The following is a 288,358-nucleotide window of genomic DNA, read 5'->3' on the forward strand; positions in this document are numbered from 1 at the left end:
AAATATGTATCATTACAAAACATTACAATATCCACATTCCAAATATTTAACATTATTTTTGAAATGCATAATTCCTAGGTAAAAGAACAACTCATGAGGCCAGGTAATGGTATTTTCAGTTTTACTTCTTTTAAAACCTCTAAAAAATAATTACTATGTAAGATGCAAATGCAACCCAATTACTTACTTTCAGAGCCAATAACTGACCTTTTGCTCACCTATAATGTGTCTTTCAACAAAACGCCGTATTCAAAACCAGACTTAATAAATACTCAAACAAAATAGCTTGTGCTTCGCTGGCAGAATCTTCCAGAGTCACAAAAAGAACCTTTAAGTCTGCCCACTAACTCAACATGACAAACATGTTTCATGATGTAATATATCCCATTTAACACACCCAAAAGACCGTGTTTTTTTCCAGGTGGAATATTGTGGAATATCTGAAGAACTACATTGAAAGACTATTTCTCTATACATTTAGGAGGTGGGAAGAAGGTGGAAGCAACAACAAGAGGAGTGCTGAATCTTTATGACTGTTGTGTCTTCAAATCCAGTAAAATCCAGCTCATCAGGAAGCTGCAACTTTTCCTCTTTTCCAAGATCAGTTCAATTCACTCCACTTTGGAGTGACAACATGTGGATGCCCAGAAGTTCTGGGGTTTGCTGATACTAAAACAAACAAAAAAAGGACTGCTGTAACACATAGATCTAATAATCCCTTATTTATGGCTCTTCTCATTTTAGAGAATCTTAGTTCTGCTAGGTGAGGACCTATCCTGCTATCTTTTGTACACCTGGAGGGCTGTACTCAGCAGGTAGAGTGTTGCCAGATTTAGACTGTCAGGCATGGTGGAGAGAACATTCTTCATGGAAGAATTCAAGCTGTGCTCCAGAGCAAAACGTCAAGCAACAACAATAAGTAAATCTAAGTTCAGCACCCTTTTTCTTTCTTTTTGCTAAAGCTGCCTTATAAGGAACAATTGTTTCTCCTGTCCTGCATCCAATGGAGATGGAAGAAGACTGGCAAGAGACGGGACAACAAGGTGGATAAAGAACACTGTTAACTGCAAGTCTGAGAACAAAGCAGCAATACCACAAGTTCTGGCTCAGCTTGAATAACTTCCTACCACTTTATATCTAGGATACTTAGCTGATTTCTCCTAAATTAATTTCCTTTTGCTTTTAAAAATGTAGAGAAGATACTCTGTTTTTCCTAAGTAGCACCTAAGCTGTGAAAGGCATGAACATCCATGGAAGTTTCAGTGTCCTGGAAGCCCACTGGGTAATCACTTAAGTGCTTAAGGAGCACTTGCCAGAACAACACATGTGATTTGAAGATGCACAAACCCAGCTTTGTTCCAAGCTTTTAGTAAACTAGAATAGCGAGCCCCTGTAGTTCCTCTCCCTACCAGTGCCAGAGAACTGCTGTAAATTTTAACATGGGGCATGGGTAGAAAGAACATCGTCAAACAGGGAATTAGTATCTGTTCTCCCTCCAGTTGCAACAGACACAACTTTAAGTTTGTTTGTTGCTCATTTCAGATTGAGTTTTCTTACTAGAAGGACATGGAAAATAATCTACCTCTTTCGAATACCAGAATATGGTTTATCCATAAAACATACAAGAATACACTAGGCATCCAAGCAGAGTCTGTGATTAATCCAAAATACATTGTGTGTGCATGTTAGAAGACAGGACAGAATTCCTCACATGCCTCAGAAATAGAGCAGATTAGTCAGTACATAATTCATAAAGACTTTTCCTGCAAAGCAGAGTCAGGGAAAATCTCACCAAAATTAATGGTCCCCAAGAATTTTCAGTATTTCAGTCTCCTTTGTCTCCCATAACAGATTGGTGGAAAACATTCACATAATGCATAAGAAAGTGAAACTTCAGCAACAAAACCAACACTTCTAATGTTATTCCATGACCTGACTGATAGAGGAATGAAAATGCAGGAGTTGCTTTGAGTACGATGGAATTCATGTATAACTTTTGAATTTCAGCTCTACATTAAGAATGGGGTTTGTGTATATAACGTCTTCAAACTAACTTAATCTCATGCAGTACTTGTTTCCTTCCTCTCTTCTCTACCTGCAAGGTAAGGACCCAGTAAACAAAACAGCAATTTGGAGCCTGATCTAGGCTGGCTCAGACTTTGGATCAGATGACCCCCCGAAGTACCTTCAAATCTGAATTATTCTTTCATTCTGATTTTACGATGCTATATCAATCAGAAATTTCAAAAGATAATCGCACAGGATCCATAATAGACAGTTGTTAACAATTAATGAGTCCCTATTCACAGAAAACCTAGCATGCCTAAATAGCAAGAAGAACCAGTTTGCCCAACAGGCTAGTATCAAAACAAAGAAATGCCTAATATGGACTTTAATCATCAGATGAGACTGATCACCAGAGGAGAGCAGAATTCATAAGAGAGGATTTTTTTTATGATTTATTTTGGGAGCCTTCCACAGCTTATCTTTGGAGAGCAGGAGAAAAAACAGAAACAGAAATGACTGCTGCAGCAATAAGAAATGCCAAATTTTGAGGAATTTATATGAAGGGAAAGGAAAGAGAAACGAGCCTGGATTCCCTCAGAGTCTTGGTCTGGGCCCAAAAAAATGCTACAGAGCAGTAAGCACACCAAAAGCATGGGAGTACATACAGAGTTCTACTGTTCTGCATTTATCTCTCAGTACCTGGGGAGCAACTGTAGTAGAAATCTATACAAAATGTGTGCTGGTACAAGGTATGATTTACTAAAGACTTCAGTTTTTCTGTTGCAAGGGCAGTTTCTCCATTCTATGCTTTTCCGTCAGCAAATTAAAAACTCCATTGTGATCATTTTGGCCTAGATCTTTAGAAAGGGACCAGTGGTAGTTATTTCAGGTACTTTCATGATTTTCTTTCATCTATTCCTGACTGCTTAAAAAGAGAAGACTGTCATACAAAATGTGCATGGTAGAAGTCTGTAAGAGGGCTTCCAAGTGTTTTTTAATTTTGCAGCAGCTGTTGAAGTGGGCACGTCCGACTTTTTATTCTGAGCATGCTGAAAATTAGATATTTTATAATCTTGCCAGAAACTCAGACTTTATCGAGGGGATCAAGGGGAAAAACTTCTGTTCTGCTGACAAACTCACAGCAGATTTCCACATAGCTTCACAAAAAAAGTGGATAAACAGGAGAACAGTAATGAGTTCCTAAAAGGCCGCCAAAAGGAACAAGTGACTACAACAGTCATAATATATGATAATTTGAGTATAACCTAACAAAACAAACATAAATGGAAGGACACATCAAGTAGAGCGGTTTCCAGTCTCAATTTGTACTTGAATTGGATTCCCACAGCTTCAAAACTATCTCCAGGATACCTTAAATAGAACAGAAATAGCTCCAAGGCAAAGTTGGCTTTAAGACATTCTTCAGAGGTCATTCCCATAATGTCAAAAAAAAAAAAAAGTCAGGTACACTGCCAAGAAATAATGGCCTTTAGAAGCACAGCATTATATCTACCTTTCAGTAGGGATACCCCTTCTGCAACGTGAAGATACTTCTTGGAAATAATGAAGAGAGACTAAACATCTCCACAAAGCAATATTAGGGAAACATTTCTCCTTGAAGAAAAACAAATTATGTAAGTATTTTAAAGATGACATTTTTGTTTCAGGATTCTTCTCTTTAGAATACATACCCCCCACCAAGGGCCACGATATTTTTTATCTGAGAATTGGCTATTTCTATAATATTCAAAAAAAAGATTATCATTTAAGTCAGTCTTTACTAAAATAGTCACAGACATCCAAGTTTTGTTACTGGGTTCAGATGTTATTAACTGAATGAAAACATACTCTGTTTGCCACTGTGCTGAAAGTAGATTCCTTTTGTTATCAATCCACATGGGAGTTTAGAACCAAACCGTGGTCTCACTGAAGTTAATGGCAAAACTCCCACTGACTTCAATTAGAACAGAATTTGGTTCACGGTCTCATTACTGAGCATAACAATTAAAAGAAGCTTTTACAAGCTGTATTGCTGTGTAAAAGGGCATGTACCATGCAGCAGATTTCATTGAACCCACAGCCAACAGTCATTGCTATAGCAACTGAGGTTCTAACAAAGGTAGTCACTGTCTCTGCAATCATCAGGTGTCTCTATAGCAACTAGTTTCCAGAGAACAGGAGAAAAATATTTGAAAACTGTCAGTTGGAAGAAAAGAGGTCTGTGAATAAGAAGGTTGGAACCAAAAGCAACAGAAGGGTAAAACATGGCTCGGAGTGAAGAGAAATGATTGTCCAGATCCTACACAGACAATGGCAAAGGAAGAGACAGCACAGGCCACAGGCTAGACAAGACAAAAGAGGGAGCAGTTCAGGCTTTCCCTTGGGTAAGGGAAGCAATACAGCCCTCCAGACAGATACTCCCAGATTAGTTATGTTTTAGAAATAATTCTCAAAGAAAAACTGGTTACTACAGGAGAGAAGCAGGGCTAAACCTTGTCTGCAATAGGAATTTAAGTCCACTGGGATTTTCAAAAGCACCTGCCAGCAATTCTTGTGCCTACATTTCTTTACAAACATAGCCCTATTTCTCTTCAGTATGGAAGAATGCAACTTGTGTTCTTGAAATGCTACCACCGGTAGCACGGTGCAATTATGTAGAAATGACAGTTCTTCATATTTCTTATAAATAAGTTTTTAAACAGTGTTCAAGTGAAAAAAGGAACAGCTGCTGTTTGGATACTGATAGAGATGAAAACAACATTGCTCATCATAGCATGTTTTTAGGCTCTCAGGTAGGAAGACAGCAGCATTATATTCACATAAGAAAGGCTAGCATATGTAAACATAAACCCTGCCAAAAAATACTTTAATGATACTTGCAGAACCTATAAAATAACAATTTTGGCCTAATCTAATTCCTACTGACCTCAGGGAGATATGAATTTGGGTGAAATGTTTAATTTAATTAGAAGTTATCCAAAATGTTCAGGTTCACAGATTAACAATAATTCATTTGGACCAGCGTGCTTCCTCTGAAAATGAAGTCACAAAACTAATTATAGATTCCAAAAGGGGCCGTACCGAGTGTACTGATGCACGTTTCTTACATAAACCAAAAGCCCTGTCTTTAACCTGAAGAATTGAGAGAAGATCCAGTACTGCTAAAAGTCAGATTTTCATTTCATGTGTGAAGACAGCCCTCTAGTGGAATATACTTTCAGGTTCGACTCATGAGAAAGAACAGCCCTTGTCATATAACAGTCAGTTAAATTAGTACTACACAGTGCAATGTAATATAACTTATATCTGAAACAGAAGTCACCAAGTGACATAGATTTGAACAATCTACCCGAGAAGAATAAAAAGCACCATACAAATATACTTTGTCAGGTAGCTTTTTTTTTTTTTTTTTTTTTTTTTTTTTTTTTTTAAAGATTTGTGTCAACCACAGTCAGGATGTTTGCTGTTGCACGACAGTCTGTAGTTGCCATATACCCAACACAATTGAATCAGCGATGCGATATCTCTCTTCATATGGAAGGGCAGGGTATTATTAATGTCAACAACCCAGGAGAGCTGCTTGATCTTCAAAAATAACTTCCTCAAAGCACAAGAACCTCCCAGCATGCAGGAAGGCAAGCACGCAGTATGGATGAAGAAGGAATCCTAGAATGGTTTAGGTTGGAAAGGACCTTAAAGATCATCAAGTTCCAACCCCCCTGCCATAGGCAGGGACACCTCCCACTAGACCAGGTTGCCCAAGGCCACGTCCAGCCTGGCCTTGAACACCTCCAGGGATGGGGCCTCAACAACCTCTCTGGGCAACCTGGTCCAGTACCTTACCATCCTCACAGTGAAAAACTTCTTCCTAATGTTCAGTCTGAACCTGCCCTCTTCCAGTTTAAAGCCATTCCCCCTCGTCCTATCGCTACAAGTAAAAAGTCCTTCCCCAGCTCTCCTGTAGGCCCCCTGTAGGTACCGGAAGGCCGCAATAAGATCTCCCCAGAGCCTTCTCTTCTCCAGGCTGAACAGCCCCAAGTCTTTCAGCCTCTCCTCACAGGAGAGGTGCTCTAGCCCTCGGATCATCCTCATGGCTCTCCTATGGAGACGCTCCAGCAGGTCCATGTCCTTCTTATGTTTGGGGACTCCAGAGCTGGATGCAGTACTCCAGGTGGGGTCTCACAAGAGTGGAGTAGAGGGGGAAGCAGGAACAGGCAATGGAGGAGGAATATAGGGACATTGCCTGAGCATACAGAAAAATGCTTAAGCAGTTGGAGTTGAAACTTCCTAGGGATACAAGGAAAAGGGCTTACGTGAGTACATTGGCGGCAAAAATCGCTATTGAAAATATAGACCCATGGCTCAGTGGAGCAGAAACTAGTGACAATGGACACTGAAGAGACAAAGGTATTCAATGACCTTTTTGCCTCGGTTTTTACTAGTAAGGTTTGCCTTCACACCCCCCAGCCTTCATCAGGGCCTGTGGGACTGATGCATTACATGCAGTATAGGAAACTAAACTTAAGCCAGTGGATATGCACAAGTCCATGGTTCCCCAAGTTGAACATGAATCAGTGTGCTACAATCCTTCCAAAAGTGGACTGCCAGAGATAAGCAAATCAACCTTTGCGTGCGCTGAGATTTCAGTGGATGAACATTACATTTCACAGTGAACTTGTCTCCCCTTTTTAGCTCCCCATAGTAGTCTTCCAACAGGAAACTACAATTTAAAAGTTACCTTTACTATTGGCATCTTTAAGTTAAATCTCACTATCTAGACTATTTTTCAGTTTCTTAAAGTATAAAAAAAAATACCACAGGGCAGCAGTTCAAGCTGAAAATGAACATTAAACCCACAGAAGTAAAATTGGAAATACCTCCTTCATGATCCTGACATTTAACAATGTGGATTGATTTAAACCATATAAATAGGTAATATCAGTTTCTCAGAATTTCATAAGAATTCATCTTAGTTCTCAAACTATTGGCTAAAACTGTCTAACACAGAGCAGATCAACTGTACTTCAATAACTTACAGAAGCAAATTGTTCTGTCTTTCAGAATTTTAATTTCTCCAGGAGTGCTAGCATTTCTGTCTTCTCAGAGAGAAAAATGCACATGAGCATTTCAGCTCTCTAAGTGAAATTGATCAGTAAATGTTGGTTCCAGCATGATGATTACAGTGTGTTGAGCTGGTTGTTACATCACAGGGTGCATCGAATTCATTGGTGATCAAAAGGGAGAAAAGATTTTCCTGTGTTGATACAATGCCTGAAGATGGTGACATATGAGCAGAAATATCACAGCTCTCTTGGGAGATTAAAAGTCCAGTTCCACTCAACTCAATGTATATTTATCATTATTAGTATTGTATTTTGATTAGGCAGTAAAACAGGCTCCGAAGCAAGGAGTTTAAAAAAAAAAAAAACACAAACAAACAAACAAAAAAAAACCACACAAGACTTTTCTTTCTGGATAGAAATGTGTATTCCGGTAAGCAGAAATTATTTTTAAAGCTATTTTTTGGCTAAGAGTAATAGCTGTAACATACTAGATCCATAGATTATATGGACTGTTATTTCTGTTACAAGAGACTCTGTTACTTATGTAGATAGAATACCAGCAATGCCAAATAAGCAATAGTAAAACCAGAGTCTGACCTCAGAAAAAAAGAGAAGACAGGGTCAATAGCAACCAGTAAATAAACTGTTTCCATAAGAAGGCTCTTCTAAGCAGTAGAAGAACAGATTTCAAAATATATTGAGGCCTGGCAGTTATAAACTGACACTTAGCCCACCACCGTGGGCTTAATGGCCTAAGTGGCCTTAGGCCACAGTATTTCACAGGCAGTTGTGTATTAGAACAGGAGCTAGCAAGACAGATCTTCCTGGCTGGAATGGATTAGAGAAGGATAACCAGTTGTGATCCCACTAATCCTGTTCCAGTCTGTCTGGGGATTTTAGGCAAGCAAGCTGTGATGGAACATTTGTTATCCATGCACTGGCAATGTGGTTGATTTCTCAGTTTCAGAGTTGGTTTTTTATTTACGTATATAGATGCAATTGTTTTCAATGCTTGCTTTTTACTTTTGGCTGTACTTTTCCTATGCTTGTATAATTGCCAGTGGTGCTAAAGCATTGTCTCTTTGCTTGGAATTCCCACTAACTATGATTATATAATTAATTACTATATAATTAATTACAATTTTTAAATTGTGCTCCTTTTCTGACTTTATATTTTCCAAGATGAGAATCTTTCTACTCATTTACAGGACTCCTCTTGCTTTCTATTCAATCTTGATAGTTTCTGTAAGAGCAGAATTCTACACGTGCCAAGCTAAGGGAGGAAAGATTATTGTTCTGTGAAATTCATAAGGTTGATAAGGTAAACACAGAATATAAGTAAGGCTATTACCTCTTGATTTGTAAAAATTACATGCCAAGGGTGAGGAAACAAATACTATTTGTATTAAGAGCACGGTAGTATGAGAATTACTTGATCTTCCAGCAGAAACTGTAACTTATTTCAGCTCATTCTTTGGCCTGTTAAGTAATATTCAAAATATCTTCCCTGTGAAAACTTTCATCATTCACCTGGTAGTCAGTTCTGAAAACCAAAATGTAACTTTTTATTTCATTCAGGTACCTTCCTTCTTGATTTATGATCTGTTATCCGTATCACAAATACAATGCAGCTGCTGCAAAATGTTGTTCTAACTGACCTGCAAACCAACCAAAACTTGGAGAGAAGTCATTCCAGTTATGAGGGGAACATGATAAGGAGGGTGGATACCACTGAAAATGTGGTTACATGTAAAAACATGGAAAGATCTCAGCACAGAAAGAATCAAACAGATTGTCTGGTCACATTCCCAACAATTTTTCAAATGAGACCTTACTGCAAACACTGTTAAGTTTTTTCTGAGGCCATACTGCATTTCTGTGTATTTTTCACAGAAAGCTCTACTTCTTTCAGTAGAGCTGCTTCCCATCTACCCAGATTAATCCTTTTTTCCAGAACTGAACTTAGCAAAACATTCCTGAGAGGTGATTTGGTTTAATTTAGCTCAAGAGGTATCTTGTTCTGTGTAACTTTATTTCTAATACAATAATATGGCATACAGAGAACTATAATATAGTTACACCATTCATCACGAAATATATCAAAATTAATTGGATTTAAACTTTTAATACAGGCTTTTTTATTACTTACAGGGTTCATATTAGGTACTCTCAGTGTACAACCCCAAGTATTTGGGGCATCATTCTGAGTAGCCTATATATGCCAAAATGTCATCAGATTATTAAAGGCAAAAAGCATTCTTAAGGTCCTGTACCAGTTAGTTCAAATGTATTTCCCCAGTAATGTATGTATAAAATACCCACTTGCAAACATGTTGCATCAGATAGTTAGCCTGCCTTAATCATCAGATCTTCATTTTTTTTTTTTTTTTTTTTTTTTTTTTTTTTTTTTTTTTACATATTTCAGATAATGTATAGCAATACTCTTATGTGGATTGCTGCAGCTGAAGATCTGGCCTATTTAGAATATAGTAGTATTTTTTTGTAGCACTTCTTCATAGTGAATGAATGGTGACATTAAATTAGAAAGACTATAAAGAAAAATGGTCACTTTTGGCAAATGTGTTGTCAAATAGAAAACAACCAGTTATGAGACGTGACATTTTTCAGTTGTATACACAGAGATATTTTTCTCTGTATTTAAAAAAAAAAATAAAGAAAAGCATTTTCTTTGACCCCAGGCCCTTAGCACAGATCACCTATGAAAAGTATTTTCCTGTTTCACTCTGTATTAATCAGTCATTACAAAACTCGGCAACATCAGCTTTCTATTCACTAGCACTGCATGAGAATTTCTTCCAAGACCTACCTGTGGATAAGCTTATACTGCTTCAACATGGCCATTTTAAATACCTGATTCTTTAGTAGCTTCATGAATTTTAGTAGTGGCAATAACTTAACTTATGACCCTATTTTATCTCCTTCCCTAAAAATGTAAGATTAACTCAGTACGTGAAAAAGACATCAACTGATGCAAACCTGCATTAATTTCTTTACAAGTACATACTAAGAATGCTAAACTGCTATGGTTGGAGGGGAACAGAATTTTGTTAAAAATGTTAGGACAAAGTCCCTGAAAAATAAATATCTATGATAAACCTTCCACCAAGATAGAAAAAATCCACAGGAATTGCTGACATCACTCCGATCTTCAAAAAAGGCAAAAAGGAGGACCCAGGGAACTACAGACCAGTTAGTCTCACCTCTGTCCCTGGGAAGGTAATGGAGCAACTCATTCTGGATGTCATCTCCAAACACGTTGAGGAACAGGAAGTTATTGGAAGTGGTCAACACGGATTTACCAAGGGTAAATAATGCTTGACCAATCTGATAGCTTTCTATGATGTTATAACTGGTTGGCTGGATGAGGGGAGAGTCGTGGATGTCATCTACCTTGACTTCAGCAAGGCTTTTGCCACTGTCTCCCATGACATCCTCATTAGGAAGCTGAGGAAGTATGGGCTAGATGAGGTGACAGTGAGGTGGACTGAGAGTTGGCTGTGGGACAGAACTCAGAGAGTTGTGATCAGCGGCACAGAGTCTAGTTGGAGGCCTGTAACCAGTGGTGTCCCCCAGGGGCCAATACTCGGTCCAATTTTGTTTAATATATTCATTAATGACCTGGATGAGGGGACAGAGTGTATCCTCAGCAAGTTTGCTGATGATACCAAACTGGGTGGGGTGGCTAACACCCCAGAGGGCTGTGCTGCCATCCAGCGTGACCCGGACAGGCTGGAGAGTTGGGCAGAGAAGAACCTAATGAGGTTCAACAAAAGCAAGTGCAAGGTCCTGCACCTGGGGAGGAAGAATACTAGGCACCAGTATAGGTTAGGGGCAGACCTGCTGGGAAGTAGCTCAGAGGAGAAGGATCTGGGGGTCGTGGTAGACAGTAAATTATCCATGGCCCAGCAATGTGTCCTTGTTGCCAAAAAGGCCAATGGAATCCTGGGCTGCATAGGGAAGAGTGTGGCCAGTAGGTCGAGGGAGGTCATTCTCCCCCTCCACTCTGCACTGGTGAGGCCACAACTGGAATACTGTGTCCAGTTTTGGGCTCCCCAGTTCAAGAGGGACAGGGAATTGCTGGAGCGAGTCCAGCAAAGGGCAACTAAGATGATTAAGGGCTTGGAGCATCTGCCTTATGAGGAAAGGCTGAGAGAGCTGGGACTCTTTAGCCTGGAGAAGAGAAGGCTGAGGGGAGACCTTATTATGGTGCACAAGTATCTAAAGGGTGGGTTGAAGGAGGATGGAGCCAGGCTCTTTTCAATGGTTCCCAGTGACAGGACGAGGGGCAATGGGCACAAGTTAGAACACAGGAAGTTCCGTTCAAATACACGGAAAAACTTCTTTACGGTGAGGGTGACAGAGCACTGGCACAGGCTGCCCAGGGAGGTTGTGGAGTCCCCTTCTCTGGAGATTTTCAAGACCCGCCTGGATGCAGTCCTGAGGGATGTGCTCCGGGCAATCCTGCTTTAGCAGGGGAGTTGGACTAGATGATCTCTAGAGGTCCCTTCCAACTCTGAAAATTCTGTGATTCTGTGATTATGAATTTAATTTAGAAAGAAAAAAACTTAATACATAATTTGGAGAAATACCTTTGCCCAGGAATCAGAAATCTTATGTGTTGGTTGGAATTCACAGAGAATGTTCTACGCACCAAAGGAAATAGAAGATGAAAAACATTGACAGAGAGAGCCATTTGAGGAATGTAAATAGGAAAAAAAAAAAACCAACACATGGAGTTAAAAAAAAAAAGTAGATTTTACCTTTTTTTTCTTTGGGGAAGATAAATGCTTAGTTTCAAATAATCAAAAAGAAAATAAAATGATTGATTGGCACAATGGACATGCAAGCTAAAAAGTCTATTAGTGCCAGTTACAGACAAGGACACAATTATAGGGTTAGTCAGATATTCATGGCTCTGTGAAGTATTAATAAAACATTTGGGAATACAAAGAAAAACAAACTATTTTGGATGTCATTTCTGGACTCCTGAAAAGCAGCAGCTATGATGGTTGGCCATGTCTGGAAATCTGATTTAAAATTGTCCTGCATCTCTGAGAGGAAAGCAATACCTAAAACCCCAATCCTGCACCACGATGAATGCTATTTAGAACCAGATCTCCCCCAAATTATATAAGGAGCTGTTCTGAGTCTCTGGCAGAATTTAAGCCCCAAGTCCAACACCTGCAAGCCTAAAACTTCTATTCAACTAATAGAAAACTCCGATCACAATGTTTCCCTGGTGTCTAGTGTTGTGCTTATGTGCATGAAGGAAAACATTCAAAAATCACTTGCCAAACCCCGAGTGTAGGTAGCAACAGAACTGTTTAGTCTGGTGTTTAAAGCTATTATCTGCAAAAGGTAAAGACCTAATAATTTCTCCCAACCTTTTTGTGCTTATCTCAGGTATTCCAATAGCTTAAAGAAAAGAGAGGCTTGGTCTCAGTATCCAACTGTGGTTATGTATCCTCAAAGGTTGCCTTGAATATTTAGCTATTTGCTGTAGAGGTGTGATTTTTTCCTACTAAAATAATTCCCTTCTACGTAACCCAGAATGTAGAAGCAATTAAAGCGATAAAATACATAATTTATCCCTCATCCATTACAGCAATAAGCTGTTGAAGTACAAGCATCTTTTTATTATGCCAACTTTAAGGAAACATACCCCTTTAACTATTAGTAAAGAGAAAGTTTGGTATGCGACTAGATTAATTTGTTAAATCTAAAACCTGTTCAGTTAAGTGAGGCTTAAATCAATGACTTAACTGGGAGTGTTCCCCTTCAAAAAGTTAAGCACATACACAAAAGTTTGTAGTGCCGAGACACTTGGTCTTACTTTTCAGATACTGTCTATTTTGAAGCCCTTATGTTGTTAAGATTCAAACTTCAGAAACTTATAACCTACCAAAAAAGCCTTGGAACAAGCCTGTGATTTTTAGTTCAGTAGAAACAAAAGAACAAATAAAACCAGTTAAACAAACAGACAAACATAAAACCCCCAACAAGGGCAAGTCTTTGTGGTGTCTGAAGCAAGGTTACCAGTGTCTAAATTCTCATTCCTAAGGCCAGTGTTTTTTCAGTAAATTTTTTCCTGACACAAATGTCTTTTCTTACATAAAAACTATGACAATGCCTTCAGTGCTTTTCTGAAAAAAAAAAAAAAACAAAACAACCCTGCTCTCCAATGACCTTACAGTTCTTTCTAAAACGGTTTCACACACAGAAACACGACTGATCAACTACTACACGATGTAATTACTTTCACAGTGTGTCCATTTTGTAGAAAATTCTTCCTGAACAAAGTCCAATCTCTGGTTATCTAATGACCATGTAAAGTTACATTTTCATTTTCCCCCCCCTTGAATTATATATATATAAACAAGCGCATTAAAAAAAACAACCAAACAACCAACCACACACACCGCACTTAAATGCTCTATGTCAAATTCTTTACTGAGGAATCAAAGCCCGGTAAACTGTACTACTTTTCACCCACTAATATATTGCCTAGTAATTTGTACTATATATGTGATAGCGTATTCTTAATAGTTTTCTAAGAACGTTCAATACACTTTAAAATATTTCATATTAAAAGAGAGCGTGCAAAAGACTGGGAAATAAAGAATTCAAGTTGTTTATGCAATCTAAGTTCTTTCCCCTTTGCTCCTAAGAAATATACATTTTATTCATATGATTATGTACTTTTTTTAGTATAACTGATGTGGCCAGTATGTAAATGGATAGGACAGAGAGAACAAAACTCCGAAATTTCCATCATTTCCACCTTCTGTTATGGGTCAATGAGTTAAGATATGTTTATCATCCAAGTCTGATACTAGATCTAAAATTATTTGTTTCCATTTAAGCTCTGGCATGGTGCAAATTGCTATAGCATGTGATTGTTTCACAAACAGACATCACCTTATCTTGTGAGGCAGGGCAGAATTATAAACCTGTTTTGAAAAGCGAAAATGCAGCTTTGGGGAATTAACACTTAGGTTTTTCAAATACTTCATACCGCAACTGCTCTAGCAGTAAGACTGAGGAACTCATTATTGCCTGGTGAGAAATACAGGTACCAGTAAATTCAAATAGAAAAGGGAATTGAACCCAGTCTCCCAAACCCGAGGTGAATAGTGACTGAGATTCTTAGTATAAAATTATGTCCTTTCACTGTTTTGTGCTTCTTTTCCATTGATTTTATTATAAGGGCCTGCAATTTACCTATTTGACAAGGGTAGCAAAGAACTCTGTTTTTCATAATGGATAAATCTTTGGTTTTCATTATGATAGATGAATGTGGTTATTTTCAAATTAATTTTGTTTTGCTTTTGATACTTCCACATTGGAGACGGATGATCAGTCTCACAACGCTAAGATCACTGCCATTTCTAACTGTGAATATGATATCCAAATCAAGTCTTCATTTTTATTTTTCTCCTTTATAATAGTTATAAACCTTGGCTACGTGACTAACATTTTAAAGAGAGTTGCATCAGTTGTGTAATAAAATTGCTACACCTAATTCCTTTATACATTATTTTGTCATTCAAAATACAGTAGTAAATAATTCTCAACAAATAAAGGGTAACATCAAGGTTTTATCCTCACTTGAAATTGAGTTGCGTGGTTCATTAATTTGGGAAGTATCAGCCGGTTTTTGCTAACTTTTCATCTCACAGAGACTGCATTGATAATTGGTTCAGAAATACAGTTTTGACTTAAATAATCATGAGTATGTTTGCAAATTATCAGGTAAAATTACAAAAAGGAAGAGAAAACGAGGGAGAGACAAAGGAGAGAAGACAATGAAACAGTGGAGAAGACAAAGTAAAACCAGTGACAAAGACTGAATAAAATAACTGGTAAGCAAAGAAAAAACACTAATTAAGACAAGTACTAGAAGGAAATTGCATTTCCTACAAAGTGAAAAAAAAAATTAAAACCTGTAAAATACAATGAAATTGGTTTACACAGAGGACACAACTGATTGTTTGCTAAGCAAAAATTAATTTAAAACATTGTAGATTAAAGCAACAGTGCCTCCTTAGAAATACTCATACTATTATGAGCTACAGCCCTGAAATTACTGAGAGTATGGATATCTAAGTATTTATTTCTGGTTTATTCACCTTTGAAAAATACCTGACTTGGAATGGATTCTGTACAGATTAGTTTGGCCCAAAATGCTTTTAAAAAATAAGTTTTATGAGATTGTAACAAAAAATGAGAATATTGCCCATTTTTAATAAGAAGCAGAATCTTTTTTTTTTTTTTTTCTGATGAAGATGAGTGTTTATTTGGAATTCTCCAGTATAACACATGTATTGTGGACTTGGGCTTGGACAGGAAAGCTTACATGAGTATTAGCTAAAAGTAGTAAGACAATTTCTACTGTTATAGTGGCTTAATTGGGTCATGTAAATTAAAACATGCAAACAGCAGAAATAAAGGAAAGTAAATTCCACTGCATTTTATTCAGTTTGATGGGGGTTTTAAAATGCTTTTAATTCTAGGTAATTGGACCCTTGCTTTTACAGGATCTTTCAGTCTTTCTGCAGGATTAATACAGGTTCAAGGTTTAAATCTTGAAATCCTTATTCATCGTTTTGTTTTCTTCTTCTGTCTTTGCACCATAGTAAAGTGCCACCTTTATTCTAAGTCACATTTAAAAGTGGGAAAGAGGCAAGATTGTTGAACTTCCAAAATGTAGTGAAGGTTACTCTGCCATTTTTTTAACATAATTTTTTGCATCTTAAACTATCAAATCAAAACATGATTTTTAGTATTCAGATTATGCTGTAAACTACAGGAACAAATATTATGAACACAGACTAAGTTTTACAACAAAATTTTAGAAACTGACAGAGCCTGAGCCTTAGAGGCGATTTGTGCATCTACAGATGGAGCAAGCGCAGTCCAGCGATGACACTGTAACATTAAAAATGAGACAGGGCGGCTTTAAGAGAGAAACAGGAAGCTGTAACTAGAACCCAGCTGAATTCTGAGCTGGGGCACTTTACCCTGAGGCTGCAAATGAAACAGATGTGCTTGCTGTGAATTTCTGTAGTATCTGGACTTTTATTGTACCAGAGGTGATAACACCTTCCTTCCTGTAATTTTTTTTTTTTTTAGTTTTATTTTGCACATATTTTCCATAAAGGGAATGAAATGGAGAAGTTGGAGAAATATGTATCAGTGAAAGATGAAGATCAGTTTTATCATCAGGGAGCTGTGGAGTTGCTAGTCTTTAACTTTCTGCTCATTCTTACAATATTAACAATCTGGTTGTTTAAAAACCATCGATTCCGATTTCTGCATGAAACTGGAGGAGCTATGCTTTACGGTGAGTATAAATTCAAGTGCCAGCTTAACATGGGGCTAGTTACATATTTATGATCAGGTACTTGATCTCAAGTGCTGACAAAGCTCAGAAAATGTGACAAATGAAATGTCATCAGCCCCATAACTGTACAGTAAAATAATAACGTAACAGCATCTCATGAAGTAGCTAGAGGCTGACTTGTTAAGGGAGCGACTATCATGAGCTGGTTATCCTCACAATGTGCATGTTATGTTCCTCTATGGGCAGACAGCCACTGCATGACACTTTGGGAGTTAGAGAGTTTACTGTTTTCAAAGAAGGAAATGCCCACAGTGAAAGAGATTATTTAATTTACTTATTTTACATGCTTGTTTTGTATAACATTCAAAGGTGTTAGACTAAGGACACTTGTGAATTCAGCCATGTTGTCTAATAAAGTTTAAATGATCTTGAGATTTTTATTTTGGTTTTTCTCTGTGCCTTTGAAAAACAGACTGCAAAAAAAGCCTCTCAGGTCTTCTCTGAATGCTGTCATTGTACTGTAATTTCAGTTTGCCTGTCTAGTTCTAATCTTCTATGCAGTTTTGCAATATTGTGTATCACTTTCACGTAGAACTTTCTTCATTGTCTACTGATAAGAAGCACTCACTAGTTTAATGGCATTCATTTACATGTATAATGATTTCTCTTGTCACTCTCTCTTACTGTTGTTTCACTTTGTGAAAAGCATGTGACTGGTAACAGAAATGTTACCATAAAACACATATAGGAGGGTAACACTGTCGAAGTGGAAAATATAAACCAACAGCTCAGTCATTAAGTGTGTAAATGCCAAGCTTTTTTGACTCAGACTTACTCTATGCACATCACATTCTAGCACTGTAATACCCAAAATTGATTTTGTTAAGATTGCATATTCTGAAGAATATTTGCTTATCATGGCACACTGTGTGCAAAAAAACTCTATGGAAGTTCAACTGCCAGCCTGCAACAGAAAAGGCATCTGACCCCTACATTGTGAGATAGAAGCTTCCTTTGCTCTTTCTATATTAAGCATTTTAAGATTATCTCAGTTCCACAGGAGGACTGCAGCTGAAGTCTCCTCCTTGTACCCCTTTCAAAATATTTCATTAGATAAATTAACTGTATGAAATTTCAAGAATGCAGGCTATTTCATCTTCTTGGCTCACTTAATATCTTCACAAATGACTTGATACTTTGAAGAAAAGCAAGTAAAGAAGAAACTCTTGTATTAAGCCAGTCACAGAGCCCCTAACACCTGGGTGAGGAAGTCTGTGGAATCTCCTAATTCTCATCTGCCTTACATTTATTTTAAAGTAATGAAAACATATTTGATAATATTCCCTGTTTCTAATCTTGAAGTCTGTTGCATGTAGAAAACACACTTCAACAGAACCAGTTGACACAGAAATACACATCACACGATACTTAGTTAAATGCAATGGTTTCCATTGTCAGACATCACCTAGATTGTTGTTTAACAGTTTTACAGGGTACAAGCTTCATAGCATCACTGAGAATACATTTGCTTGTTCATTTCTATTAACATTTCTCAAATGGAAAACCACAAAATGCTGTGCAATATATTCATTATGATCAACTTGTACATTACAACAATGTTTTTCTAATTACATGGGTGACTCTTCTATAGTAGCGTCCTTTACACTATTGGGCTGTTTCCCCATGTGCAGCTGACAACATTTGTTGAAGATTTAGACAAAGCCTATCGACATTGAACTAAAATATGGCGACTACAACATTACACAAATAAATCAGTATTTTATTAGTTTTATCTACCTTTTGGTTCTATTTTTCTGCCTGCCCAGAACATAATCTGCACATCATGAGGATAACCAGCTCGTTATATTCTTTCGATCAGTTAAGAGATTAGTGCTCCAGCAGGAGAGAGCTTTTGAATTATTAAAACATTCATGAACAAAGGAAACATTCCTCATGATTGTAAATAAACTATCTATTTAGTCTTGCATTATTTATGGCAACCTTCAAACATGGGAAAAAAAGCTTGTTCACAGGATCTAGAAAGCTGATGATGTCCTTTTTATCCTTAGAAATTTTGGATATGGGTTTAGGTATCTTTAGTATTGTGGAATAGCAATAATGAAAAGAAAGTGGAATTTCAGAAGTCATGATAGAGGTGTCAGATCAACAGGCAGCAACTTTGGGAGAAAATCTTCATGGCATCAAGCACTGACAGTGAGCTGAATCCTGCCCTCTATTTTTTGCCTTCTTTATCAGAACAATTCTCGTTTACACCTGCTTTGTACAAACCAAAAGTCCCTGCCCTACAGTTTTCATTGAGCTATTTGCTGGATACATGAATAGCAGCACAGGAAACCAATAATTTTACTTCAAGCAATAGAAGAATATGGCCACTTATTTGCAGACTGTGTCCCACAGTGTGATAGATGGGTCTGTAGTCCCTATCAAGACAGTGTGCCATTAGGGGTATAGCAGTGGGAAAGATAAAGAAAGTGAAATATGAGGAAGGCCGAGGGAGGGGGAGAAAACACCACAGAAATACAAAACCAGGAAGAAGTTCTACAGTTCCTGTGAAGTGCTGAACAGTCACAAGTTGAACACTAGGAACAGCCTGATAGAATGTTCTGTTTAAAATACAGAACAAGTTAAAGGGTTGGTTTGGAAGGTTTTTTTACATAAGCTTTGTAGGAAAATGCAGTTTTAGGCTTACTAGTTCCAGCTAAAGAAAAGCCCATACTGGAAAACTATCCATTTAGAAAAACTTTAAAAACTGAGATATAAATTTTTTTTTTATCAAAGCAATAGTTCAACACTTAATATAGCTATACTTAAATTAAAAAGCTTTCTGCAGTTGCAAACAAAAAATCCAAAGCATTTAGCATAACCCAGAATTAATTCACAAGAATTAGTTCAACAGGAATTCAATATTATTTCACAAAAAAAAATGTGTACGTATATATACATTTCAAGGCATTTAGCTTGAAAGTACTTAAACACTCGAAGTGTTTTGTTTGTTTTGACACCAAACTGAAAAATCACTCACAAACAATGAGGAAGAATACAGACTTACCTATTTATTCATTCATTCCTTTGTTTTCCAGTGTCTCAGAGAACAAGCTTCTCTGCACACTGTAGCTTGGTTTGACAAACAGATCCCAAATAGTAAACTCAACTTACTTCATGATTTCTGTATATCAAGGAGGCAGGTGAGTATGAAAGACTAACTTTATGCCACCCAGAAAGGGAAGAGCATCCTTTATATACATTATCAGCACAATTTTCTATACAACAGCATAACCAGAATGTGCGGTAGATTACCCACACAAGCAGTAACAAAAACTGAATACCACTTCTCTCCAATAAGAGTAGGTGGCCTCTCTCTTAAATACTAGACCCAATAAAAGACTTTACTGCCTATTAGCCAGCTCCTACAGTGCCCGATCTCATTAGAGACCTCAGTCATAAAATGTTAGGTGCCAAATTCCCCACAGAACATGTAAGTCATGGCCCTCCACGTTAGTGGGGGAAAAGCCCAGAGCTAGCACAATGAAAAGCTGAGTGTAAATATCCAAATTTCTTATCCTCCCCAGAATTCAGGTGGTAGGGCTACATACAGGTGCCACCAGTTACTTCTGATTAAGAGGCCAAAGCACTCCTGCAGGTGGGCAGCCAGAATTTAACAAAAACACCGGACAAATAAACAAAAAAAAAAACAACCCACCCCAACTCACCAATACAATCTGTGCCTTTTATCTGCTAGGTTAATTAGCAACTTGAATTTGTTGAAATTGAAATTGTTCTCAGCTTGAATTGTTGTCACTCCTAGGGAATGTGTGATGCCCATTAGGGTGGAGGTGAGGCTGAAGATGTACCTGCCTTCAAAGTTGTGTTCTGTGAGACTAGTTGATCACACTGGAAGGAAAACATAAAAAAGATGAGTGACAGAACACAGTCATTGTAGCACTCATGAGAAATGGCTTCATGTTGCAGGGGTTAGAGATGCTTCCTGAACTTTTGAGGGGATTGGAAGGCTACCACTCTTTTTTTTTTTTTTCCCTCCAGTTGTTCAGCTCTTGGCAGGTGTGCAGTGGGAAAGCTGACTCACAGTAGCCCTTCCTCAGCCTCTTCTGAGGATCCTATGCAGCACATTTGGAAGTGAGGCACACATCAGGGTTCTTCATTCAACTTTGGTGGAGGTGTCTAATGATTAGGCATTATGATGACTTGTGATGTCAGGTAATGGATGCAGCATCATTCCTGACTCATCTTCAGGGAGTTTTAACTGCCAAATTCCTAAACTTACGTGGTAAAGCTAGGTTTTCTGTGCGTGCCTTTATGAAATCAGAACTATTTGTACAGAAGGTATGTTTTTACATACCAAAGTCCATAGAACTTTGTGAGAAAATGTTCATGTTTAATTATTCTGCCAAAAAACACTGATTACAAGGAAATTAGAAATTATTAGTCTTTTTTCATAGTAGATACATGCAAATGTTTGTTTGTTCGTTTTTCTTTAAATGAACTATAAGGAATGTTTCAGAACATACATGACAAAAGCATTATTTCAATTTGGAGGGGGGAGTAGTAGAAATGAGAGTGCATTATACACCAACTTAAAAATTAATTATTTCTATTAGAATATAATCTGGCTCCTGAATTCTATCATGAAAGAAATGTTATATAATGATTTAAAGCAGAAAGTGCATTCCATAAATGATACACCTACTAAAATATTAAATACACTCTTACTAGATTTTTAATTCACTGGGGGGTTTATATAGGGTCTCTAGCACATTTATTATTACTGAAGGAAAAATACAACTCCATATTGCCTCTTGTAATATAGTGTAGCAATAGCAATTGTCTTTGTTGGAGAATATTTTGAATCAACCCATCATTATGGATCCTGTCCGCATTTTGTTCAAATTTAATCCATTATAGAATTTCCTTGAGAGCTACAAGGACCTCAAAGCACCATTGATGGCCTGGGAATATTGATTGTTAGAAACTTCTCTAATGTAATTTCTCCCATATGTGTATGCTGTTGGATATTCTCACAATTTCCTCGTTCTTTCATTATCACTTCGTTATGGTGTGGCTCTATATGTTACCCGGAGCTGGACTCCATCAGAGGATAAGATCTAAAGCTGGTAGAAGAAAACCCAAAACGCAAACTTGAGTTCCAGTTGTAAATCTCAGTCAGTGTTGTTATTTCTCTACAGTTACTGTAATCATATTTTTAAATATTCCTTTTCTGCAAATGGATTTATTTATACTCAAGAGCTGTCTTGCAGGACTATATTGCATTTGTTTCCATTCCAGAAAATTCCCACAGAGGTAATTTGAGACTACAGCTGAAGATAACATATCTTCTCAGAATACAGAATAAGAACAGTCCTCTACTCCTAGTATAAACTTGACACTACAGGTTGAAATAATTTGCCCTTGAACAATTCAATGCAATTGCATTACTATAATTGAGAACATTTGTTTTCATTTTTAAAACTAACAGAATGTGGTTCAAAGTGTATGCTATATTAGCCAATACAACACACATACTGGGAATCTCAAAATGTTGTAGGACACACTAGTCCACCTGGCCGTACAATAAATAGAGATGGTAAAGGCAATGTCAGCTGGTCTCTGCTCATCTTGCTTGAGATGTTCGTGTCTCCCTTCAGAGGTTCATGTTGCCATTCTGAAAGTTATTATATGTACAAGTCATGTAAACAGTTAAACTTCAAAGGCTAAAAAATAAATCAGAAGAACTCTGAATAATAGGATTAAAACTCTTAGTTTTAAAATCACTTTCATGTTTTTAGCTCTTCGTTCATGACTTTTGAGCTCTCAGTTAAAAGTAGCGCTATTTCCTTAAAGTCTTGTCTTCTGTATATAGCAAGATGACTTGTACCAATAAGCACGATGCTCATCGTTGCCAGTATAGCAGAAGCAAGGCTACTAGAAAAAAATATTACTAACCTACATAATTTTGGAAGACTAGTGTAAGGGTCTAGGTAAAACTATCCAGAAAAAGGCAGGTTAATATGACAGATGCTGTAAATGAACAGGTAAATGTTAGAGACCAGTAGATGCAGCAAGATGGGCAAGCACAGAGGAATCGTGTAGGAAAGATAATGAGGGACATATAGGGAAATTTGTAAGCAGACAGAGAGAATGCAGAAGGAAAGAAATGGGAAATGAAAGAGGAGTCAATAGGATGGGCGAACAGGTTGTAACAGCACATTTGTCTAACCAAACACTTCTTTCTCCTGATTATTCAAAACATATCCCATCTTGTGACCTGACACTGATTCTGGCAAAGTGTGTTGCCAAATATTCCTGTTCTTGAGTAGTTCTTTTCTGCCAGTGTCCTTGCACAGGCATTGGTGGTCTGCAAAATATTTCTGTTACCTGAGCTGATTAAGTCTATGTAATACCCAATAACAGAAGTGTAACAGAGGCTATAGTTTAAAACATTGAGTGATACGAACAAAAATGGTAAAGGAAAAACTAAAAGTTTTCTATTCCAGAGAATGAGAAGAAAACATAAAGTCTTGTCCAAGCATCAAATAAAGTTGAGTTTTTAATGTACTTGAAATTTAACTTGAAAATGAAATATGTAGTCCTTCTAGAGGAAATCTTATAAAAATAAGATGAAAACCCTGGCTGTTTTAACTAATTAATAGTTTCCTGGGTTCTGACTCATGATTTTGGACATCTGGGGCTGACTGCTGTAGAAGTCATATTTCATAGTAGCATGTGCAGTGCTTGCTTCCCTTTTCCCATATGTGCTTTCCCTTAAAATGTTGAGGAATTCTGTCTTTTACTACAGATAGATTTATTATCTGATTTATTTTACAAATGGTGTATGATTTAAGAAAGTGGCCTTGGGATTTTCTGCTGCCTGTCTAAATCCTCTACCATTTAAAGAAACCAACCATACTAAACAATAGATACAAAACAAGCATAAATGCATATGCACCCTAAACGAGCTGTACAGCTGTTACTCTGTAGTAGCATCAGTCCAGGAAGCTACAAACTTGCATTTTACGTATGGTAGAAATCTGCAGTTCAGAGAGTCTGCGTTACAGGAAAATGTGTCAATAACAAAGACATCCTATTTATGTCTCTAGGCATAGATGATCACTTTTATCATCGTGGCATCTGATTACTGGATAAAACTTACACTTTAACATCATATTTTTCAGATGCTTATCCGCTATTTCCTGTACTTTAATTTCTTTCTCATCTTTCATTAGAGTAAGTATAACTGTATAGATATTTAGATGTCTTCCATCAATATTTAATCTGAGTATTCTTAGCATTTTATGAATGTGTTCATAATAAGTAACTATAAAGCTGTTCATCATATACATAGGACTTAAAGCACACAGGACATTAAAAAAGCATGGAAATTAAATTTGAAGCCAAATACAAGTCTCTGAGGGTGGAAATAATCTCAGTAATGTTATCTAGCTAAATATTAGTCACCTGTCCTGAAGTAATCATGCAAGCTCCCACTAGAGCCAACAGAAAGAAGCATACCTTCCAGAGGACAACTGCAGAAGTACATTTTCCTCTCTGTTATCTGTAAAGGGAGACAAAATGTCTGTCTTGGATGAGAGTCCTAAATTGTAGATAATCAAATCAAATCAGTTAATCCCAGTCTTAATCTTCCTGTCCTTATTCCTGCTTTTATTTTCCCATGTTTATACAGTCTCAAAAATACAGTCTTCTACAGAAAGGAGAATGTGCCTAAGGATACTGTGTCAGAATTTTTCCCCCCATGAATGAAGTTTATAAAATCACCAAAAGCACAGCTGATTTTTGTATGATCAGGACAGCACATTAGTTATGCAGGAATCCCTCTTCTCTACATATCTATTGAAAACACGGTAGTTGATAACTATAACAGTTAATAACTATCGGAATGATTCCAGCAACTGGATCACAAAAACAGGAGTACAGCAGAGCATATGTCAAACCAATATCTGTTCTAATGAAATGACCATTTTGGAAGAGTATTTTATGGTCATCCACGAAGTGTTGAGTGGGTTGTACCTCTGTGAAGGTGGAAACACCAAGAAAGTGGCGTCCTTGCTTTAAGAGAGTTCATTTTTGTCCAAACCACTAATTGTGTGTCATACTTAAAAGTAACTGAATCTCTTGGTTTTTGTTTTGTTTTGTTTTTTTCACTCTCCAGGTCTTGTAATGGGATTAATTATACGATATGCAGCAAAAGCATCAGATGTTGAAAGTGGAACTGTTTATGAATGTGAAAAGCTGAAATCTGGGCCATCCACTCTACTTATTAATATAACTAATCAGGTCTATGAATATCAATACAAAAGAGAGATCAGCCACAGCAATGTCAATGGTCACCAGGGCAATGCAATGCTTCAAAAGGTAAAACCTATCTTTTTTTGTTCTAAACTGTGTAAGATATTTCTTTTATTTACATCCTTAAGAGAAGAAAACAAGTTTCAAGCTAAAATGTGACACAGAAAGAGGGAGGCTATTCTGAATTTAGGGTGAGAAGGGTAAGTGAGGAAGAAGAACAGGAACAGAAATCAAGTGCGGTAGAAACCCAACCATCATTTAGCACACAACTGGCTGTATGCTTACAGAATAGTTGCCTGAACTCTTGTAGAGGACAGTCTCACCTCCTGCAGACACTGAGTTCACTTGCAGGCAAAGCTGTTACCATGGATTCATGGCCACTAAAACTTTATAAACCCCACTGATATCTTTATTTGCCTTCTGTCTTAAAAGTGACTTGCTCTGGCAGCTTAATGCAAGGGAGGTTTACGTCCTGTATACAGCAGAGATAACTACAAACTCTAAACATTTTATAAAATATATACTTGTGAATAGGTAAACTTCCATAGATCAGTGGGGGTTTTTGTAATGCTTAAATGCATTACAATGTTCTCATGCATTCATTTACTATTGCAGTGGTCCTCAGCGGGGATTTCACTGGCTGTCCCCAAGCTTGGGAGACAGAATTGTGGCAATTCTGGCTGGATGCAAAAAGGGAAGTGTGGGAGGAAGTTTACAGTCTTTTACAATGTCATGGCCTTTTGTGTTTGCCAGTATATAACAATTAAAATATTTTACTTCGTCATTATATTCTTCCCCCCATTACAATATTTACTCCCTGTAATGTTCACTTTCTTAAAAAATGACAGCAATTTAAAGAACTCAGGAGTGCAGAGGCACTTCTTAAAACCTGGATTTTATGCTCAAAGACATCACAAATTCACATGGAGCTTCTAAGCCCTTACCAGCATTTTTTTACAATATTGCAATATATTATTTTGCTTTTTTCCAGTTATTATTGCTTGTCTAGCACAGTAATACATGTTCCTGTGTATTACAGTTGCTATCATTGTAAAATTTTTAAGTTTATACTTAGAATGTACACTGGAGAACTCAGCAGAATTAGGATTTAGCCACCTGCTCAAATTCTTTGCTGATGCAGCACCATTGTGTGCCTGTCTGTCGTTACTGCCAGCCTCTTGCTATTCTCAGAAAGAACTAGACTGTCAAGGACTATTAGAGCTGTGGTGGGTGGAGACAGGAAAATACTGTGGCAGTCAGACTAGTCAGATTTTGCTGAATCTTCATCCTTTTTCCTGCTTGTTGGTTGTAAGAGGTTTGTCTTAGTCAAAGCGTGTGTTTAGTTTCCAAGGAGTATGTGCTAATCCATTACATTTGAAAATCTTCATCAAACCTGGTATACTGAAGCCAACATGTGTTATGAGAAATGAGGAGCACTAACTAATGTGCAGAGAAGTTTCTCTTGCCTTTACAGGGATTGCTCAATGTTCTTTCCGTGGTCTCCCTTTGCTAGAGGATTTTTAAAAGTCTCAACTATGAATTATGGGTTTCTCCATATTACTGGACAGGACTCGGCCCACCTGAATTTTCACTCCCTTTTCCTTTAAAATTATCTGGCAAATGCCCTCTTAAAAAGAAAATAAATGAAAAAGGAAAGAGGGAGGAATTCAACAGTGTTTAGGAGAGAGTAACAATGCCTGGCAGCCTTCCTCACTGGCAAAAGCATGAACATAGAAAACAGAAAAAATGATAACACCATGCTCTGTTTTTTGTACAACTGTAATTCCCTTGTGACCTCAGTATAAGAGTTTACCAAGTGCATTTATCAGAAAGAATAGACGGCCCCATGACTTACAAATGTGTTTCCTTTAGAACATGGTTATTGAATAATAAAACATGCAGTCAGGATTTCTGATGCCTATGAAAAAACTATTTTAACATATTTGATGAATTAATTCCAAAAATAACATTTGAGTGTGTTAGTTCATAAGTGAAGAAAATCCTTTTTCTATCATATTTTCAATGAAGTTACCATCACAGCTAAAGTTACTGGCACGTTATTTGCCAGCTAGTTTTTTTTTAACTTTATAATTCAAAGTAGGCAGAATGGAAAAAAAGGCTGAGCTCTCATTTCCTGTTTATCAAATCAAGCTGTCTGTTAGTAGGAAGGCAGAAGTAATTTTGTAGGCAGGTTTTACTCTTTTGAAGCTAAATAATTCATCTAGATTAATCTAGATTCATCTAGATTCATCTGTAGCCTTAAAATACCACTTTATCTGAACAAAGGAGCTGCAAGCCATTGTGTTAATTACATCCTGTTCTTTTAGAAGTATTGGTATAATATAGCCTGCTGATAGAACAGTAAACAGTACGCAAGCTTATTAAAATACTTTTTTCTCAAGCAATGCTGTGGTTTTAAACAGGATTCTGTTTTATCGAAAGCTACTTGCCATGAAGTGCAGTGACTGAATGTTGTTGTTGGTCTCTCTCTGTGCAAATATGAACAGAGTACCGGCAACAGCTGGAATATGAACTTTTTGCCTTGGCTAACATCATCCTCATTCTAGCATTACTTTAAAAATTTAAAAATTTTAACAGGTATTATATAAAGTGTTTCTGGCTGTTGTAGAAACAAAAATGAATGCTTCACATGAATGGGGCTGTCATTTGAGTGTAACAAAATGTAACAGAGGACGAAGTGGTGTCTGCTGCTGTGCCAGCCAGTGGCTTGGAACAGGAACCATGAAGAGTACCCCAGTAGCATATCTTCAGTTCTGAAAGCACCTTAGTTATGTCTGCAGAAAATCCAGTTAGTCTGGTGAATGGCTGAATCTAGTCCTTAGCTTATTGAGGATGTAAGGAAACCCCTTTGCCTATAAAACAGATGCAAGATATGTAGGCAATAGGACAGCATTAGTGCCTCTCAGATTTGTGATACGTTGCACACGGTGATATGTTGCATCTTCAGTAACACAGCTACAGACGACTGTTGCCAGAAGCAAATTACAGTTTCATTGCCATGACAATATGACTTAGAATGTCAGCACATATAGAAATAGAAAAAACAGCAAGGAACTGAGGATGTTACTGGTAAATTAGTTGAGCTGCTAATAATTAAGGCCATCACAAATCCCTCAAACTGACATCTGGAAGAAAAGCCTTTATGCCATTTGTGAATTTCATGTCTATGTAGACCTTTTACCAAAAAGGATAATTTGTGCTTTGCTACACTTAGATTTTGTTAGGAAGTAGAAATAACTAGTTACTGTGGAGAGTCTAGAGCTTGTTTTGTTGCATTCAGGCCCAAACTGATTGACTGGATTGGACTGACTGTATTTTATGAGATGTGTTACAATGGAAATGACACTAGAGAAGCATTCTGCAGATTTATTGAGAAACTTCAGGACAACAGAAACCTGTGCTGGCAGGTTAGCAGAACTGATTATACAGCTATAGTTGAATGAATTATGTTGCATCTGAACTACATTACTTAGCCACATGAATGTTCCTTGCCTGGTAAAAACATAATATTTTTGATCACTTTAAGGCTAACTCAAGTGAAGTAATGAAGGTGGTCAAAGCTCGCGCAGTTTTCATGTGCAGTAGTTCAAGAAAGCACATATTAGCTAACAGCCAGGAGTTCATTAAGCAACAGTAGCAAGCTCTGTTTGTGCCTAAATAGATACGCTTCAAAGAAAATGTTACATTGGTTTTGGTAGCATAGGCCTTTTCTTTTATCACTACTCTGTGCATGAGGAATTGAGGCACAAGGCTGATGATGTGTCTTTCCTGAAATGGAACAGGAAGCCCATGTCTGAACCGGGAATTAAGCCATGGGACTCTCAAGTTGGATGTCTGGTAGTGCAGATACTATCACAGGCAACACTGCTTGTACGTGTTCCCTGTAATATAGTGCATGACTGATTTCCTTCTTTAAGGAATACTATTCAAGTTGTATTCTACATATATAAGCAGTAAGGAACTACACATTAATACTTGTAAGAAAACAACTCAGAATAACATTCTGGCCTTAGACATTCAAGCTGATCCTGAGATTAATCCTGATAAGAAGTTACAAATAAAACCTCTCCTATCAAATTAAATGCTACTTTATTTGTCCTTACCCTCTCTTTTGTCCTTTCTGGCAGATGACATTTGATCCTTCTATCTTCTTCAATATTTTGCTGCCACCGATTATATTTCATGCTGGATATAGTTTAAAGAAGGTATGTATCTCTTTCTAATATTACAAAAGTGACTGAATGTGACTGCTACTTTGTAGATCCAATAGGCCAGTGACAGAGAAAAGAGTCAGTCAACGATTGTATTGCATGGGAGGAACTTGACAGGAGTAGAAGCAAATGAAATTCATGAACTTCATTTTGCTCCCTTTCTGTGTCTGTGCAAATATTTGACTGTGTGGTTTATAACACTTGGGCATTCCTGGTTTCAAAAGAGACCACTTTGAATATGGTCATACTGCATGTAGGCAGCAGCCTGTCTGTGTTTTATATACTGTGTGATCAGGACTTTGTTCAAGGGATGGGGTTATGGTATTGTTTGCATCAGATACTTTCAATGTGAACTTCTGTTATGACCCTGAGGTGTCTGGCTGGATAGATAAAAGAGGGAATTTCGATGGCATTTCATCTTTAACTGTATTTTCTAAAGTAACTGATGTAGCTTATATTGTTTGATCTTGTACTTGAGATATGGGTTGTAACAAATGGCACTTCTAGATGCAGTGTTTCAGCTTGGTCTGAATGTTCATTTATTGACTGTATTACAAAGGACTTTTTTTCAAACTTTCCTCCCCAGAGACATTTTTTTCGTAACTTAGGATCAATTTTAACCTTCGCATTTTTGGGAACTGCCATCTCCTGCATTATCATAGGGTAAGTGAATGTCTTCTGCTATTATTGCTGAAGTCATTATGAGCGCTTGGTATTTTTTTCAATTAAAAACTAAACTGTAAAAAGAATTGTGGACCCTGCACGGTCAATATACTTTACAATTTGTGTAACAGATAAAGTAATTACTTATGAGGGAATGCTGAGATAGAAAAGGCAAAACTCTTGCAAAGTAAGAAATAAGGCATTTAGAAAATTGTGTCATTAATTTCTGGTCTGTGACTGATGTAAGCACGAACTGATTTCTACACCCCTGTAGCTTTAACCATCTGTCCTGAGAAATAGAACCATTCTCTTGATTGAAATTCCATGCTTCTAACGAGAATTCCTTCTAGAGGAGAGCAGATCTCTTAACAGAGAAGGAAAGACTTTAAAGCTCAAAAGAGGGAGGAACAGATACCTGGTGGCGTGTATGAAAAATAACTGGAATAATTTAAAAGGCTAAGTGAAACTTTTTAGTTGAAGATCATATGAAAAGCCTCAGTCTGGAACTACGCGTGACTTTAGCCTGGATATGACTAAATGGCTTCTGCAGAAAAAGCAGAAAGGAAAAAAGCAGAGTGGCAAAAAATACTCTTTTATTTCCTTATCTCCTTAATGAAAAGTTTCTAATTTTGTTTCAACATTTACCTAATTAAAGAAAAGATTTGCTAGTCAGAAATGGATTATATAGTTCCAGGCTGGCATGATGTAAAACTTTTGTTTGTCTGTTTGGTTAGCTCAATCAAAATTAAACAAACCATTTAAAAATCCTTTTGGATCTTAGAAGTGCACGTGATTCACAATATTTATGAATACCACACAGACCCTTCGCCTCTCACGTTCTGGGAAAATTCCTGATGCAGGTGAAAAGGAATGACCAGAGTTGGATTCTGAAGTGAGTGGGTATCTGTGCCTGCCCAAAGCCTTACTGAGAAAAGCAATGCACTGTTCACAGTTTAACGTTAGCATCATTAGGCATCCCATGGCATTTCTGTGCTATGGAGCTGTGCAGAGACAGCTGAGTCCGTGTGGTCTGTGGAGGTGATGGAGCAGTGCTGCATGTAAGTCCTTGCTGAGAGGCCTTGGTCTTGCTGGGATTGTGCAGAGTCAAAATGGGAAAAACCACAGAACTTTCTGGCATTCAGGTTTTAGACTCGGAAGCACATTGCATCTTGTAGGATTTACTTGAAGTCCTGGGCTGTAGAACTATGAAATGTACCATTTAAATCTCTGCAATGACGCGGAAAGATTTATGGAAACACTTCAGGTTTTGTGAGGGTGCTTGACTTTAAAACTGCTCAAAATTCTGTACCTATGAACAACACTTTCAAATTATAGAAGCAATTAATCTTTTATTTCTGTCTTTTCCCTTTCTTTATAATGGACCTTTAAGTAAAGATATATGTGCTGCATCAAGGTATAAGCTCCTTACTGGCATTATTATGAGATGGAACTTTCTCCTTTAATGGCATTTTGATAACAGTAAAACACACGAATGACCTATAAGTTTGAGTTCTGTGATTTTAAAACTGTTCTTTTATGGGGGTGTCATCATATCTATCTTGATATCCTAGATTCCTAATAATCAAGTACCTCAGTAAGGATAATGTACCTGAGGCACGGTGGCTATTAAATATTCTGCAAGCTATAGTCACTCCAAATTTCAGGAAATTTTAGACTCCACAATGAAAAACAACATTCAAATTATGATCACCTTCTGTGCTGAAATACAAAGGAATGTAAGCTCTGCCTGTGGCTGTTTCCCTTTTATGTGAGAAAAACTGCCGAACATCTATGGGGTAAGGAGAAAGGATACTTTTGATTTCAGACACAAATCTGTAACTCCAGGAGACAGTGTGACGTGTCTCACTTATTGAAGAGGAAAAGCTTACTCCTGCTTTTCTTTCTGAAATTTTGCTTTCCTTGAGAAATGACACCTCATTCTCTCACCTCTCCCATTGCTTCTTTTCCTCTGGAGAAGGATGTGAGGCAGAAAGCTCTGGATCTTAGGGATCCTTCTTTTCTAATGGGAACAAGCATGGTGCTTTAGACAGAGAATATACAGGATTCCACAAAATGACATAATTAAACAATCAGAACGATTTCCTGCCTGGTTGCTTGATGTCCCTACGTTTAAACCACTCTATTCATTTCTTTATGAGGCTCTACAGCTTGTGATAGAGCCCCAAAAGCACTTATCCATATGAAAAAGAAACATCAGTATCACAGCATTGTCACTTGAGGGTTGAATGCATACCCAGAGATCCATGAAGATCACAGCTTGGACAGCTACACCACTCATATTTTTCCTGTCTTTATTTACAGTATTACTCCATATGACCCTAGCTCTTGGAGTTGCTTCTTTTCATACCCCTTTATATGGCTAATTGCACCCCTGAGGTTGCAATTATAAGCTCAGTAAAAAATCTATATCCTGATAACAGTTTGAGCTGAATGCTATCACATTACTGAGGTAACAGTAGTTCTGGATCTCATTAGGACTCTTCCTGTGCTTCCTCTCACTTTTCTTAGCCATTGAACATTTCTCTCCTGTAAACCAATTGCTGATAGCTCTGTGAGGCTGCAGAAAAGCAGTAGGGCTGTCCAGCCCAGTGATGCTCTTAAACATACATTTGGTTTATGAGCTCTGACATGTGTCATTGCCATTTGTAAATGGAAAATGCCAGAGCAGCTTTGATAAGCTTATTAAAAGAAACATACTATATAGAGTTTAGCCTAAATTCCAAATACTGTCATTCCTGCCTCCATGTTATTTTATCTAAAACAGAATAAATGCAGATGTAATCCACTGCAGAAAGTTCCTACTAGGAACAATTCCTACTAGCAGTTCAAAGTTCAAGCCCATAGTCAGGGATAAAGATCTAAAGGAAACCCTAAGGTAAAGGAGTAAGCACTGAGCAGCACTGAGCCTTGTACTGTTCCACACAAACGCACAACCCCCACAGAAATCATTGCAGAGAATGCAGTAATATATTCAGAATGTGGCTTACGTGAATGGGAAGCATGTTTGCATAAAGTACACGTCAGGATAAGAATGAGATAATGAGTGCATGAAGAAGAAAGATGATATAACAACTTTACTGAAGGGAACTAAAAATAGGTTCTAAAAGAAAAACATATCCTAAGAGAGAAGGGATGAATTGCTATAGTTGCTGGTACAAAAGAAAGGACAGAACCTTGAGGTACTTCCAGATTGCATTGCTGTACACAAATATTTTGTGCATAGGTATGATTAAACATGTACTTACCTTTTATGCCCAACACATATACGTGTACAGTACATCAATATACCTAGGCTTAGATTCTGCATATTTGCAGTCTGTCTTTGGGTCCGTGCTCTTCCTGCCTGAGTTCACAAAGTACCCCATTGGGAACAACTCCTCTGGGGCTTGCTGTAGTGACAGGGTGCAGCCTGTAACAAAGAAGGACCAGACCTCTCTTTGTAAACCAGAAACAGCTGGGAAATATCATTAATAAAGAACAGGAACATCATTTGCATTGTACAAACTCTTAGAGTGCTAAAAAGTTGCCGTGGAACAGACTGATACAATGGTGCCTGTCCCTTTGTAAATCTTTGCTTTTGTATGAAAGGCTGTCTTCTGGCATCAAGAAAGAGGAACTTGAGCGAAGTGGAATGTGAGCGAAAAGGCTATAATCAGATATTCCCACTGAGGGCAGAGGAAAGAGGGGTAAGAGGGATTGCTTTTTTTTTTTAGTGAAGGAAGTGCTGAAATGTAATTGCTTTCAACTAAATCCTGCCCTAAGGAGTGCCTAACATGTTAGTTGTAATACTGTTCTCAGCCACTTAACACACATGCAAGTTATAGTAATTCCCAAGCTCTTCCAGCTGGGCCGCATTATGCCCTTTGCAGCAAGTCTGATTAGCAAGGATCCATTCAGAGAGATCCCATGAGGGAAAGGAGAGATTGCCCCACTCCAGGTATACTGACTTTGCAGAATTGCTGAAGTTGTCCCCTTTATGATGAAGAGCCTGCTGACTCTGGGTCTGCATGATATAAAATCATACAAGATCCAGTCTCTCAACAGATCTTTTCTCTGCCAGTGGTTCCCTCTTCCCGTCTCCTGAAGAATAGTGTGGGATGATCAACGAGACAGCTCCTTACTCCTAAGAAAAATCATACATGTTAAGTTTCTCTGAGGCCTTCTCTGATACAGGGTGGGCAGTCTCGTGCTGTAGCAGATTACTTAAGTTTCACAGACTCAGAAAATAATTTAGGTTAGAAGCAACGTCTGGATGTCTGCAGTCCAACCTCCTAATAAATGCATGACTGGCTTCAAATTTAAATCCAGTTCCTCAGGACCCTGTCCAACTCAGTTTTGAATACCTCCAAGGATGTGAATTCCACTGGGAGTCTGGGAAACCTGTTCCAGTCTTAACTACCCTCACTACAAAGATTGTTTTTCTGTATATCCAGTTGGATTTTTCCTTGCTTCACCTTGTAACCATTGCCTTCCATCCTTTCACTATGCACCCCTCAGAAGGTGGCTTCTTCTTCTCTACAATCACCTCTTAGTTGAAGACAGCAGTTAGCTCCCCTCCTAGTTACAAGAGAAAGCTAAGCTGCTTTTCTCCAGACTGAAATAACTCAGCCCTTTGTCTCTTCTCATGCATCATGCCTATCAGCCCCCTAACTTAGTTCTCTGATGGATGGTTTCCTATGAGTCTTTTTTGTATTGGGGGTCCAAAACTGGACGCATTATTCCAGATGCCATCTCACAAGTGCCAAGAAGAGACTAATCACTTCTCTTGACTTGCTCACTACACTTCCATGAATGCCACCTGGTTTGCAGTTAGCCTTCACAGCTGCAATTAGGAAACTGCTTCCACATAGCTGCTTCCACTTCTAACTCATGCTCAAGTTGATATACTTTTCTGCACATAGTTATCTAGCCAGTTTTCTGCACATAGTTATCTAGCCAGTTGTGCTCCTGTGTGACTGTTGCATGGGGTTATTCTATTTTTGCAATATGTATCTGGATATTAGCTGTATATTGATGACCGACTGTAAATGGAAGCAGCACTGATCTGACACTGCTCAGTGAGCCCATGAAAACTGGGCTGCTGAAAAATTAAATTAACATCCGTCCTCGCTGACTTGTGGGTTGTTTTTTGTTGTTGTTGTTGTTTTTTAACCTTTTAGGAAGAAGCAGGGAGAAGGGCCCCATTATCTATTTTGATAATGGAAGAGTGCTCACGTATTTGGAAAAATCTCGACACTATGGTAACAACCTCTCAGAGCAACATATGAGATGCTGAGTGGCAGGGGAAGTGGAAAAATTTGCATTTTTTTTTCCCCTCTTGAAATCATCTTGACTTCTTAGATCAGCATTCCGAATGCCAGCCAGAGCCAAGATGCCTGTGCACAGGAGCACTGACTTCATGAAGTCAGCCTTATCTGTGATTTTTTGATTCAGTTTCACTTGGGTTCTCTCGAATTACAATGCCAAAACTACATTTTAGATATTCAGAATGCAGCATGTTTGCAGTCACTTACTCATATTTTTCCAGCCTGCCTAGTATGTTTGGCAAGGCCTGATTTTTCTGGAATTTAAAGCTCTCCGAGTGTGCAAGTCAAATAGCAAATGTATTTGCAGACAACTTAGGCCAAGTTTGATCTGTCTTTGCGGCTGCAGTGAGAATTTTGCTTGAATAAAGCTGAGATAGAAAATAGTGTTTGTATCAGAAAAAAATAGAGTAATTGTAGTTTCAAGATGGTGAAGTTATGAAATACAAACAGCTGATAATACTGGTGTTAGGAAGAGTCATTCCAAGCTCATCACAGTTTTAAGGGGAAGGATGTAGGCGTTTATATTAGCTACTCAGTTTGCATAGGCTTTTCTGGCTAGAGAGGCAGGACTTCTCCATATTCCAACTAGAGCTGAAGTTGGTTATTTTGGCCCAATTAATTCCAGGACAAGTCTGTGAGCACATAGACACTTGCTTTAGAATAAGCATATTGAATTGTTTCATGGTAATCAGTGCCTAAAAGCGAACTTCTAATTAAAAAAAAACACATAGAAAAGTAAAATATTTCTTCTGTGCATCTGCATTTAACTGCAGTGACTAACATTTTGGACAAAGAAATCTCTTCTGACATTTAAATAAAAGTGTAAGGAACAAGTCATCACACTTGTTTCTTACAGGCAATCAAGAATCCTTTCCCTTGCCATTCCTCACCATTCTACAAATGAATATTCAAATGCTTGTTGCATATGATCACTAAACACTCATAATATAATATAATAAAAAATATAATATATTTTTCTAAAGTCTTTGTTCTAAAAAGTGAATCTGAAATGGCTTTGTTTCAAAACCAGAACAATTTTTCGTTTCTATACACACACATATATAAATATGAATTTATAAGAGACAAGGAAAGAAATATCAAGAAATATCAAATATCACTCCAGATTATTTTTGAGAAAAAACGGTCATGAGATTGGGTTTTCCATCATAATCTTTCCATGAAATTAGACATTTTCCATTCAAATGTCTGTGATATCAAGATTCCATCATTATGTAAAAATGTTTTTTCTTCACTCTTAACTGCGCACTTTTAACAGCCTCTCTTTCTGCCTCCTAAAGGAAGAAGGGCTGGGCTGAATGAACAGCAGTGTTGCTGAAAAACAGTAGTAGCAAGCAATGTTCAACTTTTCTTTATGCAATTTACATGGGTATGATGCATCCTGACGTAACTATAAAAAGATTTGGTTCTCTCATCCATATACCTATCCGATCGCACTTCTACAGATTGGGAGACAAATTCCTTCCACTGGCATACCTTTTTAACATGCTATTTACAATTAACCGTTTTTCATAGAAAAGTAGTCTTTCCTCCTGAAAACTTAGCTTATTTTACAACCTTCTTCTCAACAAGTAGCTTGCTCTGGCCTCGTAGTAACATGAGACAGGAGTATTGATATACTGATATATTGACATATTTGCAATAGACACTAGTTCCGTCTCACATTAAACATTTGGCAGCGCACACGTGAGAGGTTCAGCATACAATAGTTATGTTTACTGAGCACTGCATGACTCTGGGGATTTCTTTTTATTTTTTTTTTTCCCATTTTCATAGATATTTCAGTAGTTTGGCAAATGCTAGTTGGAAGTTTAGTTAGGTTATGGGTGTGTTCTATATTACTTTCTGCCTGAAGCTTAACAGAATATACAAATAGGGTCTGCTGTTGTGAAACAGTATTGAGTTTATAATCTGACTATTCTTTCTCATCTGAGGGCTATGGATAGACCTTACAACTTGGAAACTAAACACTTGCAGTTAAGTGCTTCAGCAGAGCAAAACCAAATGTTATTTGGCTTGAATCTACTGTACAGTGCTATGGGATTCTTCTGGATTTTGGAAACTGTGTCTGCAATGAAAAGTGGGGCCAAGTTAAGGGTAACAAAAAAAAATATCTCTGTTTCAGAGCTCTCCATAAACTATCCAAATATCTTTACAAGGATTATCTGCTGCTACACCACCTAAGCTTTTGCCTTCCTGGATGGTCATTTTTGTATTAACTCAGACTTAGTTCATTTACAATGAAAGCAGTATTTTTTTTCTAAGAAAATGTTCCCACGAAATGATGCAAAAATCCCAGGGTCTTTCCTTCTCATGCCACCTGTAAACAGCAAATGCTTAACCTCCCCACAGGCAAGAATAAAAGCTTTATTTTTGGTACAAACAGAAACTGATGACAGGGATTTTTAAAGTCTCTTGGTGCTGTAGAGATTAACTGAGGGAGAAAGAGGGAAAAATTATACCTAGATCATTTGCCTTTCCCAGTGATAAAATCCTCTGAACTTCAGATGCCTGGCTTTAATAATTTCTATTAATCTTTTGAAGTCAGATATTCAGCCTATGACTGGAAATAAAGACAAAACTAGTAAGCAGACATCCTTTTGAATGTATAATTTTTGTAAGAGTATAGTACCTACGTTGGTACCATTTTGGGGGTTTTTTGGCTACTTTCATGTCCCATCTAAGAATGAATGCAGGCATTTTCTTTCAGTCATCAAGCAGTATTGCACTATTTTTGTATTTACTTGAAAGAAGTGAACAGGCACAATTTAGCTGAAAAATCAAGCTAAGTCTCTCCAGAGTTCTCCAAAGAAGGCAACCTAATACTGAGCCCTGGCAGGAAAAGAATTGGTGTCTTTAGTTGTTAATGTGCAGCTCAGTGCCCTGGTACAGTATCTTTGATTCTTTGGTCAGTCCAAATCTAAAATAATTCTGTTGCAGTCTGTGGAGTTGCAAACTGCAACTCCCAGCTGCAGTTGTAAGGGGTAGTTACTGCTTATCTCTTTTGTTTAAAGGTGTTTAAAGAGAAGCTTGAAAATACACACCCGCTGCAATATCTGCGTGTAGGAATTTTGTGAAGGGAGTAAAAAAGGGAAGAGGCTTTCTCGTAGACATAACTCTCAGATAGTTCTAGCAGTTCTAAGTTAGGAAGTAGTAAAAAAGAGCCTCTAATTTGCATGAATTCTCAACGTACGGATAAGAAGCTGTGTTAAATCAAGACATTGATATAAAATAGTGTTTCCCAGGCCACTAACACCCACACAGAGCTGAAAGTTCTTCCAAGAGTACTTTGATACATTCAAGTATGTGTGTTGCTGCAAGTTCAGTCTGAATTTGTAGCTATTTCGCAATAAGCATCTGACACTGTTTACTGCAGCAGAGTTGATCATGCAAAAAACACAGTTTTTCTTCTCATAAACAGATGTGGTGAACAGCAGGGTGTAATTATTTGCATCTTCCAGAAGAACCCCTCAGCATACTAAGGATATTGAAAGAATTGTATTACAGGGAACACTAAAGGTGTGGGACTGTAGAGACAAACAGAACCTGGAATAGCAGGAGACTCATCTAAAATCAAAAGGATGTTTGACTTGGTATTCGATACCCAGTAGGTTCTCTAGGAACCCAGCAAAAAAATTAAATCACGCATTCTTCTGAAAAATGTGCAAATGGCATTTGTTGCAAAACAGTCGAGTCCAGATATTTTCCAAAAAGAAACCCCACAGTGGAGGGAAGGGTTTGTTTGGGAGATTTTTTTTAAACAAAGTTTTTTCTCAGTTGCCTTATAAGTTGAAGTTTTTTACTGCAGGAATTAATACTTTTGGATAGATCTCCTAAGGTCTTCTTCCCTGATCTTTGTGGATCTTTTAAGAATTGACACTCAATGCGGTCTCCAAAGACTGCCATCCCCTATTTGTCTGGCTATAGACCACTCCTACACCTGTGCAACCCAGCTTCCTTGGTTGCAGCATCATTTAGAAGTCTCAAGTTTGCAAGACTACTCTCACAGACTCTATATCAACTTTCAGGGAAAACATCTTTACAGATCTGGTGAAATGGAAAATATGCATCTCTTCTGACCCCATATCCCAACAGTCCACTGCCATTCTCAGAAGCACCTTCAGCCTCTTTCTTCAAACTGACCAGTTTACTGCTAGAAAGATAAAACGCTGACCAACATTTGGAAGTGTGCAGGCAGTAACTCATTGGTGCACTTGACTTGGAGCACACAGATCTCCTACCTGTTACCTTGAAAATTTCATAATAAGCCAACTCAGAGGATGCTTTGTTCATCCACCCGCCACCATTTTACATATTCCTCTTCTGACCCTATTGATCAAATAGTACACTTGCATCTTACAAAACTTTTATGGAGCACAACTGCTATTAGGCTGAAACGCTTTGTAAACACACCAGTTTTCATGGTGGTTCTGGGATAGATGCTACACCTGTGGAGACAGAAACTACAAAAGCTGGTCTGATCGAGTAGTCACATTCTCCACAGTGACAGATAGATGACATTTAAATAGTATGCAGAGCTTGTCTTCAGCTCCTGTTTGTTTCCGAGTATTAAGATGCAATAAACCATTTAAGGTGTTTCCCTAGTCTTGGCTCTCCTCTTCATACTTTCTGAGAAGAAACTCCATTACATTTGACTCCATATTCCATACATTTGACTATGTTGATAACCTGCAGCAGATCCCATGGATGGCTACCAAGATGGACAAGGGCTGGGACATTTGCCCTATAAGAAGGGCAAAGCTGAAGAATCTGCACTTGTTTAGCCTAGATAAAAGAGGCTTTGAGGGGAGGTTATCAAGAAGACAAAGCTAGGCTCTTCACAGCAGTGCATGGTGAGCAGACAAATTGACAGATATAAACTGTAATTTCGAAAAGGTCTGACTCGATAGAAGCAAAAAACTTGTTCACCGTCAGGACAGTCCAGCATGGGAACAGGTTGACCAGAGATGCTGTGCAGTCTTGATCCTTAGAGGATTTCAAGACCTAAGTAGCTAAAGCCCTGAGCGCTCCGGTTTGATCTCACAGCTGACCCTGCTTTGAGCAGGAATTTGGACTAGAGATGTCCTGTGGTCCCTTCCAACATAAGTTAGTCCACAATTCCATGATGCTACAGCAGGGCATGTTATGCCCCTAGTCCATTTCTTTCAGCCATTTTGTATATTCAACTTTTCTCCCACTTTTTCTTTTGATTCAATTATCTTAGTCCCCATCATCCCATACCCAACAATTACCTTCCCAGGCAGTTTTTCTTTCTCGTCACTTTTTTTTTGAAACATGGAATCTGCAATAAAAAAGTCTTACTGAAGAAAAATGACTAGGATTATTTCCCTTCCTGCTGCAGCAAGGACTTTATGCATGAAGATGGCTCTTAAAATGCTAATTAGCCTCTGCTCATAGCCAGCTCCATACCTTAAAAAGGAAAAATTACTTTCATTTCTGTAATATACTGATTGGGCACTTGCTTGCTCTTTGCACCATCACCTCCCCCCAGCTAACCACCCTCTCTCTGAAGCTTAGCAGCAAACAAAATTAAAATGTTAAAACACCACAATCTCCACTCCTTTTAGACCTCTCCCTTATTAAAAGCATGGGTGCTTTTATCTGTTATGTGGTATTTACATGCACACTGCAAATTTTGAGCAGGATGATATCACCAGTAAAAAATAATCAGTCTGTAAAAAAAACAATGACTAATAGTGAAACTCTGGAACAAGAACATAAGGTCATATATAGACACACTGACTGACCTAGATACTGCACCATCGATGCCTTTTTGTAGCCTGCTTATGTTGTATGAGAGGATTACTATTACTCAGACTGAAAACCAAAACAAAGCATTTTTTTAAATTGTTCACCTTCCTTTCACCCGTCCTTACAATCCACTCAGTGGTGAAAATAAAGAAAGACTCACTTTGCTAAGGAACGGGGATTATTTTCCCGGTTTTGTTTACCTGTTTGATTTAATCCAAGTGAGAATGCACATGGAAACATTAGGTGTATTACCTGAGAATGATTATTTCTTTGATTTCGGGAGGGGAAAAGGTGTGCGTTCATGCAATCTCTATGGAACACAGGTATCAGAAAATGAGCTTAGGAAAGCAGAGGAACCTGCCTGATGTTGTTCACTCCTCTTGCAAATCCTGTCACCTGGTGTACACAGTTGCCCTCCGTTGTTCAAGGATATGGGTACAGCTCACTTCAGTTTCTCTCCCTTCCAGCAAGATTCTGAGTGAGATTGCTTTTCACCACTCTTTAGTCGTAGTCATCACATAATTTAGGGTGGAATTGACCTGATAGAAGCAAGGCTAATTTCAAAAAGTAGGGCAGGTTACTCTGAGCCTCGTCTGGTCACGTTTTGAATGCATCTCAGTATCCATCTCTGAGGAACAGCATTAGTAACCAAGTACCAGCTGGTTTTCAAATCAATGTTTGTTACTTTTCGAGCCCAGCAACAGCGTAGGTTTTCTAGCCACAAGTCCTTCCATAGTGAGTGACTTGATTTCACTAGCTTTCAGTAATCTTCCTGTTAAGGCTATCTTATCAGGCCCATACAAAAATCTACAATTTGTGCTGTAGCACAGCGTTATTACACCTCTAACCTGCCTACTGCGTAGACCGTATCATTCAAAGATGGTAAAATACCTTAAAAGTTCAGCTAGATTTCTAGGAAACAGAATATTACTCTCACTTTAGATGTGGAAAAATGCATTTGCTGACAGATGTGGCTGTTCACAAAATGGCAGCGGCAGAGCTGGGAGAGAGCTCCGAAGCCCCGTGCCCTGCTCTAATCCCTGGGCTGTACAGCTGCAAGTATCTGAAAAGCCCTTTTTAGCCGTCACTGTTCAGGTGGCTCAAAAATTCATGTAGAATGGAAGAGAGGATGGCCAGCATCAAAGAGCACTGCCAGAGCCAGCGGGTTAGGGATGTAGCTGGGTTACTCAGGGCCTGGTTGCCTGTCCAAATCGCAATCCCTTTTTGGCATCTTTCCAAACCAGCCCTCCACTGCGGCCAGAAGGAACGTTTGTGTTTGATACTGAGTCAGACGTTCAGCGCAAAGAGCCTTACTCAGGGTTTTATTAAGACTCTGAACGGTCCCGTTTTGCTGTTGAACTTTGTCGTACATTTAACGTGCAGCACACGCGGTTGTACCGTTTGTCAGCCCTTCTCCCTGCTAAAGACACGGCCACCGGCACTTCTTCCCACACGCCTCAGAGAGGAGGAGAAAAACATCTTAAAGACTTTCAAAATACAAATACACAATGAGAGAAACGGCAAACAGAAGTAGTTAACGACGGCATGCAGTACTGCAGCGAGAGAAAATTAAACTCACGCACACTTCGCCCCCCCGGCAGCGCCCGCCGCAGCCAGCAGGTGGCGCCCGCTCTCCGCCCGCGCCGCGCCGCGCCCGCCCGGGCGGTGCCGCCCCCTGTGCCGCTCCGCCGGGGAGGGCGTCCGTGCAGCGCTGTGGCAGCCGTCCCCCCGCTCCCCCCTTCCCCGCCCCTCTTTGGCGTGTTCGGGGGGCTGCGGCTGAGAAACCTGGTAAGCGCCCCAGCCGGCCGGCCGGCGGCAGAAAAGCGAGGTTTAAGCCAAACTGCAGAGCCTGGGTTTCCTCCGCGCTCCCCTGTGAGCTCATAGAGTCATAGAATTGCTGAGGTCGGAAGGGACCTTTAACATCATCAAGTCCAACCATTAACCTACCCTGACATAAACCACTTCTAAACCATGTCCCTAAGTACCACATCTACCCTTTTTTTAAACACCTCCAGGGATGGTGAATCCACCGCCTCCCTGGGCAGCCTATTCCAATGTTTGATAACCCTTTCAGTGAAAAAGTGTTTCCTAATATTCAATCTAAACCTTGCCTGGCATAACTTAAACCCATTTCCTCTCGTCCCATCACTTGTCACCAGGGAGAAGAGGTCAGCCCCCACCTCTCTACAACCTCCTTTCAGCTAGTTGTAGAGGGTAATAAGGTCTCCCCTCAGCCCCCTCTTCTCCAGGCTAAACAACCCCAGTTCCCTCAGTCGTTCCTCATAAGATTTGTCCTCCAGACCCCTCACCAGCTTTGTAGCCCTTCTCTGGACATGCTCCAACACCTCAATGTCCTTCTTGTAGTGAGGGGCCCAAAACTGAACGCAGTACTCAAGGTGGGGACTCACCAGTGCCGAGTACAGGGGGATGATCATGTACGTGGCTGAGCGGGGAAAGCGGGTAGGAGAGACGTCAAGCTGATCCAAAGGCAGATTTTGTGTTAGTTTTTAGATTGTTAAAGAAAAGTACTAAGGAGGGAAATAAACATTTCATTTATCTCAAGCAAAACTTTTTTTCAGATTTAGAGCTCTTCTCCATGTTAGTGCTGGGGCACCTGTCCATGTGGTGGGCCTAGTTTAGGGGCATCCAAATTCAGGATAACTCGAGTGAGGCAACACTCCAATTCCAAATGGGAAGCGCCAGTGCTAGCTCTCGTGCGACAGGAATAGCTTCCAAAGCCCGCAGGAGCCAGGACACTCACTTCTGTTCTGTCTGATTTTGCATACTGGTTGTAAGGCTACACCATGACTTACCAAAAAAGCAGCATCCTTTACAAGTCACTCTTCAAACACTGATCTACCCAAGGATGCTGAATAACACTGTAAATGAAAAAAATCTGATGAACTCTTATTAGAAAACTAGGGATGTCCTGCATATGAGGGAGTCTTTTAGCTAAAATTGTTGTCCAGTATGCCTAAATGTCAGAACGTTAATAATCAACCTGATTTTCAAATGTTTCCCCATAATTTTCTAAGTATGGGCTTAGTTACTGGAATCGTGACACAATGAATTAAGGACATCACTAACAAAATTACGTTAGTTATGGGAACGCTTGCAGGACTGGAAGTGACTCAGAAGCCTGAACTGGTTGTTACAGTGCCTTTCTAGTAAAAGGAATAGACTGCAAAACCCATTACAGTTGCAACCTCTCACTGGCAAATTGCAACCTCATTAGTAATCTTGGCAAGATGACAGGGGTTTTACATTACTGATCCTCTTGTTAGCCCCTCAAGTGTGTGACTGAAGCACTCTTTCGGGAGCAGTTTGTGGAAGTGAATGTTGTAAATATATTTCCTTTATAGGCAAACAGATGCTCTCTGTCTTTGGGGCTATCAAACTGGCACATTCACGAACACACAACTCACTTAAAAATAAATGGGAAGAGAAGATAGTAGTTAAACCTGCCAAAAATTAAGATCTAATGATAATTGGAAGCACATAAATTTCGTCATATTTTCCCAGTGAGCCAAGACACATAAAGTAACATCTCCCTTTCCCCACAAAACTGTCTCTTCTGTGGTGTGGATGTTCTATACAATTCTTGTATATGACAAGGATGACATACTTTATTTTTCTTTTTAATAAAATAATAGATTAATCTATTAACAACATAGTGACCTGCAATGCATTAACTTTACTACAGGGCAGTATCAGTTGTTATCAGACAGGCAGTAGGTGGTCCTGTTCACGTACTCCACTAATACAAGAAATTTATATAATTAGGAATAGGTCTGCCACAAATGTCCACAATCACTCCCTCATGTGTCCCTCACACCACAATCTGGCTGAAAGCATGTGTGATGCATGTAGTAAAGGAGCATTATTATCTCTCAACTGTGTCTGGGAGCTAGGAGGGAGCAAGACTTTTTCCCTGCTGGTGGAGTGATTGAGTAGGAAAACAGAGTAACAAGAGTAACAAAGCCAGGATAACAAACCAAGGTGTTATTAGAGTAGCAAGGAGAACGTCATCAACTGGTGATCAAAGCTCATTGTGAAGAAAAGGTACCTTTGGGTTCAATGTTTGCCCTGAGAACAAGTGTCTGTTAATAAAATCTGTAGGGATCAAATACATGTCCATGAGCGTTAGGGTCTGGCCAGGAGAAAAGAGCCTAATATGACAGCTTCTGCTATGAAGGAATTATTTATTCAAACTCTGCCTACATATCTCCTTTCAACAATAACTAACCCCATTGTGTTACAAGGACAAAAACCTTTGGTAACAGCCAGGACAGATGGCTGAAGCCCCGCAACACATTTCAGAAGTGTGCCACACCTCTGTGTTATCAAACCTGGTTTTATTGGCAAACCTTATTATCTTTGATATTTTAATTAGTGCCACACTTGAGGATATTCTTTTTGTTCAAAAACCTCATATTCAATTATTTTTTAATATCTCATTATGAAGAAAAGCTGGAATACATGATCCAACTGCAAACTAAAAGCTGAACAATCCAAAGAATACAAACTATGTCATTTAGTAAAAATTTTTTTTGAGGATTTATTATTTATCTTTTTTTTTTAACATGTTGGAGATGGAAACACTGCAGTGTTAGTCAGCCAATATCCCTGCTGGAATGCTCTCTTCTTTCCATAGCGGTACTATATAAGCCCCTATCTCAAGGGAATGTGGAACAGTGCAGCGCCAAGATGCTGTGCTATTTGTGCCTTCATACTTCCTTTTCTGCAGGGCCTTCTGCCTCTTAAAAGATGTCTGAGTTACTTTCCCCTCTTTCTCTCACTTCTTTGATCTGCTTGATCATTATAGTCTAACCTATTCTTAATTTCCTCTTGCTTGCTCATTTTGAAAGCTTCATGTATGATTTCCAGTCGATAAAATTGCCACTGGGATGCCCTTTCTCTTCCTTTAGCATTGATCATCATCACTCACGAATAGATGCTGGGGAGGCAGATGATCTTTCAAAGGTAGCAAGGAAGGCTAGAAGGAGAGTGCCTGGAGGCAGATTCAACCACTTAGAAGCATGTAGTCGCACACCGCACACCGTGGTGTTAGCTTGCTTCGGGAAGGGGGGGTGGGGTGTGTGAGATCTGAACATCAAAGTGCAATGGAAATGTAAAATCCTCAGTGCCATGATTCCTCCTTTCATCTGTGCTTTTTCTCCTCGCAAGGTGTCACAGACAGTTCTGCTTTCTCTGCCACCAAATAGATTCAAGCTTCCGTGAATGTAAATGGAGCTCCTGGGTCTGATTTTTATCCTTTAGAAGTTCTAACACTCACTAAAATTAATTTGAGATTGAAAATATTTTCAATCAGCAAAAGCAGGTACAAACAGTCTTTCTAGGACAAACAAGGCTCAGGCATTCTTCAGGCTCAAGCTGCAACAGGATGGGGAAGAGGAGGAAAATTGGGAACAATCCATCCTGGGGGACTCCTTAGGCCGGGTCAAAGTCATATGCTGCATGGTACCAATAGATTGGCTTGTGGGCCAGCAGCTTTGGTGCAGAATCCTACCTGTCCTTTTGGCGCTGTGTCACATCCCAACTGCAGTCAGCTGAAGTATTTTAGAGATGTGGCAAACAAACTGTACCGAATTTATACTTCAAGCTCCCTTTCTGGGTTTGTTCTGGGAGCTGGGAACACCCCAGGACCAAGCTCACATAACATTTTGTGAAGTAAAAGGCTACTGGAAGATACTGATACCCACTCTTTGAGTTCTGTGCCCCAGAAAACACAATTTGCTTCAAATAAGGTTTTAACTCGGTAAAGTGACTAAGTGCTGCTTGGATGGGATCTGGACAGCAGAGGGTGGCAAAGCGCAGTTCACAAGCGGCCTGGGGATGCTGGTGGGCGCTGGTGATCGCCCCCCTGCAGCCCGGGCTCCGTGCGGCTGAACTGGGATTTAACATTCATTTCCAGTCTTGAGGCTGCCTCATCTATCATGTGAGATCAAGATTTATTCCCCGATCTCTTGTTGCTAGTGCTATTGCTTAACTGAAGACAGCTCTGCTGGGCTCTTCTGTCTCGTCTTTCATATTCTGTTTGGTTTTTACTCTGTGTTCAGTTACTAGAAAAAACATTGTCACCGTTACTTCCTTGTACGGCCCAAACCTCTGTTGATTTCAGTAGGTGTTTGACGAGTGTGAGTAATTCTGTAACGTCTCTAACGCTTTCAGTGCTCCAAAACATAGACCGGTGATTATTGTACAGGAGAAATCACTATAAAAAAAGAAGGCTGCATATGTATAAAAAACTGAAATGTAACATAAAAAGTATAATATATAAGTTAACATAGCAAGAACTCCAAACTGAAAGAAGTAGAGATCTTAAGGTAAATTTTTAAAGTTTTGTCAAGAAATTCCAGAAATACTTACTAACTTAATTATTTGGACGTGTACCAACAGGCAGCCTAAAACAATTAATGTTTACTTCTTTCTGAAGCACTTTTTACTTTTGTAAGTAGTCTCAAAAATTTTTCCTATCTGTGGATAGCCAGATTTAAGAAAGAATTCTCTAATGTGATATGATATGAACGTTATCTCATGGACTGTCGTTCAACCTATGGTACAAACTGCTACTGGCTACAGCTGCTGTATAATAGTAAACCCAAAAGTTACCATAGTTCATAGTAGGCAATGCTCAGTGACGTAATATCAGTTAATTTATATCAGTGTCCTCCCAGGAAGGGAATGTTCTTCAGTCTTGCCCGTTTAGGAATATAATCTTTCTCTGATCTTTGAAGTGATGAAATGAAGGAGTAGATCATGGAGGCACAGAAATTAGAGCAAGAAAAAAGCTATTAGACCATATAGCTCATTATTTGTCCCTAAAAGGCTACTCTGCAGTGCATTCTTGGGTACTTTGTTCAGTATACATAAAAACCTGGGATCATGGAAATAATGAAGGAGCAATTCTAGTGTGCAGAAATGTCAGTCTTTTTCTCTCTGCTTTGATCCAGCTATAGGATGAAGCAAAGCAGTAATTGCTGCCATTATAGAGAACAAATCTATTTGCATTTCTACAGTGCTTCAGCTCTAGCTGTGAATGTCTAATCAGTCCTATTGCTGGAAAAATATTTTCCAGCCTTTTGTCAAATCTATGTCTGATTGCGGTGCATTACTAAATAGCTACTTAACTCCACCCATGTCCTGGCCCACATCAGTAGAGGGCTGTGGTGAGAATATTTGAAGCCAACGCTGGCGTGTATGAAACATAATATAGCAGTGTCAGTGGTTCAGTAAATATTCCTTTCACCTCCAATAGAATACTGCCCCACATAACATGCAGGGGTACCTGTGCTTTTAGAAGAACCATAAAACTCTGAATAATGCATGTATAAAGATCCCACTGCACACTTTTGCAGGAATACTGACATTTATCCCAGTGTCCTCACTACCTTTAGCCATAATAATTACATTGCATTTTTCTCACCCAGACTCCCCCTGCAGTTTTGATTGTAGGCTGTATTTCTCATTCCCTGTTATACATGCTTCATCGGGGTGATAAGCACTATTGAGCGACCGCTATATTCTGATGCAAACATAACCGCATAATGTGACACGTATTTATAAATTCACCCTGAATCTGAGTAAGTTGCACCTGCTTTTCTACCAATCAGTAGTGTTGTTCTGCCTTCACAAACCTGGAAATGTAAGGTCAGTTTAAGCTTAGTATACAGTTCTCGGGTCTGGTATAGCCCTTTTGTTTCCATCACCCAGCACAGAAGTGTTGTAACCTGGCCAGGTTAAAGATCTCTACAGGAAAAGGAGGTGGCTGGAACAGCAGAAAACAGGCAAACAGTCAAACTGCTCATGTGAGCAATGAACGTGCTAGAGGTGAGGACAGATCATTCATTACTCCTAAGCTCCAGCTCTGCTCGCTCTTTGATAGCCCTTGGTTCAGCTGAAGGAGCCCTAATATACCACGTAAAGGGAAAATATCATTCAGTCAGTTGTCCTAGACTTGGTGAAAAAAAAAACAAACAACGAAATGTAACTTGCAATGAAATAATCAGCTTCTTCTTAAAAGGGAAGTTGACTTTGCTTTCCTCCTTTGTATTATCTGTTAATTTATGTTAATAAACACTGTGTCTTGTAAAGCATTGTATCGCATGGATTTGGTTTACTGATAGGCAAATGCTTACATGCTTCATCTGACAGAATTGTTCGTGCCTAGAAAAGAAAAGGGGACTCTTTCTACAAGCTCTTTAAATACTCAAAGATCAATAAAATAGACAAAACATGTTCAGGGCAGTGTCAGGGACTGACAGTCTTGCCCAGTGAATATCAATGTAAATCCAAAGTTATTTGTGCACTTACTCTGTATTTACACCCTATTTACAGGAATCAGTATCTAGGAGCGATGTTCAATCTGAGCAAGTGAAGAAAAGGAGACACAACAGTTTTTAGTGTTATTTTCAGCTAGCCAAATCCCATATACTTCTCTTATTCATGTTTGTATCTAATTTGATTTGTAATTCACATGACTTAGGCAAAAATTATTTGTCCCTCGGTTTGATGGTTTTACATATGCATTTAAGAATTATATCCTCTGTAATCCACTGTCACTATATTAGAGCTGTTCCAAAGTCAAAATCTTTTACACAAATATCTCAATCTTTTATCATCAAAAACATTTATTCTTCATATATTTACAAAGTAAATTTTCCATGTGAAAGCAGCCAATACGTCACAACTGCATTTTCATTTAATCAGTTTAATTATAATTCATTTGCCTCACCCAGGAAACATTTAAGGCAATTTTCCAATTAATCATTTCAACTAAAAGCTACAGTAGTAGCTTTAGGTTTTAAAGATTGTCAAACCTCATCTTGTAGAAAGGGAAATTTTATTTGTTAAACTAGACACACAACGATTATGAACATCCCGTAATGGGAATAGCGTGTCCTGTAAGTGGGCATGTGCAAGCCTTGGAGTTTAGAAAAGTGCCTTCCATGAGATGCATCGAGTCAATCTGTCCTAAAGATGTTACTTCCACAAACTGTTCAGAAATGCTGTGGTAAAACTCTCTTACTTGTGCCTGTGTAAGTCTTCTTAATCAGATCCTAGTGCTAGTAAAATAAAATACAATTCTTTAGAAGGTTGTTCTGCCTGCAGGGGAAAGGAAATGAAAAACTGGAGACAGAGTGAAGTAGATCTTGGCACATCTGTAGACTTATGCTCGAGGTTCAATCATGTATCCTACAGGATCCTATAGGTTTATATCCTACAAACCATAAGGAATAAGCAGTAACTTCCACATACTGCCTTCTACTAACAATAACTAACTGAATTTCCTGGCAATTCCTAAGCTTAAATGGGACCTGTCCTTGGTCGTTGTCAGTGAAGAGCATGAGTATAGGACAGAGACAGAAAAGGTACTGCTGTGTGGTTGGGGTTCGTGCAGCATGAACTCCATTAAAAGAATAAAATAAGAAAATTGTACATAGGGCTTTTTACAGAGTTAAAGCCTGGGAGGCAGAAGTTTATGCATCATTTTCTCATGGTCCAGATCTGACAAAAAGCAGCACGAGCTATGAATCTCTAGTGTATTCTTGATAATGTGGACAGGAAGTTTTCATTTGCATTGTCATTCACCTGTTTCCCACAAGTTAAGTAATGGTGTTCTGAAGCTCGTGTCCTGCTGACTCATTCTGAATCATACCAAGACAAATACTTTCACCCTAAGAAGTTATTTACTGGCCTAGAAGGCTCCTATTTCCAAAAGTTTATCACACCAGTTTTGTGGCACATTAGACCTCTCTGTATTAACCTCTCAGTTAATTTATTTTTTTCCAAGAAAAAAGTTGTGGTTTTCACTTGACCAATGAACATCATTGCACATTAATAATATATCCCTAGAAACAGGATCTAGCCTAGACACAAGAAATCTTGTCATTCTCCTCCATCCTTGTGTGCTGTAACAAGGATGCTGTTTAAAAAATGAAACCAAACTTAAAATGTTTGTTTAAGTTTGGACGGGTTTCTTTTCCCATCGACACACTCACGGAGATTCTGAGACTTTCAGAGGTCTAAATTTTGGATTTCAAATACTAAGGAAGAAAATATGGCACAAGACTGAACCACATCCCAAGAGGTAATCACACCCTAACTTACAAATGTGAAGGTTAGGGTTATGTTCTTAAGTGCCCCTTATTTCTATGGGAGATTGAACCGAGCCCAGGTAGATATCTGAAAGCTCTCAAGCCTTAGCAAGGTCCCCATCTGTCCTAAAAACATTCAACTGTTTGATCAAAAAAATACATTTTGCATTTCAAAACTGCACTATAAATTACATGTCCATCTAGGGTACCTGACAATCTCCATTTACGGCATGGGTATGAATTCCTCTTTCCTTTGTTCTTGAGCACTTGCATCACCATTTGAGCTAATCCAATAAAAATGCTAAAATGGTTTCAAACAAGCTTTTCCATAGTTCATTTCATGCCCTATTTTACAGCAGGTTATTCTCTAATCTAATTTACATTATTCTGAAATCACAAACTGATCATAATTATCTTTTAATGGTAATACAAGCTCATTTAAAGGGGACACCAGGTGAAAACCTACTGTAACAGTTCCTTACAAACATCAGATCATGAGGTTTATGTATTTTGGTAGGAAATACTAAGTGAAAATATTCTTATATTTTATATGTAAAATTGAATATTTACACTTTGTTATTATTATTTTTAAATGTAGGACAAAAATATTGCTGTTTCAGAATCTTTGGAGGTTTTCATTCTGAAATTTAGAGAATAGCTGAATTATTCATGAATTAGTTCAGAGTGAATAATAACCAGAAGCATGAGTCTGTCTTCCACATAGACTGATAGCAGGTTAGTATCTACTGATGTTTCTATACTTGGAGAGGGAGTTCAAAACATTACTGGTTCTCACTTTCTTGACTCAAAATAATTTTCTTCTGAATTTCTGCTGAAGCAGACTTTTTTTTTTTGCTTTTAATCATTCAGGTCCGCAAGGTTTGAAGACTTTCCTTAGACAGGTCTTTTATACTAACATTCTCAACTGTCCTGAAACCTATTTCTTAAAGTAGGATTCTGCTGTTACATGAAGTTCTGAAGAAAACTCATAAGAGTTGTTTTGATAGAGGGAATGTTCTTGAGGTTGAAAAGAAAAGACAAAGTGATCCTCGTATATCTCTCTGTCAATATAATAATGAGGTGATACTCAATGATATTAAAGGCTAGCACATTTGAAGCCGATCAAAGGTGAAGAAAACATACAAACTTTTGTTCTTGGTCCGTAGCTAATCTGTGATACTTAATGCTATCAGACGTTGTTAAAGCCATGGATTTAGCAGTCTTTCATAAAGTCAGTCATTTATATTGATAATGAGATGGGATTAGGGGTCTTCACATTTCAGAATACAAACCACTCAGCTGAGAACTAGAAAGAAACTTCTCTTAAAGAAGACAATTTTATAATTGGCTGCAACAGGTTTTCTTGAACTTAAAAAAACCTGTTGAATGTTTTGACCAGGCTAAATAAAATACTAATATCTTGTAGATAAAGCAAGAACTTTGCATGTTATGATTGCTATAATAATGATAATCTTTGAAATAATTCATTGGTGAACTGAATCAATTGCTGACTGAATGAATTAGCGAATTAATTTGTGAATCTGATTTACCTGACACCCCGAATGACTTGATATTTTAGTTCAGTATGTGACAACAGTTGTGTAATTTGAGAATTTAGAATTATTGACATGTAATTACAATGTTTTTAACTTCTGTAGGTAATACCCTGTCACTATCTTATTTTGAGACTAGCTAGTTTCAGTTCTTTTCATAGGGAAGTCTCTTAGCATCACTAATATTTTTCTTAGAATTCCACCACCCTCGCTACAACAGTAATTTAGGCATTTCTAAAATAATCTACCACTATTGTGATTTTTTTAGATTTTATTTTTACTGTCATGAGGACATCTGTCTCAAAATATGGATGTAAGATTGTCAATTATTCAGTATTTTTTGGAGGTTCTCTCAATTAATAATACTGAGTAAATATTGACATAATGTTTAAATCTTTGTAGTGCAATAAAATATTCACTTGCACTATGACTTAGACACAGTACAGTTGACAGTGTTTCATGGCTCATTTGCCTGAGTAACTATGAGATTTTACTCATCACTCAAAGATCAAGTGCAGCTTCTTTATTGCAAAGAGATTCAGGTTTTTATGTATATGATGCATAATGTCTCTGATTTAAATGGAGCTCAGGAATGCAGGGATCCTAACGCTGTGTTATACTCATTAGAGGAATATTAAAAATATTGTGCAGTTGTGAGCTGTGTTGAATTGGTTTGTATGTCTGATGCAAAATGTTATAAAACTGTAGTACAGTGCAGGCTATTTGAAAGTCAGTCTGAAAAAAAAGTGCTTTTTTTAAACAAAGAAAACACCACCACCCCCAACTCCCCCAAACTGAAATACTGTTTATTGACAGCTTCCGGCTATGTTTGGTGACCTCAACTAACTTTTCAGCTCATGTAGGTCCACAATTTACTCCCTTTTTTTTCACTCCTCACTTACTTTTGCTACATTGTTAGCATTACTTAGCAAAATCTACAATTGCATCCTGAAATTTTGAACCTGTGCAAATTTTTTTTTTCCATTTTAAAGGAAAGCATCTCTATATGTCAATAGATATTTTCCATGGTCAAATGTCCTACAGAAGACTCATGAAAATAAAATTCATACTGATGTATAAGAATTCTTTACTTTCTTAAGCATGACCCCATAGGAGGTTGTTTTTAAGTAAGGAAAGGCTCAAACATTCAGGCTTTCCGACCACTCGTGCATTCTGCATAGTCTTATTCAGCCAGTCCTAAAGCATCAAACACAAATAGGGTTGGTCTTTCCTAAAGTCAAAGGACTCGGCTTACTCAGGCGTGACAGCCTTGCGGTTGGGTAGAGATACAGCAAAGGGTGCAGATACAGCAAACTCAGTAACCTTTGAGCTTGCTTTCTGTGATACAGTGATGACAAACTAGCGCTGACCTCTGCTACTATCTTTCGTACATGCACCTTGCTGAAGCCCACAATTTGATGTCTCACCAGTTTCAGTGCAAGGACAGTCTCTCACTTTGGTCTGGTACCAATAAAGGTGGGTTGTAGAACTGAAGAGAAATATTTTGAAGCATGTTTCGGTACTCTTAACTTTTTCTGTTACCAGTGGCCCCCAAATTGATACAGAAACCTGGGTTGGCTTTTTTTCATCCACATGCAGTATCTGTTTGCTTGATTGTCTAAATAACTCTGAACAGCCACCGCTTTCCCAGAAGTCCAATGCCACGGGAATATCTACAAGCTAAGCTAGCTGTAGTACCATGGTTACTGAAACGCAGCCCTTGTTACTCATACCCACATACATCATATCTCTGAGGTGTAAAGTGTGCTTCTCTCCATTAGGCCTTTCTATCAAAACTTCTGATTTAAGAAGCAAAAAGAAGATAATCTGTGACTAATATAAAAATCTTTGTGGTAGATATTTTCTGTTGCTCATTGGGAAATTCTAAGCAACAGAACTTCGTACATCACCTAATGTCCTGCCAAGAGCACACTTGAACTGTTTGTCAGATCTGTAGATGCTAAAGCTATGCATTATAGTACTAATGCTCAGCTGTTGAACAGTCATTGTGCTCCAGGTAACTCGGTATGCAGTGGATTTGTAAAGACAGTTTCTCTTCCGTTCTTCCAGTTATTTCTATAGCCAAAGGGGTTTTCTTCTTGTGCGATCTATACAGAAGAGCTTAAGGTAAATTTATTATTGGTTTATTGTTACCTGAGACACTTCACTGAGGTTTTCTCTTGCTTTGATTAGTTAGCAAATGATTTATTGAAGAAAAGCCCCTGATAATACCATTTCTAGTGACAAAACTGACTTAAAAGATGACAAAAAGAAGAATATACTAGTACATATAGCACTTTGAAATAATGAATCACTGTAGCCAAAACATTTAATGTCAAGCATTCCACTGTATGGAAAAAGTTATAGGAATATATTTGTATGGCAGAAATAGAAAGATCAGAATAAAGGAATTAATATTTCATTTTCATCTCTACTATTTCTGTTTTTCAGCATACATTTTAAATTCTAACTAGTGACTTTTTATTACTGTTATGATATCGATCTGTCAATGACTATGTTACTTCATACATAAGCAAGACTAAAGTCGTCTACTTTTCCTACTGTTGGCTTATTAATATTGCTATTCCTTGTGAAGAGAAAGAAATGGAACTCAGTTTTTTTCACCTTTTGCTTGCATGATTACAATCTGTAGCTATGTTCAGCTGGCTTCAGGCTACAAGATAATCATGTCTAGATAGAGTAAGATTCTTTAGGGAGATAGAATATGAGATGGAAAATTCTCTGCAGATTAGCAAACATATTTGGCAAGAAAGATTTATATTACAAGTCTCATTCATGCTACATAGCATAACTGCACAAACACTTTAAATCTGGAATTATGCTTTTTAAACCTTTAACATAATAAAGACCATTAGCAGTGAGATTTAGCAGTGATGTTACAATGAATAATAAAACTGAAGAAAATACAACTGCTGATAAAATCATCAGGCAGATGGGGATGTCTGTATTGAGGATATGGTATGTGTATTGTACATTTTCACTTAGCAGTTTCTGTTACATTCTAATTATGTCCCCTGCAGCTTTAAATTAAGAGTAGATTCTTTTAGAACTGAAAGGTTTTTCCATTAGCTTGAATGTGAGGATGCAGTTACTTATCAAAGCAGCAGCATCCTATTAATTAGCCTGCCAATACGTATTTATTGACATAATTTTTTTCAGTTTGCTGTCATGCAGGTGCTGTGATGCCAGTTTATGCAAGCTGAAGATTTGGCCAGGATTGTTTAGGAAGCAAAGCTCAGCACAAGTTTTCTCACCTGACTGCACCATTCAGGCATATTTTTACCATTAGAGATTTGCAGGATTTATTTCAACTTGTATTTGTCTCGCCTCACATGTACCTAAGCTACCTTACTCAAAGGTACCCTGCGTGTCACTGTCATCTTGTCCCCCTTTGTTCGCTGTTCATGCATATATAGCACCTCTCAACGGTTCTTTTGGACACCACGTTGTCTTGTGTTTCCAGAAATGTTGGTAGGTTTTTTTACCAGCTGCATTGAGGTATAGTACAGCCTTTTGTTATATGTTTAGATGTCGGGTATGCTGCTTACTGACGTGTTTCCTATATGGCCTTTCTCATCCACCTATATGGCTATAAACACCTATATGGCTAACTGTTGCCAGGCTTTCATCTTTCATGTCTTGATGACTCCAGTATCTTTTTCCTTCATAGATGTGGTCTGATCCCATTTGTGGCTATTCACAATGCTTCTGTTAAAATCATTCTCCCAGTCCCTTGACAGCTTCTTTCTTTGCATCTTTCCTCCAGCCTTCCCATTCTATTCTGCATCGGCCATACCCTGTTTGGCTCTACTTTAAAATTACAAATTCTCTGTCTTCTACTAGCAGTATGCTGAATAGAAGTTTTACCATGTAGAACTTTCTGACAAGAGGTTCCCCAAAACGCCCAAAGCAATTTCACTATCTCTTTTTAGATCCCTTCTTAAAACCAGCTGTTACTAAAGGAAACTGTTGCAAAAAAATAGGCTTCTGTTGAGCTGCATCTAAATCTCTTCTTGAGCTTTTAGTTTCTTGTGTAGTAATTACTCTGTAAAGACCTTAGGAGAGGGCTCTTTTTTTTCCTCTACATTTAAACAGCAGCTAGTTCAAGAATGTCCCAATCCCAATGTAGCCTTCCTAGAGAGCAGCACTATAAATACATTCACTGGAAACTTCCAGCAGCACCTAGACAGTCTGTGCTTTCCAAACTCCTTTCCTCAACGCATGGCAATAGAAGGTTAGTAGCAGCAGTGCTGTGGTAGTAAAAAACCTGGACCTTCTACATAAGGAGATTCTTCCCCCTTTTTTTCACACAGGCAAGCTTTAATTCAGTCCAGCTTCAAAAATGTAAGGACCCAGTGCTCAGAATCATTAAAGCCATGCAGAATTTTTGTTCTGTTTTTTCAGTGTCTGTTATTTACTTTGCTTTTTTTGTCAGTCTAAAGTTTATTCTGCGTCGTTGTACTGAGATTTTATATGGTCTACTTGCTGATTCATACTGGAAATTATGGTAGTAAAAGTTCAGTTTCCCAGAAGATGACTCTTACATCAGCAAGTCAAATATTTACATCGTATCCCCTCTACTGTGCAATGACAGCATTGTATGTAGCATTTTTTAGAGATGAGGCACTTCGTAAGTGCCAGACTTGCATAATCTGGAAAATTCTGAATTCTCCTGTGTTTCATTACATTACTGTTTTTTTCTTTTCCTGTTGAAGTGGCAAAATACTCGCTCTAGCTTGATGGGCGCCTCCCTATACTTTCAAAAAAATTATGTTTGTGTGTAGAAAACATCAGCTGTCCTGCAGCAAAGCTAATCTGAGTTTTATTCTTCTGTTGTATAACTTTATTAATATTCCAAATAATAGAATCATTTAGGTTGGAAAAGATCCTTAAGATCACTGAGTTCAACCATAAACCTAACACTGCCAAGTCCACCACTAAAGAATGTCCCTAAGGTATGGTGACTCAACCACTTCCCTGGGCAGCCTGTTCCAATACTTGACAACTCTTTCAGTGAAGAATTTTTTCCTACTACCAATCTAAACCTCCCTGATGTAACTTCTGGCCATTTCCTCTTGTCCTATCACTTGTTACTAGCGAGAAGAGGTTGACCCCATGTTGCTACAACCTCCTTCCAGGTAGTTGTAGAGAGTGATAAGGTCTCCCCTCAGCCTCCTTTTATACAGATTAAACACCCCCAGTTCCCTCAGCCACTCCTCATAAGACTTGTGCTCCAGACTCCTCACCAGCTTTTTTACCCTTCTCTGGATTTGCTCCAGCACTTCCATGTCTTTCTTGCAGTGAGGGGCCCAAAACTGAACACAGTACTTGAGGTGTGGCCTCACCAGTGCCGAGTACAAAGGGACGATCACTTCCCTAGCCCACGACCAAATCAGTTATTCACAAATATTATTTGCAGTACCAAACCATCGCTAAGTCCACCTGCAAAGTCTTCAGTGACTGTTTATTATTGATCATTTATTTGCCATTTCTTTCTAAAGTATAAAGTTGCTAAACATCTAGTTTCTAATCATACAAATAAACTGCTGAATTTGCAAATTTATTCTTAACAATAAGTTGATAAGGAGGGAGAGCAACCCCAAATCAACTCCGTGCTTTGTATTGGTTGTATGTAGCTCCTTGACCAGTCATATATTCCTAGATACAAAAAAGAAATGGTTTAAGACACTTTGTCACCTAGCAGAATTCACAGCTTCAAGTTACCTATACAAAGCCAGAGAGACAGAGTGGGGGGGAAAAAACAGAGTTCGAAGTGTAGGCTTAAGCTCAGACATCCATCACCCAGGATGAGGACCCAAATCACCTGATACCACATCATGCTTTCACATTCATGCACTTTCCAGCTGTTCAGTTTAATGAATAATGGCTAATAATAAGCAAGGTGGAGCAGCTTCTAGACACTGGCAGCCTAGAGTCTCTCTTTGGCATGTTCTTAGTATCTAGGATAAATGAATGTGACCAAGGTGAAGCAGGGTTTGAGTCTAAGGCTCACGTATCTCGCTTTATTAGAGTTCAAGGAAAAGGGACTCTGAATTGGAACCACCTCTTTTTCATTCAGCTTTGGGTTTTGTGAGTGCCAGGTCTCAGCATCACTCTAACAGACCTCTCTGGCAAGACAGGTCGTTGACTAGTTTGTGAATCCCAAAGGATCTTTTTACAACCAGTACATGCATTACATAGTGCTGGACAAGCCCCCCAAAAAAGATCTGTTGGGGGTAAAGAGGCTTTACGGATGAAAATTAAGTGTATTAGGGCTCTAAGGCAGCAGCTCTGAGGATTCAGTTTTTCAACATAAGTAGAAGTCTCCTAAGTCCTTTCATAGATCTGTGCCTCGTTTTTGTTCCACAGAATACTACTTGCTACTTTACTTTGAGAAAATAAAAGAACACTATCTCAAGTGGCTAATACAGTATTCTAAATGATCCACACTTCGCAGTATAAATGCAAAATCCAGGCATATACAGAAAATAGCAGTTACTTTATAAAAGTTATTATCAGAGAAGTATCACACAGAACACAGAGATAAAGGTCCCATAGTTTAAAGGGCAACCACTTTCCCAAAGAACTTACAATATAGATTAAAACCAAGATTTTTAAAAGTGTATGAAAGGAAATTACTTTGCAAGTGTATTTTAAGGTTAAGATTTTCAAAGCCATATTGGAAATTAGGGTTACATTGATTTGCAACTCAGCTTCTATTTCCTTTATACAGCCTTGAAGATGTCAGTTCTGACATTCTAAACAAATAAAAAATAAAATTTAGCATTCTAGATTAGTAAAAGTAAAAAGTAAAGTAAAAAAGATGATTTCACAGACAGGAGTCAGAAAGATGGAAGTACCGTCCTACTAAACAGGTTCAGAGCTTAACTTGATTTGTGTCAATAGCCTACTCTGTGTCAAACAATGAGCACTGGGTTGGGAGTGCGTTCTAGTGGGACAGGAACATTCTGGAGGAAATTCAGAGTCACTGACACTGTGACTTATTTACAACTTTTTTCACTGACACTGTGACTTATTTACAACTTTTTAACAGATATTTTAATAATTATTTTTAACATATATATTAAATGGATTGTTGAAGATGAATAAAAATCAGATTTGCTGAAACTTTGTGAGGAACATCAGTGCAGGGTGTTTCCTTGGGATTAGAGTGCTGCTGTCATTGGGGTATGCTTTCCTCACTGGATTTCCGTTAAGAAGAGCTGTGTCGTGTAATACTGGATCATATTTAATATCACTATCATTGTGAGCTCAAGTATCCAGCTGAGATCCAACTTTTCAATGTGTAGTGGAAAAGTCACGCTACATCATCAACTAGTACTCTAAAAAGACTTGTTATTAACATTTCTCATAGGTAAATTGCTTAATTGTTTAAGCTCTCTTCAGTGACGCTCAGCGACAGGACAAGGGGCAAGGGGCACAAACTGGAACACAGGAAATTCCATCTCAACACAAGGAAAAACTTCTTTATTTTGAGGGTGATGGAGCACTGGAACAGGCTGCCCAGAGAGTCTGTGGAGTCTCCTTCTCTGGAGATATTCGAAACCCACCTGGATTCATTCCTGTCCAACCTGCCCTAGGTGAACCTGCTTTGACAGAGGGGTTGGACTAGATGATCAAGGTCTCTTCCAACCCCTACCATTCTGCGACTCAGTGAAATTCCCATTTTTTTAGTGGATGCATTAGTATATCCTGTATTACGATGAATTTATTAAATTATTTTCCTGAGAGCAAACTCTTGGCTAGTATAAAATGCCACAGTCCTGTTAATTTTACAAATATCAGAGAACTTACTCCAGTGCAAAACTGCCCTTTGATTTCTAATTTTCAAAATAGCCTCTAGAAGAACTTTATGTGTAGTTTGGAGAGATGACAAGAAAACAGATTTTGAGATTACTAGAAAATTATAATTGAAAATGAAATAAATTATTTCTGTTTTAAAGTTATTATAAAGTTATTTAAAGTGAAGGAGGGTTTGGATTTTGTATGGTTGTGTCTAGTAAGAAATCACTGATAAATTATTTACTTTATGTATTTATTATTTACTTTAATGTATTACCTTCATTAAAAATATACAGCTTTTAAAAGATAAACCAGTGTGTTTTAGAAGTTAATTTACAATAGTAAGTTATTTCTGTGCATGTTTCCATATGTGTTAGATGGAGAAGGTACAAGTACAGATTCTTGTGGTTTATTTAACCTGGCAGTTTCTCACATAATTCAAATGTATGCCTGCACTTAGTTTGAAAAATTGGACCTTTGCCATTTTGGCATTACCAAAATGTATTAAATAGTTCATGATGTTTTTTTAAAAAAACCCCAAACCCTACATAATATACTGGGTTTGCTGTTCACTTTTCTCTGCTGGATGAGGGTTAACATCTCAGTGATTAAATCAACACCATTGTTTAGTCTGAGCTTCAGTTTACTTCAATTTTCAGTGCAGCCAAGAATTGAATGGTATGCGAACTAAGACCAGGTTCCGTGAGTCTTCTCCTGTACTAAACTTTATGGTGAACTTAGACCTCCTATGTCAATGAAAGACTCCTGAATCCAATTTTGTCCAGTTCATCTGCAACTCTCTACACCCAGTGAGCAGAGTCATACTGAAAATATTTAGTAATGTATAAGAAACAATGCTAAAGACCAGGATGATGTGTATACTGGGTATTTAAAGATTTATCATGACTAAATTTGTCAAATTGTAAAAACTTCATTTTATTTATTATTTTAAAAAATTTTAAACTGAGTCAGAAGAGTATCTCTGGTCAAAACTGCAAGCATGTTTGGGCAATTATTTCTAAAAGGCACACATATGTTCGGTTCCATTACTGTTGACTTTTGACACAATTGCAAATCGGGATAGCAGCACCACAGTCAGTTCTTGAAGAACTCATTCCCTAAAGCAAACATGTTTGTGCTGGGGATAAAAAGACTAACTTCACTGCAGGGTCTTGAATTGTTATTCTTTGGGAATGGAGAGAAAGTGAGCTCATCAATCAAGGAGACCCACAGCTGGATAAACTGTTTTAAAACAATTGGTGGCTGTTTGCTAGGCAGCTTATATAAATACATACACAAATACTTAGGACCAATGAGGAATTCTGTGGTGACCTATTTGCTTCCCTCTTAATGTAATAAGGTTACTATGCTTCAGAAAATCTACAGCTTGGAAAAGTATCTGAAAACAATTTGTAATTAACTCTCAGGCTGATTGTTCAGTCACTCAGATCTTCTGTACTTACGTGACTTCAGAAACAGGAGTACAGCTGAGGGCAAAATGTAGCTAAGTATGTGAATGCATATAGCTCTATTTAAATGGCGTTTTATTAAATATTATTAAAGTCTGTAGTTAGAAGAGCACAGTTGTCAATTTATGCGTTGTGTTTATGGAACAGGTATTGAATGCAAAGGGGTTTTTTAATAACTAGATTGGAAACGTACAAAAATTAAATTACAACACATTATAACCACATGTGCATTCCTTTTTTCAAGATATTTCAAGCTTCTTGTTAAACTACCCATCTCAGATAGCACTGCCTAGTTATATAAACCAACAATAACGTTTTGTGTGAAACTAGTGAGGATTTAGCAGTGCATTTTCAAGTGTGACTTTGTTCCCTCGCTGTCATTGCAAGTTGTTAAATATCTGTCTCGTTTGGAGACCTTATCTGGAACTTTGAATACATCTAACGTTTAAAAGCTGATAAAGTAAAACAATTAATTTAGAAATATTAGAGAAAGCCACAGAGCTGATAGTAGAACTGCCTTTAAATATTCTACAACATTAGACAAATTAGTCTTAATAATGTCTTCTTAAGCTTACATTATCTTTCCTTTTGAAAAACAAACAGGCAGAAGCATTGTCCTCTGCTACCAGCAGATGACAATTATTCAGAAAAGTCTTTGCTTTGGAATTGTCTGTGATGTTTCAATGCAATACTTGAGCAGTTGAATAGGAAACAGAATTTTTATATGATAGCAACTTATGTTCAGTATTCATGGGATACATTTATTTAAAAGAAGCTGAAGACAATAAGAACCTGGTTAATACTATAAATTAAGCATAAGTGTTATACACTCTGTCTGAATGCCTGTCTTATCTTTCCCCTGACAGGCTGATAATGTATGGTTTTGTGAAGGCCATGGTACACACTGGCCAGTTAGAAGAATGGGAATTCCACTTCACTGACTGTTTATTGTTTGGATCGCTGATGTCTGCCACAGATCCAGGTAACCATTTAAAATAAATTACTTTTTCAAAAGTCAGAAGAGGAAATAAGACATAACAACTGCATGTGCCATAGAAACGTCCAAAGTCTCTGTTCTTGATTTTTTATTCCCATAGCTGTTAAATGTCTGATACTCTGATAATCATAAGTCAAATTGGCTCCAGATATCACTTGTGTCTGTTTTAGTAACTGGTTTACCTACGTTTAGCTCACAAACTTTATAAATGAAGTTGCTGGGGAGGTTGGAAAAATGTTGTTCTCCAATCTTCAGGATACCTCTCTATTCACTGCTGATATGAGAACTGCTGTAACACTGGAGCCTCATGGTTAATAGTTTAGACATTGCATTCATGTGTGATCTAACCCAGTTTAAAGATATGGGGAATGGAGCTTTCAGATTTGGCCATATAAATACTGTCTATAAGGTATCAGTTTACAATTTGAATGCAGTGTTTCATGATAAATACAACTCTAAAAAGACAGAAACCAACAGTTTGACTTGAATTTGCAGATGTGAGACTTAAAGCCTAAAGTTACAGTAAATAGCCAAGTCTGGGAAACAGTGAATTTCAGAATCACAGAATTGCAGAATTGTTTACATTCTAAGGGACTTCTGGAAGTCCAGAAGTCCAGCCTCCTCATCCAAACAGGGCTAACCTCAAAGTTTGCCTAGGTTTCATAGATTTGTCCAGATTTTGTTATGTTGAAAATGTCTATGTCAGAGTACTCAGATATTCAAAGGAAAGTATTACTATTTGCATCTGTGAAGCAATAGTGAAGGAGAAGGTGAAAAAAGGATTTTTTGATACGTTACCTACAAAGAGACAAAGTACAAAGTCTACAAGGGTACATTGGATTTTTGCAAAATTTTCAGTTGAGCTGGAAGTGGAACAGAAAACATCTTGTGATGCACATGACATGCTGCATTAGTGTTAACTACCCTTGAGAAGCTTCTCTGAGAAACTTATGAATAAATCTTTCAAATTCTCGGCTATTAAAAGAAATGACAAAAAGCAACATTGTTCTACAAATCTGTTCCATTCTTTAAACGAACCCTCAATATTTAACAAAAGACTTTAAGCTCGTGATTTATCATTCTGATGGCCTAAAAATATGGTGTAAAACAATTTATTTCCCCAAAACCAGTTCTTGCAAGATTGCTATAAAAGCTCCATCAAACTGTTATTCTCAAATTAATCCAAGCATCCAATATGCTGCCACTTATGAAATTGCCCAACTACTTTAATAAGATTCAGCACATGATTGGAACCTATCCTCAGAGCAAGAGAAAAACACAGAAACTGAAAGCACAAAGAAAACCTAGGAAAAGAAATTGCTTATGGAATAAAAGGTTGCTTACAGCTTCCAAGTACATTTCTTGATTGTGCTATAAATAGAGTTTTCAGTTGGCTTAGTTTCTTTACCCATTTTCCAGTCCAATACCATTTAGTTTCACAAATGAACGTGTTGACTTATGAGGAGAAATACATAAGACAAATGCACTCATTTTGATTATAATAGTATTAAATCACCACTGATTAATCTGGAACAATCATGAGAAAAAAAAAAGAGAAGCTCCTCTTGCACTGGCAGAAGTAAGAAGTGACAAGGATTACTTTTCCCAGATTTTAAAATAGGCTTAAAAATCTAACACTGCATTTGAGAAAACTGCTTTTAGTGTGACAAACTATCATGATTAATACTGTTTGTAATTATTTTCTGCTTATATAGAGTGTCTGTGCATGTCCAAGAGGTTTTTTAACCTCTTACTCCCTCTGTTATCTATTCACAATATTCTAAGCTGTTTCATATTTTTACTAATCTTATCCATAAATTTCAGTCCCTCAAAGACGCAGACCATTTTGAATGAAATTTTTGCTTTAATTAACTAACTAATGGTAGACATTGCTGAAAATATTTCATTGTGTTGCCGGATTTGCTCATGAACTATAATCTCAAGCCATAGAAAGAGCTCATTGGAATTTCAAAATCAGTTAAAATATGGTCCCCTGGAGGACTGATACATACTAGGGCATAAAATAATCAGTCTAATGATTTTATATGTGATATCTAGCTTTGAAAAAACAGTCTCTGGTAAAATGTTGTTAGTGTTGCAGAAGTAGGATAGAATAATAAATTACTGTCCAAGGATGAAATAATAAATTCCTGTCAGATCTGCTACCTGATTTTTCATATAATTCTTCACTGTGTAGGATTATAGGCTCATTTCAAAAAGAGATTTGATTTCCCTTGTCTGTGGAAAGCAATTAAGTCTCAAAAGATGTTAAAATGGATCTGTTGACTTGACAGAAGTTGTTCTGATTGAGTTCCTTATTTGTAACAGTAAAGATGACTGGTAGATGTTTACATGTTAAATGAAAAATTTTACTGCCAGGGCAGTAAACACACATATGCCAGCTGAAAGTTGCTAATATTGTTAGGAAGAAGCAAATAATATCATAGCTCTCTGTAGGTTTTAGTTTTGAAGGTTACTTGAAGATTTTTAATATAGAGACTTTTGCATAAAATTAGTTCAGAATAATTGCTTTTATATGCTAGGGGTTCCCTTATATAGAAAACTAGCACTTGAACTAAAATTAAGAAATTAATTTATGACTGGATATACTTGGAACTGTGTTTTGCATTATAGACTGTAATCCCTAAACATGTGTGATATATAGGGATGCCTCAAAAAACTCTAACATCTCTAGAAAGAAACAGTAGAAACTTTAGGGACAAAGCAAGGTTACTTTCAAGTGAGTCATTCATTTTACAGAAAATATCTCCTTCCAATGATTTATCATTTTCAGCAGAAAAGGTTTCTTATTTCAAGACTTCAGGTCAGAGATTTAATTTCTAAGAAATAGAATTTTAAAGTTCTGAAATTCTCCCTTCATTAGTCTTTGATTTAAAATGTCAGACCAGTATTTATATTTTTCTTTATTCTGATCAATAGGTACCATTTATCATGTAGTTGGGGAAATCATCTCTTATTACTTCGTCTGTGTAAATCAGCAGAGATTTCTCTGTTTTGCTGTTGAAAAGGTTTGCCTTGTGTTAGTACTGTGTTTTGATTTCTAATATAACCTGACTCTGGAAGTTTTTTGGTGTGATCCCTTCAGAGGGGATGGAGAAGGTCCTCCCCATGTTCTGGTACACACGTCACTCATCAAGAGCAGCAAAGAGACTGTGGAAAAGCTGCTGGTGTGGGGAGCGGAGCCCCCAGCTCTCGCTCCCTGCGCATCAGAGACCTGCAAAATGCGACTGCCTCACGTCTGAGCACAGATGAGGATATTCTGACAACAGCTGTGCTCTGTGGTTGAAAGGCAGACACAGCAATGAGCCCCAGCAATAGGCTGCTTCAGGGTACAGAACAAAACTGGCACATGAATGAAAAGGTTTGAACTCTGCCTTAGCCACCAAAAAAATAAGTGGAAAGTACAACTTCAGCAGTTTGTCTTAGCTGTTATTAACACATTCTGTGCAATGACCTTCCAATTCAAAGATGTTTCATGTATCTTTAGCACTTTTTTTTTTTTTTTAGCTTTTGACATTTCAAGCATAGAAAACCGTCACAAGGTTTGCTGAAGCACAGCTATTTCTGAGTTATATGAACTCCCTTACCTTTGGTCATATTGATAATCACAAGGCTCTTCTCTATTTGAAGTTACTATGGTTACAGCTGAAGTGAAGATGCGAGTTGCACTGCTGTTGTTATTGATAAAATTGGATATTTATCAGAAACAGCAGTTTCTGGTTTTCATAAAATCAAAGGATTTTGCATTAAAAAGAATAATTTATAAATACAGCAAGGTAATACATTTTATACGCTGGTTATATAAGACTGTTTAGAAATGTGTTTTTAATTAAAATATTTTTATGCTTTCTTATTCACCACTGAACTAATCTGTGACTGGCGTGACCGATTAGTTGGGAAAGGAGACTATAATTAAAACTGGATTTGTTATTTTTAGAGAAAAATGGACAGGAAATATAAGTGAGATTTCTCTCATCTTATTTTCTTCCCATTTGACACTGCTGTCCTAAAATAAATTAGGCCCATGAGCTATGAAAGATACTAATATTTCTAGTCAGAAGACGAAGGTACAATAATACCAGTACTTTATATAATGGTCTCATTTATTTTCTGAGCTTCCTTATTCTTTTTAAACATAACAACTAAGAAGTATAGGATACAGTTAGCTTAGGGATTGTTGTAGTTTGCTGGTATTTCGGTTATACATACTTTTTACAGGAATTAATAAAAAGCCAATTTGTTTCTACATGTGTCAAACCAGCTCCACAGACACTTGTTCTGACTTGGGTACAACCAAAATCATGCTAGGCTTAGCATATAACAGATGCTACCTCGGTCCATGAAGTGAAGGAAGAAGTGAATCAGATTTGCGTTGGCAGAAGTACTGTGAAAATCTTAGATGTTTCACTATTTTCATGTTTCCCGTCACTGAATTTTTCAATGAAGTTCACAATCCTTTCTGAGTCAGGAGCCCTGATACATGTTATTTCAGTTTTCTACTGCCATAAAAGATGTTTGTTTGCTGTCCCCCAATTACCTGTCCTTCTAGCCATCTGGTTCTTTACCTATCCCTATCTCTGTCCTCATATGCTTAGAATGACAAAAGAAATTAAGAGGTGCTGTGTACTTTAATGAAAAGTAGTTTGGTATTTTTATAATACATATTGTATCTGATGAGTTATGCAAGTCTTTGAGTAGTTACCACACAAAAAACAAGCCTTACTTACTGTTCCTCAAAAGTGCCTTCAGAGCTTCAGAGAGGCCATACTTACTGCACTGTAATCTCTATGGTCTTTGCTTAGATATGAAGATTCTCACAGGTCAGATACGTTACTGTGGCACCTGATAGCAAGTACTGAATTTCTAAATTAATTCCCTTGAGTTTTAAAGTCATCCATCAGACAAAACATGATGTGACTACTTTGGACAATGATAACTATTCATAGATTATTAGTATATCCATTGAAGAATTTAAAATAACTTTCTTCAATAGCAGAGTATCATGTAGCTTTTTGATATGCCCATTCTGAACTATATCCATAGATTCTTGTCATTAATGAAGGCACACGTGATCTTGAGGAAATGACTAGACAGTGGTTGGCAAAACAAGGTGAAAATACTTTACAAAACTCCTAAATGGAGTGGATGTGTTAAACATGCAGTTCTCTGTTCTTATGCAGATAATATTTAACCTATTCATTAATGACTTGTCTAATGCAATAGAGGCTGCTTCTTTAAGGTATAATACTATGCTGAGAGGATACTGCAAACACTTTGAAGGACAGGGTTAGAACTTAATATGATTCCTGCAGCAGTTTAAAATCAACAATGATAAATGCTACACTTGGAAATTATCAACTTCATAGATAGAAGATAAGAAATGAGCATTCACTGCTGAAAAGGATTTCAAGTTTACAACCTGAAAATGAGTCATCAGTACCAATACATAGCAAAACAAGTAAAGCAGGATTTATTAACGTGTTCTACAGCATCTTCTCACTCTGTTTCTTGGCAGCAAGTGTCAACTGCAGTATTTGGATGCAATTTTGGGCACTGTATTTCAAGAAAGATATAGACAGATTAGAAGTGGTTAGAGGGCTAGAAAACATTATTGAAAGAAGTGAGGCAGTTTCAGGAGGAGAGATCTGAAATGAGTCTTTGAATAGACAAAATGTTGCTGGAAAGAAAAATGGAATAAACGTGACAACTTATTCATGTCTCATTAGGCTAGGAATGGAAATTACAGAATTGAAGAGCAGGAGGGGAGATTTAGGCTTGACATTCAGGAATCGCTGCATTTATAAATTTTATGAATACTGAAGAGCAGGTTAGTCTGCCTTGGGATCTGTGGAACCAGCATCACCTCAGTTCTTTAAAAACAGATCCAATAAGCATCTGTCAGCAGCGGTATGGCTGAAGCTTGCTGTACCTTGGGCCGGACAAAACCAGGGATGGAGCAGATACCAGAATTCTTCAGTCAAGGACAGGTAGTGCTGTATAGAAGTTCCAATAACCTCCATTGGGAACGGGAGAAACATTTGAAATGGAAGATAATTTCTGAGAACTGGGTGAACTGGGGAGTCTCTCCCAGAGGAGGCAGTTGATGCATTACTGTGTTGTTTGCTTTATTATTTTGCTTTCATTTGAAAAGATTTTAAGTCAGATTTTTGGGGTAGCATTGGGAGAGAAAGCATGAAGAGAAAGCTGTTTTCTTAGGAAGCGAGAGAAAGGAGAGGAATGTGTAGGCATCTGTCTAATTGGCTTGGCTTGCTACACGTACATACCAACAATACATTGGACTGATTACTCTTATTTTCATTCTATCATTATCGCAGGGACTATTAATGTAAGCCCAAACTAATTAGCTAATAAACAAAAGCTGGAAATGGCAAAAAGCTATAGAAAACAAGTCTGTTGTTATGCCAATGACATCAAAGAATGGGAGACTAAATTTAGTCCACATTTAGCACATTAAGGCAGCGTTGCTAATCAAGCAAAAACCCGAATATAGATATTGGTGAACCAAGAAAATATCTTTTGCCAGTAAAAATTCTTCCTACACCATTGAGCTGTTCTGGGGAAAGAACTGTTTTCCTAGTTTAAATTATAACTGCACTAGGAGTAGATGGGTGAGGTTATCAGGATAGTTAAATATAACTAGCTAGTTTAAATATAGCTATATCAGCAAATGTTCAGCTACACACATCTCCTAAATTGTCTTCTGTAGAATAACACTTCAAAAATTCTTCAAAGATAACACATCAACAGAGATCACTTTGACATAAAATCTCACAGGAGAACTGAGAATCTATTTTGGGTTTATAAACTGATTTTTAGATTACACTTTTAAGTGCCATTTAGAAAATCTTATCAGTAATGATTTCAAAGTTCCAAGAAATGTTACTAAGGCAAAGCATAATTACCTGTTCATGTTTTTGTGTGAATTATCAGCAGTCATCTCAATGTAAAAATACATAATTCTCATTTCTGAAATGTCAGATATTAACATAGCATCCCAGAGGCACTCCTAATCTTTGTGATTCCTGGGCCATGAGGACAGAGTCTATTGCACAATTATGTACTAGAATGAGCACCAGTGAAGCAGTGAGTTACGGTGTAATTTTTTGACCATACAAATAATTGGGGGCCTTTACATTAAATTCTATTTGAAAAGAGAAAGCTCTGCTTCGTCCATGAAAAGAGAATAATAATATCAACACAGAACATAGATAGCCTTCTTCATTTGGAGATTATGAAGTGTTAAGTAGATCTTGGGAAGCACTGTGATCCCCTCTTTACAAGTAAGGAAACTGAGGCATACTTTAATATCTATAGGACTTAATTACCTGAATATGAGCAAGTGTCTAAATGCCCCTGAGTACGTGTGTCTACATGATTTGCCCAACTTCAATTCTAATTCCACGAACTCTATTTTTTTCTATTGCGCTAATAAGGTAAAAATCAAATATAGCACATAACTCGGGGAGGAAGGGATTTCAATTAATTATATGCTGAAGGAACCTTAAAATGGGTTACAAGTATCAGATATCCTGATCTGGATGAGAGGGCTTCATGACTACAGATAGGCTACACTTGAGGTGAAAGTGGTTATGCTGCTGGTGGGACAGGGTATAAGGTTGTGCATGTTCCTCAGTAAGCATGCATAACAGATGGATAAGCGTTATAAAATCTTTCTTAAAATAGGTAAACCGCTACTCTTATCACACACAGAGTCCATGACAAGACCTATGTTTTCAGCACACTCATTTCCCCTTGCTCACAAGATCACAGTCCTTTACGCCCAGTAAAATATGCTGTGACATTTTCATTTATGCATGGTTCTCTGTGTGACAGGGAAAGTTTCTTCCTAACTCAGCTGAAGCACTGACTTGTTGGATTTAAGGATCTTAAATGCTTGAGTTGATGCCCTTTAATTTATTCTTACCCACTCAGGTAATAAATAGGACTGGACTTCTCAAAACCTATATTCTAACATTGCTTTATTTCTTGCACTGCCACATGAATATGAAAATAACAAACTCGCTTTGCTTTTTCTCCACACAGTGACAGTCCTTGCTATTTTCCACGAGCTGCATGTGGATACAGATTTGTACACACTCCTGTTCGGAGAGAGTGTCCTAAATGATGCTGTGGCTATTGTGCTGACATAGTAAGTACACCCACCTCCATTCTTTACTTGGTGGTGAGACAATTACAAGCTTTAATTGCTGATATAATTCTCACAGAGCTTGTGCAAGTATAGATATAACATTAGAAGTTTTCATTACAGAGATGTAGTTCTGGAGTGGTTCTTGGTTTGTTAAATACCAGAATTCCAATATTGCTAATGGTAACTATGTATCCAAAATGCAATTTTAGTCCATTTTCTTCAACCTAGAAAGCAGTATATTCTGTGAAATGTCTAAGTTTATTTTTATATGATTTCTTTTCTCATCTAAACAAGATATCTTGAAAAAAATAATGCTGAATGAGCACCTAGAACATAGGGCAACTATCAAATTGGAGACAGCTTCTTTTTATTTTTTGCAATCTATTATTTTCCAAGATTAAAACCACAAAGTGTTACACAGTAGCTCAGTTTATCTGCTTCTGCCTATTGAATCTGACAGAGCTTCAGCTGATAATATTATCTTAAATTTATATATAGCCTTTTTATTCTCAGGAAGCCTCAAACAGATCACAAATGATAGGCCAGAATCACACAAGTATGTGCTGTCCTAAAAACACAGATGCTAAGTACATGATTAACAGAATCTCAAGTTAACTCCACTCTACATGTATTTCATGCTTCCTGTAGCTTTGCTAGAAATACAAATAATCCTCTCAGATAATCTTAAAAGTAACATAACTCTGCAAAACGAAATTCATTTTTGAAGATGCTTCACAGTAAGTCCCAATTCAGTGCCATCTTTCTCCTTAAAATACAGTTCCTTGAACTAGGATTTGTCCTGTCCTAGTTCAAAAAGAACAGACTTTTGTCTTTAGTCTGTCCTAAAAGAACAGACTTTTACAGAGTTTGCAGTCATTAAAAAATTAGTTTTATATTTTGTCTGAAACCCCATGGAGAAATTTATAATAGCTGAATTGTAAAAAAAACCAAATAAAATTGTTTCACAATACAAATAAATAGTATTCCTATTTAATTTCTCATTCTCCAATTATCAGTCTAGTTACATTCACCTACACTAAACTCCTAACATTGTATTTAGAGCAAAAGTAATATTTTCAAATGCTGTCAAGTGTCTGAGCACAGAATTTTATGATTAGATACAGCACGGCTGTCACATTCAGTGACTGTGGTTGGAATGTGTCACTTAGGACAGCATCTAGTACATCAGATAATAAAATGTGCAAAGGGAAAACTAAGCAAAGAATAGGAACCACAGTGGAGAGAACAGATAGAAAAACATTAAAGCAGCTGTTAAAATTGGAAAGAAGCATGTAGGTGACAAACACTCTGAGATTTTTTCTCTCTCACTTGGCTTTGTTTAGTAAAGGCCTGGGTATTTATAGCTCATTTAGACTCTTCATCTGATAATGCAAGGGTCCTATAGACTTGGAATGGTTAGGCTTCAAGCAACTCAAGGAGACCCAGAATATTTTAAGCTTCTGTAGTTTTCAGTTGCTCTGATGTCAGAGCACATGGATCTCTTCAAAGGCACAACTCAACTGTAAAGCAAATCTAGAAAGAAAAGTAATGTCAGATAGTACATGATTCATGAGTTTCTAACCTTTACTCTTCCCAGTACTGAAGTCTACATTATGACCCCCAGCCTGCGCATGGATACAGAAATCTATGGGAAGGATGTCTGATGCAAATGCTGGCTATCTCCTTCTCGTGTTTTCTTTGCTGTAGATGAGGGATTACAACTTTTACTTGTCACTGGAAAACTAGAGTATTTTCTATATATTCCGTGTGACCTATACCTTGATTTTTCTAAGTCATTTGTAGAGACTGAAGAGAATATACGGCATCATCAGTTTCACATTTAATTAATTTCTGGCTTAAATAATCAGCTTCTGCACAAATACAATGTTTCTGGAACCTAACATGATCTTCCTTCCTGTAGCCTTTTAAGTAAAGCTATACTGTTAATAATGTCAGCTTCAGTGCATTAACACCCCACTAAACCAAACCAAGTTTAAATGAAGAATATGATTTTTCTGTCACTACAAAAGAACAGCTAGGATTTTTTCTCTGTAACACATACCACTTTTCAGGATGGTGCAAACACAACACGTTCATCATTACAGTAATAGACTATTTTAAAAGGTGTGAGAATAATGTTTACAAATCCAGAAATAAGTCATTTTGTAATGGTAAACAGAAAACAGAATAAGAGAATACACAGTGTCTTTCATCAGCTAACAGAATAACCAAGTTAATGCCTGCAGGAAAGGGAGGAAAAGAGGGAAGGGCCTTACGGCTGACTGTGGCAATTTGGCAAGGTGAAGGTAGTATGGCTGTCTGCCAACAGGGTTTTATATCGATATCTCTCTTTTCCTTCAGCTTCTCCCTCCAACCTCTATTTTCCCTGTCTTGTTTATCATTTAGTTTAAGAAGGACAGCAGCAGGACCGACTACCCCGACATTTTTCATATGGATTTAATAAGTCACATTAGCTGTGTGTTCCTGCAACAGTGTGTACAGACGCTGTGGCCAATTGCCCTCAGAAAATACTGATCAAGCACACAAGTTCTCCAGGCCAAATTAGCAACTCTCCTATAGGCCATCTTGCCATACCAAACACCTGGCTGTTTGTGATAATTGCAAGATTTCATTTATACTGTGCTATTTTAAGATAATCCATGCAGGAGGGATCACTGTGAATCAAATTGACAGTAGTGGCTGCAAAAAGGCTGACAAGCTGCTGTGCATCTGGAAGAGCTCATCCAGACAAAGGCCTCTATAAGCAAGGGTATTGTAGATGTAACAAGGATTTTCTCCTATATAAGGAACTTGCAGAGTTGCTTACAACTTTTCATTATTAGGGAAAAAGTCTCCTTTTAATAAAAAGTCTGGGAGAATTCTCACAGAAAATAAACATTTTGGAAGAAAACTAAGATTTAAATATTCAAAATGAGTCATTTATGAACCTGTTTTGTATCAAGGTTTCAAGATATTTAAGAAAAATATTAACAGAGCTCTACAAGACAATACTTATTACATGACTAAACACATCTGCTTTTACCCAGAAAAACCTATATGACTAATTATGCCATGAATATTGCCTATGTGCTTTGTTTTCCAGGAAATTGCCTCATTACTGGTGTCCGCTTCCTATGTCTATTTACAGCATAAGCTTTTTCTGTAGAAGTATTTTATATATGCTAACATTAAAACCAACAAAAAAAACGTATGTAGGAAAAATAAGCTATTTAAGCTTCTTCTTCATGTATTTAAATACGCTTATAGTCTTTAGGATTAGAGGTTGTTCCACTATTTGGAATTAATTTTAGACAACAGATTACAGCAATCTTTCACGGCAAGATCTTTCTGATCATATTTTTCTTACAATTTTTAAGAAAGAAATCACTCTCAGTTCTTCAGATATATTGTATTTCATCACCAAGAAGTTGACCTGAGTTTGTTCTGTAGCTTCCAGAATGAAAGAATATCATTTAAGATTATGTTTCTTGTATCACTGTATCATAATATATACTGCATAGAATTATTTCTTTTGCTTCCTTGGGGGTTGGTCTATGATGTAGTATTTTCAGAAAAGATTCCAGATGATAGTTTTTTTACCAATGTTTGTATCCTCTAACTCCTGAGTTTTCAAGTTCTTCAGCTTTTTTTGCAAAAATAACAACAAAATTTAGCTTACAAATGTTCCAGCACACATAAAGTGTTCTCTTAGCTGTAAATTTAAGCTTCTGCCATCCAATTCCCTGAACGCCATAAAGCAGCAGTTTGTTCAGCTTCAGATATGCATAGGCATTCATGCTGTAGGATGCAACATTCAAGGTGATCTATTTCATTCATAGATTTCCAACCCAGGAATGTTTATCATTGCTTAGGTTTGTAGATAGTACTTTACAGACCAAAACAGTGAGCTGTCTGTGTACCCAGGCACTTATTAGCTGTGGGCCACATTCTAAAGATCAAAACTGAGAAACATCCCAGTCACTTCAATTGGAGTTGTGTGCGATGAAGATGGTAGACTCTGGCTAAAAATTTATGATTTATGGATTTTTTTGGCAAATCATAAGGATTAACCTCTTATTTCATTTTGCTTCCTTTTTCATTGTTCTGTCTTCATACTATGTATCACTTATTGAAGAAAAAGTCCACGTGTATTTTGAGTGGATGTGCTGTAGGTTTGGACTTGGGAAAGTTTTTCCACATTTGCAGAGAAATTTGATGAAGAAAGCGTGGAAGAAGTTGCATAAAAAACATTGCATAGCTTGAGACATGACTGAAAAGTAGCTGAACAGGTCCATTAGCATTAAGACAGTTTGTTTAGCAGAGCTATTTAATCTTTCACCTGCTGAGTGCTCAGTGAGTGCAGGATGTGGAAAGCAGTTATGAATACTGATACATGTTCCCTGTTAGCAAATTATCTAAGAGAACATTACACGAGAGATGTTTCCATTGTAGTCAGTGTCAGAAGTGTTTGTATCATCATTATGCGGAAGACATGACTTTGTTTCTCTGCTGGCTCTGTACCACTGCTCAGCGGACCTGGTGAGTTTCATCCCCTTCCTAGAAGGGGTGATAGTATGGAAGTCATAATGGGCAGCAGGGACATCAACATATGGCAGTGTCTTTCACAAGTAATCAAAACAAGTGAGTGACAGCCGGGAGAAACAGGACATGTAACATTGTGACATGTGGCAAGGAATGGATTTACTAGCTCTGTTATGTGCAATCAAGAACAGTTTGGTACGTGAATTAAGTGGAAATCATGGAGATAAAAAGCATGGTTGAGGATCACACAGCAGTGAAGCCAGAGAACAGAGAAACTAGCTGACATATGAAAGAAAGGCCTCCCATCCCATGTCAAAATGCTAATTGCTGTAGAAGGCTTAGAAGTATTGATATTTCTGGGCAGAGAGGAACCATGCTGCAAGAATAGTTTTCTTATGAAGTTGAGCTTGACATTTTTAAGTACCTTAAATGGTAAATAAAGGAAGAGATGATAACGTTGGAGGTTCAGAAGAAGGTAAAGAGGAAAGTAAACAAAAAATACCAGGTGGTTTTGAAATAGATATCCTGCCTCTTCTGTAGAGTATCGTTTATGCCTATTAGCAAAAATCAGGCAATGGATGGCCCAGATTTTGACCCAGTAAGGCTGTAAGGTTCCCTTTGCAAAAGTCTGGGACCAGCACTGAAAGGCTAAATTCTTTGAACTAGGTAAGAACTGGAGGAGTAACAGATGCTGTTATTGTATGACCAGTTGCAATGGAACAGTATTTGTTGGCGAGATGCATATTTGCACTGATGCTCACAGATGCAATATTGTTTCAGGAATTCAGAATTCCTCTATTAGCCCGATAAGATGGTCTGGAATAAATAGGTAACTTTCCCTTTTTTTTTTTTCCTCTTTTTTTGCCCCCCAAAAATCTGTGCTGGTAGAAGGGAACTGCAACCTCCTTCTACATAATAGGTTTGTATGGATAGGTTCAAAGATTTGCCAAGCAGTTTACCATGATGAAGAAAGTTCATTTTCTGAAGTTCTTGGAATATAATTTTTCTCTAACAATAGATATATTTCAAGTCTATTTTTCATGATCTAGCTGCAGCATATGACACCATATTTGTGCTTGATAAATTAACTGTCTATAGAATCCAGACCCCTTTTTAATAGTTTAAAATGCTTGAAATTTATGACAAATGGTTTGGAGATTGCCTGTGTCATCTTGCTTTTGTCTTTCCTTCTTTAGCATAAGCAGAGCTTATCTGCTACATTAGGATAAAGTATAAAGGAGCAACTCTGATTATTCAATGTGTTTGTGATGCCTAGGCATAGTATTGAGGGGAAAAGGGGCAGGGAAAATTGATAAAGGTGATGGTCAGCTTTGTTGTGCCCAGTGAGGAAATCATGTCTCCTTTTAACTATTCCCAGGATGGACATGAACCAACACATGTCATAGCATACCTCTTCTCTGCTCAAAAAATACTTTCGTCCTAGTCTAGTAATACCTTATACAAGTTAATATCATGTTCTAACCATTCTTTCTTGGCAGAAGTTCTCCTGGAAACTTGCATGGGGTGTTCTAAAATACCCGAGACAAATTTATTGAAAAACAGTATCCATTTCCAGGGGAAATAACTCAGAAGCCAGAGTTCAGCTCAGTTTGTGCTGAGCACTCTCTAAGGTTGACATTTCTCAGACAGTGATCCCTCTATTTGCCTTAGGAAGTCAAGAGAATTCCTTCTGTGACACTGGTGATTCTTACTGAAAGGTACAGTCATGATATTACTAATTTTAGTTCAGTTCAAATTTCTTCAATATATAAGAAACTCTTTTGGTCAAATGGATCTCAAACAGAAAATTAATAAGAACCTTTAAACACTTCTGGGTTTAGTTATTTGTATACATGTATTTTTATTACCTCTGTTGAACTTGAATGTAGTTTACACAGAATGTAATCAGAGAATGAAGAAACAGATATTTGACAAACACCAAAGATAGGTACAAATGTTATGTTATGTTCCATTTAACTTGGTCGTTGGCCTGGTGAGGTAACTATCCATTATCTGCAAGTGTTACTTTCCTATTTTTGCAATTTCTAATTGTGATTCCTTGTTTATTATATATTAAAATCCACAGTTCTATAAAGGACGTGAAAAGATACTGTAACTATGTTGCTGAATAATGAAGTTGGGAGCTGGGATTTGCAGAAAATAATATTGGCTTTGAAAGCTATGATGGGTGTCTCCTTGATGCATAATCTCAGTAGACGTGAGACTCCCTTTACAATTATTTTAAGCTTTCTTCTTTTGTCATGGACCATCTCTAATTTGGATCCTTTGCCCTTCCATTTTTGGAGCATTATTCTGTATAGATTTTGCCACACTTTGATCCCTGAACCCATTGAAGAACAAATTTTGCAAAGGAAAGACAGTTGAATGTTCTTATATCATATTTTTTCCCTTAAACTGCATTTATAGTCAGAAAGTGGCCTTTAAAAGTGATATCATGGGCTTCCACATGTACTGTCTCAAAACCTTTTGTATCATGTGTAGTCAATTAGTAAACAAAGACTTTTCTACCAGCCAATACTTTGTCTTTGTTTCAGTTTCCTCCTCATCTCCAGGTAACTGGGAGTTCAGTCAGTTTAAGAACATGGTGAAGTCTGTCAGCTTGTATCTCATACCTCCTGCTGAGATTTATTAGGCACTGTTAGCAAATAGCAAAAAATATGATTACTTCAGTACTGAGTCATCACATACGGAAAATGAATATTTGTTTCTGTGTTGCCCTTATATTTTCAGGCATTTTTTTTTTAACATGCATTCGTGCAATTTCTTAGTGTCTTTTACTATACTATTTTCAGCCACTGGGGTGAAAAAGAAACTCATTTAAGTTCTATTTATTTCCAGCGTGTATCTGAGTGCAGACAAGATGTTATTCACACAGCCTAGGCATGACAGTATGTAGTAAGTCATAGTGTAAAAAAAACCCTTCTATTCATAAGTGGGCCCTTATGCACACACAATTAATAGCTTTAGTCTAGCTACACATAGAACTGTTCAGCCCAGGTATTGCTTTTTCAAAAATGTATAAGCCTTATTCCTTGACAACTATTGTAGAAAGTATGCACAGAGACACGCTTCCAGCCAAGGAAGAAAAGAGGGAAATACAAGCACCTGTGTGCCATCAGGCAGATGACAAAAAGGTATAAAGGATTAACTCATGCAACATTTTCCTACTTAAAGAAAATAGGTGGCATATAGATTTGTAAGGGTGGGAAGAGATGGTGAAATGGGGGTGAAAGAGAAAGTAAGAACTGAACTGATGAAAACAACAAATGGAGATTGTGAGGGCGTGACTAAAAAAAAGCAAGAGTGAGGAAAAAAAAGACATGGTGGGAAACCGAGATATGGCATACTGTGTAAATACAGATCGTGACGCTGATACTTAAACCTGTAGCTAGGACTTTAGAGGAAAGAAAAGCTTGTTTACTCATAGGGATGCAGAGGAAAACACAATTATTTTTCTCTGATGCAATGTTGCAGTTTTATGTTATTTTAGTAGCAATGTCTATTTTTGAAATTCTGAAGTAGTACAGTGAAATGTGCTCCTGAACTGTAAAGAAACTGTGAACAGTAGAGGAATTAGGACATTCAGTTCTAAAGAGTGGTACGCTGCAATCAGGTAATGAATCTGAATTCAGAAAAGGAATGAGATTCTGCGAGAAACAGAGAGTTGTGCCCAGACCTTTTCTTTGTAGTTGTCCTTACGTAAAGTAATTTGGCAGAACTGGAGAGACTGAGGCTTCTATTTGACACTTCTAGTGTGAGCAGCGGCAGGCTTAGCTGGGTGGTTGCCTTTGCAAAACCTGACCTAGAACTCAGACCAAAGTAAGACCAGCAATGGACCACAACAGGCATAGGAAGAGTTGCTCCATGGTACTGACATGCATGACCTTGAATCCTTGACAAAGATTTAGGGATTTCAATGCCTGTTAGCTACAGTCCTGGACAAATGACTAGCTGGATCTCTGGAGTCAGCCTAAACCTCATCCCAGATAAATACTATTTGTGATTTTATTCCCACTAAGATTCCTGAGGAGGGATGACTGTAACACTATGGAGGGGAATAAAATAGAATTACCTGAATACCTGAAAGAAAAAATGCTGGATAGAAGTTCAGCCCCAAAACTTAATTTACTGGCTCCCCATAGACAAGATGAATTTGGCTGCTATTCCCAATATTGTTAGAAAGGCTTATGTACCAAGCAGCCATTCAACCAGCCAGACAGAGCAACTTAAAAATTAATACAGCAAAGAGTCAATTGTGCAACAAGTTAGTGAGTGATTTTAAAAGGCGGATAAGAGATCCTTTTAATTTATTTTTTCTATAATAATGAAATTACAGTTGTCCATCTGCTCTTTTTACCTTTGAGGAAGGGTTTAGTCCCAGCTTATTTTGTTGATGATAATTAGAGTTTCACGTCAGTGACCATCTGGAACAGGAGATGTGAGCACTGGGAAACTAACCAAACTTGCTATTAGCAGGAACTTTAAAAGAGCTTCTTTCCCAGAAGAGAGGAAACCCCACATAAAGTGATGTTGTCCTTGCTTAATAAAACCTCCTTTCTTTTTTCTCCATGATCCTTACTGTACAGAGCCGTGTTGTGCTTAAATCAGCAGGAAAAATGCTATGGAATTTCTGTAATGCTTGTACTAGCTGGAATTTCAGTACGAGAATGGAGACATGGAACAGAATGTTTTCAGGAGGTAATCCTCATCACTATGTTGTTTTCACTTTTTAATATTTCATCTCCCTTTTCCAATATCAGCTCTACATTAAAATTCTACTTAGCTTCTAGTTAATACATACTAAAGGTCTTTCTCGCTGTAAGTTATCTAATTCGCTCTGTTTTGTTTATGCAATTTATTTGAATAGGCAGCCTTCAGTTGCAGTCTGCTAAGCTAGAATAGATTTCAGTGAGTACTTTTATGAAGATTGCCCTCAGGGATGTATGAAAATGTAGCTTAGCTCAAATCAGCTGGGAATGTCTGTACTTGTCATATCCAATCAAATCAGACTAGCTGCAGGTATTTCTGTCCACTTATACACAAACAAACTGATAACATTTAAAAATATGAAATGCAAGCTCAGAATTAAGAACGCTGCTTGCAGTGCTTGCAAATCACATCTAAGAGGCAATTATTTAGCTACATTTTCCATACAAATGACCGAATTGGCATCAAAGCTTCTTCATTTCAAAGATTTCTATTGGGAACTCTTCAGAACTGAAGTACACCCTGGTACGAGTCAGCGTGTTTTTTGAGCTCTTCCAGATGTTTTTTCTTATCCAAATAACCTTTCTCTAGTGAATAAGACAGATTTTCTGAGAGCAAGATAATTACATACAGAGTCTAATTCTACTTACAGAGACAACTCCCTTTTCGTTTAAAATGAACATATTGATACTGTTTCCCTTGAATTGTTCCAAAAGAAAGCTCATTTCTTCCTCTCTGGATGAGATACTGTACATAAGAGTCTCTCTGGTACTTCCAGTAGATCACCATATTTTTCAACTGTTCTTGGCAGGGAAGACAGAAGAGGAGTATGAATCAGAAAGGTGAGGAAGAGCTTGCCGTTTCATTTACTGAGTACCCACCGATACCTATTCATTGTTCAAATCCTTTCCAGAAACACAGTATTGAAGAGTACCACTGTCTCAAAGAGACAGAGTCTTTGTTACAGCAGGAAAAACTCCCATCAAAATTCCTTTATTCTTTGGAGATCAGGTTGTGATTCCATGAAAGAAGAACACGTTCACACTGTGAGAGAATGGACTGCGTATTTCCAGTGGCTACCCAGGAGCACTAGGAAAGACTGAAGTCTCTAGTGATCCCCTTCTTTTTTTTTTTTTCGCTAACAGCAACAACAGGGAAACATTCCCACTGCAAGCCTTGATCTTTTAAGACTCAAATCCTTAAGCTACTGAGTTAGAGTGAACCAACATGAGTCTACCTGAAATTCTTTTGCATGTGTACATATATACTTATATGTGCATAGGGAATCATCCATAAAGCACATCAAAATAATGCAAAGGTTATCAAGTACTCAGAAGTTACATAATGCCCCAAATATATTTTCAGGCCTTACAGAATAGGACTTGAGAGGCATCTTCTGTAAACATTTTAATCAAATGTAATTTTTAGGTTTATTTTTTCGTAGACAGAAACCTCCCTCTCTCCATACCGAAGACATTATTTCAGTGTGCGTGTTTCACGTTTTGGATTAGGAACTTTAATGTTTTCAGAATATACTTTTGTCACTTGAGCAAAGAGAATAATTGATAACAGTAGCATGCAGCTGCCTTCCTTGAGTGCCAGACACAGCAGGGGGAGAGACTGTATACCACTAGCTACTGCATTTCATAGCTACTTAAATGGTGAGACTCAGCAAATTTCTATTCTTAAAATTTATTCCAAACGTTATAGAACTCCACTCTCTGTTTCCACCTTTTTTTTTTTTTTTTTGTCTCAAACTTATTCCTTCTCTCTTCTTTATGTTTCAATAGACAAGGGTCACCATCCTCTATCTCACTCTACCCATTTCCCTGAATTGCATAACCTAGTCTACCTCTTCCACTGCAGTCACCAGCCCTTTTGTCTCCCATCTGAGATGGAAAGAAATTATTCCTAAAGATAAGCTAAGACTGGAAACTCTTAACCCAATCTCCTTCATTCACTAAAGCCAAGAGATGCCCTGTCTTTATTTCTGATACACACACCTCTTTGTTATCCTCCTTATTATGTTGTGACAAATGCAAGAGATAATAAGGACGAGGGAGAGGGATGCTGATGGTCAGTTCTGAAGGCTGGGGAAACAGTAGATGGCAGAGTTCGGGGAGCAGCAATTGCAGGAAAAAATATTTACCTGGCACATGCCTAATACAAATGAGATCTTAGAAGATTTTTAGCTGGTGAAATTTTTCATATTATTCCTGAGATTTGTGAACTAAACATTTCAGAAACCTTAAAAAATTGCTCGATTTTGGCACATTTTTACAAGGGTGAAAGACACATGAGTAACAGATGGGTAATTTCCTCTTTCATCCCTTTAGAAATGACAAGTCTGAATTTCAAAGTGGTACAGTGAGAAAGCTTTGTAATTAGTGGTTGTAAGGTTCCTGTCCAAGAGAAGCACAAATGTATTTTCTCTGTAATGGTTCTGCAAAATGGCTAATTTTTTTTTTTAAAAAAGAAGTCATCTTCACGAAAAGTGCAAATGCAACATGGAAATGTAATCTAAATGGTGTCATTTTGGCAAAGTCGCATACCATGAGAAAACAATGCCCCCCAAAAATTAGGGCATTGCCTGGCATGCTGCAGGTATGAGCTAGAGGGAAAGACAGGAAACACTCAGGGCAGCAGTTGTGTGAGTGGCCCTGAGAGAGAATAGTGTGACAAAGTTTGCTCATTTCTACTGCCTTTAGGGAAATGGGACTTATGAACATCTGCTGTAAAGATCATTGTCTCAAAATAAAAAAATATAGTCTTGTTAACAGTTTCCTCTTAATGTGTTTGGTACTTTGATGTTGCCTAACTAATTGCTAATTATAATGATCTACATATTCTGAGTGTAATACATATATGTGTGTATGTTATTTGGCTTCATAATGTTATTTCAGTACGTTTCTGGGGAGACCTAGTGACATTACAATTTGGATTTTGAAAAGGAAGGTTTACATACAATTAAAACTTTGAACAAAATAGCATCCCAACAATACATTGAATAAACTGATATTCGCAACTTTCCCTTAGTAATTTCTCCATTACAAGGTCTCACAAAAGTGAAATCGCTTTTAAGCATACAGCATTTTCATTTTGTATCCCCATTCATTGCATATTTATACTCACTTAAAAGAAATCAAAAAGTTTTTCCTTTCTATATTGTTCTACTGATCTGTAGCAAGCACAGCCAGAAACGATAGTGAGAGAAATGAGAACAATAGAGTGCCTAGCAGGCTGCTGTTCTCTGCCTGGGAAAGCCAGATGAAAATATTCCTGAAGAAAATATTTCAGTGTTATATTTCATTTAACAGTGTACATCTTCTTTATTACAGTATTTTTATTCCTACAGAGTAATGTTAAAGGTATTTCTAAACCATCGTTTTAGTATGTTCACAGTTTTACATTCTATTTCTAGAGTCAGCAGGACTTAGCCCATAACTGGGAGAGTGGTTTTGTTGCACGTTGTTAGAGTGAGGTGAAAGCAAGGTTTGTGAGGCAAGACTCCTTCGTTCTACTAATTATGAGGGTAATGAAGCTAGCCAGAATTATTTTCTTTTTATTAATAGCTGCGTTTAAGCCTCATGGAACTGCCTGTCTGGGGAAAGTATCTATTTTTAAACTAAGTGGTGGAAATTAGTGCATTATACTAAATGTTTATCTGTAAATCAATGGAGTCTTCACAAATCCAGAAGGAAAAATTGCCTGTTTGGCTGCCTATCATTTCTGTGAGATTTTCCACAGTGCCACAGGTAATAGCAGAAAACCTAATTTTAAACAAAGGGAGAACTTACTTAAGTCTTTTAATCTTACCATTGAGGAATAGTTAATGACCAGCCAACAGATATATGTCCAAAAACCTTACCATATATATTTATGAATAATGCATTCTTATCAAAGCAAGAACTCCCATCCAATATATTTGGTATAAGGTCTCCGATTAAGTGATTTATAGTATCTTTAGGAAACTGTGGGGGTTTTTTAGGATTTTATTATCTAGATTATTTTCAAGATTCCGTTTAGCTTTTAGCTTGTTCTTCAAGAGCGGCATGCGTTTATGTAGCACTGCTTAAAGTTGGCTTATCATTTGAAACTCCTGTAGCAGGGATAGGGAAATAAAGACTGTAACAAGAGTTTTGAGAAAAGATAGAAGTCAGAAATATGGATTGTGTGCTCTAAGCTTTCTCTTCTTGCTATAATCTTTAAGGATAAAAAGAATTTTTACCATTGTGATTGCCTTAGCGTTTGGGACTGAAATTCTAGCCACGTCAACTTGACCACCTAACTGGTGAATCCTCCTCTTTGTTTTATTTTACCATGAGTAAAGTTAAGTAATCCTCCAGAGTAAAAGGTATTTTCAGGTGTCATAATCACCACTGACTTAACACTTGAGCAAAACAATTTCCACAAGGTTCAGCAGCTACGTCCCTGTTGTTCTCAGCAGCCCCAAGCTGCTGAAATGAACCATTGAGGCTGTGGAGAGCCAGCTACAGTTTAGAATGGCTTCAGCCAAAGTAGTCTTTTGCAGCTCCTAGGCAAGGAGAAAAGGTACAAGACGGATTTCAACCCATCTGCCATCCTGCCCAAGCCCCCAACTCTGTCAGACTACACAGTCTGTCTCTAACCACCTCTCATGTTCACGCTTTGGGCAATTGCTTTTCAGTCAGCAATTCCTAGAGACAGAACTCCAAACTCTTTTTTTTCACTTTGAAATAAGTCCAGAGCTGTTCTTCTATCACCTTCTCAGAAAATCTCTCTTTAGTTTTTTCTCTAAAGTGACTTAAATAGACTATACCTTCCCAACACAGTGCATTTTTCCAGCGGATGACTATTTGCATATGTTGGGACTTGTTGAATTACACCTTCTTTTAGAGCACTGCCCAGTAATTTTGTTTTAATGTTCTGTGTCTAACATTAAAGGTAAAGCAGTGATTTTAAAGAGCTTTCAGGCTACAGAGTGATAAGACAACAAGAATAGGTAAGATTGCAATTTTAAAATTTCTACTGTGGCTTGTATTTTTCTTTTTATAAGGTGTAAAAACCAAAATGTTAGCATAGTATCAGAAAAAATGAGGAGAGCTTCAGGCCTGCCTTGCTTCTACAGGAATATTACTGCCATTGTCTATGCAAGGCTGACCAGATTTTCTAGCAAGTGAAGTGCCTTTCCCTAAGGTGAAATTTCATTGTGTTCATTTGCTATATTTGGATCAGGAACAGAGACCTACAATTCAGAATATCCCTAAATCCCCATCCTCGGCTCCAGTATATCAAGAAGACAAAACATGTAACGTTTTTTTTTCTGACATTATTACTGCCGACACTAGAGCATACAATTCACATCTGGATTTATTTTAGACTTTCTCATGATAACAGCTGCATTTCTTGTCTTCACTTGGATACGTTTTTAAAAATGAAAATTGCCATGGCAACAGCTGCAACCATTTATTATAAAGCAATAGAAGTGGAACTAATATTTGTGAGAGAAGCTCTGTTATCAGGATAGTATTTCATTCAGACAATGCCAGAGTCATTTTTCCCTAGCCTTTCAATTTTTTTAAAAGAAAAATATAGAAAATGTTTTCAATAATGAAATATAGGTGGGATTGAACAGCTCAGGAGATTAAAGTGATTTTCTTTAGATTACTGGCTCATCTCAAATCCAGATTAGCAAGAGGCAAAAATTATCATGTTTGGTGGGCACAAGAAAAAAATTGATAGGGGTACTGAGATTTGAAAAAATCTCATTCTCATACTAGCTATGTTCTCTGCTGAAACACAGACAGCAAACTGAGTACATTGGGCGTGTCCTCACTGGGGGATAAAAAGATGTGACCCATCCTTGAAAACTGCAAATGTCTAATGCAAAGGAAAAATTCATAGGCAGTTTGCAATGCTAACACAAAAGAGTACAAAGTGATCTCTCCTTCCCTTAAGATTTTGCTTCGTAGCACTTGCAATGTACTGTGTTACCTGAGATAACATTGTACTATTTTCCCTATTAAAATGTGGTTAAAGAGGGAAGTTCTGCACCAACCTCAAGGTCATGTTGTTCCAAGTCAGGAATGAGATAGGGTCATCCAGTGTATGGTCCAGGTACATTAGGAATCACGTGGCTCATTTTGTTTGCATCTGTTTCCAATATTTCTCAGAGAATTAATTATTTTTTTTTTAAATCTCCACATGAATCTGGGTAGAAGATCGACAAACTGTATGCCAGATGTTGAAAATGTACATGAAATGTAAAGCTATGTTCCTATTTAGACCCCTTCTGACTATGATAAAATGTGTTTTGCAAGCACAGACTGTACAGGGACCACATACCATGTTGTGGATACATACTAAGCATCACGTTTCTTCCTATTTATTACACATTAGAGAGTCTTAGGCAGGAGTGAGGGAGAACACTGAAACAGAAAAAAAAAAACTTTAGATAGACTTTCAGGCTCCTTTCACTCTGATTTTTATGGGGTTTAATGTAGTCTATCTTCATCAGTTGCATTCAGCATCAGGCCCCTCGGTGTACTGCTCTGTTTACAAGTTCCTAAAGATGCTGAAGTTGTATGAAGGGTGACTGGGGGCTCCTTTCTTAATCTCTTACAGAAAACTTTCTGGAAGTGAAAAAGCCCGAGGCTGTTGATAGGCCATAAATTTGGCTCAGCACTTCAGTATTGGCAATAGACTATCCATCTGCTCCAGCGACTACACCTGTATCCTCTAGCAGCAGACTTAGCTCTGTCTGGGATATAATATTTTAAACACAAACAGTAGCTTGCAGATCTCCTAACAGACAAAGAATACCCATACTTCATTGACTACTTACTAAACTCTAGGTTTTTTTCCAAACATAAATTATTATTTAGTCCAGCTTCATTAAATTACTTTGTGTCACGGACAGTTTATTTCAGGGAGGTAACACAGAGGAAAAACAGAATAAAAAAATGAAACTACTGGTATGCCTAAGAAAAATTTACAAAAGCTCGTGGTTCATACGTTATGTTTTTAAGACACTGAGATCTGGTAGAAATCACAAAGATATAGTTTACTATCAGTTTTTCCTGCTCCCTTGCTTAATGCTTTGAGGTTTTTGTAGCATATCACCAGTACCATGCTCCCAATTCTGTCCTTCCTCTTAGGAAGTTCATAGGTAACATCCTCTGTTACACTTAAAATAGGGAGTTACATGGACCAGTTGAGGCTTGGCAGGCAAGTGGTAAGAATGGGATTCTTTCCTGTTTTACTGACAAAGAGGAGAGAAGCAGTGAAAGAACAGGCTATTTGTTTTCCTCAAGATGAGGAGGACTGGGCACTTAGAGCTTCATCATGCTGTCTCTGGGAGTACTGAACTGTCTACAGACAGGTCTGTGAATGTGGGATGCTGTCTGTGAACAGATATCGGACGCACCGCCCTTGAACACATCAGTCTCAGGATCTTCATAAGCAGAGGCCACAGAAAAGAAAAGCTCTTTGAATATTAAATAAGAACCTGCTAGATATGTTCTTTCGTTGATCGGCTAAGCAATCTGATATTGCCCCTCCACCCCTTTGTTCAGATTCATTCGAGGAGATTTCAGAGAAGATTATAATGTACTATAGTACTGTTTAGCCATCTAACTCTCAGGGAGAAGTTGATTTAAACCCCAAAGGAGGGTGGTGGGAGTGGGACTATGCATTTGTGAAGGATAAGGACTAACTATTATTACAAATGGGAGGCTGCTCTTCATCCCTCAGTATTTCACACTGCAGACAGGTGTAGTGAGTTCTGCTACGATGTTATGACGATGAGTCAAACCCTAAATGAAGGGACTACTGTCTGGCATAATGTATACATCACTTTCTGTTATTTCAGTCTTAAGCTTCTCCTGAGCAAAGTCATGGGCTGTACGATTCTAAGTTATGATTCAGTAAAGGTTCAGTGCAAACTGTTTCCACTTAATCTCTCCTAGTTGCCCATAAGGGCAAAGGATTTTTCATGGCTAACGAAGCTCCTTGAAATGTTCCTTAAACTGTTTGGGTCATATTCTACTTTTTTTGTGATATCAGTGCATATTTGGAACAATTGCATTGAATCAGTAGAGTTACTTCAGGTACTCATCGTTGTAATAGTAGTTTGAGGCAGTTTCTCATCTAGAGCGCTCAAGCAGAATGAAAGTAAATCATAGTCATTTGGTGGTAATCTGCTGCAGCGTTCTAACGTGTATCGCTCAGGCGCAGGCTACATCGTTTTATCAACAGGGAGGTAGAATTCAATTGGCATAGATAAATATCATATTTATTTGCAAGAGTGCAGTCACTGTAAAAGATGAGGGTCATCGAAAGGCTTCATTGTCTCATACTGGAGTTCCCAACAATTTTAGTATGAAAGGGGGGCTTTAATTAAGGCCACCCATCCTTCCAGTAATCACCTTCCCTACCTCTTATGGACACATCAGTCAGCATCTTGTTAGTGTGCTCTGATGTTTTATTCTTTCCACTCTGTGTGAGTAGAGTAAATTAAGTCCCATAGTATCACATTTTGCCACTATTGTATAAATAAACCTGAGACGTGGATGGAATTAGGCTTCCAAGAGCACATTAAACTCTTTTCCCTATGCTCATAGAACACTTGAAATTACACATTAATTCAATTTATGTCTTTCAAAACAGATATATCATTTTCACTGAAAATCTTTATTCCAGGGTCTCATCACCCTGGACTAACGATAAGAACCGTCACATAAACAGAAGGTTATGCAAATGTTTCTGATAAATACTTATCAACTCTTCTCTAAGTAATGCTGGAGGCTAGTGGCTCACAGACAAGAAATTGAAGGATAATACAAAGGTGAAGAATGATATAATGGAGAAGAATAATGTAAAGGTGATAGGAGATAAAGATCTAGCTATATATGAAGAAAATATTTGCTACACACTATTTTATTATTAGAGAAATACAAATCATTAGATTATTTCACAAGTTCAGATGGTTGGGTCTAGAAGTGAGAGAGCTGGGAGTAAATGGTAGCTCTCAACTCAGGTATCAGGTGTAGGAAGGTAAAAAGATAGTTCAGGCTCATAGACAAATGTTAGTAATAGTATTAATGCATACGGCACATCTAATTCCCTTAATGACACAATATGTAAATTTTAATTTTAGGTTCTCTCTTTTTTTTTTTTTTAACCATTTTCTTTTTGTTCAGGAAACAGTTTTAGCTGACATGTATCTGGGTATTATTGCACTTCTTGGGTGCCTGAAGATGCCTTCACAAAGTATAAGGTACTACTATTCACTGGACATGCTCTGCCTTTTAATTAGCATGATGCAGCAGGTTCAGTTTAACATATAGGAATTTATTTCTTATTTCCTCCAGATACTGACTGGAGATTTTTTTTCCTCATTCATTGTTTCTTGTTGATTCAGAGAGTTGGTGGTTTGTTACATCACTGCTTTGTGACTTTTACAGTCATGTTTTCTATGCAGCAAAACTGCATATGTTTTACAGTACTGTTCTAATTTATAAGTTCTGTTTTATGTAGGCATAAGTGATTACAGAGACATGCAAGGCAGAGGAGAAATCCAGCTCTTCATATCAATACAATAATAATTTACTTCATATATATGATCCTTAGTGGTTGATTGTTTGTTTCTACTTTATTTGCCCTATATGCATCTGCAGTTGATGAAGCCACCAAGAGGTCCCTAACTGGGAGGACAGACTTCAGGCTGCTCTAGATACACAGGCCATTTCTCTTTATGCAATGTTTGAAAAGAATAGAAATGAACACTGAGTTGGATTACAGTTCTGATATCTAAATGAGAAAGGATCAGAGTTGCAGGCATGGAAATCTGCAAATTACGTGCCTTTTGATATGATCAGCTGATAAGTAAGGACAGTCAGACACTGGTAATAGCATAACACAGAACACAGCACATACTGTCACAGACGACCCACTATGAGCTCTCTGTTTTCTGCTCATGCGCTGCATTCGTCTGTGATATTCTCAAATAGATTTATGAAAATTAGATATTTAGAAGCAATAGCAGTCATTTAAGAATGAAACATTCCTATACCAAGCCTCAGATAAACACTAGCCTATTTTACTATTAAAGCCTTAATTTTCTTTTACAAAGAATTTTAAGTCCAGATTGCTCTTCATCAGGATTTTTTTTCTGTCAAAGATAATAATAGGGCAGTATTTGCCTAGGACAAGGTAATGAAAAGTTAAGATACTTGTACAGATATGTTAGGACAGCACATACCATTTCTCAAATGCAAACGGGTAGAGAAGGTCCACACCAGATCGGATATGACTTTAGCCTTGAAATTGTTCAGCCTGCAGGCCCATTAGGTCATTACTGCTTGTCAAAACTGTCACCTCACATCTCCTTTCTACATGTCTGTAGTGACTACAGGTCTAGTGTGACCTGTAGTGACCAAGTTCTGATCAGGATCAGAGGGAGGGGATGTTCCCAGCACCTCTGTCAGGAGGGGCTTGCAGAGGTTTTTCCTGGGCACTGGGATAGTGGGTTCAGCCCCGTCAAGGTGGATGAGATATCACGTCCTCTTAGGGCAAAGGTGGTGGAATTTTCAGGGCAAGGATGGGATCACCAAGATAAATAGATGGTTTCCAACGCTCCCTAAGGAGGTAGAGCAGGCTTCCTAAGGGTAATGGCTGGGGAGGCTGAGGAGAAGGAGGGAGAATGACAGATTTTCTGCCATCCCTGATGTTTGAGGGTAGATGAGAACTAAGATCTGCATTAAGGGAAGTCCACCTGGAACATCACAAACTACTTATTATTTTCTCTGGCTGTACTGCAAGCTGCTGCCATGTGTCAGCTCAGGTGTGAACGCAGAAGAAAACTGAAGTAGTTACCACTGTAGAAAACATTTATCATTAGCTGCCAAAAATGACTTCTGATGAGCTAAACTCAGCTGATTTCTGACTGCCCCCAGTTAAGGGACAGAGTCACTCAAATTCTGCAGTCGCTTTGTAATACCACTGACAAACTTACTAAGCTATCCAGTTACATCAGGCCTGAGGATGCTTTGTGTCACCTAAAAAGGAGCCTGAATCTATCAGTAGAACTAGCCTAAGATATTTTATGTTAAGTGAAAATCTATCAGAGTGCCAGAATGTATTTTTTTATTTTCATGCAGATGTTGCTTTTCCTCATGAATCAGAAAACTTACATTTTCCATAAAGTCTGTGACAGCTTTACTTTTCCAGCATTGCTAGTGCTTTGACATCGTCCATCAGCTACCCACTTTGGAACTGATAACAAATCTGTTTTGAGAAAGGTTTTCATAAACAGTAAAAGGCATATGTATGACAACAGCAAGCATTAGTTTGGTTTAAAGTAATCAAAATAAAATGTCCTCTGATAGTTCATAAAGTCTGTAAAAATCTACAAAGGAGCAAAAGTCAAGACAGAAAAGAGAGGAAGCGAATATACCATGACACAAAGAAAAAGGAACAGAGTGTAATTTACCCAGCTAGAAGATAGTTTCTAAAATAACTACTAGACCTTTTTTCTAGAATTAAAACTGATAGCACTACTAGCAGTGTGCTGAAACCAGATTGTGAGTGCAATAAAAGCCATGATGTGATGCACTGCCAAAGAGAATAAAGTTTTGGATATCCAGAAAAACGAAGGTTCGAATGCTAATGACTTGAGCAGTAACTCAGCCACCAGGAACCTTTTTTTTTTTTTTGCAGTTCTTATACACATATAAATAGAAAGCTTAATATGTATATTTCCGTGAAATCCATGTTTCTGGAGCCTTAATTCTCTAAACATTTGCAAATATTGTCAGGAATAAATTCCAACAAGACAGATTTCTTTATACAGAAGGATGTAGAGAAGTCATCTATGTTCTTTTCATGCACCTTCTGTGCATTTGTGTTGCTTACTGATCACTGTTTTAAACACATCTGAAAAATACAGTAAGCTTGTTTGTTGTTGGAAATCTCAATCTAGAGGATCTCCATATATTTGCCTCAAGCTACTGTTACAATTGGCTGCTTTTGCTAGTCCTAAAGCCTTCCTGCACTGGTGTGTCTCTTCTTTGCTCTCACTTAATTCTCTGCAAACCTTCTCTACTTCACGTGTGCTTTTGTTGGCTTACCATACTCACATCCCAATCTTATCTCATTGGTTTCCATTTTTATAGTTCATCTACTTACTATTACTATGTGAGGAGCTATTTTATGAGGAAGCCTGGAAGGCTTTACCGACCTAAAACTTGTCAAGAGAAGGTGTAGGTGCCTGGTGCTATGCGTGCACTTTCACATCTAGCTTCTAGCTCAAACACATATATTGTGGGAAAATTACAGTTCTGTCTTTTCAGCTTTCTTCCAACACTTTTAGGAAAACTGTATAGTTAAAAAGTTGTGTGGGAACAGAAATTGTTCAGTTCAATCCACTTCTCTGAAAGCTCCAAGTTTCCTAACAGTACAGTGACCTACCTTTTTCTGTATAAATATAATGTCAGGAAAAAATAACCTTCTTTCCCTCTTGAAAATAACCTTGAACTCTAGAATATTTTTTTTTCCTGGCCCGTTTTATATTTCTTAATTAGCAGCTGATGAAATCACCATGTAGTTCTATAATTATTTATCACCTGAGGGAGATCCCACTTTATACCAATAAAGATACTTTAAGGAATATCTGACTTTCATGTATTTTCAGGTATGATTTTTTTTTTTTAGATTATTCCTGTGCAGTATTATGTGGCAAGTGACAGTGCGGCAAAGAGGAAGGAGGCCACTGGGCAAGAGGAAGCCCTTTGACTTAGCAAGTAAAAAGAAATCTTCCTCTCCAAAGATAATAAGCTGTTTGTTTTCATGTTGGTCAAATAGACAGAAAGAGGAAGAAAGGAATAAAACAGTTTACTGGTTATCTCTAATTATTGATTCCACATCATACAATCGGAAATTTCCTGCCGTTTGCACACATTTTCATTCTGATGCACTCTTCAGCATATTGCCTTTTGCTAAAATTCATCTGATACATGTGTTGCATCACTTTGGCTTATGTCAAAACCAAGGATCTTTGTGCTGTCCCGCTAGTTACAACTGATTAACTTCTCTTTATTTGATGCTGCCACACTAGCCCTAGGCACGTCAGGCCTTGACAGGAACAAAAGGTAGGATACAAGACTTAACCTCACCTACAGTTTTTTTCTCAAATACCTTCCATGACTTACTGAAAAATCTTTGCTCTAATCCTAAATGCTTTCAATTTTTTTACATTGTGCTACATTCACAGGCTGGGAAAACTTACAGGAAGAAAAGTATGTTATGAATAAACGAGATTTTCCTTGAGAATAACTGAAGATGTAAAAAGTAATCAATTAAGATGTAACTGGAAACGTGACTGTACTCTTTCTATTGCAATAGTACTTCTGCTTGTCATGGAGGCCTTTAGTATTATATCCCCATATAAGTCCATATAAAAAAACATTCTTTGTCATGCTGAGCCTCATCCTAAAATGATCTTAACAGACAAAGGGAAGGAAGAAGTGGAACGATCAGCATGGTACAACTAGCACAAACTTTCTTAACTTCTTTAATCTTTCTTTCTGTTTCAAGCAAAACCTACCATTCTAACTTGCGATTTATTGTAAAAATTAATATTGCCTGTATTTTCTTTTTGAAAGCTGTGAAAGCACTTGATCCTGTCCGTTGTTATTTGGTCAAGGAAGCACAGAAGTACTGGAAAGAAAAAGTGATCTGTTGAATAATTTTCTAATATAGAAAGTGTTAGCTAATCCTTATAAGAACAAGCAAGGAAGCTAATTATTATTCTTTACTCCAACCTGAAGGAGAGACATAGGTTACCAGAGATACATATAGATAGACAGTAGGGACTAGGACAGGTGTTTGTGAGATATATGTATCAAGCATTCAGTGAGGACCCAACAAAAATCTTTTATTCCTATCCCTCCATTCCATCTCATTATGGGTGGTAGATAAAGCGTATCTTTGTAATTAGTTCTGTTCATTTATTGGTCTCTGAAAACAGTTTTCTACTGCATTTATTTTCAGGATTTGCTTGATTCACCTCTGATACAAATTTGCAGAAATAAACCCTTTTTTTCCTTATACTAGTTCAACAATGAGAAACTAATCAGTTTCAAATTTAGTATCAAACTCTCACACACTGCTTGGTAATGAACTGCGGTCAACCCGGTTTGTATCGGGCACAGAGAGCAGACACCAGAAAGGGCAAGTCATGCCAGCATGTTTCTTGAATTACTCTCTAAGGAAAAGGAAGAACAGTAGAGGCACTATAAGTTCAATTATGGTTCTCTCCAGTTTTAAACTTTGCAATTTTGTTTTTAGGTCAAATAATTGGCTTGGCAGGAAGTACTGGAATAACAGGATAAAATTCTGTTGTTGAAATACAGCTTATATAGAAAAATTGTCAGGTAAAATAGTATGCATTTTAGACACTTGAAAGGGTTAAAAGTTAGTGTCAAAGAAGAAAGATATTCAGAAAAATAAATAATAGCTCTAGTACAGAATAACACAAAATGAAAAATAGAACTAAATACTCTTTGAGCTGCAGGGAAACCTGAGTTCTGGAAAGATTTACACCAGAAACCAGTTAGCATAATGAGCATATGTTGTGTTATCGTGCTTTTAAAAATTCATGGGGTTTGGGGGGCACATTGAGTAGAAAAATTTACCAGCGAGAAGGATTCATTCCATATTTCTTCCTGAAATAACTACATTAAGAATAGGATGTTTTCTTCTAGTTTTCTCCATACCTGACAGCTGTAGGTAAATTAGAAGGCAAACTGGAACCCTAACTGGTCTTAACGAAGTCATCTTTTCTTGCCTTTAAGGTTAATATACTTAATAAAAAGCCAGTTACATTTGACTTAGCTTACATTTGACTACTAAACTTTCATTCCGTGTTAAGATTTTCTTGTTTTTATTACTGAGCATCCCTTCTGCAGGCAGAGCCCATCAATATATTCCAACAATTTTCCTTGATTTTAGGGTGTAGTCGGGTTGACCTCTGAATTCACCACTCAATGCACTTGCGGCAGCACCGGTGGCACAAAAGATCAATTCCTGATTTATAGTTCACTAAGCAATACAGAACAGCAGCTGCAGTTCTTATTTGGGGCAGATGTCAGAGAACCAAGTGGCTGCTTTGCTGTCAAGACATGCCTAAAATTTTTATATCTAACAGTTCTGGTTACACTACCAAGCAGTTTCAACTTTAAATAACTAACAGAAGCCCTAAGTATACAAAATACACTTAGTAAATTAGACTATAAACATCCAGTATCACAGCTGATAGGATTTCCTTTGAAACAGCTATTCTGTCAGTTTAGAGAATGTATCTATGGCTTACTATAGTTTATTATTTCATATGGGATCTAAACCAAAAATTTTTGAGTAAATCAGAGATGACAAACATTTCAAGAATCGGCTGAAGGCAAGAGAAGCAAAGAATTATAACTGACCTCTGGTCACAGTTGAAAGAGGACTGAAAATTTAGAAAGCAACATGTTGTCGATTAGCATTTCCTCTGGGAGCAATATTTTGTATACTTATATTAATAGCACTTCCCACTACAAATTATCTCACTAGTTATGTGGTAGTGCCAATTAGCATAACCGGAGCTATGAGATTTTGGTGCTTAGTAATTTCTGTTGTAGGGGATAAGTATTCACCACTCATATTTAGTGGTGCCCCACCATATGCCTTTAGAATCCTTGTGCCTTTTTCACAGACTGAAAGCATGAGATCTGTTTTCACATGTCTTTGTGTTATTTGGAGATTCCTAAATGAATGCAACTGTTTAGAAAATCCTCCATACAGAGCTTCATCTCTAAGCCTTATCTCCAGATGGAAGACATCAGACTGCACGGATCATGTTCTTAATAGGCAAGAGTTTAAAATATTCAAAACATTTTAAAAATTCTAAATTTTTAATGCTTAAAATACCAATCATTTTCCAGCAATCCAATCTGCCAAGCTCAGTACATTTTCTTTGACAATGAACATAAAAGACCTACAGAACTGAAAGCAACAGAATCGCAAAGATCTAAAATGTTGCTTAATTAGTGTTTGGGAGGCTTACGGCTATTTTGTATCTGTTAAATTTAATATTTCAACAAGAAAAAAAGGCATACATGCTTGGTGTTACTAGTGTTCTGGGCAGTAAGTGACCAGTGGTAAATAAGAACCCTGAAACTCTCAAAATGCTTTAGTGCACGGCCTTCCCTTTGGAGGCCTCATTTCCCATTCAAAAATACTCTTGATGGCTGTACTCAGGGGTGGGTTACAGGAGATGACCTTTGACAACTGCAGCAGTTTCTTTCTGTAGGACAACATTCATTCTGTCCACAAGGTTTCCGATTGTTGAGCTCTTGATATGCTTTTGGCTCTATTTATGAAGGGTTACACCAAGAAGGGAACTACTAGGTGGTTTATGACAAGATTGCTGCTGCAGATTTGGTACCTCCTGTGATTTGTGTCACCCATTTGAGCCTCAGCCGTAAAGCCGCACTTTTTATCAAGAATATATGTGAATATATAACTGCTCTGAAGACACATGGCCAATAAATAATTCAAAGTTATCTATCTTCCCTGCAGTTTTCTTATACACCTGCCACCTTTTAATGCTTAGTTGGCCTGGAAACAATATTCTTTATGGCACTTCTAGTATAAAAATGTTTACTGACTGGCAGTAGAATATTGATTTCCAGTGTGACACCTTGAAAGTAAACTGCTCCCGCCCCAGTCTCCATCTGCTTTGCTCTCCCACCTGCTATCAGCCCAGAGAAGCCTTGTTTTGCATTTTGAATCCCTAAAAATGTCCATTTTCAATTATTGATTCCAATATCATAACAATGTATTAAATTCGTTACTTGTTTTTCTCTCCCTCTCCCCCATCCCTTTGTTTTCTTTTCAGCTCTATATCCATTTACAGTCCTAAGGAGAATCCTAATGCGTTTGATGCTGCTGCTTTCTTCCAGTCAGTGGGAAATTTCCTAGGGATCTTTGCTGGATCATTTGCCATGGGATCCTCTTATGCTGTTGTCACAGCTTTAATATCCTTTATGGTTTGTTTTCAGAGAGAAAATCTACATATGTTGGAAAAAAATTGTGATATGCGAGACTGACCATCTGTAGTTTAAGCCTGAGCCTTTTCACCCTTGATTCAAGACTTTGCAAACAAACAGTCAAATCATAAATTGACAGGAAATTTCATTTGTCAGAAGCCACAAAAAACTTAATATGCAGATTTCTTTTTAATATTAGGCAAGACTCTGGTCTTCTTTTACTATTTGCAAATAATTACGTTTTTAAGGAAGTGTTTTGAAGTATTTTGAGGTCAAAACATGAATTTATGAACTACAGCAACTTATTTATGAACTACAGACTAGCAGCAATTATACAAAAATATATGGCAAACACTAGACTACAAATCAAGTCAGTCAGTTTACCTAAACTAGAAATAAAAGGCATATCTGTTGCCCTGCGTTTTTTCTTGTCTTTTACAGTTCTTCATGTAAAATACTATTGTAGAAAGAGCAACGATTTTCATCTTTCTTGCATTGATGAAAATGTAAACAAATATCAGTTTGTTTACAAAATTGGACAAAATTACTTTCTTTTCCCTTTTTCTGGGAAAAGAATATCAAATGGAACAAATTAGGCATTAATTCAAAACCCACAAAAGTACTTGAAATAGCTGACTTGTAGAATTCACCTGATTAAAACCTGGGCTGGATTTTCCTCTTTGTTTGAGATAATTTAGAATCTGTGCAGTTTTTCCTGAATTCAACCTGTTTAGATGCGGGGGGGGGGGGGGGGGAGTTTTCTTTCTTTCATCCCGTATCAGGTTAGGGGACAATTTTAGCTTACAAAACAGTTGGGTTTTTACTTTTCCTTAGTAATCTTTTAGCACTTGACAAAATTTACAAAGCTGTGTGAGTTCCCTATGTTGGAGACAGGTCTGTTTTTCCTCCTGTCCTGGAGTGCCTTCTTATCAGCAGAAGCTGCTGGTCTTACAGGTAAGTGCTGCATTTTATTGAATGAAAGCAGTTTGATAATATGCCTCTAGTATGGGAAAATGGCATGTTTGTTTTGGGAATGACATCATGTATAAAGCTTCTAAAAGCCAGTTGCTATATTAGAGATGGTTTCATCTTTAAGAACAAATCTGCAGAGACATAGAATAGTTCTTCCAGACAAAGACTTAGTAGCTCAGCCCAAAGTCCTCAATCTTTCTTCCCTACCTTGCCTACACTGTCCCATCCCCATTAGTCCCACTATTGATCCCACTATTTTCTGCCCAGCTGTAGGACCAAACGTGATGGTAAGTATGAGGAAGCAAATATACAGTGCCATGTATCTGTCAGAGCATGCTCCTCTGCATGCATTGCATGTCCTGGTCCCTCCTGCTTTTTCCCAACTGTCAGTGACTAAACAGAAGACAGGGTCATCCTCAACATTGCCAGTGGGTTGCAGCCACCTCTGGATTTTTAAAATAAGTTTTCATCTTGTTTAGTGTGCCTCCATAAACACCTTTTGCAACAGCAGAAGTACAGTCATGTCCAAGTGACGGGTAGAAAGACGTGATCTGACTGTTTTTTTGTTAAAACTGAGAAAGAAATCATGCAATCACAGCCAATTACATACCACGGGACTGCTTTTTGCAACATAAAGAGTCCACAGCTGTTTAGGCAAAAATTGTAAGTGGATATAGTTTACCTCAACAGCAACCTATTGTACAGTGTGATCGGAAAGAAAGAAGTTTGTAAGACCTCAATCATTTTAATGTTCGTGATGCTGTCACCTCTGAAATCTAGTGCTCTAATTAATGTCAGGGATATTCAGGGGAAGAAAACTGCCTAAGAGAGTGTTAATGCAGCCCATGCTGTTTTGTTTACAAAATTGTTCAAAGCCTTTTGAAGTCAACAGTTGTATTTCTACTGACTTCTATGGAGCCAGCATGTTACTTTTTTAATGGTAGCCACACAATGAAACTATTTCCGAATGAGTGTTAACATATGCATCTTCTGCCATCTTTGCCTTATCAAACATACAAATTTGCACCCTGCTTACTGCCAAAATCTCCAGGCCAATGAATAAAAAGAGGAGCACATGAACTGAACAAAAGGGTGGTATTCCACCACATGGAGAAAATAGGATACCAGCTGGAATAGAAGTCCATTTTGCGACTTATGCTTAACGGCTCTTAAAATTGTGACACGATTACTACATAAAAATGGAGGTAAAGAAGGATGATTGTTAATCACTTGCCTCCTACTGGAAGTAATGATTTCCTAATCCAATGCCTTCCAAAGAAAGACTGTTTTAAAATACATTCCCAGCTGATAACAAGGATGCTATGTTTCAGCAAATGTGCAATCGATAAGTTATACATTATACCCCAAAAGTGGATTTTTAAGGGAAGCACTAATGTCTTTTCAGAGCCTCAGGTGCTGCACCAAAGGTAATTTCCATTTTTGGGACATAGGAATAGACTGTACGTCTGGTAAAAAAATAATTGGCATATGTCTTTTTTGCATACTGCAAATGTGATGACAGACAGCATAGTCTCTCCTGGTAGTCACTCTGAGGAGCATTTCATTTCTCTTTTCTCTTGAAATGTATAAAATATCTGAAATAAAAGACTTAATTATTGAACACCATAGATGGTTTTTACAATAGCCGTGGAAAGGAATTTTAAATGGACAGACGGAGAGTCAGAGAAAGAGAGTAAAGTTTCAGTTAAAGGGAAAAAATAGAAAACTGCTGGGAAATGTAGCTATTTCTTACAAATAAAGGAAATTATATAGGCATATACAAGAGACTTGCTCTGCCGACACACAAAATTCCAAGAAAAACATACCAAGCCCTTTTAGGTCTGTCACCTGCCTTTTTTCATGGGTGTGTTCCAAGTTTCAGGTGGAAATGGTTTAATTTCACTGTTGTGAAGAAGCAAAGCTTAATCTTGAAATTTTATCAGTTGAGTCTTTGTCATTTAGTTTCTGTGAAAGGCTTTTGTCAGAAGCTGTTATGGTGGAGAAAATTCATGGAGCCTTTCTTGTAGCTTCAGAAGTTCAAAGCTGTGTTTTGTAAATGCACTGACTTTATTAATACCGTGCTAATGTTACACTTGAGAGTGGATATTTTCAGTTGTCTGGTTTAACCAGTTTTGGTGTTGCTTTCATCTTCTCTCAATCTCATCTGAAATAGCTCCAATTCCCCTCCTTTCATAATATTTTAAATTTTCAATTCAGCAGGAGAATTACATACAGTAAGGTTAGGTTAAGCTTAACAAAGGTTAAGTAATTTTCAGCTGACTTAGGTTCTGTTGGAGGTATAGATTTCAGAGGTGGCTAAGGAAATCTGTGTAAAATGCAGTTATTGCATGCAGTCTCCCACACAGGTATGTGATGCATAAAGCACCTGTTGCAGAAGGCACGGGGAGCCCAGGGAAAAGCCAGTCATCCTTCAGAACACGCTCAGCTCTTAATTCATACTCTGGCATTTCCAGTCATTTCCAGCTTACTTGCTTTGCCCTTTGTCTTACTTAATGCATACATCATCTGGTTTTACAGTCAAGTGAGTCTATCCTCAAAAGCAATCATTAGAATTAAGAGACCATCATAAACAAGCAATGACTCTGCTGGACCACTTCATTCAATGAGCTGAATTCCTGAAGTCTTTGACTTCAGTAAGCTTGCTTAAAAAATTAATTGATCCACCGTACATTTATGCCTATATTCCTCTTCATTTTTCTTGGATATTGTTTCCTATGTTCATTCCTTCTAAATGAACTTCAAAGGGCTATACATCAGTATTTCCCTATAGCTATTAATTAATGTAACTGCAAAATAATTTTATCCTTATAGTGCTTTCCACACTAGTTCTTTCAATCACTATGAGCCTTTTGATGTCTAATATTGAAGTATGTCATAACTTATAAATAACAGACTATACATTTTTTTGTGTAGGTATAGTAGGTGGTAGAGCTCACTTGTTTAGCTTGCAGATTTTTTAAATAAAATGTGAATGAAGAGTAGTACAGGTCAACACATTATAAAATATTTTATTCCTCTACCTCAAGATATCCCATGATAACACACAATATATGGACTTGACGCTGGTTGAAAAATGGATGTGATCAAACCAGCAAATCAAAATAGAAATCTGGGATGACTACACAATTATTGTTATACTGATAACTGTAAATTATAAATTAATGTTATGGTTATTAATCATAGCACTATCATCAAGCTGTGACATATGCATGATAAATTGATTCTTATACAGTAGAATCTAATTTGTGCGCTTTCCGATTTGCCCCGAAGTATATCATTCCTGACTGCTGAGCAAAGTTATAATAACAGAGTACTATAGTAAGGTCAGTGTTGATATAGTTGCTTTCATTTTCAAACTTCATTTACTAGTAGGCTATGAAACAAATCATAATATAAACAATTTAAATTAAACCCTTGTCAAAATAAATGAGGAATGTAAATCTTGTGTTTATTAATTGCTTGTTCTTTTGCATTATAATTAACAAAATTTGCTCATTTTAACTGATGACTCAGTCATTAGTCTGTGAAAGATTCAATGATGTACATGGGCATTTAAGGTTCACCTCAGTTAGACCCTCTCCATCTACAGATGTTTGAACGAAGTAGATATTCAAATAAAAAGAGATTAATATACCTGCAAAAATGCACTCAAATACATGTATGTAAATTTATTTGTGTTTATGTATTCAATTAATGCATACTTCAAAGTCATATAGAATTTATCAGTGTAAAAGCATCAAAATTACAGCCAACCACCTCTGATTTTACATGCCAAAGATCTGTGCTATGAAGCTAAGAAAGACAATAGATCTTGAGGCAGAAAATGTGGGAGAGGATCATCTTTGTTCCTTTACTGTTTTTCAAAGCCCAGCTCAAAATGATTGTTTTCTGATCATTATAAAGGAAATAGCTTGTGATAATGAATTACTGCTGCTTCCTCACTCTCAGCAATTCTTATCTGAGCATTTTGTGATATGTCTGACCCCTACTTTTTTATTCAGGGGCTCACAGGAGAGCACAGTCTACCTAGTGAGAAAACTTTTACTCCAAAACTAAATAAGCAGCTTATTATGAGTGATGCACCCAGGACAAGTCCAAGGATCTGGTCTCTCACTGGGGCAGTTTTGTGCTACCTTTGTATTTAGGACACAGCAAGAACAAACGTCACCAACTTCCAGTTCCTTTAGTACTGCTGACAAAGTGCATTTATTCTTGTGGCTGTTCACTGTTCCTATCTGTTTGCTGTAATTTGTCTTGGATCCATCATCTACCTCATTGCTTTTTATAAATGTTACAACCAGTTCTTCTTCTTGTATCACTCTCAGAAGGGATCTATCAAAACAGTTCTGAGCACTGTGAGCACAATGCAGGTTGGTACCTGATTGGCTTTAGTTCATTGGGCTGACATGATTCCATAAAAGGAAGTTATTCTGGGCTTTAAATTCTCAACTTTGTGGTTTTCTTTGCTTTATTCATAACTAATGTGCCATGTTGTGTCATACAGAGAAGTAGGTAGACTCCTCCCAGTAACGAGGGAGAAGGGATAGCTTGGCTTCTAGGTCAAAAGGAGATAGACCTCAACTCTCTTAAGTTGTAGTTCTACCACTCCTAGGAGGAAAGGATGAAATTTGGGTCTAATCAGGAAAGCAGGCTCTTCATAGATAGGAAGATGGCATTTGCACTGCTGTACAGAGACAGATGACGACTGGGCAAGTTACCACTAATTACTAACCATTACTTGCCAGTAGGACTTCAGAGATGGCTGTGGATGGTCTATGTGTATTCTAAAATGGGGAATGGCAGGTGGATCCTGTACTTTAGAGGAAGCTCTAAACATACTTTGCTGATGTATAAGCTAAATCCAAAACTCTGTGCAGTTTCGGTTATCCCATTCACTGTTTCAACAGCAACACTTCATCAGACTATGCACACACATTGAGTCAGTGCTTGGGTCTGGCTAACTTAGGTCCTGCTGTAGCTATAGCCTTTTAAGACAGTAAGGGAAGAAGAAAAAGGTGTTTGTTTTGAGAGAAAAGTACATATTCTAGCATGGCATTAGGCTGAGATCAATGACCAGTTGCATAAAATAAGGATAGCGGAGTCTTATTGCTAGTAAATAGGTTCAGGATAAACAGGGTAAGCCCTCTTAGCGTGTCTAGAATAAAACCTGGTGCGTCTCACTGGAGAAGTTCCAGTCTAAATTGAATGCAGCAATTCACTTGGGGTTACAAAAGTGCAATGCTGAAGCTCAGGTCTCGCTTGAAGCAGCCAGGTACAATACCAGTGATCATTCCTCAGATAAGGGCCTAAAAAATTCCCTAAGCTCTGTCTTTCATTGCTTTCTGTCACTTCAACATAAAATCAACCTCAGACAACTCCAGAGATGAAAGCTTCACGAACAAAGCATCAGCTTTGGTTCTTTGGTGCAGGACTGGTGAAAGAAGCCTTGAATCTTTGCTTCAGTGTCAAAAAAATAATTAGTCACACTTCATACCCTCAGTGAAAACAGACTGAATAGGGATATTGTTGCTACTGGTTTTACAGCCTTATTACTGCAACAATTTGATGCAGAAGACAGTGCCTCGTTTCCTGCCGCTCACACATTCAGTCTGCACTGGGATGTGCCCAGTAGGTGCTGTGGAGATATTCTGACACAAATATGACTCCAAAGTAAATGTTATCTGATTTAAATAATTTCTCTATACCCAGTCCTCATTGTTCTCTTTTCCCCACATTTCACTGCCTTTGATGAAAGACCAGTTCCTGTTGCTTGTTGTACTGTGGGATTTGCAGTACATTGTGCATCATTAGAGAGGCATCCCTGAAGCTCTGGAATGCTTCGAGGTTGGCATGAAGACTGGTCAGTTTACCTATAGACCTTTTCAAATGAAGTGATACATTTTATCCACTCCCTTGTTTCCCCAGAAGGTAGAGGTTTGGGTTGGTTGGTTTGTTTGTGGTTTTTTTTCTAAATTATTTTTTTTTTTTACCACTAAAAGTCCTGACAGCTAGAGACATAGTGTCAGTTTTATTGTCTCAGATTAGGAAATTCTGAAGTTTAAATTGTGGCCAGTCACTTCCTGGTTTGCATTAAAAGCACACTGCACATGCTGCCCTTCTCTGGCAAAAAAAAACAGACTTTTTTTCTCTTAACACCAGGTATTGAAAAGCAAGGGTACATTTCCTTTTGCCTATTTGTGAAATGATAAAAAAAAAATACTTGTCTTTCAGTAACAATACAGGAATTATTTTTAGACTAACGCTTATAAATTAATGCTCACACTATCATGTTAATGTTCACACCATCAGCAAAATACTTTTAAAGATATAAGTTACTCCTTTGTTCTATATTAACTTTTGCTATTGCCAGCTTTTGTCCTAGAAACAATTTCAACTACAAGTATTTGGCAAAAATAATATAAGAATAAGTTCTTTAACTGTATAAGCAGCTAACAAGCTATCACTATTTCTCTGTTCTATAAGGAGCAAAAACATCAAATAAAATGGTAGGCTGTTACTTCTAATAAAACGTCTTCAAAGAGGTTGAGCTGCAGCTGAAACTTTACTAGTGACTATCAGCATTTTACTGTGAAGTTTCTCATTTTTTATATTAAGTGAAAACTTTCAGTAACTTTATTTATAGACACAAGCTGCTGTATTGCATTTAACAACTGATCACCCATTTCCACTCAAAACATTCCCCGTTTACTGTAGGTTAGCATTTTGTTCAGCAATTGTAGTATTAAGTATCTCAGTAACTGCTAAATTTGCCAATTAAAAATGAAACAATGTAACGGCACGAAAAAGTGAGCTGAGTCTCTGACACCCCAACACGAAAGCACTGAGCACTAAGGACTGGTAAAAGGACCATCTCACTTTATCTGCATCCCTGCGTCTAATAAATACTTTCTGTTTACAATTCCAGTATTATCACATCTGGTCTTATCTGTTTCTCTGTGCAAGAAAGCCTGCAAAAAACTTAACAACCTAATTTATGTGCCATACACAGTTCATACCATATCTTGCTACCCAGCTAACTTCAAAATCCAGCTTTAATAGCCTTACAAAGAAATCCAGATTGCTTTTTCCTTCTAACTAAGAAATTCTGTTTGCCTCTTTAGGTACTTCTCTTTCCTTTGTAGTTGCATTAACATGTAATTGGTCATTACTCTTAAGTAATCATTTTTATGGAAATGCATTACAAACAATTTTCTCCAAGCCCCTTAATGAAGCATTCATTGCGAGAGGCATGGCTGGTACATATTAAGCCTTCAATTGTAGCAATTCAAATATTCCACTGCTTTCCCCGCTCTTCCCTGGAAACAGGGTGTCTGGTTTCTACACTTGCATAATTGTGTAGTTCAGATCATTTATTCCTATTGTAAAATCAGATTTAGGCCATTTTATTCCTCCCGTCACACTCTCAGTTGTCTCACTATCCATAATTAACAGTTTCTTAGCAGTCAAAAAACATTTTATAATCATAGCTGAATGTAATAGTTAATTTTAAAAATGCAAGATTTGGCATGATGATGATTCATGTAGAAGAAAGTGAATCAGAAACTCTTATCTCTGTTTCTGTTACTGAGCCTGAAGGCAGTGATACTTAGCAACATTACTGATTGGCTTTATTTTTTAACTGGATCCATTATTTGAGGATCCCATTGCATATTATTAACGCCTTAAGATTTTTTAAACTCCCCAGATCAGTGCTGCATGATCAAATACAGTTACTGAGAAAAAAGACTTAGACACATTTAAGAGAACGATTAGACCTCACAAAACCATGAACTTCCTGGACTGTATTTAGGCAGTGACAATCTCATGACTCCCCACATCATTTAAGGCAAAGAAAAGTCTTAGTGTAGTTAGAAAAAAATAAATATCAAAACAGACATAAGTAAATATTATAAAACAAAGACACAGCAGTTAAAGCTCAGTAGAATTTCTCTTGGCTGCAGAGACTGTGTTCTGCAGCAGTAGTACAGGTAGATTTACAATATAGCGAGAACCCAGAAGCAACGAAAATGTCCACAGTGGTTTATAGGGAAGAAAAGATTTGCTTTCTCATTTTCTTTCTGACAGCAGTTATCCCTTGTGCCGAATTCGTCTTAGAATTTTTTACTCCATACTTTATTCTTCCACCAAAGGCATATTAATGCCAGTCCTCAGTTCTTGCCAGAAACAAGAGAGGCTTGCAAGTAAAGAAAGTTGGATTTTGTTGGACAAGATTTTCATGGTTAGCAACCCAAAGAGAGTCAGAAACTTGAGAAAGACATGGTAAGGTAATAATTACTTTAACTGATATGTGGCAATGTGCTGTTCCCACACACACACACACTCCCCCATTGAAATAGTTTCAGCACTGTCTAAATTTTTACTTTTCCATGTTTCCTTATCTATACCAGGCCTTGAGGGGAGGAGGATATTTCACTCTCCTCCAGGGCCCCTCATGCTGCTAAAATTCAGACATTTAGAGGTTTGGATAAACCCATTAAAGAACCTATCGAGACACCAGCACTTTCACCTGACGCTTGTTCAGTACATTACCATGCATTTTTTCCTGTGCCTCTATGAAGCCTGGCCTGCTTCACTTAATCCTTTTGAAGTAGCAGATTGTTTTACGTTGGGTTTGCCGTGCTAAAGCCTGCAGCACGGTGAATTCTGCCCCCTTACTGAGCCTCTTGTTGCTGGCCTTTGTAAATTCAGCAGAGTCACCATCCTGGAGGAGCTGGAGGAAACCTTATCCAATTTCAAGTCCAGGACTGAAGGCACAGACTGGATTATTTTCATAATTCTACTTCATGCTGTTTGCTTCCCATAGAATTGGTTTATATGTTTCGGTTCATGCTAGTTTAACCCAATAAATGCCTAGAAAGCTGCTGCACAACCACATTACAAGGGTGGATATTGCCTAAACCTGGACAGGTATCTTTTGCTTGCTCTGTTGCCTCAATGTGTTTCCTTGGATCCGTCGGTGTTATTTCGGTACACCAGCAGCCTGTGAGCTAAAAATTACCTAACAATTTGCAGAGCGGCCCATGAGGAAGCAGAACTGAGAAGCTAATTAGGGCATGCTGTAGCTCTTAGACAGGAGGCCGGGGGTAGAAGGGCTGAAAGGCACGAGAACCAAAGCACTGTGGGGTGGATGGTGGGAAGCTGCCCGTACGTGAGGCCCGGAGATGAGAGGCACGCAGGGATCACGCTGCAGGCTGGCTTAGTGCAAAACCAGTTGTGGCTCATGTGGTGTGCATCTAGAAACTGAGCAGAACTTGCATGCTCCCCATGCTTCAGGAAACGCGTGTGGAGGTTTTCAGGGGAATGATGATTGGAATGGACATGAACAAGCCCCGAGCTGTTGCGTAAATAATTATCTGGGTAGACATGCCCCAAGTTTAAGGAAAGCACAGTGCTTTCTTCCTCCATAGGCATTTACATACGGTTACTCGTGGACACTTATTTTTGGTTTTCTGTTTTCTCCCTGTGTGGGTTCCTTCTGCCTTATCTGTGTCCAGAGCTGACAGGAAATTGCAGTTAAAGTCTTACCAGCTATTTTAATTAAAATACTGCATTACAGTGACGTTAATCAATGATGCTAGTGAGTTAAGACCAGGGCCAGGGAGAAAGTATTCAAAAATAAGAAATATCACTATAATACAAATTTGTTATAATTATTCCTGACGAGCCTGCTGCCCTGCTCCTCAAGACCTCCCACAGGCTGGGAAGTGTAGCTACTGCCACATGGCTACAGTCCCTGACCTAGTCATTCTCGGCAATGCAGCTTGCACTTGCCAGAGCGTTATTTTTAAGCAACATGGTGTTGTCCACCTTGCACATCGTTCCACATTGCTTATAATAAGGCTAACACAATGAGGCACAGACTGAAATGACTTTCCCCTGTTGCAGTCATTCGGTACCAAGCACACTCAAACCATTTAAATGCAATAAAAATATTTTTTCCTTTCCTATTCAGTCTCTGCCAAAATTTTCAAATGCTCTGAAGTCCTTCATATTACAATTATGTTAGTCTTGCCTAACTGTTAGTCAGATTATGGTCAGATGTTACCAGGTATTAATTCAAACAAGTTTTCTACTGTTTGGGGCCAAATACACAACAGTGGAAATGCTACGAATGCACGATGACTAGGTAGAAGATTCAAGACCTTCACGATGTTTAGCAAAGAAAAAAAATATCTAGTTTGTTTGAAGGATGGTCTTGTAAAATATAGCTTGAAGTTCTTTTGTTACAAAATGCTGTTAACAGTCGAATTTGCTTTTTTATGCAGCCCTTTGACAGACCTAAGTATGAAAATAGAAGCAGCTAACTCTGTTTTTTCTTTGAATTTCAGGTATTGTTGCAGTCCTTTTCTGTGGAGTTACACAGGCCCATTATACCTACAACAACCTGTCGCCAGATTCCCAAATGAGAACTAAACAGGTAGGGCATGGAAATAACTGACTCTGTGTCTTCAACTGGTGTAAGGAATAGACAGAGGTACCGGCATATAGCTGGATGGGATTTCAAGGAAGAGGGTTATGTCTTCATTAGGGGAAAGACTAGAGATTTTGCCAAGAAAACAGTAACAATTCTCTGGATAAGGAAAAAAACAAGACTCTGTTCTTCCCAAGAGACCTGGAAATGTTGGTCAAGGAAATGAAGGGTAAGGAGATAACAGTTTACACTAGCTTCCATACAAAAGTACTACAAAGTTCAGGAAATCAAAGAGCTCTGGTAAATAAGAGAGAAGTGGTCTGAGAGATCAGATCTATGCGGACTTTTGGAAAGGGACTGTATAAACTACAGTCTAGCCACAGACTTGAGCAATGACATCGTTTCATTTCTGCTTCATTAAAAAATCTGACATTATTAAAAAGATAGTAACTTTTTTTCCATTGTGTTGTTTAGAGTTTAGAGCCAAGAGAAATTTGGTCATCTGTTTTTTGTTTGAATAGGTGACTAGTGCAATTGTAATTATTTTTTAAAACTTGAGGCTGTTCTCAGTGCTGGATATATGGCATTGCAATGTTCAAAATACTTTTCAGCACAAGGAGTAATTTTAGACTACCTCGCCACTACCTAGATCCTGTGAGAAGTCATTTAAACGCAGCTTTCTTCCCTTTTAATGTTGACCCCTATGGCACAAGAACCAGGTTGCAGAAAATCTATCTCCTAGAACAAAATGGAAACATATGGTCCGAGACTATAATTTTCATGATGCAATCTGGTACCTTTTTCAGCAGTTCATCTGTTTTAAACATTGGAAATTTTAAATAGAAAATTTCATTGCTTCTTGCACATCTCAATTTAATCACAAATCCAATTTTCTATAAAAAAGTTTGATTGAAAAAATACCAGCCACAGTATCAATTCAATTGTCAGACTTTCTCAGATTTTAAATCACAAAAAAAATTTCTCGTCAGTAATTCCAGGATAAAGTGTTAGCTATTGAACAGGATAAGTCTTCTCAATTGCATTTCTTCATACCAGCAGAGGCTGATGCTTTTGAAAAGTATTCCAGCAGAGGACCTTTCTCTTATAACTGTATCATAAGGGAATAACATTTATATCTACTATAGAATTGTTTCTATTTTGTGGAAATACTGAATTGCATATGCCATTACTACCCTTGCATATAACTGTTACAATTTGAACACAAGGCTTTTCAGGAATTCATCTGCATGATTTAGTGATGCATAGGCTCAGAGAGAGAAAGACAGAAAGGCAGGCAGTGGTATTTTTAATTACATATGAACCTTTTCAGTTACAGAATTAACGAACATTTAGTTTAAATGCATACTGGTTTTGTTCATGTTTACTCTTTTATTGCCTCCCATTCAACAGTGCAAAATAAGATAGTGAAAATAAACTGAATCTACCCTTCAACACACAGAAAAGGGATTATGTGTTTCTCAGTGGAGCTATGAGTTTTAGGCACCCCTTCTACTCTGTTTTTCTCTTCCCCCATAAGCTCTTAATCCTCAGCCTCCCTTACGATATGGTTCAAAAATTGTTGTTAAATTCCTTTGAATTCTTCTAATTTATTTTCTAATCCAAAGATTACCCTTTCATATGCAGCTGTTTCAGTGAGACCTGCACTGCCTCTTTCTTTCTCTCCCCCCAAGAATTCTCTTCAAGCAAATTTACTAAGTCACACACTCGGCATTTTCGTAATCATATATGACTTCAGTGCATTTTAAATGAATATTGTTGCTCAGACAGACCGCTTCACTTCCAATATAAGTCATTTTTATTACTCATTACTGGCCAAAATCAAGGGCTTTTCAGTTCATTTATAGAATTATTCCAAAGCAGTCTCTCTCTTTTGTTACACTATGACAGATCTTTCAATAGGGACTGATGAACTGTAATGCACACTGACAAAACAGTGAGTTAAGGCTGAAACCAAAGTTAACAAAAACCATGGAAATTAGATTTAAAACTGGAAATCAGATTTTGAAATTGTATTAGCTGTTTTTAAACAAATGCTTTTTCTCTACTGCTTTGCTTAATTTTCTTTGCATTTTTTACTGGTTGTTAAAATTTCATAACTTGATGGTAAAATTCAGTATACAATGCTAGAGGTGGTATTTCTGGCCACGATGCTGAGTTCTGCATTTCTCATAATACCTCATCATTTGCGAAAAAAAAAAAAAAAAAAAGACTTAAAAAAAGACTGCTATTGTTTTCTTCAGGTATTGATATAAAATGAAAACTTGTCTACAGTTCTTAAATGAGAATTTAAGAACTTCTATTAAGAATGCCTGTTAAAAGATGCCATGTAATTATTAGTCCCTATATATCCTTTATTGTCCAGTCAATCGCTGTTTAACATTCCATGAAAGAGAAATATTAGATTTCAAGCATCTGAAACTTACAGAATCTGAAAGTATAAAGTAACACAAACCTTGTCACAAACAATGGATTATTTTAACATCATCAAAGTAAGATAACAAAGATTTCGTAAAACTGCAGGCTTTAGAGAGTTTTCATTCAATCGAATTATCCCAATTCTCACTAAGTGTTTATAAACATTCTCTCTGTGTGTTTTTATTGTCTGTTTTCAATATAAATGATGTTTTATGGCACTATTTTTAAATCATCATCATTGACCTGACTACGGTCATAGTGATTTTAAAATTAAAATTGACACTGCCAACCACGGCAACGTTAGGTCAAGCAGAGTGCTCCTGAGTTTCAAACATTTAAAGTTTAATTTTATCGAATATATCTTTAGTGAAGGAGAAGATGAAACTGCTAGGACCTGATCGAAAGCTATTTGATTCTGTGCAGCTTTCAGCTTTCTCTAGAATTATTTACAGCTGCTAGCATAACCTCATGTTATGCTGCAGGCAAACAACAGTTGCTTCTAAAACTGAGGACATCATAGTTCAGATTTTACATTAGGTTCTTCACATGTACAGTTGGGTTGGGTTGAGTTGATTTACCCAGCTACAAGTCAGTGGATGGGCACGGTGTCGCTAGATATAAATTACTTTACAGCAGGCAGACTGTAAATCCCTACAGACCAGCTCTAGAAAGGGATGCATACTGTGTTTTCTATAAGAGAAGACATTCCTCACTATTTTTTTCTCTCTGCCCTCTGCCAGTTCCACTCAAATGCCAAGCTAAGACCAGCACAGTTTCCTAGTGGTGGAGTATTAAGAGAAGCTTCTCACTTTCTCTATCAGCTATAAATGTTATCCATCATACTTATGAGTTATATTTCTTTAACTGCATGGAACAGCCACAACAAAGAAACCAGGGAACAGGGCAACACCTCTCTTTGGTTAAGTGTGCAAGGGTATGGAGAATTCTACTTTCAAGCAAAATACAGCGCCAGCAAGTTATAAATTCTGGAAAGGGAATTCTGAAATGCATCTTCTATGGAAGTAGAGCCAGGGAATTACTAGACGGTGCAGGAAAGCATGTTCAGCCAGCAAGGCGGTATGTCACATGCTGCCCCGCCTGTCTCCATTCATTCGACCACTCTAACCATTGTTTACATAGTCACATTTGAAACAGTTGTGTCTACCAAGTTCCTGAAGGTTGCTTTCTCAAATTAGGTGTAATAGCCTTTCTAACCACATTACTCGTTAAACAGTTACACTTTTTGCTGATCCTGATAGCTAACCCATTGGGGATCGCCCGCCTTATAGACAAAAGCTTCTGATTATTGTTCAGCTGCACTGGGTGTGCAGTATGTACAAGATGCCACATTAAGATTTCAGCAGCCCTTCACCTCCAAGGTTTTACACAAGCTTGAGAACAGGGTAAAAGTAAAATAAGAGAACTCAGTGCTGCATTACTTCTGAGCAATTTTACCAAAGCACGTTGTCTTACTAGGACTGCTTGAGTAAATTAACTTACTGAAGGACTGAAAGTTCAGACTGGTCTTCAGGCTTTACTCACTGATGGACACAGTACTGATTGCTTCAGATTTTAATCTCCACACTATAAAGCATACATGATTAACTCTGATTGTTAAAAGTCATCACTTTGCAGAGGAACAGCTAATATCTCCTGGAAATCCCTTGAAAATACATTAAGTTTTCAAAACTTGCTTAGCTCATTTCTGATATAGCTATACATTTTCCAACAAGGAAAACAGGCTTGGGATCAATCAGCTGATTGCTGGATCATAAATTGAGCTGTAGTCCAAAGACAGTTTGGTGTAAAAGCGTTGTGTTTATAAGCAAGTTAATTTAATGCTAATTAACCATATTAATTGAAACAGGCTGACAAGTCATGAAACAGTTTTTTTAATTCCTCAAAAACTGTAAATCAAATCATTATTGTCTCATGACCCTGATATGTCATCAAATAGCCTCAATATAGACTTTACACTTGATGCTGCTCCATCCATAGTTATAGACTCACTTCTGCAGCAAATGAGAACATAGCAGGAGAGTATAACTTAAAGTATAGCAATGGAGATGTCCAAATCTACTGACAGTGGAAAAAAAAATAAAAAAATCAATGAATCAAAGGAGTGGTTCCTGAACAGCATCAGTTAATGTTTAGTAAAAAGAGCATTGTAGGACTAAAGACGAAGAGGTGGCTGAAGTCAGTTTTTGGCTCACTTTATCCAAATGAAGCACCATCACTGTGATCTAGTCATTTTACTGGTTTTCTGCCTGCCTAAATATCTTGTAAACAAATTACAAGCAGACCTACACTCAGAATTGAAACAACAGTTCTTTCTCTAGATACATGATACAGTGACTATCTTACAGGATTCTTCTGTCAGCTGTCTTTTCATAAGAAAATAAATAATGCACTGCAAATTCTGCTCCAGTAGGAGAATGCATTCTCCTGAGTTTGTTGTTAAAAGCACATGCCAGGAACTGCAGCTAGTTTTCATCTTTCTGCGAGAGAAGGGGAGCAGCTGAGTAGAGCTGGCTATGTACTACTACTGCCAAAAGAATGTCAATCTGTTTGCGAGGGGTCCCGCTCCAGATACCTGGCACCTATATTGCATTTGGGAGAAGCAGCCCTCTAAAATCATAGGGAGCAACAGCACGAAAAGAAACGGGTTTATTGCCTTGTCTTAAATCCTCCACCATCACACAGGACATGTGTGTGCCCTGCGGCTTTGGTCCTGCTATTTGTATGAGCGTTTAAAAGACCAAACAATCAGAGCGGTGCTTACTTCTAAAGCACGCAGCATATATTAATTTATCTCTGGTTAATGCCTACTATTTTCTGTTATCAGACATTGGATTGTTCATAGATAATTAGTTTACACTTCTAGGAAGAAAAGGCCACGCAAATGTCAGGATATAATGGCTCTGACAATTCAGTCTCTTGACTTTTAAAAAATTCAAGAGTATTTCTAGACTGAGGAAAACCCTACTTACAGCAAAATGTCCTCGATAATTAGCAAAGCAGCAACGACTACAAAACATAATTCTCATCCTTTTGAAATGAGCAGCCTAATTGGCAGCTGTTGTTGTGATTTGTTCAGGAACTTTACTTAGGAAAAAATGACCTTTAAGGCACTGCAAGAGGTCAGGTGTTTCCACATAAATGACTAGCAGAGGGAAAGACTGACAGAAAAGGAAGTTGTCTTTCAAACATTACCAGCAGTACTAGATTTTAATCAGGCTTTGCACGTGTGCTGTGTAGGAGGAAGCTGTTCTTCCAGCACACCACAATCACAGTGCCTGCAGGAAAATTTCATACTAGAATGTTTTTTCATTATCTTTTGAGGTATATAACACCATTGGCTCTCTGATGTAAGATAACATATTTGATGGCTAATACTCTATCTGAGGGTTAACTGGAAATTCTTTTTAACTACTACATGGCACGCAGGTCTGGCACTCTTCAAAAAGTATACAAGAGGTCCTTGCCTAAAGGATCCAATAAAGTCCAAATTCCTAGTTGGCACTAAACAGGTTGCATGCATGAAGTACATTCTTCCATTTGAGTGGAGAGAGAGTGAGCATAAAAGTCAGCTCTGATGAGCACTGCCTCCTGTCTCGCGGTTTCCTTTCTGCAGCTGAACAAAAAACCCACTAATTTCCAACCTCCTCGAACCCCTGCAAGTTCAGACTCAAAAGCGATAGACTGGTGCCTCAGGCAGTGCTGCTCAGCACAGAGTCCAGGTGACCAACTTACAGTGGTCAACAGAAAGGTCTGAAGAAGCAGCTACTTCTGATAACAAGAATAAGAAACTAAAATAGCATTTGGGAAGATTTATTTGTATTGGAATGGTAGTTTTGCCCTTGTTTTAGCCAGTTTCACTTAAAGTAAAAACTCTGGAAAGGAATTACATTAGGGAAAAACTTTGCTCTTTTTTTATATATTTTACCCAGATTTTTCTTTTGAGATAAGGCCTGTAGCAAAACTTTCATTTTGCAGCTGTTCAAAATGACTGGGGAGGACATAGCAATGTCCCTGTTCTTTTTCTGGGAGACGAAGACAATACAGACATAAAAAGGCTGTAAGCACAGAGTTAAAAAAAAGAAGACGATGAAGAATGGCTTGTGTTGCATTTAGCATATGGCTGTTAAGAGTAGATACCTGAAATTGTAGGTAGAAATCTCTGCTAACTTCAGGACACCTCACTTGTATTGAAAACAGCAGAAGTCACAGTTTTAGACTCTACTAAAAGTCCAAAAGCTCACGTCTCTAGATATTAGCTACCATTACAGCTCTAGCCTAAGTACCCTGAAGAGAAGCAACCCCTCGTTCTTGTTCTGCACTTTCCCTTATAACTTCCAGTTTTCCCTCCTGAGTCGCTAATGAGCTCCAGCTGTGTCACAGGCACGCTGGCTAAGCCCTGTATTCCTGAGCTGGACCGTCATAGCTTGCTAACTCAATGCATCTCTACAGAGCCACCGAGTCTGTTACAAACAGGCTGCCCTCATTTATAAATTGCCTTCTTATCTCTAATTGAATATGCACCACATGCGTAGTGCTCATAATAATTATTACCTTTAAAATGGATTGCAATTGACAGGAAGTGTACAATGAATTCCAGTTCTCTACATAGCTATTTTCTGTGTTTAGCAGAAAAAGCTGAAGACTGGAAATGTGCCAGATGCATTGTTTGACCAGATGTACCATGAGATCTTATGGAGCCCTGTAGAATAGTATAATGCTATAAAGAAAGCTAAAGCTGCTTACTGTATGGGTTTAACAAGAAGAATCAAAACAACACAAGAAAATCTTGATTTCTGCAAAAGGAATTATACTGCCGTGTCTTTCAATCTGAATTTCTTACAAAATCCCTCATTATCTGACTGATGTTCCTGATTACTTAACCATGCTAAAAAATGTTAATCCGCAGTCTCTGTACATGCAGCTCCCCTTAAATTTATGTGGAAATGCTGTTATTGTTTCCTCTCTTTTAGCTATGAGCTACCTGATGGATGGTAAACAGCTCGGAAACATTACTACAAATAAACTGGTAACAGTAGACTTCATAACTACGGTTTATCAGTAATTAGCCACATCATTTATGAGTTATGTCATAAATTAGCTGCTATCTTATCCATAATACTGAAAATATTGGGTGTCCCACATAAAGAAATCTTGTTGGAATATTCAGTTCTATACTTCATTCTTTAATCTCCATTTTTCCTCTGTTTTTGCATACCTGCTTTAGTGATTTCTTAACTGAGAATCTGCAGATTTACTCTGGCCTCATTAGTTCCCATCAAACATGTGTCCCTTTATCATCAGCATATTGTAAGGAATACCATATTCTAGTATCTTACACACGCACCCCCCTGTGAATAAAAATAGTATTTCAGATATATGAAAAACAAAGGAAAACAACTTTCCTTCATTTTGCTTAAGCACAGGAACTGGAAAATACACATGCTCAAATGTAATTCATACCCCCTGAAGAAACCCAGAACTGTAGTGACAGCAGTATTTCTGCAAAGACGCTCATCTTGTTGAAAAATGATGTCATTTTTGATGCTGGTAGGCTAAGAAGCATAATGCCATATGCAAACCAGTTTCCAAATGGCTTCATTAAAGTTTTTACAATCTGTTTAAACATTAAACATTTTCTTTAAATATTAATAAAGTTCTTTGATTTTTAAGGTTAAAGTTTACTTTTTACAGCACAGTAGCAGATGCCGGCAGTTAGCTAACATATACCAATTGGAATTAAAACCTATAGGCCAAAATCTCATTGGCATATGGAGAAATATGTAATGGAATTCCAAACTGAGCCACATGCTGCAGTTTCTTTGAAAGGTGCCCTGAATCACAAATGAGACTCTCATATGTCTTCATCTGTGCAGTAGAGTCAAACTGTATGGGGCTACGTAAGTTACTGCAGAACCAAAAAGCTGGTTTATATATAACTATGCAGATCGTGTAATTTTACTTTACACACAACTGTTATTGTGTCTCACAAGAGGTTTGAAGGCTGACCTCTGAAATGTTTCTCCCTACTTGGGATAGCTACCACTTATCCCTAGTTTTTAAGTCTGCATCCATGCAAAGATCCAGGCTTGTACCCCACCTCTGTAAAGCACAGCTAGTTTTGTGAAGAGAATTTCCTCTATGTAGGCTGTCAAATCAAGTCCCTTCCTAATTCTTGCCACCCTCCTCCTCCTGTGGAATGCATAGGCAGAAAAAGCAAACTAAAATCAGTCTAATCCTGGGCTATGAACATATTCTTGCATCATCAACATGTAGCGCTGAAACAGAGCAGAGTGCAGTTTAATATTACATAGTTGGAGTATATATGGTTACCTTTAGCTTAAATTACATCTTATTCACTTTCTTGTTTTGTAAAAGTTGACAATTACAACATTCCCTTAAAAGTGCTCAGTCACAACTCTCTCATCTGAGAATTTGTGACAGAAACAAAAAATAAAGGTAGGATTCTTCATTTAAGCCTTTTTTCAGGAAAAATACAGGTAAACTAATTTAATAGAGGCTTTATGTTGTGAATCAAAGCCCTTTGACTTTAATGAGATTTGGCTTATGCTGTAAATGAAGAGGTTACAAATGTAATGATATTATAAGTAAAACCACTCAGATTCTTTCTTAAAATATCGTTATGTCCCAATGGTAATAATTTTCCCTAACTTCGTCAGACACACTGACACTTCACGTTATTGTGTTAGGTGATTTTAGTACAGGATTTATCAATAAGTTCTCCAATTATGGAATGAACTTCTAGAAAACGTCTGTTTTGTATTTCTATGCTTAGTGCATTAGACTGCTAAATTGGAACGCAGTAAAATTATTAAGCACATACATTTACACCTTTTTTAATGTTGAGGGAATTATTAATAGGTTCCTTTGTTATAGCCCTGTGTTGCCATACACTTGCATGAGTATGTGTTGACCTGCTCATAATTGCTGTTACTGCGGAGACATTGCGTTTGGTAAAGAAATTAAGATAGCTATTTCTTGCGTGGTTAGATAGCTTACACTGAGATCTTTATAGCGCAGCAAACATTTTGTCACAATGTGCACTGACCTCACCAAAAGAAGTCTGCGTGGTTTGGGAGCTAGCACCTCTGCTTCCCCTGTAAACGGCAAAGCTTTTGCCCTGCCCAGAGAATCCTGGGGCAATGGGAGGCCTTGAGGAACCTGAGCTGATGTGTGATTTCTGACATTACGAAACTGCTATTGCCAAAGATCCATTCTTGCAATCTGAAATACGTTTTGTATAGCTCTCCTTTTATAACTTACATGATTCTTGCATGACCGCTGATCCCTTACAGTTCTTTTTCTAGGGGTATCATTTGCAAAACTCCTTATCAGCTAAAAAAACTACACAAAAGCCTCAGTCAAAACTTTTTAGAAATAGGTAGCTAACATTCGAATTCTCACACAGTAAGCTGCCAGAAGAAAATAAATGCGTGTAAATAAGGCACTATAACAGTCTAAAGCACTCACCAGCATCCCGTCTTTTTAGTGACTGCACAGCTGTGTTTCCATTACACGATTAATGGATTTTCTACCTTCAAAAGAGACATTTGTACAAAATGGTAACACAGCGCAAGAAATACTAAACAGCTGACTATAGCTCATCTCTTTCTCATGGTGCCGTCTGTAGAAATAATTAAGGGCTAAAAAGCCCTTTGTCAAAATCTTTCAGATTAAATGTCTGAATCATGACTAGGTTTCAAATAAGTACCTTGTATTTCCACACGTTTTGGTACCTATCTACTTTCATTCACCTAAAATAATGAAAATAGCATGCAAGTTTGAGCATCTATTTCAAGCTTTTGACTTTTAATTCTGCTTCAGTCACACCAATTTAGGGAGGCATTGACCACCCTTTGCCTCCAGTGAACTTGAGAAGAGTTCCGAATGTTTGAGAATTCAAACAGACATTTAGCATCCGCAGAAGCACACATTCATGTAGTGACTAATAGTTTTCTTGAAAAAACACTTCTTTGTATGAGGTGCCAGATGATACTTCCCTAGTTCCACCCACCCTCTGCTTTCCTACAGATTCCTATCAGGCGCTTTTTTTAAGGTGCATTAAAGAATGACTAGTTGTGTCTTTTCACTACAGATACTTAATTTTATGTAAAATAAAGAGGATGCTGAGCTTTAAGATTTAAGTACAGTTGAAAATGTATCTTAGTTTAGGATTTTTAATTTCTGCTTGGTTTGCTATGTATCTTTTCTTTTTGGCTGATATCAGTTGTGGGATTATTTAAACATCACCAAGTAGACTACTTGTAATTCAGTAGACATGAAAACACTGGAAATCTTTACAGTACTTTCTCCAACAGCTTCTATTCTGTTGGTTTCAGCCAGATGCAAACCTGCCCGTTGAAAATAATTATGAAACTGTCATTTAAATTCAAATAGCCATGGGCTCACTTTGGGTTTGTGTACGCTTACATTGAGAGCAAGATTTCACCTTTCATTCTTTGCACCCTGACAATATCCAACTGCTGTAGTTTTTGTAGCTTTGACATTATTAATCTTTGCCCTGTTTGTGCTAATATTACATACTCATCTCCATTGACTTGTACGCATACCGTTAGCGTATGCAGAGACACGCATGCCCACATATGCACTCTGTGCTATGTAAAATGCACGTTGAAACAGCACTGGTAATTTCCTCTCTTTAAATTTAGGTTCCTCTTCTCCAATTATCTTTCATCTGCAATTTTTTGATGTATTTCACAGATAAAACTGCAAAGTGTTAGACAGCCCCTCACCACAGGCAATTATTTAATCACAGTGGAAGTACCAAGGTTGCAGCCACTTCGAAGCTAACCTGTATTTGATGACAGCCTTCTTGTGCTTTATCCACAAGACGGTCCTTTGTACTGTTTTCAAAAAGTATATCACACCACTGAGTATCTAACATTCTCTGCATTTAAGAAACCAGACCTTTCACACTTAATGTTCGAGGAAATCCCCCTCACATTCTATGTCTTGTTTATCTCATCTCCATACAGTATGCACTCTATATCTTTAAATGTAGAGGACTGTTAAGATACAAAAAGTCATGTACTCCAATACTTAACAAAAAAAAAAAAAAAAAGTGACACGCAAAAACATAGTTTCTATACACATTTCTCGGTCTTTTTGTCCAAACGAATCATCAATTCTTGAATAGCAGCCTACATCAAGAGGCAGGGGAGCTGTTTGACGATGATTGGGCAACAAAGCTGGTGAGGGGTCTGGAGCACGTCTTATGAGGAACGACTGAGGGAACTGGGGTTGTTTAGCCTGGAGAAGAGGAGGCTGAGGGGAGACCTTATTGCTCTCTACAACTAGCTGAAAGGAGGTTGTAGAGAGGTAGGGGCTGACCTCTTCTCCCTGGTGACAAGTGATAGGACGAGAGGAAATGGGTTCAAGTTATGCCAGGCAAGGTTTAGATTGGATATTAGGAAAACTTTTTTCACTGAAAGGGTTATCAAACATTGGAATAGGCTGCCCAGGGAGGTGGTGGATTCATCAACCCTGGAGGTGTTTAAAAAAATGGTAGACATGGTACTTAGGGACATGGTTTAGAAGTGGTTTTGTCAGGTTAGCTTAATGGTTGGGCTTGATCTTAAAGGTCTCTTCCAACCTCAGCAATTTTATGATTCTATGATTGTAGAAACGAAACAAAAAAATTACCCACATTCCCACCCTAAACTTTGCCCTATAAGAGCAGATCAGTGGACCTACTAATCCAGGATCCTGCTTCAGAAACTGGTACTAGAATATGAAAAGTAATTGCAAATAATACTGCCAAACGTAACTATAGGGTAGCATTCTGCCAAGGTAATGTAGTTAAAAGTTGCCTCATCAGTTACAGGTCTTGAAGAACAATAAATGGAGCTTAATATCATCAGGATCTCTTGCTATTCAACACCAGTTAGAGCAAGAATACTTCTTAGAGGGAGGGCGGTTTCCCTAGGTTAGAAAGATGTAAGGACTTCAGTCTATTCCCCTCCAGCCTCTATAAACAGATTCATAACAAAACAGTATATATATATGGAAAACCCTGAACAAATAGCTGTGGCACAGAAAGTAGAGAAATTATTTAGTAAATGCTCTTTTATCTTAAAATAAGCACTGCAGAGAAACAAAATGGCATATCATCAGAAAAACACACGGAAATACCTCTACTGTTTTCTAGATTAAGGTAGTCTTCCCTGATTTACAGTTCTACAGCATTTTTCCACAGAAGCAGTTTTACAGACTGTAAAGGGAAGCATCAATATGTGTAGATAGAAGCTGCAATATCATTTCTACAGAACAGGTGTGAAGAGAGCAAGTATTTGTCCTGTGGTATAGGATCATAGAATGGTTTAGGCTGGAAAGGACCTTGAAGATAATCAAGTTCCACCCCCCGTGCCACAGGCAGGGACACCTCTCACTAGACCAGGTTGCCCAAGGCCACGTCCAGCCTGGCCTTAAGAGGCACACCTCCAGGGATGGGGCCTCAACAACCTCTCTGGGCAACCTGTGCCAGTGCCTTACCACCCTCAAAGTGAAAAACTTCTTCCTAATGTTCAATCTGAACCTGCCCTCTTCCAGTTTAAAGCTATTCCCTCTCGTCCAATCGCTACATGCCCTAGTAAAAAGTCCTTCCCCAGCTCTCCTGTAGGCCCCCTGTAGGTACTGGAAGGCCACAATAAGATCTCCCCAGAGCCTTCTCTTCTCCAGGCTGAACAGCCCCAACTTTCTCAAGTTGGACTTGCAGTGAAATGGAAATCTTACAGTCGTGAGCATCAGGTAATTTTTTGCAGTCTTAATTCTTGGTGGAAAGCATAAAGAAAAGACATGACAGACGTCATAAGAATCCTTTTATTTTTTTCTTCCTGGTAGTTTAAAGGCTCTCCTATTTGTTACTAGTTCGTAATATGTCAAAGAGTAACTGAATTTCTTTCCAACATCCAAAACTTGGCAAGGAAGGAAATTGTTTTTATGAACTCACTTCAAGAATTAACATTAGAGAAAATTTCCTCTCAGCAAATCGAAATGGAATAAATTGCATTTGTCCTCCTTAGAAATTGAATTGATCGCTTGAGGTTAGGACTGCGATGGCAAGTTACAGAAAAAGAAACACTTGAGAGGGGTGAAGAGAGGAAGATGAGATTGATTTTGTGTTTTACTTTTGAAAAATCAGCAGCATTTTGTCTAATTCTAACATAAATGCAGAAACACAAAAGATGTATTAGTTCATTGCAATTTTAAAGGTAACTAGATTACATTGGTAACATTACTATTTTTATTTCACCAGAAGTAGAACATGTTTTAAAGAATCTAAGTCTCCTTTGTTAACTGAAATTGGCTTTGGCAAAGCCACAAAACATTTATTTCTTTTGCTTGTTTTTTTTACCCATTGTTCAATATAGCTCTTAGCTGTCAGTCCGTAATGTCCCTGCTTCCACCCGAATGGTGACTTACTGCCCCAGAAAGATGCATTTCAAGAAAGTATCAAGTTGTTCAGAATAGGTCGTAAACTTAAGCTTCATTTTTATTGATGTTATTATTACTTTGCAGCTTTTTTTAATTTTTTTTCCTACGCATAGTTTATTCTCCGGTTTCAGCTTTATAAGAATAAGAGCTTAATCCTAGACAGCACAGGCTGTTCATAGCCTCTTCATTTTCCGTTATCATAATTATCCCTCTATCAGCGAATGGAACAGCCATCAACGTTCCCAAAAATTTCCAAATTCATCCCTAAACACAGTGATTCTAGTACCACCATTAACTGCTGACCAGTGAAATGTTCTTTATATCCCTTCAAACAATTTTCCGGCTACAATCTTTTATGCCCCATCTTGAGCAGAACCCTTCCTTAATACACAATAATACAGTACTGCTGAAGTAAACTTAGAGAGCTTTAACTGCAGTAATCCCTTAGCACATTATCTTGATACATACAACAGAGCACTGATGACTCCTTCTGCCTTTGTGCCTGCAACATCTCAGTTCAAGATTTTAAGATAAATAAGCACGTTGGAAATGGTTGTTTCTAGTTTGTCAACCAAATAATAACTTAGGTGACAAACAGTAGGAACAGCACCATCCTCTCTGTTTTGGTGATAGCTTCCATTAATGCTTCATTCTTGGATTATTTTTGGGTACAACTTAATGCCTGATATATAGTAGTAAAAGTTGGTTGTGCTTCAGGAAAGGGAGATAGTGATCTAAAAACGTTCCCTCTCTTATAAACTGATCCACGTTTGAAAAAAGCCAAGAAAGTTTGTAAAAACCCCCTTTCCTAGGCAACTTAGCAAGACCAATAATAGAATAATTATTTTTTCTACAGCTAGATCCAAAGTCTACTGAAGGCAACATATACATTCTTGTAAGGCTCTGAATGTGGCTATACTACCGGAAGTGCACAACAAAGTTTCTACTGCTCTCCATGTCTTACACATGTAAGAAATTAGTATATTGAGTCTTAGACTTGAACAGTCACTTATTTGTCAATTAATTGATAAAATTGAATAACCAAGTTCTTTCTGAGGGCTAATTCATTGTAAATAGAAAACAAACAAAACTTCCATTCACCCCTGAGTTCAAACCGTTTTAGAAGTTCTGAATGTTTTACTTTTTAAGTCATTCTCCCTCTGATTTTCATTGCTCCAAGTAGTTTAGGAAAAGATTCTAATTTAGCTGCCCAATTTTCAAGATTTTTGGTTTAAATTTATTTTATCCAGCACAGCCATTCAAGACCTATGACGTTTTTAATAATAGAAAGGGTTTGCCTTGATGTCTGATGCCAACATTTTTTCTTTACTGTTGCTAGTCAGTAGTGCATTCTGTGCCAGTAGTTTATCCACCTTCTCTCAAGCTGAACTTTGGAGGTGGTGTGTAAATTATGCCAGAAAGAATAATTCATACTGTGTAAATGCAAAATATCACTGGCCTTTCCTCTCCCTTGGTGCCACTGTTTTCTTTATTTCTTTTTTCCTTTTACTTTCCCAGTCCTTCCACAGGCCTTACAGGTCTTTTAAACCTCTGTCGGGAAATAGAAAGTTATTGTGTGCCTTCCAGAAATCTGTTGGGGTGAAATGCATTAAATTCAGTAGCAAAGCCTACTGATAAAAAAGGCCAGAATTTTGCTCCAGGATATAAAAGATCTTGTAAGAGTCTCCCTCTGTTAGTGTGTTTGTAAGTTTACAGTCAAATATGCTTAGATATCAAAATTAGCACCATAAAAAAGTTTATATTCTAGTTACTTTTGCCTATTCTTTCATCTGAGCATGTTATTCTAGAATTGAGCATTATATCACCATACTGTGAAGAATCGTTATAGCTGCACAAAGGATTTCAGGCAAGACGTTCAAATTCAAACCTTCTTTTTCTGATTTTGAAACTTCTAATCAAAAGAGAAAGATTAAATAAAGCAATTAGGCTGTAATAAAGGCTTCTACAATCTCAGAAAAATTATGGTAGTCCGAATTCTCGCTGCATTTTAATTCAAAATAGTTAGGGAAAAGCAATTTTCATCAGCTATTGATTTATCAATATCCTTGGCTTCATGGAACATTTTTGATAGCTGTGTTCTAATTAAATAGCATTATTCAAATATAATAAATTTTATAACCATCACTTAACATTGAGTGCTTGGGATTTTAACAGCTCTCCATCACCTTCAAATCTCTCTTAAAATGTATAATCCATTTTACATCCTAGCTTCCCAGCTGCTGTTGGACTACTGAAACTCTCCCTATTTTGATGTCATGCAAGAATATATCGCTAAAAGATGTAAGCCCTAGACAGGTGGCATTCCTCCATGTTAGCAAAATCAATGCAACTACAGAAGGTTCACAGGTACCTGCAAGAGGTGGATGACCTTCCTTCAGCAGGCATTAAATCAAGTGAAAGAATGTAATATTGCCATCAGTGAGTAAAATTCACTGAATTTTGCTGGAAATAAGTTGTGGCTGTAATTCAGCTTTTACGCAATACCCTTGTACTACCTATTATCCCCTTAAGATGAAAGAATGCTGTTTGTGATTCTGCTCTTACCCAGTACTCTCATACTAACTTTATTCCCTTGTGATGAAAAATGCTGTTTAAAATACTAGGATTTGAGAAGTCTCACATTTTCCATCTCCCCAACTACAAGGGGACTGCGGCATAGAATATGTTTATTTTCTCCTTCTGATGCTCCTTTAAATAATTCTATTGTTATTGCAGCTGAGATAGGAACTTAGTGTGTCCCATCTTCCAGGTGCACTAATTACTTACCTAGATAATCTAGCACTCAGTGACAATTTAAGCAGTTCTATAAAACGGATGAAGTTGCAAAACCCATTTTGGCGTAGCTTGTTTCTCTAATTGGCTTGAACTTTACTATGGGGATGAAGGGAAGCAAGGAAAGGAAAAAAGAAGGCACTTTCCTTATCTCACTCAACAGATAAAACTAATACAGTTTTTATATCATATAAAATTTTTCACTTGACTGAAAATAAAACATCGGTATAAGATAAACTTAGTGGCTACAGGAAGGCTTAAGGTGCAGATAACCTGAATTGGTTCCTTCCTCTGCCAGTGAGAACTGAACTGCAAGCACACTTACCAGGGTAATGTCCCAGCTTAAAACTGATTTTTTGCACATCCTTCGTAGTACTTACAATGGCTGAGAGTAGTAGTAAACCTAGGCATGTTTGGTGAATGATGTGTTTTTAAATACATAAATCTTATGTCAATTTTAGCAGACATTTTAAATATAAATCTTTTGTAATAGCCACTTTTTGCAGGAAAAACAAACAAACAAACAAACAAAACAAAACAAAACCCAAAGCAAAGTAATGCTACTTTCAGTAACTCACTGAGCTAAAGATCTAAACCAAGTGCCCGGATTGGTTCTGAACTGGTGTTTTTGTAATTAATACTCTATTCTGAAATATGTTGACACTGGTGATTTATTACAACTCTTACTTTAAAGCTATAAGCAGATTTATAGTCTTTGTGAAGAGGTAGAAATGGCACATTACAAATGAGGTTCTTCAGTTTTATACAGAAAAAAATGTCATTACTATGTGTATATTAAAATGGTTTCTAGTATAATTTTCTGGTAGCCTTGGGGAAACTAATGACAGCATATGAGCACTTTAATGCCAATTTCATTTAGAGTAGAAAGAGGTTAGTTCTCTGTGCGGGAGGCAAGAGAAGGGAATTGATGGTTATACACAAAATACTTCCAAGGACTCAATATCTAGGATTTGAATCCTAACTTTTTTTTTCCTTTTTTCATATACATAATCCCACTTATATGTACATATATTCAAAATAAGGGAAGTTTCTGAGTGGTATTTAAGCATAATACCAATTGTAGCATGGACCTGGCTTATGGCCACTCAGACAAAAAAAAAGATGTTTTTCATAAGCTAATGTGTATGGTACAACTCTTCTTGGAAGTCCTTGGGTGCCCCAGCACATTATGAATTCCAGAGGAAAACCTATTCCTCCTATTCTTCTGCTTCTTATCAAAAGGTCTTGACATCCCATCTTCAAAATAGTGACAGAAACATTTGTGTGAAAGGAATGACAATTTGGGAAAATGCTTCTACGGAAGCTGCTTCTTAACATGATTTTCAGAAGATCTCTTTAGAATAAATTGTTTTGTTCTGATGGGATTTATGCTGTACAGCACCGACAGTTAAGTGCTTAATGGAGTATCTCCATGGGCTGTGTATTACTATTGAACAAAACACAGAAGCTGAAGAACCTCTAAATAAAACACTATACTGAATACAGGGATAAAAGTGAAGTCTGGAGGACAGTGGATAAGTTTTACATTATATCTACAAGTGCCATGTTCCAGGAAAAGGCATTTAGATATCAATTCTTTTGTGACAATAACTAGTTCTGACGCAGTTGATACTTTTTAATATTTTTTTAACTCAGCGTGAGAAATTTGAATAGGGCACACTCCATGAATAAATGTGTCATATATGTGATATACTTTTTAGAAGATAGAGCAAACTGTATGGGGGACGCAGAAGACTGACTGAAGGTAACAAGCTAGTCTTACCATTCTAAGGAGCTGAATCTTTCATAAGAGACCATATCATGGCTGTGTCTGGAATAGGAAGGAGCCTACTCTAAATTAGCTATCGAAATAGCACCTGGATTTTTGCTGTACGAAGGAACAAAACTAGCCCAGATGTAATCATCTAGCAAGTAGGCAGAAAGAAACTTCAGTTTCAGAAACTGTGTTTCTAAAAGGCATCCGTAGTAGATCTACTTTATATTTCTTTAAATCTTGAATGAGATTTTGTAAAAAAAGAGTGAAATATCATTCAGCTTTAAAAGATCTGGAGCACCTTTACCTTATCCCAACTACTAAAGTATACGGTTGAGGCTCCTCACAGCAGTGCCCTTCCCTCCTAAGATTTTTATATTTACACAAATACATATTTTTATATATAAATAAATCCTGTCATGACACTCCTGATACGTTTTTTAAAGCATTAGGAAAATGTGTCAGATGACATTTCTACAAAGAAGTGGGATCACGTTTGCTCCCAAAACAGAAATGCAAAGATTTATCATAATAATTCTATGGTTCTCCAGATCCCATACTTTGAGTTTTTTCACAACTGGGTTCTGTCATTTAAATTTAATTTAAATAATCTAAGTCTACTGAATTTCAAATATTTCTTGTGTTTGTTTTCATGTTGTTCAGCATTGCAGCATGGAACGGGGGCTGTGGAATGTGTGCTTGGAATAATTGATGGTGCTGCCATAGGGTCTGAAACGTCTTCCCATATACTACTGGGTTTTATGCCATTTTGCCTCTGAAATTTGTTTTAAATAATGATTCTGACAGCTCTCATTTTTCCTTTGTTAGCTCTTAATGACTGTTATTTGATATTTATTTTTAGAAGCAGAAACTTATTACAAAAAATACATAAGCCCGTTGAGGATGAATAAAGTATCTCCATAGTAACATTCCAGATAGTGATATATTACTGGTGGTAGACAGACTGACAAACTTCAGACCTAATCCTGCATCAGGATTCATTAGCATAGACTCCTGAGCCCAAAAGTGACTTCAGAAGTGAAAAGACCTCTTTTTCTCTCCTCTGTAGATATTTGGCAGCAATGATTGATTTTTTCCAGATGTGGATAAATATGAAAATTTATTTTATTAGTTTTTATATCATCAGCTGCAAATGCAATCAAGAACATACCCTCAAGGCAAATGAATATTTTGGCTTTGCTTGTTTTTTCACAGAAGAAATCCTACCATAATCATGTTTTTTAGGCTTATTTTATAATACGTTTAAATGATATCTTAAATAGTTTGGTTTGAAATAAGTAATTGATATCCATACAGTGCAATAAACGTTTTCATCTGCAGGATAATATACATGGTAATAAAAAAGATCATGTTCTACTTTAAAGGCACGGCTTCTTAAAAGTCCATTCAGGATTTATTTTTTTTCTCTCTTGGCATTAGTGTACCCCTACCCAGTACTGTATTGTGCATAGCCACTTCTGTCATCAGGATCTGAGCCATATCCCAGGTTCACCTGTGTAAACAGGAGTGAAGTTAAATCCCCTCAGCTTCCTTGCAGCTTGCATTGAAGCTTGTATAACTTACTGGCTATTTATGTATTTTATCAGCTATGTCAAACTTTCATACACAAATCAGAGGAAAACATGCAAGCAACTACAATTTTTAAATCTGAAAGACACCACATATACTGTATAACAAATTAGATGGTTTTAAAATCCACCCTTGAAATAGATGTGATTTCTGTTCATATAAACTGTTCTGTATTCCATGAGAACTTGGTGATAAACAGTAGTTAGTTACACATGTGAGTCATAATTATGTTTTCTCTCTTGTTTAAGTTGTTCGAGTTCATGAATTTTTTGGCTGAGAATGTCATCTTCTGTTATATGGGACTCGCACTATTCACGTTTCAAAATCATCTCTTCAATCCTCTTTTTATCTTTGGTGCATTTGTATCCTTTGATTTAAAGAAATATACATCTACGTACGTGTATATATATTTTTATATATATATACAAAGAATGTGTGATCCATGTGAAAAAAAAGTCAACAAGCAAACTAATCAGATCCTTAAATACTAAAAATCAATTTTTTGGCAAGCCCAAAGGCAATCATCTTTATTACATATATCTCAATAACTGGCTGAATACATGTAAGTACATGGTCTTTTCAAGGCAAATAGCTTTAAACCAGCTTTTGCCACTGGTTTACAAGTGGGGTGGAAAATTGGGATGTGTACTGGGACGCATCTGTGGGGACAGGTGCAGGCATACAAAATCTTTTTGCCTGTCCAGAGCCAGTGCAGGTCCACAAACTGTAGAGCTGCCTCCAGACAGATATGTGCCATAAGCAGAACTCCCCAAAGCTACTTAAATTATATTAAGTCCTTAAAAAGCACACAGTTCTGCATTGCTCAAGTCTTTTCTTCTTTGTATTTGATATCCCTAGCGTACATGGAATGATTTACATCATCATTTACCCAAGAGACTAGTAGGAAAAAGAGTCTGTCTTTAATTCTGCCATGGTTTCTCAACGTACCTGTTGCTTACTCGTACAGTGGTATCAATTCTTTTCAGTGACAATTCACACAATGATTTTGTTGGCTCAGAGCAGCAGCCCTTTGCTCATCACTTTTTGATGAACTGTAATAGCTTTGAAAGTTGGGATCATACTGTTTACTTGCAGTGATTTTTGTATGTAATTTCCAACTGAATAAGAAGAACTGCATCACAGCTCCCTTGGGCTACAGGTTGGGTTAGATGGCAGAGAGGACCCCAAGAGTTGCACCCCACCACAACCATGAGGTAAGTGCAAAACTGTGTCCTGCACTCCTAACATGGGAAGACCGCTGAACATGAGAGCAGCACTCAGCACGCCAGATAGGGTCTGTGTTGCAGCGCACTGCAGGCACCTGGGTCTCTTGTTTCCTCTCATGAAGAGCCAACAGACTGCAAGAGGGTTGCGCTGGACAGCTGAGCACAGGCTAAGAGTGCCATAATTGAGCCCTAAGAGTCACAAGACAAGGGGAGGACGGAACCTGCTAAAAGCATATATATAAGGAGCTCTGATTATCTTTTTTTTTTAATCTGAAGTAGTCTCGTGTTTCTAATTAAGGCAACTTTTGTGATCATTTCACAGAGGAGTAATAAAGAACTCCTTTTGAAAAATCTCCAAAGAAAAAGGCAAAAAAAAGAAAAACAAAGAGTGCTGGATATAGACAATATGAATTGTCAGGAAAGAAGAAAGTAATCATGTCCAAAAGCACATTTATTCTTTGCAAATTGCTGCTCAAGGAGATAATACCATCTCTGCAATTGATGACGGGCATTTTACTGAAGGACTGAAGATGAAGTCACATGTGATACAAATGTGATGAGTAAAAGTAGAGTGATTGAAGTGAGATATATAATGATGAATATAAAATCAGGATGTCTGGGGAAGACAATCTCTGCCACTGCACAGGTTTTATAAGGAAACTGGAGCCAGAAGGATCTGATATGTAAAACATGAAAGAAGATAATCTCATATTCATTTTAATTACACTTTTAAAATAACTTTGGAAAAATACTGGGTTTAAGTTAACTGGTTTTGTCAGTAGTTTCTCCACCATTTTCCTCAACATCTTGCACTTTAGGTGGCAGTTTTTGTAGCAAGAGCTTGCAACATATACCCACTTTCTTTCCTTTTGAATTTGGGTCGAAAACAAAAGATTCCCAGGAACTTTCAGCACATGATGATGTTTTCAGGTAAGTGCTATTTTGGTATTTTTCCTGTCCACATCTAACAACAGACAAAGACAGTAATATATCACTAGAAAAATCCACGCCTATCACAAAAAAGTTATCTTAAAACTCAAGATAGTATCTTCAAAGCTACTGCAGCCAATGTATGTATTCTTATCAGCTTCGCTGTGCTCTGGACCTATTTGAATTAACTTTTTGGAAACCTACCACCCAGGAAGCCAGTCTTTCAACCCATTGTCTCCCATCTGTCTACACTTCCATGACAATTTGGGAATACCATGTTGTTGTGTTGTTTTAGAGGCACCTGTAGTATACCTGACAGTAAGCTCATGTACCAGCAAATAAATATCCACCTTTGAAGGCGTTAGCACAAATGAGACACAGACTTTGGCAATTCCTTTAACTTCAGGAGCAGTTTGACTTTGAAACATGAGACAAGGAGACTTTAATTCCACTGACCTTTTCGTATGCATTCCAGCCTGATATTTGAGTACTTTATTTCCCAAATTCAGATTTTATTGATTTTTAACACTGTTTAATGTTGTAGAATTTAAAAAAAAAGAAGGAAAAGTCCAGAAGAGGGAGCCGTGTTCTACTCCGATTTGTGCATCATCCCCTGAACTGTTAACACCTCAGCTGGATTCTGTACTTTTGGACTTGCACAAGCTAGAAATACCTCCACTTGACTTTCTGATGCTAGTTAGGAAAAACCTCACTTAAAAGCTGAGTATGTTTTCAGTAAAAAACAGAAACACAGATTCCCCAATGCCATTTCTGAAATAATTTTCTAAAATTAGAAAGTCAGCACTTTTTTCTTCATTTTCTTGTTTTTTGTACAAAAACCTATTCCAAATTTTTATAGATAAAAGTTCTTGATTGACACAGCCTTGACGTACACTGATCTATTTAGCCAGATAACAAGTAAAACACAACGTGCCACATTTCGAGCTTTCTCACCAGAACTACTCCACATCAGGGTGCCTCATTTATGCCTATATAATTCCATCTCTCTAGAGAGCACCACAGTAGTTCATTTCTATATCCATTCAATCCTTCTCCTAAAAGCTGCCACTGAAAATGTCAGTTAATACCAGCTAGATTGTAGTGAGAGATGATGACATACATCTATTAGGAACTGGCTTTTAGAGCGCCTGCTCACCTGCAATCGTTAGCCATGTAAGATGTATATGTAGATCACTCTAGTAAAGCTAGCAGGTGGCCAACTAGACAACACCATGAAAAATAGCTGCATATCATTCGTAATCTAGTTTCTGGGCTCCACTTTTGCTTTTATTTTTCATCAGATAAAGTACAGAATTAAAAGTCTTCCAAAATATATCTTATTCTTCAACTCACCCTTGTTTTCTCCAGTCAAATTTCATTCTCCACAGAACTAGGAGCTGAAACTAGCCTGCAGCCAACAACTGAACGTGAGAACTCGCACATTTGCTTTCCAGTACAATCTGGCAGCTGAGAACTGAAAATAGTAGTATTGAAAACTTCTAAAATGTAAACGTTAAAATACTCAGAAAAGTAATTTTTAAATGTTTTCAAAGAAACACTGTATTTTGTAGAGAAAAACATCTTTACAACATTATAAAAAAAAGGCATAATCTGCAAGTAGATCAATAAAGACACTGCCTCTCACACTTTCAGTAGCTTCACACTTCACAGAACACTTCAGATATGTGGATTTTCTGTGTAATTGTACTTTTTAATATGCACTAAGATTTGCACTCAGTCACCAGTAACGTTCTTATTTACTGATCATACTGTATATAGTGAAAAACAGAGAAGAGAATGACTGCCAGAAGAAAGACACATTTCTGATAGGAGTAAACAAGGCATGGGATTTGAGTTTGGAGGAAGACGCTTATGGCCTACACAAGATCAGCAGCAATATTCTGGTATAGCATCAGGTTCTAGTTGATCACAGGGAAAACTGGGCTTTGCTCACCACAGCATTACACACCAAGATGTGGAGAACAATGAATTTGGGGTTAGTTTTGCTTTCGGTCTTATCAGCACCAAACGCACCAAACATTTCCTGCTTTCTTTACTGAGTTTTACTGCCGTAATCACCATGAACATCAGTCTGAAAAAAGCAATTATGGTCAGGCAAGTATATTGTTGATTAGCATTTGGGTACACCTTACTCTGCAAAGAATTCTACTGAAGTCATTAAGCTCTACTTTTTGAGGAGTATTAGTACATTTGAGAAACGGTGCAAGAGTTAGGGCTTGGAAAGGGATTATGTAGCAGTTTGATTTATTACATTCTTCATTTGCTTATGCCACTCCTTTAACAACACATTACAGAGGATGGATTCACTTTTACAACTATGTTTACTCATGATACCTGATAACATTCCATTGTAAATCAAAACTAGATTAGTCCTTGTATAATTAAGCCTGGGCTTCTCAAATTATCAAGTTCAACATCAGCTAAAATGAGCTGGCCAGCAGTCTCTGCTCATGTGAAAAAGAAATATTTTAATGTCTTAAATTATAAGGGAGCTATCACTATCCACTAGTGGTCTATGCTACATGAAAATGCCTCATTTCAGTTCAGACCCTGCTACGATGCCTTTAACTGGTAATAAAATTAAAAGGGAAGGAAACTAAATAGATCCAGATGGACTTATTAATGGCAAGAACATGTTTGATATTTAGGCATCACTGCCTCACAACCAGGAGGGGACTATTTCACAGTACTGCACCTTCCGCTCCTCTTCCAATATCTCTATTTACTTTTTACTGTGCTTTCCTCTTCTCTACAGTATATAAATCAGCAAGAGAGGGGCTTGCGGGACACGGTGCTACAGCGGTGGCTGTTGTTAATATAAGACATCACAGCAGCAGTGGAGTCTGAAAGGGTGGAACACAAATGCAGAAGAAAAACAAAAAAGAATGCCTGCATACAGGCAGCTGTTGTGCAGGCATTTACATCTGCACACTTATACGTACGTGGTGGTGGGACGTGTCAAAGTGAACTTTTCCAAGAAGATACACATGAAATGAAATCAGCTAAGGAGAAAAGAAAGCAAGGAAGAATAGAGCAGAGAAACAGAGTTGAAACTAAAACACAAGATCTACATACAGAAAGTCTCTTTTTCTGGCAGATATTCTCCACACTACCTACAAACACTGCTGCCCTCGAAGTCTCTTCAGAGGCTTAGGGTTCAGAGACACGTGCTTGTGGAGTGCGAGCAAAGGATGGATAACAACCCAATAGTACACACCTTTTCTATTCTGTGGGCCTCTGAAGCTTAACCCTTGGGGTAGTTTTTCTTTGGAGGCCCTGACACATGAAAGAGTATCTCTTAAAGATAAATCCCTAATGACTGGCACAGCTAGCAGAAAAATCTGGTAGGAAATCTGTGATAGAGCGCAAAGGATCCATGGATCCAACACAGATTGGGAGCTGCTGTCTGGGTGGCATCTCTGAAAGATGAGGGGAGAGAATCTCTGCTAATGGTTTGTCAGAGCATTTTTCTTCTACCCCACCACTCTTCTCCAGGTGTAGCTGAGGTACCAATATCCACTGGAGCCAATCGTTCCATTGCTCTTTGTTGGTGGTTTTCCCTGTGCTGTTACAGAAAACCTAACTTTCCTTATTTTCAGACTATTTTGATACCTTACCATCTTCTGAGGTTGTTAAAATTCCCTTGCTTCATTTGTGTTGTTTCCTGGAATGTATTTTGATATATATAATAGTGTTCCTTGCTTCTCATTGAGTCTTTATATTTTAGAGGTTATATTCGCCTGCTTCCCACTGCTTTAGTTGGAAACAAGTGCTTTGTTTATTTATTTTATTTTAGATACATCTTTAGTTGAAACTGAATTAGGTCTTATAGACCACATTGAGCCTTTTATAAAAGAAGAAAGTAGTGAAGGCATTCAGTATTTCTCTAAACTGAAGAAGAACCCTGTCCAGCACTCAAGAAGTAGAACGCCTTAATGGCATATTAATTAACAATTTTTTTTAATACTCCCTCTTATCAAGAGAGGTGTTCTAGATTTCATACTGCACTTACCATCATGGTGCAGTTGTGGAAAGCAGCACTGTTTTCCACCAAAATGTAGCCACAAATAATTTAAGCATTTAATCTGGGCTATTCATCTAGATTACCACTATAACCACTGGAAAAAGACCATTTCAGTGGTGGTTCATTCCCTCCTCCGATACTTATTTAAAATGAGCTGATATTTTTTTCCAATGAGAAGAAGAGTAAAGCGTGTGCATCCTTAGAGATGTCTTGCATAGAAGCAGTGTCAAGGACAAGGCCACTTGTTGACTGCAGTATTATTTTCATAAATGCAGAAGATTTTAAGCTTGCTGCCACTGACCATTTTCAGCTGGTGTAACTACAGTGTGGTACTGCCTTGCAGAAATGGCTTTGAGTTGTTCTCCGGATAAACTGTCCATCTTCTATACCAAATAATTCACATTCTAGCTATGTAATCTTAAAGAGCTTTCAAGTTCTACTCCAAAAATAGCTGCTTTTTAGCAGTTGATTAAATGATTCTGCATATACCATCAGTGCCTTACAAGAGGTTTAATAATTAGGTTTAATCTCTTGATACTTGCAAACTACTTTTTGGATTTGCACACACGTAATGGCCTTGCTCTCTATGCTTATTTTGTGGAATTTTTTTAAGAAAACAATAAAGTACATTTACATAGATAAAGGAAAAGCATTGGAAAATACAGAGTATTATTTGTATTATGCATCCTGAGGGCTGGAGACACTAGTGGGCTTTTTCCCCCCCTTTTTTAAAATGTGTTACTTTGTGAGGACCTGTTTAGTTAGCTTATTACTACCGTTTTTAAAACTCAGTTAGCTGTTTTCTCCACATTTGTAAGTTTTTGTTTATTCAGTCTCTGTAGGTGTATAATTTTACTATCATAATATTTCAAGTATACTAAGAGCTAAATATCTACATTTATTCTGCTTTTTAGATACTTAAAATCATCTTTTAAAAACTATTCACTGTTCTTAACTAATAATTTTTAAAGATATTTTCTATTGTTTCAGGCTAGAAATGGGTAGCCTATTTGGGTACAGATTTTAATCTCTCTTAAACCCTCTTTCTCACTTGCACCTGATTATTCAAGACAAAGAATTCAGTGGATGTAAAACAAATGTGTGATTATTATGTGAATATATGAGTAGTCTCATTGTCCACTTTGTAAAAGTTGCTTACACTTACATTAAACACCACCCTTTCAATTAGCACAATTCAACATTTTATAAGCATGATCATGGTCAAAAAATTTCCTCTTCCCTTGGAATTAGGTTTGGACTAAAAAGAGTAAAACTTTATTTCTCCATCACATTAAATTCATCATTCGTGTCTTTTTTTTTTCAGGCTTACGTGGTGCAATAGCATTTGCATTGGCTATTCGAGAGACAGAATCCCAACCCAAACAAATGATGTTTACAACAGCACTGCTTATTGTGTTTTTCACAGTCTGGGTATTTGGTGGGGGCACAACACCTATGCTGACGTGGCTTCAGATCAGGTTAGTGCTCTCCTTACAATATTAACCGTCAAAATAGAATGCAATCACTACGATCAATCAGTAAATCCCTGCAGCTTTCTAAGGCTCATTTGTGCTTTTTAAGAGTTTTACAAGCACAAAGGAAGTATTTGGCTACCTGGTAGAGGCTCCAGACCACAAGGAACAGGTTCTTCCCAAGCTTGTTATGGGTTTGGACCTAGGTCAGATCCATCCTTATTTCCTAAGAGTTTGTTTCACTGCAGTTCCTTTTAAACACTGTGAATAAATTTTAGCAGTGTCCTCCTCACTGTTAAAGAAAGAGCTATAAAGGCAGATTTTGCCCTCATCTAAAAATGTGTATTCGTTACACAAACATGTCATAAATAATGTATTTCTGATTATAATGTGAATATGCTAGAAAATCTACCCGCACTGGTGTATCATTCAGCCTGCATTGGTGCATCATTCAGCCATTGATTTATTACTCATTGTTCTATAAATGCTCCTTCACTACATTATTTTTTAAATTACTTCATAGTCACTTGTATTCACAGACAGCAATGAATGACAAGAGAGGTTAAATGAGAAAAGAGAGGCAAATAAGAAGCTGGAATAAAGAGTATCTAATTTAAATGTAGTGCCATGCCAAGTGTGCTTTTTGAAACGCCTTTTAACAATAAGTGTAACGCTATTGCTGAGTTCTGGTTACTTCCTAATCCTTTTAGAACTCACTGCCATAGTTCATAAGGTCACCAAAGAAAACCTCAGTACCAAGACAGACTTATAATTCACAATACCTTATCATTTATATTCTATATATAGCATATGCTTTCCTTGTTTACAAAACAAGGAATTTAACAATTAACAATGTCTAATTAACAAGCCCTTGTGTCAGACTGTTGCTATAAAATACCAGCTGAAGATATCTAAATTGGAGCTTTAACAAAAAACATAGATAAAAGCTTGCAGATAAAATAAGGACTATCACACAAGTGTACTGTATAAACATAAAATGCAGACATCTATATGTAACGTGGGGGCATTCTATTTCTGTGACGGTTTGTTTCCTTTTCATGACATCTCTTATGTCCTATAATATCAATCAAGTTCATTACCGTTTCGACGCACTCTGCCACTATCAGCCATCTTTCTGAGATTTGCCACTTTTTCACTGTCGGTCAGCAATAGAGTTGCCCTATATAGCAACAGAAATGTGCGTGCGGAAGAATGTTCTCAGTAGATCTTACGGACCAAGTCATTTTGGATTACTATATTAGGAGATTAAGGAATAATTTTGAGAATACAGTAAGGGAAAAGGGAATCGGGCAGTAGTCGTGTTTAGTCTAAGGACTTAGGTTGCTAGATGCCTGTTCTGGTCTAGCTCTTTATGTAATTTTTACGTAAATATTATCAAGTGCTTTCACTAATACAAGCAATTCAATTGGATATAATGGCATTTCTTCTGCTACCTTGTACTACCCAGGGGTGAGAAGGCTTACAAGACCACAAGCAAGGGGCTGACACTCATATTAGCTATTTATACTATTCAATGCAAGCATGTCCTTCTTTCTTTACCCACCTGTACAACAGATTTTACCAAAGACACTGAAAGTAGACAGTTATTATTGGTCTGAAATGCTCATCTCTGAAGAACTCTAAATCCCAGCAGATCTGTCGGGCAGATTTACCAATCAAATATTTTCTTTTTGTAACTGGGATATAGATTTTCTTACTATAAAGCTATTAGGTTCACAATTCCCACTTAATTTCTTGACATCACCCATACAACTTCATAAATTAGGAGTGTGTGGTCAAATTGAGATAAAACTTTAAATAGACATTTTTAATTACAAATGTATCTTGATGGTCTGATTTCTCTTTGTAATAAATATATTTAACTCTCTTTATAATTTAATACGCCTCAATATGAAATTTTGTCCTTAGCTACTAGCACTTGTCATTTTAGTCTTGCATAATTTTGCTAAGTTATTGTATTTAAAAGGTGGTGGTAATTCATGCAAGTTGATACCTGCATAGATTCCAGCAGACTTGGGTTTGCCGAGAGTTATGGGGCTGCTCCAAATTACACTACCTTGCTTAGTGTGATACCACCAGTATGCTTGCAGCTGTATCTGAATGGCAATTCTGAGTTGCATCTATATCCATAATTTTTTTTTATAAAATTAGAAGAAAGAGATTGTATTTTTCACACTAGTTTGGAGGGTTCAGCTCACAAAGCCAAGAGAAACTGTATTATGAGTAGAAAAATTGTATGATTGTCTGCGAAGAGACTCGTTGGCATGGGTTGGTATATCACCAATTACCAACCAGAAAAAAAGGGATGAAGCCAGTGAAATGCTGCAACTATATCTCTAAGTACACAAGAGGGACGCTGGTCTCACAGTAGCCCTGAAGTGTTCAGTTGATGTGAACTTATATCAGGCACCATGCCAGAGCAGTTTGAAACCTTCTGTGTGATTCCTCAGCAATTTAGGGAACCAGGTTTACCACTATTGTTCAAATCCAAAGCACAGTGCTAGATCAGTTAATCTAAACAACTAGGAATAAATTCACATTATCAAAATTAAGTACTTGTAGGAAACAAAAAATAGATGAATGGCTGCTTTAAGGTCACAATGACTACACTGGATTTCCCCCCGTAACCTAGAGGTTGCTGTATAGGTAAACCTTCTCAGGAGTCAGGAATGGTCAAAAATACAGTGGATCAAGTGAATAACAGTCCAAAGCTGACTGTTCTTTTTTTGCTAATTAACCATTGCATCACAAAATGTTTATCCAGCAGGCAATGTCCAGGAGGGATTCAGAGGAACATGTGATTTCTGAGACTATTTCAATTAATTGAATCTTATTCACATACATTTTAATTTGTGCCTACTCTAGCTATGTGGAATAGGCTACAGTTCCTATCAGTAGCTCAGGCGATGAACCTCTTAACTCCTCAAGGTTGATCAAGTTAGGCTTATCCTAGAGATAAGTGCATGAGTTTATATGTTACAGACCAACTTATCCACATCTTGGTTTTAAAACATAAATCAATCTATCATCCATTAAGCTGAAGTTGTGTCAAAATAACAAATTATAAATAACTAACACTAATATCTTTATCATTTCCTCTACCATAATGCATTACAGTGTGAGTCAAGATAAAAGACTGTATTCAAGATCTGTACGGCATTCTTATTGTATACTATTGTCTACATATTATACTATGTTTCGATGACTTATTGCACTCTCCGTAATTTACATTGTGAAATTCTTATAATGGTGACCAAGACTCCTCATACATCAACACAGTATAAGGGAACAGAACAATGACAATTTTAAAAAATAATAGTAGTAATAGTCTTCTGAAAAATCAATCTTTGTTTCCATAATAACTGGAATTTCCAAAACTCCACCACTTCTCACAGCAATAGCATCAGATCTGCTTTTATTTTTTTTTCCAGTTAAAATTTAACTTAATGTAAATATAATCTGTCGCTCTATTTTTAGAGAAAAAGATGAAGATGTGTCTTCAGACATAACTAGCTGATTTATTCCAGGAATACGTACAGCTCACACAACACTTGCAAATTATTGCCAAAACGTATAGTAAGATATATTATCAAAACTAACCATGTGCTACTGAAAAAGGCTCTGTTTCTAACTCCCATTTAATGCAGCATTACCACTCAACTATCTCACAAGGCTGCAGAGGCCAGCTGTGCTGAGAGCTTCTGTAAAAAGAAGCTTGAATGGATCCCAGGAATTCACACAAGTTTATTAAGGTTCACAATTCTAGGTCCCTACCTTTAAAAGACAAATTATATTGAAACATATGTTCCTACTTAAACCACAGCTTGTATATAAGAAAGGTTCTTAAAACCTTGGAAATCTGACCTGCTAATAGTGGAATTTACGTCCACATGTCTCTATATGTAAACATACAGTTTTAAAAGAAATCCATACCAATTGTTCTCCTTATTTAATTAGTATATTTATCCATACAGAGTAGCCTTTAAAATGAGTTTTAAAATTCTTGACAAAGTCTGAACATGTTAAACTTTGCTCTAAAAGAATGAGACATACATTTTCAGAAATGTCTTGTTTATTTTAGCTGTCTCCTTTTTTAGATACCTTAAATTCTGAGTTTCAGGAAGTGTTGAGTGTTCCTTTTCTGAAAATCAGGTCTTATTTAAATGTTCACAGTTCTCTGGTGCAGTAACATAATATTTCTGAGCATAGAATCATATGCACAGCCAGTTACAGTGTTATCAGCTGGCATTCTGAGAGCAGAATTGGTTGCACCATATTCCTAAATAATACATTATCTTTTGGCTTATCTGAGAGTTATAACGAGGAAAAAATTGCCTTTACTACCCATGCGAAAGGACTACAATATACTGCTCTTGGCAGACAATGAATAAACCTGCATCAGTGTATGAGAATAATATTGTGATACATCAACAGCAAAACAAAGATAGCCATTTCAGCATGAGTTCACAATCAAATTGAAGTATTCGATAAATGTGCCTTCAGAGATGCTGAGTATTACTTGCTAGTGCTTTTGGATATATCTCTCCCTTCATTCCCCATATTCTGATTAAAAAGAGAGCGCTATATTTTACAGTAAAACTGCAATGAGAGGTTTAGGGATAAAGGATTCTCCTGACAGGTGGAGCAAAAATACAAAGCTGTTAATAAAACGTGTCCTATAAAGGCATTGTGCTAGGCATTAGGTCCTGTTTGTTTATCATCACCTCCTGTGTAAATGTTTGTCAAGAGATTTCCAGACTCTGTGCATCTCTTTGCAACAGTTCGTCAGTGAATAAGGAGATTTTTATTCTATACTCTAAATAAATACTAAGCATTGAATAGTAAACTTTTTAAAACTGTGCCTATCTGGCCATTGCTTTTGGTATGCGTTGTAGAAAATGGTTATGTCTACGTGCCAGGCTGCCTTTGAAAACATACCATCTGTAGTTCACCTAAAACTTCAGTTCCAAACCTCCTAACTTTCTCTAAATACTAATGCCAGAGGCCTGGAATACCACATTTTGGGGGGATGACCAAGGCTGTCCAAACTCACATGCTCAGCAGGAACATCTCTTCATTGTACTCTTCTGTGAGAAACCACCAACCCAGGAAATCAAAAGAAACTATTATTCTGATATTCGACTATTGCCTTCCCTAACTTCTAATTGACTCAAACTTTTGGATTCACTTCCAGAGGTTTCCCAGAGCTCTGCTTATTATTTTTGCTGTTAAGAATCCAGCTTTGTGACTATTGACAGCTATTTCTCTTTGCCCCTCTAGGCAAAACTAAACATAAAAACGTCACGGTTATATACTTCCAAAACTTTCTTTGCATCGATGGAGCCAAAAGGTCTCTGATGGTGAACAGCAGCTGGTCAATTCATTCCCACTACACTACACTGTGGGCAGCAGGTCAAGGGAGGTCATCCTCCCCCTCTACTCTGCCCTGCTGAGGCCACATCTGGAGTACTGTGTCCACTTCTGGGCTCCCCAGTTCAAGAAAGACAGGGATCTGCTGGAGAGGGTCCAGCAAAGGGTTACAAAGATGATTAGGGGATCAGAACATCTCTCTTATGAGAAAAGACTGAGGGACTTGGGTCTTTTTAGTCTAGAGAAAAGAAGATTGAGGGGGTATCTTATTAATGCTTATAAATACTTACAGGGGAAGTGCCAGGGGGATGGGAACAGCCTTTTTTTATGTGGTGCCCAGTGTTAGGACAAGAGGTAACAGGCACAAACTTGAACATAGGAAGTTCCATCTTAACATGAGGAGGAACTTCTTTACTTTGAGGGTGGCAGAGCACTGGCACAGGCTGCCCAGAGAGGTGGTGGAGTCTCCCACTCTGGTGAAATTCAAAACCCGCCTGGACACCATCCTGTGCAATTTGCTGTAAGGTGACCTTGCTCTTGCGGGGGGGTTGGACTAGATGATCTCCAGAGGTCCCTTCCAACCCTGACCATTCTGGGATTCTGTGCAAAGAGTTGTCTCAAGGGTCCTTCAATTTATTCTTCATAGACAGAATCATTCAACTAACCCAAATATACACTCCTTATAGGGGGTTACCTGTATCTATTTCGATGGTAAATCTGCACTGTATAACACTGACAGAACATAAGAACTCAGACTAAAAGTTGCAGAAAGACCTAATTGGAGGACTTCTTACCAACTCATATAATATATTGCTATTTTGGCAAAGTAAATTTTTTAAATAAAGTTTTTAAAGTTTTATTTTGTTTTTGCTGTTCCACTTTTAGAAGTGCCACCATAAAACAAACAGATAGGATTGTTTTGTGGGGGTTTCCTTATGGCATCGCTACAGCACTATTTTCTAAATGAAAAAAGAAAAAAAACGTTATGGGGCTGTATCCAAAACATTTTGAGAATCTGGCTTAGCTGTTAATGCTTTTGAAACAACACCAACTATTTGACTGTATCACATATGAAACATAAAATTACAACATTATTCAGTGTTATGGTGTAAAAGTTGGAAGAGCAAAACACTGTTAAGTCCTAAACTCCCACCTATTGCCATATTGTGAATTGAGAATGCTAGCATATCCCTTTGCAATGAAAATGTTTCATGGATAAGCTATTCTTTCAAGTCAAGATTTTGGTTTCTTCAGTATCCAACACTTTAATCATTGCTCTAATATCAAAGGCTAAGATAGTGTGTATGTTTACCAGAATATTGCATTAGGGATGCAGGTGGTTATTGGGGTTAAATGCTGTGGCTTGACTGGTTGTCACCTTGGCTGTCTACAAAAAAAAATTGGTTGGTAGACTTAAGATTCTGTGGTTATCCCAGCCCTTTATCAACTGGTTATAGACTACTGACAGAACTTTATGATAGAGCAACTGGAGTAACAACATGACCTTGGCCAGTATTATAGCACTACTGTTTCAAGTAACAAAAATATTCTTTTCATTATTCCCAAATTCTGTAGTAGTATTCCCTGTGTTCAGCTGTGTTCAAAGAGATGCTGCAGAAAGACAGTTTACAATGCCACAGTGGTAGCACTCATCGCTGCCAAGTGGAAAGCTTTGATCAGATTTGGTCTGTACTTTAAGCTTCTAAAGTTGTTCTTTCTGCTTCCCAGAAAAGGCCCTTCAAATTAAAAAAAAAACAATATTGTGGGCTTTGGAAAGAGTTCTGCCTAGAAAGGCAAAAGTTGTGGTAAGAAATCTCAAGGGTTGAAATGGTGGTAAAAATATGACTGAGCCTCAGGGCTCCAGAACAGGAGATGCTGAGCAGGAACCTTCCTTTTCCACAGCCTAAGAACAAAGAATGCACTTTAGATCAAAGGATTAACAGGGATTTAGACAAGGTGGATGGTGCTGCCTACATTAAAATATTTTTCCAGTTATACAGAAAGATTGATACTTTCTTCCTTTTTTTTATTAAGACATACAAGTCTTGTTAAAAATCTACTTATTTCTGAGCTTTGCCAGAGTTAAGTTCTGATTTTCCCTCATATGGTTGTACCATCTGGATAGCTTTATTCACTCTCCTTTGTCAAATCAGTTATAACAGAAAACGACCTTCAAGACCACATTTGCAGAAATCTGTATGAATGGGATCTATGGGAGAGGTGGTGATAAAATTGCACTCCTATGTTACCACGCTTAATCCCACAATGTATGCCAAACAGAGGTCTTTGGACAATAACAAGCTGGCTTAAAAGCGATCTAAACAAGGCATAAGCAATGTTAAAACTCATTATTTTCATGTCGCCCTCTATTTGCAGCATCTGCGGTGCTGTGGGCACAAAGCTAGAATTGTGTATTACTCAACACTGTACTGAGTGATTAAGCCATTACCAGAAACTGATTATTTTCACCTTTAACTTGACAGAAAATTCCTCTCATGTAAGGCTTCTTCCATCACTATCCAGGTTGGGGTTCTGAATCTTTACCTGATAATGAGGAACTTTCAGATACTGAGATGGACACAACCTTCATAGTCTGCTACCTGGGTAAAGGACAGGTACCACCTATTGCTGGTATTTGAAGCTTTAAGATGGTCAAACACAGCAAACTCGGGCAGAGGTCACACAAGTCAGCCTTCAACTGACCTGAAAGCATTTGCATATGCTTGACAGTCTTCTGGCAAACTTTATGAGCAAACTGTACTGGGCCCTTTTTATTGTTTCCCAACAGGTGACTGAGCCCCCTCAGTTGCTGAGACACTATCTCTTACTGTAAATTCAAGTAGGGAGAATCTTGAAACTCTTCTAACCACATTAAAACTGTCAGAGTGATAAGTAACTATTTCTTGTAAATTCCCAAACTGTGAAACAAATAATAGTAAGTCTTAAATGCACGTAAGTCTTAAATGCACGCTCTACGTCATATTACAAAGTCCTGTAGTCAAAAGTGGCTTAGAAACTTCAAGTACCTTGAAATTCAATGGAGTTGAACTTCCTAAGTCACCTTCAAAAGTTTGATTTAGACAGCCTCATGTAACGCTAAGTGGTGCAATACTTTCTCCAATCTTACACGACTATGGCACTGGAAAGAATGGTGTCCTGACAGCTGATCCAGGCAAAGAGGCTGCAGCCAGCTGAGGTGAGGAGGATCCTGTCGCCTGGTTAAGAACAAGCTCATCAGAATATTGTACTTCATTGCTGAACTCTGCTCTGCTCATAAAGAGCATGAGATAGTACATCTTCATACAGTTATTTGTTATGAACTAGATTCACGTAGGAGTTTGATCTCTACTGCTCCTCATTTATTCCTAAATTAAGTGGAAAGTTTACTCTGAGTAAATGCATCTTAGCTTTCCTTTTTCAGCCTCGCATAGGCGCACAAGGATTATCCCTCCTGAAACATAGCTACTCCTTGAGATACTCTGAATTCAACAGCCAAAATCATGTGTTCATATTGCAAATGATTCATAATTCAATAGTTATAAATTATGAGCCTTCTTAATTGTTTTGCTTGTATTCCTTTGAACACTTTTCCTTTCATCATTTGTCAAGAGTAAGGGAGGTCAGTTTAGAAAAGGAAGTTTAATTAAATGCTTTCTCCTGGCCTTGGCACATTCTCTCTTCTATAACTGTATTCCTTTGGGTCATATTTCCTCTAGAATCCTGGAAAACGATTTAGTGAAGGTGAGGGATCTGTTGATTTACTATTGAAAACAGAATGTCAGCCTAAGTATCTTCAACTGTAATTTGCGAGTGACCACAACATAGAGACGACCAGTTCAATTAAAGGCAGTATGTTTTCAAGTACTGTTATATTTCTGTGCACTTTGTACTGTTTATTATTTTGTTTTGGTTTTAGAATACTCATAATCAGTCTTAACTGATATCCCCTCTCAGTAACAGAAATAGCTCCAATAAACAAAGCTCGCCCTTTGTTACCAGGGTCATATTCCTTGCTAGCCAGAGTACAGTAAGTATTTTAAATCATGCTGCAATAAACACTCCTGTTGAGAGCCAAATTTCAGCCAAGCCACTTCAGCCCACCGAGTTCCTTTTAACCCAGACGCACTTTCAACAGAGATCACACTGTCTCTGCCTGGAAAGTCTTTTAAATCCTAACAAAACCCTCTGAAATCCAGAAACACCTGTAATTTAATGTAAGCAGTCTAACCACTAAAGCTGCAGTTATTTTAAAATCACTACTGTCCTTAGTTGGCCAACTATCTGCACCTGTGAACATCTAAGTGATGGCATTTTGCTGAGCATCTTTTACAGTGATGATAGTTTGAATGTTCCTGGACTAACAAACACTGATTGCGCATACATGAGAAACCACGTTGCTGACTCCTCCCTAGGCTTTCCTCAGGTTTAGGCTATTACTGATTTATAGGCAGACCCTTAGGTCACAAAATCTGTATTCCTATTTAACAGGTAAGTTTCACAATTGCAAAAAACACCTTGAACATTATTCAAATAAAACTAAACTAACAAGGAAGCGTTTGTGCAAGTTCATGGACAGTCTGAAACGATGACTCAGAAAAGGCAGTGTCCCATGATTATCAAGAGTGTTATCTTCAAGACACATAGCTTTACTGATGAGCCCATCCTTGCTCCCACACAGCACTTACTCCAGGTATGACAGAAAAATTGTATTTTAGGGTTGACTTGGGTAGGAGACTGCATGGCTGTCAATCACTCTCTGTCCACCAGTAGATGGGTAACAAGGGATCCAGGCAGACAGAGGAAGAGGCAGAGTTTTAGCTTCAGCTATAAGACACTTAGCTACTATAAATAACTATCAGCAATTTCAAGTTTGGTCAAGCACATTAGAGATCATTTTGATTAAGCATTTGAGTAATTTGCACAGTAATCTATTGGTTACTTGTGACATGGGTTGCAGAGAGCATAAGATCAGATTCTGGTTTGTCACTTCATTCCCTTTGATCTGCTGTAGTAGCACAGACTAAAACATTGGTTTAGATCCTAGTTAAAGATCTTTTTTATACAAAAAAAAATTGCCAGATGTGATACTTGCCCTTTGCCTAGTGGTCTGGATTTGTGGGTATGTATACCCATTGTGTGTATGTAGTATCTACAAGAAATAGGAAACGATCTGATGTTCCTGACTAAAGACATATTAGAGAAATGCATTCTGCTTCCAAGCCCGAGATGTTCAGCATCACACACAAAATTATCTGTAAGCAAAGAAAATTTTTCTTGGGGCATACCCATGCTGAAAGGGTTAATATAATAGCTGCTTTATAATAGTAGCTAGAGCGCCATTAGCCTGGTAAATGCTATAAATCAAGAAGCACTATGAAATTGGACATTAAATGTATTGGATGTTATTATAAAAAGAGAAATTGGATAATTTCCTTTCATTTCTATCTGAAAATGAGAAATCGTCCAGGTAATGAATCTCAGCGATCTGCTGAAATGCCTATCATTTATTTGCAAGGTACTTTTCTGCTAAGATAAGGTGTGCATTTGATCTCTCAGAGTTATTCACCATAGCATTTTGCCTGAATGATACTAAACAAGGTTTATAAACATTTGTGCTGTAATAGTCCTTGATAACAAAATAAAAAGATGAAAATACAGAGGGCTTGGGCTTTCTGACTCTGACTGTGAAAGGCAGTCCTGGGCAGCGGCTGAATGGGAGATTTTGGATTGCTATTATGACTTGTGCATGACATGTACCCGACTGCTGTTGTCAACTCTGTTGGTCTTCGTTGGCCAGAGGAGTCTAATTTTGGGCAGAGTCTCCTAACATGGCAGACAGTTAAATCTCACCTCACATACCTTCTATTTCTAGCTCTACATGGCTATTGAAAACAGAAAAGGAAGGAGGGAATGAAAGATACACTTTCATTGCTAGAATATTTGGTACAGGAAAGAGGGAAAATTACACAGTAATAAGAAAGATTCATGCCTTTCAGTTTACTAGGAATAAAAGATAGGATGAATTTCCCACATGCCAAAAACCCGGAATAGTTTATAGATATTTCCAGAAGAAACAAACCTATAGCTTCGAGCAGGATTTGTGTCAATTAAAATATTTCTTTTATTATCTTTTGAAATACTGTTGGTTTGATATGCCTGAGTATGCAAAAAGAGTTTTCTTCCATTTCATGCAATCATTTTTTTCTTCTGTTAAAACGTATCTCCCTGTCATACAGAAGGTTGCTGATATGCAACAGTCAACATGATAAAGTTGCTAAAGCTACAAATAAGGAATCAAACAAACCTATCTGGAAATACTGCTAGGGAACTTCTTAATTAACTATCTGGGACTTCAGAATAAAACTGGTGATTTATTACTTTCTACCAAAATATACCAAATTAATTTGGACCCCTGTCTCTAACTAGTCCTCCAAAATTAAATTGGTGCAAGCATCAACCCAATTGACTTCAAGCATGTGCCAAAACTGTGTTGTTTGAGGGAAAATAGAAGGTAGAGAAAAATAATTTGAGCCTTTAAAAGTTTGAGATAAATAAGTGGTACAAAATCCTGGCTCTAGAAAAAATAATGATCACATTTACTGAGATAAATCTTATATCCCTGCTTTGTAGGTATTGATAAGATACATCTTAACTGTCTCTATTACTGATCAGATACTGTTGCTTTTTGCAAAATAATTGCTGTGTAAACTCACTGAACTTTCACATTTTAAGAACTGTATTATAATGTCAGCTGGCCCAAAAAAAGTAGAAGGTTATGAAATTAGTATGTTCTTCACATTTGTTAGTTTGCTTAATTTCCAAAGTGCCTTCTCCCATTTTGCTTGACAAAGAATATTGGAATTTCTTCAGCAGGAAAATATGAAATGAATGTTGCATTTTGAAAGGATGAAAGTTTTCATTTCATTTGGACTTAAAATATTGTTTAGTCTGAAAAACAAACCAAAATTTCTCAGGCTTTCTCAGTTTTTTTTTAAGCTTTCCTGTGGTTTTCCTTTCTGCTATCAAGTATTTCATTCAGCACAAGAACATTTAATTCTATTTTTAAACTATACATGAAGTGCAGAAAAAACACCCCAAAGAACGAGAAAAACAAAAACAAGAAAAAAGGTGCTAACTGGGAAAAGAATTAGGCCTTAATGGTTTTAAACAGTTTATGGGCTGTGATAGAAATCTAAATAAATGTAAATAAAAGCATGCATTGGGTGTATTGCGGTTTGCAGAGGAGCTTAGTGACAGAAGAGAACTGTGTGACTTCAACTTTCATGAAACTTTCAACTCTCATGAAACGTTCCTCTGGAAATTCTGAACTTTCTGTTGTTTTTTAAAATGTAGAGTGGAAGGAAAGCTCTAGCACCCTTGATAACAAACCTATCGAGTTGTTCCAGAATTAGTTGAATGTGAAAGGTTAATTAAAGCAGCTATTAAATAACCTAGGCTCTGTATAGCGGTATAGGCTTTTAGCATTTAGTAAACAGCCAATTACCCTATAATACAGGCTTTTTATAGTGGATTATCAATTGCAGAAACGCCGGAACAGTGATTTGCTAGTCAGTACATCTATGAGATTTAAATGAGAAAATTACTTCTTATCTCAGCAAGAAGTAATTGATTTCAATGCACTTAAAAATATATTATCAGTTTCTGCCTTTTTTTACTTCTTCAAAGACATACACCATTTTATTACGTAATGACAAATAATATATAAAGGAATCTTGAAATTGCACATAAAAATCTGTTTTTATAAATCCAAGATGTTTTCTATATAAATAAATATATAGAACAGCTTTTTATACAAAAGTTTATACATAAGTGCTCTTTATGTAAAATATACCCCACGCTTTGCCGAACTAATAATACAAGTAGACAGTGTTGTATACTGTGATCTTGAAACTTCCCAGTTACCTTTGCTATTCACTTATCCATGTGCACCACACCTGGTCAGGATTCACAGTGGAGGTTCGGGTAGTTTGTCTGAACCTCCTGAGTCTTGATAAGTCCCTGAACTTTTCTAATCTCCACCCAAAGGTATTCCTGCTGTGGCAGCCTCTTGTTTTCATTTTAGACACAGGAAAAGAGGCCCAGCTCTCCTTCTTCCCTACTGCATCCCATCAACTAGTGGTATGGACTTGGTTTGCTTCCTCTGCCTCATTTGATTCACTTGTATTTATTGCACCTTTCTGGAGGAATTCTAGCCCAAACCTCACCAGTTCTGCACATGTATGCATATGTATCCATGAGATAAGGAAAGCAGAGAAAGCAGAAAATAATTTTAATTAACTGAACCAGAAAACGAGATAAAATTATTCTGTAGACTAGTGGTTAATACGTTCACTAGGGAGGTTTCAGCTCCTGTCCAAATAAGTGTTTCTGTTTCATGTAAAATGAGTCATCAACTAAAATACAGTAATCTGTGTAGTAAAGATCAGAATCCAGGTCTTCCAGTACCCTGTTCAGTAGTCTACAGAAGAATGAATTCTCATATGCTTTCTGACCTAGTGACCCTTACATATACAGATATTTGAATTTACTTGAGATCAAGCTTTAAAAAAACAAAAGATCATTATTTTTTCCTCCTGAAACCAGGGGGACTACATTGCCTCCCATGGATCTGACTGTCCTTTATTGATCTGAAGATCTCAGACTTTGTGTGACTAGCTCCCGTTTTAAATGGGCACGACTTGGGCTCCTCAGTGCTTATGTTCCTTTTGAAACTGATGCTTGGGCATGGTTTTACATTTCACTGATTCTGAAAACATTAAGAAAACTTCTCAGCCCATAAAATGAGTTTCCAAATCTGGTTCAATTGCCATGTCTTAGTTTACTGACCAAAAAAGCAGTGTTATTTCCTTCTGCCACATCTTCAGAAATACTATTGTGATGTTTTCATATAGATAAGTAATAAAATTAGCCATTTGCCCAACTTAATTCCAAAAGGAAGTGTGCAGCCTACATCCTTTCTTATTTATGCTTAATACCATACTGGGAAAAGAAACATTGTATTGGATGCTCTGTCAGAGCATCCCTTTATATTGCCCTATCACTTTGAAATCTAAGTCATAATGGCCGTGTGCCATTTTGCTATCATTTACATTGAAATTCTGAATTATAAACAAGTGACAAGTTCTCCAATTTAGATTAAGCAAATGTCACAGCTTTCAAAACAATTTATTACATATACTTCAACTTTCACTACACCTCCATTAGAGAAAGGAGGTGCATGTCCCAGAAAGGAACAGGGATACATTTAAAATGTAAAATTAATTAATCTTTTCTGAGTTTCACAGTGTCTCTTGCCTTCCCAGTTTTGTATTTTAGATAGCAAGCTCCCTGGGGTATTTTCTAGCACACTGAGTTGTACCAAGCTAGACAGACTATCCGCAACATTCCTAACAAAAAATTAGTCAAAATCCTTTTTAAAAAGCCTAATTTATTGACGATTTTGTCAATAAGTGCTCTCTCTCAACAAGAGGAAAAGTTATATTTTATAGAGCTTTTAAAAAATTAAAACCACTTTTGTGGTTTACAACTGAATTCTTGTATAGATACTCTCTCCAGATCCCGGTGTTCTATCTCAAACACAGGGCAAATCCTTTAGATTTAAGAAGTACTCTGTCACAGTATTTATTGATTCATTAGGGTGCAGGGCACGTGGAATTTTAAGCATTAGATTTGCCTTTCAGCTATCAAGTATCAAGTTTTCTTGCTCTCTTCAGTAAGGTAGGAACCCGGAGCCAATGTCAAAGTATCACATATTTATGAATACACTAACAGAACTATCACATATGCCTGAAGTCACTAGCCAGAGAGAATTACTTAGAGCCCCAGGGAAGTCGAGTGGCAATGGATAAATGGGGACAGATCCTCAGCTGGAGCAGGCTGTCATAATAATAATTCATTTATTTTCTTGGCCTGTAGGCAGAAGTATAATATGCTTTGGGGATCCCCGATTGAGGCAATTTCTCACTCTACTTTCTCACTTTGCCTCTTCATTATCTCATGCAAGCTATTGCTTTCATTGTCATCACTGCTTGAATTCAGATGTTGGCTCATAGCTGCTACATACAGTAGTTTACTCTTACTTTTACAAGATGACAAAAATGAAATGGGAATGGAGTCCCTTTCTTTACCATAATGCAGCAAACACCTTCCAACACACTGCAAAGCAACACAAGAAGCATAAATAAAACTATGAATCTTTATATCACACTCCCTATCTCCTCCTCCCAGCACTTCTTTTCCACTGCACTCATTTTAAATGGCAGCCAACTCCAACCGGGTGCTTCAGGCTTTATGCTCAAGCTGCCTATGGTTATAAGAAGAAAAAAAACCAAACACACTAGAAGCTTTGAAGAGTGTCTCCAAATGCTCTTGTAAAAAGATAAAGGCTTTAATTAATTAAAATGAAAGTGTTTTATCAACCTTAACTACAGTGCCACAGTTAATAAGTACTATTCAACAAGGGGTTGACTAACCCTCCCCCTGGGTGCTTATAAAAGGCTTGCAGGGACTGGTGCAGGCAGCATAAAAATCTCAAAACAGCACATGTTTAGGAAAGAGCCCCCAGCAAACCAGACAAGAAATACCAAAAAAAAAAAAAAATAAAATTAGGAAATTTTTTACTTGAGATGGATGGAGTTAGAAAAAAATCAAGAGGTTTGTAGCCACAGTTGAGTTGCTGACACAAAAGGAAAAAGCTAGCATTGACGTTTGAAACCTTTGTTTGTCCAGAATAAGTATTTGCAAACGCAAAATAAGTGCCCGATATTTCCTAAATTCTTCTGCATACAACAGGAAATAATACAAATGTATGTATATAAGTTGAATTTCACCTATGTTAGGGCACCAGACCCGGGCTTCTGGATCACTTAGATTCCACTTAAGCTCTCATTCTCTCCAGATGAATGAATTTTTTAGGAAGTCGTACATATTTAAAAATGTGAGACTACTAAATTCAAGATTAAAAAACCAAGCCTAACATTTGTATTTAGTGTGCTTTCTGAATTCTAGAAAAGGACGTTCCATACTGTGAAATAAGGACAATTCTTAGTTGCTGTATTTATCCAGAACTATAAGATAAAAATATCTTTGTTGTTGCTGTTATACAAGTAAAAATCTCCTGCAAACTTAAAAGTAAAAAAAAAAAAAAAACTGAATAACATTCTATCAAAGCTATACACTGCTCAGTGATCACTGTGTGAGTAGCAGAACTTATACTATCATGGATGACATCTGGTCCAAATTTGCCAACTGCACTGGAAAATATTTTTTCCCCTCTGGAACCTCTGTAATACGGATAGAGATTCTGCCTGAGAGCGTGCGCATGCGCACATTTATATCAATAATAGTTTTTGCATTATCTAGCATTGTAAACAGTGTGACTATAGATCGGTGTCTATTTTGGAGACAATAAGTTTTTATGTGAAAGGCCTAAAAATTAGTTGAAACAGCCATGTGAGACAAATGCATTGCCTGGAACTGGTAAAGATGGACAAGTTTCTGAAGGAAAGATTATATCGCAAAAAAAATAAATTAAAATAAAGTAAAATCTACACTGTCTAAACTAAAAAGTGCAATTATGGGATCAAGATTATAGTGGAATAAAGCAATTCATGATTTAAAACCAACATGGAATGAGATAAATACTAGATGGTGAAGGGAAGCATACTTTCCAGCACTTCCATATAGCCACTCTCTGTCAAAAAGACTATTACGCTTTAATTGATATATACTATATCAGGAGCATATATAATCTTCCTAGTTTTTTTTTAATGGTAGAGTAAAAAAAAAAAAATAATAAAATTTCTGTCTTTGAGAGTCATTTGTTTTATTCTTTGTTGTTTAGAAGCAAAGTGGAAAAGAAGAGTTAAATTTTCCATTAAGCAGTATTTTAGAATATTGTCTTCACAAATGACACTACTGTTTATTTTGCTGTATTTAAAGCGGCTTTAAAGAGTGTTTCAACATGAATGTGCAGAGGTGTTTCTCTGCCATTAAAACTGAAAGGGTAATAAATGTTGACACTGCACACAGACAATGAAAATTTAGGCAAAACTCTTCCATTTTAATACATAGCATTTGATTTGGTCTGAGATTTTTCCCTCAGTTCTTCCTTTATAAATCTTCATTTGTAATTTCAAATATAAAAAAAAGGTGAAAAAATTTAATGAGTACACATCTGGTCGGAAAATAGATAAACTAAAATAAAAATAAAATAAAAGCATTTTTTAATTTCATAGCAGGATTTTTTCTATATTCATATTGACTAAGTTACAGCTAACTGAGCGTTCTCTATCCTACAATATTTACTTCTAGATGAGTAAACATGAAAAAAATCTATTCAATGCTTACTCAGATTACCAACTGCAGCATATCTGCTTGTGAATGTAGTGACCTCAGCTCTCAAGGCCATTGTGCTGCATGGTTAAGACCATTTCAAGAATTCAGAAATGCCATTTTGATTTACTCTTTGATAAAACAATCGTACAGCGTATCTTTGAAGGCATATTCTCCGATATACCGTATATCTGGTTCATACAGCTTTGTGTCAATCAACACATACAAGTCCTTGCTATCGTTTCCTGCTGCATTTCAGACAGAACTTAAGTGAACATATTTGAAACTGTGAATTAAATACAAACTTAAGCAATGCAGCTGATTTTCACAGCTTGTGAAAAGAGCAGCCTAACGGGACAGATCAGTGACAGCTTTCACGCAAGGTACCTTGTCACCAGTTCTCAGCAGCAAAGCCCGTAGCATTTACTCAGCATGTTTTGGTTGTAGCGTACATTTAGCCTGACCAGCATTACCTCTTCACTTAAAATGGCTATGCACAGAATTGCTCCCAGTACCAGCCTTACGTGATAAATTTCAAATGTCAATGCAAAAGATGAAGTGCACGATATGTTTTTCCCCATGCTGTGAGCCCAGGGAACTTAGACTTGGTCATCTCATTATTTAGACTAATGCCTCAGGAGCAATTAATGTTTTACTTTGTGTTAATCACATTAGCAGTAATGTAATGCATCTACAATGGCCTGGGCTTCTTTCCAAAGCTGTGCTGTTTATGTTCAAGGAAAATAAAGGAACAGACACCTAAAGTGATTCAGAGAACAAACATTTTACTGCTCTAAAATCATTGACATAATTCACTGGAGAGAATTGTTATTTCCGAGCCAAGAATTAACTAGCCTCATCTGTAGGAAATTGTCAAAATACATCTCAGCACAGTTTCTTTTCCTCATACAGATCTTTTGTAAAACCAGTTCTCATTTTTCCTGGCTGGCAAAGCTCATTAGTAGTCTAAGTAAGATGCCAACAAAATGGCCTAATTCCTGACTTTTTTCTTTTTTCTTTTTTTGAAAGCTGTATTCATCTCCATAGAGTTCATAAAAGTAGCAATTAGGACATTCGCTATCTGCGAAAATGATACTACTTGTAATGCAGTGGTGTTTCTGTCTTTTTGCATTAACTGAAAATGCATTTTAGATAATGTTCCAGGGCTTTTTTTATTAATATAGTTTTAGAATTGTGTACAGAGTATTTGATCTATAGACTTCCTCACAGCATGGGGATAAGTATGGTAATAATACTGAATGGCTTAAGGCATACGGAGGCTGATCAATATTATGTTTTGTGTACTGCCTCTTATTGAAAGGATGGTAGAGAGATACATTTGTGTGTCTATACTTCTTCATTTTGCAACACCTTAAGTTAAAGCAATAAAGCATCTGCCATCACCAGTAGCGCCTTCTCTCTGCATGGTCACTTGTCCTTAACACATGTAGGCTGATATCAGTCCCAAGAGATGCTATTCAAAATACAAGATCATTCAGCTTAAAGTAAGGGAAATCAAAACATGCCTTTTATTTTTTTCCAAAACAGTTACAGGGTAAAAAGTTTGGATAGGAGGCATTGCAGTCACCTCATGACAGCCTTGCCACTCGGTGCTGTGATCCAATGCTATTTCAAAAGCTCAACTTTGTTGGGATTTACTGGGCTGGCACTCAAAAGAAATAACCTCATCACTACCAAAAGAGGTATCAAATCCTATCCTTTCTCCTAAATCAATGCTGCACCAATGCTATAATATCATATCAAGGGATCCTCTTATTCTAGGAGCCGCACCTCTCATCTGGGACATAAAACTCAGCTGAAAACCAAATAGCAAAATTCAGCCTTACTGAGAAGGTAATAATTGCACTATATATCCCAGCTATGATCATGCAGATTCCTCATGGCTAAACTTCTCTTGCAGCTTTAAAAAACTATCCAAGTTACATTATTTTTCATGTGGTTTTATTTTACAGTGTCTCTAATCGCAATGTAGTATTCCTGAGCAATGTGACCTTGTAACCACATTTTTCTCCAGATGTGTCTGCATCTCAGTTGAGTCTGAAAATATTTTTTCCAATTTAGAACAAACCCAATTTTTAATAGTTTTGTAACACTTTAATATTAAAGATCCTACTGTTAGCATGAGAGTTTCATTTTAGAAGGCAGCAATGGAGTTACCCTGAATTTTAGATTTTCTGAGGATTTGGGTGTTTTTTTTCCTGTAGCTCAGATTAAAAATAAAAATTTAGGAGGATTACAGTCCTTTCAAGCTTTTCCATTAATCTATGTCTGCCTACAAGCAATCACGTACCTATCAATAAGTAAAGAGTGTAACTTGAGTGACTATTAACTGACTATGGCCACGTAGCCCTACGATACTGTTCTGAACTTTCTCTCTGCTCTTCAAAATAAGAGGGAGCTTATAGACTTGCTTATAGAATGCTTGAAAAGCAGGCGGGAAAACGCTCTGTGGGTTTCACTAGCTGTCTATGGGCCACACATTGAAGATACTTAATTGGGCAACATCTGTGAAATCCAAGAAAATATTTCTAGAGAAAGGACAGAAATAATATTTCTCACGCACTCAGAGTCAGGAAGCAACTGTGAGTTTAGATCCCTAAAGACTGCACACATGTACATATATACACATGAATCTAAAGTGGCCTTCCCCTACATTTTTCAGAATCAAGCTTTAAAATGGGAATCACGTGCAGCCCACTGCCTGAATACGAAAAAGGCCTGAACTGACTTGCAGCAATGTGCTGTGAGTTAGATCTGCTTACTTAGCTATAGGTAGTATGCCATTAGGGCAAAGTAAGCGTGCAGAGTGCGTTTGGCAGAGCCAGTAGCTGCTATTTTTCCAATTTGACATGGAATTCAATGTAATTCGTGCAATTACTGTGTCTGCAGATATAAGCACACAACCTGCATTTCCCATTCATCTAGATTTGGTAAACTTTGGTGTAACAAGCCTGTCATAATTTAATAAACAATATAACTAACACCTCTTATTCTAGACTGAAAATCTACTACAATAATCTTTCCTAAATCTAAATTTATCCTAAAATTAACTGGTTGGCTGGATGAGGGGAAAGTCGTGGATGTCATCTACCTTGACTTTAGCAAGGCTTTTGACACTGTCTCCCATGACATCCTCATTAAGAAGCTGAGGAAGTATGGGCTAGATGAGGTGACAGTGAGGTGGACTGAGAGTTGGCTGCGGGACAGGACTCAGAGGGTTGTGATCAGCGGCACAGAGTCTAGTTGGAGGCCTGTAACCAGTGGTGTCCCCCAGGGGTCAATACTTGGTCCAATTTTGTTTAATATATTCATTAATGACCTGGATGAGGGGACAGAGTGTATCCTCAGCAAGTTTGCTGATGATACCAAACTGGGTGGGGTGGCTGACACCCCAGAGGGCTGTGCTGCCATCCAGCGTGACCTGGACAGGCTGGAGAGCTGGGCAGAGAAGAACCTAATGAGGTTCAACAAAACCAAGTGCAAGGTCCTGCACCTGGGGAGGAAGAATGCTAGGCACCAGTACAGGTTAGGGGCTGACCTGCTGGGAGATAGCTTGGAGGAGAAGGATCTGGGGGTTGTGGTAGACAGTAAATTATCCATGGCCCAGCAATGTGCCCTTGTCGCCAAAAAGGCCAATGGAATCCTGGGCTGCATAGGGAAGAGTGTGGCCAGTAGGTCGAGGGAGGTCATTCTCCCCCTCTACTCGGCACTGGTGAGGCCACAACTGGAATACTGTGTCCAGTTTTGGGCTCCCCAGTTCAAGAGGGACAGGGAACTGCTGGAGCGAGTCCAGCGAAGGGCAACTAAGATGATTAAGGGCTTGGAGCACCTCCCTTATGAGGAAAGGCTGAGAGAGCTGGGACTCTTTAGCCTGGAGAAGAGAAGGCTGAGGGGAGACCTTATTATGGCATACAAGTATCTAAAGGGTGGGTTGAAGAAGGATGGAGCCAGGCTCTTTTCAATGGTTCCCAGTGACAGGACGAGGGGCAATGGGCACAAGTTAGAACACAGGAAGTTCCGTTCAAATACACGGAAACAGTTCTTTACGGTGAGGGTGACAGAGCACTGGAACAGGCTGCCCAGGGAGGTTGTGGAGTCCCCTTCCCTGGAGATTTTCAAGACCCGCCTGGATGCAGTCCTGAGTAATGTGCTCTGGGCAATCCTGCTTTAGCAGGGGAGTTGGACTAGATGATCTCTAGAGGTCCCTTCCAACTCTGATAATTCTGTGATTCTGTAAATCTGAAAACAAGTCCCAATTCTTACACTGTTACCACACAGCAGTTCACGTTATTTTGGTTGCTGCCAACCTTCACACCAATTTTATTCCAATTCTATTCACATGCACTGGTACTACTACAAATGGCGATTTCTAAAAATACCAGAAGTTAAACGATGCTTATTTTAGCCAACTTTGGTTCATATTTTTAAGCAAGAAGCCTGATTCCGCACTACAGGTAATATTCACATAGCACAACGACATTCATAGCTACTGTGTGGGCCAGAAGCATTACAGGGATGTAAATTACTGCTGCTCACAACTCCTAAGCTGACGTGGCATGCTGTCATGATTGTAAGATACCTGATACTGCATTCTGCCATACAGCTGTGCCTTGTTACTTCCAAGTGACCAAACTATTTTAGCCCCTCCCCCAATATCCAGATAAAATAGGATTAACAGAATCGAGAATCAGATAGCAGATACCTAAAGATCCAGTTCATTGTTCTAGTTACTAGCCGCATAAGTGCATGATGCAAATCTAAGTGTAAGCCATCATCTACTTTTAAATTTCACAGCATTGTGCTTCACACAGTTGCACAGCTGTAGGGAAGCAATTGGTAAAATTTTATGAGGTTGCATTATCCACAATTTCACAATCTCTTTGATACTTAAGATCACATCCAGAGACTATAACTTGTGGACCTCCTATAGAGCACTACACAGTTCCTTCTTCACCCTTATCTTCTATTTGCATTTACACATTATCTTAACGCATGACAGCCCTTCTTTACTTGGAAGGCATTTATACAGTTAACAATTTAATTGCCAACTCTGCAACTAAGTAGTTCTCCATATGTCCACCAGAAACGGTCCATAGAGCTTGACTGTAGGACTAATGTTTTGCATAGCATTTCCCAAAAAATTATCTGACCAGTTTTATGAAATTACAAGTTCAGCAAACTATGGCAACACTTATCTCTTACATAATTCTACAGGTTTAAAATCATGCTCTTTGTTCTATTTCAGTATGTTGTGTATGTAAGATAGAAAGCATTAGCCACATGACTAACAGCTGTCATAACCACTTATGAAGCAGTGTTTACCTGATAATTTATTTTAATCCTTCTCAGCAAGAAATTAAACTGATTTGTTCTTTCTACTGTGAGACACAAGTGATTATTCTTGCCTTAAACTTAGTGTTTTCATTTATTAACAAAATCAGCTCGGGCTGACCTTTGCAGATCTATACTCATGCCATAATGGTCCATGAGTTTATGTCAATCAAAATATTGTACTATAAAAAAGCAGATGTCTTTGACAGCACCAGTCCACAGCAATAGCAATATGTAGCAGAAACATGGCAATCTAGAAGGAAAAGCAGATTTTAGGTGTCAGTTCGTTAGGAATACACATCACACTGCCATATGGACAAGAATAATGGCCCGAGCAATCATTATTTATCCTGAAGGTTTTTTTAATTTCAATTGTAATGATTTATTAGAGATGGTGAAACAATCTTTTTTGGATTTTGCTCGTGTTTCTAGTCTTTACAGTTAATAATTCTGTACTGAATGCAATATGCTGATGATGGATAGCTACAAGTTTCAGATTTATTCATGCAAAAATATTCAAGACTCCTGTTGCAAATGCTGGTTAATGGCCATCTTTGAAAATTGGGTTATAAATCACTTACTCAAAAAACCCTTCCTGGTATTTGCAGTTTTTGAGATATAAGCTAAGGCATAAAGACTGTTTTAGTTACAATGAGACAGAGCCAGTGGAAGGCTGAGACAATTGCACTGAGGGTGAGTTCTTCTCGTAAAACCTTTGACAAGCAAAGAAGCCAACATTGTTATTATTTTACAGCAGCACCGCTAGGGCCCTAAACAAAATCATAGCTCTGTTAAGCTAGATACTGTACAAACATAATGAAGGATGCACACCTACAAGCTAAATATACACAACAGATGAACAATGGGGTGGAGGAAGTATTGTCCCCATTTTATAATGTGAAGCCAGAAACAGAAAGAGATGCCAAATGTTTCACCTCTTGAATTGCCTTTGTTTCCCCACTAATCTAGAAAAGTAAGTAGAGGAGACATGGCTAATTCTGACCTTTATCTGACAGCTCTGTAGTATCATGTTCCATCAGGTACATATTCACCATCATACGCTTAGATCAGGGAAGATAGTTACTCACATTAGGAGACATTTCTCTTGTAAACTTTCCCAAGCCTGACAATCTATTCATTAAATCACTAGTTGCATTAAATAATACACATTTAAATAACTGCTTCTTGGGGCTTCATTGGTGCTTGAAGTTGAAAGATATTTGGTACAACAGGACATTAGCAGAACAGTGGATAGTGCCACCTTCCATATCATACTCAGGCCCGTATTTATGGCACTTCTGAGAGGTGTGGTGTGGAATCACCTCAGTTGGAGGTGACTGATGAAACCAGGCTTTCCAGTTTTTGCTGGACACTCGAGTTGTTCAGTCATTAAATAAAAACAGTGGATGGAATCAACTACATGCTGTCAGGACATGTTTTCAAATAAAACCACTCCTTGCTGCTTGATCTGGAGCACAGCTAACCGGTGTATGTGGTAGGTGTACACCAGACCAGGTGGGACTACAAGCAAGATTCAACTTGCGTGAACCAGGTTCCATTCTGCAAATACAGAAAGCCTATATAAGCCCAGAAGTAGAATTTCAATAATTAGAATTCAGATTTCAGAGAAATATCTCTATTTACAGATTTCCTGGCACCTAAAGTGAGGGAGGGCTGAGAATCACACAAGTAAGTATAGACACCAAAAGTTCTGCTCTGCATGCCTATATCCTCATGAAGGCGAGTCTATATGTTGTTATGCGGCTTCACTGTAGAAAGTAGAGATTTTATCCTACAGTGTTGACTTTGCAGTGATTTGAAGTGAGGGAATTAAAAGTTTGCAATGCCTGAATAGTGATTTACTGTCGGTATTCCTATGGATTCCTATTTCTTACCACTGGTTCCCCTGACAAGTTGGGATTTATCTTTCTATCCATTTTCGTTTCAAACCACATAAGAAAAGATGTTATTGACTGCTTTGGTAATAAGAGGAGGAATTTGTCACTGAATACAAATACATTCTGACTGTTGCTAAAAAAACGATGCACTTGATAGCACACGGGGATTTAAATACCGTCAACCGTAAAGGGTACTTCTGCAGACTAGTGCACAGTTCCTAGCAATGCTTAAGCCTAATTTCTAGAGTCTGGCTGAAGTGACAAGCTTCACTTCCAGATTTTGAATATAGCAAGGCTATATTCCTATATTCATAATATAATCCAGGCTTTGATCCAGCCACTATTAAAAACAAAAAACCACACACACACACCCAAAAATGACCCAAAGAAGAAAAAAACAACACAGAGCAGCTTTCAGGATTTTGAATTCCTTCGTATCTAGGGCATTTGAATCTAAGACATTACAAAAGCCTATCTACATACATAGAGTAGATAAACTCCACTGCAATATAGATCTAATTAAAAAGTCATTGCATTTGTTTTTATGGAAAAGAGGTCATCCTAAATGTTTAATGTATACAATAAAAGGATACAAGAATAGAAAGGCAGAAATAAAAGCAGACAATATTTAGAAGAGCCAAGAAGAAATGAATAAGGAATGGAGACCAACCTGGAAAGTTGGACAGAAGGAAGGAAAAGGGAGACTGCAAGAAGTAAAACAAGGTAACAGGAGAAAAGAGACAAAGTTGACAGCAAGAAAGAAGAAAAAAAACTAAGAAAATATTTTTCTGATCATCCATTAAATCTTCTCACAGAAATGGAAAACTGGGAAGGTTAAAAGGGGAAAGATATTCATACAAATATTAACAACAGTGTTACTTAGAGGCCTTCATATTAATTTATATGAGTTTTAAGTTTGCAAATTCTAGTGGCAATAGCATTAGATCTAGCAGGTATTTTGAGGAAGTCAAGGACATAAACTTGAAGTGCATATCTGTGCTTAATTTCAGTTGTCTTTACTGTCTCATATAATTTGTTATGCTTTGTTTTTTCAACATTTGCAATTTAAAAATAGCGTTCTACTTCATGTCAAGTATATGAGTTAATTATAGCAGACTATGATTTTCAATGCTAGGTGCCTGATGTTAGGCTCCCAAGCCTATGTTTGGATATGAAATAATTAGCCTCAATTTCAGAACTGACTGATCTGAGTCTGCTCAGTACTTATTTAATAAAATTGCTAATGTTCAAAATATTACAAAAAAATTATTGCTATTTAATGCATTAAAAAACCCTCCCATAGAATGCAAAGAATGATCTGGTCCTTTTCCCAAAGGACTTTAAATCAGTAGGCAAGATTGTGCTATCCACACTGATTTCCAGTAGCAAGAGACTATTTCACAAGAAAAACAGCAATGGCATCTGACTCTATGTTTTAAACGAGACTAGAAACCAGACCAAAGGAAGGCATGAGCTGTGGCTCTATGGCATTCACGTGACATAGCAGCCTTCTTTTCTTTTTCATATGTGAAAAAATCTAAGACAGGATTGTGATTTCATTAGATATCGATTGCTGGCTTTTCTGGCTTTAAATTTAATACTCCTGTTAAGATTTCATGTGAGTATCTTCATATGTGCCATATTATGATAATCCACTGTCTGCAGAATAAACAAGGCAAAGTTAGCTATCTCTGTAACTATAAGGATTAGAAATTATACATGCAGAGAAGCTTAAGCATATGACAAATTCTGCGAAACTCTGTAAATCCAATTTTTTTTCTATGGCTGTAGATTCCTGTTGTCAATGTCATTAGTTAGCAGTTTTATCCCTGTTACTGAAACAATATTACAGCCAGAAACTCTGGTTCCTATTGGCCCCAATGCCTACCCTTTTTCTCATTTGCTATTACAGTCCTTTTAGTCCTGGGTGAAATGTTTTCTGTTGTCTTAGCACATTCTATAATAAACGCATCACAACTCCAGCACACACAATCAGTCAGAACTGGCAGTTTCTCAACTCCAGTAAATTCAGAACTGCATGAAGGCTAAATTACTTCTGTCCCAGGAGACTGATTCTTTGAGGTCAAGTCAAGCTCATTAAGGAGAAGAGAGTGTGGGGAAGTTTGTGCTGTAGCCTTTCAGCTGCACATATCGTGCGTAAATCCTTTGAATTTTTTTATTTCTAGAACTGTCCAGAACCTTAACTATTGTACTGCTGGGGTTTATCTGTATTGGCCAAGTACTGTTGTCGGAACACATCTAGCAAACAAGTGTAATCTAAAAACAGGGCATGTAATTGCATTTAGGAGACCGGCAGTCTCTGAGTCCGACCCGTTTTATGAGTTTGGGACCATCACGCCTGCATTTGTGCCATTATTTCAGCATTCACATCCTGCTGTCACTGTACACGCTGCAGTACAGGGCTGTCTTACGCTGCTTAGTTTTACAATACCAAGTACAGATAAGGCCATAGACACCACTGTTCTGTACATGACAATAACAAATCCAATGTCAGACAGATGGTTAAACCTCTATGTAATGTTTCCTTTTCTTTTCCCGTGCAAATGATTCCATTTTAATGAAATGGAAAATACCTAACTTGCTTTACTCCAAACTAATGAATAGGTTAGTGCAATTTTCTAGCAATTTAATGAACAACAGGACCAAAAAAAAAAAAGGGAAAAGAAACAGCTATTCATTCTATCTCCTTGTTGAGTCGGCACCAGCATCGTTATTTTTAATAAAAAGATATTTATGCCTGAAGGACTCAGATTTGTTGAAGCCCAAGAGCTTTTTTCTCTTCCATTCAGTATTTACATATAAAAAGCATCTACTTTGCATATAGTTCCTGTCATTGTCTCTGACTGAATAAGTGTGCATACACAATGTTTACAGGAAATAATGCTGAGATATGTAATTTTTAATATTAAATATTATTTTTAAAGTTATTTTGATGTGTCATTACCAAAAGCAAAAATATACTCAAGAAGGAAGACTGTCAGAAAAACAGTAAAGTGGCCTTAAATGAAAATCTAGTGAAAGAGCATGTTTTATTTGCATCACTATTTCTGTACTGGCTTGGTAGACCTGATATTATGTGGGAGTTTGTGAGGCATTTGGGTGCTGTTGGTCCCCTTATAGCTGTGGGCTTCAGATTCCAGTGATAAGAGGGTTCATTATTCATCATCCCTCACTGCTCACCTTCCTTTCTTGGTGTGAACATCAGCCCAAGCCTCTGTCATTCAACTTATAACATTTGTCAGCTGCATTTCTCCTCAGGTTCTGAGTATCAGCCATATTCAAAATACGTTGATTCTTCCACCACATCACTTTGGACAGCCAATTTTATTTTTTCCCTGTTCATATTAGTAAAATGCCACCCAGCTTCTCATCATCTTGCACATCACCCACTGCAATCTCCTCTCCCCTCTGGTTTGCTTCCCTGTACCTTGCGCACCAAGTAAAGCCCTTTCCAAATGCTACAAGCCACCCATAACGCAGCACAGTCAAGAAACGGCAAGAGTCCTGAGTATCCTCCACATACCTCCCTAACACCTCTCTTCAGCCAGTAATAAAGGATTTCACAACACAGGTTAATGACTTGATTATCTCTCCCCAGATATGGAACAGAGCCAGGGTAAAGATCTAATCTCAGGTGTTATGAGTGGCAGTTAAAAAGAATCTCAAGTTTCCTAAAAACTTATTAAGAACTTGCCTTGATTAAAAAAAGTGATCTTAATGAGATCCGGCTCTTCTCTTCATTTCTCACCTAGTAGGAAATGGTGGCACAAGAGAAACACTTCTACCTTCAAAGAGCTCTCTAATATATATCAGACCATTACCATATGTCTTTGTTTCTGTTTTTTTTTCAACAGAGTTGGCATAGATCCAGATGAAGATCTGAAAGCAGAAGCTGCAAGCCAGGTATGTCAGGATTTTAGACATACATGCTGAACTAAAAACTGTTCAGTGGTTGGCAGATCATGTTTGTCAAAAATAGTGTTATAGCTGAAAATATTTAAAACAGGCAGGTTGAAATTAAAAGGCAGCTGCAACCTACCTATTGTACAAGATACAAAGAGAGGAGATACATTTATTTTTCAGTGTGCACGCACTCATGAAAATTTTGTAACTAAAAACCGTAGAATCATAGAATGGTTAGAGTTGGAAGGGACCTTAAAGATCATCTAATTCCAACCCCCCCTGCCATGGGCAGGGACATCTCCCACTAGACCAGGTTGCTCAAAGTCCCTTCCAGCCTGGCCTTGAACACTTCCAGGGATGGGGCATCCACAGCCTCCCTGGGCAACCTGTTCCAGTGTCTCACCATCCTCATAGTGAAGAATTTCTTCCTGATGTCCAATCTAAATCTACCCTCTTCCGGTTTGAAGCCACTACCGCTTGTCCTATCATTACATGCCCTTGTAAAAAGTCCCTCTCTGGCCTTCTTGTAGGCCCCCTACAGATACTGGAAAGCCGTTTCTTCTCCAGGCCACACAACCCCAACTCGCTCAGCCTGTCTTCATAGGAGAGGTCCTCCAGCCCCCGAGGACCTGCTCCAACAGTCCTTCTTGTGTTGGGGGCTCCAGAGCTGGATGCTGTACTCCAGCTGGGGTGTCTCTATAACTCTCTGTTACAGAGTTCTGAAGAAAATTATAAACATGGATATCCTGAGAGATCTAATAAACAAAATAATAGAAGTATCGCCTTGATAAATCTAAATATTTTTCACCTTCCAAATGCTGCATTTATGGAAATGATACATCTCAGAACAATGTTTAATTCCCTGAAATAAAAAAGGAAACCTGTAATGTTCAATTCTAGTCGGTCAGGTTTCTGAAAATATTTTTCAGTTATTTTTCACATAGAAACCTACATTTTGAAGTTGAAAACTTTAAGGAGGCTATTTAACAAGCTGCAGCTGTTGATCTGTCACCCTCCCTTTTTTGTCATACATGTATGGCATTATTTCAAATGCAGCACTGCCTGCAACAACAGTAGAAATCTATAGAGTCAATACACAGAGACACAATATGTGCTTCAGCATGGTAAGTGGAACAGCAGCAGGACTGGGGAGAAGCAATGTTACAGTTGAAAAGTTGCCAAAGCAAAAAGCAAACAAGGGCCTAATAATAACTGTGTTCCTGTTTCTAGGAAATACCATTCCACGCGCTTTTTTCAGACTGCACAAGCGGAACTTAAATTGAAATCACCCAACAGTGATATAAACGTAGAAAATAAATTGGGGCAAGACATGAACTATTTACTTGAAAATACATCAAAAAGATCATTAGGCAGAATTTTAATGTATCTTATGTACTGAGTATTCTTAACGTTTACACATATCTGAAAGCATTTAGGGTCTCAACTTTCATCAAAACTGAATGGAATTCAGGTGCCTATCATAATCTTTCTTTAAAAAAAAGGAAAAAGAATATTACTCTTATCTGACCATATCCTTAGTTTTGCTACTCAGTCACTATTAAAAGGACTAGCATAACACTCCATTGCACCATGCCAAGATACTGATTTATTTTGAATCTGAGGGGACTAATCACTAATACCACTGTCCTAAGCGTCTTGGTAGGAATTCCTGCAATGCCTCTGCCCAAATTCTGACCAAGGCGAGTACTCAGAAACTTAATCTTAATCCATTCTTGACTGGATTTTAAAGCTATATAATTTCAGAAATTTTCTACTTTGCAGCACTCATGAATTATCAAAGATCAGAGAATACTGAATGCAGTATAAAATTGACTGAATGCATGTTTTGTGAAAACCTCACTTCTTCAGAAGTCGATAGGCATCTAAGTTTCTCCTTCTTTTATTAAAAATGAAAATAATCATGTTTATGAATAACAATAACACATCCAGTGTCCCAGCTGTGCCCTGTGAATTAACACCTATCTCTGTTGACAAAAACCCAGCAATACCACACAGAAGTTGTAAATAAATATAACACCTTTCATGCCCTATCATGTCCAAGTCAGCATCCCTTATAGTAGTGAATTTTACCTTGGAAGATAGTTTTGCTGCTCTGATTATTCTCCCCCCCTCCCCGCGCCCCCATGGTATTCTATTTAAATTTGTCTGATTTTTTGTATTTGATATCTCAATCTTTTACTAATTCAGACCTCTGCTGCATTCTCTGTAGCCCTCTTTGTTTTAACTTGGAACCTATCACAGTTATTCAATTTATGTCAGGTTATTTCTTTTAATTTCCTCTTTCATCTCATCTCTTTCTCATTTCTCTTCTTCCTCTTATTGTCTTTTTTCTTTCCCTTTATTTCGAATATGATGTTTTATACTTTATTTACCTACTTTTCATTTTCTTCCTATGTTAGTGTGTCTTCACAGTGAAAGAAGTCGGTTTTCTTGCATATATCCTATATTAACACGAGTCATCCCTCTAAGAGAATGTCGTTGGCCTTTCCAGACTCACAGGGAATGAAAAGTAACAGCCATACGCAGGGAAGTTCAGGCAAAGCACTTGGCACAAACAAACCTTATACAGGATAAAAAGCGACTCTTTAATGTCCAAGCAAGACACTTATTGATTATGTTTTGAGTTCTTCACAAAATGGCATAGCATTTGGCAGAATATAGGTACCTTGCAAGCCTGAAAGAGTATGCTTTGAACTAAAGCTTGTGATAACTATATGTGTACCGATATGCAGGCAATACTGCTGCACCTTAGAATTGCATTTTAAGGGCCAGGTATTTAACATCAGAGGTTAAGTGTACCTGAATCTTGAACCTTTGGCAAGGTACACAACTTGGGCCATCAAACTACTTAAAATTCTGTCTCCCTCCCCTGACAAAACACAGTGGGGAGGAGCAAGGTGCAGGATGGGACCAACAACAGGGGAATCATCAAAGGCAGTGGTTTGAACACTATGACACTTACCTGCTTTTCATAGGTATAACCAACACATAGCTTGTTTTGAATCCTGCACATATTCTTAAACATCACAAAGAACCTGGACAAATAACATCAAGTGCCAGTATCTACCCCTGCCAGTTAAAGCTCTCACCCAGAACAACTTCAAATCACGTGCCAACAATCAGTGCCATTAATTGGAGCTTTGGGGGAACTGTACCAGAAATAATGGCTGAATCTTCTCAAGAATAAGATGTTTAAAAAACAGCAAAATTAGTGAAAAACAAGCCTCTAGGCTCCTTCCTTCTCATCCAGAGTACTCAGTTAGAATGGGGAAGCTACAAGGTCTGCTGCAGAGATTTGAATCTATCTCCTCTGTGACCACTCTAACTACCATGACATAGGGTATCTTGTTCTGGGAACCTCTCAATCCATATCTGTAACCAGACCTGGATTTTTTTTAGGGGCAAAAAAAGCCTTAAACTCCTTCCACTTTACAAGTACTGTGTCAGAGGCAATAGCAGCTGTATGGCTGCATAACCCTTTTCCTTTCCTACTTCTTCATCTTGATCTCCCTTCTTTCCTTCTTTTCCCTTCCACAAAACTAATTTTTCTCTTCTCTGAAAGAATTGGATTTATTTAGTCAAGAATTCCATGTGCACGGCTGTTTCTGGACTCCTGATTATGCTCACTGCTCTATTCTAGGTTGGCTCACCCAGTAATTTCAGCAGTCAGCTAGTAGAAAATTCCAGTTTGAGTTGTAAGACATGGAACCCAGGGCTCCTTCCCTAGCAAAGGTGTAGAGCCTTTTAATGTACAATTACCATCTGGACTTCACCGTGCTGTGATCTCATCCATCAAAAGTGTCTCTCAATTTCTTTGTCAGTTCTGCCTTGCCTTTCCTTAAATGTGTTTATCATCAAATCGTTATCATACTATAAGCATAAACAGAAGAAATAATAGCCTGATATTTGTATTCATTTATTTATTGATGGACTGTCGTAACTCACTTCTGAAGGAACTTAATTACATAATATATAATGCAGATAGTAATATATATTATTGTATAGAAAATAACATAAAAATAAACAAAAGCAGTCAGTTTGCTGCACATCACATACATTCCGAGTATAAACACCACAAGCTAAGACTGATAAGCAGAATGCAGGATACATAATCACTACACAGAGTTAAAAAGTTGATCTATTTAAAAAAGGCAAAAGCTTTTATGGAAGTGGGCTTTTTAACTAATTTCCCATAAACAAAGGTAGTCGAAAGCATATTTTGTTCAGATGGTTAGTGTGTCTCAAATTCTGCTATGTTAAATCTCTGTCAAGACAGTGTAAGAATTTATTTTCTACAAGTATTTTGGAAAACTGTTGTAGATGTAGTATTGATCTCGGGAGAAAACTAAATGGCCTGCAAAACACCTATCAATATCATCTCTGTCAAACTAATCTTCATAGTTTATTTAACCACCTCTATATCATTATTAGTATAATAAGGAAATTATTTATACTTTCCCCATCAGTTTCATCTGCCAGCCAATCGGTGAATTTATTGCAAGTGGCTAATGAGAATAATCTCCATCTGGGTAATTCCCAAGGGTGGAGGAACATTGGCATTCTCACTTTCCAGAGAAAAATTTTTGGCCCAGAAGATTGTCTCCCATACTTTCACCTCTCTGAACTGTAGGGAAAGTGAAAAGTTTTAAAATCCTACGACACAAAGATCTGCAATAGCCCAAAAGCCTTCAAACTGACATCTCCAACAATCCCTTACCTGCAGTGCTTCTGGATGAGCTGCACTATAGAGAGCTACTCAGATTCCCACTAACGCAAAAGCTGATGAGACAACACAGATTTCATATACAAGAGTGAGAAGGTGCAACACTTGTCACACTCCATCTTCTTCCCTGCTTCAGCCTCCCCAGTTGCTAGTGGAAGTTGCTAAAATACTCGATTCAGTAACAAGGAACCAGATGCCAAGAATAATATTTGGCCTATTTGGTGCATTTGTAAGTTTGCTGTGACCACATTTGGCATTAACAAAATCAGCAGCAGCTACGGTTTCTGTCTCCATATAACCTTATTCAAAACTCAGTGAAATCAATGTAAAAGTTCCTATATACAGATTGGCTTGGAACTAGACCTTATAGTTTCAAGGATCAGACCATTGACATTATTATCATCAGCCAATTTACATGCATGTTAATATATCAAAGGAAATTGATTTTTAATGTATTATTAGATTAAAACATAGAAATTATTAGAAAATGGGTTTAAAATTGCATAAAGAAAAACATTTCCATTAAAAAATAATCTAACCTTCAGCAAAACAGAAACAAGACAGTAATGAAGTATCCTTAGAGAACTGGTAATCCCATTCCTAATTTCATCCTGCCACTAATTCTTCCACCGGTACTGATGTGATGCCCTGAGTACAACCAAACTATCTTCGTAGAGAAGATTGTGTCTCTTGTATTATTCTAAATTATGACCCTGAGCAAAAGGACAGTCCATCTATCTACCTGTGCAGTGCATCCCAGAATTAGCTTGCAGAATGGGTAGCAGTGTTTTGAGTCTTGTTGATGCTTATAAATAACCCTGTTTCTCCTGCTGTGATCCTCTCCCCTCAGAAAGAAGCACAGAAAGAAAAGTAGTGCCATAATTATTAGAATATCATGATCCCTTTGGGAATGACATTTTGTTAGCCATACACAAATAGCATCTGATCCTGTAGGAGTAAACTGAATTCGTCCCACAATGGCAATTAAATCGAAATATCATTTTATTGATCTCAGAATATAGTGCTTCTCAGCTGCTTAATAAAATTGGAATCATTAATAAAAGTAAATGCTGCGCTCTTCCAGTGAGTATATAGCAATAAGAAATGTGCTATATGAGCCAATTTGCTCCTGAACTGATTCACAGAGATGACATTTCTGCAAAGAGGCTTTTTTAAATTAAAAAAAAAGAAAAAGCAGTTAAATTGTAATTTGCTTTGACATGTATTTTTAATATTGGAACTTCATGATTTATTTATGTTATAAAATGCTTTTCACGTTCTTCATTCATTTATTTTGTAGAGCACATCTAACTTGGATAAAAATACAACCAAAGCTGAGAGTGCATGGCTGTTCAGAATATGGTATGGCTTTGATCACAAGTATCCTTTTCTGTTATAACCCACAGATGAAAGTTGCCGTACAACTGGCACCGTCAAAATATTTACAAATCCAAAAGTTATTATACTTCTAAAAAATAAAAACCTAAACATATTAAAAGAAATTGCATTTTTGTAAGGGGAAGAAATCTTGAAATTTCAAAGAAACAGAAGGTCTAGAGAAGCAGGGCAGTGCAGTTGTAGTACATTCCTGATTGAGGCTATGAGGAGTGAGAACAAGTTAAACAGCTCTGCCCTACACTAATATATAGTCAATAGGTTTAAATAAATTAACCTTTTTAAATTCCAGGATAAAACTAACCCAATTATTAATCTGATATGCTATAAATTCTGTGTCTGGGAAACCAGAAGGCTGGAGACTGAAGCAGCCCAATGGCTGCTGCCTGCCCACATATTCACAAAGCAGCGCTCCCCAAGAGAAAGTAAAAATAAGACCATGCTGGTTTACCCATACCTCTTACAAACAGAGAAAGAGGCACCCATTGTGAAGACGTAGCTTCCCAGGACTTCCCTGAAGCTCATACTTTCTATTCCCCAATTCCCAAGCATTTGTGCTTCTATTCACATCCCTACTGAGGCAACTCTCTCACAGCTACATCCTTCCAAAGCCAAGGGCAAGCATACACTCTTTGACACCCATACTGTCACAAATGCCTCTGCAAAGATGGCCAAAGCTACCATTGTAATTTATTGTCATTTCAAGCTGGTTCTGCAAAGGCTTTGCGTAGCTATCAGTAAGATCCCACAATAACAATCATGCCCTAAGCCTTTAACAGAGATATGCGATGAATATAAGGAGAAGCCCATCAGCTACTTTCTATGCGTACCGGCTCAGGAGCTAAACAGGCAAAGCTCTACCAGTAGTCTCCATTATTTCATAGCACATCTGTTGCTCCATTGCCCCGCACTACTGAGTAGAGATTAATGTTCAGGCTACATGTATGTTTTTCTGATACTAGCTGCTGCAAACTAGGATGAAATATTTCAGCCGATAAAATGTAACTCTTTGGGAATACAGCTTCCTTAGAGAGTTCAAGTGAAGTTATCCTTCAGAGAGACTTTTGATAGAAAAAACATCTTTTTGGTTAAAAATGAATGTATTGCCCTAATACATCTACCAGAGCAGTTTTAAGGGCCAAAAAGCACTTAGCATTAAAATGTTTCCCTAGGATAATTCTTCAAGAATACTTAGAAATAGTAGGTGAATGCTGTATAGAGGGGGAAAATATGTTTAAATGTTAATGCTGAGTACCAGCATAACTGGCTGTAAGTACTACACAGTCCCACTTCTTTCGCAGAAGGAATAGCCTATGGTTGTGGTATATCTTAGAAACTTAAGTCAGAAGGAACAGATGAACAGGAAAAAAAAATTGCTCTGAAGGAAAAAAAAAAAAAGAGAGAGAAAGCAAGAAAATGTGGAGGGCATGAACAGGACAGAGGCATGAGTTAAAAAAAGACATGAAAGAGACAACAAGGGTAGAGCTAGAAAACAAGGGACAGATGCAGAAGGGAAAGAGAAATCAATATGAAAGAGTCTGACAACAGTAAATGCAAAATGAAAGAACCATAGAAGGCACCAGAAGCACTACTTCTCAGAGATTATCTCTATGGTAGAGATCTTGAATATGGATGCCTGGTGCTTTATTCTAGAAAGTCTGCTTTCCATGTATTTTGCATATTAAGAAAATATTTTAAATGATTTAAAATATTCTTAAAAAGAACAAATTTATTAATAAGTGTCAATCTTGCTTCAAGCCATCATATTCTTTCTCTAGAATTCAGATTTCCAGAGATTATAGCCCTGCCATTATCCTAAAACATATTTTTATTACAAATAATACTTCTACATTTTACTAATCCTGAAAACCTATGCCCATATACCTGCACAGAATAATGGTTCAACCCACTAATGCTCTGAGCATTTCTTTGGTATGACTATTTCTGAAAGACATTCTTTTCAGGGAGAGAGAAATTATCCACCCAAACTTTCTTTTGCCTTTCCCTGCCTAACATTACAAAGCTGTGCTGCTAAATTTAGAAGGAGAAATTGTCACGTAGCACAGTATTTGTGCCCAGTGCAAGACTGCATAGAGGTTTATGATAAAGTTTTCGAAGAAAAGATACAGCAAAATAATAATCTGTCTTGTTATATACTTTGAAAGCATACAAGACTGTGACATTTCTATAGTTTGACATTTGCTCTTAGGCATTAACACAAATCTACCCACTCTTCTGGCAATAACATCTCTTATACCTATTTATTTCACAAGGGAAAAGCAAGAGGGTGGAAATATCACTGAGGAAATCAAAAAGTTGTGCTGTTTCTTGCTGTCCTTGTGAATGATTTCCATTTAGTTTGGTGGTCTTAAGGAACAGCAATGTGCCACGCTGGGGTAGAACTACACACACACACACAAAAAAAAAACAAAAAAAAAAAAACACCACAAACCTGAAATTCTGTTTGAGAATTGAGTTTTATTTTTATTCTGAAAGAAACACTAGGAGCCTGATCCAGAGCCACCTGGGTTCAATAAGGGTTGTTTTCTTTAAGCAAGTATCTTTGAATCGGGTATTGACACCTAAGAAAAACATACCATTCTCTAAAATCTAAGCTAAGAAATGTTAATATTGGAATAATAAAAATGAAGAACAGATCATTTAAGTACTTAGAGGTATCCTCTTGGATTTTCATCTCAATAATTTAGACAAGGAAAATGCAAAATAAAATACTTGGTATCTGACAGTGGATAAATTCCAGTGCATTTATTTGAACTTCTTTGTTTTTACAGCTTACAATGCATTACCATTTGAAGCTATAATAATCTACTTAAGGCTAGTGGAAAAGTGAGGGAATAAACAAAAGTATTTCAAGAATTTATCAGGGAAAAAACCCCGATATCTATAATCCAACACTATATACATGGCTTTATTTTGTTGTTTGCGGTTTTTTGAGGCAGATGTAGCCAAGTTTAGCTAACAAATGAATAAGTAAGTGGAAATTCCATCCTGCAAGGGCAAGAACCTGTGTATATAAGGGCAGAGCACAAATGGTCAGCACAGTTGTCCCATTCCAGTCCAGAGCATCCCACAATAAAATCATAACTTTGCTCCCAGCTAGCAGAAATTTCCTTCTAACTCTTCTCAGTCCCAAACCTCTTTACTTGCTTGCTCCAATAAATACCACTGGCTTTTGGCTGCCTGGTCCCAAGACATTCCTGACGAGAGACAGAATTCCTTCTCTACACAGGCCTGTATTCCCAGTTACAAGCTACTGCTAAAAATGAAGGTTAAATTAATATAATAAGCGTCTTGCAAAAAACATACACCTGTTTTTGCACCTACTATAGACTAAATTCCTGCAATCATTTCTGGTTTAACATAATCTTATACAAAGCTTTTGTCCACTAAGCCTTCTTTCTCTATGTTCATATAATTCTCACTTCCTCATATGGGGGCATTTTTGCTCTCGCTGGCTGTTGTGTAGCATCAGTCAGGAAGATGACTACAATTGTTCTGCCGGCTTCTCATGCTCTATACTGAGAGGAGAAGGAAGGATTTGGGATTGCCGCACTAAAACACAGAAATGTAAAATTGACCAAAACTGAAGACGAAAAAAGAGAGCATAATGTACGTGCTAAGATGTTTCCATCCCTAAATGCTCACCGTCTTCATAAGGAGAAGCCTACATTATGTTGCAGGATATGTACTTTAATAGTACACACTGACACTTGCATTGAGAAAAAAATAGTTATTGCGTAACAGGAAAAGGTATGCAAGATTACAATAGAAGAAAGCAAGAAGGGAAGGAAGAGGGACAAAGACTTCAAACACACGGTAAGTTTCTTTGAATACTTAACAAGTGTTAAATTGCGAGACATGGGCCTTGGGCCCACCTGCAGCCAAGTCCAATCATTTCTTTTCTGACAGCGGGGTGAGGGTGAAATTGTGCGCGATATGGTCCTCCGAGACTAAACAACATGACCAGAGCACTACTGCTGCCTATCTCTGGCACATGTGAGGGGTGAGAGGGAGCAAGAGAGAGAGACACTAACTCTTATCAGCTGGCTACCATGGGTATTATAACCATTGCAATCACAGGCCTAGAGCATCCCCGATACTGCTCCAAGCTCCCAAATAGCAATGTAACTCTCTAACTTGCACAGCACTTTGGTTTTCGAGCTGCTCACATGCACACTATGGCAAATAGAGTAGTAGGAGGAGAGCTTTCTCCTTCTTTACAGATTTCTTTTCAATCTAAGGATCTAACATGTAGTTACGCTGAATAGAAGCAGGAGTCTGGGATAGAGTGAGCCAATTCTCCATAAAGCAACTTCTGAAAGTGTTTCTACTTGAACTGCAGTTATCCATCATTCAGATGCATTCCTTTCAGTTTAAAAAAAGGTTGTTTTTGTCCTTTGCACTTACCTGAAATCAGTCAGCCAAAAGGAATTGTATTATTTGTAGACTTCAAAAGTTTATCCTCCTTAACTTATCAGGGCACCTATCATTTTGTGTCTCCTATGCTTTGTACGTGGATAAAACAGACAGAATGGCTGCTTATGAACTAAGATAAGTACTATTCTGTGCCTGCGAGAAAATGGAAATGCTACTAAAAGCAAAAGTCCATTCCAGGGTGAACTGACAATCAAAGAAAAATTCAGCATTTTTTGGTCTTCAGCTGAATTTTCCTTATGGGATGACTCGCCACTCTCATATCAGAGACAGACATCTTTGGAAGGAAAAGACAAGAGGCTGTAAGCATGCATGTGCACACCATTTTCTTTTAGCTGCTGGAAAAGGAAAGGATTCTTAATTACATTCTGATTTGGTGACAAATATTCTGACTTCAGTGACAACAGCAAAATAGCACATGGTATCCTAGTTTTGGACCGGAACCTCGTTTTGCTAGATAGTTTTCAAAAAGAATAGACAATCTTATCTCAGAGAGACTTCAGTCTAATTAAGAATGAAAGAAGCATCAGGTAATGCAATGTAGGCAAATTCAGGTAGCACACAAACTTTAATGTGGAATTGGCTAGCAGGAAGCGTAGACCTCATAGCACAGATATGCCAATAGAGCTCAAGAGTTGGTTTTGCAGGTGTTACAAGAAGATCGTAAAAGCTGAGGGGAAAGCACAAATCCTAGTAAATGCATTATAGTGGATATGATAACACAAACATGACGCAAGAACAGCTGACTGACTATATCGTGAGGCTTTCTCAAGTACCGCAAACTTCAGCAGGAGAGGGTCCCCAGAAGGTATTTTAACATTAGCAGCAATTGCTTGAATTCAGTTCAAAACTCATTCCAACAACACATTTTCAAGCACGTGATCTAGAAAAACTCATTGTTGTTTTTACAGCACAGATAATCAGTATATCTGATTTGGTGCTATTTCCTGACCCTTTCCAAGGACGCAAGATTGTTGAAACTCTGCAAATTATCCTAATAAATAAACATGGCTAATGATTAACTAGAATAATAAGTGACCTCGGTTTGTCCTCCATTCACAGAAAGAAACCTGGATAAATAATTCTTAAACAATTCCACACTGTATATGCAAGTAAAATAATTCTTGTTTGTAAAGTTTCTCTCATGTCAATTCTTTGAAAACCTCTTTCAAGTCCAGGTATTTTTAGAAGAAAACATTATTAAACATGAGTTGAATACTAAGTATGAACAAAGTTAAATACAGTGTGCTAAACAAAAAATTGCTGTTTCTTTTTACAGTATTTGATATATTCTCCTTTTCACCCTTCCATTGCATAGAGACATATGTAAAGATTATTTGTCATTGTTTCTTGTTATTTTTATTGCAAAATATAAGTCTTTGAACCCACCCTTTCCCCACCATGATCCTGAAGGAAGAAGGGAGCTACAGGAATTTTATTTCCACAAAACACAAAAGGAGTTAAAGTTTGACATTTTTACTATATAGTTTTTTGATTCTGACGCTAAGATTCAATAGATTGCAGAAAGGTCTATTTACATGTTTAAAATTGAAAAAGGGGGCAAAAAAATTTAGTTAGGGAGAAAAGGAACTGACAAGGGAAGACAATAGAAAAATCAGATTCTTTTTCATAGTCTAATTTTATCCCTTATATAAAATACAAAAACATTCTGGAAGAAGACTTTTTTTTTTTTGCCAAAGGCTTTTACTTTGCTAGTAGCAAAGCCATTATATCAAATGTCTTGATTTCTTTAAAGCCTTCATAGTAGTATGCAGTGCTTTTGCTTTTAAGGAAAGAAATAAAGAGACACGTGGGGGAAATTTTGTGGGATTTAAAAAAAAATCAATGTTCAAAATAATGGTTAAACAGTGCAAGCATGGAACAAGTAGAGAAGGAGAGCATGTCATTATTATTGCAATCTGAGAAAAAGGGAAGCGCTTTAATGTGAAAAGAGATCCACAGTAAAGTCAAAGAAAAAAAAAACCAACATTTTGTAAGCCGTTATCGAATCCTTGTTGTCATCCATCGGAGACATGCTGGGCCAGGTTCTATTTTCTGTTCTTTGCGTCAAATGGTCATTGATTTTTGTAAGAGTTTTGCATGGTATCTAAGGCAGAACCTGGCCTACAGCTTATTCTAGACAACTTGGTGTATAATCACCAGCTTTTCTATTTAACGTCCTAGCTTATTTGAGGTAGTATACCTTTTGTTTGTGCTGTTCGAGAGGTTCTCTCAATTTCTGATAACAAGGACCACAAGTGAATATAAAGATTGTTTTACAGACCTCAGTGGCCCCACATAAATGCATGGGGTTTTATGCAACTATGTCACTTTCATGTAAAAAATATATTAAAATGCATTAAAATCTGCAATAGCTAGAAACTATAGAAACTTCAATCTTCATCCCACAAGGAGTTCTAAAATTTAAAAATAAAGTTTTTCATGGAAGAAATATAACATTTTAATCTTTCCAGTACAAAACAACTCCAAAGCTAATTTTAAAAGGCAAAGTTTGGGGTTTTTTTTGTAAGTATTTCTGAAATGTTTCCGAGGCTCATCAGCTGCATAGGAGCCTGCAGCCCACCAAGTAGGTCAGAAAATTGAAAAAAGGTAGAGAAGTAGAATTGGAGCCTCTGGAGCCCTAATAAATCTGGCTTTTGCAGGTCTCTCAGCAGAGGCTGTTAATGTGCCAGAGCCAGCGGAGTAAAGGGGAAGGGGGCAGGAAACAGGTAAAGCTTCTGTCTACAATGCTGCTGAAAGTGACTTTTTTTATTTCAGCTAACCCACACTTCAGACACAGAGATAACACATCTGAAAAGTTTTGACTAATTTCCGTCAGTATGTTTTAGTGGCTGGCATTAAAGCAGCCCCTTTCTCAGCAAAGCACCCCTACGTGCTTCATGCCTGCCTGTGAGTGGTCAGTCGCCCTGACCTAAGGAACCTTTGCACTACACCCAAGAGCTGAAATATCTGAGCCATGCCTCCCAGATTTACACCAAGGGCCATTTCTGAAGCTATTTAGCAGACCAGTGGATGCTTACAAGTCCCACCAAGAGCATGTAGCACTTTCTACAACCAAAACCTCAGTCAGGCAATCAAGCTTACAGAACCGTTTTCATTTTTTCTCTTAATGTTATTTTCAGCTGTATGAAGGCACCACATACAGCTGTAGCATGTTAAAACTAGACAGCGTCAAGATTTACACTTCAGCATAAAAGAAATTCAGCACATATGCTACCGAGACAGAACTAAGTACAGAGGATTCCTCTTACAGGCATATTTTATACAGAGGTGCTATATTAATAACTATTGTCCAAGAGCCATATATTCCTGCACGGACAAAAGATACAACTAGAAAAATTGCTACATTTAAAAAACCACCATCCAGTTCTGCAGCTTACTTCTGCCTGCATAGCTATGTGCTACAGTACCTTTCAAATCAAAATACAGAACTATCTAAACTCTCAGAGTTATCTAAAGCCTAGTGAAGTAAATGGACTCACAGTTTATTGACCTCAATAAATATAAATAAATAAATTATAGGTCAAGCCATCTTAGTGGCTGATTTCACTGATAATTATTAACAATGTATGACAATTTAATTTTGCTTTATTTTTTCCTCTCCTTCTCACTTTATTATTACATCATACTGTAGTCTGAACATACAAAGAAGCAGAAGCCTAGACTTGTATTAGTCCACTCAAGCATGAAATTATAGTTTGTTGGCTGACAATACTTAACAGCACCCAGGAGACCTAAATATGATATAAGAGTACCGGAAAATTATAACATAGATTTAATCAAGCATAACTTAAAACCTTCTTTCAAGTCTTATTATTTCATTTACAGCCCTGCGTGTGCAAAAAGTTACTTTGCATTAAATCTAAAGTGGTTTTAGATGTTCTTTTGCATGTGTATCTTTCACTGTTGCCTTTCCAGTCACTTAGCACATATCAGAATGCTTGGATGCGCATGCAGCACATGCTGCATATGTAATACCATCTATAAATGGCACTTCTTTTACAGCGGCAATTGTCACAGCAAGATATTGCTAATTATAACATCACCTAAGCAAGAAATTGGTAGTACTTCCTAGTAAGGGTCTGTTGTTAATGTTAAATTACAGTGGTGTTCCTGTAAAAGCTGTGAGACTAAAGGAATTCAGTATGATTAAGGTTATTAACAGGAATGCCAAAGGGCACGTTAATGATTTTCCATTAGAAAGTATTCTTGAACTCTTTTACGGAAAGCTAATATCTGGATGCAAAACCCTTAAAGTTACTGACACGTTCCAGTGCCTTCAGTGGGTGTGGATGAGACCTTCAGTACTGGTCTTATTTGGAAGTTAAGTCTGTGTATTGGCTTTCTTCCCACTTTAAGTGGTTGCTCTGGAAAAAGCACTGTTAGTATCCTTAGTTTGCGTTGGCTATGATAGTTTTGAGTTGAGTTAAACCGCGTTAGCACACTCTAACACAGAACCACCAAAGGCAACTGTGTGTGGGGAAAAAAATTGTTTCCCTCTAATTTTAAGAACACTCTGGCAATCAGTGATTCAAAATAATGCAATTCTTGACAGAGGAGAAACTCAAGAGCCATTTTCTATTTTCTGGTATTGAAATAGGTGCCTGATTCACTAGAACACATGCATCATCACACATTCAAATATACTGCAAATCAACCAGTCTTAGTACCAGTTCTTAATTCAGCACTTCTTCTAAAGGGCATGCTAAGGGAAGGTGCAGGGGATAAATCAGAAGAATGAAAATACTGATTTAGGGCTGACTACAAGTTTGCATGAGGTATTGCAGCAGATCGTCACATCTTATGACCTTGCTTTAACTATTATTAGAGAACAGGAGAGTCCCAAACAGGGGAGACAAAGGCTGCCTTTCATCTTACACTATGCTACAAGATTCAAGTACAATGGAAATCAGAGCATAGTGCCCATAGGAACACAGTCTCTTACTTTAGATGCCTAAAAAAAATCAGCAGAGCACTTCTGAAAATCAAGGCTGTGGCCTTTTATTTTTCATAAATGTAGACCTATAACTCAGGAACCTCTTGATTTCTGTAGATTCAAGTTATCCTAGCAGAGTTGTGTTTGATTTTTTTTTTTTTTTCTGTAAAGCTAGCACCATTCCTTCAGGCTGAACACGTTTGTGGGTCTCTCAGTGAAGGCTATTTGACAAAACTTATCATCCTGACCTTCTTTGCGCAGTATGTTCTACTTAGTTACTCATAGTAAATATGGCATTCAAATTTATATAATGTTCTCCTACAGGCCCAGAAGCTGAAAAAATTTTGGTGACAGTATTTTTAGAACTTTATCAGTACACATCTGTTACTCTCCATTCTTAGTGACAAAGGGTCATAGGAAGATATTATGACTTAGAGGGTTTGGTCTGTGACAGAATGGGACAGCACATTTATTTTTATGAACTTTGTTATTTCTGCTTCTAGAAAAAGGAGCCATTCCTCAAAATGAACAGTAGAGGAATAGGTGGGAGCACAGAACATTTTCAGTTGCTTTCTTTGTGGTTTGGTCACAATTGGTCATATAGCTGTGCAGAGGGAGAAGAATTATGATAGACTGAAAAATAATAACTTTGACAAAATGTATATAGTTTACCTAAAAGATCATGAGAATAATACCAAAACGTTGTGGGTTCAATGTCCTGGAGCTACTATTTCAAAAAGCAAGAAATACTGTCATGGAAGGTTAGGAAATGCATACTTATTTACATGAAGGAATATAATAAGTACTTTGGTGAATTTTTTTTTTAACTTCTGCTATTATATCTGATGAAAAAAGTTTTAATCTATTAAATATTTGTTTAAAAATTATTGCAAAGGATGTATTCTTTATGCAGACCAGTTTTACAGACTTTTTTTTTTTGGTCTTCCGTGTAATTATGTACTGAGAACACAGTTGTGCTATGAATAGTAAAATCTCAATCAAATTCTATGAAGTTCCTAGACAGTACTGATGGACTTTGAGAGTTTTGCTGTATGTTCATTAGAAATTTATATGGGGTGTTTTATTCAATCTGCGAAAAGCAACCAGGTGACTTTCTGAACTGATTCTTTACCACATTATGGTGCTTTAAATATTTAATTTTGGATGCAGAAGTAGGGAAAAACAGTTGAAAAATGAAACATTTCTCTACACCTTTTGAAATATGAAATTTCTTAAAATAACCCACTGACGTTGACCATAATCTTGAGATTTCAAACAGTAAATCATTATTTATTATATCCTCATCATTAGCCAAACTTCTGCTCAGTACCATTTTAAGGAATAGAAAAAGTCCCAGCTTTGCAACATCTATAAGTAGTTCAAGAAGAGATTCCTTCCTTGTTTCATTTTGTGTTTGGTACATCACTAAGAACCGGTGGTCTAAATTTAGAGGTGATTTGAACTGCAATTGTTACGCTGGTGTAATATCATTAACTTGAGCATAGTCTATTAGTCTTAGTTTATACCAGCACAAGAGAAGCTATCAATGCATACAACCTTCAAAAGCCTTTCATTATACATGTCTTTGGCTTCAGTGTCTTGAGTCTCAGTTACGCTAGGTAAAACAAGGCATCCCTATTCACGTCCACTGCTCCTCCAAACTAGTTGGAAAGAAACTCCCTCCGTTCTACATTGATTTAAGTAGGATTCTTTAAGAAGAAAGTAAGGGAAAGTAGATTTTTCCACAGCTATTGCGCTACCCTACATAGCCTTGGTCATGAAACTGCTTATGCTTTCTCATTCTCCAGTGACCAGCCATCAGGTGGGAAACAGGGAGCACGACCCTAGAGTACAGAAACCTGGTTTACACTTTAACTGTTGACTGAACACCTAAAACCAGTTTGAGGAATTTTGAACAGTAATGATAAGCCCTAATATTTTCAACGTGATTAAGATAAGAAGTGACAGACCCTTCTTCAATGGGGAAGCACAGAAATGGGTTTTACTCATAAAAAGCCCAGTATGATTTATTCAAAGGTTGAGTCCTCATTAAAGATACAGAACAGTGCATGTCACTAATGGTTAAGGCTTTGAAATTCTTTGTGGATTATTCACTGAAATTTGCATTGCTACACAGCGTAAACTATTTTTGGATTCTGCATAAATAGAATATTTAATATAGAATTACATTATAATGAAATATGCGATAATGCAAGTACACATAAAGGGCTTTTCATGTACTTCAGGCATCCAAAAGTTTCAAATGCATAAAATATAATTACACTTGCTGCACAAATGACTGCATATCAGGTTCATTCACATTTAATTAAATAACTCAGATGTAAAAAATACATATATATATACGGTCTGCTAAGTTATCATTAAACTGCTATTGATAATTTGTATCATGGCAAATATCAGTGGGAACTGGAGTGAATAAAGATGTGATTGGTCTTCAGGGCTTGGTCCTTCTAGCTAAACTACAGAATTATACTTTTTGCTATGCGGAAAATGCTATTAGTTAATGATCCATGAAAATGCAGATAAAGGAACTCTGGATCTGATTGTTCCACAGGTTGCTACACAAATTTAAAGCAGCAATATAAAGCTACAGTTTTTATGTTTAATTACCTGTGATACTCAATTCAATAATATCTTAAATCTTGAAATATAAGGAAAGAATGAAAATAATATGAAAAAATATAAGTATTTTACTACATATTTGTATAATACTATACATAATAATACATAATATTACATAATATATATGTACTTTCCAATATTTTATAACAACATGCATGTAGTCCATATTGAATATAATATTTTTCAGCTATCATTTCCCCCTTTCATTCTCACTTAGACAATGGTGCAGTCTCAGTAACAGGATTCAAAAGACAAAGCATGGCCTCAACACAGGCTGGTCTCTGTCTTGCCTGCTAGGATACTCTTTCAGGAAATAGAAACAGTTGATTCAAACCCTCTTGGGCTAAGAGGAACCAAAAATCCTGATCTTCCACTTCCCCGATCGGTGCTTTAACACCTAGGCTATTATGTAAAAAACAGCCAGTAACTCACCTGGCAGCTGAGATTTTTTTGGTTGAGTTCACTACTGTCTCAGTGAGTTAGGGATGGTACAAGGACACCTAACTTATCATGTCACTCTAGGAAATAAGGCTGAAATGAAATACCTCTAGAATCCTGTCCAAGTTACAGCGATACTAAGGTGTCTACCTCTTTGATGCCTCTCTTCCCCGCCCAGGTTGCTTCTTAGCATGCATAGGGATATGATTAGGAACCTAAGGAGATTTGTGGCTAATAAAGGAGGTGACTTGTGGTTTATTCTTAACAGGGTAAAATGCCAACTCTGCTCATTTTATTAGACTGTACATCTTCAGCAATATTTCCAAGAACATAAGGGACAGCTGAAAATTACATTTTTATTTTAACTTCTTATATAGTAATAAATACACCTCTATGTTTTTGCTTCAGGCTCCGTTGCTACAGATCCAACAGGAATGGTGGTGTTTTCACTTTTGCACATAGAAGAGCTAGATCCGTTTTTTTAAGCATAAATGGATGCTTGCATTATGGTTGCAACTACAAAATAAGCATTATGTCTTGGACTGCCTTTTCAGTCTTTCTCTGTCTACATATCCACCCTTTCTACAGCACAGAACAAGAATCTTTTACTAGTTCCAATAATGACACATTTACAATGTTTTTCTAACATTAGATACGTCTGATCAAAATAAGCACCTCCTGGACCAAACCTTACCACACTCAGTCCAGACACATAGCAGTTCTTCCGAGAGCACACAACACCCCTTCATCACACAGTGGCGTTTACAGTAGTAGTCTTACTGACTTGGTCAGATCAAACCTGACACAAGGCATAAAGAAAGTTTGGAGTGTGATTTCATGCACAGAGTGGCAGGTCCAATCGATACAAATGAGCAAAAATGACTACACATTCACTAGCAAGCAGGCATATGCTTGCTTTGCCTCCGTGTGCAAGGTGATTGCAATCGGAAAGCTACACCGCACAGAAGAGCAGTGCCAAGCCGGAGCTTCTATCTCCTGAGTGCACGTGGCAGGAAAAGACCGAGTAGGTCTGCTATGAAATACAACTAGGAAGCAATGGCTGTAGCAAACAGCCATCGATCAGATCAGGTTGGAAGCTCAGAGCAAATGCATCACAAATGCTTTCTCAGGAGTTCCTCACCTGGGACCCAATCCCATAACCTGTCCCTGAAAGGTGCGCAGTTCCCTAGGGTGGGGAGGGGAGTTCCTGCGGCAGAAGCCTCAGCAAGACCTTGCTGCCCCCAAAACCTCCCTCTCCGCAGCTGGGGAGATATGCTATGAGCTTGTCACTACAGAGAGATATTTTCTACTCAGACTTTCAGAGGTAAATAAAAAGAAAATTCAGATTCTGTAGAGCAGTTCATCAGCTGCAAAGCAAATAGCTATGACTCAGTTTATCACAAACAATAACAGAACAGGAATTAACATTAACAAGCTAATGCTTCATCTGATTGTGAAGGTTTTTTTTTAATCTTTTTTCTAATTAATTTTGACAGATTGAATTAAAATGCTTATTTGCTTTGCATTTGATGTGCATGGGGTCCTTCCTGACTTCCTCTCAGGTGATTATATGCTGTCAGCACCAGCCTTTGTGACCCCTTTTTCTTTTGGACACTGGTGAAGAGGACTAAGTCCTGATTTCCATTTGTTAAATATTCTTCACTATTAAGAGACTTCTATTTTTCAGCAAGGTTTTCCTGCTTCTTATTTTGTTTTGCTTTTAATTTTTCAGATGTAGAAGTTTAACTTGGATATTAATCCATAAAAGCTCTCATTTTGACTGTCGAGCCCCCTCACTATATTCTGTTTTAAAAGCCTTCTGGTGTTAGTTCCAGCTGAAGTACCAGAGGAACAGGCCTCTTATCCTTCTCTGTACTTTCTGTCAAAACACTTGCAAGAAACATTTTTGAGACATTTCAGCTGGAATTAACAAGAGAAGACTGATTTGCTAAGGTATGCGTTTCTTCTACTGACAGAGTCAAGGAGACAGGCTGCTTCAGGAGAGAAATTACTCTTCTTGCATTCTTTTCTCTTTCTGATGTATGAACAATTGTCATTATCATTAATTTGGATTCTAGTTGCTTAGAGAGGTGGGTGTAAGCTCCTCAGCAATGAACATTTTTTAGAGCTACCGTGTGCAAAACCATAACTATCAAATAATACTGAAGACTAATTCTAAAGAGCTACAATCTATCACACACAGTCAGGAGATTATTGGATTCTTATGTTTCTGTACGCTATGTCTTAATAACGGCAGGTTTTATGACTGCTGCTAGAACACACACATTTCAGGGAAATGGAAGCAAAAGAGGAGAGAGAAAAATCTTCTAGCAACAAATTTCACAGTAAATGAGAGAGCTTGGAGGGTCAGGGGGTATAATGATTCTGCACAGAATTTCAGCTAGTCCCCTCAGACTATGCATTAATTACATTTTGCATTATCTGAGCATAGAGGTGACTTCTTTTCTTTGTTCTGTGTTTACGCTGCCTCTTTCATGCTTTATTTTAAAAGCTACTGTTACACAAGTTGTTGTGAAAATAACATACATGAGAAGTATATAGATGAATTACATACAGAAATAGCACACACAGTCACTGCCATCTTGTATTAGCGTCAATAAAACAACAAGCAACCCAATAAAAAAAGCAAATCCAAAATAAGCCCCTTGGAATGAATGGAATTGATATGACTCCTGACATAACTTAGCTCTTGCTCCAAGTGCTGAATCCAGCACAGATGGAGTCAGTTATTCTGCATTAGCACTGCCATAACTGAGGGCAGAATTTTCCTTGGCAATTCTTTCTTGTTGTTTCAATGGGTTGTGAAGACTGATGTAATGGTGGTACCAGGCAAGAACAGACAGTCTTGAAGGGTGCTTGGTCCAGCACACACTGCAATGTTTATCAATAACTCTAACTGGGAACATAGTCAGGGTTACAGGTACCCTGTACGCTGACAAGGGAAGGGGTAGATACCTGACCTGTCTGGTATGCAAGATCTTGCTCCTCCTTCACATGCAGGTGCTGAAAAAAAAACTACTGATACCTTTTGCCCCAGGACACAATAAAAATCATTGAAGCTTAGTTTCTATGAGCTTTTCTGGCACCAAAATGACTAAGAATGGTGTTTGCAGTCCATGCCTACTGAAGGCTGAGATTCTTTTCGACTGTCTGCTGTGAAAGCCAGAGTAAACCCAAGCACAAGGGATCTGAAAGCATCAGAGCACCCAGCGTACACTACCATCCTTCCCTACAGGGTCATGCAGAGTAGGGGCACAACCTTCACACACGTCTTTTCACGGTGGAAGGACCACCTTCAAGATCTGTACCCAAGTAAAGAGCTACATGATGCAAGACGCTCTCATAAGCATACACTAAGTTTTTAAGCTAATATTTATAGGTTAAATATATTTATCACTATAAGTTATAGGGACAAGCAGAACAGAGAGCAGGCAGCACATGGGGATCAGGAAGATATTAAGGAGATAGACATTTCATCACTGTGCATGTAAAACATGCAGTCAATGAGAATGCAAGTTAAAACTTCACCCAGTTTCAGAATTCCCTTAAGGTTCCTACATTGTTAAATAATATATCACAACAAAATCTAAGGCAAATTATTACTGATATATTGGGGAGGGGAGCAGCGCACATTTAAACCTGTAATTTGTTCATTTATATTTGCTCTATTCACAGATATGATAAAATCTTAAAATAATATGACCCAACTCTCTTTCTGCAATACCAGACCATGCTAATTTACAGCAATTGGGAAGCTGAAGATGCTTATGGCTTCAAACTTAACCAGCAAATTACAAGCCAAGACCAACTAATGCAACAATACAAAGACAACTTGATATATTAACTGTGTGAAATGAGAACAGGACCTCTCTACAGGAGGTTAATTCTAGAGCCTTCCTACTGCAATTTCTAAAGAAAGAGGACATTGGTCAGTTGGAAGTTAAAACTGATCATGATTTGTAGATCTGCATAAAAGCCATCAATGATGGATCAAGCTTAAAAAAAATATCATTAACCATCATTTCACTTTTTGTATCCTTCCTATGCTGGCATTTAAAGAATTGAAGTTAACCTCTTCCAGTTCTCTTTCAAGTACCGAGGGTACTGGTTTGCTCTCCTGCTAAGGAATATATTTAATGTTTCTCTTTGGCACACTTATTTCCCCACAGTGATAAATTTAAGATTAATCATCTAAAGAGTTTGATTATGTAGCCAAAATACATGCATCTTAATGTGTTCAAAATTTCCTTCAGTTCCAAGAGACTAGTTAGTGATATTCCTGCATTCATCACAGCACTAGACTTTTCACTGGATAGCCAAATTCTTTCCAGGATATTTGCTTGAAAACGTATCTGCTTTCTTCCCTGGTGATCTAATAGATCTTCAACTCTAATCACCATATGTTACTACCAGCACTACAGTTTTGTTTAAATTCTTCACTGTTGCTCTGCACAGGGGTTTTGAGTCAGTAACTGTTAACGAGTTAGTATTTAGGTTTTCCTTCCAAGCTCTTTGATCCTCAGGGAAGCACTGCATCACTACCGTTCTCCACTGCTTGCTCCACTTATGTCAGTACCCAGTTGTGATTGTATAGTTTCCCTACCTAGTTTTTTCTTTCATCTTTACCTGAGTCTGAAAGGGCCTTACATCTATAGCTCAGCTGAAGTTGAAATTTCCAATAGGCCCCGGTGTTTTCATGTTAGAACTGTTATTTTCCTCATTGCTTTTTGATAGTTGGGTTGGGGGTTTTTAATCTTATTTTTAGGTGTTGGGTGGGTTGTTTTGGGTGGGTTTGGGTTTTGTTTTGTTTGTTTTTTTTTTTTCCAAAACAAAGACTATGGTTACTGGTAAGACATCCTGCTCAATATGCTATTGCATTTGTGATAGATGACCTGTTTAGCTAAATGCAGAAAAAAAAAAACATAGTAGCAAAAGATCAGATGAGAACTTGATAATTTGTTTTGCTATCTCATAAGATCTAGGTTTCTTTGCATACATTTTAGTAAGGATGTGCACACCTTCAATCTTACAGAATGCCTGTGACATTCTAAGGTAACTTTTATTGGTGGCACCAAAAGCAGCAGCATAGAAAATGAAAAAATCAGAATATATCTCACTATTTGGTAAGATGTACTGGCAGCATACATGACAGAACAAAGGGAAGCTGTAGTAAATCTGTAAAAGATTACACACTCTCTGTATGATGAAACACTGGTCAATCACGGTAGCTGTAAAGGAATTTGGAAATTGAAGTGAGGCTTTACTGGGATGAGACAAGAGGAGGAAAATATCATGGTACACACCAAAGGTCAGAAAAGTCAACAACGCACAAAGTACTGGGCCTTTTAGATGTCCCATATCTGTAGAAAATAAAAAAATTAGCTTTGTTGCAAGTAGATGATTTTGTGTTGCCATTCTACCACCTATAAGTACTTGTCTAATATTCTGTAGTTGTAGTAGGCTTCCAATAAATACTAATCCTCTAGAAGCATGCTTGTAAAACCCATCATCTTTTCAGAATCCTTTAGGCCTAGAATATCTGACCATAGGTTAATTAATAAATTGCTGCTAAAACTGATGGAGATTGCTACACAACTAATTAATACTGTATCTAATGTTTTCAGCCTCCATAAGACTTTTTCAACTACTGTCTGTGGGCAATAATTTTTCTCTGAAAAGTCTGAAGGGAATCTAATAAAACCTGAAGAGTTGAAACTTAAATAAACATAAGTCATGCTTCCTTAGTAGACTTGTTAAAAAAAAAAAATCTGTACGATCCTTTCCTTGTGATCATCCTACAGGGTTTTTTTGATGGATCTAAATTGTTGCATGTCAACCATTATTGAATAACATCACCTGCATAGAAGAAACAGTATTTTGATGACCTCCAATCTGTACGTTAAAAGATCTCCAGGAGTCAGCAGGTATTATTTCCATAGATTCACTGCTTTTACTGGAATCATCCATTTTCTCAGTCAAACCATTAACATGGCATTTTCAACAGAATTTAAAGATGCCTTATGACTGGTTTTAAGAGCTATGTGCAGATTTTACTATACATACACACATAGTACAGGCTGTATTTTTAAACTTCATATGTGATCGTGTTCTAAATGACATGAATTAGATATATGCAAAAACCAAGCACAACCCTTTTCATAAATATTAGTTAAGCCTTATACAATATAATAAAACTCCAAACTGAGACATTTAAAACCTTTCGATTTACTGCGGTAAGGCGATTTTCATAATTACACACAGAGTCTACCACCACTGTAATTATCCCTGTTCTTCCCACAAGGACCAATTGCTGTGTTTTGAACTCATCTATAAGAGGAGAAATACAGGACCACATATTTAAACGTAGCTCTCCACCTTGAGCATGAGAATTGCAAGCCAGCAAACTTGTGATTCAGAAAAGCCTGCTGTGGTATTTTCTCCAGTACCTGGAGAGGTCTCCATGGCAGAGAATAAAATGCCTTTCTTTCCAACGGTTGTTTTGATACAGCAAGAAAAGGAGAAGTGCTGCCTGCTGCTCGATTAACAAAATTACCTCTTGGTAATCTATGAAACTTCAAAGTCGCTGAAATCCTTGCCTTCACCCCCCCATTCCCCCTCCGACAAAAGCACTGAGTTGTCCTCCATTTACAAATCGGCACTTTATTGCTGCAACACATTTAATAGCTTATATTTTGTTTAGAGGCTTTTAAAAGATGCTGTTCTTCATAATTCAAGTGCAAGTCTCTCGAGGTTTCTCATTCTTCACTTAGATATACCACCAGCACAGCCACTGCTTATGAAATTGTAAGCAGCAGGCTATGACTAACAGTCACTAGGACAAAGCAAATTGATAACCTCGTGTGAATGTTTCTGATTTTCATAACCATTTGATAATATCTTGTTAATGAAACTTAACTTGCTCTTTATTCCTGAAAGGTGAGAGCATGTTCTGTATCTTACTGTGCTTACAACAGGGTAAAAGAGCAATTTTTTCCGTGAGACACCTATTTAGAAGACTGAAATATCTCCCGAATACTTTAAATATCGGTCATGACTGGTTCCTACACCACTGATTATATGCCATGTGGCATCGGTAGATATCATCCACTCCTGAGAATGAATCACTTTCTGTAATGATTGGCAGTTTCACCAATTAGCAATCCTTCCATGAGATGCACGTGTCAAAACAGTATGCAAGTTTGTTTTCATGCTGCTGCTATGTGTCTTAATTTTGTTAATACTTCTTAGACATAAAAAACAAGGATATTGCACAACTTCCCCCCCCCCCCCCCCCTTATAAATATCTCTAATTTTAGGAGGTAAATTTCAGAAAACATTCAAAATAGTAAAGAACTGCTGAATTAGAAGTCCCCTGAAGTTTTAAGAAGACTTTTAAGACAGCCCCTACTTTACCGCCTATTTAAGCATATAACAGAGGTTTGCAAGTTAAAGGAAAGTTAAAGTCTCCTCTTCCCAGGTTCACGACAATTTCACCATGTAACTTCACAGAAGTTGCAGGGGCCATGAGCAGCACCACTGAAGTCAAAGGGAGCATTTTAATACATGCAGATTTGGGCTTTTTTTGGCCCAATTTTCAAACCAAAGGTCTGCAATGCATGTATCAGTAGAGTCTGTCAGCACAGACCTCAAAGCACCCTACAATATTTATTCTTTCAAAATCACCTATGATATAATTATTACTCTTCCCTTTTTGCAGCTGAAGAAAACATAACACACGGTAGTTAAGGCACCAGTTGTTGACCCAGATGTCGATTTCTATGGATGCAGTAACAAATTGTGCCTGTAGCTTTGCATTCAAAGATGATTTACACTTTTTATGAGGATTTTTTTTTCTTTTCACAAGTTGTGGATATAACAGTATTTGCCAAGAGATGGGAAAAATGCATGTGTTACGGTGGACAGTCTGGAGAGAAAAACTAGAATGTTTAAAAATGGTGGAAAGAAAGAAAACAGTAACTTGATAGATCCCTATTTTGCTATTGTTCCAGCTTTTATCAAAACTTTCTCATCAGATTTGGCATTATGAGAGAAGCAAGCCACAAAACTGGCTAGTGAGTATTTCTTATGCTATCAGCACGCTGTCCGCAGGCAGGGTCACTGTTCTTGCTACAAACAAGTAGGTTGATATTTAGAAGAAATAGCAGAAAGAGAAGCATGTTTGAGAATTCTGCTTTTGTGCAGGTGTTATGCAATTGAAAAGAAGCAAAAAAATACCATTTCTTTCATAAAGATGAGACTGATGAAAACGTGAAAACACCACAGTTATGCAAATCTAACTGTCATTGCATAAATGCAGAAATTAATGCTTCTATATATACAAGCCCATATGCTGCTCTGTCAAAAAAAATGCGCTTTTTTGGAATCCAGAAGAAAAATAGAGGGAAAAAAATTAATGAAAGCAACTGATATAATAAAGTAGGTGGAAGAAAAATCTTAGTGCTCTCAGAAAACGTGGAAACATTTCCACTGACATCGGTGAAGTCAGGATTCCCCTGCACCTCCGTATTGGATTGAAAGCTCTTCTCTTTGTATACTGACTAACATTAACAGTTGGATATATTTTAAGTGACAACAAAAGGCAATTTTCTAGCAGAAGGGATTCTAAATAAAGGTCAAGCAAAACTGTACATAAGTTCAAGTTCAGGTTTAATATGGCCTTTTGGACATGAAAATGAGGAATAGTGTCCTTTTTGCAGCTAAAAAGTACAAATTTTGGAAGAAGTCTTCCTTGACCTACTTATATGCAAAAGCCTGATGGTTTCAGAGGACTTCCTACTGGGAACAAATCTAATAGCATCTGTCCTTTCCAAAATGCAGACACTTGCCAACATTAAAAGTTCTATATCCTTATTTTCCTATCCACCACAAATACAAGATACATTTTAATATTATGCAAAGAAACACCTTACAGTAACTAAAAATATGTAGATTCCCCATAATTGACATAACCATTTGATTTACTGTTTGAAAATTCATGGTAGACTTTTTTCATTTCCATGAATTATTATTACGTTTGTCTTCTCACCTTTCTTTCCCTGTAAGGGAGAAAAACTGATGTGTATGTTTTTCTGAGGGGAATGATTCACTGGTTTCTGCAGCTGCAGTGCCAACCTTGGCTATTCTTGGAAAACCCAGATGAGCACATATGGTTTCTTGAGAGGTACCATGCATTTCTTTCACTTCAACTCTTATCAGGTGATATTATTTACCTGTGCAGTAATCTAATTTGGGGAAAATAGTTCTAGAGTACCACAGGTGGTACAAATGGGACCAAAATGCAGCTTCTTGCATTGTTCAGGTGACTAAAAATATTAACTACGTTTTGTCTTTACTAGTTGACAAATTTTAAAACAGACTGAAGCTTATGCAGAATGCTGCTCTTTGAGAATCTGATTTATCTCACTTATCAAGCTGCCACATAGAGGCTTTATAGATTAACTGAATAGATCCAAGGCCCGGTTCTTAACTAGCATCCCTAGACTTAGAAGTTCTAAAGAGTGTGGCACAGCCCTATATTTTAGTCCTTTTAATCTGCATTTTATGAAAATTTCTCTATTTTGCTATCTTTGAATCTTGTCTCAAAAAACTATCTTTACCAGTAAGGTGATATATCTATAACGTACAACCTTCAGGTATCTTTATTGTAGACTAGATTTAGTTCTTTTATCTTAAAGTTTCTGGTGTGGCTCTAAATTTCATCAAAGATCACATTGAGAATCTCAGAGTGAGTGATGTCTTCTTCATCTGCCCTTCTATTTGTCATATTTCTGTGAAGCAGATAATATGGTCTGTCAGTCTAAAACAAACTGCCATCAGCAATGTCGATCTGGTAACATTTACCAACCAGCTTAAGATTTTCTTGAAGACGAGCTTATTTTTCTTTTAAGTTTCTTAAGGACACTGTGTCCTTACACTGTACCACGATGGCATGTCTGTAGCTGCAGTAATATCTGCCATATACAAAGGCAACGTCTGTTACTTTGAGACATGTGAAAGACATGCATCCCATGAACTTCAGAACAGAGGATGGATAAGTCGTATCACTCCGTACGAAGTATCGAGCAATCATTTTCTACTTTAAAAACTCATCTTTTTTATGAAGGTGTAGATGAAGTACTGTAATAATTTAATCTCTCTACAAAGTAGAAGTATTGAACTGTTCCTCATCAGAGAACCAGAATGTGTCTCAAATACCATCGAATTATGTGATATATGCATAGTACTAGATAAAAATTTTATACTGGCTAATGCACAAACTATTTAGTCCCTAATATTAAATCTAATGCCTGGTAATAAATCCATGCTAGAATGAAAAATAAAATAGATGTTCATGCTTCATTCATACCGTAGTAACTGTCAAACAACACTAAGGATTTCTTTCCTCAATGGAGAGTGTGCTTTCAGCAGAGCAGTAGATTAGTAAACATGTTTCAGGTCACAACTAAAGAGGATATTTAGATTCAAGAGTTGAATGTTTCCTGCTGTTCTTTGGACAGATATCAAGCAGTGCCATCAGTTCTTGCTTTTCTAAAAGCTAGAGTAAATAATAACTAATCCACAAAAACAACTTGCATTCAGTACTATACAAGAAATTTGCAATGTAATCCACAAACCTAATTCAAATATAATGCTCAGTTGACATAGAAAAGCATGGAGAAAAAATGTCAAAATCAAATTTCAGGCTTAGCAATCACAGAGGTCAAACATTATAGTTATTTTTAAAGTATTCACAGGTTTAGATACAAAGAAAAATGAAAAAAAAAAAAAGCAGCTGTTACTGATGCTGAGTTACAATTTAGTACATCAAACGCAGAAATTTTCAATGTAATTCTGAATAGAAAAAAAAGTATGAGTTATTATCTGTATATTAAAAAGTGAGACATGTGGGAAGAGAAAAATACCTGGAACAGAAGCTATAAAAAGTGCGGAGGTTCACGTGAGATTACAGGACATTTGTTTTATCTGTGACTGACTAAAATGCTGACCTGACAATACACATAAATTGTCTTTCCTCAATTCATCAGTGAAATGAGGAATATTAGATGAATCTAAGTCTAACAGAGGGAACCAAGGAAGGAAATCAGCCGCTTGTATAGTCCTCCCCCTTTCTCAGTGTGTTCCCACTGAAAGTCTCCCACAATACCAGCTCTCTCCTTTCCTGCTTTTCTCAGTGGCTTGATACACTCAGGATGACCATCTTTCCGTAGCCCTGGCTACTGGGGAGCAGGGTCCCAAGCAAAGGAGATAGGCAATATTTAGTTGGTGAAGGAACAGTCCGAGAAGACTTATAGAGAAAGAACATTTTTGGAGGTCATGTACAACTGGTATGTTTTGGTTAATTGGCAGAGCGCTATTCCGTCTCTTTAATGAGATACCAAGTAAGGCATGATTATTTTGCCTAATGCTTTAAAGTGACATTAAGACTACACAAAAACTGAAGCAGAACCACCTAATGTGGGCAAAATCTAGTTGTTAGGCTCATTTTTTTTTCCCCAAAATATTCATTTAGTTGTTTTCCATATATGTTTGATATAAATGCCTTTCTCACTGACTCTGCCAACCTTTTTTTGTGTGTGTTTTTAGCATCCAGCTTCAAACACACAGAGGATGTGTCTATCTGGATACTAAAATAAGAGTAGTTATAACTTTGGAAAAGGGCCCACTCTTAGAAAATACTATGCCCCACACACCTGGCGTTTTCAGTACAGGAAATCCTTAGTGTGACTAGACAATAACCTGGATAAGCCTCTAAGCCTGCAGAAAACAGTACATGTTCTCAGCACTGGACTATGATGCATTTGGAAGCAGAGAGGACCAACCCAAAGTTAAAGAATAGCTGGCATTTTTCACAGTAAATACTCTTCTTGGCTAATTAGTGTCAGTGAAATTCCATAAGTTATTCTTCCACTTTGCAGGCAGATGTCCTAAACAGACTTTCCACTTCTAACAATAATTTTTAGATTTAGTACAATATTTCTCACTTTTCTATTTCCGCTATAGTCTGTCATGCAAAGATATCAATTACTTGTTGCTTTTTAGTGTATGCTGACTTGATTTCCAGAGCCGTCTCGCATTAGTTACTTCTATTATTGTGTTTCTCATGTAAATAATTTTCTCAAATGGTTGCAGTGCAGAGCTAAAATAAAATATATATTATGCTCTTGATATATTTAGGGCTCTAATCTTTTTTCATATAGCTATAGCATAATTTATAGGATAAACTCAAAGGAACAAAACCATTGAATTAAAGGACATGATTTCGGTATACTCAACTAAAGATACAAGGGTATGAGAAGCAGCATACCAGAGAGTCATATAATCCCCCAAAAAGCATCCAAAACAAGTTAGAAACTTCCAAGCTTTTATGTATGCTGATGTTTATCAACCTAAATGGCCGTCATGATACTCATTTGTGAGCTACCCCCAGAAGCACCTACATTTTGCGGTAGCTAAATTTCTGCCCCAGATATCTGCATTTCCACTAGTGAGCAAAGCACGCAACCCAACTGTAACTGCTGCTGCTGTCTCCCTAGAGCGTGACTCACAAAACTATCATCCTGTGCCTACGTTGCCACTCTCCCCCCGTTCTTTAGGTGTGCTCAGAAGATGACAAGACCATTTGAGTGCAGCTTCTCCCCAGCCTGGCAGAACTCGCTGGCTATGTAAGATATAGAGAGCCACACGTCTGCAGAGACTGAATCTCAGTTTTTAAAAAATTCTGGAAATCCCCTCAGGTGCAGATCTCTCAGTTTCTCCCATTACAGCTACTTGTCCAAGTCATTAAATATACCACGAGGCAGAGAGAAGCCTGGGCTCTAAAGCCTGTCTGTGCCTCATGTGAGGAAAACTGAGGCCATGTCCAAATGGGTAAATACTAATAGATGGGACACACCGAGAGATCCACCACAGAATGCCATATAGTCCTGGCTGTGGTTCAACTTGCAGCTCTGGATCAGGCAGCATAAATCTGAACCACACCTTTTAAACATGCTCTGGCCCCCAAAGCTGTTAGATATCTGGAGTTATGGGGAGGAGGCATTATCTTCACAGAGGATGTCTAACACCAGATTCCAGTTCAAGATCCCAAGAGACAGAGGTCCACCGATGGGGAGTGCCTGCCAGAGCAGAGTGCTAAACAGGGAGAGGTACCTGTGCTTCCCAACTTCGCCCAGCATCTCATTCCTCTGCAGCTTCAGTGGATTCTCACTCATCTGGACTCTAAAGTCTCTTTATGCCAAAGTCTTGTTGTTATAGAGCCCAAAGGTCATGATTCCAGCAGGCACTTTGGGTGCAGTGGTGAGTACTACAACACCCAAGTACCCCAAAAGAATCAGTTTCAGAAACAGTTTTGATAGACACTATGCAGTACCTCAGTATATGCAGTTCTGTAACTCCTGTGCACACTACATAAATGAGTAGCGTCAGGGGCTTTGGTGAGAAAATGGATTATCAGTGAGGGCTATAGAACCGAATCCCTTAACCTATTATAACAAAACAATAGCATAACTACATGTAAATCTTCATTAACATTATTTTTTAAATTATTCTCTTACTACCACCACACTTGGTTTACAGCTGACTACAAAAGTGAGTTACTTTTTCTGTTCTCAAAAGAGATGTTTCGAGCCCAGGCAGTGGCACAGGTTATTCCTGTTTCAGAACTGAAAGTCCTGCCACGCTGGCTAGACAGGGCAAGAGAAAAGGGAAACAATCCATCTTTGGGAGACTGTGTTGCATAAGCTTGCTAACTATTTTCAGCTGGCAGTTTCTTTTATGTGACTGCTGGTCTGCTAGTGTTACTTATGAAAAAAAAAAAAATCCCTACCCCCTTTCTCAGCATTAAACAGTTAAACAGGTTGGAGAACTTACACCAAATCTTTATTCAAAGTCATGCTGGCTCAATGGTGATATTTTAAAACTGACTTATTTAAAGTGGTGCAAAGCCTTGAGTGGACACCTTTAATGCACTAGGCACTCCACATACCTAATTTATGACTGAATTACCTGATTTAAGTTTTAGTGGTACAGCTCTGAATATCAATGTGCCCCCTAAGCTAACAAACTAACTTGCAAAACACAGCAAAAAGTCTGAGCATTCTAGTAATTCTTTGGAGAGATGCCAAAATTTAATAACACGAACAGAATAAATACACTTTATGAAAAAAATCAATTTTTCAAATTTAACATCTGTTTTGCACTGGCTCCTGGTGTGAATAGATTCATCTGCGCACACATACAAGTAGGCTAACAGAGATTCTGTGCATTCAAATACCCCTCAGCATGGCGGTATTCACCAAAAACTCTAATGTGAGCAGGACTCCGAAAGTTTCTTTCTGAAACAATTTGGACAGCTTCTTACAGCTGTTTTGCAAATTGTTTCAGATGAATAGTTATATGGATCAAGTCCTTAAAATCAAAGCCCGAGAATATTCCTGTGTTTTCAATAATATTTTTGCAATCTTTCAACGCCCGTAAGCAAAACTACTTCATTATCCTTGAAGCATATAAATGAAGTTTAATTACCCAGATTAAGAATGTTTTTCAAGGCTTATGAGACTAGGTGACATTTGGTCATGTTGGTTGCAAAGAAGGAAGGAACTTCATCCTTTTAAAATAATTATTAAAAAATAAAACAACATAAATATCAGCGCTCCAAAAGATGGAATAGAGTGAGCTCTGCCTGTAACACTAAGGTATAGTCCCATCACAGAGGCTGTTGGACAGGTGTTTATCAATAACCGTCTTCTGTCTTTGGACCAAGACAGACAGTTGCCAAGACCTTTTATTTGCCAGGTACCCGACAGTCTCATGAGAAAGCACTGCACTCAGCTATGCTAACATGCTATCACATTTTCATTAATACATAGAAGTTCTTTGCTTGCTTATTTTCCCAAGATGTTTTATTTATGCAGAAGTGCAAACAGGGAAGGGAGTCTGAAAATCCATCCGAGGTAGACTATTTCCCCCTGGTTAAAATTTTTTGAATCCTGCCTTTTAGCTAACTCACTGAGACCTCCTAAACACTAAGATTGTGCTGTGCTAGAAGTCATACAACTGCTTAGGCTTAAGTGATGTTTCATTAATTTAAACCAGATTTTCCACAAAGTATATGACACAACCTACTTATATAAAATATACAACAGAAGAAGCATGAAACAACTTGCAAAAAGGATGTTCTATCTTTGTTTTATGAGTTCTCTGAAGCAGAGATCAATACTTTAGGTTGGACAGAAATTAGACTTAATATTATGCTATGCACGAACACAGAGAGGTTAAATAAGAAATAAATGCTGCCTTTACTCAAAGGAAAATGGTGGTTTAGTGTGTTGGGTTCTTTTTCCAGACTTTACGATTGCATTTTGTTTTAGTTTCTTTTCTAAAAATTAATTTCCTACCATCACTTTATAAAACCTTTATGCTTTCTTTTGTTCTTTACCAGTGCAGTTTTCATTAAATTTGGCTCATGATTTAAAGTTATAGTGCCCTTGTAAACACAACCCTTGCTAACAAACAAAATTATGAATTATTAATAGCAGTTGTTAGTTTGGGGACAAGTATCTGAACATTATGTTATTCTAACATCTCCTGAGAGTTGAGAAGGTAGAGGGGAAGCAAGCAGTAAGCTGCAAAACCTAAGAAAAGAGGCTGTGTGCATTGGGTCAGAATATTCCTTCATGAATTACAGGGCAGCAGTAGCTTCACCTTTCAGCAACTGCTGCACCAACAGCGTTGCTGCAGTGCTTAGGAATAGCTGATGAACTCAGCTAGTTCCCAATCTCAGTTAACACCTCCTTCCTACCATTGCATCCCTCACATTTCCCAAGGTGAAATGTGCACAGAGACCCACCCCAACACTTTGCAGGAGATTGTAGCCACTGCAGCTGGTCGTGGGTGCGATGCGTGCAGAGTGGCAAGGAGGAAGGGAGCACCCATTTGGCACTTGTGAGAAAGTACCGAAGCTCCAACATCAGACTATTAAGGAATTTTCGTTTTCAGCCCAAATAAATCTCAGATAAGCAGCTGTGATTGACAGGAACATTCTATAATTCATTGTAGCGAGTTTCAGGATCAGATAATCATAGACTCGTCAATATTCAGTAGTAGAAAGTCAGTGCATTAATGCCCAAAAGCAAACTCATTTTGAAGAAATTACTCCTGAATTGTGTAAAAGAGTACGAATAAGAGCAAGCTGAAAGACAACAAAATGAAAAGCAATAAAAACATATTGCTGCTTTATTATTTCTTAGGGTTTGGGTTTTGTTTTTTTTTTACTGTTTCTAGTTTTAATTTTGATCTTTAACTGAACAATGTAAAATGATATGAATGGGCACTATTTTAATTTTAAATCTCATTTTATTCCTAAAATGAGTCTGGGGTGTAAAGGAGAGTGTGTGTATAAACATCGTGATAGAAAACTCTGCACAATATAAATGCAAAATCATGTGTTTATATTTTTATTATTATTTCTATATTATTTGTTCTCAGAACCTTCAGTAACAAACTGGAGGCTCAACACTGCACAGAAACCAAAGTTCCCCCACACCCTACAGGACAACAAACTGCCAATCATAATACCATATGGAGATACAGGTAGAGAATGAGAAGGAAATTATCAGACAGTATATGACAGCAGAATAGATTGGGGTATTGAAACATTGATAATTAACAATCATGGCATCTTTTTTGGGCATTTAGGGGTAGGATTTGTTTGACTTTGGAGATAGCGTGGTAGAGATGGATTTCTGTGACATAATAGCAGCAGTTTTAAGAAAATATTTTAAGGAACTTTAATATAGTTAGTCTTAAGCATTTTTCTAAGACAACTCAATGGAATGTGAGAGGCAACATAAAGTAAAGAACATGCTTTCTAGAAAATTTAATAGGTAGATGATGTGAGCTAGGATGCTGACAAACAGAGGTAGAACAACTCTTAATCCTGAGTGAGAGATGAATGATGGGGTCAGGAAAATCCATGACAGTTATGTCAATCAGAAAATCTGGGGAAACAGAAAAGAAAGAGTCCAAAAGTAATAGGAAAAAAAAGGGAGGACAAGCTATGTACATGAACACCCCTGGAATTTAGCATGACTAACCATCACCAAATCTGAAATCTAGTGGATAAATCAGCAACCCCTTAGCAGCATCTCACTCTTAACAGCAGCACATCAAAACACTTTGTTTTTCTTTTAAAACTTCAGTGTTACATCTTCAAGAGTTAGAAAATCTCTCTATTGTCATTCAGCCCTTTGTGTATGCAGTGCGCACTATGATACAAAACTAATGTTTTTCCACAAAAGCCATTTTTTTCCTCAAACCTCTTTTGTTCATGTTTCAGTAATCAGTGCACATGCTAGTCCTTTTTCCATCCACCTTCCCATTGTAGGACTTTGCTCACCTCCCAATTCTCCATCCAAACATCAGGAGTGAGGATGAAACTACAAAGTTAGTGAGCCTCCCCCCCCCCCAACCCCTCCATCTAGCTTGTCTGACAGACAACCAAATGCAAAATTCATCCAATTACACAATTCCTCATCTCCTATTACCACCTCCCAATCCCCCCAAGCTCCCATTAATTTTTATGGTGTAAGCCCAAATGCACATGTACAATAGATTATCTTGGCATCTGAGACAAAGATCATTAGGGCAGGTCCAGAACTGGAGGAGAGAGGAAAGTGAATCACAAATCTTTCCTCAAACAATCACCCCTTGGTTATTGAAAAAATGTTCAAGATGAAAATGTTTGAGTTCAAATAATTTAGCTACTTTCCTATTGCCACAGGAGTACCATGAAGTAGAACTTACTAGCACTTGTAATGAGTATTACAGAGCTCATTTTTTACCATTCTGTAGATATTTAATTTCCTTGAAATAATGATTCATTTGATCATGAAGTGTTTTATAATACATACTATTTAGATTATACCACACTGTCTAGTCTGAGCAGGGTGCTTTTAGGTAGCACTACGCTGCTAATAAGAAAATCAAAATAATATTATTACTGGTATTGCGTATTTGAATTTTCCACCCTTTTTCAGACCATCCCATAGTGCTATCTGACATATGCACACAGGGACCTACTGCTAGACCTTAACTGAAAGTCAAACTCTGCAGGTAAAGACCATGCAACATAGAGTAAAGCAGAATGACTTCATACAGCACGGCCACAAATACTACCTGGGAGTTGGGACCTGCCAGCCTCAGCCCCTCGAGGAGACTGAGGAGTATTTTGTGTACGTTGTTGATGCTAGGGACAGAACTTGATCAACAGAAGTTGATGTAGCTCAGCAGGGTATGGCTAGAGACTGAATGAGCTGTCTCAGTTTCCTCAGTGATGGAACTGAGACTCAGGCAAATAAAACTACCTGACACACACCATCTCAAAACAATGCTAGGTCTGTTCAAAGTTCTGTCTCATCCTTAAATAAACACAGGAGCCTGATTCACCCATTCAGACAATGTTACTGCAGCCATAAAAGATAATCTGCTGTCATCTTTTCTTTCAGAAAAAAAACAGCCTTCTGCTTGCCTCTCCAGATAAGATAACATTGTAAGACTTTCTTTGTCAAAACTGTGAGGTCAAGAGAGCGCTCTGCTGTTAAACCTTTCTGTGTCTTAAATTCCTTCCACTTCATGTGTCACAGGGTCCTTTCAGTTTGTTCACCTGACGAGGTTCACAGGAGAATACCTCAGTGTCCCAGAGTGACAGGAGTAGAAACGTGCACTTCTCGGGCACCTTTCTCACATTGTCAGAGTGCTTTACTGTAAGTGACAATCAGCCTGATACTATGAGAAATAACTAGAAATAAAAAAAAAAAAATCAAGGAGAGAATAACACAGAGAGACAGTGTGACTGATTATTTTTATAGTAACTGATAGTCACAAGCACAGTGAAAGACAGCCATGCATTGTTAGATTACACCACCACCTTCCTGCGCTCAGCTCTGACTCGGAAAAAGTGGGTTTGGCAGCAAGAGTGGCTCAATTCCGCGCCCCTCCCCCCCCAGTTCAGCCCTTGAACTCCTCCACAAACACCTTTCAAAAAAGATACGTATGAATCACACCTGCTACATTTTTTACCCATAGATTTTAAAGTGTTTGATGAGATGACTGTCTTTACCGCTAATATGAGAGACACAAAAAGGGAAGATATGTAAAGTGGCACATCAAACATCAGAAACAAAGTCAGTAGAAGACTAGGAAGAACGTAGACCTTATAGTTTCTGATGTCATACACTTTCCAACACACTTCACTGTCTTGTGTACCATATAAAAGTCAGACTGAGTTTTCTTTTTAATGTGGCAGACCTGTCATCTTGGAAATCATGCAAGTTCACCAAACTGTTTAGCACAGGACACCAAAATATCACCACATCTCATAGTATTAGCACAAGGTCATATTACTCAAATAACTGCCTCCAACAGTTTAACACAACAGTTGACTTCCATAGTTTCTAGTAGTATTCCGGTAGTGTTTTCATTACCTTCCTAGCAAAAATGGTGAAAACCACCAATTTAGGATTACTGAGCATAGTCTACAGATTGTTAGGAAATCAGTTCTCCTACTCCTAGACAGCATTACTGAACAGTAACTTGGCTGGAAGAAGTGTGAATTTTAAGGGTCGGCCCTTTCATTTTAAGTTCTTTTTAAACATGCTTTTCTGGAATTTGTCATTCACAATCACCTATCAATGATTAATTTTCCCTTTTTCATTTTTGTTCTGGTAGAAAAAAAGAAATCATTTGCACATATAAAAAAAAAAATAACATGTAACTGGTAAATCTTTGTTTGAGCATCCTGTAAAAGTATTTGCAAAGTAGGTAAAGGCAAAATAAGGCAGGAAATATAGCACTTCGGCAGTCTTAATCTGAGACAGCATTTGAAAGGAAAATATGTTTAGATGACAGATTCATATGCTGTGTGTAATGATTTGTGTCTACTCAACTGCAATAATACCATTAACCTAAACAAACTTGTATGGATTAATTCAGCAGTCGGCAAGTAAAAAGGATCAAGAATCAAATCAAGCATTTTACAGCAAATCAAGACTTTGTTCCTTAGGAGACAAACGAATTAGCAAAAGTTGAGAAGTCTGATAAAATTTCTAGTAGGTCCAAAAAAGCACCTTGTACACAACCCTACAAAGAATATAGATTAAGAAAGTTTAGACTTTTGGAAGAAAATTGCTTCATAAAACCTAGGTGGTCTATACATAACCACATTAACTAAGATTAATGAATCTTTTCCATGATCCATAGAAAAAAGGTGGAAGACTTTAAACTCCACATAGCATGGATCCGTTCTTATAGAAGAGAGCAAAAATCAAAACCAGCAAAACAGTTCAGAAGGATAACTTGTAGAGTATCCTTAATGCTGTATGTTGGACATCTGGCCAGCTGCTCCTGTTTTTATTGCTCTAAGGTGCATGAAAGATGCTTCTTTTTGTCCGCTGCTTAAGCACGTGAATGTGCACTAGGAAACAAAATACAGTACAGACATTTGGAAAGAGGCCAAAAGAGTCAAAGCTAAAGATGCCTAGCTTTTACCGAAGGCTCAGGTTAATTGTTTCCTAATTCCCAGGCAGATTATATATTAAATGCCATTCCTCAGTGTGTAAACACAACCTGTTGCCAACACTGGTTGAAACATTAACATGATACTGTAGGTGTCCAAGTATCATTTATATCACTTAAGAACAAGCAGGTTCAATGGCCATGACAGATGAACTCTTACAATAAGGAAACTGAGGTAAATAGTTATGACAAACTGGACTTCAAATTGCAGCATGATTCCTTTCCCATCCTTTCCCTTGAGGTACCTATCTACTACTGCTATTTTCAAGCCTCTGGTATTGTTCCATTTCTTTTTATACCATCACACAAATACACAAGACCCCAGAGTTCAAAAGGAGGGGGGATTTTCCTTTTAAAAAGACAATTTAATCTTATCATGACATGCAGCGTAATTTGCTGTCAGAGTTGACTTCATGAAAAGGATCTAATCAGATAGCACTCACTCGTGCCAAAAACTTTTTTAGATGTTTTAAATAGAAAGTGTTTCTTACCATCTTCTCAATAGATTAGTTTAGGATTAAGCTATTTGAGACCCATGATTGCAAGAGTCAGACAAGTAAAGTGAATTTAAAGATCTGAATAAAGCGAGATGAGTAAGAGTAAATTTTGAGTTTATTTAGGTTGATGGCATTACCACAGATAAAGACACAAAACATTATACTCTGCATATGAATCTGTCATCTAAACACATTTTCATTTCAAATGCTGTCTCAGATTAAGACTACCAAAATGTTATACTACCTGCCTTATTTTACCTCGACTTTGTAAATCAGCATAACTGATGGTGATACTAAAAACTTGGCATTGAAACTAGAATCCAGTCGCTCCAATGATAGAGTATCTTGCTTTTTTATAAAAAGTCACCCTATTTTATTTCCTTTTGATCTTCATTTCTTCCAGTTTCAAGTCTCTTTCAGTCTCAAAAATAACCAATACCTAGGTTTTAAAACATAGCACCTTCAAAAAAATTTCTCATTTGTTGGGCAATCACAGTGTGAATTAAACATAGTTAACATTACAGGCCACAATACTCAGTAAGAACCGTCATGTTCTTTTGAAAAATCTGTCTACTTATCTTGAGTTTGAGATATAGATACAAAAGCCTCTGCTTTTCAAACAGTAACTATTTTGAATATATTTTACAGATACTTTAACTCAGAACCAGAGAGAGCTGTGTTAATAGATTCTCAGAAACAGAGCAGATTACAACATACCTGTCAACTAGGTCAAATATCACATTAGTAATCCTGTTTTACAGCATGATAAACTGAAAAACGCATTTACAAGGCAAATCGTTGGCAGAGCTAGGATTCCCATCTCCTGAACTCAGAGGATGGTACATTTTTATAAAGTTCAAGTAGGATTTGTGAAGCGCTGAAATATGGTGCCTGACAGAAATGTAAAGTATGATTATACCTCATGAGTATAGTTCCTACTGAAAAGTACGCAAAGAGCAGCTAGTAATTAAACACTTGGCAAATTTGTCAGAATAGAATAAGATAAAAGCCAAACAATTAAGCAAAAATCAAACTTGAAACATAGGAAACTTTTTTATCAAATGCTTTTAAACAAACTGACACACTTTTTACATGCTTTTGCTTTCAAAAATGTATCACAAGCCTAATGGACCAAATTAATTCTATTTCTCCACTCTAATGCTTGACGGCCCCCACTAAAAAGAAGAGAATTTGTGAATATATTTGCACACACATCCACAGGGTTGCAAACAAACTTCAATCTATGTCATTCAAGTGGCATCTTCAAATAACCAAATCTATCAGTTACTAGAAACATCCTGGAAAACCTTTCTTGGGATATGACAAATCTCCTTGTGCCCAAGTAATTTACTAAGCAATTCTTGAGCAAATTGCATCTGTTTACTGACACTCAAAGCCATGCTGCTTTTGCACTGCAACTATTAAGAAGCTCTCCTTGCCTTGTAAGGTGGTGTTATTGGTCATATAAAAATAAGGACTTGCCAGCTAAGGAGGAAAACGTATTAAACAAGAATGTTTTGTGGTGTTCTCATTTTATTAGTAACTAGGTGCTTCAGTGTATTGCATACTATTGGATGTCTTCCCTTTCTGTTATTGCTGTCCTCACGATTATCTCTTTGCTCAAGTAGAGTAATCTAATCCTCCTCAGTATGGGTGACACCACCCTGGTTTTGTTTTGCACCTGTTTATGAAATCTATGAGCACTACTTCATGCATTTACCTCACTTACGTGTAACAGGACTGTTCCCAAGACTAGGTCACGAGACGCACCCCATACAGTTTCTCTCCTTTCTTAAATGCCCTTTGTAAGATGACCCTAGGTGGCTAACCAGGAAATTAATTTCTTATCTATCTTCTAATTCATACTATTCCCTTTTGTCTCTCTTGAATAATATTTTCCCATGAGGCAATGCACTTTATATGCTTTACTTAAACCTACATATATATTTGATCTGTTACTTCAACCTTGCCTAGCAAATGAGTTATCTTATCAAAGACAGATACTGGTCTAGTCTGACACAATTGGCTTTTGTTAAAAACATATTGCATTTTATCCAATTTTCCATGTAACTTCAAGTCCTTGGATTAACCTTTTCCTTCAAAAGGTGTTCAAATACCTTGCTTAGTACTGGGGTCAGACTTACATACCCAACCCTCAACCCAAAATACTTATAATCTTCTGTCCTCAACCACTATCCTAGGTCAGACAAAGCTGTATTTATTTATAGAGTTAGGCTTTAACTGTTCTGGTCAAATATTTTCCCTCAAAACTGTTTTCAACAGAAAAAGCAGCTTTCAACTGAATGAAAATGCCCTTGGAAAAGTCTGACTTTTCATTGAAGTGTCAAGGCATCTAAACCCAGAAACGTTTTCACCTGAGAAATCTAGGATATTTCTATTATAAATGTCAATTTAGCATCTTGCAGAAATTGTAGTTTTTGATCAGGGTGAGGGACTCAAAGAGCTTTCCCGCATGTGCAATAGTCAAGAACTACTGTGACAGAGTCCAGAATAACACCCACCATCATGCTCGGACACAGAAAATCGTAATATAGGAAGGGGCAGACAGAGAGCTCATCTGCAGTCTAGAGGTGCGTATGCCAAAAATAGCAGAGGGAGTTGCTCCAACAGTGCTCTGGGAGAAAATTATTAACTATAAACGCAAAAAAAAAGTATATTTTCTAGTAAAGGTGTCATAATCCCTCATCTGGATCATGGCAATGCCAATGATCTAAATGGATGAATGGAAATTGTCCCCTCAGGGGGTTCCTTTGGGCTGCTGAAGTGAAACTAAGGAAAGGTAGCCTCATTTAATTTTGTCACGATGCCAATACCCACAAATCATCACACACTAGCGACCAGCTACTGCCACACTGTTAAGCCTTCTGAATAAGGAGCTGATCAGGTTTCTGGAGACTGTACCTGTTATCTCTTTTGCATCTCACTGACTCCCCAGAAGATGACTATCTGTCCCTGGCAGAGAAATTGTCAGGGCTGGGGCACTGGGAACACTGTGCCCCTACACAGCTTCCTTCTTTGCTGCTGTTTTCCTAGGTGCAGACATCCCCAGCTGATCCAACACACACAAACGCAAGTTTGCTCTGGCTCTTTGGGGAGCAGAGGAAGTAGCACCACTGGGCAAGCAGAAAGGAGGGAAAAGCAGCCCTTCTCCAGGAGAAGCAGTGGCTGTGCAAAACACTAGCACGGGAACTGGATAGCACAGGAGTGAAGAAAGATGCAGCATGGGGTGAGGATGGTCCCAGCTATACAGGGTGATATAGGGCCACACACAAAAACTAGTATTGTAGATACTGGCCCAACCTGGTAATTTTACTACTCTTCATCAGTCATAGATAGTTGTCATCATGATGTTCTTGAAGACTGAGGCTAGTTAATACAGATTTAAGTCAGCTTCTGTGACAGTACTGAAGATACCTATTTCCTGGGACACTTACTGTGTGTGACACCTATGGCAAAATAATCATTTGACCCTCTGAAAGCTGTCCATTGCTAATCATATCCTGGCTGGGATAACGTTTTCCCTGTGCACCATCAAATGCCTTGCCACAGCATACTAACAACAACAGTTCTGCAGAGGCAAAAAAACAACTTTGCTCTAGTGTCAGTTTCCATGAGATCTTCAATGCGGAGAAATATTTGGAGATATAATGTATATAGTTTGGAGATATTTTTCCAGAATAAGAGAGAATAATCCATTACTGTAATTGTATTCATACATGTTGGAGACATGAGTGTAAAGAAAAATAATAGTTACTTTATGAAATACCTTGCACATAGCAATTTTCTCAAGATGCTAGATGAGTTAAGTCCTCTGCAGACTGTTGTTCATAAACCTGAAGCTAGTGATTATAATTGAGTACAAAGACAACACAGTATTGTAAAACTCATTCAAGAAATACAGGTTCACACACAAAAATAATGAAATACTTATTCCACTGGTAGAGAACAAAGAGGAGCTTAGATGATGCGCTTCCACAGAACGTTAGCAAGCTAAATGAAGCAGAGCTAAGTAACTAGAAAGATAGGGTTTAGCAAGTGTAGTCACACAGACATAACCTGGGACAACTAAGCACATAAGAAATCAAGACAATTAAAAAAATATGCTTAATTTAAGGATTAAATATTTCTCAGATACTAAGTCAGCTACCTTTCCAGAGGGACGTAACTTAAGTGAGCACTTCTATGACTTTCCTAGAGTCAAAGGGCTTCTCAGGTGTTAACTAATTAAATTCATAAAGCTTAAATTTTAGGCTGCACAGGGCCTTTTAGCCTTTTACGTTATCAAGTCTGAACTCCTGGATATCAAACTCTTAAATTTCATCCTCTATTGATTTCAGAAACTTCTGTGAGCTAAAGGATACCAGGTATCAGGAAGGCATCCATTCCTGATCAGAAAATACAGCAATGGAGAATTCATTACTTCCCTTAGGAATGTTTTCCATTGGTTAGTCACTGTTAAAACATCTGGTTTGTGTCTTTTAGCACAGATTTAGCTTATTGCCTGTATTAATTTATTTTTTAAAAAAAGAAACATTCCAGTATCCTGTATTTTTTCATGAAAAGGTACTAAAAGAGTTCATTAAGTCACTATTTTACCTTTTCCTTTATTTTTAGTATTTGGGGGGAAGAATGAGGGGGCTTGCTTGCTTTCTTACATCGTTCCCAACTTTTTGAAAACCACTTTAAAATATGGACCACCACATTGGGCACGGTATTCCAGTACTGGTCTCACTAGTGTCTAATATAGAAGGCATAGGCACACTAGTTTTCTTCTCCACTCTCTGTTTGCATGCATTGCTTTCCTCAGAGCTCATGAGAAAAGTCACTACAACCCACAAGCACCAGGAGGAAGTTCGGCCCTCCTTGCTCGTTTGCTTTCAGGAATGCAATTAGAGGAAATATGTTTGAATGAGACCAGCCTATCATGCAATCAAGGTATGTCTACATGACTCCTCTGTCCTTATCATGATTTAGTCTGCATCCCCATGTTTTCTTATCAGCAACTTCATAGCGAAGTTACTGAATATCAAATTTTCTATTGACTCCTCTAAAACCTGCATTCAAACACTCACCAATTCATGGCAGTTCTCCACTGACAATTACCATTTCAGGTCTATCAACCAGCCAATTCTTAATCAATTGAACGCCTATCTTATTGATATTGTAGAGAGCTAATTTTTTATCATTATGCCATTCCAAATGCCTTAACAAAGCTTATTAAATGCAGGTCATCTTTATCAAACTTGTAATTTCATCCAAGAATAAAATTAGATTTGCCTGATAAGATCTATTTTCTATAAAAACATTCTCAACAGCCTTGTATGTAGGTTAAATAGATATTATTGTCACTGTTACAGTTCTCTTCTTCCTTGAAAGCCACAGGAAAAGAGTTTCAAACACAGCCTAAAGTAGCTTATCTCCAAGGGCTAGACATAAAGAGGTTGGAGGAGGTTTCTAGTACCAAACACCAGAAAATAAGTTTCTTTTTAAAATTTATATTATGTGATTTTAAACTAATTATGATTCACTAATGCAGGGCGGGGGGGCTGAGGGGGTGTTATAATTTTTTGAACATTTACAGTATTAAGTAGATTTGATACTTAGTCCCAGATTCCACAGTAAACAAGGTGAAGATCAATGCAGTATACTTTAAAATAATTTCTTGAAAATTTTGATGTCTACTGCAAGATAGTAACAATTTCCAATTTTGGCAAAACCAAAACATTTATTTGACCCTTTTCTCTCCCTGTTGTTTTGGGGTTTTTTCTTCATTTTTTTTCTAGAAGAATTTGACTTTAACCTTTGAGGCAGCTCATTTCCTGGTACAGCACTGCAAGCTCTGTATCTTCTAAGAGAGTACCTTGATGCCAGCCATTTCTATACCGCAGTGTTCCATACAATTCATTAAGTACTCAAAAATATGACTGCTACTGCTAAGATACCCAGTAAACTTTGCAACATGTTTTAATATGTTTTCAGATCCCACACTTTCGACAGTTTTTTTGTTTTGGTTGGGGTTTGGTTTTGGTTGGGGTTTTTTTCTTTTTTTAAGGTACCATCATGGATTTTGATTCAAAAACCTAGAGGTTATCATCCTCCTAATAAATAATAGATGATCTTCAATATAGATTATTATTTAAGACGACAGACATCTAGATGTTGTGGTTCATACCAGAGTACTGGAAGCCTTGCTGATTCAGTATTGCATGCCTCTGACAGGAGCTTGGAGGACTACATGATCTCAGTCACTGGTTGACATGCCAAGGAATGCCTTGCCTTGGAAGTCTTGATGGTGATGCTCTAGACAAGAGCTGATTATAGTTCAACATGAAAAATTCAGCCCTTAGACCACACATAACTGACACCACCTCAGAAGGTCAAATCAAACTAACCTATATCGTATTCAGATTTTGACTTCCAAACACCTTACAAGACTCTTACAGTTCACACACAACAAGCGTGGTCCACTGCCTTAACTCATATGGAAAGCAGGAGGCATGTCATACCTGTTGCTGCTCAAAGCTCTTTCACCCTGAGAAACACAGGTCCAGAAAAAGTTTCAGTTCTTTTCTTGATCTTCAGATCCAGCACTCTGGTTGTTACCGAATTAGATCTAGCCATGTCATTGCTCAAGATCAGTTATTTATAGGGCCAGGCTATCCATGCTCCCCTCAGAGGCTTAGAATTCAGGTCTTAGTCATAGGCATTCCAGGAAACCAAAGCAAGCAAGGCTGCTACCATAAATCCTGAAAGCTGAAGCCCCAGAAAAGAAAGGACCATGCTTTACCTCCCTTCCACAGCAGACTACAGACCTATGCAAACATGCTGAAGAGAGTTAACTGCACTGCTAAAAACAAGTCCCCTCTACCTGCAGAAAATTTTGGAAGAACTTGGAGAAGTCAAGTGCCTTCAAGTGATCCTATGCTTTCTCACAGGGGTAAAACAGATCAATGGGTTTAGCTATCCAAATGCTGACATCCAACCAAGCTGTCGTGAACAGCCAAGCAATAATTTTATATTTCCCTGAATCAAAACAGGCCATACCTCTACCATAAAAGAAAAAAAAAAAGGCGATTACATCAGTTTTATATGGGGGAAAAAAATAGCTGTGAAAAAAACCAAAATAAACTAAGTATAATTTCACACAGATTTAGGCTTTTGAATAGAAATCTAGGTCTAAATCAATTAAAGTGTGATGGTATTTGGAAACAGGCCATTAGAGTGAAATCTGAGTGGCAGTTTTGAAATCAGATCTGGATTGGGAGTTGAGTGCGGGAGTTGTCAGACATGGGAAAGGAAAAGAAAAGCAGTGATCTCAGTGAATGTGTTCCTTAACCAAATCACATTCATGGAATAGCTACACTTGCTTATGCATAGTATAGCTGGATTTTGTATTATGAGCAACTCATGACTGAAACCCCAATATCTGACCTCGTCATCTGTAATGAAACACTGAGAATGAGAAAACCTCATGCTCATTCATGCTGCACTGTATTTTTCCCCACCTCTATTATTGCCTTTATTTGGGTCAGCACCAGCATTGGTACATGTGCACAGTGTATTGTGCCAATAAATAGAAGGGAATGGTGCCAAATTAAAACAAAAATTTCTTTCATAATCTATTTCCAGAATCTTTCACTGGAAACATAATGAACTGTCAGACATACAGTAGGCAAGCTTTAAGAGATTGGCTTAACCTATCTGAAACTGATGCCTAATACCTGCAACATCTCTAATAACACGTCAAAAACAATCCATTAAAAAAAAATTACAAAAGCATTTGATATGTTATCCAAACACAGCAATGACAGCATTACAAGGGCACACATTTCCTCATACTGTAGCACATCCATTATTTACCATCATGCTGATGTTCCAGCAGCAGATGGAAGAAACAAAACCCTCCAATTACACCTTGGGGGTTATACAGAAAAAAGCAGGGGAATTCCCTCACCTCTCCCAGAGGCCTAAGGTCTGTCACCCACTGTTACTTTGGCTTGTACAGCTGTAATTGTGTTACAGTATCAGATTATACTTCCCTTTATCACAGGCTCCATGATTTCTTTGGGCAAGGATTGCCACACCTGGAATACCTGCTGTAAAATCATACCTCTTTCTGTTTGCCTGAAAGTGAGTGCCCTTTAATTTCATTAAGTCCCCACATTCCTTTAAAAATGGAGTAAAACAGAAGGAAAGGCTTAGAAATTCTCATTGCAGCTTATCATCTGGAATACCATAGCTTTGCAAAAACTATATCCCCCTCAAATCTTCACTCTAGTAAAGATAATCTTATTTTTCCACCTTTGCTCAACTATATTTTTAACCAAACCATAAAAGTCATTTATCACAGTTGCAAAAATCTTCTTCCCACCCCACGCGTCTCAAACTTTCTCCATCTCAGCACGCTGTCCTCACGGAACACGCATTTCTCTGCCACTCACAGGAAAGCCTTTTGCACAAAGACAGATATTAAGAGTTTAGTTATTGCACTCCAGACTAGTATGGTGATAGGAGCAGTGAGATGAACTATCCCAACTGGAAATCCAGTGCAAGTTTTTCCTATTTCTGTTTTATACTTGGTAAGCTTCTCAGCTGATCAAAAGGCAGTTTGATCTCTTTTAATATGTATCCTCTGTACTGTATTTTAATCTGCCACTGTTCCTAAACATAATATCGTTTTACCTATTTAGAATTTTAAACTATAATATTGGGATAAAAAACTCACATTTCTTTCACTCCTAGCAGTATAAAAGCTGCTATTATCCTTGTTCAGTAACTTTTTTTTTTTGCTAGGATATCTGCCATAATTCATTATCCTCAATTGTTCTTTGCACTGAAATTTGCATACCTCCTAGGGAACATTAATATCATAAGGGTTTTCTAACTGGTCTGTCTTTGTTTCCAAATATCTTTATAAAAGCAAAGATCTGGCTTGCCAGAAGGCTGCTTTCTTTGGATTAGTGGAACCTATTCCTGTGCAATACGTCTTCCCTTCCTCACCGCTGAGCCTTCCACTTCTTTATGTGCTTTCTTCACAAACCTATTAGAGGCTTCCAACTTCATCCAGCTAGCTAATTGTGCATGTAACATGGGTTACACGTTGGAAAAAGCTGCTGAAGAATCTGAAGACATAATCTTTGGACCAATCTGCTCACAGGACTAGACATTCTCAGAGGATATATTAAACTAAACAAGATTTCTATTAAAAAGGCTTTACAAAGGCTACCCTGCTCTCAGCTCAACATAGGGAGATTAGAGGACTGCTTTTTATTAAGTCACTCCTAGTGTATCTTACTCGTTACCTAACTGACCAGAAGTACAGCACATTACTGAGTAAAAGTGTTTAAAAAAAAAAAAAAAGAGTGCTAAACCATGTCCTGATCTTGTCACACAGGTTTTTAATCTACTTCTACATCTGGAATGAGTATGGTTTCTCACAACTGTACAAATAAGCAATAACACAAATTTCATTAATACATCGTATGTTATCTTGTTGCTGTCAGCTTTGTCATAGGCTTCACCCAGCACAGGTCACCTTAGTGCCCTGCTTTTATATTCTATAGGGATACACACATCCCTGATCCCAGTTCTATTTATACACTCATACTGGGCCAACAGAAGAGCTCTCTGGTCTGTCTTCACTACCGTACCAACCAGTCCTCAAAAAAGCTTTTTCAAAATTTTCATTTTCTTTGGAGTTCTCCTTCCTTCTGGCACGACACCTATTTCCTTATTTGCTCTTTATTCCACACTCTTCTGATGGAGGAAGAGAGAGTGTTATTTTTATACAGATCTTCCTATTTTTTTCTCCTGAAAGATACAGTGAATTACCACTTTTGTTTCTCCGGTTTTGTTAACATCTTCACAAACACAAGCAAGCATCAGAATCTAAGACACATTATTTCTCCAAGTCTTCCTCCATGTTCATAGCTCATCCTTCAACAAAATTGTGCAAGAAAAGTTCTTCACAGGATTTTCTCATGGGGATCATATTTCCTTTTCAAGTTGTACTTTTATAACCAAGAGCATCCTCTGAATTGTGGTAGTGCAGAAGCTCGAGATTTGTCAAAATCCCCGTCCACAGATCTGTGAAGTATTTTAACTGTTATTGTGCAGCTGTACCTATGTAATGATGAAATATCTGATCTGATTTCCTGAAAATAGGCCAAATAATTATTTTCCTATTTGAGTATAATTTTGGTGACTGGCTTTAGCTCTCAATCTGTGTCACCAGAGGGCTATAACAAGAATATTACTCCAGCTGTCACTTACAATTTCTAGCAGCCATTTTATTGCCTTGCTTTCACAGCAGCGTTTTAGTTTGAGCAGAATGATGCCCATCTTGTTTGGATAGTCCTGTTCATGTTATTTTCTTGCCACCCACTTTTTCCAACCCCCTCCTGGTCCCCAAGTTCTCTCCCAGGGCAGAGGCACTACAACCATTGCTATCCTCAGTACCTGTTTTAGTAGGTGCGAGTTCATTGTACCTGATGTAATTTATTGATGAGAGGTTGATAAAAGCTTTATAGCTTTCACTTTATTTGGATTGGAACTTTTCTCTCTTCCTCTATGATGCAATTGAAGTAATTCATTTGATGAATACCAGTTTGTACTTGTACTTCATTGCATTTAATCTTTAAGGTTTAGTCTCCCTGTGTCTTGAAAATAATTAGATTTGTGGTGCCACTGGTATCAGATTGTCATTAGCAAGGCGTGTGACAGCTGCCAGGCCTCATTCTTCACACATCTGTTTTCTGGAATACTTCTCAGGCTGATGGTGATGCCAAGGACATTCTCATGAAGCAATCTTCCACATAGAGTGCAGAAATCCCAGCTAACTTGCTTGCTCTTCTACATTCATTCACTCTGCCAGTACCAGGGCTGAAGCATTTCATACAATGAATGTGCTTCAGGTGAAGAGCTTGAAAGTGATCTCATCTGAGGCAGCTGGCACCCGAGTCTTTTTAAGGCCTTAAGGGTCTACGCATAGCCAGGTCACACCAGTGTTCATCCTTTCTAATGCAATAATTTAGCTTACTTATGCCATGGTATCTCCAGTTTTGTAATCATGCTAAAGATGTACCATATGCAGAAGTTCCTTTTCTGCAAGAAAAGAAGCTCTATTGCCAAACCACGGGTAGACCAGTTTTGCAATGTCCTGAGAAATTTTCTGTGCCTTCAAACGTGCCAGGAAATCTTTTCAAGTTTTCTCTGAGGTGAGATTTCTTTTTATGAATTCCACGGTCATTCAGGTTGTCACAAGCTTAATGATTTTAAAGTTTTTGTTTCTGTTGCTGGCTTTGATGCCATATTTATTACGCATAAATTTATGTTATTTTTTTCTTTTTTCTTCTAACTGCATTTAACATAGTACTTCCTAATTATAAAATGGATGCTTTTCATACACTCCTGGTTTCCTTGGTATGGAGGATGTTGTGTTTGGTTTCTTATATTTTTCCTCAGGGGTGCTATTTTCTTACTTCCCAAAGTGAGATTTGTTTCACCACACTTTAGATACTTAATTATTAGCCATCTAAGTATAATCTAGTTGTTCAGGTTCTTTTACAGTCAAAGGAAAAGAAACTCATCCTAGTTTCAATTCATTCCAATTAACTCCAGCACTGCAGGACAAGACTAACTGCCTTGGGATTTGGCCATTTCTCTGTTTTGATAAAAAAAGTAAGGCTAGTAGATTAGATTTCTTTCCAATATCCTACTATAAGGTGTCTGAAGATAGGGTAGATGAATCCTCCAATGTTGTTAACATTGAGTCACATACATTTTTCTGAGACATCACACACGTCATCAATGCTGATGCCACTAGTGCAACACAACCTTATGTCTTCATTGTGTGTGTAGCTGACTCCCATGCATCTCTATTGGTGCATTTCTTTTAGTTGGTTGTGTTTTGGTTGGGGTGGGGTTTTTTTGTTAGATGGAGGGTCATTTCCTTGTTGTTATACAAAGGATGTCACAGAGGTTTTTTCTTCTTGTCTTTAGCTGCCTCACATTATCTGCATCTTCCAAAGCTCTTTCTAATGTTAATTTGCCTGACATTGGTGCCTGTTCATATATTCCTTTTGAATCTTATATGAGTATTCTTCTATCCTTTTGCATGCCCTATCCTTCTGTTTTCAAGAGTAGCAGCATTACTCACTCATCAATTGTATAAAAAAAGTCTCCATTTATGTCTTTTTTTTTTTTTTTTGCATAGGAGTGTTATATTCAGGATATAATAGGCTTCAAATAACTTGAGTAAGATTTCTCAATTTTCCTCTCTGCTTCAGTGAGCTCACAGTGAGCCCCGTGATCTGCAAATATCCCAGACATTTTATTCAGCACATAGTGGAGAACAAGCCACTTCGCAGTCTGCAGCTACTTAGGTATAAAAAGACCCAACTAAGATCAGTTCTATTAACTCCTTCCATTTTGCCCACATCTCTGCAACACTTCTCTTGCAAAAGTCAGGAGGAGAGACCCCTCTAAAAAAAAAAAAAAAAATATCCTTCTTTGGGTGATTTTAATGTGCTATACATGCATTTAAGACCCAGAGATGTCTCTGTGCCTCACCAGCTCAGTCATGCACACAAGCTGTTGTATAAAGTAACCAAATAATCTCAGTCAGCTGTTAGCAGGAATCAGCCACGTGCAGAACTTAGCCAGATAATCAAAGGTTCAGGGTTTGCCTGCTCCCATTTAAACACTAACAAAATGGAAAAGTTTTTCTTTAGGCTATCACATAGCTAATATGAAAAATCATTCTCAAAAAAAAAAAAAAAAAAACACCACACCCTACCAAGGAACAAAACATCATTTGTCCTTACTCCAGAAAATAGACTGAACGAACAGAAGTGACATATTTTCTTTGATACCTTTCTTATATATGTTTCTTCACAAATACAACAGACTGATTATTAAACTCATGTCATAACTAATTTAAAAGCTCAGACTTAAATAAACACAAAAGGGACACTTTGAAATAAAAGGCTGCAAACCTCAAGATGTCTTAAAAACATTGCACAAAGGATGGATTACGGGAATGGTGACATTTACCTCTAGAGACTTATTCCTACAGCAGAAATAAAACACCTAACAATAGAATATTAAATAACATACTTTTAACAAATGTGTATTTATAGCACTGTTTGATATAGGAAAACAGCCTCTGGAAAAAATCACCATACATAATTTTGACTAGGATCACAAGAATTCCTGTACTTTGAGGTTTTTTAATAGCAAGTATTATAGTGTGAGCATATTCCCCTTTGAGATTACCTTGAGTTACAGAGCCGACATTATATGACAAGGCAAAAGGTAAAACACCTTCTGGGCCAAATTCAGGGCTTTTACAGCTCTTAAGCAGAGCTGCCATGTGTATTTCTAACTGTGGTCACATCTTCTGCTTTGTTGGGGTGGGGGGGTTGGTTTTGGTTTTTTGGTGTTGTGGTTTGTTTGTGGTTGGTTTTAGTTCCTAAATCCTGTTCTGCAGTATAGCTCATTGCAGTAGTGTTTCTCATCAAGATTACCTGAGACTGCTCACTTGAAAAGTCTGGTTCAGCTAAACTGTATTTTTGTGAAACAGTAGCTATACAGGAGGAAAACTTCCATGACAGCTCTTTGTTTCAGGTGGGCGGGGGAAGGGGGGGGGGGGGGGGGGAAATCACGCAATACCATGTGTTCCTAATAAATCCTCATGAAATGATTTCTAAATGCACTGTACTTAAGAGGAAAGACCTCATGTTTCACCTGGAGATGCCTTTTGCCATTTCTTTGAAACTCCAGCCTAAACTAAATCACGTTGTGAAACTTTAAATAATTGGCTATTCAATACCCTTCAAAAAAAAAACCAAACACACAACCAAAAAAAAAAAAAAAAAAAACAAACCACCACACACTTCAATTTCAATAGTTAAATTCTGAAGGTTCTGTTGCTATTGAGCACAGCCCCTATTTTAATTCCTCAGCCTCATCAGCTCCGAAGAACAACCTGCCTGTGGTTCAACTTTAGGCTACACTGTTCAAACACTTGCTGACTGCCTTGTCTGCAGCAGCATTGCCTTCTTTGCTTATTGCTGGGCAGTACAGAAGAGGACATCATATGAGTCAAACTCAGAAGAGGCAGAAGTTGAATCAGGAAGGGGTGAACAGATTTAGATGTTGAGTCTGATGTCAATGAGACAGGAAGGGAGAACTGTGCCTGGCTAGAGGCGAGGGAAGACTGGAACTGCCTGGGCAAAGGGATGTTCAAATAGCAATCAGGGGACCCAGGGTAAACATTTCTGGGCACATGAACTGAGAGTGGAAGCCTGGAGATGTGGGGAATTGATGGGAAAATTGGTATTTGATTATGAAAGTAGGGCATTCTAATGTGCCAGCAGTGTATATGGATTAAAATTCTATACATGTGCCCATACAGGCATCCTGAATTCAGTTTCCCAACTTAGAAGTTACCACCTTTATAATGTTAATAAAGTTCTTTAACACAGTGTATTGTATAGCATAGAATCAGACATGCGGGTGGGCTGTTCTGCTCATGGATGGCTGAAGTGCAAATCTAGAAGTGAGTTGATTGATATAATGTTTTCCCGCTGTGTTTTCCCTGTCCCTGAATTAGGCAGGCATGAATTTGGTTGGGCAGTAATTCCTGAGTTATGCTAGGAGGTTTACACTTAGTTTCTTCCAATTTTTAAAGCAGCCTTAGTGCAAAATCTACCTTTTTCTATTACACTGTTTAAATTATTTCTCCCTGGAGATGCAACCAGAGCAGCTGGAGTGTGATAAGACTTCTCTGCCAGCCTTAAAACGCTATAGACCCATGTCTGATACACTTTTGAAATGCCAGCACTGCACATGGGTTAGCATTCCTCTTTCATGCTGCACTGAACGATGTGATTATGTCTAATACTATAAAGCAACTGTGTCAACAATAAAGAGGAAACATTTATGGCACAGGTTATTAAAACAATGAAAAATAAGCCAGTGCAACTTAAGTTCCTTTAGTGGGCTAAATAATAACTAGCTAAATAAGGAGCAAAGAGATAAATAATCTATTACAGAATCAGAGGCATCACAACAAGTACAAGAAAATTGTCTTCACTTTAAACTGCATCTCAAGAGACTTCAGAAGCACAGACAATACGCAATAAACGTGTTAGCACAATTGCAAAAGGAAGGGGACTTAGATGATCTGTTGCACCCCAAAATGAAGCCATCACTCAACTTAAAAACATCAGCATACACACATAGCAACCAGTTAAACACACCAGGCAAAGTTTATGCTGAAAGTGGCAGTGGCTCAAAAGACTGAAGACTGCTGTGGTGGTGAAGTAGATTGCCTGTTTCAGCGTGCACCTTCTATTCCTATCTGATGTGGTGCAAGCTTGGGAGGAAAACAGGACTCGATTTTTTTTACTGAGAGGTATAAAAGCTCATTATAAATTTATAAGGCTGCTTAGAACTAAGGTCTAGCTCAGAGATCATCAGATTAAGGAGGAAATGTAGAGTAATATTCATCTTCACTTATTCTGGAGAAGAATAAGAGAACAGACAGAACTCGGTATAATCAAATGCAACTTCCATTACAAGCCTGTATTTTTCATGCTAGGTCTGATAACTCAGTTCAAACAATTCAAGTCGTTTGTACTAACAAAGCCAATATTTCCAAAGATTAAAAACCTAGAATTAGGCTCCTACTTCCATTTTTGGCCTTTTAATTAGGTTTTTCTGAAGTGCTGAAAACAAAACAACTCTGATGGCTGTTATACATTGCTTTTTAATAATAGCTCTTAACTGTTTGGCACTTTGGAGGTTTCAAGAGGATCTAAACTTTCCCTACACAATTTGATCTCATGAGATTCCCACCTTGATCATGGTTCTGGCAAGAATTTTTATTACAATCTTCCAATCTTTTTCAAAGTAGACTCGATTTTTTTACACTAACTCAGTATATGACCTTGGGTGAAAGAATCAGTCTTCTGACAGATGCAATTTAATTTTTAAAAAGTACATAAGAGCACACAAAACCCAGGTACTGTAGTACAACTTCCATGGCTGTAGTACAGAGGACAGCAGAGCAAGTTGTTTAGCCTTTCAATCTGTAACTGAGATCATGAGGATGTTTTACATAATTTCTTCAGGATTCAGAATTTGTACATTGCGTGTGAAGCAGCAATACCATAAACAACCAATAATGGAAGAAAAGGAAGCACTGGAATGCTTAGGTTTAAGACCCACTGTTACTCAGTATTTCTACAATATTGCTGCAGAATCACTACTCAGTTTTACATTTGTTCCTTTCTTCTCTGAGGAGTCAGAGAGAAAGAGTGAGGGAGAGAACACAAGCAAGAGAAAGGAGCAGGGGGGAGAAAGTGGGACGACAATCAATAAAGCAAATTTTCCCTAGCAGCAAAAATAGCTGACAGACCCGCTTCCCAAAGAACACCGAAAATTACTTTGTGAGTAAAAGTAGCAGAGAAGATAAGTCAACTTGAGGGACTCATGGGAGAGCTGTTATTGACAGGTACAAGGATGATATAATTGCTCACGATGAGCAGGTTTTTCTTTTATCTCAATAAAGTACTTTTGGATGAAAAGATTGGAAAGACAGGTGCAAGACAATGGCATAAAACCTGTTCCTAACTTATTTACATAATTTTATATAAAGAAGCATTGATGCATGAAGTGTAAAACAAATGCGTTGAATGCCGGAAACAAAGTATTGGAGAACAACTTATGCACACTCCCAGCGATAAAGAAACTTAATATTTGATGAAATATACTTTGCCTATTGAAGAAATGCACTGATTTTACAAAAGGCTGAGCATACGCATTTAAAAAAACATTCACTACTGTTCTTACATAAAGTAGCTGATACAGTGGCATCTTAAATTGTTTCCTGTTAAAACTGCATAAGAGATCACACTTACAGTAAACAGTAGATGAGAATAGTAAACAGGATAATCTAGTACGCTCTTTCAGCTCCTACTGCATTTATGTATGCCACAACACATCCCCTTCAGCCATTCTGGTAACCTTCAAGACAGATTTTGAGCACTGTTTTAGGGTTTGGGGTTGGTTGTTTTTTTCTTTATTTGGGTTTTTTTGTTGTTGTTGTTACTGAAAAAACACTAGACAAGACTGATGACGGGTGGATGTGTGCAGTAATGGGTCGGTAAAGAGACGGTATTTTTTATTTTCCCACTGAGTTAGATGATTCCCTTATGCTTTAAAATGAAATTTCTTTGTGTAAGAGAGAAGCATGTTAGTATCAATATCTGTGTGGGAAATATTCTTTAACAAACTTCAGATACCTAAAACCTATCTTAACCCATGCCGGACCACCTCTCACAACGACGTTACCTGAATGGTGTAATCCTATTGCCAGGCTTCTGACCAGCCGCAGTGCATATGGCGTAAGTACCTACCTTGGTTAGTCGTATTTAAGGTGTAATCCAAAACCTGCCTTACTCAATGAAAAATATTGGTAAAGTCCCTTTTCCAAAGCTTATTACTTTTAAAGCTAAGAATTATACAATTTCTTCAGGGTTGTGGAGAAGAGGTCTTGGAAGGTGCAGTGCTACATTTTCAAGAATGGCCACTAATACTGTGAGCTTCAAATATGAGTGACATGTTCTAAATAATTCAGCCAGATACTGAAAGTATCAGCTACCTGTCAGTGATATTTAAGCATTAAAATTATCTTAAAGATCTGAAGGGTTGGTTATGTTTCTCAGCACTGCTCAAGAGCAGAACATGATAAGCAACTATTTGCTTTAATCAACATCAAGTTGATAAATTAACAACTGAAAAAAAATAAGCAAATAATGACATAAAATGAAAGTCGAATTGCATCAGACTTGTTCTTCATTTAAGCTTTAACAAAATACCTCCTCAGTCTCCCTTCCACTGATCTTTTTCTTTGTTTGAATACAGGATCAACTGACAGATGATGGCACAGATTATATCATAAGTAATGATGAATTGACTGAAAACTATGAATCATCTGCTCACATACCAGTGCCAGCGCAGGACAGAACAGGCTCCACCCAGGCTACAGGCAAGGAAGATATTCATGAAGGAGACCTAGGATTAGGAGGGTATAAACTTCAGGTTGAACACACTGCAGGTCAACCCCAGATGAGTTCATTGGCATGATCAGTGTAGTGTTAATCACATGAAATAAGACTACAAAGAAATAAAAGATACTATTATATGAACAAGAGGCTAGAAAATGTACTAAGCACAAAAAAAAAAAAAAAAAATCAAAGAAAACTTAGATTTATCAACTAGATGTTTGCTCTGCCAGGAAAGAGTTTACCATCCTCTATATACCTAAAACAATATTCAGGTTTTCTGAATGCAGCAGTTTTTATTAAAAAGATGTAGGGTACTGCCAGCCCAGCATAAATCCATTACAGTCATGTGTTGTCTCAGACAACGCTTGACTGTACCATGCCCCTCACACGTACACAGGCCTTTGAACGTTGCTTATAGTCTTTAGTCAGCTGGAATGGAGAGAAATAGCTTCCTAGCATATTCATGCTCACATGATGACAGCAGTTCTTATACAGCTGGTCCTGAACAGATCCACAGATAGCCACTACTCCAGTAGTTATTACCTTTATAAGGAAGAAACAGAAGAATCTGTCCAATGAGTACATGATCTAAAAATACTTAAAACGTGCATTGGAGCACCTCAGTCTAATAGATCAAGCTCCTTCACGCTCACAGTATAGTCTTTTCCTGACAACCAGCCCAACATGTGTTTTCTAAATGCACCTTATAGCCTAGTCCGTATAGGATCGCACCAGGCTGCCACAAACTGGGCACTGATAGTAGGAGTCACTGAAGTCAGTGAAACCAGCAACAGACCCCCTTTTATTGCTGCACTGAATGGGCATGACCACTATTTAAATAGCAATTATTCCACAAGGAATTTGTCATTACAGCTTCGCAGAACATAAAGCTTACATGCTGCAAAAAGTTTTGTTGTTTTGCAAGATCATTCTAAGTGTATGCTTTGATTTGGGGAGTAAACTGTTTCATTTTTTATTATTCAAGAAAGTGAATTGCTTCTAATCAAATATTTCTGCAAAACAACCATATATTAAGACTGGCTGATCCAAGGATAAATTCGTCCATCTCTCTATGCTGGGCACTCAATATCACACTAGTGATGAGGACAGTGAGAGTTTCGGTATGAAAGTACTAATTGTGTCTGCATAAACGCAGTAACTGGATAAACAACTGGTCAGCCATACATACAGCTAGCTGCTACGTACTGTTATCAAGCATTAGCACAGATCAACTTTTTCACATATCAGCTAAGTAATGCAAATACAGGGATAGACCCAGGCTTTTGTTAGAGCACGTGCCTTTTCTCACTGCAGAAGTTTCAACTGTGCATGATAATGTTCCTACTAAGTTAAACCATGAAGAGTTTTAAATAAGGTCATTCTTAATATACAAAGGCAACAAGCAAGCAAGAAATTTGTAATCTATAAGAATAAAAATCAAGCCAACTCCATGAATGATCATAAAGCTGAATAGGTCTTGATTTCACCACAGATGGAAGCTGAAATACAAACTTAAATATAACCAAGTTTTAGTCATTCTTTTCCAGGCTAATTAATTTCTGGTTAAAATATGACTCTAGAACAGCTGTTTTAAGCATAAATTTGAACACTAGAGTTTATGCTGTTATGAAAGATCAGAAGCTTAAACTGGCATTTGATTTTCTCCTAAACACTAATCAAGGAACTTCAAAGGATGTTAATCCCAACGTAGTTTAAAACAAATAATATTCAGGCATGATAAGTTCTGAGAAGAACTAATGAATTTCCAACCCCCTGCTTTGCCTTGTTTAGCTGCATGAGTTGAAAAAAAGATGCGCAGCAGGTTGCAAGAAGGGATGGAGAATGGATGACGAGGTAAAGCTTAATGGCCTAGTATTTGCACCCTGCAACATGCAGTAGGAGACAGCAAAGATAATAGGAGGCAGGATAAGCAGGTAGAGACACGCTGCAGTGAGGTGAATATGTGGCAACACAGCAAGAAGGTATTACCATGGATGTGTGCTAACAGTCCTGTTTTCAGTAGCCAGTTTCCAATTTCAATCTTCAGAAGTATTGAGTGCATGTCGTCAGGCTTTCTACCCTCCTTGGGAAGCATGGAGCCCAGTCCTTAGATTATAGTCCAAATCAATAAACTGCTGCAGTATTATGAAGATGCAAAGCTGTTTTTCCCAACTGCTACATGAACTGGAAGTGACAAGCTCTTCACCAACAGCTCTGCTCTTAGATTCTACTCCGAAATGCATCCTGCAGTATACTCTACATGGGGTTTACTGATTTATTTATTGTGCCTGTGTCCAAATTTCTCACACTTATGCAATGTGATAAATGGTGAGCTCCAGGGTTTGAAATTCTCTCTTTAGCCAAAAAAAAAAAAAAAAAAAAAGCCTGTAGTGAATACTCTCCACACTGTTCTGCCTGGATGCTTTAAAGGGCTACTTTACTCAGTAAAGAAAGTCACGTATTGCAACAGAAGAGTGCAATACTTCACATCCTCACAGGTCAGTTTTTTATGCTACAACTGTGAAGAGGCTGAATCAGTGGTCCCAGTTGAATGGGTATTTATCCTCTGGGACCATGCTCAGCAACCAAAGTAGCATTAGCTTTTAGGAAAATTAGTAATTTGACCTGGAAGCAAACCTGAAACTTCTACTGAATGGCAATAAAAGTCTCTATTATCCATTACACTATTCAGCCTTGTCATTCCCTAATTTTAAGGTATTCTTTTCGCGACATGCAGATCAAGAGAGTTAAAACAACATTAGAACAGATGATATATTTGTATTCAAGGAGAAATTACTGGCAACTAGTACTTCTACACGACTGTTTAAACAGAGTAATGGATGTTAAGAGAGGACTTCAATGTTAATTTACAGTTCATACGCTGAAGATTTAAACTACTCAATATCACAGTGTTTGACTGAACGTGCAAGTCACAATAAGTGAGAAGCTACTCTTCCTATTTCAGTTAATCTAATAAAATACTGCTTGGAAAATGAAACATCAAACATTGTCAAAATGTAGCATCTGCATACTCGGTATGAAGGCCAAAGCGTTAGGAAAGATGGAAATCTACAATATTGCTAAACCTTTTAGGTTCCAGAAGTAATAACTGAAATTTCATACAGAACTGCAGAGAGTGTTTGGCTAAGGTTGGAAGTAGCAGAATGAATCCTGGCTATACAGCAGAGCAAAAAGACACTGTACTAAAAGTATCGGGTCTCTATGATAACTTTCACAGGAAAGCGCAACATTTGGTAACTTCACAGAAAGCAGGAGCCATTGGAAGCAAACATTTATGTTGCTGTGTCAAAAGCTCAGACTTTTCCATAGTAACCACATTATGGCTATTTTCAGCAACCTGATTAACCCTGTGCATAACTTAAGCTGCTAAACTAATTGCATTGAAGCTATGAGAGCAGTTCACACCTTTTCCACCTAGTAACTTCTGTGCCTTGCTGGGCTGAGGACAGTCTGTACAATAGATCCATCTTTCCTTTTGAAAGCTAGTCTGTATTTTGCTATCAACCATCAAGTAATGCTGAGCCTGTAACACCCTGGTTGCTGTGTACATTTGGGTACAACATAAATGCAGCAGTATACATGAGTATTTCAGATTCACACAAGCATTGCATATGTGCTTTCAAAAGTCTTTGTTTTCAGAGACTGAGAATTCTCAGGATACAAATATTAACTATGCACTTTAGAGAAGAAGATATCCTGAATACCCACTTTAGAGATTCCAAACTACTACTTTTAAAGACAAAGTTGGTTTTCCCATTACTTCCTTCTAGCAAACCAGAAAATAGCCCTTTTCAACATCTTAAAGCAAACCAGTTCAGAGCATTTTAAATAACACAAGCAAGCAACATGAGTTCTGCTCAGTGAATTTTAAAAGACTCGTCAACATTTTTATTTTATAAAGTCTTTCAGAACTTGAAAATTCTCCAATTGATCCAAAATTCCTAAGCAAATGTTAGTTTAACCCACAACCTTGGTCTCAATGCCAGTCAACTTCCAGATCATTAAACGTCCTCCTTCCTTTAGCTCAGTGATTAGTTTTTATGGTAGATATTACTGTTCAGGAGAGTTAAACAAAACACCTGAACATGTTTTTCCTTAAATACTGGTTGGTTTGTTGTTGTTGTTTTGTTTGGGGTTTGTTTGGTTTTTTTACATATACATTTTTTACATTATAATCACATACTGGAGTGCAAGTTCCTGAACAGTATGAAAGAAAACTTTGTCTGCCAATACAGTACTTGTTTTTCTCTTTATTCATCCCTTTCAAGTGATTAAAGAAATAGGACAGCCTAGTACAATGACAGACATCAGCCAAGCAAAGATCCCCTTCAACAGCCTGGTGGCGCAAGTCACAATTCCAGACTTAAAACAATCTGATGGACATCCTGGCGTATGTTACAAAGCACAGACAAATTCTTCAAAAAGCAAAACATAACATCTGTCAGCTCCAATTTAACAGGCCAGGTTTGCCTTTCCCATACAAAAAGTACAGGGACTTTCCTACAGTGAACTCAAGGTGCATCAAGTCTCCCTCTCCAACTTTAGCTCTGTTCCTAAGAGCCCCTTGGCACCATCAGCATGGGCCCGCTGCAGCTGCACTGCTAGAAAAGCCACCAGCCAAGACTGTCTCATATTTCCATGGAATTCTGCAGGAAAGAACCCAGTCTTCATGTTTCCAATTACACCCTTCCAGCTTTCCCACTGTTAACAACCACATTGGCTTCCTCCCGCAGCGGCCCACCCTGGCTCTGGGCAGTCTTCCCTCTGCACACCAGAGGAGGCAGCAAGTGCTGCACAAGCTCTGGTGCACGGTACATGTAACAGGAATGATTCTGCTCACATAAGTCTTTTTTTCACCAGTGTCCCTGGTGAAAGAGCAGAGGTAACATTTTCCCCACCTAATTCAGTGTCACTGGTCAACATTATTCTCCTACAAAAATCAGACCTGAGGTACGGAAGAAAGAATACCGTTTCAGGCCTCAGAGGATCCCAAATCTGAGCAAGTCAAATCAACATCATCCTTCTGAGGACTCAGCAGGGCTTGAAATTCTGGTGCCTGAAGCAGTACAGAATACCCAGGAGTGTTTTCCAGATACTGTTCTACATCATTCTTTACCACGTAGCTGTCTGCTTCTGTGTGTGCTACAGCAAAGGCAGAGGGACATAAAATACTGGTACTTTATTAAATAAGGATTTGAAACTAGAGAGCACTATGCCTAACAATCCAAACACTTAAAGAAATGACCTTATGCCATGATATTAGGCATTATGGAGGCCTACAACAAGTTATACACAAGTGAGTTGAAATAGGATAATAGCCCATAAGCTTAATGAGATTTCTGATTCCAGAGGTACAGTACCTGCTAAATATATCTCAGTACTTTAGAATACATGCCTGACTGGAAATGAAAAATATAAGACAGAAAAGGAAATGAATAAATGAATGAAGGATGGAAAGGGGGACCAAGGGGGAAGAAATAATCAGTGCCAAAGAAGATACTCAAATTGAAAAAGATCGGAAAGATATTCATAGCAACAACAGACTAATAACCAAATTAAGTATTTGCCAGTAGCGTGAGAAATTGAGAATGAGCTTGAAGAGGACTCCAAAAAAACTTCGCTAGAGGTGTATTCCTGACACTACTACTCCACTGTAAAAACTTAGGTATTCCACAGGCCTAAAGGAAGCCACCACTGCCAGACGAAGGTTGACCAAATTTAAAGAAAATGAAGAAAAAGGACCCAGGGTAAAAGGCTAATCCTTCAACAGCACTGTTAGCAAAGCAATAAAAGCAACACAAGCCTGGTATTTGCAGAAGTATGGAAAAACAATTGAAAATATAAGTTCTTCAGTCTTCCTTATTTCATTTCTCCCTCCTTCACCAGCTATTCATTTTTTTCAGCAAGTTGTCACCTTCATCTTCTCTGGTTTACCTTTATTTTAAGATTAAAACTTTACTTCCCCCACCCCTTGGGCTAGCAAAATGTTATTAACTCCTTTTCCCACTTCACATGATATCCACACTCAACACAATTTTAATAGTTTTTCAAAAAGAAACCAGTATGATGCAAGAGTGCGTGAACTATACAACTTCTACCCCAAGTAGCAATCACACCCAAAGACAGTAGCTAGTGAAGTTAAGAGCAAGAGCTCATATTTTAACTGCTGGAACCAACAGGAACAAAAACCCTCAAGAAAGGTTACAGAAACCATTCTCAGTAAGACAGACATGGCATGGTTTCAGAGCCAGTAAGCAACATCATACGAGCAATCTGTCTGCATTTTCTTTTCTTATAGCCAAGATAAGGCAGCTTAACCTTCAAAAGCTAGGGCACACTAGCTTACACCCACTGCTCAGGGGGTGCCAGCACACAGACAGTAGCTGCAGAGCACCAATACACACCCTAAATCCAAACCTGCTGTCTTCCCCCGTCCCATCCCCCCCGCCTTTGTGCATACTCCCACAGTCTGGGGCAGCTCCTGGAGGGAAAGGTCCCTCACCCATGGGAGAGCTCACTTTTATCTGCAACAAACCAAGCAGAGGCTTCCAGCTGGCAGAGTAGGGAAAGTGGCATTGCTTTCTTACCGTTTCATGGTCCAGGCACGCTTGCTTCCTGGTACTCCGAGAGCCCTGCTGCTGCTGTTCATTTGAGAAGTGACTGGAGCACCTTTTCTGGTGGAAGCTGATGTGAAGTGGGTGCTTGAGACAAGTACTGTAGTTTCTGCTAAATGAACCATGAAACCTATGCCAAAAAAAAAAAAAAAAAAAAAAAAAAAAAATCACTGTTCTGCTTCTTACTTTTTCATTTACCACAGGGATCTGTCTGCAAACACTGAGACCCTGATTATTTGCAGGCCTGAACATCGGTAATAGAGAATCTGCCATGGACCCTCAAACTACCTAAATTTGGCTCAGAACAAACATCCTCCCCCTCTGCACAAGCTCCCCATTTGCCAGCATCTGGCAGGGTTTCATGCTGACCTGATTCATTGGTCCTAATTTTAAAGCACTGAAAAAGGAGTTCAGTATACAGGCAGGAACATGGAGGCAGATTCCTGGACTTTTAGTGTAGTTCAGGTGCTCTGGGAGGGTAACTGTAAATCACCTTTGCCAACAATTAACTTTCACTTCAAAATACACATAATATTTGCATATGTTTGTAACCAAAGACAGGTATTCCAGCTAAACTTCCCAAGGAATAACACTTTTATGGCCATTTTACAGAAGTTTTCGCCTTCTGTACATACAACTATAAAGTCATTTGTAATATTCCTTTATGCTTATGCAACGTCCACAGTGAACAAATGGTGATGCTTAGTGTGTACCATTAATACACAGTCCAAAACACAGTTTGAATGTATTTGCATGAACAAAATAATATTAATATATTTTTAAGTTGGTTTTATGCCCCACCTCAATCATAATACTTAGGAAAACTGGTTTATTCCACAGACACTTGGCACTGTTTTCTGAAACCATTTAAACACTGGTTAACAAGGTTTATTAAAGAAAGACAGAAACAGATTCATTGTTGCCTTTACAAATAGCCACAGCTCTTCACTGATTTAATGTGGCTCTTTGAAAGTTTTAGAAATGGTTGTATCATGAGTATTATCTGGATGTCCTCAAAAGACTTTAATTAGGTGCTTTTCTTAAAATAAAATGCAGTATGCAATGGGAATAAGGAAGACGACTACAGAAATCAGTTCTATCCTTAGGGGTTTCCAGATGATTTCTAGACCCGTCAATAACTTCTAGTTACTTAGAAAGTTATTTCGGTATCCCTCAATCCGCTGCACTAACCACCATGCTAAGCGGGCAACCTGAGCCAGCAGTCTGTGCAATCTCACTGTTCCACCCTCAGTGATTGAGGCAGGGAGATCCAGATGCTGCCAGCAGTGCAGAGCCTCCCCTTTGCCTCTCTTCCCTTTGTTTTCTGCAGGAACCTGATCAAGGATACATTGAAGCAGCCTGTAAAAATCCCCAGTTCATCTTCACTACTATTTTTTTTGGTTTTTTAATAAGGACAAGGTTGTCCAAAGATTTGCTTCATGTTAACCTGAGCCAAGACTTTTAGAAATTAATCTAAATGTAAGCTTCTAAAATTCATGGGCTAATTAAATAATCTAATTTTTGGAAGTGATTAATACCCAGCAGCTCACAGTGAAACCTATTGCGGCCTTAAAGTTGCACTGAAATTAGCCCATGGGAAATGCCAAAACACTCATTGCGCCCATCAGGGCTTGTAAGACAAGACTGCAGCATGAAATGCACCTTACTCTGATCAACACAATAAGTTCCTACTCCAAGAATGAAACCAATTTCCATTGCAGCATGACTCAGCTACTATGTAAGGAATAATTTGGAGACAAACAGCACTGACCCCCTTCAGGCCATTGCTGCTGGGTTGGTTTGGGGGTGGGTTTTTTTCCCTTTTTCTTTTTGGAAGTGAAGGCTACCCAGGGAGGACCAGGCTAAGACCTGGGCAAGCATGAGGAACGATGACCTCATCTTTTGTTCAGCCTCTCAGCCAAGGCAATGTGGAGCAGTCTGCATGACTTCTCAGGAGAGCCAGGATTTGTGTGAAAGCCCAGCGTGGGCTGCAGCATATTTTTCCATGGCTGCTCCAGCATATGCCTTCTGTACAATTTGGTCTCTTACTCCTAATAGCCTCAGAAACTTCCTGTACTGAAAGGTACCACTTCAGGATGCAGTAGTGCAAGGCTGTGGTTGTTAAAGTTAAGCAATGCCTGAAGCTCTTGGATTCTTTGTGGTTTTAACATCCAGGATATACCCATGTTGAGAGCCCTGGTTGGGACTCAGTTTATTTAGACTAAGCTTTCACCATCTGTTCTTCCAAATTCTGAAAACATGAAGAGAATATGCTCCACAAGCAGCTACAAACACAGATGAGCTCTGCAATTTATATTGGGATATGCTACATACAGGGAAAACAGTTCCTAAGATCTAAGGTTTCTCCTTCAGGCATAAATTGAGGATTGAAGCTCTAATGCTTTAATTTTGCAGCACAGTGGAACAGTTCTCTGGTTTACATGAATTTGCCGTCACGCAGCTCTGCAGCATTAAGTGGAGGCCCAAACACTTTGAAACTAAGAACATTCTTATAAGATTTTCTAATTAAGATAAACTGTCCAACTTCACTAATACATCACCTGCCTTCCCACAGTCCTTACAGAGAGGTTCTGTATTATCTAGAAATTAGCATCTCCAAATAATTAGCAAGTTAAGTTACAGCTACAATACAATTTAAACAGTTTCAAGCTATAGCCACATGAAGAAAATGCATTAATGTCTACTTTCCGAAAGTACAGCTCCTGGCCATTATTCCTGACTTTTTAGTCCATTTCTACCTACTTGACAAATCATACCTCAACAAACTCTGCCACAGTTTCCTAAACTTTATAGGTACCGGTTGTCTGTAACTGTGCTGAGTATAAGGCTTCCCCAGAGCAGGCTTCTGTGAAGGCCTCTCCAAAGGATGACCTGCTCCACCAGTTCCCAAAGGTGCCTACACCCACATGGACAACGGCCATCCCAGGCAGACAAGAAACACACCCTTCCCATTCCTCTCCTGCAGGAACTTATATTTCCACATTTTCCTCCAAGGTAAACTGGTTTGACAAGAAGCCACCACCACTGAAAACTGGAGAAACAAGTAATTTATTCCCAGCATTTATCCCTAGTGCCTGTCACAGTCTTATGCTGATGCTTTCCTGCAGATGGCAAACTGTCCTCCTGCAATGGCCCACTGTCCTTCCTGGTGTCTTCAGGAGGACAGCTATGGCTCAAAACCTTCAAAAAATGACATATTCTTATGAGGGTGAAGGTCAGCAAGCCCTTCACCCCTTTGAAGGTAGCCATAAACCCTCTTGCCTTCAGACTCAGTCACGTCCTTTTTTTTCTCCTCTAAATATAAAATACTCTTTCTTGTCTTAACAATGCAGACAACTGCCAGAGCCAGTGCAAGAGTTCACAGGACAAAGTCAGTCTGGTCTGACATTCATTGATGGTCCATTTTCTGTACCTTATTACTTCATTTCCCCTTGGATGGTCTTTGCCTTTGCTGTTCCACTGCAGTGTTGTCCATAAGCTACAGAATTCAGAGCAACTTGGGCATAGTTAAATTAGCTCTCCTTGTTGCAGGGTACTTGCTGTAGAACTGATCAAGAGTACTGCTCACATGTTTTGCAATAAAAAGGCACCTTTACATCAAAATCAAACATTCACGATACTGTGATTTCACTAAAAGCTCCAAGGAACAGAAGTCAATATTAATCATTTTGATTACTGCTTTGTTTTGGTTAAAATTTTGTAAATTTTTATCCTTACTGCATTAAATATTAGCATAGAGGGATATTATTTGACATTGTATGCTACACCCAAATTCAAAAATAAATTTTAAAATGTGAAAATTATGAAATAATACTGGTTGAAGTCCCCATAAGAGTTTTTCAGGTTTTCAAGGGGGAAAAGATTCCTCCCCTCCCCGCCCCCCCCCCCCCCCAGCAGGATTAGCCATTATAAAAACAGCAATGTGTCTCCTTAAACCTTGGCCAACAGTCTTTTTAGGCTGCTTCCAGGCCCAGAGCCCAACCCCTACAGTCAACAGCCCAGCTGGGGACACAGGACATGCACAGTGTTTCCCAGATAAGAAAGGACAAGTATCTCCCTGCTCCAGCAGTGACAGGGTAGTAAAGAATGTCATTTATCACATGAACTCCAGCACTCTCAAACCAGCTCACTTCCTCTCTTTGCTGGCTCCCTGTCAGCTTCACCCAAATAAACTCCATCCCACAACAATAATCTTTTTCCATGACAAGGCCCCAAAACCCCCAGAGGTTTAAATGGGAACATGATGACAAAGCCAGGAAACTCACAGTAGTTAAAGGAAGGACAACTATCTATTAATACATTCATGGGTAAAAGCATCTGTTAAACTGGAGTTAAGCCCGAAATAAAGATTATGTTACAAAAAGAATTTATGAAAGTTTCTTGTATAAATTATTCAGTATGAATTAAACATCCAGCTGCACGTAGCTAGCAGATTTCTATTAAAAAATAAAATCATAAGTCATTCATATAAGCTGTCCATTTGGCAGACACATTCATTTTATCCCCGTACAGAGAAACTGGAGACATTTTCAAGTATCACATCTCTTTATGTCAAAAGGAAATCTATACAATAGGAATCATATGTTTGAAAAAACTTGGCAAGTTCCCCAGGTTTGCAAAGTTGAGGTTTGGGGTTTTTTTTTTGGTTTGATGTTTTGTTTAAGAAAAGTTCTGGGGAAAAAAATGCATATAAGAAAGTTTATACAGAAAGAAAAAAAACACTTTTTTGAAGAGACAAATTGCATGAATCCTTTCCCCAGTAAAATCTCTTCTGCTAGTATGAAATCTGGACTTCTACTTTTAGAAGAAAATGTTTTAATTTTCTTCAAAGATTTTCCATTGGACTCTTCTCAATTTGATAACATGATTCCATACTAAAAATTCAGTTTCAAACCAAACAGTGGAATAATCGTCTTTCCCCATAAAATCTGTTATTGCTTCAAAGATAGCTGAGAGGGTAAAAGTAATAGAGCAGCATCAATTTTCCATTTTTCTGCATTTTTTTTTCCTTTTTAAATGAATCAGAGCAATTAGGAAATTTTAAAACTTGATATGGCATTCAGTTTCAGGGAGGAAAGAGGAACCAACACAGACATTTCTAACACTCAGAGGAGAGGCAACCCTGGTCATGGAGAGGCTCCCACCAGCACTGGGTCCTGGGTGCCAAAGGAGGGGAAGGAGCAGCAGCACTTGCAGACTGCAGCTCTGCCTGCCCAGCATATCAGCCGTGGGAAACCCACCCATCTGCCACCAGAGCTGGGACACCCAGGACCTAGGCAGCCATCTCCCACAGGCCTGCCACCTTTATTTCCAGTGTTGATGATACAGATGTTGCTGGCAATGTTCACAATAGCCCTGCGATACATAAGTTTTAATCATCCTGTTTCTCAGATGCAAGCAAAGTGGGTATGGTTCCCTTAAGAGAGGGGAAGGTTATGGAGACCCAGTGTGATCTTAATTTCAGATCTTCCTACTGAAATCTTGATCTGTGCACGAGTCCAGCTGCAGATTTATCATTATGCGCCAAAAAGCTTAATCCTAGCTAAGAAGTCAGTCCCAGCCAACAACGTTCTTGTGCTAAGAAAGGAGCTTGCCACATGCAGTGCCAATTGCCCTGTAAATGCTTCCCTTTTTGTGGGTCTGCTTTTCCCTGTCTTGCATCAGTGGCTTGAATTCAAATACCTAAAGTTGGTTTCACAGCAATCCAGAGAGCTGAAGGGAGCATAGGTCTGGACAGTGCAGCCAATTTCTCTAATGCACTGCCGGGACTATTTGTTTTTCTAAGAGAATAAATCCTTCTGACTAGGAACCTGGTTTGGTTTTGTTTGTTTTGGTGGGGTTTTTTTTCTTTGAAGGAAGGGGACCAGTTTGACTTCAGGAATTTAAAAACTCAGAAGGCAAATATCAAATAATTTTGCTGATCTTTGAACTTAAAGGGGATACCATCAAAAATATCCTGTCTGCCTTTCACCTTAAAGTACCACCTCTCTTTGCATCTGGGGAGCAGGATGAATAAATGCAGCCTCCTCTTCACTTTATTTTGGGGAATGTAGCTTAGAAAGTTTACCGGGACAGGCATTCCAGCCACATGCCACTGTGCACGCGTCTGGCCTCCTTGCCAGTGCTGCCAAGCCAGCCAGCCATGGGGAAGGCTGCATCTGCCCTTAGCTGAACCAAATCATGCTATGGCACAGGGAGGCAAAGCTGGGAGAGCGCCTTTGGAGTCATCTTTTCTGCTGAACAGGAAGATGGACCCAAAGTCAATATCTCAAGGAGAGGGAGGACAAGGGACTTGAAGGCACTGTCGTTACACAGCTGAGAAGTTAGTCAGAGCAGTTAAAGGAGAACATTTCTGAGACAGGGTGATATTTTCTTGCCTGTTGAACCATTACTGAGAACATGCAGTTTAGTGCATTCCTGCTCCATTTCCTGGCCTTCAGCATGGAGGGGCACAGAATGAGGAGTAGGTCACTAATGGTCTTGAATTGCCTCTTGAATGGGATAATATCCACTATTAGGGATTTGGGGGGGGGGGGGGGGTGTTCTTTGGGTTTGTGTTTTGTTTGGGTTTTTTTTGTTGTTTTGGTTTTTTGGTTTTTTGTTTGTTTGTTTGTTTTGTTTTTTAATTCCCTTCTATCTCCCCACCCCACTCAAAAAAATTAATGAGGGAAATTCACAACTTGAATTCATCTAGTCTTATTTCAATGAAGCATCAAATTGTGTTTACTGGAAGCAATTACATGTAAATCAGCAGCCGTTAGATAACTGAGGGGTCCCATTTACTCCAACAAAAATGTGTTGCTTTGCCCCTGTTGTATGACAAGCTGCAGACAGGGTGGGGAGTCTGCGTTCAGATAGGTATTATGGCATTCAGACAGATAGACATTAGGACTAGCAGACAGCTGAGGGTGAACATTGCAAATAAAAAGCTGACCCCTCTGATGGGAGCAGATTGCATCAGGGGCTGCTTCTTATTCCTCTTGCAAAAAACACTGTACACAAGATTACAGTCACACTTCACGCAGAACAGGCCCTGCACTACCAGTCCTGGGAGAGGCCAGTCCCTACCTCAGGAACTCAGATCAAAATAGTCTCTACCACAAGTTTGAAAAGGTTTGGAATCTTAGTTTGAGTCTCCTAATGCAACTCCAGTTTTGACTATTTCCCTCATCTCTCTAGCCTTGTTTCTGCCACAAGGCAATGCAGCTGGTCACCAGCCTGACTCCAGATCTCCTCTAGGTACTTCAGCTTTCCAACGCCAAAGGGGAATATGCTAACATTACAAAATTAAAATAAATTATTTCACAACTAGTCAATAGTTTTTCAGGCCGTTTCTTAAACCTGAAGCCATAGATGCCTACGCATGCCCATAGCTTGGAAAGCACTGCATTGCTCATGCTGGGGAGCACCGCAATGACCCAACTCTCTGCCACACATGCCAGCACTGAGCACAAGGCACAAATAAAATGACAGCCTCGGTCTCACTGAACATGCAGGTCTCAGACCTTCAAGCCATCACCAGCTATCTCCCAGCTGCTCCCAGGACCAGTGGCTACACAGCTCAGCATTTCAGCTTTTCCACTTTTAAAAGAGCCAGTTGCTGGCATGCTCTGCCTCTTCCTCAGAATGTGCCACTGGCACATAGGCTCCAGTAAAAGCGTTTCGTGATATAAAGCCTAAATTTTTCTTCCCTTAATTTCAATCTGTTGCTCCCAGCATGTTGCTCGTCATTATGAAGATGAAGCCTCTTTCTTTTTGGCATTTACACCCTTCAGAAACTTGAAGACTTTAATGTTCTCACAGAAAATGAGTTTACTTTTTCTGCTTTATTTAATGGCCTGAGCCAAGTTTGCTTAAGCTGGGAAAGAGACTGGAACACAAACCAAAGAATATCTTTCTCTCTACTTCCACTTTTAAAAGTGAAAATTTAAGCAGAGAATTGGTACTTTCAGCCCTTACATGTTCATAAGCTTGGATAAAGCAATGGACATATATCTCACTTCTAACAACCTACATTTTTGTTGCTGAAGAAGCTGACCTTCTACATAAATACTTTTTTTTTTTTTTTCTCAGAAAGAGGGCCATGCACCGTTTCTGTCACTAGTAACAAAGAACTCATGATTATTGTTGATCTAAATAACAGACAGCACAGTGTCCCCTGGCCTCATGGTGCTACAGGATTGAGTCAGAGAGAACAGTGCCACTTACTGAATCAACAGAATTGCTTCACGCAGTTATTTTGTGGAAGGTTGTCTGGAGAAGTCTAGTACTGCTTAGCTTTAGCTGTTGCCAAAGGACCCAGAGTTGAAAGCTCTACAAACTGTAAAACAAACAGGGAATAGCACTACCATACAAACTTTGCAGTCTTTCCAACTGCTTCCCTTTCCTGCCCCAGCAAACAGATGCACGTAACCTGACTGAACGTTTTCATTTGTTCAGCAAGGCTGCTGGCTGTTTCCAACCCCCAGACAAAGGGCTGATTATTTCCTCTCATTTTAATGACTACCCCTATAGGCAGGTAGCCTGCCATCTATCTCTCTCATCACTGCCTTTCCCTTTCACGAAAAGAAAGATCCCTCCCTGTGGCACTGCGGGGAACACAGAGCCCTTTGCACCGTCTCCAGTACCTGCCTGACAAAAAAGGCCAGGGCTTTTACTGCTCTGAATATCCCCTCCCGAGACCCACTATATTGTCAATTCATTTCACCAGCCTCAATAACATCCCCTTTGTGAAGGTCTGAAAGACAAATCCATCCTTGGTGTAACACTACTGCCTTCAGAGTTGTAGCAGAGTTGAATTTGGACCAAACTCTTCATTTTGATTTCCTTTAAAAGCTGCTTTGCCCCTGTGTACAATTATTAGAAGCAGATTCCTTCTCTCCCAATATCAAACCACTTCTCCGTACCTACTATTTCATCTTAACACAGCCATCTGAGTTATAGACATGCCTATGTGAAGCAGATCAATAGATGCTCTCCCGCCCCTGCCAGTATTAATTCAACATCAGACATGTTTTTGCCACTTGCCTTTGTAATGTTTTTGTGGAGGAGGTAAGGAGGTTGGCAAGTATTTTTGTTAGTTTGGTATCTGTGTTTATGACAGATGGAAAGCTTGCCAACAACACACCAAATGCTCTCAAATTAAAGTCAGTTCAGCGGCTGTGATTAGATGAATTGTGACTGACTTCTAAACCCTTCACTTCTCACCATAAATCCCTCCTGCTCCCCAATCACCTCAAGTAATGACTAATGCCAGGTTCCCCTAGTTACACTGGAAAATGGGAAAGCGCTTGGGGATTAGACAAGAAAGTCTACTGCCTCCAGCTTATTTTAAGGCTTTCATCCCCATCGAAAAAGTTAGATATGATGAGAGAAGCCATATTAACTATATTGGTCCTCTCCTTTTCATCCCTTGCTGTGTAAGTGCTGTAGCAGAGCTCATTCTTCTTTCAATTGATATTAACTGCCATTTCCTGGCTGTTTCCCTGATTCTTCTCCATTCATTTCCTGATTCGTCATTATCATTCACACATGCTGACTTCCACGCAATAACCAGTATCCTCATTTAAAAAAAAAAAAAAAAGAAAAAATAAACATGGGGCCTAGTCTCTTGTCCCTTTCACCAAAGCCATGCCAGCATATCTGTGGACTTTTACTCCCAATTTACATGAGCGAAAGGCAGCCAAGAGGTTTCATCCTGTCCAGTGCTGGGCATCCCCAGCTCTCACTGAGGCATGAAAGTCGATAGCCCTCAAATGCTGATTCTCATTAGTGATACAATTAGGTAGGCAAGACAAGAAACAAATTAAGCCTTCCCCACATCTTGAAGTGTAGTTAGCAAGATAAAGTAATACTTGTATTGACTGAGGTTACTGCAATACTAATAAGCTTGTCTTTTCTCATAAATACGAAGCCCAGTTCCCTTACGAACTGAAGAAATAATCATGCATCTTCCTTTTTTTTTTTTTTTTTTTTACTAGCTGTAGGGGAATTGCCACCTCCTCCTCCCACATTTCCTCCTAAAATGGCTCCATGGCACAGGTAGCCTTCATTACACACAATTACTTTTCCTGAAGCTGGGCAGCTTTAAACACCAAGGCTAGAAAAATTAAGAAACTTCTCATGGAAGTTGCACAGCATATGTTTTATAGCACAATTTTCTCAAGGAATACCCATTCCCATCATCCACCCCTCTTTCACTGCCAGCACCTACAAAGGTAAAGTAATTGCAGTCTTTCAGCAAGCCAGGGATAACATCAAATGGTTTGCCTATGAAATATGTCAACAGTTCTCAGCCTCAGCCAGAGGCATTCTCAGAAATTAAGAACTCATTAAGCACAGGATATAATTAACTCTTTGCACACTGAAAATAGGGCTTGTTAATAGAAAACATTCCCTAAGAAAGCACAAGGAGCAATCTCTTATCTAGTGAGGTTGCACAGAAAGGTTTGGGCTACTGCTTGCAACAGAGCACCTTAAGTGCCTGAGCACCACTAATCACAGAAGGTTTCTTTACATTTCTTTGTTTTCATTATAAAATAAGATTAAGGCCAGTCTGTTCCTTACAGTGTTTCCTTAAAGTAAAATGACCTTATAGACTAAACTGCAGGGGCTGGGTTGTCTTTTTGCAGCTGCTGTATACAGATTATTCTAACCACAAACTCCTCATGAAGAAAAAGGAAAGAGATCTGTGCAGTCTATATTTTATTCTAGTCCCCAGTACCAAAACAGTGTTTCCTATAGGAATCTTTAACCAGTATGATACGTTGTGGACAATACCCATCATAAACACCAGCTAGTGTCTGTCACAAAGCGTTTCATCCTAGGAAGCACTATAGCTCTGAAAACCAAGGCACACACAGCAGCAGTTTTTCTCTGTGCCTGCCATTTGCAAGAGAGCCGCTATCCAGTTGTTCAAGCACACAGTCCTGATTGGAGTGGGGCCATTTTCTTCCCCCAGCCCTCGGCAGCACGCAAAGGGCAGTGTTTTGAGGCGGGAGGACAGCATCCCTGCCAGCACACCCCACTTGCCAGCCAGGTTGCTAGGGAACTTTGTCATGGCAAAAGTGTCAAACAGAGCTGTTGTCAGAGGGCTGCTGCTACCACACTTCCAACCCAAAAGCCAAACCGCTGCCCATATTGTGTGAAAATCCTCACTAGCTTTGACACCCTTCAAATTACATCAGGACCTCCATCCCCCATGGAGAAAGAGCCGCTGCATTATGAGGCAGATTATGTCGACTGCACATCAGTATCTAACATCACAATAGAGCATCCTTGCATGTGAAATCACTGCGTTATGTGCTGGGTGTTGGTTTGTGGTGTTGTTGTGGTTTCAAAAAATAAAAAGATAAAAATAACATCTTCAGACAACAGTCAAATCACCCTGTTTTACAATGAAAAAAAAGCTGTGTCATATGTTAGGTGAGAACACTATAAAGGATTAAAAATAACTAAGAATAATTGTGCACTGCACCATAAATGATGTATTACCCTTTTTGATAAAAGGATGCAACATGGATTTACTGCTATCTTAGTGAAAGGGGGAGGGAGGGTGTGGGTAACAGCAGAAGAATACCATTCTGCCTTTGGCACCTGCTGGAGAAAGCACTATTGGATCCAACTGAGCCTCTGATCAAGCAGAAATCTGTGGATTGACAATCTGGTTATTAATTTTCCTTGCAAATGCAGGTAATCATTTCAGGGGGAGCAGCAGAGGGGAAGAAGTAAAACAAACACTGCAACCATTCTACTTCCTCACCCATAGTTTCCATCCCTTTAACTGCAAATTGTACCAAATGCCAAATCAATTGTTCCATGACCTTGCACTAAGTGAAAGGGCAAAACAAGAATCTCTTAAAATGATAAAGGTAAGCTATCACAGCTTGTGAAAATAGTAATCAATAAACCACTTCCCATTTAACAACCCTTCTTCTAACCAGATCGGGATTGAATGCACTCTGCCTGCACTATTCATTTAGGGGGAAAAAAAAAAAAAAAAAAACAAAACAAAACAAAAAAAAACACACACACAAAAACCCAACCAAAACACACAGACACACTAAGGCCAGCTAAATGCATACAGGACGCTGAATAATCCTTTTATCACCGTGATTCCAACTCACAAATTTAACTGTATGCACCTTATCTAGCCACAGAAGTTACATAAAAACTTATAATCACTTCTATTCTTACAGCAAGAGCAGCAAAATTATTCTAATTCTGTGCCCCTTTCTCCCAAGTATCCCAAGTCTTATTTGTTTTTAATCTTCATCTGCACCGAAAGGTCAAGAAAGAGGAAAGGCTCTATTCTCAGTTCTGCCAGATATTGGGAAATCTGTTCCCACTATTTTCTGCTGATGACTAAGAACTGCTATTCTGTGAGCTTAATTTATTTGATTTTTGCCATTTCACGGTTATTCTTCACTTCCCACCTATGTCCTCCTTTTTAAGCTGTAACATATTGCTGGGACTTTTACAAACAGCTTCCCTACAGTGACACATAAATACACTTATATTGCAGATTAATTATTTTTAAAGCATCTGGGCTCTTCTGCTGTTTACAACACTTGATATAACAAGACTCAGACCCAGACTGGGGTCTCTGGTCCTTCCCCCACACAAATAACTGGTGCACACACCCAACATTGGATTGAAGAGTGTTAACGTCCCCATTCTGCAAAGGGAGAAACTTACAGCACAGGGGAATGTAATTATTTTTTCAGTGGTTGTCAGGGTCATTTATAGTAGAAGCAGCTCCCACAAATATACTTTTTGGTCACAAGACACTTCCAGTTTCCAAATTCCTATGCTGGAATATTCCAGTTTCTCCATTTTCCCCTCCATGCTCCATTCCTCCCCTTTCACTTTAGAGTACATCATATTGGACATTAGCAGCCTTCCTGACTTCTACTCCCTGCTTTAATTTCCATGGTCTTTTCCTTGTGGATGTATTTACCATTACGCACATCTAGAGTGCTCTGTGACAACCTCTCGTGCAGCATTACTCTGCCGCACTGTCCCCACAGAGCAGCCTCCTCTACCTGATGCCCACCCAGATTCTCCCTGGGTATGCGGTGCCCTCTCTCAGGTGGGCACCCAATGCTGCCACAGTCCTGCCCTTCCCACAGGTTTCTGATCAAGCCTGGGAACCTCACCCCAGGCTACTCCATTTTGCATCCTTAGTTGCTGACCTCCAGCTGCCCCAGTGCTCCAGGCAGGTCTCTCACAGTGCCTTCATCATGGCAGTATTACATGCTGAAGTCGTTTGGCCAGGCTGCTATGTGAATCAGCTCAGGATTTCTAAAATAACATTTTCTGTTACAGCTGTAGGCTTGGCTTTATGCACCACTGTGTCCCAATGCTTTGCTCCTCCTCCACGAGCAGCTGCCATTCCCTCCGGAGCCTCGGCAAGCTGCTTTCCTTAGACTGACCATCAACTCCCCTGCTGCACTAAGTGCCTCTCATCGTCAGGAATGGGAAGCAGGACTTAATTCCCAACCAGTTTCCCTCAGTTGCTGGTCTCCGGGAGAGAACAGCAGCAGTTTGCACTCCCTGGGTGCTGGCCAGCTAGGCAAAAAGCCCAAAGAGAGACAAGCAGAGCAGCACAAACGATTCCTTGTCTGGTGCATCATCCTGATTTTAATTCAGTATTCTGTTTATCATCCAGAATATTAAACTCATGTCCCACTTCTCTGCAGCCAAGAGAAATTTAGACTGTGAGGGTGGGTCATACCTTTGGGAGCAAACCAAGCCAGGAGTGCCAGGTTACTTGTACTCCTGCTCTAATTTGTTGACACATACGTATATACTTGGAGAAGATCAGGCTTGGCAATAGCAATTTGTGGTTTATAACTCACAGATGCAGAACTGCTCTGAATAACGGCTGTGTTTTGCAGCATCAGTCAGACTGCTTCTCCAGCTCTGTTGCTTCCAAATACTACGTGCAGCTTCATGAAACCCCGCAGACCTAATCCACAAGGTCTGCTTTTGTCCGAGGCCTGAGCTTGCCTTGTTATGTGAAAGAATAACTGAATACACAAGTCTGCGCAGACTCCCTCTCAAACACTGGAGACGTGGAGAGCATAATTTGCCCACAGTGAAATAACAAGTGGTAATAGAGGATTTACTCTCCATCTATTACCAAACTCACAGAGAAACGGAGTTCTGAGGGAACAAACGTTCACAAAACCACGTCAAATTCAGCAAACAGGTTTTAAACAGATGTGTAGCTGGGGCTTCTTGAAGAAGTTTAAATACTTAATTTTGAGTTTTTCAAATTAAGTTATTCTCTTGGGAAATATCAAGATATTTTGTTTTCACATTTTCAAAATGAGTCTTCAACCTGTCCGAAATCATATTTCTAAGAATCTGTCCCAGGGGGTGGGGAAAGGTGATATAATGAAAAAATTCTGGTTTGCTTCATGTCAAGAGAAGAAAAAAGGATCAGTTTCCAAAGTAAGTGTTTACATGTTTCTCATTTTCTTGGGAACTACATGCACAAAGTTTGTTTAAACAGCAGCGGGTTTGCCTTTCAATTTTTCAGTTTGGTTTTTATACCAAAATATGAGGTTTTGAGCAGCTCTTTCTAGCATCACTCTGCCCTCTGAATCCTACAGGCTCTTCATAACTGTAGAACTACTAAGCAGGCAAATACATTTTTGCAAAAGCTGAGCCCAAAACAACAGTAGATTAAAACTCTTCAAGCTTGCACCATCTCATAAATGTATGGATACATCTTAAAAAATTGGATTTGTTGCTGGAACAGCTGGATGAAATTGCACAGGGCAACTTGGGAGGCTGCACTACAGAAATCTCACCATTTCCTGTGGACAAACATTACCTCTCCCATCTTTGTCTCAAATGACCCTCTTTGAAAAAGGTGCGATTGTTCCTATAATTTCAAATATATGTAGCAGCCAACTGCATTTGTTTCAGACCGTTTGATGAAGCCACTAGAACATTTAAAATGCAGTTCAATTCACAAGAAAATATTGTATATTTGAGTTTGAATAATGCCTCAGCAAACACAAAAGGGATAAACATGCATTTCTAGAGGAAGAAACCTTACATCTACACAGTTGGATGCCTATGGCACATCATTTATAACACAGTCAGCCATGCTGCTCCTAGAGCTGCTTTTTGCATACACTACAGGATTATATATATAGGACTTGTTTATTTTTTCTACTGTTTTGACAGCAGTCCTTCTGAAGCAGTATCTAAGTTTAAAGGGCTGTTTTGCAAGTCAGCCAATTTGAAATCAGATCCAAGATCAACAGAGCTGAGTCCTTGAAGGCACGTTTTTTCCAGCTGACACACACAAATACACCTTCTTTTCTCAGTTACTAATTAGAGCCACGTGAACTTTAAGTCCAGCTCTGCAGTATGCTCACAGAAACTTCAAAAAGACAGGACAAGGCACAAGATTATTTGCTCTGAAAGTTTGGCTAAATTGCTATTTTTTCCCCTGTGGTTGCTGGGAGTGCACATAGCAGTTCTTTTGGTTACAGATTACTGTATTGTGCATCACACTGCGCATTACTAGTTTCACATACTTGAACACTTCACTGAAAATAAACAAAATTAGTTACACCCTCAAAGAACAGAAGACGGCCATAATAAAGGAAGCCTTTTAAATTTTTTTTTTTTTTTAAATCCTTGACAGTTTGGCATACACCATGCTCTCCAATTTTTATGGATTACCTGAGGTCAATCTAGTTCACCCATTAACCAATATGAGAAACTCACATACTACATTGGTATCCTAGGACACAAAGAAGGGCAAGTCACAGACAGCTTCCTAAATTATTTTTGCAGTGCATAAGCATGTACTCATCTTCAAGATGATGCAAGTTGATGTCAAACTGTAAGACACCCTACTAAGCAGTTGGAAAATGTTACTGGTTTGAGGCAAATAAGGCACAGTGCTTCCCTGGAAATTAGCTTATTGCCATTGGAAGACTTCGTACAGTAGAGATAACGCTGCATACTGTCCTTGTGTTTCTCTGTTTCAGGGTGAGTAAACATGTACATACATAAATCAAGTTATATATACAGTTTATCTGCAATGCAGTCAAGAACTGTGTCTGCAATAGATAAGAAAACACTCAAACTAGCTTTGAGCTAGACAGCTGTTATCCATAGCAGAGAGACTGCAGGTTCCTGGTATCCATTAGGGCTGGCAAAAGCCCATTCAAGATCCCAGTTGCGCACTCAGTATGTTGGGCCATGCCCCCAAAGCGTGGCTGCATTCAGAGGGCAGCTTTATCACAGCTGTCATCCTTCAGTCTTCACATGGATCAGTTCTACTTTGGACTGTAGTAAAGGTACGCTCCTACTAGTCCCTTAAAGTTTGCACCTGGCTTTTCCTCAGAGAAGCTGAGCTACTGACCCTGGACATGTTGCCACAACTTCCCACACAATGCTGATGCCACAGTTGATCACTTGGACTGGAAGAACAGGAAACAGTTTAATAACTGTGCCTGAAAACTACTGGAATATTTTTGCATTCCTGTTCCTTACAAACAATCAGTCTTGCAGGATGATGTACATTCCTGTGAAACTGCTCAAAAACCTCCCACAAACGCTGACATTAGTGATAAAGCTACTGAAGAACCTCACCTGAACGCACAGTGCCTCATGTAACTGGGTATTCACTGAGGAGAAATTCTCAAATATTACACATAATTGAAAGTCATGCTTGGAAATTAAAAACCAGCTAAAACAAGATAATTGACTTGTGTCTAACTGACTATTTTTTCTTATGTGACCTTATGCAATTTCTGTCTCCCTGTGTTCTTCCATGAAATACATTTACTAGCAGACAGGAGAATTAATACACAGAACAATAGTAAGCCACTTTGGTCCCCTTGAATAAAGTGTAATAGATGCAAAAAAAATTATTTGCCATATTCTGCAGGAGGAACACCTGTAGGTTGGACAAGATTTTTGGTGGATGGTCAACAGTCTATCCATCAGCTCATAATTACAGGATCTTACATACTGCCTTACTGACCAAGCCTGGGCAGAAGTCACACATGGTTTCTGCCCAAAAGCATAATTCCACAGACCACTATTGACCATAGATGACATAGATGACCTTGTCCCAGGTCCTGACACCAGGACTAAGACTTCAAGTCTTTCAGGATCATGTTTAAGCAACTGCAAAGAGTTCCAGCTCTTCAGAGCACTAATTTATTTTCAACCTTCTCAGATGCCACACAGCAAGCTTTATGTAGAAAAAGATATCATGATTTTAAAGAATGCCAAAGCAACGTACACCTTATATAATTCCTTAGAAGAAATCCCTTGTGTCAATATTAGTTTCTATCAGTGACAGAAGTGTCACGTTCACAGTCACTCTCAGTATTCAACCCTTTTCTTAATTCCATTATTATTTTGACCTCCTAACTCTTTCTAGCAATTCACAACCATATACAGCTAAAAATTGATGCATCAAGATCAAACTTGAAACAGTCAAGCACATTTTGACACTGCCTTTCAGCTGTGTTGAAGATAGATTTATTTGCAAAAGCAAATCCAAAACAGCTTTCAGGGAAACATTTCCTGGAGTAGCTGCATCATTGTCGTTTGTTGTGTTCAAACAAATAGCGATTTTAGTAAAATTCTGTTTCATAAATGTCTTACAAAAATCTTTACTCAGTAAATCATGCTAAATTGAAACTGTAGTCAAGTTAATAAAAGTTTTACATTCACAGAAACAGAAGGTGAGGATCATGCATGTGATAACTATGCTGAAAACTACACAGTAACACAGGTCTTGCCCATCAACCCACCAGTTAAAAATACTAAAGATTACAACCAGCAAAAAAACCCATCTAACTCATACGTGTTCAGTTTCACCCAATTTGATGAAGTTTTCTGTGTGTCGCAGAATTCATTCCTCTATTTAAGCAAGCATCGTATTTCACAAATAATCAGATTCCAGAGATCCAAGAACTCTGGCAGCCAAGGAACAATTATAAGAAGTTCTACAGCAAATGTAGGAGTTCCTCAGGAGTGCTCAGGTTTACAGCTATATCTATTTCATCATCAGTAATTAACAACATAAGCTGGAATTTTTAATAAAAGAAGCAAACATGACTTATGTCACTTACGCTGACAAAATCGAGAGCAACCTTACTGCATTACTCTGGCATGAGACGGCAGCCAGACTCCCCATGAATCAAAGGATGCAGTTTACAACAGAACACAATGGCTCGTGATTAAAAGCAGCACACAGAGAATAAGTTACCAGAAGTTAGGGAAAACTGCATCTTTAGGTGATTTCAAGACAGACTTAATTTTAATTTGAATTATCTTAATACCACTGAACACAAAATCATCCCCAGGAGATGAAAGGGCTTTGTTTAGGGTAGCATTAATGCACAGTGGCTCTCTTCCTCCAAGGCAAGAAAAAGCCTATACTGCTTTTAGTAAATTATTATATTGCTTGCTTCTGTTCTTGTGGCTTTTCACAGCATACATTTGTTTTTGTGTTTTTTGGCCTTGATGTTGTTTCCCCCTTCATCACTTTCTCCTCCTTTGCCTGTAATTGTTTCCCCAGGCTACGTTGTAAATGGGGTACCAGTGGTGTTTAACATCTTTGTTGGCAAGATAGACAGTGAGATCAAGTGCACACTTAGCAAGTTTGCAGACATCACTAAGCTCAGTGATGTAATCAACACACTAGAGGGAAGGGATGCCATCCAGATGGACCCGGACGGGCTTGAGAGGTGGGCCAGTGCAAACTTCATGCAGCCCAACAAGGCCGAGTGCAAGGTCCTGCATGTGGCTCAAGGCAATCTCAAGCACAAATACAGGCTGGGCAGAGAATGTATTGAGAGCAGCCCTGAGAAGGACATGGGGGTGTTGGTGGATGAGAAGCTCAACATGAGCTGCCAATGAGCACTCACAGCCCAGAAGGCCAACTCCATCCTGGGCTGCATCAAACAAAGCGTGGCCAGCAGGTTGAGGGAGGGGATTCTGCCCCTCTACTCCACTCTGGTAAGACCCCATCTGGAGTATTGCATCCAGCTCTGGGGCCCTCAGAACAGGAAAGACAGACCTGTTAGATTAAGCCCAGAGGTGGACCACAAAGATGATCAGAGGGCTGGAGCACCTCTCCTATGAAGACAGGCTGAGAGAGTTGGGGTTGTTCAATCTGGAGAAGAAAAGGCTCAGAGAAGACCATATAGCAGCCTTCCAGTACCTAAAGGGAGCCTACAGGAGAGCTGGGAAAGGACTCTTTGTCAGGGAGTGCAGCAATAGGACAAGGGGTAACAGTTTTAAACTGAAAGAGAGTAGATTTAGATTAGATATTGGGAAGAAACCGTTTACTGTCAGGGTGGCGAGATGCTGAAACAGGCTGCCCAAAGAAGTTGTGGAGGCCCCATCCCTGGAAGTGTTCAAGGCCAAGTTGGATGGGGCTTTGGAGCAACCTGGTCTAGTGGGAGGTGTCCCTGCCCATAGCAGTAGTGGTGGAACGAGATGATCTTCAAGGTCCTTTCCAATTCCAACCATTCTATGATAAATTAGATTTTTAGTTGAGCCATTCTTAGCTATAAAACAGGAATGAATCTTATGTTGTGCAAACACAGCTAGTTTATGTTTTAGCATCTTCAGAAGAGACTTAGCTCAAAAGGGGGCCACCACATTGCCTCACAATGCTTTTCTCCGAGCTCATCTAGAGGGCTTGGACAGCAGCAACCTCCACAGAAGAATTAGCAGGGGTGCCAGGGTGTGGGTGGAGGAGAAAGGAAGGAAAGCAAAGGACTTTAGAAATGAACTAACACATGGTGGGTGTGACAGCACGATCTCATCAACCATTGGTTTTATAGTAGAGCTACAATTTTGACACAACACAGTACAGAGCAGAGGGGAAAAAAAGCAAGTTCTGAGAAACATAAATGGCCAGTTAAATAACTGTTTTCCATGGTATATTTGATGTCTGACATGCAAATAATCCCAAGAGAACCTCCAGAAAACAGTCTGTTCCTCCTGCTGCATCTTCACTATAAGAAAAATATTTCTGTGGCCTGTTCTTCTCATAGTGCCAGGAGTTATCTGTTAGCAGGGCAAATTATTCTTTCGGGGATAGGAAGAGAAAAGGAGGACTTCCTCTGTTATGCATTACTAATTAGCTCCAAGTTGAGGGGAGCTGGGGTTAGCATAGAAGATTGGCAATGCAAAAAAAAAAAAAACATTCCGACAAAAATATTCATTGAAGCAAGCTGTGCAAATGACTGCTGCCAACCTGGAGACAATGGCTCCATTGTTCTGCAGAGTGAATTGATTTGGGAGCAATCTCAGAGGGTCCAGCAAGGAATAAAAGGTAACATTTTTGCAAATTCAGCTCACTTTCTCTGGTTCAAGAGTGGGTTCTCTTTTTAGGAAAGGATGTTGAGCTGTGCTTAGTGCCCAGGCTCTGTTACTGTAAGCAATTACAGTTTTGCCAACTTACTGTATGCCTATTTTAATGTAACTACCAAATTCAATTAGATAAAGCAAAGAAACATGCCCTTCATCATGTTTAAAAAGATTTTTAATGAAAAATGAAAGCAAGAAAGGAACATGTGATGCTGGGATGTGGTATTAAGTACTTAGACATGCCTTGTAGAAGCCTCTTCCCCCTTTCCCCTCCACCCCCTTAATCCCAGTACTTTTAACAGTGGCCATGAGGCCAGGTCTTCTCTGAGGTGAAGACTCTCTGTTGCATTGCAGGGAGGTAGGACTGATACAGATACTGTACTGAAGAATAACACCAGGAGTCTGTCAGCAACATGAAAGGACAGGATTTTCAGTTTTCTGCCTGCATTGCATTCTCCTTCCCATGGTTGACTGGTATGAATGCCAAAACCGTGCTAATGGTACCCACATGAAATATTTCTTATCCATATCCTGTGTTCTAACAAACCTGGAAGAAGCGTCTTTTTGTATCATAAAGAGATAGTATTTGCAACTCGTGTGCTTTAAATGCCAACTGGCAGGAAAAGCCCACATTATTTCTTTAGTTGCCTCCCATCGATAATTTATTGGCATAATAAAATCACACTGTACTTATCCAAATATCTTTATTCTACTGAAAGGGAGCACTGTAGACTTATGATCTCAAAATTAGTAAGTTAGACTTAAAAACTCATCAAGAATAACACAAGTTCATCTGTTCAACCCAATAGCATAATGTCTGTTTTTATGCAGGGCCTTGAAGCGATCCAGAATGAGGCACAAAGCAAAGAATTAAACCTTAGCAAGGCCATGAGCAGTGCTCATTGAGAGAAGACAGGGAGAGGGAAGAAAGAGACTGTATCAGTGCACTGCAAACTACAACAGTGTACGTGGAGTAAGGGTCTGTTGCTCACAAACCTTCATGGTCAATCATCAATTCCCCTTCTATTAATACTGCAGCTCTCATCCTCTTCCCTCTTTTGATGTTGCTTCCACAGTTTCATTCCCCTTACCCATCTTCTCTCCACCTGTCTTTCTAGGCTGCCTTTCTCTTGTTTTACATATTTCCAGAGTAAAATGCACAGGTGCAAAACAGAAGTTCAAATACAGAGATTCCCCTGTGACACTTCACACTGAGTGAATAACTTCTTGCTAACAATTTTATGGTTTTGAGTGACTGGGTCTGGATTCCAGAGCTCAGGTATATTGGATGTCTCCAGACACAGGGCTGCTGGAACAGGCATTCCTACACAGGAGGATCTGCAAAGGGTCTGATCCAGCTCCCAAAGGAAGTTGTCTCATATGGCTGCTGCAGAGGCTGCAGCCTCCCTCAAGTACCAGTTTCTCAGAGGGACTTTTCTGTTGTGATTCCTTATGAGCACAAAATAACCTTCAGACAGCTGAGCACTAATGATTTTCATGATGTACAACAAGGCGAGAAAATATAAGGACATAGCTTGGATCTGTTACATACACCAAAATATCCATAGGGTTAGGTTTGAAATGGAGAATATTCCATTTAAGAGCGTCACATGTATTTCATCCAGCACCAACTGATTGTTTGCATTAATAATTATCTCTATAAAACCAGTATAAAGCTACTGGGTTTGGGCTAGGTTGGGTTTTTTTGGGGGGGGTTGGGGGGGGAACAGTATTTTTAAAGTTTGCCATTTATTTTTAGATGACATTGATTAAATACTTGAGCATATTTCTTCTCATGGTTTTAAATGAGCTTACACAGGAAACAACCAGGTACTACTCTGACTTCAGCAGTTGTCTAGCATAAGTCAACATGCAATGGAGATTTTTTTTTTTTTTTTTAAACTTAACACCAGAGCCAGAAGTATCAGCCTGCATTTACCTCCAAGAAGTGTTTTCACTTGAGTGGTGGGGAAACAACCACAAAGGTAGAAGCCCCTGATAATGAGCAGGCCCTCCAAGCACATGCTGAAACAAGTGACTTCTGTCTCCAAATTCTCCTCTTGTGAGTAGGATTAGCTGATTAGACCCCAAAGCCTTATAGCCACCATACATCCTATTTTACAACTAAATGCTTCCCCCTTTGGAATCAGCCCCATGTTCCAACAACTCCACAGCTTAATTCATGGAAAAAAAACCCCACACATTGACTATGACTGACAATTTAATGTGGGATTACAACTTGCAGTGCTTATCCTGCTGTTATTCACAGGCTCAGATTTGGTTGCAAAGCCATTTTCCCAGAAGGTACAAAAGGTAGAGGTCTCTTCAAGAGCCCTCTGAGCCACAGCAAATTAAAAATGGACTTTTTCCCAGTGAATCCCAGTTTTGGCTAAAACAATATTTTTGTTGAACTATCCTGAATCAGTCTTATCCTCAAAGCAGCCTATGGGCCTAAAAAGACAAGCTGAAAATCCATTTACCTGAAGGTTTTTCCAGCAATTATGTCTGACTCCAAAATACATTCACAGCCCTTCAAAACATGAATAGTTTTACAGAAAAAAAAAAAAAAAAAAAACACACTCATACACCTACAATTACCCATACATTTTCCTGAAATTATTCAGCTGATTAATGCAGGGAGGTTACACCAAGTACAATAGCTTAGCTTGAAGTTTGCACTAATTCTGTTGAGCCTAATATAGGGACCTTGTGCCCAAGAGCTTTCTGAACTTTTCCAACTGCATCAGCCATTACAATAAAATGCATCCTTTCAAGCTATAAATTTTTTAATCTTATATCTGAGTAACTGCAGGATGTCAGTACTGCTATGTAAGTATTACACAATCTATAATTTAAAATATGAAAATCAATACACTAAGGATGCCAGATCTTCAAGTCAGAAGCATAATGATTTCAAAGAGTAACTGAACAAAAAATTGAATTTCTAAGATTGTATCATCATCCTTTTGACACATTCCTAGCAAAGCGGCAACTTTAAAATATTTGTCCTTAACAAATTGTGAGGTACAGTTTGTCAAAAACCTATGCTTCTGCTTAACAGATGTCAACAGAAATACATTTTCACCATGTTAAATAATAATTTCAAAGCAATAAGAGCTTAGAAACATGCTCATATCTCAGGCATTTAATGCATTCCCCACCCCCCCAATCTCTTTTGTTGCTCCCAAAAATCTCTCTCTGACAGCAGAAATGCTAATGGCTGCAGGATGTAGCAGGCACACTGTTCCAAGACTGTCAGAAGAAAGCTTCGGTGTGAATAATGCTGAGGGCACCTGGGTTATTATGTACTCTGTCTGGTAACATGTGTTAAAGACAGGGAAAAACTAATAGCTGAAAGTCTCCAAAATAGATCTGAATGGTCTACAGAACAAGAGAGCCCAATCCTTGGGATCTGCTTGTCAGCATAACTCCCATTACCTTTATCAGTAATTCACCAGTACAAGGACCTTCAAGATAAAAATTCACCATTAAGCAATGTTAAATAGACTGCTTATTTTGCCGTGTCTGCAATGTCACAAAGTATGTTGGTTATACAGTTCCCAGGTGAGTTAAGCCAGCCTCAAGGGCAAGGCAGCAGTGTCACACACAGTACTGTCCTAAAGTTACCCCTCTAGCCTTCTGTACTTCAACCTGTCCTCTACTAGAGGACTAAACTTCCACCTGAGACCACACATACTTTAAAACACATCAAGATACAGGCAGCATGTGTCTAATGGGAGGTTATTACACTCTACATCATACTAAGAACCCCATCATCTTCCCACACCTTCATTGCCAGGAGGCCTCCTGGGACAAAGGTAAGAAGGTTCAGTCAAATGAGCTAATACTGATCGAGCAAACTGGCAACATCAAAAAAATGTATAATTCCTTATATCTAATAATAGTTTCTGAACAACACTTTCCAGCTTTTGGGGTAAGAGTGAGAAGAGGGAGAATAAACTAGTGAAAAAGCATTTCCTTCTCATAATTAGGCAAAGGCCATTAGAACTTGAGACACTAAATAGAAGGAAAATAACAGTTTTGCAGGTTAGTCGTTTCCATACAGGTGTCAACTGGCCAAGTGAAGCACAAGAAATCACATACCACTGACACTTTGTTGTGCTGCAGGCTGGAATACACAAGCTCCAGAAACAGCCCCCTTCAATAGGCCTCCAGCAAGCTATCAGCGCAATCTTTAACAGGAGAGCCTGAAGGACAAACTAGCACAAAACTTTCACATTTAAGTTTTCATTGTGTATTCTGCTTTCCCAACAGCTTGCTATTTCACAGGAACTCGTGAATTCCTCAGCCTTTGGCAGGGGGTATGAGCTCCAGTATGTATTGTGAAGTATTGCTATTGTAAAAAACTGCTAAGCTTTGAAGAGAAGCAGCAGGCAAAGCAGTGAATTAAGCATGTAATTTAATAGCAATGATTGCACTCCAATGCTACAAACTAAGGGAAGCCTGCAGGTGAGGGAACCCCTACACCTAGACATTTCCAGGAGTGTTTTGAAAAATTTGGTTATATATATTGCCTTGGACAACACAGGGATACTTAATTTTAATTACCATCAGGGTGCCGAGAGCACAGATGGATGCCTGTTAACTGAAGCTACCACAGTCTCATGTAAATTGAAAGAATAAATCAAACAAATATCAGCCTCCCAAGAACATTTAAATTAAAAAACGGTAATGAGTTTTGGAAGCAAGAAAGGAAATTGTTGTCAGTGAAAAACAGCCTGCAAAGATAACAGACCTTTGCTGGTAGACAACCATCAGTAACAACTCTGTCTTATCAGGAAGCAACTTGTCAGCCAAGTTCGTAGATTAGAAAGACAGCCATAAGCCAGGCAGATATACTGTAGGGATAGACCAATTCAGTCAGGTGGTGTCTTAAATCCAGTGGCAACAGGAGTAGTAATGCAAGTTATTAAGTGTGCCTGAGGCAGGCACAGGAAAGAAAAAAAAAAAAATCTAGTCAACATGCACAAAACCAGAGTAAGCAACTAAAGATCACTGTGTCTTCAATAACAAGGCATGAAGCGGGAAAGTGAGCCAATGAAACATGGACGGCTAGATACGTCTCCATTAACAATAGTCTCCGCTAGATTTCAACAACTGAGAGATTCAAATCCTTTTATGGTTAGTTTAGGACTCTAGAGAAGTGACAGGTTCACACCCCTGCATACTTAAGTGTCTCAGGAATATGAAATGGGGAATATTAAAGCGGGACAGTTTTTTTTGCAGACACTGCCACATGATTTCTCTTTGACACTAAGAACAAGGACATCAACTGTAGGGATGGATTCTTGCCAGAGTCAGTATCTGCAGTCATCAGCATCTTACTTGAAAGAGGACAGTAAGGAGCCTCAGCCTGTAGTTACTTTCAATAACCACAAGCCTGAGACAAACAGAAATCCCCACAATATCTCACTTCATACTTTGCAACAGACTAAAGAAGCCACTAACTGCTCTGGGATATACTGCATCAGCAGAATCCCATGACAGTCCCTTAGTTTTGTGCCTCTTGATAGGTTTGACAAGAAAAGAGCAGTGCTGTTCATGATACACCCAAAAGCAAAACTCTCCCTTCAACACTATCTTATTCCAAGCACAGGTGTGACAACTGCAACTGAGCTGTGTTATGGGATCTGCATCTGAAGAGAAATAAGCCAAGGAAGACAAACTGAATATACACAAATGGATTCATGAGTGAAACAAGCTTCCATAAAAAGCCAACAGCAACAAACCTATCTTGACAAGGAGCATTAACTGATACTTTAAAATACAAAACCTGGGTAAGTTGCAATATCTGTATGGGAAAGAAATGATTTTACAGGTGAGTATTCCTAGTTACATGCAACATAAGAACAAGTAGAATCACAAACAATATGGATAAACATTGTACATATATTAGTCTACAGCTTCTATCAAACTATTTTACAATTAGGAAATACCTCCTCGTGTTCATAAAAACATTTGCATCGTTTTCTTCTGTACAAGAGGAATACAGAACATTTTTCAGAGGAAGTTTTTCTACAGGTAAGGCCCAAATCGGCTATAGTAGAACTTAGATGTAATATCACATTAGTGTCTTCAGAAGCATAAAAAAAAAAACCAAAATATGAATCACAGCATCTTGCAATCTTACCAGAACAGAACAGCTATGCAAAACTAAGCTTAAGTATGGCTATTTTAATAGTACAGAAACACTAGAGCTATAAAAACAAGGGTGAGTAATCACATTTATAAAGTACCCTTAGAAAAAATAAAACACAGCTTTATTTTATTCCAATAGCTTAAACAATCTAAAGATACTTTCGAGACCAGCATTGTTCCTACTGACATTACCCACAAACATCCTCTCCAGCTTGTATTAAAACTTGTCAACTGGAGAAAGTGAAGAAGATATCAGTAATAGAAACTATGAGGCACTGCAGATGAGAAAATGAATTTTAAAGAGACACTCAAGGAAAAGATGGCTAAGTTTATATTGAAAAATGTAGTCAGACATCCACAGTCCCAGAAGCAGTATAAACACATCATTGCAGCCTTCTATTTAAGCTAATTAGCTCTGCCAAGAAGGAGGGTATGTTTGCAGAGGCAAAGAACGGTGTTAATACAGTTATGCTGGTTTTGGGACCTACCTTGTTAAGCACTGCACTGTGTAGACACATGCTAAATGATTCTACATAAAAGTCATTATTCCTTACATGTGTCTCTGAACACAGCTGAACTTTTGCATTGGAGTTTAACACTGCATTTTTAAAATCTGAACAAATAAAAGCAGCCAAATACAACTCACAAAAGGTCAAAAGCCAGGAAGAATGAAAGCCTACTACTTTCCACAGTATTAAAGCACATTTTAAGATATTTCCAAATACAGCATCTGTAGATTGGTTTCTCTCATGAGTTTTCAATAATGTACATACTACCTTTACACAGTAAATAGATTATCACCATGCTTTATTTGCCAAATATTAAATATTCTATTTTTTAAATGTGGTTCTCATGGAAATATTTTACAACTGCTTCATCCTATGACACTCTGCAGAGCTCTACATGTCATTAGTTTCAGCTGCATTTATGTCCAGCTAGGCAATTGTGCCCACAAATCCCTGGACTAAATGCTCCAAATAAAAGATTGGTACCCAAATTAATTGTTCTTGCCTTTGGCTCAATCTGAAACCCTGTTGCAGATGACTTCTAAATTTCAACCATTAACAGCTTTTTATTAGCCTGCCTTGCCAGCCTCCCCATGAACCTTTAGCCACTTATAAGCTACAGAGCACTAGCAAACTCAGAGCAATGTTACAAATGCGGGGGCAAGAATACCTTCAGGAGAAGCAATCTGGAAGATGTTGCCGCTTTACTCCTAGGAGGATGATTAGCTTTTACTGAGTGCCTAACACAGTCCTTGAAGCAGGAGCCAATGACAGCTTCAATCCAAGTGCTCTAATTAGTAGGCTACAAAGCTAAGGTAGCCTACCTTGCCCACCCGTCTGCTGGTGGCACAATTAGTGCCTTTTTTTTTCCCTGAGCCTTGTCCCAGCTCTAAGAGCTGGATTTGAGATACAGAAGGCCAGGACAGTACCCTTCCAAAGTCTGCATCAGACTGATGGCTAGGAAAATCTACAACCAAGTGTATGGGAGCACCCAGCCAAAGCAGTTTCCGAGTACAATAGATGAGATGCAGGGAGTTGTTATGCAACTCAGCTTCATCTCCACCTTGCCTTGTCTATGCAGAGATAACCCGGGGGGAGCTGCAAAACAGCTCAGCCCGGGGTTATCTCAAAATTGCATGTAAGAGCTGAAAAAAAATGGCCCTTGACAAACAAAATGCCCTGAGTCCCATACCACCACTATTCCCATGACTTTGAGTGCTAGACATCACAAATTGGCAGCAGAGACTCGGCTATCACACCACCAGAGGTAAATATCCCAGATAGTGTAATCCACTTAGGCACAATCCTGCACCCTCACAGAATCAGGAAATAAAAACCGCAAGGTTTGGGGAGAAAAATGGGGAATCCTCCAACAATACAGCTGCCCTGTAGGAGATCTGTCCCCCCGTGTCCAGGACGCTGTACAGGGTAACTTCCCAGGGATTGAGTGACCTTACCTGAGAGAGGGTAAGTGACTAAGAAACATACGTATGGTATATAGCGTGCTTTTAAGTTTGTAATTGGTGCACTCGTTTAAGGTATTAATATCTAGCATGCTTGTGGTTTGTGTTGTTCAATAGTGTATCCCACTAATTTCTTTTAAACTGCAATAGTGTAATCGCCACTGTACACCCAGAACTTGCAATAGTGACGTATTGGACCTGTGAGTGAAGTCCAAATAAACTGTTAATTTGAACCTCACAGTGAAGTCCTTTTTCCCCGTTTCATCACACCAAGAAAGGAATCAACCTGCATCTCCTTACTTCCTCTATGGGAGCTCCAACAGCTTGGTTATCTCACCAAATACAGACTGTAAACACCGCTCAGTATCGCTGGGAACAAAAATTGCATCTGCTCAACATGCGCACCTGACATGGCTCCCAGGAGGCAGGGAGGTGAGACACAGCTTAGCCCTACCATTTCCAGGGGTAACAGTAGCATCTTCCTACCCAGCCTCCCAGAGTATCATCTCTCTTGCACAGGCCTTCATGCCCACTGCAGAGTAGTTACACACCTCCACATATAACCTAGGTGCTTTACAGCCCCACTTCAGGGCTAACCATCCTCATCTTACTTGCTACACCACCTACACTGCATGTCTGATGCAGGGGATCTGAACGTAGTACTGTAGCAGCCCACATTTGAACATGTGCGGCACCTTAACATCTCATTTTACAGCACAGGGTTTCAGCATCAAGCATGCCTGACGGATTGCCAATCTACCTCTGCCTCCCGTGCACTCAGTCCCTTCCTCCCTAGTCCTGCACCTCTGAGGTGCACATCCCTGTCTGCTGGCCACGTGATTGATGCTTATAAAATTTGTGACATAATCTAGGTTAAAAGCAGATTATTTTTAACCCAGCCCTCAACTCACTGATCTAGTTCACAGCACAACACCACAGTCTCATCAACACAGCTAACGGAGAAGAGAGCCACAGCCAGAAACAAGCAGGGAAGAACAGCTGGAGCTGTGGGAAGTGTAGGGTTACTGCAGAAGCCATGAGCTGTGGCATCAGAGGTGACCAAGTGCCATGTCACATAGTTCCACCCCCTCCATCCCCAGTATGTTTCTGCATTCCCTAGGAAGCCACTATGACACATGTGTAAAATACTCCATGATTTCAGAAATGTTGTGATGAGACTACATGTCAATCAGGTTGCTCAAAGCCTCATGTCCCTGCAAAATGTCCATGTAGTCCACCTCTTTCCAGCTGCAGAATTGCTGAGTTCATTGGAATGGCACCAGCCCAACATAGAGTTACACCAACCCCTTCAGCTTAATAACATCAGTGTTTTTCAGGTGACAAATGAGAGAATTTCACAGAGCAAGATCCTGACACCACTGCAGTCTTCAGGTCCCTGCCTCCTGCTGAGGCAGCATTTCACACACTATTTTTCTGCTACAGAGAGTAGTGCTGGAAGAAGACAATAATTGGAGTTCAGGAAACGCATGTGCAAGAAACTCTGCTGCAATACATTTAACCCACAACAGCTCTGAGTACCTCTGACCAGTGCTGGTCTCTGCACCATAGTGTAATTTATCTGCTTCACCCTATTTGTCCCCAGGATACCAGACAGTTTCTTCTGATGAACTAGCAGCTAGAAATTAAATTTACACCTCTCCACCTGTTTCTACCAAGTTCCCTCGAAAGTCAACAATTCTCCTAATTTAGAGTAATCCACTAAGTAGTGAACCCTCAAGGTTCAGGTACTGCTTATAAGGACTCCAACAGAAGAAACTAGAGTCCTGCGTTTTAGACATATTCAGCAGGAGTATGGACTGGTCATAGGTCCGTATCTCCACTGAAAAATGTTTTAGGATCCACAAACAGACAGGTACTTGGAACCACTGGTTCTAAGTGAACAAATCCAAGATCTGTGCTAGTGATAAACTGGGTTGCAGATTTACCTCAACATCTGCTGACATCTCTAGTTTCTAATGTCAGTCCTCTTTAACTGTCCACTCTACAACTTCATTTTCTTTATGAAACTCAACCTAATCTTCTTGCTGATTCAGTGCTGCAGAGAACAATGCCCAGGCATCTCAGACTGGATGGATATAAATACTAGGCATCACATCAGGGATTCTGGCATCACTTCTGATTTAGCCATTTGATACATTTGGCCAACCAAGCTAAAAGTAGTGATTCAGAGAATGTGAACACCACCTGCACAACGTTACAGAAGAACAGTTTGGGTTCTGGCCGTTCATCCCTATAAATCAATTGCAAGATATGAATCTCCATACTACTTAGAGATACTAATCATGTTAACAAACAGTCCCACACTTACAGCATCTTCCCTTGAACACAGTACCATCACACCAAGGCAGGCAGTGGCTTGAACTTCCTACCTGCCTTGGATCCTAACTAAGCCACAATCAAAGGCTGATGATAAATACCTAACTCTCTCACATCCTATCTTTATTCTACACTTGCAGCCCAGTTTCATGGCTACACCAATCATTTGTCCAAGTGCACATGTTTTCAGAAGGAAAAAAACTACAGCCACTGCATATAGTCAGAGCAGCATCTGACATTAAGGTGAGGCCAAGTTCAGAGCAACTCCTTAAATAGCTCATCTCTAACTTATGAGACAATTCCTCCACACCGTACACGAGTCAGGAACGCAGGTTGCTTTGCTGCTCTGTGGCTCTCAGGCAGTCCTTTGCCAGGGACAAGAGACCACAGAAGGCAGCACATCTGGCAGAGCTTTCCTATGGAAAGAAAGGCTGCTGCAGAGAAAGACTCTAAATTAGTAGAGGAAAATTGGCCAGAGAAGGGATAATGGATCCCAACCCTAATATGGATCAACTGAAGTCAGGTATTGGAAGCTAGTGCTCAGTACTCAAGATTTCAGCCAAAATTACTAATCTAGTCCTAATGATTTGAAAAAGCACAGGTGTCCATTGCTGTGTACCAGCCTGTGGACACTGTTTGCACAAGCAAGAGTTTAATCTCAAAAAATAAATATGGGCAAAGGAAAATATTCCTGCTTACCAATTAAAAGATCATTTGCGTAAGCACCATCTGGAATTAAAGTACTTTTTCCCCCCATCAACTAAAATGTATGCAGAGACTCCTTCCTTCTGCACGCAGTGGATATGCCTTCAATGGCTGTTGCCTTTATCATTTTGAGTCTGATACCGAATGATCTTTACTTACTGCTCTAAATCAACTTGAATATACCCTTTGATAGGGCCGTTCTTTCCCAATTGCTTTCATTACTGTTAGCAATCTGCTTCCGTCACTTACTTGTCATGTGCTCTTCAACATAAATGGAGTTTAGCCATTAATTTCAGTAACAATAAAGTGGGAAAAGGCATTAGACACAACACAGCATTATCTGACAGCACGAAGTCATTAGGCCCAACACAAATGCTCCTTGCATCCGATTTATTTCTTGCAGTGATGGAACCCAAAACTCAAGCCCTTCCAAATAGCTCTGTGCAATGAGAAACTGAACTCTGCATAAGGTCTGTCACAAAAGGGCTGAAGGATTATTCCAAGGGATACTGCAGAGGAAGTATTTGCTCTAGGAAAACAGCGAGCACTATGTCTCCAGAGCACTCATGTCAGGCAGCATAAAAGCTTTCTGCTCTAGCTCTACTCTAACACACACATTTGTGCTTCCCTTGTAAAAACTAAATTCTTCTAGTTTTTAGACTTTCAAAAGTCTAAATTCGAGAGCCCATATTTGCCAACTTTAGACCTCTATTTGGAATTACAGCCAAAAGACTTAAATTTGGACAGTTCAATGTAGATTAAGATGTATTTAATAATCTACTACTATATAATGCATAAGTTCATACATTGCACGCTACTTTTGTGGGATGAATTGTTGTAAAGGGCATTTCCAAAAGTCAAGCCAGATGTGTAGTTATTACTCAATAGCTTTAAGAGCTAAATTCAGTAGTACAAATCCTATTCAAACACCTAGATATGCATTGTTCTTTTTCAAGAAATACGGAGATGACTAAATGATTTCAATAACTAAAAATACTTGAGCCTTCTGGAGACACGAGTTCAACCCAGAAGTTATTTTCCTCCTCCAGATTTAACAGAGTATTTCATCCAAAAAAAAGGCTTAATTATATATCTGCTCTGAACAGATAAGTAAGCATCTCATGGGCCTATTACAAAGAAGTCCAGTCATGACAGTAGTTGACAGAGCACCTAGCCCATTGCCAGTCAGATATCATCAATGAAACCTTTACCTGAAGATTAATTTGCATATTTGGTATATCAGCAGATGTTTATCCAGGTGTTGTTGTTCACAACAATCTTTCTGTTAAGGAAATTGACAATTTCTTAAGTTCTGCAAAGAGATTGGTGTTGCCCCACTGAGATACCTGTCATTCCAAGAGTATCTGAAACTAACAAGGTATTACTTAAATGATAATTATTCACATTGTTTTTCATCCACAAATGAGTATGGCATGAGTAAGAGTGACTGTATTTGCGAAATACATACAGACTCTTCTGTTCAACAATCCCAACAGCGTATAAAGACATCTTCTGTCACTGGGTTTTACAAATGACGAAAACAAAGTTACTGAAGTTCAGCTGACTGCCTCAAAGTGTTGCAGTACAAAAAGCAGCAGAATCAAGTCTCAAAGCAGATAAATATAATAAAGATGAAATCTAGGGACAAAAATAAAAATTGGATCACCTGAAATATTGCTATCCTTACTACTAGATTTAGAAATTAAATTCAACATCTAATTTTAAATTTTGTATGTTTTTAACATTGCTTTTCATGTTTTTCAGTATGCAAAAGAATTGTGATGTTCAGTATGTGCATTATAAGCTATCTAAATAATGCATTCTGATTTGATCTGTAGCCTAATTCCAAAACATATGTTAGATTTGATTTCGTGAACATTGACTAGATTACTGACATGGTTTAATTCATGTTATTTACAATTGGAAGAGCTTGACAATAAGTAGAAAACAAATTATACAAGTTTATTACAACCTCCCTCTCACTTACACCAATGAGTGATTATAATGAAAGTTATAATCACAGAAGATTTAAAGAGATGGACAGACAACTGTGTTGCTGGTTCAGCATACAGAAACACAGCATATGCCCCACATACTGATTAGGGAACATTATGCACAGACACGGTTGTCTGCAAAGCACTGGCGTAACACTATACTGGGCTTCCCTCTCTTGAAGCCAGTCTACATATTTGACTATGTAACTCGCTTGCTGTCCATCACCAAATGCTTTCGGTGGGGGCGGTGTTTCACACAAACAAAGAGCATGAACTGAGCAGATGGTTGCCAGTTCTTAGAAGACAACATGTGTTCCTGTAGCTGGCACTCAAGATGCATTAGAGATCATTTGTTTTCACAGAAATTTGGTCTTGCATTGTTCATTAGGCTGCCATAGGTGTTTAGTACTTCACAATTGGCCAGAAACAGCTTTATTCCACAGTTGCTTTCCATAGTCTTTTCCTGTCCCTCCTTCTCTTCCAAAGCAATCCAAATAACGTTAGCTATCTATAACACTGGACCTGGTGGGTGTAGAGCATGTCACATGGCTACTTTGAACCCTGCAAATTCAAATTAATTTGGAAAAAGTAATACTCTTTTGGAAAGCGTTCATGCTAGAAAGCTCTAAGCCACAAAATCCACGAACCAGTGCTTCTCTAAGAAGGGAAATGACTGGGCAATATTTGAACTTCACTATCTATAGGAAAATTCTTGATTTAAAGATTTGCATATGACCAGATTCAAGTTACATGATTTTAAAGGACAGTAAACCAATTAATAGGTTATATTAATATAACCTATTAATAGGTATGTATCCTCTTAAACATTCACTGTTTTAAAATTATAACCTCAACCTTCTGTTGAAGAACTTTACCTTTGGGACAGTAGCAGTGAAAAACTGTGATCCCAGAGAGCAGAGCTTTTCCTGTCTGAATTTGCTAACCCTAAAAGCTTTTAAAGTTAAATTAATTTCTTTCTTAAATGCACTCCACTAACACATTTGATCATCACCTTTGTACTAAAACAAGGTACCGTGTCTTAGATTCAGAGCCAGCATGTTGGGAATTTTCTAGAAAACTCAGTAATGCTTTTGAGAGAAATTTTCCCAGCTAGCTAGTCTTGGATTTGGCATGGTTATGAGTCTGATGAGCTTCATTCAGAAATATTTTTCCTTCACTGAACTAAGAAGGCCATTCATTTCTCAGCCCCATCAAGTAACCAGCTGATTTTTTTTATATTACCTACTGAACATTTCTGCTTCCCATCAGAAGAACTAAACTTGCCATTGAAATAGATGCACTCAGTGAAAATCAGATGCATTGTCTAATAAGTCAGTTCATGGCCCATTACAGCTAATGCCCTGCCTATCATTTCACACACTGAAACACAAGGCATTTTGTGCTGAATATATTTAAGAATATAATACACAATCAAATCTGAATTCTGATTCATGGCGATAATGGAAGTACCCTTTTTAGTCATTTCTCACAGTCTATGTATTAGAGGATCCTTTCAAGTTTTTAACAGTGAAAAAAACAGGTGAAGAAGCATGACCCCTCAGGGTAGCACTTCAATAAGCATATTCTGATACCAAAAAAAACAACCCCACCCACATATTAGGCATATGAACAGACAAAAGGCTATGGAGGGAACAAAGACTGGGCTACATCCCCCCTGTCTGAAGGTTGACTGTCTAGCTTTTCTTCAGTGACCTCAGCACAAGTATTTTCTCTGTTGTCTGAAGAGATTTTTTTTCTAGCACCAACTACCAGAGCCAGCCTGAACTAGTACTGAGGTGACTGGTGAGGCCATCACTTAACTGGATCACATGCTGCAATCCATTACTGAAACAAATACTGCAAGTGAACTTGATAGATCAACTGTTTAGCTTGATGCATCCACTTCCCCAAGCAGTTGTAGCTCTTTCCAAATTCACCATATTGACTTTCTGACAACAGATGTTACTACAGTGAAATCATGATGAAGAAGCAGATAAGAAAGCAAGGGTGCCAGATCAGCAACACCAATTCCTACAATGCCTTAGTTTCCTGAACACTCCTATTATTTCTAACTGTTTTTATAAAGAAAAAAATACTTAAAATATTGCTGCAAATACAGGCCAAAAATATCTCCTTACTTTTATGTAAAGCAGCCTAATTTCAGTGCATGAGATCATATTAAATTCCTGCTAGGACCAGAAATATTTCCTGGCCCCAAAGGCTCCATTATGGGGAAATTTGTAAATGCTACCCTTGCTGCCTGGGCACAGATTGCTATGAACCTCCGCATGAGATTGTGAAACAGCTGCCCACCAGAGGTGTTGCTAGGATGTGGCATAGTTCCAGACTGGTGCGAGTACTGGGGCACATACCGCTCTATACTAGGCTGTGGAGCAAAGCATGCAACTTACAAGGGCATCTAGGGCAAGATGAAGTGCCAATGACTCTGAAGAAAGCTAAACCCAAGAAGGAAGGCAAGGCTCAATTAGAATTCAAATACCTCAGAAGGCAGTTATTAGGGATTTCAATTCCATTTTAGGGAGGGGGAAGTATACATTTCAAAGACTCCTCAACAGAAGGGAGGAAGTGTTGTTACTATGCAATATGCTTCATTGACACAAGAAGGAACATCTACACAAAACGCATATTCACCACCTCTTTACCTAGCCTCTATTGTAAATCCAAACTTAGTCCTGCCCCTACTTCAACTGCCAGTCCTGGACTTCAGAAGTTTATTTTGATTCTGCTGCCTGATAAGATCTGGCAATATGTGCATAAATGAAAGTGATGTTTGTTTCCATTCCTCAGACACAGTGTCTTTTGTGTGGCCTGCTCAGGCACCACTTGTTCCCCAGTGCCTTACACGAGCATAGAAAAGGCTTCCTCCCTTTCTAAGTTACCTTAAATACAGTTACTCTTTTTACTTAAGAGCAGGTTATGTGAGAATTAAATGTCTATGAGTTAAGACCATATTCCAACCTTAATGCAATAATATTTTTTACTAAGCATAGATTTTAAATCAAGAGTATGTTAAATCAATGAGCTAAATTGCCCCCTGTGCCTAGCTATCTCCTGCTCCTCCAGGCACTGAAGAGCCTCTGGTACCACAGCACCTGTCCCTGTATATGTTTATCACATAGGCCAAGCCTAGATAGTTGGAATACAAGTGTAGATCATAGAATGGTTTAGGTTGGAAAGGACCTTAAAGATCATCAAGTTCCAACCTCCCTGCCATAGAGAGGGACACCTCCCACTAGACCAGGTTGCCCAAAACCCACGTCCAGCCTGGCCTTGAACACCTCCAGGGATGGGGCCTCAACAACCTCTCTGGGCAACCTGTTCCAGTGCCTTACCACCCTCAAAGTGAAAAACTTCTTCCTAACGTTCAATCTGAACCTGCCCTCTTCCAGTTTAAAGACATTCCCCCTTGTCCTATCGCTACAAGCCCTAGTAAAAAGTCCTTCCCCAGCTCTCCTGTAGGCCCCAGAAGGCCGCAATAAGATCTCCCCAGAGCCTTCTCTTCTCCAGGTTGAACAGCCCCAACTCTTTCAGCCTCTCCTCACAGGAGAGGTGCTCCAGCCCTCGGATCATCCTCGTGGCTCTCCTCTGGACATGCTCCAGCAGGTCCATGTCCTTCTTATGCTGGGGACTCCAGAGCTGGAGGCAGTACTCCAGGTGGGGTCTCACGAGAGTGGAGTAGAGGGGCAGAATCACCTCCTTTGACCTGCTGGCCACACTTCTGATGCAGCCCAGGATACAGTTGGTCTTCTGGGCTGCAATCACACATTGCTGGCTCATGGTGAGCTTCTTGTCAAGCAGCACACCCAGGTGCTTCTCCTCAGGGCTGCTCTCCAGCCATTCTCTGCTGAGTCTGTATTTGTGCTTGGGATTGCCCCAACCCAGATGTAAGACCTTGCACTTGGCCTTGTTGAACTGCATGAGGTTGGCTTGGGCCCACCTCTCCAGCCTGTCCAGGTCCTTCTGGATAGAATCCCTCCCCTCCAGCATGTCTACCTTGCCAGACAGCTTAGTATCATCGGCAAACTTGCTGAGGGTGCACTCGACCCCACTCTCCTTGTCACTGACAAAGACAGTACAGGTCCCAGTACCAACCCCTGAGGAACAACAATCATCATTGCTCTCCACTTGGACATCAAGCTGTTGACCACAACTCTGAGTGAGACCACCCAGCCAGTTCTTTATCTGCCAAGTGGTCCATTTGTCAAATCCATGTGTCCTCAAAGATGCACTTAGCAACATTGCTGGACCATTTTAAAGACCTTCTGAAAATATGTTCTTAAGTGAGTCACTGTATTTTTATGGCTTCTGTGTCACAGCTGTTGGTTCAAAACCCTTGACAATTCCCAGGGCAGCAGGACAGAAGTCAGGAGCGCTTGACCACAGGTCTCCTACCACACACAATGCCCTGTAGGCTGCTCTAGGTCCTACCTGCCACCACCTGGGGTTGTCACAAACCCCCAGTGTTGCCTAAGAGAAGCATGATGACCTCTTCCACCCTCACCACAACCTCTCCCTACAGAGAAACTTCACTCAGGTTAGGAAGAGATGTCACACACAAGCCCTGAGGTACCACTCCACTAGAAATTAACAAGATTTTATGGCTAAGTACATAGATAACTGAGGGACATAGATCTGCATCAGTGATGTATCCAGTGGCCTGGAAAAATAAAGTGTTCTTCACATCCATAAGGATGCCAGTGTGATACATTTTTGTCACTATTAGTCCAATAAATGCAAAAAGATACGTTGCTTTCACTGAAGTACCAGAGAGCAGAGTTAGAAACAGTAAAAGCTTTGTACAATTAGGTATTATTCATGTTAGAATAACCATATGTCAAACTAACTTTTTAGACAAAAACATGGTCTATTCTGTCAGACATGTTATCATCTCCTCACAGCCCCACTTGTTCATCAATTCCCAGAGCACCCAGCACAGCCTTGTGCCGCAGGATGCTAATGCACTCTGTCATAGAAAGCGTGGGTACAGGGAGCTCATTCACCATCTGGGTATCACAGGATACCCCCCTTCTTCCTCCAAGCCCACCTGCATAACACGGAAAGCAGAATGCCCAGGCACTAACAGCCTCCAAAAACAGCATTAGGGAGCCCTTCGGTCTCCTCTGAGCCCTTTACAGATGAGTCAGAGAAAAAAGAAGAGTGGGCATCTTGATTTAGCTTCAGTAACCTAATGCAGAAGAGCTGCTGGGAACACTTGAGATAATCGTCTTAATTATAGAACAGAAGTACTAACTAAATAGTTATAAGGGTTGGTTTTGTGGTTTGTTTTGGTTTGTTTTTTTTTTTTTTTTAAACAGAAACCATTTTAAATGCATCATTCGCCTGTGCAGTTAGCTCCTCTTTCTCTAAAATTACGTTTAGATTTTTCATTTTTTCCACTTCACCTTCCCACAGGGATAAATTCAGCAGCTACTCAGAAGGCTGTTATGTGTTGCCTGTACACTTAAGCCAAGAAAATCCAAGGTTTCCATGTTATAATAATATATGCCTAATTTATTGTTTCAGCCAAGAGTTACAGATTATAGGGATACAGATTCATGGTGGTCAGAGCAGTCAATAGGACTTCAGCTGTTGAGAAAACGCATTTGCGTGGGCTCACATCTCCTACACAGAGACACATAAGAGAAAATGAGGAGCCATTACTAGACACCGCATCAAGGTCTGAAGCCTGCAGTGAGGATAGAGTCCATCGATTTCTTGATATGATTTAAGGAATTTAAGTACAGTTTACAGACTCTGCCACAGTGAAAGCCAGCAATTGTGAAGTGTTAAACTTCAACATAATTCTTTATTTAGATCGAAGTGACAAAGATAAATGGGTGGTTACCACTCAGAGCAAAGCACTTACCCAAATTATTCATTATGAAAGGACTAATTAAGCAACAGGGAGCCTGATCACCTACAGGTTCTGAATGAGACAGAGGTGAGGAGATGAGAGCTCACCTGTGCAAGAGTGATGAGAGGTCAGGGCAGCCGTGGCCATTTCAGGGAAAAGAGAAAGGAAGAGACACACAGCTACTTTCTGTAATTCACCTGTGACTCCAGGGATGGGATGGGACTGCCACTAGGTTCCCTAAAGGACTCCACATTAAGCCACAACAAGACTTAAAAATGGTGAGCAAATGCATACAGATATTTTTTCTGTCAGTCAGTACATATGTGTGTGAGGAACAATCAACTCCGAAGCCTCTCCTTACCTGTAGGGGATGTACTCGAGCTGCTGCATGTCCCTGGAGAAGTGGATGTAAACAGGAGTGCTCAGGCAGCCAGAGCCCAGCCAGAGAGCGTGCCCATGGTACCAGGCAGTACACGGTGGTACAACGCAGCCCACAGTGGTGTGCCAGCACGCCACGGCACTGATGGGAGCCAAATGTCCTCGCAGCAGAGCACCTGCAGGGCCCAAACCCCACACTGTGACACCCAAAACAAACAGCACCTCCCCACCATTTGGCTGCAACCAACAGCCCACGGGCACCACTGCTCCACAGGGGCCCCTCACCAGCTCTGAAACACACCTGGGGCTCCCCAGCAGCAGCAACCACTTGGCCATCTGCTGACAGCCTCCTGCTGCCAGAGCACCAGGCAGACAGATTACCTCCCACAGCACCACCAACAGCCTGACCCAGCTCTGCTCAGCCACCCTGGGCTCCCAGCAGGCAGAGCCCTTCCCTTACACAGCCCATTCCCCCTTCTTAACAACAGTGTGGGGTTTGTGCCATAGTAACTTATTTTAACACCTCCCAAGATAAGTTTTCTTCAAGCTTCAGACCCTCCAGTTATGACCCCAAAACAGCATTCATAGAGCCCTGTTGCTAGCAGGGCCTGCAGACCCCTGGTGCCCATCCCCTCAGCGTGGTGTAGCACACAGCACTCCCCAACACACTCCATCTTTGCCCACAAACCTCACTGAAGCAGCATCCCAAGGCTACGGCTGCCCCCACCCTCCACAACAGCAGGGCCACCCCACAATGCCTCACCTCCAGCAGCCTTGGGGCACCTCACAAGCTGCTCCTCATGCAGCCACCATTGCTCTTGAGGCTCATTTCTTTCTTCACTCAGGAGCTATTGGTCCCAAGCAATGCTCTTCAATGCATTTTGCTGACTCTTTACCTTGAAGTGCACGTTCTACGTGGTGCCTGATCATGGTGGCCTCACCACCTCTCCCCATCAGTCAAGGCACAGCAAGGCCCCAGGACTGAAAAGGGCTTTTGCTCAGTCTCCTTCCTGCAGGATCTCAGCAGCCCTGGGGCTACAGCAAAGCCGTCACAGGTACTCAGGGTCCACAGCAATCCTGCCCCTCAGAGGTGCCTCAAGGCAAACCCACACCACAGCTCCCCTTCTACTAAGAGGAATCCTGCATTTATCCTCCCAGAAACCCACCCTCGGGGAATGCTCCTTCCCTCCAGCACCCGCCCTCACCTCAGCCAGCTGCTTCCCATGAGGCTGATTGCACATGGCCGGCCCTGAAACAAGGGGCACCTGAGAGCCAGCTGGGCCAGGCAGGCGTCCAGCAGCACCCGGCAGGACATCAGTACAAATACAGATAGAAATAAAGGGGGGGGAAACTTGGCCCTGTGCAGCCCGGGACGGCAGGGAAGACTTCTGCTTTTATCCCATTTTCCCAAGAAACCATTCCCTGTCTGGGAGGCAAAGGGTTTAGTAGCACATCCCCTCAACCACTTTCAGGTGTCCCTTTTCTACATCAGGTGTCAGCATTCCTAATTAGCACCTGCGGGGCACTGCCTCCAGATAGTCAGTGGTTACGACTCTGGTGTAGCATCAGATATGACATTCTCTATTTAAAGCAAACTAAAATGGAGGGGGCTCCTGGATGCATGAGCTGTGCCCTGTGGTGAGGTCTCCTGGGTTAAAACAACACAGCAGGTATCCTCTGGGCAGCAGCCACAACATTACACTTTTACAGTGTATATTTTTACCTCTGCTCAGCACAAAAGAACGTGTGATGAGGGACCAGATGTTAAGCTCTTACAAAATTAAAGCATTACGGTCAGCACTGGCTGCTTCGTGATCATTCCTATAGCAGGGCAGAGAAGCACAAATAACTGCTTCCCACCGCTTACTCTTTATCGTTGTACCAAAACCTCTCTGAAATGGATACTGTTTAGCACTGCCAGCTCTGATGCCTTGAGCTGGAGCTATAGCCAGCAAAGCAGGTGAAAAGCACACAACACCACAGAGGTCAGTATGCTTCAACCCCGAGCTCTGCTTGGCAGTCAGACCTTTTTCACTGCTTTACTGGTGGAAAGACCCCAGATGTCTCCAAACACCCCAGTATGGCATTGGCGGTGTCCAATGTAGCCATCGCATCATACATGTAGGAGTGGGCAAGCAGATAGAAGGGTGTCCTGAAGAACAAAGAAAGCCACCTAAGGCCAGCAAAGCAGGCCACTAAGTCAGTACACCTAAAAACACCTGCTCGTTGAGTGCATAATGTGTCTGATTTTAGTAAATGGATCAAATAATGTGACATCTGAAGGGCTGATCCCAGACCAGTACAGTAAGCATCCGTAGGAACTACCAGTGGCAAATAAGCAAATAGTGAAAGCTGCCAGAAGTGATTCTGGAAGTTATATAAACACTAAATATGCACTTTTCCATTTTACGTCTCCCATGATAAACTGTTATGAGACATGCACATGGCTTGAAACAAATAATTACTGATAATTCTGACTGGTGGGAGAAGGAACCATCTGGCAGAGGGAAAAAAGAAGGTGCCAAGAATTTAGCAGACTAGGGGGCTTCTTGAGAATTTATGCACAGAGGTCTGAAGAAAGGAATATTTAGACAAAAGGTCAGCTATTCTGTTTCTATCTATACCCAAAACAAATTGGAACATCAAAAGTATCCAAATAATTATGAAAATGATTCCTGTTTGAAATTCAGCTTGAAATTATGAGCAAAACCAGTGAATCTAAAACTGTAAGTGTTAGAACTGAGGAATTCTTTCTGCATATCATGATTAATCGCAAATGGTTACAGCACACAGCATCAGCACTTTTTATCTTATATCCTTCAGGTTTCTATCCTCTCTGCTTTTAACATGTAAATACCCTGATTCGTCCTCTCCTGACCTTGCTGCGTAGCATCATTTGTTTCTTTCCATTTTCCTTAACAGTATTTCTTTCTTCTTACAGCACAGAAAGAGCCACTTATGATAGACACCACTTTGTATTCCTTTCCTTTCTTTTAAGTGAATTTCTTTTGCCTCTGCTCTCCTCTTTATTGCTCCTGGGTAAAACAAGGGACATTGCTGGATGCAGCATTCTAATTGTGAATCCACATTTTTCCACTGAGATCACTACTCATTAACTGTTTTGCTGCTGACCCTTCAAAACAGCTGAGCTGCAGCTAACATCCATTGCAGTTCAAGGGAAGTGAGGACATGACCTACATCAGGAGTCATAGGCAAAACACAGAATTAAGGGAAAAGAAATTTATGTAACATAATTAGTAATTTGAGGCCAGTTTTGCTGAAGCATCATGGCTCACCACGAGGACAGTCAAGCACTGCAACAGGTTGCTCAGGGAGACTGTGCAGTCTCTGTCCTTGGAGGTTTCCAAGACCCACCAGGTTAAAGCCTGGAGCAACCTAGCTTGATCTCGTAAGCTGACCCTGCTTTGAGCAGGAGGTTGGACTAGAAACAAACATGAATTGATGAGGCCGTGATTTTTGGAGGCACCCTGAAATATAACTCCCACTGACTCCTGCATACTATTCCCATTCTAATGAAAATGACCCGTGAAGGCATTCTTGAAAACCCTGAAAGCTTACTAGCATCTTCAGAGTCCTCAAAATTAGAAACAGGTTACTCAGCAGCTCCTACAAGGCTTCCTTGCTCAGATTGCTTTGTTAATCATTTTTCATTTGAGGAGTTCCCCCAATCTGATTTTCACCATCTGTTTTTCAGCAGGGAAGTCCCATTTTCATTCAAATCCCAGCAGAATAATGCCATTGTATCCAGACACACATTTGTGGTACCTCATACTAAAAGACCCGCAGGCTGTCCCAGCTACTCACCAACTTCTCTCATAGGAATGAAGAGATGGTAACCTACTGCTCAACCTCAATTCCCTTCTCACCACCCTGTTCATAACAAGCATACTCCTGTATCAGACATCGAAGTGGACGCCAGCGATCTCACCCACATCAGTCCATGTAAATGGGTCCCTTACATACAGAATTTTCTTCTGTGAAGGAATATGCCATATATATTTTTACATGCATTTTACAGCTTTGTATTTCAGTGCAGAAGCAGATGATTCTTTAATCCTAGTTCTCCCATTTGCAATGCCATTTATATTATGAATTATTTCCTTTCATAGCTTTCATGTACTGATGTGCCTGAGGAACACTGGCTCTTCACGCATCAAGGGAAGACAGGACACCTTATGTTTTGCACTGATTCTCATTGGATTTGCATTGATCCAAACCCTAAACACTCAAAAATACAGGCCCATTTTTGTGATCCTTTCTTGATCTCATGATAGAGGGAACTCCAAGCCTCAAAGAAAAATAAATCCAAGGAAATTTTCCAACTTGCAAAGTTAAAACAGTCTATGTTGTACAGAATCTATGCATCCAACCCTGACCGTTCTGTGATTGTGATTTCCTTTGCAAAGAGTGTCTGCAGAATATGCTGTTAATTTCAGTAGTTAGAAAAGGCCTAGCTAAGAAGCAAAGTTACTGAACAAAATTGGTCCTGTTTTACCTCAAACCAGGACATTAACTTATGTGAAGAATCATGGATCCAAGAGCTCTTATTTAAACACATCAACAGAACTCATTTGATGCCAGTGAATCCAAATAAACCAGATAAACCTTATTTCTTACTTTAAAGGTGCGCAATATAATGAATACTGCTGAAATGTTATACCATGTATTTTTTTATTTTAGAACACTTGCACATTTTCATAAGATCTTGCTCGGGAGCTCTGATACAAAACGTAAACCGCATCCAAAGACTGCCAGGAACTAGCAGAAAGCACTGACCATCGAAGTCGGATACATCACTGGCTAGCAGTCTCACGCTCACTTAGAGCCTCCAAATTAAATCTGCTTTCCTTATTCATATGCATAATTCCAGCAGAGCAATATTTATCCTGGTACAACACCCTTAATTGAAATGGCACTAGAATAAGAACATTTTTGATCTGTTTGATTAAGTAACACAGGCAGCATTTGCCTGACGTTCAATCTGTTCACAGAACGCAGCCCCACACAGTTGGACACAATTGGCATTCACCGCTCCAAAGAGACCCATGACTGCACTTAAAGGGATGTACAGGGGAAAACTGAAGCACAGACTCTGAGACCACCCCTTGCGGTGTGCAAAAGCTCATGTGAAACACTCTTCGCTTTCAAGGACACTTAAAACACGCCACAACAATTAGAAATGAAGGGGGGAAGTAAAGAATAATCCCACTCTTCTTCTCATGGCCTCCAGGATGAAAAACACTGGTTTCGGAATGGATTATAAACACCAGTATTTCATCTCTAGAGCCCAGACTTCAAATCGTAACTAAAAAACAAGGTTTGTGGTTTTAAATTAAGTCAGTTGCGTTTGTTGTACCCATCAGGGCATGAAGCTTAACACCTGACAAATTATGAAGCGATCGGAAAAATGAAGAACTTCCTCCTTTTGTTAGAAAGACCGAAAGATACTTTATCTAACCATTTTTTCATTATTAGGTCAGCTGCAGCAACTTGCACACTTTTACACGTCTCGCGTTTTAAGTTGATTCAGTGGAGGACAGAGGGTTTTCCTGTGTTTTTCTGCACTGAGTGATCATTACCATTTACCATACTCGTACTATTTTCTGGTTTTGTTCACAGCAGAAAACAACATGTACTTGCGCGCTGACCTCTCTGTTCCATCGAAACGATGGGCCAAACAGTTCAGCGCAACTTAGCGCACCCCGTATCTTGTATATGCTATTGATTCTTCACTAATACAAGCATTAGCTTCAGTTGAAGCAGCACATTGTAATTATTAAATCAGACAGAAAGCAAACCCAGGTGCTATTTTTAAGCATAACAGTCAAGTATTAAAGTATTCTGACCTCAGCTAGATGTCCCTCCTCACAACAGGCAGAGCTCTTTTGTAACCACGTTCATAATCTTTCTGATACCCTATTTTTCCTCTTTAATTTTCCACATTTAAAACTTTTCTTTTTTTCAACTATGTTTGGCTTTTAATTCCTCTAATCCTCTTTTCTGAATATAAAAAAGGACTAAAAATGGCCTCTTTTAACTGCCAGTTGTTCACATACTTATTTTTTTAATGGAGCAGCATTAAACGTAGGGCTTAGCCCACTGGCATTTTACACACGCAGAGTCCCATTCAGTCCTCCTGAAGCTGTACCTGAACAAAATTGAAGTCCTTTATTTTCACAAAATGAGCTTTGCATTACTTCTTCTGTTCACCAAAACATGCCCAGGTACAATTGTACAGTATGTTGGGTAATTCCTTGCTGCAATGTAGTAGGTGGAGCTCAAATTATGGACCAGACTCCGACGCTGTAACTCCACTGGCACACCATTCGGATCAGTGAAGTGAAGCAGATGCTTGCAATGCACCATTATTAGCAGAGCAGCGAGTGCTCTCTCAGAACGACAGGATGAGCTTTTTAACATAATTAGAATCCAAAGGGGATTTCTGGAAGCTAAGTCAATCGGGCTCTTCTATTTCAGACGCCCAGAGACAATCAATTCCTGTTCACTTTACTCACCCAGAAAACTTTCCCAGAAGAGACCGTGGAATTCTGCACACATAAATGACTGTGCTTCAGCCCCCCAAATCAGAAGAGCTTATGCTGTAACGTGCTGTCATGAGAAAGCTCCATTTAGAAACCACAGCAAAGTTTCACGCTTAAGACAGCGGGATGCGAAATGGTGGAGCAGCGTCCCAGCCCGGAGGGGCAGCTGGGCTCGCTTCCCCGCGGGCACCACGCCGCTCTGCGGAGGCTCTGCCGCTCCCCGGGCCCGCTCGCCCTGCCGACAGCAGAGCTGGCAAACACACGCGGCTGTTAGGAGGCAGACAGACAGACAGACAGGACTGTGCAGTGGGTAGCAGGCGTGCTTCATAAATCAGTGGATGGATCAAAAGCAAACCACACGCTCTATAAGCAGATGATCAGATTTTCAAGCACTGCCCCAGGACACACCGACTGGTGGGGAAAAAAAAAAAAAAGAAAAACACAGGGTACAGCCCAAACCCAGCCATCCAAAATCCACTCAGAATACATACAGTGATAACTAATTTCACAAAGACAAAAGTACCTTCAGCACCTAAAGAGGGCCTACAGGAGAGCTGGGGAAGGACTTTTTACTCAGGCATGTAGCCATAGGACAAGGGGGAATGGCTTTAAACTGGAAGAGGGCAGGTTTAGATTAAACATTAGGAAGAAATTTTTCACTTTGAGGGTGGTAAGGCACTGGACCAGGTTGCCCAGAGAGGTTGTTGAGGCCCCATCCCTGGAGGTGTTCAAGGCCGGGCTGGATGTGGTCTTGGGCAACCTGGTCTAGTGGGAGGTGTCCCTGTCTATGGCAGGGGGGTTGGAACTCGGTGATCTTCAAGGTCCCTTCCAACCTAAACCATTCTATGATTCTACGATATGCATTTTAAATACCAAATTAACTATCCCTCCCATTTTTAGCACTACTATGTGGAATTTTGGAATATATTTTAACAGGCCAATTATAAGATCTCCCAGTGATAGATATTATTAATGTTGCTTGTGCTGATAGTGATGAACGGAGGGAATGGACATGTGTAACGTAGTCACTCAGCAAGTGTATAGGCAACCTTATGCAATAATCTTTTATCTAGTTTATTAAATGTGTTTCCTTTTCAGAGTAAGTTCAACAACTAATGCCAAAATTTCATCAAGAACTCAAATAGCTTAGCAGCTAGTTATCACCTGTTTAACTTAAAAGTACTAATACAAGAAATAGACATATTACACATCACTAAAATTTTCACACATACACACACGTACACTTATCAGCATCCTGTTTATATCAATTTATTTTCACAAATCAATTTTCTTTTTCCTACTCATACTCTTCACATTTGCTGAAGGCACAACACCCAAATAGGCAATGCAAAATGTACTTCCTGTAGAAAAGTCTATAGTCTCTTAAGAGAAGAGTTTGGCAAAATCACTTTTGTTTAAAACCTCAAGTTCCAAGCCTTCAAAGAGCATCAGAGAACACCACCAAGATTAAAAACTACTTGAGGTGTCTGCACTTCTCATATGCAACACACCACTTAACCTTTAATAAACCGAGAATTTTTCAGGAAATTATAAAAGCAGAAGTAGTAAAATCTCTCTTTTTTTTAATCAAGTTTTAACGATGGGACAGTCTCTAGGCAAAGCTCCCAGAAAGAGCCAGACCACCATCTGGCTCCATCGTACAGCAATGACAATTCACAACAAACGCATATCTAACCAGCGCTCCGAAATCACACGCTAGGTTGACTCCATAAAAGCTCCATTACAGCTATGAACACACAGCTGTACGTTTCCTCCCTCCTTGTACATAAATATACCTTTGGATATTTAGACAAAAGGGAAAAATAAATCATTAAATGCATTTTTCTATGCTTCCCTGTTACCAATCGTCAAGAAATATCTTAAATAGCTTATTGTATTATTAGCACTATAGAATATATAGAATATATAGAATTTTATTTTTGTTTTCACACATGCTAATGTTTCCAGTATGATAAATGTCCTTTTAAATCCTGCACTTCTTGTCACGCCGTAGATCCACTTCTATTTGACACTGACTCCTGGACATACATGTCAAGACAAAAATAAATACTGTTGTGATGGCAAACGTTTTAAAAGTCTTAGGACACTAATACAGTGGCACTTGAAAGATTTATCAAATACAACAAAAAAGACAATAGTTAAATAGAAACCTGCTTTGACATAGCCATGAAACCTGCACTACAGTTGCAAGATCTGCACTTGTTTCTGCGAGAGCAGCTAATCTTTGAACACGTCAAATGTTGCACACCAGCCCTCCACCCATACCCTTAAAAAAGTCCACGTTGCTATTTTAAGCAAGCATCCTCTCCAGCTGTACATAAGCAACACTGTAATTCCCAAACAATTGAGGTAATTATAAAAATGAATATCATTTATTGTTTTTTTTTTTTATTACTACCATGTCTGAACATTTTCTTTCATACAAAAGTCTGATTTTCAGCATTATGCTTTCCAAGGGCATCCCCTCCGCACCAGGGGAGATAAAGATGTGTTAGGAATTGTGCAAGAGTTTTTCTTACCATCTTCAAACCCACCAGAACTCCATAAAGAAGATTTTGGTACAGAATCACTGCCTGGCATTTTAGAGAAGGGGAAAGGGGCTCTACACATATTTTCAGTTCCACTTTATTCATTTTTTTAAAATCGCATCTAACCCAATGCAGGGGGGGGGGGGGGGGGATAAAAAAAAAAAAGAAAGAAAGAAAGAAATCGTCACATTATTGTATGTTACCCTTCAGCAGTCTTTGGAGGAAATCAGAACACAGGCTGCTTTTCCCGGCTCCCTCCCTCACTCAAGTCAGCCGAGCGGCTCCTCTCCCCGGAGGGGCTCAGCCACCCCCGGGGTCGGTCAGCGGGCGCCCGCTGCCCCGTCACAGCCGCGGCTTCCTGAGCAACGTTCTGCTGAGGTCCTTCACCTCTTCAGGGCTGCCAACCCTCTCGTAGCCCAGCAGGGCCATGGGCTGGTGGCAGTACTCCTCGACTTGCTTGATCTGCTGGTAGCTGAGCGCAGTCCTCCAGGCGCTCAGCGCCTGGGTGGCATTCCTGGCCGACACCACGAAGGGCTTGGAGGAGTAGCCGGGTCCGCTGGTCATGTTGAGGGCGAACTTCTCCATCTCTGGGCTGACCGCCAGGTTGACGAAGCCATACACCTGCCGCAGGGTCTTGATGGGCTCGACCACCAGGTCCTCGTAGCGCACAGCCATGTAGTTGCCCTGGAGCCAGTCAGGGGGGTGCAGAGCAGTCTGCAGGGTCTTGGCCATGCTGCTGCAGATGACCTCCATGGCACCCAAGGCATGGTAGTCCGAGCCGCCCCCCCCCTCCTTCTTTCCGCCCAGCTTGTGGCCGGCATCGAGGAAGGGCATGCGGTGGATGCGGGGGTCCCTGCTCCTCACCACCTGCAGGCTCTCCCGGATGAGGCCGTGCCGGGACTTGATGCGGGAGCTGGCGACGGCCCGGGGGTCCCGCACCAGGTGGATGACTTTGAGGTCCAGGGTCGGGTCCCGCATGAGCGGGGCGAGGACGGCCAGGTCGAAGACGCGGACGCCCTTGATGACCAGCGTGCGATACTTGTGGCACTCCTCCTGGAAGCGGCTGAGGCGCTGCGGGGGACACTTCTTGCACACCCGGTCGTCCACCATGCCCACCACCTCCTTGCGGTAGGCCGGGCAGAGGGGCGAGGAGCAGATGACCTTGTTGGTGGCGGCCCCGAAGATGCCCAGCGTGGTGAGGTTCTTGCCGGCGCCCGCCGTGCTGTAGAGCTGGAAGACGGAGAGGTCGCAGCGGTACAGGGAGCTCAGCATGTCGCGGGCCGCCCCTTGCAGCGACACGGCGTCCCCGGGGTACAGCTTCTGCCAGACGTGCCACACCGGCTCGTAGAGGAAGAAGACCTCGGGGTTCTGGTTGAAGAGCTCCCCGAAGAAGGACGACCCCGAGCGCCAGGTGGTGAAGACATAGACCAGCTGCCGCGGGGCGCCCGCCGGACCGCGGCTGCCGGCCGGCGGCGGCGGCGGGGGCGGCGGCGGGGGGTGGTGGCGGGGGGCGGCCGGGGGCTCCCCGCAGCGCCGCGGCTCCCGCCGCCACTTGTACTCCAGCAGGTTGAGGGCGGCGAGGAGCAGCAGCAGCGCGTACCCCAGGCACAGCGCCAGCGCCTTCCGCCGGCACACTTTCATGCTGGGCGGCGGCGGCGGCGGGGCCAACTGTTGCTCAGCGCCCCGGCGCCCCGGGGCCCGCGGCGGGCAGCAGGGCGCGCCGCCCCCGGCGCCGTCTCCCGGCCGGCCCCCCGCGCCCGGCCCGCATGGCGCAGCCGCCGCGACGGCCCCGCCGCCGCCACCGCCGCCGCTGCCCCCGCCCCGCCGCTGCCCTACTTAGCAGCCGCGCGGCCGCCCGCGCTTCTTCCGCGCCGCCATCGCCCAGCGGCCGCGGGCGCCGCCGCAGCCCAGCTCACGGCGGCCGCCGGGGCGAGGCGGCGCCGCGCTCCGCTCCGCCCCGCAGCGCGGCCGCGGGGGCGGGACCAAGGGGGCGGCGGGCGGGTCCCTGCGCTGCCAGCGCGCCCCCGCCCGGCGCCGCAACGGGGGGAGCCTCGACCGCCGCCGCCGCCGCGCAGAGAACGGGCGCGGAGGTGCGGCCCGAAACGGCGGCGCCCCGCCCCGCGCTCCCCATTGGCGGCCGCCGCCGCCACTCCCGCCGCCGCCGCAGTGCCCCGCCGGGCCCCGTGCGCCCCACGGCGGCGGAGGGACCCATGCGCAGCGCTTCCGCCCCGCGTGGGGCCGCATCACTCCCCGCCCCGTGCGGGACCGCATCACTCCCCACCCGGTGCCGTCCCCTGCCGCCTCTCAGGAGAGCCCGGCCCGCGTCTGAAACGGCCGTGTGCGACGGGCGCTGGTAGAAGCTGTTCCCTTCTCGTGGGGGGTTCCGGCAGCCCGGCCCCGGGGGGAGCAGGGTCCCTCACCCGTTCCGCCGCGGCCAGGGAAGCACAAGCACACTTGTGGGCCCACAGACATCCGAGTGCCGCTGGCGCTGCCCGCTGACTCTGGCACGCCAAGGCATTTTCTCTGAGGTTGCCTCCTTTCCCCAGGGGCTATCAGAGCGGGCAGAGGGGCAACTATGAGTTACAGCAGCCCTTGCTGGCTCTCCTTTCAGTTGCTTTCTTTACCCAGCAGTGCCCGCAGCCCCAGAGCCTGTCCCATCGCCCCTGGGGTGCATACGGCCCACCGCTGTAGAGCAGGGGGAAGATGTGATCTGCCGGGGGGCTGCGCCTGGCTCAGACAGACCCCTCCCTCCACAACAGATGACACTGACACGAGTTTTTGCTGGAACATTTATTTTCTGAATGACATGGATCCAACACTACAGCACACTACCGCTTTTATGCTCACAGAGTGGACAAAACATAGATTGATCTGGTGTGTGTCATGTCTGGTGACACTCTGTTAAAAAAAAAAAGAGAACAAAACAGTACAATAGGGTGAAGGAGCTGAATGCGCGCACAATCTTTATATCCCTCATCAAAAGGATTTCCATACTCCTCCCAGATTTTCTCCAGGGATATTAACAGCCAGGCTGCCTCTACATGCCCCTTCCAGCCCCAGAGTGAAGGGTAACAACCACAGCAGGAGGGCTCCGCTCTTCCCTGCTCCCTCCTCCGGGCCACCAGGCTTCGCAGGGCCGGGTGGCAGCGCGAGCTCCGGGACACCACTGCCACCCACGCTCCACTGTCCCACGTGGGATGCGGCCATCAAACCACACGGGACAAGTCAAGGGAACCACTTCCCAGGCTGCCAGTGACTCTGGGAGCAGTATTACATTGTTACTGTGACTTTCCGTATGGAAGTAGCTTGTTAATTGCGGAATTAAAACAACCCCTAAATATTTGAGAAAAGTCCGTATTTCATCAAACAGTAAGGGGAAAGGGGAAGGCATTGTTTTACTTACAGCGCTCCAGAGGAAGCATTTAAAGCCACATTCTGCAAAAATAATTTGTATATAGTTGCCAAAATAAATGCAAATTTTAAAGCCAATGAGCTTAAAACCATTGACTTGTAATTTTTGGAACACAGTATATAATGAAGAAGGATATACCTGGGAAGCACCTTGCAGCATAAAACTCTTGCAGTTATTTTAGTCTTTAGTCCTAATCCTTGAGTTCTTCACGTACAAAAGGACTTCTGCTTATATCCCTTTTATAAAGGTACGGATCAAATATTTATTTGGCTTTCCATGCTCACTAAAGATGAAGTTACCACCCAGCTAAAGCAGAAATGTTTATTTTTAATTTTGGAATGGTGTGTAATAGCATCAATTAGGCTGTATTAAATGATGAATAACAGCAGTACTGAGACACCATAGTTCATAAAACAGTATCCCCTGTCAATGTTGTACTGCAGCGCTAATGCAATAAAGGACAAAGACTACAGGGAGCAAAAACAATTCATAGCAGGGAAGAATCATTAAAATACCATGAAGTTCAAATTAATCCCTTCTTTCCATTTCACTTGGTTGGAGACAGGTATGAAATTTTGTAAAAAAAAAAAAAAAAAAAAAAACCAAAAAAAAAAAAAACAAAAATAACCCTACAAAGCCATCTCCAGTTCTTACACAATTTAAAATTTAGCAAGTAACAACTAAAGATAAGCAAACATGAACTGCACATATAATATTTGAAATGGCAAAACTAATCAGTAAACCCAAACATTAAAAGCTGTAATTGGATTCTTCACCTTCCCTGCTGTTACACAGCAGCTACGTCTCTCTGAATCGGCGAGTGTGCGAGTACTGACAGTAATGCTGCCTTCATTATGCTGCTCCACCTCTATCTAGGAAAACATGGGGCCGAGCAGCTCTTTAATCGACCGACATGCTGCAAAATGGAATCTTATTTTTCAAAAGTGGAGTTACATATGTATTTATTCTGCGCAGGTGGACTCAAGCACCCATGCAGAACCCAACTGAAATCAATCAGGTTCAGTGCAGCTGCAATATTCGATCCTCCCGGTACAAGTTTCAGACCTGGTAGTCAAGTTATCACTTTAAGCAACTCAATATCAATGAATATTTAATAAGTTTATATGGAAAAGATTTATGCAGCCAACTTTCAATTCACATCAAGTTTGGTTTGGGTTTTTTTTAAATCATCTACACATCTGATGCAAAGTATTACAAACAGAGACGGCAAAAACCCAGATCACTCACTCAGTGGATCTGTCGATGAAGCTGACGCACGCTGTTTCAGGCCGTGGTCATTGTATACAAAGAACTCTCCTTAAAGGGACTCTGAAATTTTCTTTTCCTTCTGCACTCTGGGATTTATAGTATTTGCCGGTCTTCCAGAGCAAGAGTGCAGGCAGACAAGCGGGCAGCGGCCACCAAGAGCTGTCCGGGTCGGTTCTTGGCCACGCAGCAGGCATCAGCTGGTTGGTAAGGCACAGCAGCACACGCAACCAGAGCAATGGGCTGTGACAGTCATTTTAAATCTCACAAGTAGCTGAAAAGTTCACACACACACACAAGTTTAAAAGAGAGATTTATAAAAGTGTAAAGACATCGTACCAATGACTCAATCGTCTGATTCCAAGTGCTAACAAACATCGTCGCCTGGTAGACGGCAGTTAAGAACTTCCCTTGGTTTTTGCACTGCGGTAAAGAAAAGATATGTAGACTGCCATAGATAAAAAGTAGAAAAGAAAGTGATGGGGCAGGGTTTTGTAACGAGCCCAGGGACAAGATCCTCACCAAAGACAACCCTGATAACATACTCCCCTTACAGCGCTACCTCCTGGATTTTCACAGCTGCCCTAAGACTTTGAAAAAACTACCATGAAATTGAGCCCCAAGACATTGAAATACTAAAGCATTTCCTTTATTTTAATCACGGGCTTAAATACTACTGTAGCCAATTGAAAACTGAATTAAAATCAGCACCATAGTGAGTTATTTTATGTCCTTTCAAATAATTTCTAGGGTACCATGTTTTGCTTAGTCTCTCGAAACCCACTCGGAGAGTGGGTAGAGGGTATCTCAGCAGGTGGCTCAGGCTGTGCGTGTTCTTTCTGCCTGGCCTATGTGCAAAACCAATAGAATGAAAACTTACGTGATAAGAGCCACAGCAAGCACGCGAAAGAGGAACATTTTGCAGCTGAACAGATACAGCCCTTCACAAATTTGTTCAGACACTTCAGCGTACATTTTCCACCCTCTATGTTATTTCATGCCAGTCTAATTTAGGCTCATTAGTTTCAGTATACTAGATCACTCATGTCAAATAATAAAACTTTCCTTTCCTCAGTAAGAAAAATTCACCATTAAAAAATTTTAAAACTCCCCCCAAAAGAATTTAAAAAGCAAAAAGCCAAAAAAAAAAAAAAAAAATCTTAAAAACCCAACACTTATTTCTAGGCCAGCATCACTTTTTAAACATTACATCTTGTTTGCTTTGATGGAGCAGAAAAAAATGCATCTTTTCCTGCGCAGGTAGTTACACACTACAGCCCAGTCATCCCTCAGATGTAAATAAGGTGGCTGTGTTTATGTCAAACTCTGCAGTAAGCAACGTACAAAGTGAGGGGTAAGTAACTGTGATCAAAACTCCCCAATTTAAACTATGATGCAGAAAAAAAAATGCATTTTTTTGCATTTAAAGCGTAAATGTTTTATGTTACAGTTTAATATTTTATATTCAGCAATTAAATTTATGATTTTTACATGTAATATTTAGACAACCCAAATCCTGACTAGCTGAAGGATTTCTCCTCCTCCCAAACTGTTGCCACCCCAGCCAGAATTCTCTGCTAACATCCCTTTGTTTAAGAGACGGGGCTGTGAAAGGGTTGATCCGTACTGGAACGCTTCCTGACTTGATTTTTTGTGCTTTAAGACTTGTCTTTCTCATGTTGACAAGGATGGAGTGGGCACAAGGTGAAGAAATTCTTCCTTAAGTCAAGCTTCAGCAAGACTTTATTTTTTAAAACAGATTTTTTTGGATGAAAGATGGAGGTTTATGCTGTTATACACCTAGTGTGTGATAAGTTCTGGGTGTTGATTAAAAACTCCCATATCTAGCCTAATGTATTCAGGGTAAATATAGATGCCAAATTCCTCAACCACTGCTCAACAGTGAGATTCTTTAAAGCGCAAGTTACAGATCACAAAATGTGAATAAAATTTATACAAAATTGTGTACCTGCCCAAACTTGGACATCTATGAATTTGTTTAAGACTATATTTTGGCATCACCACTAGAAATGGGTGAGGAAAAAAAAAAAAATGCATGATAGCCTTTAAAATGAGAGATGTTTATATTTTGCACCCTTCCCTTTGGTACTGTGCATAACTTCTAACAGCTTATTCAAAGTCTCATACAGGAGTAGTGGCTGATTTCCCTCGAAACACACTTATTTCCAATACTGCTGAAGTTCTCAGCAGACATTCGATTAAGCGATGGGTGCAGCAATCAGCCGTCTAAAGTACTCATTTTCTTCTCTCGGCTGTTCCTTCTGAGCGGTGCGTGCAGAAGTTGTGCTGCAGAAGCAGCTGGCATGGGCCAAAATTAAACCAGCTAGTCATAAACCAGAAATACATAGGGAAGTGAACGACCTATCTGTAGCAAGCTGTTCCTCTACCCCCACCTTTCTCTCCTTTGTATTCACCTCCAGTTGCACAGGTGACATTTTCAATAAAGTTAATTTCAATAAATATTTATAAATTCCTGTTTGTGCAGCTGAAGGAATTCCAGAACTTTATGAACATCCTGAGGACATTGCGGTGTAGTTAAGTCTCTATTTGACTTTTATTAAAATCAGAAAACTTTTCTCAGCTGTTGTGTAACAGTTTTATGCTCTAAAGGAAATGAAGAGATTCTACTTTTATAACTGCGTACCTTAAAACAACAGGCAACGTACTGTTTCACATCAAGAATTTCCAAAACCTTTGGCAGGTCACACATAAGAGCCACCTCAGCCACAAACAACCAGCACCATGATTAATGTCTTCAATCCTCCACCCCCCTGGTTTGCAGTGCCCAGGAACCCCCAAATTTCTTCAGCTGGTCAGTACACCTCTCCCCCTTGTTAGCATCCTGGTACCGGGGGGCTCTGTCCAGGCACCGGTGCCACGCAGAACATCACCCCACACCTCCTGCTGTGCTGCAGGGTGCTGGGGCCCCACTTGGCTCTTGCCTCCCCGAGGACAGCAGGCAGCAGAAGTCACACAACATTCCCTTGGATCATAGAATGGTTTGGGTTGGAAGGGACCTCAAAAATCATCTAGTTCCAACCCCCCTGCCATGGGCAGGGACACCTTCCACTAGACCAGATTACTCAAGGCCCCATCCAACCTGGCCTTAAACACCTCAAGATGATGGAGCAAAATAGCTGGTCCTCGTTTGACTACAGATTGGACAAATGTAAATTGCAGGGAAGAGAGTCCCCAGTCCTTGTCTTAAAATTCAAATACAGAGCTCAGGACAAAAGAGAGTGAGAATTCAGTGTTTCTCATGTAGGCAACATGCAACATGCTCTAAATGACTGTCTAGGAAAGATCTTGAAATTAATCCATTGCATCTCTTGAAAACTCAATAATATAAATCATTCACTAGTAACTCTTGAAAATCTTCAGGATTTGTGAAAAAGGGACTCTATCTGTAACAGTATAAAATTTCTACTCTGTATCACAGTGAGGACTTCCTACAGGCTGGTGTGAAAGACGAGCACCCCCAGTGAAACCTAACTGCCTAGAACTTGGGCTTTATTGTAAACTTTTCTTTTTTTTTTTTTTTAATTATCTAGTATAATTACCCTCTGTAAAAACAGAGTATGAGAATCCACAGCCTCTCAATTCACACAATGGCCAGAATTCAATCCCAGTCTCATGTCTTAAATTTTATAGCTAATTCTCTTCCAGCATTTGCCCAAGGCAATACTGTCCATTCAGTTAATCAGCAGACAGTTCTTTTCCTATAGTGCAGGGAAGATAAACTAAAACTCTGGGAAAAAAAATATGTCACCAGCAACCCAAGAGATGCAGATTTTATGATGAAAATGACCAGTATCAGCTGTAATAAAAATCTCTATACTGTTCAGAAGGTTCATCTCCAGTCTCTGAGCTTCTCTGTTTGCAATACTGCGGTGTTAGCTCTCACAGTATCTAGCTGGTGAAAACACCTGGCTAAATCATTCCTGAAACAAAGGCGTACCTTTCTAGCATGACTAAAAAGATGAAAACTGGTTTTCACCTCTAATTGTGACTTTGGTGATGATCCTGATTGCTGGTAATGACCTTGGAGTTTAATCCTGAGCACAAGCTAATTCCCTGATCCATCTTCCACAAATTCAAACTGCACACATGAATTCCACCCTCCTCTTCCCACGCCAGCTGAATTTTATACCCAGAACAGTCTGTCATACAGAATTAACCTACTCTGCTAGGTTAAGTCTTTTCATGAAAAGATTTCTGAGACCTATAACATAGACCTTATGCTTGCCCTTTCTCCATGCTCACCTTTCTACAGGCACACTTACCATACACAAGTTCTAATGAACGAAGTCTCAGACTTAGGTCCAGCCTCAGAAGCCCAAGAACCAGAATCAAGAAACAGATTCCACGCTTGCTTGCAGGCAACCTCTTAACAAGAGTAAAATGGATGCTCTGTATTTAAGGCAGACAGCTATGGGAAGTACCTGCCCAGTCCACATAAGAGTGAAAATAAAAATAGAGTGAGTAGGTCCAGGGATATCACAACATACTGTGTTTCTTGACTGTGAGCTCTAAACTTGTAATCTCTCCCAGATGAATGCTCTGGGCTCTAACAACATCAGTAGTTCTTATTCCAGCCTTTCCCATCTTTTGGGGGCATCTGAGGTCTCTTTCCTCATTTTGGTCTTTCGCAGATCTTGCAGAAACTAAATTATCTTGGAGGCGTTTGCTCCTCTCAGATTTGACTGATGGGTTCAAGCGTCATTGGAGAAAAGGAGCTGGAGAGAGGCACAGCCAGTGTAACAGCTCACTGCTGCTAACAGAGATGGCCTCAGTTCTGCATTTTCTTCCTCCCATGCACCTCATCACATAAACTGCCTACGCTGTGCTCATCCTACCTTTCCTGTGACTGCAGCCCAGAAGGCCAACCAT

At 38.7% G+C, this 288,358-nt stretch overlaps 2 protein-coding genes across 2 annotated transcripts; one reads left to right on the forward strand and one right to left on the reverse strand.

The window, feature by feature from the left end:
• Positions 1–16,259: 16,259 nt before the first annotated feature.
• On the forward strand, positions 16,260–223,555 carry SLC9A9 (solute carrier family 9 member A9; the record flags this gene model as incomplete). The annotated part of the gene is made up of 16 exons (XM_082487179.1): positions 16,260–16,434; positions 24,638–24,840; positions 28,923–29,000; positions 29,593–29,669; positions 62,617–62,732; positions 70,833–70,938; positions 97,124–97,259; positions 98,120–98,228; positions 108,617–108,705; positions 129,034–129,147; positions 130,830–130,941; positions 136,311–136,464; positions 165,329–165,377; positions 171,422–171,501; positions 222,446–222,551; positions 223,072–223,555. 16 exons carry the CDS (start codon positions 16,260–16,262, stop codon positions 223,291–223,293), a joined length of 1,926 nt encoding a protein of 641 aa, XP_082343305.1. The 3' UTR covers positions 223,294–223,555.
• A 54,969-nt stretch (positions 223,556–278,524) lies between these two features.
• Positions 278,525–280,410, reverse strand: CHST2 (carbohydrate sulfotransferase 2; the record flags this gene model as incomplete). The annotated part of the gene is made up of 1 exon (XM_082487308.1): positions 278,525–280,410. One exon carries the CDS (start codon positions 280,408–280,410, stop codon positions 279,112–279,114), a length of 1,299 nt encoding a protein of 432 aa, XP_082343434.1. The 3' UTR covers positions 278,525–279,111.
• Between the last annotated feature and the right edge of the window lie 7,948 nt (positions 280,411–288,358).

This window comes from Vanellus vanellus (genome assembly GCF_965231255.1).
Source record: "Vanellus vanellus genome assembly, chromosome: 8".
NCBI lineage: Eukaryota > Metazoa > Chordata > Aves > Charadriiformes > Charadriidae > Vanellus > Vanellus vanellus.